At 40.7% G+C, this 268,736-nt stretch overlaps 5 long non-coding RNA genes across 6 annotated transcripts; all 5 read left to right on the top strand.

The window, feature by feature from the left end:
• Positions 1 to 26,736: 26,736 nt before the first annotated feature.
• Positions 26,737 to 33,266, top strand: LOC135298181 (uncharacterized). 2 transcript variants are annotated; one of them, XR_010360178.1, is made up of 3 exons: positions 26,737 to 26,913; positions 27,235 to 27,270; positions 33,213 to 33,266. It is a non-coding gene; the product is annotated as an uncharacterized LOC135298181 (long non-coding RNA). The 2 variants fall into 2 exon arrangements; XR_010360177.1 differs by lacking the exon at positions 33,213 to 33,266 and adding an exon at positions 27,734 to 28,038.
• An 8,099-nt stretch (positions 33,267 to 41,365) lies between these two features.
• On the top strand, positions 41,366 to 92,166 carry LOC135298182 (uncharacterized). Its single transcript, XR_010360179.1, has 5 exons — positions 41,366 to 41,597; positions 77,536 to 77,672; positions 79,205 to 79,287; positions 85,551 to 85,645; positions 91,934 to 92,166. It is a non-coding gene; the product is annotated as an uncharacterized LOC135298182 (long non-coding RNA).
• A 14,832-nt stretch (positions 92,167 to 106,998) lies between these two features.
• On the top strand, positions 106,999 to 112,312 carry LOC135298183 (uncharacterized). Its single transcript, XR_010360180.1, has 3 exons — positions 106,999 to 107,121; positions 108,640 to 108,730; positions 112,116 to 112,312. It is a non-coding gene; the product is annotated as an uncharacterized LOC135298183 (long non-coding RNA).
• Positions 112,313 to 114,877: 2,565 nt separating this feature from the next.
• Positions 114,878 to 181,756, top strand: LOC135298180 (uncharacterized). Its single transcript, XR_010360176.1, has 3 exons — positions 114,878 to 114,941; positions 171,335 to 171,375; positions 177,341 to 181,756. It is a non-coding gene; the product is annotated as an uncharacterized LOC135298180 (long non-coding RNA).
• A 72,410-nt stretch (positions 181,757 to 254,166) lies between these two features.
• LOC135298179 (uncharacterized) lies at positions 254,167 to 258,486 on the top strand. Its single transcript, XR_010360175.1, has 3 exons — positions 254,167 to 254,237; positions 254,752 to 254,825; positions 258,380 to 258,486. It is a non-coding gene; the product is annotated as an uncharacterized LOC135298179 (long non-coding RNA).
• The last annotated feature ends 10,250 nt before the right edge of the window (positions 258,487 to 268,736 follow it).

Below are 268,736 nucleotides of genomic sequence, written 5' to 3'. Positions count from 1 at the left end.
TTATAGATCAATGACAAAAACCTTTAAGTCTTTATGTCTGAGTAGTTTTTTCTGCAGCTACATGTTAATTACGTGTTTATATTCTTATAAATGTGGATTTACATTTACCTGTGTTTCAAGATGATTAGTGGGTACCAAGCAACTGATTACACTTGCAGCCAATCCTGTGCCATTAACAGTGAAAAATGGCAGGCACTGTTGTTTCAAATCTCATTTGGTTTGGCAAGGGTATGATGGTAAAAAATAACAGCTAAATCAATTGCTTGAATATACAGGGTTTTTCACCTTCAGGCATCTTTATCAGCACAGCTTTGATTAATATCTGTACACTGACTGGCATTTTCCTATTGCCATTAGAAAAAATTTAATAGGTTGTTCACTATTTTTCTCCAAGAAGTGGATTTTGGAAATTAAAAAAAAAAATCCTTATATTTGACCCAGAATCTGAAGAATTATTTGAAAATATCTGTGAGCTATTTAGTTTTCTAAATTACAATACTATGTTTATTTTATTTAACAAACAAAAATTCCAGCAAAGCATTGTTTGCCCTATTACAAACAGGTCAGAGCTCACAATAAGCACACATGTAATGAAGTTAAACTAATATTAGCCAGTAGAGGAGAGGGTCAAATGTTTAATCTGAAACTGATTTCTTCGTTAAAACATGCAGTTTTCTGTCAAACAAAGAGAGTAATAAATTTTTGCTGTTTGTAAGGAGTTGTTTCAATTTGGGGAAAAAAGTAAAAAAAATGGCCAAAAACCTGTTTCATTTCAGCATCTCTAAACATTCCAATATGTTCTACAATGAAATACTTTGATTTTACAACTACAAATGTTATTTAATTTTCAAAATTACTTCCAGTTTATTTTAAAAAGTAAAATGAAAGATATTAAATATAAATGAAACTTTTTTGAGTGAACAAAATTTTTTGCTGGAATGGTATAATCTGCTTTTTTTTTTTTTTTTTTTTTTGCTAATGCTTTTTTTTAAACAAAGGAAAACTGGAAACTTATTTTGGGTCAAAGCAACTAATGATAACATATTATCTTTTGATTTGGCTTTGATTAAATTTGACTCCTTATAGCCCCTTGAACAAAGCTTGAAGGAAGAAATGTCAATTTCAAGTTTCTCACTTCCCAGAAACAGATAAAATATTCCAACTGTTGGAACCAGTTAGGAGAGTCAGTGGAATGGTGGGGACTTCAGTTTCTCTGGGCTCAGGAGCTTTGGAGTTTGAGCTGGCTACCATGAAAGTCAGTGGAAAAACGTGTGCAGGATTTGTCCTGTTGTAGCTAATCCTGGCAATCAAAAAGTCTACAGACTGAGGTACTTCCTTGGGCTTGTTGCTGATGAATCTGTGGTATAAGAAAATTACCTTGACCCTGTAGTGCGTGCACTCCTTTCCTATTGTCAACGCTTTTAAGGTCCTTGCAATCCTGCTCAGTGCTGTAGATATCACACTTCACTACCTAAGGAGTTTTTTTGGTAATCTTTGCTATAACAAGGAAGCAGAGGTTGTTGTGAGTGAAGACAAGGGTGGAGGGGCGGGAGGTTTTCAGTCAGCAAGTGATCTGAGAATAAAGAAAGGTTACCTGTTTGTTTGTCAACAGGATGAAGTAAATAAGAGTTAAAAAAATCAGAGACACCAGTCAAAGGCAATCAAATATGTATTTAATTAAAGCAAACATAAAAATTAAAGTTACATGTTGAATCAATAAACAGCACTTTTTTCTACATGCATTTTGAACAAGACAGATCAGAATCTTGCATGATGAAGACATAATGTGTCATAATAATTAGGAACACAGACAAAAGAACAGCTAATCAACATGCAAATTTATGCAGTTCTGGCGATTCAGATGAGGCAGATTTCTACCTCTTTTTTTGCTTGATTCATCTTCATTGCTAATCATCTGAAGGCTGCCAAATGTTCACTGACACTAATGTATTATAGGTCAAGAGAGGCAGGTCTTCACCTATTACCCCCACAAACAATATGCTTTCCTTCCCTGTTTCCTCTTCAGGATTTTCAGCAATTACTGCCAGATGCAATCAGACTCCTTGAATAGGAGCAACTGGGGCTTGTTTGTGGCTTGGATTCATTAGAATCAGGAGGATGAAGAAAGGAATAAATTACTTAATTGCACAAAAAAGTTGCAGCCAAAGTGATGGTGAGAGAAGCTGATTGTGTAGTTGCGTATTAGGCCACTCTTGGAATGGAGGATCTTAGAATAGCTGGTAGTTTGGCCTTCCTGATTCAGACAGATTTGGGTGTCCTCCAAAACAGATGGCTCCACACACCATCTATTCTTCTCTTTGTCAGGTTTTACCATTTATTTGATCTTGTTCATCTATGATGCTAGTTGTATTAGATGTAACACAAATATGCATTCAGATCATATCCATTTAGTCCTGCATCCCAACTTTTATTCTTTTAGCCTTGTTTGATGAGATGATCAAGTTGAACAAAGCCCTTGTTGTCCTGTTCCCGCACAACATCCATACATAAACCACCAGAACCTATGACTAAAGCCTTGCACAGACAAATAATCCTCCTGTGTCACAGGTTTTAAAGGTTTATTTCTCCCCATTTTACTAAGCAGCTCCCACCTCTGACAAATAACCAGACACAACAAATAGTTAATTTTTATTTGATCCCATAGAAACAAACATTTGCATATGCGCAAGCAAAACTGCCCCCCCTCCCATCCTTATGCTGAGACCCCTGTTCAGATATTCTCTTCAGGTTCCAGGCCATGTGTTATGCTTGTGGGTGGTCTTAAGATCTTAAAGAAAAGCTTTGCTCTGTGAAGTCATGCAGCACTGTATGTAATTAAGAGGCTTTTTTTCCCTTTTTTTTTCCCCTAACCCCCTGAATGTTTCCTGATTTCATTGTTGTTGCGATTGATTAACACTTTGTGGAAGAGTTGCCTTTCAGGTAATGGTTGACATTAACTTTGTAAAAATGAGATGTGTGGTAGGGACTCACTTCCCAGTGTCCTGCTGAGCACGGTGCTGCTCCGCAGTACTGCTCACTCGCAGGGGCTGGAGTGGGGTCACACGTCCTCCTGGTGCCGGGGTCTGAAGTGTGTGCTGCTCTCTGTGCGTTTATAGGGCAGCCTTGGCAGCTGCTATTGGTCTTTCATCTGGGGCAGTTGGGGTATTCCTTGTTTGCCTGATGGCTGTGGGGATCTGTGGTCAGAGAGGGGCAGGTCTTTATGTAATACGACATGGTCCTGGATTACAATGAACTTTCAGGGTCTGTAGTCATTTATCTTTTGGCCCAACATCTGCTGCAACCTGACAGATGCCCAGAAACAATACTTTACTCTGCAATCATGTTTGTGTCTTGAGTGCACAGCACAGGATTTTTGGGTACCTTTGAAGCCAAAATTGGAGATTGTGAAACTCTAACATTTCTTGAAGTAAATTGAAGCACCCATGGCAATGGCAGTGTATTTGCAATGCTGGAGGGAGAGCTCAAGCTCACAAAATCCAAGGAGATAAACTGAAGACACACCTCTTGTGAAGGCTGTTATCCAACAACTGTTTGCACCGCCCCAGTGGGGGCAGCTATTCCAAAGAACCTATCTATCTCCTGTAGTCTTTTTAGAGGCCATGTGTTGATACAGGTGTGCCCTTCAGATGGCAACTTTTGGGACTGAGGCTGATGGAATTTTTAGGCCAGAACCCCAGTTGCACAGCTGCCAGTGTCCATCTTGTTCTCCTTGTCCTCCCCTCAGCCCTTCCACAGTACCCATGGTCCACAGTTTCTTTGGTCTCAAGGTTTCCCCACTCCTCCTCCTGCACCAGAGGGGAAGGAGAATCATGCCCCAAGGAGAACTGGGGCCCAACTGATGGCTCCCCTTGCCCTGGGCAGGGCAAATCATGTACCAGGATCATTTCCCCTTCCTGTCAGTGAAGACAGAGGGCTAGTTATGCTAGAAAAGCAAAAGTAATGCTCTGTTCCATGCACTGCTTTCACTCCCATGAGCAAATGTGATTTTTATTTGGGTGTTTCATAGGGCACTGGTGAACAGATTTTATTGCAAGTCTTGGAGGCTTAATTTTACTGCTGTGTCACTAGGGGGAGATTTTTGAAGGCACAAATGCATTTAAGTGCTTACTTTCTTTTGAAAGTCAACAGGAGTTACACATCTAAATGGCCTTTGTGTGTGAGGGAAATACTGTGAAATGGGTAGAGCCCACATATCTGTTGCAGGTGATAAAGAAAGCCAATGGGTGAGGCTACACTGAACTGGTTTTTTGTGGGTTTTTTGTCTTTTTTTTTTTTTTTTTACTGCCTTCACATCCTTCATTTCTCAGAGGCTGGGAATTGGTTTGTTACAAAGCATTGAGATACCTCATCTCCTTAGTCGAAATCCTCCTAGATAGTTTTGTGATAAGAAGACTGAGCAAATCCACACAAGGAACTTGTCTTTGTACAGATGATACCTGGCTCCTTTTCTGTCTAAAGTTATAGAGATTCAAGAGCTGATGATGTCTTACAAAGGCTCCCTCTATCCGAGGGTCCCCTCAGAAAGGCGGGGGGAGATTTGCTTTGACAGGCTTTAAAGTCTGTGTAATCTCTTGCAGAATGGCCTCTGCTTTCACAGCTCCTCATGTTGCACCATGTCCTGATTTCTACACTTCTATTTGTCAATGAAACATTGCCTGAGCTTGGGTGAACAGTTCTCAGTCTGAGTGAGGTCTGCTCACTTTGGGATTTACCACTTTTTCTTCTGTTTTGAAACTATCCCAATGCACAGAATTTTATCAATAACATCTGAATGAGTGACTAAACTGTTCTGAATGGAAACACGAGGGAGGATGAAGGATGTAAGTGAATACTCTTGTGTGCCTGGAAGGCAAGAAGCACTGGCAAAACTTTGGGCAAATAAAAGGCTATTTGTGCCAACACTGGTGAAAAGGGTATGGACACAGTCAGAAGCAAAAGGCCTCTGCAATGTGCATGTTGTAAATGGTGCTTTAACTAGGTCTAAACACCTCTGCTGGGTACCTGTGGCCATCTGCATTTGCTGTTAGCAGTGCTCTTTAAATGCTATTTTTTCCTATCAGAGGCACAGGCTTAGAAAATGGACCTTTCTGTGTGGAATGAGCATGTCTATGGGCAGACCACCATCCTTCGTATGTGTTCAAAATGGAGGTTAAAAAGGTTGCTGTCCTGTTGTGTCAGGAGTGGCAGACGTCACCTGGCTGGTCTCTGAAGGCTCTTGAGGAACTTCTGCCGATTGGTGAACTCATTCGTTCTGACACTATTACCTCCTTTGTTTTGACATATTTTCACTCTCCTCTTAATGTTTCCTGTTTTCATGAATCTTGCCCTTCTGCTGCATTTTCCTGTGTGTGTGTGTGGTTTTTTTTCTCCCAGATGTTGTATGGCTGGCTATTTCAGTAACTCTTTGCGTACTACAGAACTGAAAAAAAAAAGGCAAGTGGAAAAACCCCACTTTGGCATGATAGTGTATTTTCCATGCGCGTGTCACATGCTGGCTGAAACATGTTCAACTGATACGTTAAACATCTATCTAAAATACTGCTATACAAAGGGCTTAATTATTGTATCCATTCAGGGTAGGAGTTGGCATCTGCTATTTCGTAAAGCAAGAGGCTCTTTTAAAATAGCAATGATTTGCTGGCAATGATGGATTTAATATTTGTTCAGTGCTTGAACCTGTTTAGGCACAGGTTTGTCTGATGTAGGTAGTTTAGGACTTATTAAATGGCCAAAGTACATAGATGTAGGGCAGGATATTTGAAGATGCACACAGCAATTCTTATTTTGATTTCTGAAAGTCAGGTTATCCATTAAGATGACTAACTATGTATTTCTTCACTTGAAAATATCAGCCTGCCTCGTAAAGCTCAGCCATGCCAATTCTTTGCTTACCAAAGTAATTATATCTGTATCTAAGCAGACTTATCAGTGCAGGTTTTCTTCCTGTATGATGTAGTTTATATATGGTATAACCTAGTGCTAGTATGTAGTGACTGCACCTGGAGCTGAAATGGGATGAGGTGCTTAGTTTTACATACCTGTAATGCTTGTATTTGACAGCTCATTGCTGAAAACTTTGCAAAGGTAAGTACATATAAGCCTGGGTCCTAAGCTCCAGAGGTTTTGCCAATTTACCTCTGAGATTCAGTTGCCATGAATATGTGTCAAGTCAAATTTTACATTGGGAAGGTATAACTAATGTAAAAACCAGGTTCTTTGGAACTGACAGCAACTATCTTTGTCATAGTTCTGTCAGTCTTCCCCTCAGTTCTGCAGGTGAACATCTAAGTAAATGTCCTTGAAGCATGTTTCTTCCCCCATTTTACACACTTGATGGGGGGATGTCACTTGCTGAAGCATTTGTAGTGTCTACAAGTACACTTGGGAAGATCTTCTCCAAATCCCAACTGTTGGAGTAACACTTTAACCAGTACACATATGCTTGGAAAATGTCTGTGGTGAATATCCTATTGTTCTTCAAAAGACCCAGGGTGTGAAAAACGTGCTGCCTTTGAACAAGCTGAACATGGTTGAGTCCATTGCTACTGGAGGACATTGTAAGGCTTGTCATGTTCTTGTTGCCAACTAGATTCTCTGCATGCAATGTATCCAAAGTTTGACCCATGGCTCTGCTACTTCGCTGTGCATCTACTCCCTCTTAGATAAACTGTGTCTGGCCTAACCTGTCCGCCACTTCATATAGCTTGGTAATGTCCTCAACTCAATATGGGCATAAATGACCCCTGAGAAAAACCTTGTCATAGGACAAGGTCCCAGAATTTCTTCTTAATCTTCTCCTCTGGCCACTACTTGGGCTGCCCAGGATGCTGAGGGTCAGAGGAATTCAATCTATAAATGTAATTAAATTCTTCACAGCAGAAGCTTTCCCTTCACATGCATTGTTGGTTGATGGTGGCATTCGGTCCTTTGCCCATGGATCTGGGAGCTGAATTCAAGAGAACAGCCCCTAAACTGCGAGACACTGGTAACTTGTGACATATAAGACACTTCAGAGTGGCTTGCAGTGTGCCAAGCAGAGAGGTGGAATACTTGGGAAAAAGGATTTCAAAGTTCTTGATTTAAACCATGTCACACATGATTTTGGAGGATAATGACAGTCTCCCAAAATCTCTTGTTACTTTTTTGTATTTTGAAAATGCTACCTGACACTGTCAAGTGATAGGGGTACTATCAAGCAGTCACCTGATCCCGGTGCTAGATGGGCTTGTTGGATGAGTTAGGAAGTCCAGGAGTTTGGACCCTTGATGGCAGCAAAGTCTTCTTCTCTTTAAATGTATGTATAACATGTTTTCTATGCCCTCTTAAAAGACAATGGTACCTGGGATTTCTTTCAGATCCAGATGGAAAGCTTTTGTTGAAAGGAGTGGTAATGAGGCTTAGTAAGATTTGTTTTTTGTTAAGAAAAGATCATCTGGCGCTTGCTTTTGGAGCTGGTTGCTCATGAAGGTTTCTAATTCAGGGTCTTAATTTTTGTAAAGAGTGAATTACAAGAAGTCAGAAGAATGATGCGAAGAGCATTTAATAATGCACATTCACAAAGAAGTGGTGTAACTACATTAATTAGGCAAGTCTTGCGTAAAGATGCAATGTAATTATATATTTGAGACAGTTAATTAGGGAGCTACTTGGAAATTTCAGTGAATATTAAGGTAATTATACATAAATACTATAACCATTAAGACTGCACCCATAATGAAAGCAATAACTAATTACATAAATAACAGCATACTTATGTTTTTACATTACCAATACCTAACAATACTTCCTCTCTTTTCCTGCTCTCTTTGCCATGCAAATGACAAAACTTCATTTTTTGATTCAGATATTCTTGCAAATTGTTGAGGAAACAATGAACTTTCCCCTTGTCCCCTTTCTCTAGAGAAGGCTGGACAACAGGAGTTATGCACACCTAGCAGGAAGACAGTCATGCATACTGCACATGTCTTCAGGTTACATGCTGAATTTTTGGTGACTTCTCTTGGAATTCATACAAGCCCAGGTCTGAGAAGTTTAGTAAAGAAATTGTATAGCTTTAAGGATAATGTTTTAGACTGTTCAAGCAGCTTTGAGTGAATCAGTAGTGAGGGTTAGGTGAATGGCTGTCATAGAAACGGTGCCCTGCATTTTGTAGTGTTGGGCCTGTAGGCAAATGCCAGATCTTTGCTAAAACATTTCCTACCATTTAGTTCTGTCAGAGTTTGAGGTATCTGTCTGCTGTCACCTTCATGTTCACCTAAATCTAGTGGCTTCCAGGGACAAGTGTGTCAACACTTATATGTTGTGCACATTGCTGTTGTTTTTCCAAGCTACTTCAACACGGCTGTAACTCAGGCTCTTTAAACCCTTAAGAACTTCTGTGCTGAGAGCTTTATATGAGGGGCAGCATTATTGACTCAGCTGAAAATCAGAATTGTTGCTTCTTAACATACTTATGGAGTCAATAATACTTTCTAGCAGCTCTCACCTTAGGATCTAAAAGTCTCAGAATGAGTCTGTGATTATGTGTACTATCATGATGGAGACTTTACTTGTGGGGAAATTGAGGCACAAAGAGCTCAAATGACTTACCCAATGTAATGAAGGACATCCAGAGTCCCACTGGAAGTCTCTCTGCTCTGTTTTAGTCAAAGTCATCCTCTCTCCTGGCAAAAGGATGTGGTAGATACATGGTTTGGGGTCTAGTGATGGGAATTTTTCCTTTCTTTGTCAATCTTGTCTGAATAATTAAATTGACCTGGTGAGACAGTGGAGTTCACAAAGGAATGTAATTTTAGCCAGTTGTCCATATTATTATGCTTCCATTAACATCATGAGAAGCAGAATGAAAAGGCCCATAGCAGCATGGGCTCAGCGCATGTTTGTAATTTTGAAGTTACTGTCCTGCAGAACACAAGGTCACAACTAGAGAGGGGCTGGCACCTGGGATTTGCTGAGGCAAAGTTAGAGATTATTTAGGACAACACAGTAAATTTTGCTGAACTTTCATTGCACACTCCAGGATAAGTAGCTGTATGCAGCTAAATGGTGTTTTCTTAGCTTAACAACAGTGACCAATGATACTTTCTGTCATAAACTTCAAAACATATCAAATGCTGGTAGGACATTTCAACTTATTTTGATTCTAAATAAATAGTGTCATAATTTTGAGATGGCAGATCCTTTCAATTTCTATAAATTATTTTATTGTTACGGGTTTACCTAATGGCTCGTGTTCCAAGGCAGGTAAGTTCTTATATATATATTTTTTTTTGCACAGAGTAATGTCACTAAGTTTTTAAACTCTTTGTTTCTAGAAGAGTGAGACTAGGGGCAGCTGACCTTTTTTTGACATTATAGTACATGGACACTGAACTTTGTGTAGATCTGTTGGAAGAAAGATTAATTAAAAAATGTTACAGCAGTAGATACCTACCAAAGATAAATTTTGCTACATTGCTATGACAGATTTCCTTGAGCTTGTGACCAAGAGAAATATAGTAGTTCTAGTTCAACAAGATTTCTACAGAATGTTTAATACAGTGGTATACAAAAGAAAACGATTTGGACTGGAGAAGATATGGCACAATAAATGTAAAGAAATTGCTAAGGAAAGATTGTTGAAAACTGAACTAAAATAACTGCCAAGGGACAAGAACAGTAGCTAGCAAAGTTTATTAATGATCAGTCTTTTGACCTATCTGAACATTTTTATTTGTAGTCACAGCAGAAAATCTGTGCAAATACAAACTCTATAAAGAGACAGCTGAGAGGCCTTGACAGTTCAGAGAAGAACTGACCCTGACAATGGAGAAATGGAAAACGGATAAAATGAAGTACTAATAAACCACAAGGTCATGCAGATGTTTTTTTGCTCTGAGCAGGAGGCTCACCAGCTGGAAGTAAGAGAGAAGTGTTTTGCTGAATATCCCAATGATTGACAAATGCTGGGGCTCTACAACAGCAGGGAAGGGAAGTATTCTCTGAGATGTTCTCCTGGATGTTGCATCAGGGGAAGCATATCCAGGAAACATGTGGGATTCCTGACTACTTTTGTGCAAGGCACTGGGGACATCCAAAAAAAGACAGACTCCAGAAGAAGGGAAATTTAATTGAGATAGGAAATGGGGGATAAAGGACTGGTCTTTAGTTTAGCAAAACTAAAACTGAGTAGAGATATATGTCTCCCTATAAATATATTATGAGAGTAAGTGGTAAGAGAGAACTGGTTAAATTAAAGGGGTATTGAATGCCATAGGAACAATTGATAGGAGCCAACTGAATAAATGTTCTTTGGAAAAGGGATGAAGGTTTTAATAATGTGAAGTTTTGGAGCAGTTTTCCAATAGGAGTCACAGGGGCAAGAAAACTACCTGGTTTCAAGAAAAAACTTGAGGAATTTATCAATGAGATTGTGATGTTGTGATATCAATGAGGTATGATGTGTCAGATGTAGCAGGGGATGACCTGGGAGGACTCTTCCAGTCCTATTTCCTATGTAAAACTATTCAACAGAGTCCCTGGTCTCCAGAGTATTTTTTTTCTGTAAAAAGACTTCAATAGCAAGCTAGGGAAAATGGCCTTTGCTTTGGATTCTTTGTTTGCCCTTATCTATACAGGAGACACAGATCTGATCAAAGTGCCAATGAATCTTGTGGTAGATTGGATGCAGATCTCTATTATCTGTGTGACAATACCTTTTAGGGGTGCTGCTCATTACTGGGGCCCAGCTACTTTCCATGACCTGACATTTATGATCCCAGTTCATCTCTTAGCTAAATTCATCTGAAGCTGTTTCCTTGATAGCCCTTTCAATATTTTACAGGTTTCTTACAGTTCTTGTATTCTTGTAACCTTCTGAGGTCCTTCAAAGCAAGCCAAACAATCTTCTATCTGTCACAGTGCCATCAGCTAGCCAAGCCCATGAGTAGATCCCTAATTCTCTGAGATATGATCAATAGCCCATCATTCCTCTGCTATCCTAAAAAGATCTGGCAACTGAAGTCTAGGTGTAGCAACTGAAAGAACTGTTAATAATGGATGATGACTGACAAAACTCTTAGGTGTGAAAGGAGATTTACCAGGAGCATGGTGTTCATGCATAGTGCTCATTGATTGACAGCCCCCACAGGTTAGAGGTTACCCATGGAATACAGTCTTGATGGCCTAGGATGAAATGTTCCCCCTGACCCTTCTGTAAGCTGGTGATACAAAGCACTGGCTAACATATCATTAACTTGCGACACCATGATGATGGGATTAAGACCCAGAGGGCTTTATCTCTACCTTATTAATGGCAATTAAAAGCTGCGTGACAGTTTTAAAACTTGTTGGTGCAAAGAAAGTTAGTGCCTGTCTTATAGTGGCACAGTAAATAATTGTCTGGTTGCTTGGCTTTTCATAATCTGCTCATGCAGCTGTATATTATCATTATTTTGCTGCAAATACAGCTTTTCGATTTATCAACAAAAGAGCAGGTAAGGCTCTATGTAAATAATGATGAAGGACACTTCCAGGTTGGATTTTTTCCCATTTAGATTGCTGAGCATGAAAGAAGCAGAGGATTTTCAAAACTAATGGCAGTATCTGTTAGACATGTTTTTTGAAGTCTAATTACCCCCAAAAATGTTAACCCTTATTTTAGTTACTGCAAACTTCATCTGATTAATTCAGAGGGCAGGTATTAAAATATCTCTCTGCCCTTCTTTACAAGGAAAGGCATTTTTATTCCTTCTTGGGTGTTTATCATTGTGGGAGCTGTACTGATTTGTGGCAAGAAGCTTCATATCTTTTGGCCTTCTGAATTCAAGGAAATGTGATTACTCCCAGAGCAATATTGTGAGTGCTGTGAACTAGAAATAGCTCTCTTACGTGCTGCTCCTGTTAAAATCTCAATCTAAACTGGAAAGAAAGGATCAGCCCCAAATACGTGCTCTAACTGGAAAGTCATGTTTCCCTCAAATATTTGGTGACTGCTCTTGTGCTCCTACGTATCCTGATTAACTTTTCTGGTTGGGGCATCTCACTTTTCAGACTGTGTTTCTGAACCATCTTCCTCACTGCTATTTTTCTGTGCAGATGTGCATTAGGTGCTTTTTCAGGAGAACTGGGTGTTGGGGTTTTAAGGGGATCTTATATGCTGTGAATCTTTTTGATCTTTTAGGAAACACGGTTAGGTTTTGGCTTCCAAGAGTTAATCTCAACTCTGGAGTGATAGAGTGGCAAAAAAGTCATCAGTGCAGCTCCCAAAGATACTTCTCCCCACTTGCTCCCCAGCAAGCAAGAGGCAAAGACACCAGGTCTGTCTTTGTCTGTATTTTATTGATTTTTTTCCAGGGTTATAAAAGCTGGAGAACTTTTATGCATTTGGTGTTCCTTCCTTTTGGATTAGAGAGAAGGACTCTCAGCTTTTGCCACTGCTGTAATTTCAGAGGTGTTGGTGGCTGTGGCAGCCTGCAGTGGCCAGTGTCTGGCTGAGCCACTCCAGCTGTGCCAAACCAGCTTCAGGACTCCTGCTGGGTCCTGCCTTCTCCCAGCTCTCCAGAAGCTGTGGGACTGGGAGATGCCGCCTGTCATTTTAGCCTCTTGCCACTCCAAGGCAGAGATTGCCTTACGCTTGTAGTTTATACAGCCCCAAGCACAATGTCAGCATTGCACATTAATTAATAATAGTGGCTTATATTGCTAATCACTTAATTATAAATTATGTCTGCTGGTTATGCCTGCCATCACATATTACTTTGTAGTTACATAGATATACACATAGTGTATCTGGGCTTTTGTAAATCAGCTTGTAGTTGTTCAATGATACAAAGGCTATGCCAGCACATAAATCCCATGTAAACTGCTAATCATTTTTAAATGAAGACAAAGCAATCTGAGTTTTAAATCCGTAATGCAACAGAATTACAGTGCATGTGCCTGAAATTTAGGAAGAGAACTTGCTTTGCAGACGTTTCAATTGTAACCAAAATTCTGACGTTATGCGCATTACATGGTATTTTACTGAAATCACACTCAGTGGCAGATTTGCATAAATGAATGTATTGTATTTTTTATAACTGTGAAAGCTTTAATTACCTAAACTCTAATTAGGCTTGCATTTTTTAGAAAACACAAGATATTAGCTTATTTTGTAGTTGGCTCAACTTTAATGTTTTCCTACATTTGTAACTCATACGTAATAAAATTCTATAAAAACACAGGGAAAGCAGAGAGATGAAGGCATCCCTGGAATTTCTGGAGCTGATTGGTTGTTTCTCCTCTTGGTGCATTTAAGCTTCAATGTACTGAAATTTTCTTGAATGCTGCCCTAGGGCCAAAACCACACCTGATATAATTTTGTTGCAGACAGATTTGGTAGTGCGGCATCAAGGATGAATCTAAACAAGTATATTTTGTTAATTTCTAGATATAAAGGTGTTGTGTGAAAGGGACTTATTGATGATATTATTTTATAGTGGAATTTGTTTGGTGTTCTTGGAACTCTTGTGGAGTTCTACAATGTTTTTTTGTAGAGCAAGATGACAATACTGTCTGGGTACTTGGCCTGCTGGGATTGGGATTGCAACAAAGATTTAGGCATACACTACAGATTAGAAAAGGTTTATCCCAATAGGACTTTCACATGGCACCCATGGCACTGTGGTGCCTTTGATAAAGTGGGAAAAATTAACCAGATAAATACCTTTATTTATTGCCTCTTTTGCCTAACTTGTGAAAGAAGTGCCAATTTATCTTGTGTTAATTCTTCTGAATTTTCTCCTTTGCTTCCATATTGAATCTTGTCTCTCTGTTGGGATGTCCAGATTTTGCCCTTTCCTGTGTCATAAAGTTGTGGCAGTCTCTTGTGTGTTTGTCACTGTGTAGGTAGGCTGCTGTAGCGTGCTCAAACAAAGCTACTTGCAGGCAATTGAGAGGCGTGTGCTGGATCAGAGCATCCAGCCCAGCATTCACTGAGGACATGCTGCTGGGAGCGTGCAGCATCTCTGTTCTCTCCTGCAGCTAAGGCAGGTCTACATGCTGTTGACATGCTCGTTGTGGTGTGTAGCCTTCCAGATGCTCAGGAGTGCTGCTTTTCTAAGTCAGAGAGAGGTGAAGATATCTCACCTCTTGAAGGACTGTGTTGAGAAAAATTGTACAAGTCCTCCAGTTTTATTCTAGGTGCTGCTTGTAGCACCTGTCAGGTAGAACCAAACAGCAATACAGTCCTAGCATTGCCAGAACAGAAAAAAAAAAATACTTTTAATATCTCACCCATTATTACTATTGAGGGTTTCAGCTCTATTCTGTCAGAAGGAATGAAAAAGAGGAAAGGAGCATAATATTTATTTCTGTAATTTCTTTTCCCTTACTCTTTTTAATCCATTAACTTCTTGCAACAGAAACATCTGAGGAGATGTTGAACTAAACAAATGAATCGTTTAGATGAAAAGTAAGAGATGTAAACATTTAGCATGTACAGGTTACATTTCTTGTTCTCTTCTCAAACCTCAAGGCTCCCTTTTTAGAATGCTGACTGTGCCTTTCATTTCAGTTATTACAGTGCTCTGGGACACATTCTTCTCTGCAGCACTGGTGGGGATATATCACAGTTTGTGGAATGTTACTGCATTAGTTCTAACTAACATCAACTGGAGTGATGTAGGACACATTATTAAAAGTGCCTTTCTTCTTTCCTTACACATCATAACATTGCCCTAAACATTTTATTTTGAAGGCGTGCAGATACCTGCGATTGCAAGGTATCACTTAAGTTTCTATGCCAGGGCAGACCTGAGAGTGGATTCAGTGATGTCAGCCCTGCTTAGATCAAACAGTCTTCAGAAGCACTCTAAATCCAGAAACCTCTGTGTCTCATTCCCAGCCACCTGCATCATTTCTCTGGATATTCTGCAGGCTGTGTGTGGGTTTGTGTGTGCAGCTACCAGCTGGCTGAAGCTTCTGACATGCTCCCGTGTAGAACCACATGTGTCCCTGCTTGCTTGGTGGCCTTCAGGTGGTGCAGATAAAGCTGTTGGGAAAGATGATCTTGGGGAGCATGTAGTGCACAAGTATATCCATGTCCTGTAATTTCATGTGGGCTGTGGTCTTCTAGACTTGTCCTAAGGGTAAAGCCTACTGTGAATGGAGTCTCAGACCACAAGAGGAGTTGTACCTGATTATTATGAACCTGGACAGAATTAGTTCGTCTCTTCTACAAGAGGCAATGCATCAGCAAAATCAAATAAAGGGTGGTATGTACCTGTCTACCTTTTAGGTTCTTAGTCCTTCTCAGCAAATGAGTCTTCCTGTGTTATATCCTCCTGGATTAAGGTACTAAACAACGTGGCTAAAGGTGGAGAAAGAAAATCGGGTCTTATAGTATGTTATTTGACATTGATGCTGTGTTTGGTACTGTTTCCACACATTTTCAGACAGACAGATGAAAGGGGTAGACCTTTTACTTCAGAATACATGAAACATGTATGTATTGAAGAAGTAACATTGACATTTTGTGTTTAATTGGAATATTTTTCTTAAAGCCAGAAATGAACGTCAAATGGCACAGGCAGCTTGAAATCTGTATGAACAGGTTAATTACAACAAGTTCATTTCCTAGCCCTGCTTTTTAGGCCTCCCAGTAACTTTTGGATATTATGGTTTCCAAGTCTTCTTATCCTTAAATAGTTTGATTTTCTTTGTTGTGTGAAAAGCAACAAGGAAAACTTTGTTATATAATGAGAAAGCACTGAGTGGACCAGGAACTAGTCCATCAAAAAGCTGACATGTTAAAGAAGATTGTATTAGAGAAGATTGTCCCACCCTTATTAGCAGAATTTTGTTTGCAACTATGTGTACAAGAAAAATGAATGAGTTCCAAGAAGAAAAGCTTGATCCAGTATTTACATCTCAGCTATGGCACTGGGACATTTGGGTTGATATATTTTATCCCTCCAGAATGTTTTCATTTTCTGTACTAGTTCTGGCAAGTCTTTTGGCCCCACTGCACAGATGCAGCACTGAGTGTCACGACACCTTTCTTCGGTGGCACAGTGCCCACAGAGGGATTGGCAGCCTGAAGGTAGGTGTGCAGGTTTGTTATAAGATCTAGATGGAGTTTGGGAGCTGGCCAGAGAGAGACCATTGCAAGGTGCTGCCCTCCAGGCACAGACTCTTTACCTGGCACTGTCACCCTGTACCTGGGCTTAGCTCAGTGTCTGACCTTTCTCCCAAGAACCAACAAGGTGACAGCAGTAATTTGTCTGATACTTTACTGGTTTGTAAATTCATTCAAAACATTGGAGTTCACTTTCCTTTTCTCCTGCCTTAATTCCTTAATCTCTTTTCTGGTATGGTTAGATCCTACATCAAGCTAGTTGTAGGCAGGATGAGAGGAGAGGACACTCTTCATGCCTCTTCTTAAAACAATCCTGTTGTAAAATTCAGGATTAATGTGGATAGAAAAAGGATGTGAGGATAGCCTAACTCTGTAGGACATCAGTTAGCACACCTACTTAAGAAAGGAAGGTTGTGTATCAAAGACTGTGAAACAGGTAACAGAAATCCAATGCTGCCATTACTGCTAGGTGTGCATTCCTCCTGTGTGCCTGCTCTATAGGAAATGGAGAGTTCTATGGAGATGGTTTTGTATGGAAGGCCCTTCCAGCAGATGTTCCAAAGGTACCTATAAGACCAGGCTGACCTTCTGACATAGATGGAGGTGTGTGGATCCTGCTGGGGCAAAAATACTTGATTCCCATTGAGTGACTGAGTCTTTTCAAGACAGCATTTTCTCACCATGCATAGAAACAAAATTGTGGAAACTGGGCAAAATGTAATGCAATTGATTGATGTGCCAAAAGACTTCTGGGTGTTGTGAGGCTTATATCTTTGCCATGCAGGTGGGTTATATCTTTCCAAGCACTGTTGTGAGTCTGGTCGAGAAGCATTGAGTTTTCTACCAGTAAACTGCAGAAAGTGTCCTTATCTCCCCAAGGAGCTCAGTTTGCTGTGCCCCATTATCAGATAAATAGTTAACATATAAAGGACAAAGAAACGTTTAACAGTAGCCCTTTCAGACTTCAAGCTGCTAGAAAAATATAATTCCAGCTTGGTGCGGGATGTTTTGACAGGCAAAGGGGAAAAAGGCAACATTTCAAAATTGTAGGTAATTTGTGCTGAGATGAATTTGTGATTTTTCCAAACTTGGTTCTGAAGGGCCTTGAGAAGCCAATAGGAACCACTGGTTCCCAGGCTTTCTGAGACCAGACCCTAGGATCTGCACCTGAGTCTCCTAAAAATTGAAGATTCTGAGATCAGTGTGAGAAAAAAAATTTGGCGGAGTACCCTATGTCACACAGTGGGCTTGTGTGGAAGCCAGGGCCCAGCATCCTTTCTCCAAGTTCTCGCAACAATAAGAACAACCTCCTCAGCAATTGCCTTACAAAAGGTTTGAACATCAGGTTACCCAGAGACATGAGCAGATAGTAGAGCAGTGATGTACAAATGAAAGTCCTACACTTTGACCTCCAACCACATGAAGCCCCATTACAATAAATATCCAACAACACATTCCTTTCCACACCACATGGATGCTGCCTTAGGTACAAAGGTACTAAAATGACTGTTCCATGTAATAAAACATGGTGGGAGAAATTATGAAGTATAAAGTGAGGTTATTGCCTTCACTGCTAATTAAAGTTTACTGTATCTTCTTGCAGCTTTGTTTAATGGGCTCCTACATATCATGGGGTGTTTCTTTAAAGAAATAAAAGAAAGCTCTTTTTAAGGTCACTCACTTGACCTCAATTCATTGTGTTGTGAATGCGGTATTGTAGTAGCACATATTGTGTGGGGTACAACACCATGTGCTGCTCCAAGACTCCTGTGGTAGCTAAGCACAAAGGGCTGTGTTAACGATGATGTGTCAGCCTTAGCTTTGAATTTCCTTGCTTGAGTGCTAGTTTTCATTACTGACACATAATACATGGTGTTAACCATTTCAGCACTGAACTGTGCCCAGGGACACACCACCGTTTGTGCTTGGAAATGGCCATTTCTGAAGTGCCAATGATCTGAGGTGCAATTATTATTTTATTACTTAATGGCACCAATTAGGGCAAGCATTGTCAACTAGCACACAATGATCTCAGCACCACAGTGTGATATAACTATTACAATGAGTATCATGGCCTGATACTTATGTCATATAGGGAATAAAAAGGTTCAGCCTTTTTTTTCTCTGATTTGGCAAAAAAATCTATATTCTGAGGTTTTCACTTTGTTTCTTTGTGCCTTTATTTCCTTGTCAGATAAATTTTGTAAAGCTCTTTAAATATTGCTCATGTAAAAAACTTTATGTAACATTTCCTACCATGAAAAAATTCTTAGTAGTAACTCATACAGCTCTGTTCTTTGATGGCTAAATCCTTGCTTATTTTCTCTTCAGTCTTTTTCCCAGTCTGCTAGCTGAGTCTAGATCCGTGTTTACATCATGCATCTCAAGCTGCAGCTGCTGTGGACTCTCTTGTTTGGTGGAACTCTGTTACTTTGGTATCTTGGCTCTTTATCTGGCTCGGGTTGCTTCCTCCTCAATACATGTTCCACTCATGAGGCGGGTGATCCAAAGCCCATTGAAGTAAATGGAAAAATTGCTGTTGATTAAATTATTTCACATCTGCACTCCCTGGCTCTACCAGCTTCTTCTATTGTCCACACATCCTGATTCACAAATGTTTTAAATGACAGCTTTAGGAACATGAAAGCCTTTGGGGCAATGGCCTAAAGAGACAGCAGAGGGTAAAATTTGTGAGCATTATAATGCTAGAGCTGTAGTGCTTCCATTAGTCAGTGCTGAGCACCAACTGAAAAGCCTGCTTCAGTCAGGCAAGGAAGGCTTGCATTTCACACACACAGGCACACAGTCAGCCCTTATCTCAGAGTGTAGTTCATCAGGAGGATTATTTCTTTCCAAGTGCAAACTGAGCAGCAGCTATGCTTGTCCTCCAACTCTGGAAATCACTAGGAAAAGCTGGGAAAATGTGGAGGGAGGAAGCCAGTTCCTGTATACTTGACCTGCTGTCAATATCACAGATTCATAACAACAGGGTGCCTACACCCTTCATTTAGGTGCTGCCCCCAGTTACTTCTTTAAAGTGACTTCTTGTGGGGACCCTTTATAGACTGGTGTAATTTATACTGGAATTTAAATGGACTTCTCAAAATGGTTAAAATGGTAGTGAGAGGTATCAGTAGACCTTATTTTCAGATGACAGTAGTGAAAATTCAAGTACATTTTCAAAATGAAGGGGCTGTTTACCAACATAATATTTGGAAGCAGATATGAATGCCATGTACAGCTATGGTAACATTTGGTAAAGGTCACATGCACTTAATTGCTCAACAACTCAAATATAATTCCCAAGGTTTTCTCATTTTATTTTTTCCCCCTCTTTCTCTCCTGTGCCCCTGTGCCTGCTTTCTCTCGAACTGGAGTGTTATTTCAGCACAAAGATCGTGAGGTAATTACATAGAGCCAGGCCCAGATGTGGGGATAGAAATTCAGCACTTTGAGCTCACCTGTCCTGAGGAGAAAGTTTATAAACATTTGGGAGCTGTTTAAAAGCATTTAGAAATCTTTTGATGTGCATTGTCTTGTGTTAAGGCATGGATTCAGCTTTACCAATGAACAGATGCTGGTTTGCATGCCTGAATTATATAACTTTGTACCAAACCTTTCTGTTCAGTACTAAAAGAATAACAACATCATTAGAGTTATAAATATAGTTACCAAGGAAACCAGTCCATCATAATTGGTTATCCTTCATTCTTTATCCCAGTCTCTTTCTGTTCTCTGTCCCATGAACCTGACTGTGTTTTCCCCTTAGTTAAAAGATATGATAACCTGCTATTGGACTGGCTAACTTCTTGATCTGCATCTTAATAGAGATAAATATACCTTGCCTGCAAAATTTAAATCAGGTTTTCTTTCTTCTTCCACTTTAGTTTTTGGTGTTCTCAAGGGAATCTGTCAGTTTATTGTGCCCAAGCTATTGAGAAGTGACTTGGATTTCTAGTATTTCCAAATTCATGTGCTGCCACTAAAAACACAATCAAGGAAAAGAGGAAGCAATTCATGGCTAACAGTTGGAATTATCTCCCCTGAAATGTTTAAAATAATCAAGAAAAAGAAGATGCAATATCCTGCGGTAGAGGAAGGAAAGGACTTGGTTTTCTTTGCCAGGACCTTGAGGCATTTCTTTTCTACAGCAATTGTTTGGGGTGATTTTGTTGTGTGTCTTTCGTCCTGATTTCCTACCTGTGTAGCAGGTGTAAGCCATGCCATTGATGAGATCAATGACATTATTTGCACAAACGGAGTGAAACACTTTGTTCTGTGAGGGCTGATGGGATGGCTCCCTTTCCTTGAATTCCCCTGCATTGTCATTCTATTAAGATAGGTGAAAGCTTAAGCTTTAACTGAATGTCACATCAATTTTATTATGTCTGTAGGCGTCTTTGTTTTTAAAATTCATGACAAGTTCCTTGCAATACATTTTTACTACATTACAGCCACCTGTTCTACCTTGGTGGGTGGCTGTAAATCTGGGACTGTCCTTTTGTATGTGTGCACATGAATGATTGTTTCTTTATGCAGCATATTAGGAGCTTCCAAAATATATTCATAGCCTGGACCATTCTAGGGGGGCATGTGCATGCTTTATGGATTGGCTTTCCTGTTCTGCTACCTCAAAAGAATCACCTGGGGTCCCAAAGAAAAGCTTCTTGTCCTTCCCATGGGCCACCACATGTATTTTATCCATTCCTAGCCACAGTCAGTTCACTTGTTCTGTATGTTGCCATTAAAACAAAATTGTTTCTAGATCAGCTTCAAATAAATAATTTAGATTGGTGTGATTCTTGACATGCCTTTACATTTTATTGTCAATATCTGGCTTACCCAAAGATTGTCCACTATAGATACTATGTGTTAGGAAAACATGCAAACACTTCCTTAATGTCCCTTTGGTGTTTCTGGGGTTGGATTTAGCAAAAGCTCTCAGCTTCCATGGAGCTGCAGACAGACTTGGGTGGGACTCCACCTCTTCCTGAAGGGAAACCCACTTCACTCTGTTGTTCAGGGGGGCAATTGGCTTGCGAGGGTGAGGTGCTGAATGTGAACTCAGGATGACCAATCTTCTGCCCCTCTTGTCTGGGTCAGGCTTGGACAATCATCTCACATCCATGTGCCATAGTTTCCTAATTTTCAAATGGAGATTTTGATATTTGCTCTCTGCATTTTTTCCTCCTGTCAGCTTAATTGCTACTCTTCGTTGGTGTGTTACACCTGAAAATTATTGTAAAGTTGTTTGTTTCAATACCATAGCTTTTTGACGCTGTTCAAGTGCCAGTGGCCTAAAAGATAAGTGCATTTATTTGATAGGATGAATTGCAAATAAACTAACTTAATACATTATTAGAACCCTGGGCTGATTTCAGGTAGAGGCTTATGGGCTTGTTTTGTTCATGGCCAATGGAAGCTCCTGGGGGCAGAATCTTCTCCCTCTGTATATTATTTTTTAAGAACTGCAAAATAATATCATTATGCAGAGGCTGTCCAGCCCCTTGTACAGTATTGTAACCCAAATTTGTGGGCCACAGAGAAGGCTCGTGATGATAGAAAGCAGTCTCAAGAGTCAATGCTGCAGGCTAGTCTTTTATTAATCTCCTGCAAAATGAGGTCCCACAGCAGCAAATCAGCCAGTGCTGACACATTTAGTGCTTGTCTTCCCTAGTTCACATAAGGGGAAGAGCTCTGCATCCCCATTTCTGAGAGAACGAGGTGCAGCATGCGCTGTGTCTAAGGAAGAGGTTGGGTTTGCCAAGAGCACCAGATGAGACATTGATGAAATCCTGGGAGCGCCTGTGTACTTCTGGTGGTGTGGATTGTAAATCACAGTAAGGGATGTCGATGCTTTAATTATGTGTATGTGATGGTCTATGTGTTTGTGCTTGTGGGTTTTTTATAAGTATGGTAAATGGAGAAGAGAATCTGGCCTGGCTCTGAGGCTGCTGCTGCTACTGGCGAGGCAGGAGAGCATTTTGGCAAAGCAGTATATTTATTTTTTTTTAACCTCCCTCCACAGCCCCTCCTGCTGTACTATATTTTTCTTTTTTTTTCAGGGTTTTTTGTGTTCCTTATCTGAGGTGCTGCTGGGACTGGCCGTGTGCTGCAGCTTAGTGAGCTCTTTCCCATTTATCTGGTGTGGTTCCCAACCTATGATTTAACCGTGGTGTGTGCAACAGAAAGAGAAAAACAATGTTTGATCTGCTAAAACGTACCTTAAGAGCAAACACACACACATAGATGAAGGTATCAGCTGGGTTCTGCCCACAGTTATGTCAAACAAAGTATGCTAGGAAGTGCCAACTTTCCTTTTGTGCTGTGACACCAAGCGCTGCCAAAAGATATTAAAAAGCTTGCGTGAACTAGGTGATGGCAGCTGTAACTATCTAAGTTATTGCCTGGCAGCTGTAATGCTTCTTCAGTGCTGCTGGCTGCTTTTTATATTTGGTTCCCCATTTGTTTGCCCTTATTCTAGCAACCGATACCACCAAAGCAGGCAATCAGTGTGTTACAGCACATGGCCACTTGCTACTGCAAAATAGGCAGCTTAGTAGTGGCAATTGAGAGACTCTCATGCAGCAGCTGATATAAGTCATATTTCTTTTGGAAGAGAACCAACCTAGCTTTTTTTTTTTTTTTTTTTTTTTGTTATGTGTCAGTGTGAATCCAAGAAACCTTAGATGAGCTGATGGCAAAAGGCAAACACACACACATGCACGTACACACAGACATTCACATGCATACACACAAAAAAATGCAGCTTTCCGTGTTCTTTCCGTGTTGGCTCTAAATGTGCTAGAACAATATAGCCAGCTCCCAGCCCCTGCCAATCCTACATCTGCTCTCTAAAACCTCCAGCAAATAAGAATTACTGTGGGGTTGTTTAACCAACGCTTACAATATACACACTTTTCATTTTTCCGTCACTTCTATCTGTACACTGGTGGCAAAGGTTTGAGAGATAATGAAGAATGATACCCACTGGGCACTTGCTTTTTCAGTGTTGTGAGGTGGGCAGTAGCCACCTAGATCTCCCTGCTGGCATGATTTGGGGCAATATAAAATGTTTTTCATTGCTGTGAGCTTTTGGGAAATTGTCTGTACAGTAGGGAGTGGGTTTCTGCTGCTTTTAGGTTTTTTTTTTTTGTTTTGTTGGTTTTTTTTTTTTTTTTGTTTTGTTTTGTTTTTGTTTTTTCCTGAGGGGAGGGCTTTATATCTTTATATTGTGCTCTTCTTTTGAGTTTCCTCTTTTCAGTCATCTCTTAAATAATTTCTACCATCCATGGATGCAATATTTCTGGGAGACATGTTATTTCTTTTATCTTCTTAAACTAGTTTTGAAAGTCCTGCAACATGATAATATTTTCACAACATGATCAACCTCAGAGCAATTTCTTCAGCATGGAAAATGGACTGAAGTAGTAGTTGCATCTCGCAGAGGATAGGGCAGAAGATCTCAGTGGAGCTTTTAGATTTTTCTTCCTTTTCTGTTTAGGCTCAGCTGTTACAGAGACCTGAGACAATTGCATGTTGTCTCACAGTAATAAGACACCATAATAATTCTTTCCACCAAAGAGTCCCAAAGCATTCATGAGTGTTTAATTACCTATTCCATTTCACAGATGAGGATGCTGAAATGCAGAGCAGTTAAGTGATGTGACAAAAGACACCTAGGTATTTGATAATGTAACTTGAAAAAGAAACATCATGTTATTAATCCATTTTGAATCACAGAGACTGGACTGTGCTTACCATGATGGTGACTAAAGAAATCTGCATTGCTTCAGAGCCTTGCCTCCAAATTAATTGCTTAACTCTTGTTTTTTTACCCTCCTAGTATGCTGTGAGTTTAAAAATCCCCAGTTAAAAATCTCTTTTGTCTCTGTATTTTGCAAGGCAAATCATCACTATTACTTCAAAATGCTGGAGACATTTTCAGAAAGTGCTGTAAATGGTAGGGTGTTGGTATGACTAGGGGGAGACTCACATCTGGCATTACGGATTATACCAATCCTATAGTGAGTACTTTGGTGCTAGGAAAAACCTGTGTTGACCCTCTAAATTTTCTGTTAATTTCTCTCTGTAAGGAGAGATCTCTGGAAAAACATAATTCCTACCTTCTGTTGCAGAAGTCATACCTGCCTGCAGTCGTGAAGTGTGCCAAAGAAGAGGACATTTATTTTGAGAACTCAGATGAGTTCTTCTAATTCAAGGTTCTCTTGGACTGGATGGAAACCGGTGCATGCACAATAATCTCATGTGGAAAGTCTGGCATGGCTTGAAGAGAGAAATCACCTGTGGGGTCTGTGAAGCAGCCCTAAGTGGCTTAACCTCACACCTATCATCTTCCAGAGGGTTTTCTTTGCTGAAATAAGCCAACCTGTTCTCTAGTTGCCCCAGCACTTGCTTTTTTCCTGTTCCTTTTGTGGATAGAAAGCAATGCTCATGAGTCAGATGTGTGTGGGAAACAGCTCCTACAAAGCACCAGTGGGATGATCCAGTGTTTTGCAGACTGCAGAAAGTGTTACCCTTTATATCCCACACATATCAAAGAGGATGGGAACACCCACCTATAGGTTCTCAAACCACTCCTGGCAGCAGGAGATATTCCTTACCTCTTGGTGTTCTTGACTGCCTGCAGAAAATATGTCCTTGTTCTGTCCCTTTATTCCACTCTGGTGAGACCCCACCTGGAGTACTGAGTACAGCCCTGGGGTTCTCAGCACAAGAAGGACATGGATCTGTTGGAGCAAGTCCACAGGAGGCCACCAAGCTGATTAGGAGCAATGGAGCACCTTGCCTATGAGTAAAAGCTGAGAGAATTTGGTTTGTTCAGCCTGGAGAAGAGAAGGCTTTGGGATGACCTAACTGTGGCCTTCCAGTACCTGGACAGAGCCTACATGAAAGATGGAGAAAGACTTTTTACAAGAGCCTGTAGTGACAGGATAAGGGGAAATGGATTCAAACTGAAAGGCAGTAGGTTTAAATCAGATAGTAGAGGAAGTTTTTTGCTGTGAGAGTGGTGAGGCAGTGGAACCCCAGAGCAGTAGTGGATGTCCCAATCCCTGTAAGTGTTGATGGCCAGGCTGGATGGAGCACTTGAGCAATTGGTCTAGTGGAAGGTGTCCCAGCCCATGGCAGGAGGGCTGGAATGAGATGGTCTTTCAGGTCGCTTCCAATCCAAACCATTCTATGACTCTGTGATTACTACTGTCAACTTAGAGATCTGATGCTCCTGATATGTATTTAGAGGTGGTCACCCACAATTGCTGATCTGTTAATCAAATCTTGTCTGAGATGCTTCAAAAGTAGTATCCTGTCATCTAAATTAATTACCTAAAAGAAGGTGCTTGGTAGGGAGCAATTACCTTGTTTAGATTTTGTTCCTTTGTCTTTTTTTTTTGGCATTGTTGCTTTGTCTGTGTTTATAGAACAATCCAAATCAACTTTCACCATTATTTGCCATTGCTAATGCAAAATAGGTTACTTGGAACCTGTTGTATCTCCATTTCTTTTTCTCAAGTAATACCACAAAATCAAACATAAAAATGCTTTTTTTCTGACACACTCATACCATTGTCAACCCCAACGCATTCAGTATTTTTTTTTCCTGGGGGCTGATTTGAGCCATTCCTTTCCTCAAGAAATGCATGCATGTGTTTGTGTGTATGTGTGTAATGGAAATGCTGACAGACCCTTAACTATAACAGCACGAAAGGCGCCACTAAAATAACAGTGGAACAGATGCTGTCACCACTGCCCCTGGTGGGGAAAGAAGATGAAACAGAAGGGCATTAGAGTTGGTGGATGGCAAATTAATCCTATTGTACTAGCAGCTGCAACCACCAAGATGCTCGCATTCATGCTTAGACACTTCCAGTACACCAAGCTTCTAGTAGGGGTGGTTGGAAAGGATGAGGCAATGAAAGGTCACTGGAACTGTTTATATCTGAACAAGAACAAAAATAACAATCATAAAAAATGTTGGTGTATGTTCTCTACTGTGACTAGGCTCTTTTTACTGTGGCAACCCAATCTATCAATCTGGTATTTTGAGACTCTCAGTATTTCTCGAATGCTGAAGTATAATGCCAGTAATTTTTATTTTCTTTTTTCCCCTGCACCCAAGCTTCCATATGCTCAAACTCTGATTTTAGTTCTTTTTTTTTTTAATGCTTATATTAGCAGGAAAAAAAAAAATCACTGTTATTTTTAAACAGTGAGTAAGAAAGTTATAATTTTCATTCCTAAGACAATCTGGTTGATTTTGTGGGGGTGTTGTGGAAATTGAAACTCTGAAAGACCTGTGACCTTAAATCGTTGGATTAAAAAAAGGAATCTTTTTTCCAATGAAGTGGATAATGTAAATCAGAATTTTAGGGGCTCAATTTATCCTTACAGGATTTTTTTTGGGTGAAAACTTGTTGAAGGGAGCTGTGCAAACAATAGCTTGTGTAAGCCAAAGCTGGCATCTAGCAATTCTTAATGTCTGAATGAAAGTGCTTTTTTTCCCCCCCCCTTCACAGTATGTGTTGCCAAGAAAACAAGGAGTAGTTGCTTTAAGCATTTACAAATGGTAATGCACCAACAGCTGGTCTCAATCCAACTGAGCTATTGTAGGGGTATTAAAAAGACAGGCCAGAGTTTGAGATCTACTGCCAACCTCCCTTGCGGAGTTAGGGAACATTTTACTTGGAAAAAAAGGTCTTCTCTTCCTGCAGAGATCCACGGCTGTATTCTCCTGCAGAGCCTGAGCCCTGCCTGGCAGAGTAGGCAAAAATTCATCGGTAGGCCAAATGCTTCATTGACATGAAAGTGTAGAATCTAATAGGTCTCCAGCTAGATTATTTATCTCAGTCTAATAGTATAGTCTTCATCTGTGTTTTACACATTTTTTTTGTTAGATGAATAATTATTTTATGTGGCTATATTTTTATAAGTTTTCTCGCTGTCCTAGAAAAATCTTTCAACTTAATGACTATAATACCAGTATTAAGGAAATAAAGTTAATTCTTCTGAACTGAAGAATTGTTCTAAAGGGGGTTTAATCTGAAAGACTTTTCTGCTTTCTGCAAAAAACAACTTACAATCTTTTCTCACTCCCACAGGAATTGTAAAATATTATGTGACTTCTAAGTTTGTAGGTAACTATAATACTTTTTTTTTGGAACATAATTACAGATTAAATATGTTTACAACAAATATCCAAGAGAGAGCAATAAAAATCATTATTTTGCATGCTAAAGGCCTCTGCTATTAGCAGTACATTTTATATAGGCTACCTTTTCTGAACAGAAATGCAATGTTTGGCTTTTCCCTGAAAGATAAATGAACCCATTTGTTGATGTGGCACATTTGAGCTGGACATTTATGTGAAACAAAAGGGGCCAAATTAATTGTAAAACAAAACACTCCCCCCCAACGAAAACAGGCAAATAAACCATCACATGAGCAAATGTGAAAATATACCTTTTTCTTTCTTTCTAGAGATATTTGCATTTCAAGGGTGTTCACAGAGAGTGGCACAATGCCGACATGTTTAGGTTTGTGTGTATGTGTGTATTTATTTATTTTTTTACAATCATATGGCTTGGTTCTGTTTTCCAGATCTTGTCCGAGAGCTGCTATTTGAAATAAAAATGTTTGTATCCATTTCCTCATTAATCATTGTAATACAACCTGCTGCAGCTAAATGACAAAACAGATGCAACAATGAAAATTAAAAGTGATGGATACTTATCTTTGGCTGTAAAAGCTGCTAACAATTTAGAGAACTAGAGTGCCTTTTGGAGCTAGAATGTGGCAAATGAGAGAACAATAATAGGGCTAAAGAGTTTACTGTTTGCAAACCAGATAACTGTGGGGAGGCTGCCTTGCTCTCTCACACCTGTTTTATATGGTTTGTCTTTTTTACTGAGTAAGATCAAGCGAGGTATTATTTTAAAGTCTGATATGTATAGCATTGTTGGAACTGGATGTAATCTAACCCCAGCAAAACTGCTGGAAAAAGGACCTTGCTTTTGTATGGTGTTTTGAACTTGAAAATAGGCCTCTTTCTTTTTCTCATGGCTTGGCTTGTGAGCTTTTCCCTGAAAAATGGGGTCCTTTTCCCTAATGAGAGCAGGCCTATCGTGATATGAAATATGCTTTTGAAATGTCACACTCTAAATCTGAATTCTTTATGGTTTATTTGTAGAAATGCTATTTTTTCAGTGCACTTTGTGGGGATACTCATCCTGAAGGGTGTAAAAATACAAGGGTCAGAGTCTTACAATGAAAATATTTATGGCAGCTCCCTTGGGAACTCCACTCTTCTATGCAGTAAGAAGTATTCTCTCATCCATCCCTATCTGCTCTCCTGCTGCAGCTAGGACTCTCAGAGGTTGCTCTCTGCTGTGCTGTGCCTGTGATTTGGTTGTATGCTTCTTGTGGCACTCAAAACTGCACACAGGACTCGGGGTGAGGCTGCACTTTTTTTCTTATAAGACACTCTGTGATGACAGGGGGTGAAAAGCAGAATAACAATACAAGTTCTGTTCATTGCTCATGGTCTGATTCAGATGCAATAAAATATTACTTTTATCCATGTGATCTCAAGTTTATCTTGAAAATGTAAATGCAACAAAGATTACAATTTCTCAGTTTTCTGCTATCATGATTTATTTGTTTACTTCCTTTAATTATTTCCTTCTTTGGAAAGAGAAGTGTTGCCTTGCAATGTGGAGAAACTAAAGTGAGGAAGGGCAAAGCTGCTTAGGGCATTTTTAACAGGCCTGGAAACCATTTTCTCCAGACAGTTTGTTGGAATCCACCCTGGGGGACCTAAGGTGGTGAGTATCTACTTGTCAGTAAGGAAGAAGTGATATCAGCTACTGAGCAGGAAAGAAGAGAATGATGTGCAAGGGAAATTATTAATAGTAAGTGGTAAAAGATAACAGAAGCAGAAAGCTTCTTCTTTTACTTCCTCATCTGTCACTAGGCATCTTACACTGTTATGATTCCTTTCAGATCAGTTTTGAAGTTGTTTATTTCTCCATGCATCACTTGTGGTCTGTTTGAAACATGCTGATGGTCTTATTCCTGGCTGCAAAACTAGAAAATCCTTCCTGGAAGCAGGAAAGAGAGCATCCCTCTGGATGTGCAGCAGCTGTGCCTGTGAATGGTGAAACAGGCCCTTATGTTTGACTTTAACTTCTGTGGATATCCTACCTGCCATGGCAAGCTGCAGTAAGAGAGGTCACAATTCCAGACTTCTTGCCATTCCCATTGTGTCAAATCATGCCTGCAGCCCTGTGTCAGCAAGCACCTGTGGTGCTATAGCCTGGGGTACACTTGGCTCCAATATCTTTCTGGGAAAAGAGTGCCTGCTCTTATCCTTAGCAGCACAGCCTTCACTTGGGTGTAGTCAGAGAGCAAATCCTGATGCTCAGTGAAGCCTGTCCCGTGTTAGCTGATGGTGGGTAGAAGTGTCCTTGCTGGAAGCTGCTGCACTCAGATCCTGCTCCACGAACTGAGAGCTAATGGCTTTGCATGGTTTTCCCCTGCGTAACTGAAGGAGCATCTAAGTCACACCATGGTGCCCTTAAATCTTGGTGTATTTATCACAGTTGAGTGCACTTTGTGTGCTACACTAAACCATGGCTCACTTGCCATCAACCAGTCCTGATCTAAGCTGGTTTCTTCATTCTACTGTTGAACTACAAATCTGCTAATTCAGGTGTTATGGTGTGAAGTATTTATATGGGTTGATTATTTATTATTATTGATTATTATTATTTGATATTGATTCTTACTTTATTTCTTAAAATAAGTCCAAACTAAATGCATCTTATGGGCACTCTCAGGAGCCATCCCATTTACAACATCTTGCTATTCTTTATCTCATCCCATTACTTCTGATTACCTAGTACAAGCAATGACACTTGCTTGAAAAAAACCCCATAGTTTCTCAGATTCAGCAGCAAATAGAAGCTAAATGTCATGACTTTTAGAGCTTTTCTCCCCACACAGGATATATTTTTGAGGACAGAGAACATCTCTGTTACGTGAGGACATGCTTTGCATAAGAGACACCCTAGATTTATTGGTAAGCTTTAAGGAGAGCCATAACATAAAGTAATAACAGCATCACCTTCTGAAAATTTAGAGGCAACCCAAAGATTTACCCTCCAAGATATCGGCAATCAGGACTTTAGAAACTTTCTAAACTTCTGTCTGCATTGTATTTAATAGTCCCTCATAGATTTATTTCTCCATTAATTTTTCTAGAACCCATTTATACTTCTGGTTTTCACAACACCCTGTGATAGCAAATAGCAGAATTTGTGTTGCATTAAGAATAATTTTTTAAAAAAAGCTTTTCTATCTGATAAATTCATTGAGTGCCCCAACTCTTTGTATTAACATAATCATTCCCTGTTCACCTTCTTACTACCATTCATGTTTTTCTAAACTTTATCACATCCCTCTTTTGCTGTATTTTTTCCCTGCCTGATGAGCTACAGTCTCATTTCTCACTTAAAAAAAGCTCTCCTGTGCCTATGGTCAGCTATTCCACTCCTCTTCATAACATTCCAATGCATTCTGTGCTCTCAGAGACTAGAAGTATTCAAGATGCAGGTGCACTGTGGATTTATGCAGCAAGATGGATTTTTTTTTTTCATTCTGTTTTTCTCTAATTTTCTTTCCTGGCAATTCCTAAAAGCCCCTCTGGGCATTTCTGACAGCACTTGGCACTGAGGTGACCTTTTATAATTATTCAAAGTGACTCCAAGATCTCTCTCCTGGGCAGTGCTGATTGCTGTGTACCTATAACTAGTGTTATATTTCCCCATGTGTTAGTTGCCATTTCCCACCACTGAGTTTCATCTCAGTTCATGACATCCTTCAGCAGCTCTTCACAATTAGTTTCAGCTCTGGCTCTTCTGAGCAATGCTGTATTGTCAGCAAACTTTGTCACCTCACTTGTACTGCTTCCCCAGGTTGTTTATGAGTATAGTGAAGAACGTACTTGAAATCATTGGGAAAACTAATTGTGCAGTTCAATTTCTGCTATTAATTTCTTCTTGTGGGAATGCTTGGCTTCACTGCAAGTGGAGATGTTCACACTGTTTTGACCTGGTACTGTCTTAGTCCATATACTCATGAATACTTCAAAAAAATTTGTGAGGCATGACTCCTTTTTGTAAAAACTGTTGGATCTTTCCCCAGAACATAATGTGTATATGTGTTTACTAATTTTATTTATTATATTTGTTCTAGCAATTTATCTACTGCAGAGGTCAGGTTTCCTGATTTCTCATTCTCTCAGTCTTCTATGGAGTCCTTAGGAAACACCAATATTTTCACATTTTTTGCCTATTCTTTCTTCAGATACTGAGGCAGAATTGAGGTCTTGGTTACAGGCCTCCATCAGTAACTTAGTAACATCTTTGTTTTGGAGCTCTTGAATATGTATTTTCTAATCCAAGTGACTGTTTAATATTAATTTATTGATTTATTCTAAGGACTCTTCAACTCACCTTTTATTTCCTGTTTAATCTTTTTTTCACTTTCTTAAATAATTTTACATGAGTTTACCTGAGGTAGCAGCTACTGGGGGCCCTCTGAAAGCCTGGAAAACAGGAGGTGTTGTCCCCAATAAATTGGGAATGTTCTGGACTTTTTTTGGGCATCTGTGATTTTAAGGGTAGTGATTAATGCAAATACTTCATTACTCTCAGCAAGATCTCCCATCAGCCTTTCTGTATTTCTAGGCAGATTTTGTAACCTCACGTTCTGCTTGTGCTTTTCAGGAGAAATTATGTGTATCACTAAGTTCTGTTTTGTCTGTTTTCTATGCACTTCTGTTGGAGCTAGAACATCATCTCTTACTTTTTACTTTTTTTTTTCATCATGGATATTGCTTTTAATTTGAATGCCTGTGTCTTTTTCCAACACTGCTGAAGAAACCAGTATATTTTTTCATCAAACACTTCTCCAATAAGTGATGAGTATATCCTGTTTTGGGGTTTAATTATGTTCCTTCTCTAGGCTGACTTTACAGAATTATTATCTGTGTGGTTTGGAATAGAGCTCATTTAAATAAACAAGAGAGCTGCACTGTTAAGTGTTTTATATTTGTTTACATTGCAATGGTGTGAGCTGGATCCCTCTCCAAATGTGCAAGGGGATTTTTACACCCCACTGGTATTCCACTCTTGGACTGCATCTTTGCAATTGTAACATTACATGATGAAAAGTAAATTTTTGAAACAAACTCCCCATTAGTTTTAACTTGGTTTATACAGTTATTTTCACTCCTAAGCAAATGCTACTAGGATTTAAATCAGCTGTACACAATTTCCAGCATCATCATCCTGATCTTCCCGCTTCATTTAGGAACCTTAATGAAAATGCAGTTGGCTGCTCCTCGTTCATATAGACAGGACCTAATCATCCTGAAGACACATCTTTTGGCAGAGCAACTGATCTAAGTAAATCAGGATGTCTCTGATGTTGGTGGACTGGTCCATGTTTTTAAACTGAACAAATATCTGCTTATAGCTGTACTTTACATCAAGCAAAGTCACTTTGTAACGTATCCTTAAAAAGTGATGAATCTTTCAAATAACTATGTTATTAAGAATTTCTAAAAATTCCCCCTGCATTTGACTTATTTTGATTAACAGTTCAGACATTCTGTACCAAGTACATCAGGTACATTATCACATTTCTTGGGTCAGTCTCTCACTAGATAAAAATGGATGGTGAAAATCTTGCATATTTTTTAAAATTAGTATTATTATGATTTTAATTCTGCAAGTATTTGATCCTAAATTAAGCTTGCACAGCTTGCAATATCATAGCCCATGCACTGACTCCTTGTAATACCCTATGGGAGTTAAAGACTAAGAGAACATTGCCTGATATCGATCCCCATTTAGTTTCTCTGTTCTGCATTAATGCCTATGTAAATAAGTGAAACATTTCTGTATCTTAGGATGTCATTACTAAATGTTTCTTATGTTTCTCAATGCTGAAAGGAATGTTTTGACTGTCAAATGAGCAATTTTTCATGCAACATTTTTGCGCTCCCAAATGACAGAAAGAAAATGCCTCCAACTGTGGTCCAGTGCTATATAAAGAGCACAAATCTCAGGTCAGTAAGAAAAGAACTTCTCTGCCTACAAGATCAACTTGAATATATTTGGGCTTCACCAAAGCTTCTTCAGAGCCTGTAAAGAGGTCCTCTTTTGCCTTCAAATTGCTCTTTCTAATCTTGGTAATTTACACATTCAACTCCTGACAACTGCTCAAGAATCAAATCTGACTTTGGCCTGAGGGATTCTCTGCCGGTAACTTTGAGACTTATTTAAAAGTAGGCAAGTCTGTCTGTCTTCAGAAAGACATAGGAATGAGGAGGCATTGAAGTTAAGTGATTTACAAGGGAAAATTCTGGTGATAATATTGATATTCACAGTTTCCTGGCTTTCAGTCCTGTAACTGGATCCATAAGCAATTCTTCCTCTATCCTGTAGTTTTGCTTTCCTGGCTAAAAAAGAGGCCAAACCATGAGCCTGAAGCTCAACATCCCCAGAAGTCAGGAAGTAGCCTGTAGATTCTCTCTTAAATTCCTTCAATGTGAAGTAAAATATGTACAGATCTCTGAAGGGTAGTTTGAGTTTTTATTGTCACTACTAGTTTTTATTTATACTATTTTTTCTGATCTACATCTGAACAGTTTGATGTTTGTGAGTCTGGAGAGGGGCTGGAAGAAGTGAATAGTAGGTTGGTCACCAACAAATGACTGACAGTTGTGATGAGCAAAACGCTGATGATAACTCTTCAGCTGGGCAGCCTTGGAGGAAAAACAGATGAAATCACTTTGGCTAAAATAGATGTCTGTAGCTTCATTAAATCTCTCACAAAGAAACAAATCCTTGCCTGATAGTTTTTACAAAGGCAGGAACAGCCAGAATGCCAAGAGAAAGCCCAGTCCAGACCAACACTTCAATAACATTTCAGTGCAAAATTGCTGATTTCCTCCTTGTGCTGCAAGAATCAAGAGCAATACAAAGTTTCAGGCTTAGAATATTTTAAAAAATATATTTTCCCCCTATAACAGTCAGCTTAAACTCAAACATGAGGCGAATGGTGGATTTGAAAGTGCAGCTTTCAGAGAGCAGTGAATCTGGCATGCACACAGTGCATTGTGCTGCCAGTCCTTTTTGATGTAGCAACTCCTGTGCTTCCTCCTGCCTTTGGAGCTGGGGCTCTCTGTGCCATGATGTCGCTGTTGTGACAATGATATCTCCAGTTGCCTGCACCATCACATCCTTTTTGATTTGGATTTACAAGAAACAGCAGATTGGAAAAAATAAATAAATGTCAACTGTCTGGACTTAAAACTAATCCTTTCTCCTGAGGATCTCATTGCACTTTTTATACCTAGGCCAATATTCCTGAGAATGATAGAATTAGATGTTCTCATCTCACAGGTATAGGGAACCACAAGTTGAGCAGCTTGCCTGGGAGAATACCTAAAAAGTTTTGACTCCAAAAACAGATTCACCCATACTGTGTGCTAGCCAAATAGCTGTTCTTGTCCAGAAGTCCTCTGAGCTGGGGCTTGATGAGTCCAAATTATGACTCTAGTAAAATAACTTTTACTGTTGCAGGACGGCTTTTTAGGACCTTTGAAAATCAGGACATCTGCTAGTATATAACATCCTATGCTCAAATACAGATTACAGTGGCTTGGGATCTCCAGCTCAGCTGTGGAATGATTCTCGTGTATTCTAACAGTGACAAATGCTCTAACAAGAAAATAGAAAAATACATCTACATATCCTTTGCTGTTGTCTTTCTGAACCTGGACAGCTCATTTTTCTCTCTGATTCCTCTGGTTCCTCATGGATTCAATCATTCCATCATGCTATTTCTTTCTTCTGTTATTTGCAGACTTTATTCTTCCCTAGGCTGCTGGTTCCCCACTGTTACATATGATCTACCTGTTCAGCTTTGGATTTCTGTTTTCCTTCTTCTCTGATACTTCTCTCCCTCCCTCTTTCTCCCTGTGCAGTTTCCTTGTCTGGTCCTTCCTTTGCTTTCGTATCTTTCCACCTCTTTTCTTTTTGTGCTGTGCACCTCTTCAGTCCTTCCTGCCTTCATCTTGGATATATCCTGTGCCTTTAGCCTTTCTCCTGAGGAGGGTTGAGCCATGGTGATGGCACATTCCTTACAGAACCTCACAGTTACCCAGATGTCTGTCAAAGTCTCCTCAAGTGAGCTGGAAAAGCTGAGGAAGTTACTGGAGCAGGAGGAGATATCTTTGAGCAGAAAGTTGGAGGTAAACTAATGTCTGTAGTGTGGTAACAGAGATCTGCAAGCTCTGTGTCTTGTGAGAGCACCCACTGAACCCAAGCTAAACCGTCCAGAAACTGGGTTAGGCAGAGTATTTTGCACAATGGTTTGAATAAATGAACTTGTATAATTAGCAAATAAACTTTTCCACCAACTTGCCAATAACCCACTTCATTTCCCTGTAGTGGTTTCCGAGGTCAGCTGCAAAAGTCATTTCACTTGAACCTGCTTCTGATAAGCTTTTTCCTCTGATTAATATTATGGTCTTTTCTCTGGTCCCTGGTCACTGCCCTTTCTCAGTACAGCCTCTTGGCTTGGATGGTATTTGCAGGGCAGCATGAAAACACCTGAGCTAACCTATTAGCTTAGGTAGTGAAAGCAGTTTTTACAGTTCACCATGTTACCTTTCCAGGGCTAATGAATGCTCTCTCTCTCTCTTTTTTGTTCTTTTACAGGGGTGTTATCCTGGGAAACTGTTTCTTGTACCTGTGCATGATCACTGAGAGTTATCTTGCGTATTTATCCTTATGGAACTACTGTGCCCCATCCTTGTCTCCATACCCATTCCTGAGGATTCTTTCAGGCTATTCTAATGGCTGGCTTCATATTTCCCTTCCTTCAAAACTCTTCTGAGAATTCACTTCAAAGACTCTTATAAATGACAGCTTCAATGACAGCTATAGTAATTAACCTACTAATAAAAGTAATTAATAAAAAAACCTAAACCATGTTTTATATTCTGAAAACTGGCCATAATCAGACTAACCATTTGCTGATTCTTCCTGTAATTCTATGTTGTCCCTTCTTGTCTCATCTAATCTACATCATGGCTGAATCCATGCTTACTTCTGTGTATTTTGTGTATTATTAATGCACATGGGACTCCTGATAATACAGCATGTACATGTGATTTGGAAAATATATGCATGTGAATATTGCCTTCCAACTGAACTAGATCCAGAGAGAGAGACATGGGAGGCAGATCTTCTGCTCCTGCAGCTAGTGTGTATATGCAAAGCACCAGACTGAAGGAGCATCTATATTGCTGCTTGCTCAAAGCAGCAGAGACTCTGTCATACATAATACAGAGACATCATTACTAATATAAAACACTGCTGGGGAGAAGGGACACATGGGCGGGCCAAGATGGCAGATGGCTTTTAGTGGCATGCTGCTTTCAGTTCTTCTACCTTTGTAATTTGTGCAATTTAAAGCTTTTGGTTACTGTTTTTAGTCTGCTGTCCATTGGCCCTTCTGGGAGTTTTTGTTGTTGTGTGAGAATGCAGTGTATTTTTAGTGAGGGATACAGCCAATCCTAAGTGCTGTGTTCTCCTGGTGACTGGTGTTACAAAGGCAGCTTAGTCAAGAATAGCTTTTATGATCAGCTGGTTTGCTGAAGAATTGATGAAAAGAGCAGTTGTCCCAGCCATAGAAGCTCTGCTCTGTTGTATGGCAGGGTTTTGTGGCTGCTCTGTAAGGCACTAGTGCTGAGGTGGAAAGTTCTCTGGCAGCTAAAGAGGGATGGTGGACATAAAATATACCTCTAATAGAGGCAGTTTGTAACTGGGGAGAGGGATGTATGGAAGCATCTTCCCTCATTTGCATAGTAATGGAAAAATTCTTTGAGGGGGCAGGAACATGAAGGAGCCAAGGGACCCTTCCTGTGCTTTAGGAAGGTGTCTAGGAAATTTGGGGTTCCTTCTTATCCTGTTGTGTGACTTGACTCAATAGCGGAAGCACAGAAGTGCTTTTAAGGAACTCATTGCAGAAAGGAGAAGCAGGAAATGGTGGAAATTTTGTGAGACACCCTCTCTTCTGCTCTAATTTCTAGACTGAAGAAATGAAAAAAAGCTTGGGGAAGGTTTCATGGATGCTTCTGAACTAGAAAGAAGCCTAAGATGCAAAGCCTGCTATTTGGATCTCTGTTGCTTTTTTCTTCTCCTTCTCCTTTTTTTTTTTTTTTTTGCAACCTTTCTGAATTTTCTGATGCTTTGCTTCCACCCCTGATTTTTATCTTTTATTTATGTGAGGCCCTCTCTAATTACAGCAGGTAAAATCAGTTCAGCTAAGCATAAGTTTTATTGTACAGCAATGTGGTTTTAACCTTTACACAGTGTACATTTTCAAGGCAGTTTTAATACCAAGCTGTATTTGCACAGGTAAAAATTCTTATGCATGTTAGCAAGTGTAGGACTTCTTATACTGAAAAGCCAATGCTCAAGCAAGCAGTCTTACCAAGGACCTTGGCTGCATTTCTGTTGCTGAGTGGGGTCAAACCATGAGAAATAACAAGAACTTTTGTTCAGATTCACAGCTCAGAGGAATTGAAATATCCTTTCATATGTATGTTAGTTCTTTTGAGCTCAGATGGTTTTTCCACCTGGAGCTTAGGTACCAGATGAATTCCCCAAATTAGTTTAGGAATTTTTTAGGCATGCTGTAGGGATTAATTTTTAGATTCAACTTATTATATTTTTATCAATTTCTTATGCTCTCAACGTACACTATAAGTGGATTTTTTTTTCAATCAAAATTTGAGTGAACACGAAGCAGGAATGTAACAACCTATTTGCAACTCTATTTTCAGGAGTTGTTATAATTCACAATGCATACAGTAGCTATAAAAAGACACATTATATTTTCAAGGTCTGTCACATTATTTACAATGTGAGAACATAAAAACTCCCTGATGTTTCCTGGTAAACAGTCAGAGCCAGTAGCACTGCTGAACAACGGGTTAGGTACCTCAGGTGCACAACCAGCTTCAGGTGGAGTAAGAAGCCAAGGGTATAGAAACATACTCTTTTTAGAGGACAAGAGGGTACTTCAATATCTGCAGTTTCAAATGCTGGAGTATATGGGTTAACAGAAACATTTCTGGTATTATGTGGTCTACCACTGCTACCTTCCAGGCAGTCAGTCATCTAAGCAAAATTTCCACATGAGTGGCTGCTGAAAAACACAATGCCCCTTACCCTAGGGTGAATCCTAGTTTTGTTAAAGTCAATGACAAAACTGCCTTTGACTTCAATGGGGTCAGAACTGGTGATGTCTGATTTCCACTTGAGTTTAGGATTGGAAGTATCTTGCAGGAAAACAACTCGGTCTTCCACGTAACGATTTGCAGGTTTTTCACCTTCATGGCCAAAGAGAGTTTTTCCTTCTCTGAATCTAGATGCACCCATAGAAGATATTATTGCCCTCCTTTTCAGAGGTCACTATTTCCTCACTCTTTAAATTGTTTTAGGGTTAGTTACACCACTGGAAATTGTGGTTTCAGCTGGGGTATTTGACCTGGAGTGAACTAGGGAATGCTCACATATACTGCATAGACCATAGATAAAGCAAAACCCAGGAGGTGCAGATTTGGCTGCGAGTGTTAAATTCTGTGTCAGGAGAAGGACATGTGCCCGTAGTTTAGGTCCTTGGAAGAGTGCCACCAGCTTGTGGCTCCTTCGTGTGCTGAGGGCCACCACTTAGCAGAGCTGTGTGCACAGCTAATTCCTGTCAGGAAGAACCTTATATGGATAGAAGGCTGTGTGGGGTTTGACAGCTTGCCTGAACCAAATCTTCTTAAGGCTAAATGAGAACTTTGCCCTCAGGGTTTTACATACATGTTGGAAAAGCTTTTCTTGTGCTCCTTCTCTGCTTGTCCTGATATTCCCACAGGCTGGGGCTACTGGTGGGATGAGTTGTCAGTAATGTGTTCTTGTGCTGCGTGCTTTGTGCACCTTCAGAGGGTGGGAGGTATCTCACAACAGCTGGGTTGCAGCAGCCACATCTGGCTTTTTTTACCTTAATGCAGTTTTTCTTGTCTGCTTGGTTTTGTTAGTACTCCAAAATGACGTTTCAAGCAGCGAACTTCCCAACTTTTGATACAGCCTTTCTGTATTTCTGTACTTACTCAGGCCTACTAGGTGCTCATGGACATGTGTGGTTACACACACAAAATAGAAATGGAATCAGCACTTACAATGAGGTGTTTTCCACGGGTAAGTGCAAGACCCTGCTGGGCACAGTTGTGCTCAGGTGCTGGTGAATGCTGTGGTGTATGGAACTGGATTGATGTCTGGTATCTGCCATTTTAATGCCTCTGCAGTGTTTTGTTTATCTCTAAAATGGAAGCTGTTGGGCTCAAACACTGGAGAATTGTATAAATCAGACTAAACCAGGACAAATGGAAAACATAACAAAATTGCTAGAAAAATACAAAAGGACTCCTTCAGCAGGGCTCAGAGCATTAATTTATTTCAAGAAAAATGACTGATTCATTTGAGCAATAGCCGCTCTGATCCCTCACATATGCAAATGGCTGACAAAGGCAGGCTTCTAGATTTGCAAGTGACAGAAATAGTTCTTTTTTTCAGTATGTGTTGCAGGACTTCAGGCTCAGATGTGTTTTGTAAAAAGAGAAGGATTCTCCTCATTTTTATTGTGTAGTTCTTCCGCACTAGAATGTCCTCTTTTTGTTATCTGCTGTGTACTTGTGTACCAAGCAAACAGTTCCGATGGCTGACCATAAACAGTTTTGGTATCTCTGATCTGTATCTCCCCCTCTGTGGAAGAAATCTATTCTTATTTACATGAACATTTATGTAGCATACAATTTACTTTCAAAATGATTCCATAACTCCATAATTCACAAGACTGCACTACTTTGGTGCCAGCATTTCTTTTGCATCTTGTTTGTCTGAAAGAAGATTCTTCTGGCATTTTTTGAATTATAAGTTGGCAAACAAGAATTTTTTTCCTCTTGACTTCAAAGCAAACACAACAATAAAGACTTTACAGGTAGATCCTTGTGGGAAGCCTGCTGACACCTTATTTAGTGTCTGATTTTAAATTATGAGAAGAGTGAACTTGTTTCAATGTACTTTGTGCCATTCAAATTCTGACTGCGAGGTGCCGTATCCTATTAGAGCAATGAAACTGTGGCCCTTGTGCAATGCAAGGCAGCTGGGATCTTGAGTCTGGGCTTGTTGTAAGTGTGCCACAGCTGCACTGTGTGAAACTGCTGACCCCTGCTCACCCAGGAAGGTCCTAGGGCTTAGATGGAGCAGTGTGCTCAGACCAGAAGCTGGCAGGGAGCACAGAAGCAATGCTTCATTTTGTGGTAGCTTTTGTGCTCAGTGGGTAGATATGCACACTTACTTCCAGCAATTGAAACAGCAAACAGAAAAAAAAAAAAAGAAAAAAAAAAAAAAAGGAGTCCTCACAAGGGACTCTTCTGTCAAGGTTTTTAAGTCCAAATTCAGCAGCTATCCATCAGACAAAGTGAAGGTGGTTGATCTTGCCTTGCTGCAGGGAGCTGGACCACCTCCCCTGAGGTTCCTTTTGGCTGTAAACTTACCTAATTTTATTGTTATAATGATTAAATTTGGTGTGAGAACATCTGAAAGGGAGACAAGAAATTTTACTAGGTGAGCAATAACAGAAAATGGAAATGCTTCTCATTTTTCCTTTCTCTGTCAGGTGATTGCTTTTAAAATGAGCAATTATTGTAATACTGTAATCCTTTCCATTTTAATTTCCTTTGTGATTTATTTGTGTTTGGTCAAAAGGTGACCCAAAAGATTGGTGAAAATCGGCAATTTACAGCTGACTGCACCAGGGACTCAACTTCTCAACCTCAGAAAATTCAAGAGTGTTTTGTATGATTGGTTATATTTGCAGCTGCGGTCGAAGTGCATCAGAGGGCTTGGCAGCAGATCCTTGAAGTGATCAGATTGTGGGCTGTTCTGTGCTATTGTACTAGGTTGTTGCACATTTTTGGTACAGAAAGTTTTTTTTCCTAATTCTGGGTAATTTTGATTATCAGGTGCAGGTGAAGGCAGTTGAATTGTGTTAAAGGTTGTGGCTGGAGATGCCACAGCTGAAGTGTCAGGATTCTGTGAGTTTGTTGGTGTAGAGGAGCAGAACATGATTTGAAGGTTGCTGATATGGTGGGCTGGACTTTGCTTGGGGAGTGCCCTGAAACTCTCAAGGTGCAGCAGGCACAAGGCACACCAGCATCCAACCTGTCTGGCATGGCTGCTTCACATGGAAGGGGAAGAGCAGCTACTAGAAGGTGTTTCCACCCTCATATAGACACAAGGTCAGCCTGACCTATTATCTATTTCTGTCTGAGGTAAACAAAACCACTTATTACCAAATGGCAGCATCCACACAGGTGATCAGTATGGGGATGTCTGCAGTTTGTTCCTTTTGTGAATGTAATAGTCTCCTCTGTTTTCTTTCCTTTGATATTTTCATCCGAATAATGCAGTCTGACAATGTTTCTAAGTTACTGAGAACAACCAAGGGATAAACAGTTCAGTCACCTTGGCCTCTTTCTTCTCCTAGTATTAAAAGAGAGGCTAGCAGTTACTATGATATAGTATTTTACTCATTGACTTTCTTTTGAAGGTTCATAATGTGGAAGCTGTTTAAAAAATCAATTTGCATAAATGCTTTTTAACAACAAAAAAAAGTTTACTCTTCCTTGACTTATTAATATTTTTTTTTACATAGCAATTAGATACAAAATCTTGTGTGCTTGTTCAGATATATGCATATATATTCACACACACATGCACGTATGTATGCACAAAACTTGTCTCCTGTAGCTGGAAACAGTTCAACTGAGAAAAATTATGTGCACACCAAAACAATTGTGATTTTTCAACAAGATCCCAGTGTTTTCTTTGTAAAAAACTAGGATTGGAAAAACATGAGGTTTTCCTGCCAGATTCCATTCATTTTCAGCAGGAACAATCTGCTCCTCTCAGCTGAACGTTTTACAGCAAGAATGGCTGGAACTGAGGAACCAGCTCCTGTTTGGAAATAGTAATTGTTTTTAATGAAAATGCCTGCCTACCATTTGGAGCTAATACCAGAACCATGATTCCACTAGGACAAAGCATCAGCTGGACAGAAATATACAGTGCAAGAGGGCAAGATGTCACATTACCAGGAAAGCAAAGGAGAAGGTCTTTCTTTTTTCCCTGCTTTTTCTTTTTCTCTCCTTTTCTATTGGTTTCATCTGCAGTTCCCTAAGAGATACCAGATAATAAAAAGGGCAAGGGCCAAAAATCACCTGGTGGTGACTGGAGTCATGCCAAACCATTGTATGTTTGAAAACAAAACTGATGGTAAAGGAGCAGTGTGTTAGACCTCCCTGATGGTTAGGGTTTGCTTGGAAAAAAATATAGCCAGCTTGGCAGAAATAATCTGATGTACAAGAAGATGGATGTGATTGAAAAACCCTGGGAGTTCAGCTTTGTACAATCCTGTCCACTCATTGAAGAAGCCAACATCTTAAGATACAGTAAAGTGCTTCAAGCAGAGATTCAGTGATTTTTTCGCTATCTCTATTTAGAGCCAGGTTTTGCTGCAGTTCTTACGACTGGATACAGATTGGGAAATCACAGAAGCAGAATATGTTTGGCTACACTTAAATCCAGATGAATATTTACAAGAACAGTGACTCCCCAAATCAAAAATCTATGGTTGGACAAGCCCATTAATGGAAATAATGGCTTTTACATAACATGCTTTCCTTGTCCATCTCAGCTTTCTACCCTCTCGAGTGATGGGCTCTGACAAGGTTTCTAATGCACTGCATCTCTTCCCGTGTTTTCAGCGGTGTGAGTCACCAGCACTACTATTAAAGACATCTCCCAATTAACAACAGAAAGTTAAAGCTTTCACCCACCCTTGCTGTTTACAAGGTTTTCAGCATTTACTGGTTTTCCTGGCTCAAGCTTGGTTGTGAAGATCAGGTTTCTCTTTTCTACTCTGACATAACTTTTCTGCAATTCAGTTTATACCAAATAGTTAACAAGCTCAGAATATAGTCTATTAGCACATGAGCAGCTTACTTTCTATTACTTATTTGGGTTTTCTTTTAAATGGAAGGAGTACATTATTTAAAAAGACATGAAGTATAGAATTATATCCATGATAGTCTGAGAATGTTAGAGAGGACTGAAATATCTGACAGGACAGGTCTTACCTTTTCAGGTGAGCTGATAAAAAACAAAATTGGTTATAATAGAAATTGCAATAAATAATATTATATATAAAAATAATGTATTCGTTATATAAATAATTATATTAAAATAATGGTATAACAGGTAATAACAGAAATATGATATAATAAAAAAAATATATTTTCAGACAGATAGAACTTGCTGTTTTACCAAATCGGTAAAATGGACAATCTAGAACTGAGGCTATGAGTCCATCTATTAGGGAAAAATATCTATTTGGATACATCTCAATGGTGCCTAACACAATGATGACACTATCTATTTTCACAGCACATGCAGGATGGCTTTTGATATCAATGACCATAGGGAACAAAGGCAAACAGAAGTGTGAACTCACTCTCACCCCAATAATTCCACTGTGATAACACAGGTTAATGCTGAAAATAATTCAGGTCACTGTGTGAATCTACTAGACCACAGCAGGTTCTTTACAGGCATTTCAGTTTATCCTGCTGTATTTTAAGAAGTCAAAAAATGCCCCTTAATTTGTGGCTGTCACAAAAAGCTGTCCCGTGAGAAACTGGACTTTCACCTAGAAACCTTTGATTTGTCTTCCTATATGTTCAGTGTGTCTTGGAATAGAAAAGAAGGTAATAAGGGTTGTAGCCAGCTTTGAAAATGCCCAAATTTGGTAGCACAAAGTGTCAGTCTGGTCTTGTGGTGGAACTGTGAGTACTCTTGTGATGTTCCAGAGTAGCCAGCTTGGATGACTCTAACGCAGGCTTCAGCCTCCTTCCTGGAGGTCTGAATGGCTGCATGTACTGGAGTATTAGAAATACATTCTAAATGGTTACATGTACTGGAGTATTAGAAGTGCATTCTAAATTGCCTAATTTGCTTAGCGCTTGGCTGTCTTTTAGTCATTGCAATGAAAAGCTCTTGGCAAAGTAACTATTAATACCTATTTTTTAAGTTTGCCGCTGGGTAATAAAGCATTAGCAGTACTCAGATAAAAATTCTGAAATTAGGAAGACAAACTAACGCCCTGTTAGTGTAGAAATAAGACAGAAATCCTTTCAAGAGTAATCTCCTCTATTTCTGAGTTTACTGGCAACACAGAAAAGAATTGTGGGGGTGAGTAGATACCCTTAATTTGTGACTGCTTTTTGAGAGGGACTTACAAAGTAAACTGCATTAAAATGTGGTGCTTATATTTGCTTACAAATCTGATCTGTTGATTTAGGATCCAGATTTTGCAATTTAACCCCAAAGCCACAGAAAGCTGCTACCAGAAACCTCTAGTTGAACATACTGATGGGCCAGATGCAGTGACTTGGCAGGAAGGGCTCAGATGAACAGAACAGTGTCTTGGATTGAACTGCTGTCTTGGATTCAGCAGGAAGACTTTTCAGCCTGGATTGCATCTGCAGCCCTGCACATTTGGCAGCTGATGAATTTTTGCTGTAAACCCTAGGTCCTGTGTTCAGATAGGATGTGGCATTATGGAAGATACATTTTGGTTCAGATGCTTGAGGTAGATACCTCAGTTTGAGTATCTGGATACATAAGACTGAAATCTTGCAGCTTTTCTTGTGGGCAAGCAGTGGATAATAATTTTATTTTTGTTTTGGTGAATGCTGTTCATCTGAAAAGAAGTTGTTTTGCTGCTCATACCTGAGTCAGCCATCCAAGAAGGATGACTAAATAAGGGTTTTCAAACATGATCCTGCATGTTTTGCTAATAAATCTCAGTTTATTAGTTATTTCCTGTTTTGCCCTAGAAAAAGCCAAGAGTTATTAAGAGCCTATCCATTGATTTTTAAGTGGGAATTAGAAAAGATGATAAACTGTGCAACTGCTTCTGTGAATAGAAGGAATTAGATCTGATGCCATTTTCTTGTTTGTTGGGCTTGCTGTAAATGGTTATTTCTGTACTGAGTACTTAGAGAGCTGACATTACTGAGCATGTCCAGATCCATTAATAATAATAACTTTGTGTATGGAACAGGCTTATTATGTAAGATGCAGTAAACTTATGCTTTGAAAGCTTGTAGTAGATTTTGAGGAAAACAGTGCAAAATTGGATGCTTTTATGCATAATTTCCATGGGTGTTCTTTGAGTTTTAGCTTCTGACACTTTCACACCAATTTTCACCAACATTTATCATAAGAAAATACCTTTAGTTAATTAGTAGTCAGTATTAATAGTTGTTTTCCTATGACTTTATTGGAATTGAAATTTTAATTTCAATTTAAATGGTACATTTTTCATACTTTTCAATTTTCTTTATTTCTTTTTACTTCTTTTTGATATTTTTTAAAATTTTAAAATGGAAAAGACAAAATAGAATCAAAACTTTGAAAAAAATTAGAGGTAATTGTGGAACACTGGATTTCACTCCTTTGGATGGCCTTCAGGAAGAGCCTGTCACCTATCTCTATTGATTATATAGGGTCTTAGTGTGGGTTCCTGAAGTTAGACTTTTAAGTTAGACAGTGTAAATTCCTCACATACTCTTTCACATTTATGCTGAATTCATTTGTGGATCAAAGCATATGGCCATGGCCCTTAGTTAGACAACTTTTAAAAAGTTTCTGTAGAATAGCAGGCAAAAGAGAGGATATTGTACTTTTAGAAATATGGTTGTGAAGTTTCAGACATCATGGGAAGGCTAAAATAGAAAATCCTGGACACAGTCTATTATGCTGCCATTAAATTATGAGAACATTTTCTCAGGTTGGAGTTCATATGGATAGTTCTACCTTTTTACATTAGGTATTATGAGCCCCAATGCCCTTCTCTAGGCTGCTTTCAGTACTGATTTTGCTGTCTGTAGAGTAAATCTGGGTTCATGCTGAGGGTTAGGATGATGAAGTCCTTTGTTTTCCAAATGGCTCATTGTGGACACTACAGCTGTTTTGTAGTTTTTCCCTTTGCATTGTAATTGAGTCTTCTCCCTGGCACTGTCTCTATACTTAGCCCCTATGGATCAAGATATTCTTCTGAAGTTTGCTTAATAAAAAATTTACACAGTCAAGAAACGATGAAGTCAACGTAGACAATAATTCCCATACCTTTAGTACTATGATAAAGCAATATGCTTGAACATAACTGTAAAATATTTGGGAAAACATGGAATATAGCTTGTTATCCTGCTGTTTGGCTGAATGGGAGTATTAACCTTCAAATCAGCTGAAAGTCCTGAAATGCTCAGTGCAATGAAAGGGCACAGGTACATGGGTGCTCTTTTCTAGGCATTGCAAGTCCTGCAGCTTTCTTACCCCCAGTAAGAAAATCAGTCAACCCTCCTTTAATGTCTTTGGTCCTGGGCAAGTGCAAAGTTGCATGGTAGGTGAGGGGTTAATGACATGCATACAGCTGCTGATACTTAACTTCTGAGGCAATATGGTCTTCAGGGGTGATTTCCAGGCTGGCTCTAACATGTCACATTTACCGTCAAACACAGCTAGGGCCATTGCACATTTCCTTAGGGCTGTTGGGAGCTCCTGCTGGCCTTCTTCCTTTTTGCCTGCTGTACAGATTTTCATTAACCAGCTGGACTCTCTCTATTCCTGCACCTACTTCTGCTGAGTGTCTGTGTACACATGGCAACTCCCAGTTTCCCTGACTGACCATACATGGTTTTTGTTACTTGATGACTTATCAAAGATTATTGAGTCTTATTTCTCGAAGATGAAATGGGTCAGGTGAAGTAATTGTGAGAGAAGGTGTCAGCGACAAAATACGGAAGGCTAGATAGCACTAACTGTAAGGGGAGCTCAGGAGATATTTGAAAGTTTAAACATAGGCCTGAAAAAAAAATTAGAAAGTTTTTGAAGTTAATTGGGAGGTATAAAGAGATATTAACTGAAGTGGCTCTGTGGAGCAGTGAAAGACAGCCCCAAACACATCCCAGGGCCGTGCCTCTGCTGTGGATTGAGGTGGGCAGATGCAATTGCTTTGCTACTCTAGCCTGGGTGTAGCTGGTTTGGATGAAATTCCCAGAAAGGCAGAGGCCTTATTTGCAGGTGCCAGAACTCTGGCATTCTTATTTGGCCTGTGTTGACACCTGGACAGTACATACAACTGCAGGCCTTTCATGGAGAGGAAGGCAGGAAGGTCCTGCAGTCACACCCCTGACCGCAATGCAGATATATCTTCCCTTGTGCCACTATCTGCTCTATCAGCTCTGCTCTCAGTAACTGTGAGGATAAATCCACAAGGACTCTGACATTCAGTTTGTCACACAGACCAATAATTAAAAAAATAAAATGAATTAGAATAAAGGGAAGCAAGGTAATTACACTCATCTTCACAATATTCAATTCAGCTCCATCTATATCTCTAATTTAAGGTCAGCCCAATAATTCAGTTGAACAAAATAGAAGTGGATGCCATTAAAAACTGAATATTTACCAGGCTTCAGTGCTCACTGAACATAGCTGTTCTTTACCTTGGTAATTTACTTTCTTATTTGCCACGTTAAAAACTGAAAAATTCTCCAAATACTACACAAAATATAACTACAATATGGATTTGAATGGCACCAGTGCTAGTTTTTATTGATTTTCACACACAAACCAATAATTTCTGCTTAATTCTAAAGGAGAATATTTACACCTATGCAAAGAATTTGGATAGTCACAGGTGGATTATGGAACCATACTTTATTGTGAGCCTGAAATTTCACTGTATGAAGGTTAGTCATTGAGGCAGGTGACTGAATGGGTGGTCTCTGTTTGATTTTTAATCTGCGTATTACATTAGCTGCTTTGATGATATTCTCACCAGGGAGGCAAGGGCTGAGCAGAATTTTTCTACATTAAAATTTCCGACTGTTACCAAATAGGTCCAAGCGCAGCTTCCAGAAGTAAAAGTGATGAATAAGCAAAGCAATGTCATCCAACCTGGAAAACAGAAAGACTAAAAGACATAACCATAAAAACGTTGGAAGTGGTGAGTGTCTTGTCTACACTAGAGTTCCCATCAGCAGTAACAGCAATAGGAAATTTTGAGGAAAATCTCAGTGATATGGAGCCATTAAAGTTGGTTCCTGTAGCTCAGGATGAAGGAATGTTTCTGCAGGGCAGTTTCAGACAGGACTGCTTTGTTTCTGGATTATCTACCCTCTGGATAAATCAGATTTACTTTAGTTTGAGTCCATTTAAGCATTCATCTACATGAATCCATCTAGAAATTCATCACAGCATTAATCTATAAAGAGTTTAAAGCTGTTTATTAACTGAGGCACACCCTCTCTACCTACAGGTGTGTCTATGAACTTCCAGTGCTACCTGCCTGTGACGTTTAAGGTGGCTCTTTGCCAACACGTAGTTCTGTGGCACAGGCAGAACTCTGGCTCTCACTGAAAGACCTATATGAGGGAAGGGGAGGCTGAAGGGAAGCAAGAATGTACTCAGGTATTTAGCAGCAGTAATTAGCAAACAGTAAAAAGAAAGCAATATAGAACAATAGCTCATATCTGTGGCCTTTAATTTCAGAACTCTCTCTGTTTCAGGACTCTGAAAGAAGAGACTTTGAAAGCCCTGCCCAAGGAGTCTTCCTGATGAGAGATCATGTGTCAGATAAACAGAACATAGGAGGCTAGCTGTAGTCTGAGGTGCTGCTGAGCAGATAATGCCAGCACATTTGGGCACTTTGTCTGTAGCAAGGATGCTCCTTGCCCCTGCAACTGCAAGTGCTGATCAGAGGTTCCCTGTGCTCAGAGCTGGTGTCCAAGTGCTGTGCCACTACGTTCTGTGAGGAAAAGTGTGAGGCAGCCCATTTAAATGGAATCACCTGTTGCAAATACAGACATTTGGATTTTAGAGCGGTGCAGGAACCTGTTTTCTGGCTGAGCTGACAGTAAACAATCCCCTGAAACCCTGGGAAAAAAAAAGGAAGGCAAAAGTTTTTTTTTTCCACAGTGGTAAATTCATGGCATTCTGAATCTGAGTGCATGGTGCCTACATATTTCCTCTGAAAACCAAAACCACCATCCTGTTCTCTTGAATATCAGGGCCTAACACAGGTGAGGAATTGGTTTTGTTGGATAGGAGGCTGGGGTGAATTCTCTTCCCTATGGAGTGTGCCTGTGTATGCATCTAACAGAGACAGGGCTAATATTTCTCTTAGCTCCTGAATGTTATGAGTCTGTAGAAAGACCTTAGGACACCTCCTAACAGTCCCTAGATCTGCAACAGTAGGTACTGGAATTGTTTAAAAATTGTTTGAAATTATAATTTTGGCTACAAAACCACTGAAGTATGTAAATTATTCCAAACTTTCTGGGATTGGTACTTCTTTGCTGTTGTTGCTGTTGTTGTTGTTATTAGCATCAGACAAAGATAAAGCAACGGTGTAAATAGACAACTGAGTGTTCCTTGGGCCATGCTTGCTGATGAGACACTTGCATTTGTCTCTGTATCTCTCTTCAAGATGCTGAGGCTTTACTCAGTAGTTGCTCTCAATGTGGGTGAAGTTGGCCATATGGCAAGCTGGAACAGTGCTGGAAGAACTTTCACACATACCTATTGCAGTGCTTTCCTTGCTAAATGAGGATTTTCTTCCTTAAGTACAAATTTCACACTCAGATCTCTGGGGCGATGCATTAAACCACAAACAAGGCTGAAGTGTTTGCATCAGCCTGTTGTAATGCCTAGGAGAAATCCACCTTCTCCTTCTTTTTTTGTGCTGTGGGGTTGTTTTGTTGAAACCTCTCTGGTCTAATTGGTATGGAAGCTGGGGGAAGGAAGAACTCCATTAGATTTGCTGTTAAAACTACACCAGGTTCATCAACAACTTTGTTGCCAGTATGTTCTCTTAGCATTGTCCCTGAGGGGTTCCTCTGAATCCCCCCTCAGCTTTGCTTGCAAAAGTTCATTATGCTACTGTAAGTTTTAATTTCTCCATTTCTCAGATCTAAAGTTTTTTTTCCATTTCTCAGATCTAAATTTTTCCATTTCACAGATCTATGTGTTCCTCTAAAGCACCTGTTTCAGCCAAAGCATCTGTTCGAGTGTGATTGTGTGTCCACGTTTGTCTTTGTATGACTTAGCTTGTCATATTTCTTTCAATCTCTCTGTGGTATCTACCCATCCACGCGTCAAGCTGCGAACCAATATTGATTTCAGAGACCATATGTTATCCTGATGTCTACAAGCATTTCTCCTGGTAGTATCAATGGGAGTTCTTCCAGTGGAGTCAGGGTTTTCCAAGCTTGGATGCTACTCTTGATACTTGAGTTGGCTTATGAACTTTTCTTCGCAACAGAAATTTAGGTGCAACTCAATGTAAAACGTGCTTAGTCAAATAGAGACTATTTTGTTGTGAATCACAGTTCAGCTTTTAGCAACATTTAACTGCAAACTTTATGAACAATATGTTGTACTATGAATATGCCATAGCAGTTAATGTAAGAAACATCAGTATACATATTTTGGCCTGTCCATGTATGGTGCCTGATTTAAACCTGCTGAAGTCAACAGAAAGATGAATGTGGTTTTCGAGAAGTCAGGTTTATAATTACCTAATCCCTCTAGTTAGAGGAGCAGGGTATTTGGAAGCAGTGCTTTTTTCCCACAGCCTGGCACAATTTAGGAAGTCTGGGCTACCTTAATCTGAGTCTGGCTCTCCCTCCATGGCCCCACTAGATAGTGGTCGGTCTCAGGCTTTTGGGCTTTGGGGCTCCTCTGCCCCTGCTAGGAGTGATGGAGCATGTGAGATGGTATATGGACAGCACATTCTCCTCTATGGAGTTCAGGGACCATTCAGTGTGACTGACTCTCCACCAGTTTTTGGGTTGTTTTTCTAAGAGGCTCAGCCATGTGGGCTTCCTTCATTATTCAGCCATGAATATGTATTGAAGGTCACAAATTAATTAGACTCTCTTATGTAGCACCCTCCTCAATTAAAGAGTATATTAGAGTGCCATCTTCCACTGTGAGTGCCTTTGTGCTAAAAGATGAGTGGGACCCTTCCAGTTCTGTCAAAAAGGTCCTCCAGCTACCCTGTATTTCCTGGGGTGTTTTTTGTTTTGTTTTGCTTTGTTTGTTTGTTTTGGTTTGGTTTTGGTTTTTAAAATAAATTTTTTTAATTTTTTCACATGAAATGCCATGGTCTTCAGTGCTGCATTTCTGTAGCACTTGCCTAATTTTAATGTGTTTTTATCCAATAAATGTCAAGAAATTAAAAAAAAATAGGTATTTATCCTGACACAGACCTTTAATTCACTGTCTTTTAGAGACAGTTCTTTCTCAAAAGAGATTCTAGAATGCAGGCAAAAATCTACCACCTGCAAGTGCTGGCTGGAGGATGGCAGACCATATCACAGAACCATGGAATATCTCAAATTGGAAGGCACTGATAAGAATCCTATATTTAGTAACCATATACATGTCCAAGCATAGACACAAGACCCCAGTGTAAAACTTTCAAAGAATTTTGCTTCCCTTAGCCCAGAAGAGGAAAATGTTGGGGGAAATATATTGGTTCTAGCCTATGTTTTCAAGAGGGTATAAAATCTTGTGCTGTATGGTTGTACCTACCCAGCTCATGGTCATACCTAGGCATTGGTCATAGCTACTATTGCAGCAGTAAAAAAAAAACACAGGGACTGGAAACACTGGGATGAATACATCTTTAGTCATGAAAGTCTGTTCAGCCTCCATTTGTTGGGCTATTGGGAAAAATTCTTCCCAGACTCTTGCAGAGAATTAAACTGATACTTCCTCTTAGCACACAAAATGAGCATCTAAAGGTGTTAGTCATTAACTTCAGGTGTGTACAGGCCTGTATGCAAAAGACTGTAAAATAAATCTTCAAAAGAGAAAAAAAATCCTAAAGTGTTTCTTTCTGGGTTTCATCACCTGGTCAGTATTAAGCTGTTGACTTGTAGTCTTTTGTTTATTGCATTTATATTGTGGTGGGCAAGTACTCCATACAATAATATAAGAATGTGATATAAGACCTATGAGAAACACATGCAGACTGCTTAGTTTATTTTAAAACATCTCTCAGGTTTACCCACTGCATCTGGGATGATGAAATGCAGCTCAGATGAAGCAAAATCTGTGTAAAAGGTAACACAAGTCCTGGGTACCTCTGAGTGAAACATGATGAAAATACTGTCCTGCTTTTGCTTATCTTTGCTACTATTTTAATTTCTTTATCTAGTTAAAGGAAGAGAGAGCTGGTGTTGGAGGAGGAGGAGGATGGGGTGGGTTTGGGAGATGGGGGGCAGGGAGCAGACCTACTGAATAACATGCTCAAGAGCTCTCCTGCACAATGAGATTAGCACGATGGGATCATTTTGGTGCCAAGGTGCTAACACAATAATACAAGCGAGTTTGCCAACTTTTCAAATTGAATGTATTTGATTATTTGCTTTTAATTAGTGTGAGTTTTGGAGTATGTACAGGATTGTTAGAGATACATGAAAAGCCTCCTATGGCAGGAGAGTGTATTCTCAGTAAAGACGGTACAGCATTGTTCTTTTTTAGCTGTGGAGAATGAGATTTAACAGCTATGTTAAATGTTTTAGCCTGTTTCTATTGTGCCTCCATTTCAACCTATTGGCAAGCCCAAGTGATGCGAGGAAATAAACCTCTCATTTGATCTGAATGTTGAGCACTTTGCTATAAGAAGAATTTCTAGCCTAACTTCAGGATACAGAAAATATCGCCATTTTATTTACAGGAGTCTCCTACATTTTTCTCCCGTAACAAGATCTTTAGTAAATTCATGCTGTCATTTTTTTCCCATGCAGTGCTCTCCGTTATGTTTATTTTTCTTGAATGTTGTTGTCAAGATTGTAGGTATTTAAAAATCCTTTTAAATGGCAGAAAGAGATTGCAGCTCTGTAGGAAATATAACAGGACAAAATATTTATTTTGACCTCTTTCTCTTTTGAAGGAGGAAGGCAGAGCAAAGGTGTCTCAGGGATTGTTTGGCTGATTTAGCACTGGCTCACTTCATGACTTGCCAGTCACTGGGAATAACTCACCTCCCTGGATCAGGAGATGTGTCAGCAAAAGGCAAAGTAACTCCTTGTTCAGCACAGATTGTAAGTCAATGTCCATTTCTCAGTTTTCAGCATTACCTGCCTTAACCGAATTCAGAGTCTTCCAACATCCAAAGAACAGGAATAAGAAAGACTCAACACATTCTGTGTGTAGTAGCAGAACCTTCTACCTATACTGTTCTTCAGACAATTATACACAGTTATATGTGCACACACATATATATATTTTAAATACTCTCCCCTTAAACAATAGAGAAAAACAAATGGTTGACAATAACAATGGCAGCAGCTCTTCAACAAAAGCATGCAATTATTACAATTACACTATCCTTGATTAGGCTCCCATGCATTGCATTTCAATGTAATTGATGTTGTAGGTTGACACATTGGACACCAAATATTCTCGCCTGGCCCTTCACTCTTTTGTTTCAGAGCCTGATTTGCATTTTCTATGCTTTTAGTAATGAAGACTTAGCACTTTTCCTCCATTAGAAAAAAAAAGAGAGACACAATAATCTGCAACTCGGCACTTGTTTAAGGATTCTGACCCTCAAAAATACCACTTTGCTTCACACATTAGCTGCTTACAAAGAAGGAAGCTAATGTATCATCTAATTGGGCAAACCACTGCATCTGATTTCTCTCAATCAGACTATTAGCTTCGTAATTACCCATCTGCCTCATGTGGAAAAACGGCAAGGCGAACACCCAGCTAATAACATTCTCAAGAGCTCTCTACCACAATGAGATGAGCATGATGTTGTGGGATATAGTCCCTAACCATTTAAATGCCAAGGTGGTCTCACAATACAGAGGGAGTCTGCCAACCTTCACAGTCTGAATGTGCTTAATTATTTGTCTTTAATTAGTCTGAGTTTTGGGGTCTGTTCAGGATTGGTGATGAAAAATGAACGTCAGGAAATAAAGCCTCTTGAGCTCCCTGGCAGTCTGTTTTGCATCCTCCTGTCTGCTAAAATAGTAGTATGGATAGTAGGATTTATCTCCTGATCAAGTCAAGTTTCCTCTCACTTAACTTTTTATGGATTAGAAAAAAGTTTTCTGTGTACCTAAGCTAGTTAACTTTTTTCAGAATTCAGATGGAGGATGCTCAAACAAATTCAGCCTTGAATATCTTATTTCCTTTATGGAGTTATGGACCTTTATGGAGTTATTGTCAAATGACACTAATTTAAGTGAGGAGATGCTCAGATCTCTCTTCAGCAGAAAGAGGTGCCATTTTCTGCTTCCAGTCCTGGTTCTGCCCCTCTTGGATCTGAGCATGTCTCCCTCTCGGTCAGCTCACAGATTGCAAAAGGCTGGAATGCCCTTGCTACCCGACTCCAAGGTTGAAACCATATGGTCAAGTCACAGGTGATTCTCTGAGAAGGGCCCTTGGCTCTGTTTTCACTCCCACATGTGGTTTAGTAAAGCCCACATCTGGTTGCAGGTAGAGTGCAGAGCAAGATACATCTGCCTAATCTGTGTTCTTTTCATTGATTTGGAAGCTTAGTGGAGATTTGTTAAGGAAAAATCAACTATTGATCCATATAGACTAATTACAAATAATTGAGTTTCATTCATGTGTCCTACCAAAAAGCATACAGCATCCCTCATTTTATTGTAATTGATTCTTTTGTCCTTGTACCTAGAAGACTGGTTATGGGCTTGATCATAAAGTACTGATGATCCCAGCAAGGGAATTAAGAACTCCTACAGACAATCTTACAGAAAAGGGATAAAACCTCACCCATTAAATAATGCTTAAAATTTCTTATAAGAAAACTGTCACATGTACCAAATTGTTTTGGATATTGATATATTTCCATTCAAAAACATTCATGCTTTGGCCTTTCCAGAAACCAGTATTTAAAATGCAGCCACAACTAGTGATATAGTAATATATAATGGTATATGAAGTATAAATGCAACTATTCATTAGTAACTCAATAGTCCAACAACCCTCTCTGCCTTTCTAGCGGCAGGACTAGCAAGATGTGTACACAGCAAATGGAAACAACCAGATGGTCTTGCAGTTATGACCCTCACTCTCTTCTCTCCCATTGTTTACTGTTATCATTCATTGTACTACGTCCAAACTCCTTTACAGGTCTGCCAGCATGGATTGCTGGATGGAGGCCCTAAACTGCAAACTCTTCACATGCCTGTTTCTGATACTGCATAAACACAGCTTGGGCCATCACAGATGATCTGGAAACTTGATCCTATGTTGCTTAGTCCAAGCAGTAGTTTTTTGTCAAGTGAATCCAAGTATTTACTGCAACGGTTGGGTCATGCGAATAACTTTGTTGACATAGGAAATTATTACATGCAATTTTGATTCAAGACTTCTCGGTAATGTAGGAACCACTGAATATGAATACCCATAATGTGACAGCCAGGAGAGGCCACTTCTGCCTACAGAGGGAATAACGCATGAGAAATGGCTGTGCAGGGTTGATTCCAGTGATTCACAATGGGTTTGGGAGAAGTGGTGACTGTTCCTGAGGGGAGAACCTGCTTCCTCTCCTCAGCAGTGGAAAATGCCCTGAGCACTGAGATACTTGGAGACAGAAAAAGCTGGTCTGGATTTCTGGACAATTTTTGTAGTGAAGTCCTTGTTTGCCTGTTTTGCTGACCCTGGCAGTTTGTTGCCACAGACAATTGCTTGCATTGCCTCTACACAGAAACAGCTCTGGTAATTTCATGAGGTCCTCTGTTTTTTTGCTGCTTGGTAATTGTGTCATATTAAATAACACTTTTCAGTTGAAAGGCACATAGAATTTTAGCCTCCCAAAACCTTCACCAGATATCATTAAGGGACTCCCAGCTGCATCTCTGTAAAATAATGTCCCTGTTTAATTGACTGCAAAACTGACACAAGGCCTTGGGCAATGCTGTGTAGTCATGTGAACATGCTGTGAACAGCCTGAGTGTTTACCTGTTTATCAGAGTGAGTACAGGGCATTAGATAACTTCAGCTCTCTTACTTATGCATGCTGTCCTCACCCAGGTGGCATTTTGATCTTCGGGATATGGCTTGCCTGAGTAAGGTTTAAGAGCCTGTTACTTCAAAGGCCTGTGTTCTCTGTGTTTTACCTTCACCTTCTCCCTGGTGACCTCTTTGGGGGAAAGATGTGCAATCTTTGGTGAGACATGTCACTCCAGTTGAGGTGCCCACTCACTTATGGCGTCAGATTAAACTGGTATGCCTGAAGTGTGGGTGCTCACCAGTTGCCCTCCCCTGTGCTTCCTTCTCCTACAGCTGGTGGCTCCAGAGGGGATGTCCCAGTGGCTCTTGAATTTTGCCATCCAGAATGCTACAGCAAATTCACATTGGCTCCACTTTCCTTTCATATATAGGCCTATAAAATGTGGCAGTTCAAGAGCTGGCTCTTTTCTGCTCTGAGGTTATTATTGTCAGCCACAGACTGGGTAATCCCAGGATAAAGGTGCCAGGTGTCCTAGGGCAGGATCCACTACACTGTCCCTGCTGAAGCTGTCAGCAAGTGCAGTTCTTGCTGACTTGCTCTGTTTGTTGTGGTATGGATGTGTTAAGTGGTTATTTATGCACGGAACTGTTGCACAGAACTGAAAGATTCAAGACTGAGTTAAGAATGACATTAAAGATTCTTTATCTTGTTGGACCATCAAAAAATCATCTTGTTGGACCAACAAAAAGTTTCTCCTGAGTCACTCTCTGGAGGCTGCTGCTGAATATGACTCCAGTTTTCAAACATGCATGTATTAACTGGCACTAATTCAGAGGGAAAGCTGATGATGGGAGCTGTCATGAGTGTCTTGAACTGCACGAATGGCCTGTGTTGTGGCTGTTGTGATGGGAGAATCATTGGTGAGGTAGAAAAGAAAATATCCTAGAGACTTAAAGGATGACTGAGAGACCCTAGGAATATATCTTAAGCACAAAGATGCTTAGGTTTTTCAGAAAAATTATCTAAGATTTCAATTTAAATATTTTTCTTGGACATATGCTTGCTCTAAGGAGGACTTTCTTGCTAGAGTAGGATTGATTCCTGCCAATCTAGATATTCATTGCACTCATAAACAATGGGTTTACCTTTCACTAAAAAATAAGTGACTTTTTTCTCCTGCTTTCTTGTCTCCAGGAAATGAATTTTTCTCTCCTTTTAATGAATGAATGAGGGATGGGCTGGCATTTATAATTGTTTCTTAGCAAGGCAAGGCAGTAGTTAATCTTCTCTTCTGGCTCTGAACTGCCCTATTAGTTTTGCTCTCCACTGGCCGTCACTGTTTCAGCTCTGTATGACCTATTCCCTAAATCTCTGCAAAGTTACCCCACTGGTAATTTTCTTCAGTTCTCTGAACATGGTGTTTCAGGGTTGTCTTGAGGTCCCCACTGAACTCTCGGTGCATAATAGTGCTTGTACTTTCTTGGGCTATTACACTTTTCATATAGTTGTGAGATTTTCAGATGCTGAGGGAAAAAGGACTTCTTTATATGCCTGGGACAGGTGAAAATGAGCTCACTTCAGAGGTAATAAATATACAGGTCAAATTCTGAAGTGAATTCTATTCTGGTGCGTGTGTTCCTGGAATCCCTTGTCTCTGCTGCTTTCTGTGAGTTTCTGCAGGATTTGAGCACACTTTGTAACTCTGGACCATTGCCCTAGCACACCCTAGAAGATCAAACACTCTTATTGGCCCCAAATTTTCAGGGAACAACACATTAGCAGATCCAGTAATGTTCTTGATAAATTTAACTCCCACAGCACACAAGTGCCGTAAGGAATTCCTCAAATGAAAGTCTTTTTCACAGTTCCTTTTTCCTCTTACAACAAAGCTTCCAGGGCAGCTGCCCTGCACATATGAATCAATGTATTCATACTTCTGGGAAGTAATGTCTTCCTTTTATTATTTTAGTCATTAGAAGCTGTTGGTTAACTAGGCTGAAGTACAGAGTAGACAAAGGAACCGGAAGGGTGTGTTTTGACTTTAGGCAGAGCAATCCAGGTGCTCTTCCCAGGAAGAGATTAGTAGCTCTCTTGCTGAGAGATTCTGGTGCATAGCCAGCTCTGAACAACCAGTACTGTATGCAGCCACCTCTGGAGTAGAGAGAAACGGAATTTAGGAGAGGAGGCCAGGACAAGTCTCTGTTCTATTGACTTGGGCTGTAATGCCAGACACTCTTTCTCTGTGGTGCCTTGTCTAATTAAAGAAACTATGTAAAAAGAAGTTCCCAAACCTTTGCTAAGATTTGCACCTTAATAAGGGTATTAGAAATATCAGACTAAAACAACAGAAGAAGCCTTCTATGCATAATTTGAAAGAACTTCTTTCTTCCATGATTTAGTTTTTCTAAAAACTGCTAACACCCAACCAGTTTTGTCTGAATACGCTGGATCCAGTTTATTCCACTGAGTTTGTGTTTGATGCCAAGCTAAAAGGTCACTTCACAAAAAGAGGGCACAGTCTCTATCATAACCTAGACCTATTTGCAATTTACCCCTTTCACCTTGGCAGCAAATCTGTTTGTTCTTGTCAGGACATAAGCTGAATATTTATAATAATAAGTCTTTATTGAATGATGGTGTCCAAAGTCATGGTATTACTTGCAGCAACACTTGGGGTAACAAAGAGTTCAGTATTATCAGTCACAGTCTTGGTTTTGATAGCAGTGTACTGACTTCTGCTATGTGGAGAGACTAATGTAGCTGGACTGAAAAGGACTTTATAAACAACAGTTTTGCTTAGGGCATCAGCTGTCAATCATTTTCTGTGAGAGCTTCCAAATGAGGTTAGTGTGCTGGATAGGCATGTTGTCTGTTGTTTAATCAAGTCCTTGATGCAATCTTCATGGTCCTTCTAGATTCCTGGAGGAGACTCTGGACAGAGATCTAAAAAAATTGTCAAGAAGTACACCTGGAATGACAAATAATGATAAACTCCAGTCAGATGACATCCTCAGAGAGGTTAGCAAGCTTGACTTGGTGACAGATGAACTGGAGGGTGATGTCTGATTTCAAAGAGAAAGGCTTTTATATTTTTTTGTGTGACAAAGTGAAGCTGAATGGACTGGAATTTATGAAAGATAATGTTGATAAAGTTATTTTAATCTGTAATGAAGTTTCCCATTCCATTAAGTAATAATTTAAAGTTTACACTGCAAATAGGCTGCTATTCAAGCTGCATTGCTGTGTCATTAATTGAAGTGTGAATGACTTTTATGGTAGCTAAACTAGAGAGACTTCTGTCTGCCATATTACTGCCATATTACAGTGGCAGCTACTCCCTTCTTGGCCATGAAGATCAGTTGATAGTTTTATGATGCAATCCCATGTTTTGTACCAGCTTGCACAAGCTGGTCCATCTCCTGGTGAGGAGAGAGCCTTCCTGTGACCCTTGCTCTTTTACCAGCAGATCAGGTAGCTGCTGTTGTGCTGAAGACCAAGGAAGCACAAAAGAAATTTGCCAATTAGGTCTTGTGAGGAGATAGAGCCCAGCAGGAAAATTGCATTTTCCCTCTGCTTAATAAAACAGGCTGAAGCCATATTTCTTAATCTCTTTCTGCCCTGGTGCAAGTTCTTGATAGGATTTTATTTGGTTGCACAGCAGAAGTGGCCTTTTGATCTTCACAAAGGCTCCAGGATCTTGAATAATAAGAATCAGTTTTTAAAATTAAATCTTTAACAAGAGGCTACTACTTTAAATCAGAAAAGACTACTTATTGGGAAAGGAAAATGCATTTGGTCCCACTTGGCCAACAACATGGAGCTGCTGCATGCCTGGTGCAAGGGGAGTAGCCAGGAGCAGTAACCCTTGCAGTGGCTGCACAGTGGCTGGCTCCTGGGAATTGGAGGGTCTCTGCCCAGTTTCAGTGGACAGGTGTCATTTCCACACAGTCAAAAAAACCATCCTCTGAAGCAGGCACTAATTGGCCCCCTTGTTGGCAATCTCAGCAGAGATGCCAGAGAGAATGGGCATGAAATCCCACTCAAACCCTTCGTGGTTTTCTCCTCAGGTCAAGGTTGAGGTGCTTTGGCAGACAAGTGTGAGGAAAGCTGACACTGCTGCTGTCAGTCTCCAGGTCTGTCAAGCTGCCACCTTTTCTAAGCACTGGAACACAGAGGTTGGGCTTTTAAGATGGGTTTTTATTACTGTGTTAAACTTTGTGCTTTTGGAAGTGGTGTCCTTTGGGGGAGTTGTCAATGCCAATGAACAAGGGAAATTTCTAACCTGCTCCTAAGGCAATATATATAGCAATTTGTTGCTTACCTAGAGCCTGCCTTCCCTAAAAATTCAAACACACTCCCTCACAGCCTGCCACCATCTTTTATGCAGAGTAAAAGGGAGACCCCACTCCTTTATAAGCAGCCTGTGTGACCCAAAATATTTCAGGCCAATAAGTTACACTTGTTCAATAGACGCTTCATAATGCCTGAGAATTTATCTTCTAAATAGTACTTTCATCAAATACATTACTTTAGCATCAAATATGTTGAGTGTAGAAGCTTTTTAAGGCAGTATAATGATTTTAGGGAATGTAATTCAAGATACTTGGTCATATACAGCATACAAGGACCCATGTAAAAAAACCTCACTGATTCTTTAATACACACAAATGGTTTGTAAGGCATGTAGACATTTAAAGCTCCTCCAAAAGATTGTGTTGCACTGCACAAAGGCTTTGGTTTGGTTCTGCATTTACACACAAGCTAGCCAGGGAGTCTGTGGGGACAACACGCAGAGCGGTCAGTCAGCAAGACCTCTGACACCAGCTTGTGCAGGGCTTGGATTCATCCCTGCAAGTTATTTCTTAGAAAAGACAAACAATCCATTAAAATTAAAAGCATCTTGACTGCTTTTCTGTTTTCTGAAACCTTCTTAGAGAGGCTTACAGTCACTACTAATGCTGTTTTAGTATAAATTTCTGGCCCAGACCCTGAAGGCTCTTTACTTGCTGTTGGATTTTTTTTAAAAATTACTATTTCTTTTTCACTAATGCCTTGCAAAACCACAGAGGGTATTAGCCCATCTGAGTGCAGGTAATGTTGCAGAGGGAACCATTTTTTGTGTCATTTTCCTCCTTAATGTTCTTTAAAGCTTTTGTGCTGCAACTAGCTGAAATAAGCCCTCTGCTCTAGAATTTGTGCCAGATAACAGGTTTCCCCAAACTTAGTGCTCCCGTTACAAGAGCTGTACATTATCTGTATCAAATGTTTCCCTGCAGATTTTGATCATGTATTTTTTATGCTTCTAATCCAAGGGAGCAAGTGAGATGGAAGGCCTGCCTAAGGAGATGCTGCATGTGCTCAGATTTGGGTGCTTACAGGTCTGCTCTGGCTTCTCCCACTGCAGCATTAGCAATACAAATGAAATAAGCCTCAAAGCTGCAGAAAGCTGCTTATGAGCTGCACCTGTGCAGGGCTGAATTCAGGGCAGCAGTGGAAACAAACCAAGTGCACAGACTTGCCTTTCTTAAGAACTTTCTGTTTCCTTTCACTTGGCTCTTCTAGCAGCCAAATCAATTTTGTGTGATACTGGGAATCTGCTGAGGCTCCAGCAGAAAAATTCTGGATTACAGCTAAATGTGGCCAGAAGGACAAATCCCTTGACTTGGAGAGAGGAAAAAAACTTTAAGGAGAAGGAGCTGCTATTGTGTCTGCTCCAAGGAAGTTAAAAAACTTAGAGTTCAGGGCAGAAGAGTGGCAGAAAGAATTACCTGGAAGGAAACCTGTTTTGGAATGAGGGAGCAAAGGAATTGAATTAATTTTATTCATCAAAGAGAAGGGTATACAGAGATTAATATATCTACAGAGGAAAAAAAAAATACAAGTACTGATGGGAGCAAGAAATTGTAAAAGAGTCCAGGTTTGGAAGGTGAGGCTTAACTTATTCAGACTAGATATAAGGCACATTTCTATCATGAGGGTCATTAACTGTTGGAATAACTTAAGGGCTGAAGTGGTGTCTCTGTTGCTGGAAAATATTGCTGTGTTGTGCTGTAAGATGTGCTGCAGTTTAATCATGGCTTTTGGATTCAAAATGGGAGATAATAGAGACTCAGTCAGAATGGAAGTGGTGAAAATAATAACATTGATGCTTGTCTAGTGTTTATGCAGTTTATCATTTGCAGAGTATGTATTTTTTCTTTCAAAATTATTGGCAGAAAAAAAACATTTCCTTTGGTCATATCTTTATATTTTAAAATTTTGTTCTGTGACATACACAGCACTTATACTAATCTGGATAAACAACTTTTTGAAAAAGAATTACCAAAGAGCTTATCTGTTTTAGTATCAAACAGTTTTAAGGCACCCAAACTGGAGAGAAGATTCTATTCCAGGAGCAACTGGCTCAATCTTTTTACAGTGAAGTGCAAAACCCATCAAGTATAATTCTGTACTTGTATGTATATGCACTGTAAATATTGACGTTAGAGAAAATAGCAATATAATTCTGAAATTAGGCTCTTCCTAATTTTATTAAAAAATAAATAGTGGATTTTTTTGGCAATATGAGACTTTTACCAACATCCATTTATTTTTTTTCTGTTTGCATCAGGATGGGTATGGTTTTTGGAATACCTATGTAACAGTATAATTTGGAACAATTGTAAGTGGGACTCTTTTCTTGCATTTGGAAGAATGTGATCTACATTCTTGCTTAGGCTTATCAGTTTTAAAAGCAAATTAACATAAATTTTGAAAAAGAGAAAAAAATGTGAAAAGATTAAATGCTAGAGGATACAAGAGAGAGGCTGGAAACTATGATTGTAAGGCTATAGCGTGGTGAATTTAAATAAAGGCCACTTAGGCAGCCTCAGGGGAAGGGTTTGGGGGAATTGTTATGATCCTTGTTGGTCAGAAGATAAGCAGTGATGGTTCATGTGCTCCAGGGTGTGATCCATTAAATGAATGCTCTTGTAGTGGTATAAGTACCAAAACACATCCTCAAGGTAGTATTTCCTCTGAAATGTATCTTTTAAACATTTATATAATTTGCAGAGGGGTTCATACTATTTTCATGCAAGTCTTCCTCTGTTCTTTTCCTTGGCCTTAGATGTATGGTCAATTTGCCATATATTAGATGGGCTGCAGTCATCACCTTCCCTTTGGTTTTAGTTGATGTGTTTTTACCTTATTTCCCATGGCAGAGGTACCTATCTGGTCAGGTACCATGGAGTGGCAATACTGAGGATCATTTACTCCTGTTCTAAGTTATGCAGCAGAACGGTACACTGCAAAACTTCCATAATCTGTATTTTGGTCAGAAACATCCAAGAATGTTGTCTCAAAGGTCAGTGAAAGGGATTTAAAAGTAGGTCTGACTAACAGTTACTTGAACCATGAAAATGTGTGAGTTCAGCTCTGTATTAGCTCTATAAAACAAACAATTCAGGTTAAAAGAGAAAAAAAAAAGAAAGCAAAGGTTTTACTGGTGATCAGTAAGCATTTAAATAAAATTAAATTTCTATTGATTTAAACAGATTTAAACATAGAAATGATATGAATTATATAAGGAAGTATAATAGGAATTACACAGCTGCATTAATTTTATGTACTGGTAAATGTACGGAATATAATTTTATTTTACAGTACTGCTGGGTATAGCACCATCAGCAAACTCTCTTCTGCTGCCGTGCTTAAAAGACTGTGGCAGTCTATCTATATTTTGAGTTTGTTTGTTTGCCTTTAATTGTTACCTCATTCTGTCTTGTCTTTCATCTTTTCTCATGTGCATTTTGCCCCTACTTTTGGATCTGGTTTGAACCTGGATTGTAAATTATCTGATGTATGAGGCCTCCCACTTAGGAATTGTGTGTGCTCAGACAGTGGAGTACCACAGCAATAACGCTTCACCAGGAGGGCAGGGAAGTGCTGCAACAGCTTGTCCAGAGATGTTGGGGCTGCCCCATCCCTGGGACATATTCAAGGCCAGGCTGGGCAGGGCTGGGAATAGCCTGGTCTAGTGGGAGGTGTCCCTGCTTATGGCAGGGGAATTGGAACCAGATGGTCCTAAGATCTCTTCTAACTCAAACCATTCTATGGTTTTATGAATGAGTATATAGGTTTGTTGGAGTCCAAGGAGTTGCTAAGGGAGCTCTGCCCAAGGACAAAAGTTTGTAGGATTGAGTTGCTAATTTCCAACAGAATCCACAGGATTTGGGAAGGAGAAGCAGATCTATGGCAAGCATTGCCTAGAGCATACAGTATTGGCTGGAAAGGTCAAGGTGGGGAAAGGTAAGTGAGCAGGGTGTCTTGTTTATCTCATGACTTTAGCCATCCCTTTTGGGGAAGGAAATGGTTTTCCTTGAGGTAGAGGATGGATTTGAAAAGAGCTGTAGCAGAGAATAAGATGAGAATAAGATAATATCTAATTCTCTGTGCTTCTAATCCTATACAACTGGAATCAGTGCTCTAGTGTCCACAGCACTTCATGGATCTGGTCCCAGGGAAGGAGTGCTGCTCATCACTCCTCCCTCTATGGCTCCTGACAGACAGTCTGAGCTCCTGCACACTGAGATCAAATGGCTTAATTCCTTTAGACAGAAAAAGGGCCACAGAGGTAGCCTTCAATGGGAAAATATAACTGCTGCAAAACTGTGAATTAAGTTGGGAACTTGGAACATTTTTCCTCATTTAAGGAACCATGAGAAAGAACAGGGCAGGGAATGAGCAAAGTCACTGGCCTAAATATTGAGAGAGAGAACTTCTGAAGCAGAGGAAAATCACAAGATAAAAATATCCTTGCATTTACAGCACAGGGTGGGGCAAGAAAATAAAGGTGGAGGAAGTTTCTAGATAAAGCATCCTTTAAAAGTACTCCAATTTTTGATGTGATAAACATCATTCAAAGCAAACAGAACAGCTGCAAAATATGATAAAAATCACTTGAAAGTTCATTGATTTTGCAGCAAAACTGTAAGTACTTCACTTTATAATAATTGTTCCTCTCATGCTTTCAAATCTTGTACTTGAGCTACAAGAGTATTCAGGTCAGGGCTGCATTCAGAAAATAGGCACAAAAAGACAATGAAGCTCAACTAGAGAGATACTTTAATCATGAGCTAATTTACAAACCAAAGCAAAACAAAATCATTTTTGTCTAAGATTATTAGAAGATGCTAATTTGCTGCCTAAATTTATCTTTTTCTGTAACCTAAAAAAAAAAAATTAAAACCCAACTCTTATCTTCCTAATTAAATTTCGTGACTTGGCTTACATGGTTGGTTAGATTTTTTTTTCTTGTCTAAGGACAATATGCATGTGTTATTCAAATATGAGCTCCTCTGTAGTATAAACTCACATAAACACTGTCCTGATGGTGCTAAACTAATGATACTGCTGTTTCTAATAATTTTCTCTTGGCTTGTAGCTATATTTAAAATAAGTGAGCCACTTTTGTGGAAGTGAGACACGTGTGAAAATGGAGCTCTGCTAAGTGTATGTAGCCTTGTAAAATTTGTAAGAGACTTTTAAACACCCAACACAAAAGCAACAAGCACCCACTACACCCAGCTGCCCTCCTCCCCCAAACCCAGCAATTTAAAGCAATGTTGGGTAGCAGGAACTTTTCTGTGATCATATGATAAGGATGCTCAGCATCAGAGCTAGGCGAGGTAAGAATAGAGAGTATTCACTTTAATTAAAAAAGTGAATACACGCTTTGTTATATGTAATATTTTTTATTTTCTGAAAACATTTATAACAGCATTTTTTTCCTTTTAAAATTTTTTAAAAAATATTATGGCAATTATCTGTGTGTGCACAAAAAATGTACACACTGTTGCTTGCAAATTTTTGTGTGATTAAATGTAAGTATTTTTATGCACATTTGTAATGTAAACTATTTATGTTTTCTTCAGATATGATTACATAGCCATCTTAAAGCCTCTCCAGGGCCTTTAGGCACATCTTGTAGCTCATTAGTAATCTGTCTAATAAAGAAGTGCATGGTTCAAGAGCCTAATCCTTTACCTAGGTTAGACACAGGCTTAATAACTTGACTGAATTTGGTCTTGTAGGGTTGGATATCATCCAGCCAGGGACAGTAATGACATGATCCACTCTAGGAGACCCTTATGCACTGTGAGCAATGGGGTATGGGGAGTTAGTAGGCTACCTGAATGCACTGTATCTAGAAAGAAATATTTTGCATGAACTATCAGCCAAATCTGTGCCACTTCACCCTTCCCAGTTCATGAGCACCTGAGTGTGCTGGCAGGCAGAGGAGAGGATGGGTGAAATGACTGCCAGAAGTGATTTGGTTTCTGAGTGCTTTCAAGTTTTTTAAATCTCAAAGCCTAAGAGCCACGTGGGGTTTTTTATGATTTAAATGCTTGATGATGTTCAGTTCTGTCCCAAGTATGTAGCTATACAAAGCAATAATAATACACTTCAAGCCTTTCATATTAGTAAAGTTCAAACATTCATAATACAGCCCTTCATTTCAAAAGACTGTGCTTACACAAAGGCAAATGTCAGCAAAGGTACAAGCCCATTATTTTTTTTTTTTTTTAATTTTTTGGATACCTCATGGCATCTTCTGGGAAGCAGCAACTCATCTTGCTTTGTCCTCTTTGTTTATGCACTATGCAGGCAGTGCCTGCTGCAGCACTGTTGCTCTCAGTGTGGTATCACCACCTTCCCACCACACAGGACAGAAATGGACCTAGACCTTGTACCAGCTGCCTGAGCTGTAGGTCCTGGGGACTCCTCCAGCTTTGTCTTGTCTGATTTGTTGTGACTGCTGTGCTGCCAGCCAGGCCTCTGAACCGATGCCCCCCTTGATGACTTGCCCATTCTCCTTTAGTTTGTTTGTTAATTAGTGCTCTCTGGATGTTCTTGTTTAAGCAACTGCTCCCTAAGTTGTTGCTTGCTTCCTCTTTCCACATTTCTGGTCTTTTAACTGTATAGATCTGATCACCCTGGTGTAAAATACATCTATACACCCTCTGTAAAATACATCTCCCATTGCTGCTGTCAGCAATCTGCAATCCTATCAGTGCTAATTTGTCAGGTTTCTCAAGGGACCATTATTTTTTAAATTTTGTTATGTGCACACCAGACAAAACAACAATGCAAGTGAAAGTACCAGGTGTTGGAGCATTACTGTTGGACTGTTGGTTGTGCTCCTTGTCAATCTGACCTGGTGATGCCTTGTGCACCAACTTTCTCAAGTGAGAGGTTGTGATAAACTGAAAAGAACCTTTGAAAAATGTGTTTAATACAGTACTGTTAAATCTGGATGAGACTGTTTTTATGCAGAGAAGGGAGAGGAATGGGACTATTACGCAAGGTCATGTGTTTATTTGTCCTTTTTCTCAAGGTCTATCTGCAAATATTTGAGGGCAAGTTTAAATTATGCTGCTGAACCAATCTTTGCATCTCTTCTACAATGCCAGGGGTTTCACTGCTCTCAACTAGCATAAAATGATTCTAAAATTGGGAACAGCCTGGTCTGCATTGAAATCAGAGCAGCAGATTTTTGAGCAGAAGTGTGCTATCACTTCTGACTTGGCAGTGTTCTAATTTCTCCTCCCTTTTACCTATGTATTTGAGTTCTTCTCAACATAAACATTTGTACTCTAAGGGTTTTTATTCCTTTTAATTTGATCTTAGCATGTGTAATACTGTGTAATACCAGTGGAAGAACATTTTTCAATGTACTCCTCTTTCTGCTGACAGCCAGTGCACCACACAGATGACATAGCTAACTACATCACACTGAAGTTCTTCCACTAGACATGGCCTATATCTATTATGTGCCTGAGCTTTGTCCTGTCACTAAAAAAAATGAGTTGTACCGAGCCCTGGTATTGTGCTCATATCACCCTTGTAGGCTTCCTGCTGCAAATGCAAATGGAAAATGGGATTTGAAGGCAAGGCTGATTATGTAAAAATGGCCCTCAAAATGCAAATGAAACACAAAGGAGTTTTTGGAAGCTTCAATTCACAGGGATGGTGTTCTTGGTTGTCTATAAGATCTCAGGACAAGCCCAGAACTTTCTTTAGCTGTTGCAGTGCAGCTGTGAAAGAACGAGTTCCAGATTAACAGTCTGGGCAGTGAGTAAATTTGTCCTCAAAGCCATTGATGAATGCAAGTGGCCACTAAGTCCTCACACTGACATAGCAGGACACCAAGCTGATTGATGAACATCTGTAACGTGTGTCATTTCAATGTTAATCTCACACCATAGTTGTAATAGGAGTTCAGCTGCTGTTTCCTCAAGTGCATGTTTGAGTCATTGCAGATCAGCCTGATCTATAGAGAGCTCTATAGTTGCCTCTCACTTCAGGGCTAGGTGTGATCACAGCTGGCTCAGCATCTGTGTCAATGTGTGAGACTGTCCCTGGAATTATTTGTCTTCAATTTCAGCAAATGTTGACTCTCCTCCTTCTGAATATCTTCTGGAACACCCAGTCTTCCAGGGTATTCAGAAACTTCGTGAAGTTAACATATGAAATCAAAAGCTATGCATTGTAGTACTCTGATGAGAAATTATTAAGATTCAATGATTAATATTTTTGCAACTTTTTGACTTAACTGTCACTGGACTGTTTTCTGCTGGATTTATTTTTGGGTCTCCTGTAATTCACAACTGGGTAGGGTTTGGTTCATTAAATTGCAAAGTTTTCAAGCCAATGCTTACATTGTCCATCAATATCTTGGCAGAATTATCCATGATTCTTCTTAATTGAGGGAAGCGGTGAGAATGGGCATCCAATTAGGGCATTCATTGTCTCAAACATCCATTCCTGTTTACGCTTCTTGGAAGCTTTCTCAATGTGCTGTGTTGTACTGGCCTGAGAATCACACTGGTCCTGACCTACTTGGCCTGTTAATCTCACTCATCCTCTGTCTGTCCCTTTGTCCAACTTTTGTACTCCGGGATTCTGGGACAAAATATGTAGATGTCTTTGTCCTTTGGATATTCCTTGAAATGCCAAGTTTCTAGGCACTCTAACACTGGGGAGTTTAAAATGCTAGTGAAAAGCTGAACTTCTTAACCATTACTTCCCATGAGGGCAAATTCTGCTTTATGAGGTATTTCAGGAGCACCCTGAGGCCATGCTCCAGAGCACTGCAAAGACCACCACATTGCTTGTTGTGTGGGGGCAAATTTGCTTTTTTTCCCCCCTAAATGTCGAATATCATCTCAGGTCGGATGGCTGTGCACTGAGCTGCACATGGCAGTGCTGCTGTGCACTGCAGGGACCCCCAGGGACCTTTGCGGGTAGATAATTGTTGATCACCTACAGCAGTCAAACAGCAGTGGCCAGAACAGCATTTCTCACCACAAGTTCACCAGTATACAGGGAAGGATGTAAGCCTTCCTGCCACATGGCAGTCCAACCCAAGGCTGTGGGAATGTGGATGGCTGTGCCCATCCATTCCTCAGGGGTGATGTTTTCTGTACTAAAATTAACATTCTGGGAAGGGCTGGGAAGCTCCTTCTCCCTTGGTCACATTTGACATCACTACAATCAGCATTATGTCCTTTACCACACGTCTGGTCTGCTTATTTATGGAGATTCACAGGTTAACAAGATTTAAGACCATTTATTCCTTTAATAATAATGACTCCCCAGTGCTAATCTTTGGCCATGTAATGAAATCACAGTGACATGGTGTTGCAGGGATGAGGAATGCTCTTAAATTGTATCAGCTCAAGGCCCCTTACTGGACACAGCCTGAATGACTGTGGCAGAGCCCCAGGGTAGATCAACAATTGAGAAAACAGGTTTGACACCACCCTTTGCTCTTCATCCTATTATTTTAGGGTATTTTGCTGGTAAGAAACAACCAGCATACACTCAGACATACCCTAGGTCTGTACAAGTGAGGCCAGATTTGGCCTAACAATGACAACCAAACCACCTTGTGCTCGAAAATGTGACTGCAGCACTGCTGTGTGTAGCTATGTAAGTGTATTTCAAAAATACATCCATTTGAAATGTCCTTCTTAAGTACAGCGAGAGTGCTATAGTTAAGGGATCTTGGTTTAGAGGAGGAGGATTGATTAGAAATAATAATAAATTCTGTAGAATATGTGGCCATGCCACATTCAATCTGGTAAACCTCTTATGTCTCACAACCCGATCACGAATTTTCTGTGTCACTGGGTGTGTAATCACTCTTAATACAATGATTTACAGTTTGTGTGCAGACAGCAGATACACACACTCAAATTAGGAAAGAATATCTAAAACCATATTATATTTGTAATTAAACAACATTCCAACATTGTGCGTGCAGTGAGACTAAAATCTGTTAGAAGACAGGAAAATATAGCAGTAATTTTCATCTGAAAATCTGTATCATTAAGGAATTGTCCAAGATTAGACCCCTACAAGCATTAGCTTGTGAACACTGGGGAAAAAAAAAGAGCAACAGCTTTAAGCATTAATGTGGTTAATCCCACAGCGTAGCACTTGGTTAGAGTCAGGATTTGGAATTATAGCTCAAATGGTGATATTTCAAGGGGAAGGTCAGTTTGAATCAGTGATAATACTTTGCGTTTTTGCTGTGCCTTCTGAATAAGAACCTCAGAGGGGTTTATAGACATTAGTGAATTAAGGTTCTCAGACCTCTGCCAAGACTGCAGTTTTATCCCTGTTCTACAGAGGGGAAAACCGAGTCATGAAGAATTTAAGTGGCCCTGCTGTAACAGCAAAGGGTGCTGCTGTGTGGGGTGCTCCTGGATCCCTACAGCTCTGTAGGGAAGCATGGACACAACTGTGGGGAGCAGAATGTGCCACTAGCTGCAGCAGGGATGTGGTGAAGGGGAGCCTCAGGAGATTGAGTTTGGCACTGGTATTTTATGGATAAGAGTTAACATTTTCCTTCCTCTTATTTTCTTGTGCCGTGTTTTACTGCAGCTCCTCAACATCAACTTCTTATGCTTTTTCCATCCATGGTGGCTGAGTTGTTCCATCCTGTTCTTTGTCCTGGAAAAACCCACTTAACTTTTCAGCAATTCTTTCTCAAAGAGATCCTTAACTACTAGAATTTGGTGGGAGACAGGTTCATGCCCCCGCCCCTCCTTTTTTTTTTTTTTTTTTTAAATGGGATTCTGTGCTGGACAGGTGTGCTGTTCTTACACAGCAAGAGACAGTGATAGGAACTGAGAACACAAACAAGCATCATGCCTCAGTGTTCCATATTTCATTTTAGATAGTGCTTTCAGTATGTAGCTTACAACACAACTTATTGTTCAGATTGAGACTCAGTTGAAATCAGTTGCTAATTAAATTTATGTCTAAATTAATTAAAGTCACAACTATTCAGGTCATGTTGATATAAATAATTTCTATTAAGAGAAACATAATTTTTAAACCCTGTATTTCATGAACCAGTAGGAGCAGAGCAGTGATCAATCCTTTGTACTCTGTACACTGGTGAGGTCACACCTTGAGCACTGTGCTCAGTTCTGGGCCCCTTGTTACAAGTGACACTGAGGTGCTGGAGTGTGTCCAGAGAAAGGCCATAAAGCTGAAAAAGATTCTGGACCACAGGTTTTAGGAGGAGTGGCTGAGCAACTTGCAGCCTGGAGAAAAGAAAGCTTGGTGGGCGTCCTTGTCACTCTCTACAGCTGCCTGAAATGAGAGTGTAGCCAGGTGGGGGTCAGCATCTTCTCCAGGTAACAAGAGACAAGAAAAGAGCAAATGCCCTTAAGTTGCACCAGGGGAGTTTTAGACTGATATTAGGGGAAAATTCTTCATGGGAAGGGTGGTCAGGCATTGGAGCAGGCTGCTCAAGTAAGTGGTGGAGTCACCATCCCCAGAAGTGTTTAAAAGATGTGTAGATGTGGCACTGAGGGACATGGCATAGTGGTGGACTCAGCAGTGTTAGGATAATGGTTGGACTTCATGATCTTACAGGTTTTTTCCAATCTAAACAGATCTATGAAATTCTTGTGACAATTGGGACTAATAGAATATGTTAACCTTTATTCGCCTCATCTTGACACCACATTAGACCATGAATTAATTTATAAGTGCTTAGAAGAGTTTCATAATTAAATAGCCATTGTGACTCCTTTAGCCTGTCCTTTCTTTGGGAAGCAGCATTCAAAGCAAACCAACAAAGGTCTGTGAAATGCAAGCAGGGTGCTCTGTTCTTTGCTCTGCCTCTGCCTGTGCAAGCAGTGTCCCAGGTAGTTGGTGAGATACAATTACATGTGTTGCCTCCCACAAACACTTCAGCCTGGCCTCCTTCCTCCCCTCCCCCTGCCACAACCTTGAAATTAAGAACTGGGAGCTTCCAGTCTCAGTTGTTCTTAAATATGTGTTAGTCCTAAAAATTTCTGAACGCTAAAAATGTGAAGGATGTGCTGTCCCAAGAGAATTCCTATGTTAACTACTTTTGCCTGTTTTGCTACTTACATTGCTGAGAAGAAAGCCTGGGAACAGTTTCTCTTTGCCAGGCTAAAAGGCAAACCCAAGAAATAGATAAGAGGGAATCTGGAGGATTCAAGTCCTCTGAATGCTTTGCAAATAGGTTTACAGGGAAGGGGAAGGCCGGGACACTGGAAGTCAGGTCCCTGTGATACTCAGTTCTGTGGTATTCCTTGGACCTAATGACTGGAGTCTAAGTCCATGCAACCCCATGGAAAGATTTTAAACCCCAATGCCATGTACTAAGGGACTTTGATTAAGGACTTTAATGTGGCTACTTTCACTCTGAGGAATATAACCCCTGGCACTGAACAACTAAAAGACATTTAGTAACTGTGAAGGTATTTCCAAAGAAAAACCTTTATGTTCTGGAAAAAAAAAACGTAACAGCAACAACAACGACAAAAAAAAAAAAAAAAAAAGAAGGGAAAAAATAAAAGTGTTGAGCTTTGCACCTTATAAAATGAAAGCTATGAGTTCATTTAACTTGATCTATTTGGTCATCTTAAATTATGCCTCAGTGTTATGTCCTGGTTTTTATCTGGCATATGGGATTCTCATGTGGGAGTCTATCTGCTGGGACCTGCCTTTCTCAAAATTTAAAGAGGTTTCCATATGACCTTCCATCAAATGCTATTCCTCCTCTTATTTTAAATAACAACAAGGTATGACAGGATTATCATCGCAGGCCAAATTTTACAGCTGGAGAAGCAAAATATTAAGGGATTTCTCAAGTGTGACAGAAGTTAAGTGGAGGAGTAAACAACTCAGAGTCTAGGGAGATGTTCTCCGGTGGTATCCTTTGCAGAAGGATAAAAAACATGTCAAAACATGTCAGCATGTCAAAAAATTAGGAAGAAAACAAGATATATGCTTATTTATTTCCAGATTATTTTTACTAGCCCAGATGTATGTGAGCAACAATGTTTTGTAGCTGTTGCTTATATTCTATAACAGCAAGTAGTAAGGCCACAAGAAAATGATTTGCTGAGTAGGAGGAAGAAAGGCCAAACTTGTTAAGGAAATAATGTTACTTCCAAGATTCTCAGGGGATATTAGAAACAATGGAGAGTAAAACAAATACTAGAATTGCATATAAAAGGTACTTGACATAAAAATGTCAAATGGCCCAAACCACATTTCTGCAAAATGCTACTCTATTGGCAAGGATACAAAAGGGAGCACAACTAGAAGATGCCAGCTATTCATTTTATTAAGAAGTCAGAAAACAGAAAAATGAATGGGTAAATTAAATTGTAATAAGAAGTGAAGAAATGGCAATGCATTTAGTTAGTAAAGCTCATTTAATAGCAGAGTTTTTATAATTAAAGTGGCTTACCCTGCAGCTAACAAGAATGTGAATGCAGTGCCACTGCATGTAGTTTGTGACAAAGTGTTCATGGACTTGCCATGCTCTTTACTCAGACTTGTCCACATAGAACGAGAAAGCTTTCTACTTGTACCTGTTAACACAGTTTCTATTTCTGTTTCTGCAGGTTCTCTGCTTTTGTGCCACAGCTTCTGATTCAGCTCCAGCCATGACCTCTACAAGGTCTGCTCTGTGTGAGCAAATAATGATTTAAAATCAGTTCTGGTGCTGGGTGGGAACAGAAAGCAGTATGGTAGTGTCCTTTCTTCAGTGATTTTTAAACAGGGAATGGGAAAATAAAAGTTCAGATATGTGTACTAATGGAAACAACTGTGCTTCTTTAAGGAATATTGTCCCACTCCCTGACAAAACAGAGTTTTTGAAGAGGAAGCTGACTACCCCATCCTGTTCTGTTCACAAATTGACACTGATGTCTTAATAGCAAGTTTGTCTTTGCATATAATTTCAGGACCTGGAGTAAGATGCTCAAGCAATAGTGATGAGACTGTGCAGTGTAGGGTTGGATGATTTTTCTGGATGTTTTTCTTTTGTTGTTTGTTTTGTTTTATGGGGTTGTTTGGGTTTTCTGGTCTATTTTAACTTTCAGTTATCAGTACCTTTCCTTTGGAGTCCAGGGTTGGTAAGTGAAGTAAGACAGGAGTCAGTTAATTCCTTTGGTCAGACTCAGGTTGATGCAGATGCCAGGTTTTTGGTGTGGAGAGCAAGGGTTTACCCCAGAGCTATCAAGGTATGAGCATGGCAGAAGTGGGTAGGACACAGAAAGAAAGCTGCCCTCATCCCCATACACCTGCCACTGGCCAGAGGTGTCAGGCTGTGTGTGTGGCAGGGGTGACTGCACGCCGTGAGACATCTTCCCAAAGTCAGGGAGAGCAGGGCAGAAAACTGACTTGCTGAGTTGCAATCTGCTTTTGGCAGAAAAAAGATACACAGCAGCCCTTGCTCAGAGCAGATTGTACAGTTACCTTTTAGCCCTTTGCTAGTTGACAGAGTTTGTTCTGTTCCTGCTCCATTAAAGGGACATTAGTTCACAATTTCCTTTAATGTTAAATCCAGAAGTTTAAAAGTAGAAGGCAGATGTGAAGATTCCATAAATACACTACACTTAATTATATCAAATATATGTCTATTATATTGTCACATTGTTAAAGGATTATCAGAATGCAGATGTCTTTCTACACAGTTTTGGAGACTTGCATTTCAATCTTTTTTACTGAAGGTGGACTGACTTTCAGGACAAGTATTCATCAGTAATGCCGAGTTTCCATAGTAATTTTAGCATGGATGTGGTGGAATCACAGAATCATAGAATGCCCTGGGTTGGAGGAGACTTTAAATATGCTCTAGTTCCACCCCTCCTGCCGCAGGCAGGAACACACTCCACTAGACCAGGTTGCTCAAGTTTTTATCCAACCTGGCCTTGGATGCTTTCAGGGATGGGACATCCACAGCTTCTCTGGGCTACCTGTGCCAGTGCCTTAGCACCCTCACAGTCAAGATTTTTTTTCCTAATATCTAACCTAAACCTACTCTTTTTCAGTCTGAAACTATTCCCCCTTGTCCCGTCGCTACAAGCTCTTGTAATGGAGCACTAATACATATTTGAACCTACACCAAAACTTAACTTAACATAGAGGATCCCACTGTTTCTTTCTTTGATTGGATTCTGCATTTACTCAGCCTTTGTTGTTGTTAATTGATGGCCTCTATTTATTCATATATAAGTTGTTCTGTTGATTTACCTGCAAAGTGCTTGATAATTTATTTTTGATACAACATTATTTCTTGCATTACATTTTGGGCCAAATATTGCTTGATGAAGAACTGCTTACACTGGTTGAATGAAGCTGACTGCCCCAGCAGGAGGGTTGCTTGGAGTTATTTCTGTTTTTCTTACCCGTGCACATCAAGGAGAAGCAAAGGAAATGGGTCACTTTGTCAGTTTTTGGCCCATGGTCCTTTCCAGACTGTGACAGAGGGACAGTTATATAGGAAATAACAGTGTAAACCCAGTTCTATTTTTCATTTTACTGAATGGTCTTCTTATTTTTCTCACATATTTTTGTATCAGCTGAAAGGAGAGATTGATTGTTATTTGCTGTGCTTTAAATCAACATCTTGTATTAAAGAGCTATAGTATTGCTTCCAAATAGAAGAAAACAGATACCATTTTTAAACTGAGATGTTACATTCTGAAGAAAAAAGGGATCATTTTATGAAACTTTCCATTTGCTTTCTCCTTGGGCTTTAATTTATGTTCAACATGTGTTCACTGCGGCTGTGAGATGGAAGAGGAAGGGATGGCCATGAATGCTTTTGGTAGCTGGGACAAGGGGCTGCAGGGGTGCAAGGGGGGAAGACCTTCCTGGAACAAAGACAATTTATGCAAACCTAGTGCCTGCAGTGTCACCCAGAGCCGATGTGATTGTTGTAGGTCTGATTTTGTTGTGGGGATTGACTAACCTTTGGGATTATCTACACTTCTGTATGGAAAAGGAAGAAAAAAATGCAAGCTAATAGAGCTGATGGTGTTGCTTTGTATGGATTTGAGGCTGGACCTTAGAAAGGCTCAAATTTTGTTGCAATTAGGTCTGTACATTATTCTGTGGTCTTGAATCAGGGCTTATGCACTGCACATCAGCCTCTCACCAGCAGACCTGATGTTAATGTATCAGCAAATATTTCAAAAATATTTGAAAAAAAATCCAACTCTGCTTTGGCAATAGTTACTAATCTTATACTGACTCCCTCTGCCCTTAGTTTGGGAAATACTGGGAGCTGGGGTAGAAGATAAGTATTTGTTTCACCCTGAAGGTCTGCATCGTACTTGGAGGGCTGTAGACACCTGTGCTGGGGCAGCTTCCTCCTGTGCTCTCAGGAAGGAACTGCAGCACAGTGTTACCAAATCAAGGGCATGCTGTACTTGAACTGTGGTAGATCTCCCCACATGCTGTGGATCTATAGCCTGTGGCTTAGCCCAGATCCTATCTGCCAGCCAGGTTCCTGCTGTTCTGGGCCAAGATTGAAAAAAGAATTCTTTGGCTTCTGTGTTGGCAAACAGGTGCTGATGGTCTGTACCCCAAATCTGAACACCCCTGAAGCTCCCATGTGTGTGGAGCTGCCCCTAAGCCTGGCCATGAGCTAAGCTATACACCCAGCTGCTTCCTCTAGCTTGTGATAATGAATTTTCAGCACAGTGGAATTTAAAAAGGAATTGCTCTGATTCTAAAGCTCATTGGTTGCTAACAATAATAACAATAAAACAGGGCATTTCTTAAGGACTGAAAACTAATCAGTGAATGTGTAGTTTCTGTGTCTCCTGCAGGTTCTTGTCTTGTGGGGCTGCCAGACCGCCCGAGTCATGTGACTGGCTGTCTGATTTCCGACTCAAGCTTTTCATTTCCTAAATGATAACGGATAAAAGATAAAATCTGGCACACACAGGTAATCTTTGCCATCTTAATATTTGTTAAGCTTTTTGATTTACTGAGAAGTTAAAGTCACTGCAGGTCACAAAACCTGCACATTAGATCTGCTTCATAAAACACTGTGAGTGAATGCTTTAGTCATTCATTTCACCATCTTTAAACCAATGTAGCTGAAGAATTGCACCTCCAATTTATAAATCTTTTAATTTATTTCTGATTCTGGTTTATAGGATGGGACTATATCCAGCTTTCCCCAGCCATTTGTGCATAGCTAGAGAAGAAACCTAGCATATTTCTTGCATAATGGAGACTTGATCCAGCTTACATTTGTTAAATCATCCAAAAGGAAATATTCTCACTAGGAAACCTTCACACAGGGTTCACGTATCCAATCTGATACCTGTGTTTTAAGTTTCATCTGTTCTGTTGCACATATACTTCTCTCTCCCTTCCCAGGCCAATACACACAGTCATTCCTCCCTTCTGTAAAAGAGAAATATGATTATCACAGTGTCTCTGTCTCTGTATTGCACATCTGCTCCCCACCTTTTTTCTGAAGGAGACATATGATCCACAAAGAAATTAGAGATGAACTGAACCATTTTGGATACCTACTGCTATGGGTTCCATGGAGGCCCATGGGTAGCTCAGGTTTCACATCTGCCAGCTTTCCAGAGGATGTGATCAAGGGCAGAAATAAGCAGATGATGATGATGATGATGATGATGTTGATGAAGATGCTATGGAAACTGGTGTGAAGGAAATGGGATCTCTTCTCCAGCAAATATGTGTGCCCAAGTCAAGATAATTTGGATGTAGCAGGAAGGCTAACACAAAGGAAAGTGTTATTTTAAATAATGCATTATTTAAAAAAGGGAGGCTATATCTTTAAAATACAGCATCAGAGTTAGAATCTGCTTTAGATTTGGACATGGCCTTTGACCTTGGAATGCTGACAATGTAAAAAAGAGTGAAATGGGTCAAAGAGTCTGTCAAACAAGGTGAGAGATACTAAGCTTGCCTCTGATCTCACACCAACATGCAGTGGTGTAACTCCATTGCCCTCTGTAGATTTATGCAAACATATGGAGAGAAAAACCTGCCCCAGAATGATTCCGTACCAAAATAGACTCTTTTTTTTCTATGGCAATATAAAAGCCTTACAGGAGGAACACATAAGATTCCAAAGGGCAAAATTTTGGCTTGGATTAATACTGCTTCCAGCCACCCCAATGCAGAAATTTCTCTCCAATTAACTGACCTTGATGGATAAATTCCTCCTTTTTATCTTCCTCCAACCTTTCCCATATTCCATCTCTTCTTCTCCTTGATCCTCCTGATAAAGTCAGGCTGTCCTTCCAACTGTGATCAGCAGAGCCTTTAGCCAGTGCACAGCTCGCTCTCCAAGGACTCCTGATGCCAGGGGCTCCTTTCATTTTCTCTGCAAATACTTTTTAACAAATTCAAAAGGCCTTATTGGGAAAGGAACAAAATACATTTGTGTGTAGTGATGTATCTGCTAAACGGTGTGTGCTTTTCCCCATGCAGCTCTCAAGGGACCTTCAGGCACGTTCTGTGGGCAGAGCACATGGAATTGCTCAGATGTATTGTTTGCACAGTGCAGTGTTTCTGTGAGTATCAGATCCTGGGAGAGAATTGGGAACACACACAGTTTTTAGAGACTTCCTGAGCTGAGTGGGCTAGATTCACACCACCCTGTTCAGAGGCTGGCTTTGCCTTTGCAGTACAAGGCAGGTGAGTGTCTGGCCCTCACAACGAGCTTCCGAGCATTTCAGCCAAGTGTCCAGGCTCCCTCCATCATCAGTGCAGCCAGGAGACAGCAATTCATCATGTGGCATCAGTCAGACACTTTGGGTAATTGGTTCGGGGGTGGGCATTCAGCCCAAAGTTCCAACTCTCCTTTGGACACTTTGCAAGGAGCAGAAAGTAGTGGGCTTCAAGCCCAAACTAGGAAAATGTTGCTTGAACTGAGAAAGTTTCAGCAGCTCACAAATCAGTCTTTCAGTTGTGGGAAGGAGGATATTAATGGAAAAACAGATAGCCAGTGGTAGAGATATGAACAGACATTGGAGGGTCTCTGCCTTTCAGATTGGGACTTGGGAGTCAAAAAAGGGATTTCATCTCTTTGGATAGGAAGAAAGGGGGAGACAGAAACTTCAGAAATCTCTTGATGGCATAAAGAAGTATGAGTATGTTTGTACTAGGACACATGTAAGCTATTAGGCATGTCAATACCAGGTGCTTTACCCTGCTGAATTGTCTGTTTGTGCTATAAAGCCACTTGCTGTTTTCATTTGTCCCTTCAAGATACAGCTAAGAGACATTTGTTTGAACCTCCAAATTTACCTCTGAGCAGTTTAGGTAGGGAAAAAACCCCTGAGAGTTGTAGTTATACATGTATGCAAGGGCAAGAAAGCAGGAAATGTACCAGCTGCTGGAGGAAAAAGAGGACAGTGCTTGCAGTCCTGGAAGGGCTCTCTTTGTTTTCCATGTATTTATTAGTTCACTGCTCTTTGATTCTTCCCCCAGCCACTGCTTCCACTAGATTTTCTACCATTTTACCAGCAAACAATTACTCTTCCCACAGCTTGAAGTCATTGTTCCTCATACACTCCTGTTTTGGGTTCACAAAAACATTTACTGTACTTTTTATTAGTCTTAGAGTCCTGAGCTCTCCTGTAAGTTTTTATAATCTTCATATTCTGATAACGCAGGCCAAATTTGTTTGACCCTGCCCTCAGTTTCTAATAAAATATCTTTTTTTTCCCCAAGGTGCTGGGATGAGAGTAGTATCTGGGGTGGAAAAATGTGAAATTAATTCTTTTTCTGCATGTCCTCAGCCTTAGATCAGGCAGTGTTGTTTCTTGATGTGTTTTGTTCTGCTTCTTGCACAAGCCACAAGCTGCCTGCTACCCCATCTGGAGAAAGTAAAATTCAGCCTTGACATTGGATTGCTGAAATTTGGCCCCTCTTTCACTGAAAAGTTTGTCAATACCACCCAACTTTTAACACACCTCAGCTCAGAACCCATTTTAGATTTGTTGCACACCCTCCTCATGGGTTTAAGTAGTGCAGGACATGGCTGTTCATCCTCCTGCTTCCTTCTCCAGGTCTCTGCCTGGCAGTGGGTAGGTGGTTCTGTGATGGGCTGCTGGGGATGGGTACCAAGGGTGTTGTTGCTACCTCTGTGCCCAGACTCCCTCCCACTGTGGGGTCAGGGAGGGCTGGTGTATTCCCTGAAGAAAAAATGCCCACCCAGATTAGAGAGGGGAATTGTCACTGGTCCCGTCAGGCTGGATCATATTTTGGGGCTGAAGGTTTGACATATCTGTCCCTCCTCTTGCCTTGGCTTTGTCAGTGACGTGGTGGGGGCTGATGTGGGAGCTCATAGACTCCTTCCTTGAAACAGGTGTGGCACCCCTGAGGTGAGACTGTTGCTGAGTTAAACCTCAGGTATCAGTAAAATACTCTGTCTTGATATATATGACTTTTTGCTAGCATTTCTCAGCTTACTGAAAATAATTCTTGGCCTTCATAAACCAAGATTGATGCTGGTTTTATTTATTTTTTTTTTCCTGCAGCTAAATGGTTGTTTTACAGAATACAAGCACATGAGCCAAAGGAGAATTAAGCAATAGAAACAGTGTTACTCTGGCTCTCAGAGGATTTAGGAGAGAGCACTAGAGGAAGATAGGAAGATTTACCTTAGATTTTTCACATCATTAGGAATATATTTCAAGATGGAAAATATCTTGGAAAGTCCTGTGACCATGTTTCAGGAAAGTGAATTCATCCATTCTATTTCACACAGTACAACCTTTTATGTTAAACCAGTTTTTCTGAGCTTCTGGTGACTTTCACTGTTAAATGATTTCTGTACCATCTCAAGGTTTTCTTTCTACTAGAGTATTTTCAGGGACTCCAGGGATCAGCAAAATCACCCATTTAACTTCTTCACATAAATGAATATGTTTCTGGCCCACAAAATAAAAAAGAGGAAAAAAAAAAAGTGTGTTCATGCAAGACCTTTCCAGGTAGCTTTCAAGTCCTTTGTTTTCTGCTTGGTCTTGAGTTGTCAATGTTACTGTTCATTTGCATTTCACATCTCTGAGTAAGACAATGTCCTCAGGGTTCTGACTCGTTATTGGATGCCAGAGCTAAAAACTGAGCCATACCTTCATGTTCTATTGTATTTGATGGGGGATTCTCAGCAGCACTGTGTCTCTTCCTGTTTGGAGGATATCTCCTTTCCTGACAAAGTTTGATACCTGCTGGTGATCAAGGTGTATCACAGAGTTAACCCTGTTCCTGCCAAGCAGAATGCTGTTCTATTCCACCAACGTGTTTAATAGAAAGTGAGGGGGAAGGATGCCACTCCTGCAGAGAGTACTAGCTGGTGGATTCTAGCAGTCTGTTCAGAAGTTCCTCTCCAGATTGCCAGATTTACTCAGGAAAGATTTTATTAGGCACTGATCTACAGCAGTTTGGAGAGGAAACTTTGCTGTGTTGATGTAAAGACTCTCCCTGCCATTGTTTAGATGAGCAGTTTTGTTAAAATACAGTTTGTGCCAATTCATACCTGAAGGTGGACAAGAGCTATTGCACGGTGGGATATAATAACAGAATACACTCTAAAAGTTTGCTGAGGGATTTTTAAAATCAATATAATTTTTGTTGCAGGATTATGTGCCTGAAACAGCTCTGTTAGAATTCCAGTTTACTGAGCCTAGGGAAGCATGTGAAGAACCGGGGAAATCGCTGGTGGAGGAAGACAGTGGAAGATTTTTACAAACTTTGTTGTCTCTGTCTGCTTTGAGAGATTATGATTGATGGGCTTTTGACTCTCAGGCAATAAATGACTCATTTGCAAAAATTTCAAGTTAGTAATAGATGTCCTCTTCATTCCTCTAATAGACATTTCTCCATGTACTTTGCTGTATATTTCTAAGAATAATTATTATTTGATAAACCAATATTCCTAATTAATTGTTTCAGGTGTTTAGTTCTGCCATATGTTACTGTTGAGCAAGAAATGACACAAATTCACCAGAAGGCTGGTGGGCACAACAGCAGCCTTAATACTAAAATTCTTCTTTTATAGATAGGTTTGACACATTCTACTTGATTGGGTAATTAACAAAAACATCTTTCTCACAAACAGTCTTTGAGAAGAACAGAAAAACAGAGTAGGAAAACACCACCTGCAGGTTGTTTATACTGACAAGTTAGCATCGTTTCTCTACAACTCCCTGAAAGGTCTCACAAGTCCACAGTGAGAAAACAAATCCTGTTTTCTCGCCCTCTGACCAGGCTGTCACATCCACAGCCATAAAAAAGAAGACTGTTACCCAATGGAAAATTAGAAAGGCAGAAACAATATCGCTCCATCTTTCTGAGTAATTAAGGTGAATATTTAGTTCCACCCAACTTTCATATGCATGACGTAATTTGTTTTGTTACCAGAAAAGACCAGAGAAGAATGTATCCTGTCTTCTGCATACAGAATCCCTGTGATTCCCTCCATTTGTTTTCTTTAATTATTAAATGATAGACAGTTAATTCTCAGTTCCAATGACCTGCAAGCTCAGTTTACCTCTAGGAAGGCTTCCACTGTGGAAAGCATCTGAAACAGTGACTGAGTCTGCTCATCCCTTCCTGAATATCTTAAAGAATATCAAGTCACTGCTTAAAGGATAAGACATTTCTTCTCACAGTGTTTTAGAATATGATGTTTTTAAAGAAAAATATGTTGGTTTCCAAACACAGAGAAATTTTCTTTGGAAGTACAAAATAGAAATCAAATTGCAAGACTAGCATGGACGTCGCCCTGCAGCTGTCCTGGCCTGACATTGTTTCTGTGCTCAGTGCAGTAGGCATGTGTCTCATTACAGTGGGGACAGTATTTCATATGCTGTAGTAAATACATTATTTAGGAAAAAAAGGGGTAGAAAAGACTCCTTTTAAGGTGTCTGTATGATATTTTCTGTGTCCAGTTTGGTGTTATATCTTGTCTTTCTAAACTGGCAGGTATTCCTCAAGACACTGCTGTCTCTACCAGATATTATAACATCACAATCCTTAGGATATATTTTGCTGTTTTATAGATTAGCTATTTTTTCTGTATCCTCTCTGGATCCTTACCTTATATTTTACTTCTGTTTTCAGTTATCGTCTTATATCTATTACCTGAAGCATTCTTTTGTATTTCACCCAGATACTCCCTTGTTTTCATTCCTTAAGGACCTCCAGAAGTACAGGCCATAACCAAGAGACTGAGACATTTTTTAAACATCTTGTGATTGAAAAAAAAAGGAAAAAACAGGCAACAAAATTATAAAATAACTAAATTGAAGAACTTTTGCATTGAGGCGAACCCAACTAAAAAAATTCCATATGCAAAAGACCCAATATCACCACTATATCATGTTTCATTTGGTTAATTTTTAACATGAAAGGTGCTGTGGCATTTTTGGGTCTCTTATATCACCTAATTGTTCCACTGGTGGTATGGAAAATAGAAATGAAAGTTTTGTTGTAAATGCTACGTTTCTGTGAGAAATGTAGCAGTTTGATTTTTCCAGCAGCAGCAGTTCCTCATTTGTTTGGAGAACTCAGGTACCCCAGGGTGAATGTTATGGAGAAGCTTGGGAAGGCCCTGCACAAGGTTATGCACGTGCTGTGCTTCACCATAAATTAGTAATGTCAGGTATATTGCCCTTGAGGAGTGGCTACGCATGTAAAGAGAGGTAGATTTAAGAACATGGTTCTATTTGCACTTTTCTCTATTAATTTATAAAGTCACAGATTCTATTTTTGTTTGTTTGTTTGTTTTTGTTTTGTTTGGTCCCCTGGATTGTCCTATTGTTACCCAAATTATGATAATGTTGATTTTAGGTACTTGTAATACAGCTTCAATTCTAACAAGATTTTGTTTCTGTAAGGGCAACAAAACCATGTGGACTGTTTTTGTACACTGGTAGAAGTACAAAATTGTACTACAGTTTTTGTAGACTGTTAGAAGTAGTCATGTTGGTAGCAGTGTGGGTTGTGTGCATATTTTCCAGGGTAACAAAGTTTTTAAAACAGTAACATGATTTGCAGGTATTTTCCTGATCTTTGAAAAACAATTAAAATTTTAAAAGTACTGTATATACAGTCCACATTAAACATTTTCATTATTAATTTATTGTTTGTAGTCAGTTTAACCCTAATCCAGTGTTTATTAAAACTGGACAGGATTTATTAAATTGGTTCAAGATTATCAAATATGTGCAGATCTTTACATATATTACATTAATTCTCTTTCTAAATATTTGCAAAATTTATTAAGTCTTTGTAAGTCTTCTAAAAATGTTATATGACGCTCAGATTGACCATATTCATAACTCTGTCAGAATTCACTGATTAAAAGGATATCTGAAAGCAGCATCTGAAAAATGAAACAATACAGTGTGGCGATTCCAAAATCATTTTGAGATGTTAAATTTAAAAAAAAAAAATTTTTTTCAAGGGGAAACTCCTTTGAACATTTCACTGTGTTCTGCAAGAAAGTGCAACATCTTCACAGATGGGATGAAGGTGCAGCTTCATTTTGTGTCCTCCTGGTATAACTGGGAACTTTGCCAACTCCAGGGTGCAATTTAGTTAGTCCTGCAGCCCCCGTGAGCCTTTCTGGGCAGTGTCCGTTCCAAAGTGTAGTGAGGGCACTGGAATCAGACTCAGGGGATCTGGATTCAGAAGGCTGATGAAAATTCAGAAGGCTGATGAAAATTCGGTGTCTTGCACTGTGTTCAACTCCAAGATAGTACCAGATCACCAGGAATTAAAAAAAATCTTAACATTACTCTTTCTGTGTCTGTTTCCTCTCCACAAGGAAGAGGACACAATTCTGCAAGTCAGGGCAGGTGGCATGGAGATGAGCAGATCATTGCTTATAACATTTTTGGAGAGTGTGTTGATCACAATCATGTAAGTACCTCTTAGATAAAACAGATTTTTTTGCCACTAGCAAATTATTGTCAATGTAGGAAATATTTTATTTCAAACTTGAAAGTTTCATTTTATAGAAAAGTTCTTGGTGTTTATCAAAGTGTGAATATTCAGTTTGGGGTTTTATATTTTGCACTTTGATGACACAAAGCCATGGTCTAGAACTGATGGTGGCTGTGACTTGTGCTCAAGGTCTAGCCCAGGCTGGCCTCATACAGCTGCTGCAGTTGTCACTCAGTCCTTCACAGCCTTTGGTGGGCACAGCTGAATGTGCTGCTTGGGATGCTTGTGAAAACACCAGAGGTGATGTTAGTTTTCCAGTGGAATTTTGCCACGTGAATTTCCCCTGGTGGTATAAACAAGAGGGAAGCACGTTAAGAATCCTGAGAACCAGCTCCTAGAAAGAAAGTTCTGGCTCAATAGATACATAGTTGTTGGGAATATTAACATTCCACTTTTATTTTCTCAACAGAACACCAGAAATATTATCCAAGAGACTGCCAGAATTCAAAGATAATTTTTATTTTTGTAATATTCCTTTTAGACATCTCCATTTAAATACACAATGCATTTGTCTCAAGTACACAGGGAATGTGTTATGAACAAGATGCAAACCAAAACAGGACTATGGAATTTCATTGAAATCATGGAAATTAACACGCAGTATGGTCTCAGTGTTAATGCTGAATTTCAAGTCTGTTTTCTGTTGTATTTAACCTTTGGGTAGGCTCATTACAGTAGGCATTGTATACATCTTTTTCTGAGCTATTCATTTAAACAGCTTTCCATGGAGTATGTGAACATTTTGCTTTGGGCAAAGAAAACACACACTTAACATTTCTGTTCTGAACTGTATTTTAAATGAACCCTTTTGTAGTTATGAAATATGTAATTAAAGCTGTAATCCAATGGAGCACTGAAATGTATGCTTAAGAACCTGTACAGTCATATGGACTTTCTGAGTCTATTTGCTAGGATTATTGCACTCCTGACTTAGCCTACATTTTGTTTCCAGGTAGCTGGTACCATGGCATGAAGGTTTTGTTGCAAGGGAATATTTTATCCAGCTGTGGGAAATTCTCATGTTTAACTTGAAGCTGAGGAGAATTCCTATCAGCCAAACAGATGATGAAGAGGCCAAACTGGGTAACAGGATGCTCCTGAGGTTTTCTGCATTGGAAATTTGGAATACATTTTTACCTATAAAGCAACTGACTGAAATTTCCATTAAAGATCTACAACTCTATTTCAAGAAAGTTGTGGTGTTCCTCAGACATCTATGGACAGACTGAAAGAGTGAAGTTGTCTGTCCCAGGAGTGATGGCAGAGCTGAGATCTGTACATAGGGTCCAAAAGCAGTATAGGGGAGTGTAGCTTCTAGGCAGGGAACCACTTGCAACCTAACTCCTGAGACATTTTTACCAGCTGATAGGAATTGCAGGCAACGTGACTTGTCTGGAGCTATGAGTATGGTAACAAATTCAGCACCACAGGCCGTTACCTCTGTAAATGAGGAATTCAGAGTATTTTTACAGATAGAGAAATTTGTTTTCTTAGAGAGGTGGAGAGGAAGAATCTCTGACAAAATGACAAAAATCCAATGACTGCTCTTGTACATGAAAAGGAAGGGTGAGTTCTAGTATGCTCATACAGGTGGCATTAGGTGTCACATTTTTTTACAGCCCAGGAATATGTACAAAACAGCAAGTTATGAGATTTTCAGAGGACAAAACCCCAACATTTTTCACCTCACTTGCTGGACCGAAGCCGTTGTTAGTTGAGAACTGAAGATACACAGAGTCAGATATTGTGGTGCAGAAGGTCACTCCTGTGGGAGTGAGAAAAATCAATGAGACTGATTTATAGTAGCTAATTATTGACTTGTATCCAGAAACTCTTCAGAAGGAAAGGATGAGAACCCTAAGCCCTTTCCTCTCCTAGCTGAGGAGCATAACTACAAGATGAGGATCAGATATTTCTGCAGCCATGATTCTTCCATTCCTGACTGCACAGCAGTTTGAAAGCCTTCTGTATCTTCATGGTTTGTGAACTCTCATGGGATTTGAGTTCCAAAGCGTCGGGCAGAAGTGAGGCTCCATATTTTCACTTCACAATTAGATAAGTGCTGTAAGTGCCAGACTATTTGTCGAGAAGTAAGCACCATTGCTAGTGTGAGTGAGTAGTGAGTGTTTGGAATATACCTAGCTTCTCCAGGGACTTACATGCTGGGTTTTGTCTTTCCTAAATCCCAAACAGCTTTAAGCAGAGATGCCCAGGTGGCCAGCTCAAGAAAAGATAGATATCCTTTGGGACATCCTCTGTCGTACAAATATAGCCATAGTTCTGTGCGTAAATTCCTGAACACTTTGTTGAATGCTGACCTAAAATAGTTCATTGTAACATCAGAGGAAGCCACTTAATTTCATCCAGTCACTTCTTCATGGAGCTATACAAATTGTTATTTGCTTAGGACATATCAGCCAGAAAGACATCTTGTTTTCATTTGAAGGATCTAAAAGATGAACCCACCATTTCATCCCTTTATTGACGCTCGTGTTAAATTATGCACCCGATTCCTCAGCTGGATTTGCCTGGCTTTCATTTGCAGATGTCAGGAGCACGGTCTCACGGAGTAGCTGCAGTGGCTTTGTATCAGTTGTGTGGGAATGGTTTTTCAACCCAAGCATTTCTTAAAAACTGCAAATCTCTTTTCTTTGGCTCCTCTGGCAGTCTGTAGCTTTACACATGCAACTTGTTTACTAGAGTATTCGTTTGAGCTGAATATCACATCAACAGTACGTGTGAGTTAAACAGCTACTGGTGGAGTGGGAAGTTATTGTTTATTAATTGTTCTTCTGTGTTTGTTAACATTTGATCTCCTTTAACACCTTATAGAGATACATTTTTGGTGGCACAGCTTGCCCCAGTTTGGATAGATCAATCTGGTACATGTGAAAGACAACTTCATTTACTGTCCTTGACATAACTAACCTTACATTAACAGGAACACTTCTTCCTAGCTAGACTTACTATTTATTCAGAATCTTAATAGATGGGCTTTATGCTTAGAAATTTTTAATGCTGCTTATCCTATATTTTAAGTCAAAGTGTTTATTTCTGTAGAGAATTCTCCATCTTCTTTTTTTAAATGTTTTTTTTTACAAAAGAGGTAAGTGTTTTCATTCACCTTTTGTGACTTACAAGCTATTGAGTGGCACTTGTTATATTTGAATGTCACATTATATGTATTATAGCTGATAAAGAAATGTAATTTTCCTTGTATTGCTAATACCCTTTAAGACACTTAACAAGATGTTTTGACTGAAACTGTTTGTCTAGCAAAATATATTTGAAATACCATCATGAATTTGTTGGAGAAGATAAATCATAGTGAGGTTCTTCTTTTCCATACATTCAATGTGATTCCCCCGAAGTAAGTAAATATCTGAGAACTGAGCTGTGCAAGGCCTGTAGGTTGGGAAGGTGTTTGCCTTGCCAGATTTTCTGTAGACATATGCATGTGTCTGTAGAATTACACATGTTACACACAGTAACCATTCCCTGTTACTGAGCTTCTGGCAAGCCATTCCAGAGTGGGAGAAAGCCTCCAAGCTGTGTAGTTTAGCTCAGTGGTTTAGAGCATGATGATTAATGCAGTGATTGCACAGTCAGAGTGGCCAAACAAGCAAACAGGGCACCTTTGAATCCTTTGTGTCATTTGCAGATAGGATGGGTCCATGGCCCAAAGTCAGAGTATGTTTTCTAGGGTTAGACTTTTCACTACTGCAGATTTTCTCTCAACTTCTGCTATTCATCACATGAAGGTGAATTTTAATATCCTGTTTCTTTAGTGCTTCAGAAAACTACTGAAACAGGCCTCTTTCTCTGTGCATATTAGAATTAATAGTACAACTTCCTCCATGGCCCTGGGCCTTATTTTCCCCTGTGCCCATTGCCCTAGGAATATACAGAAGCTGTGATTGTGAGAGGCATGTCTGGGACTGGCCTGCTTCTCCATGACATTCAATGAGCAAAATCACAAATAGGGCAAGCAAGAGAAGAGCTGTTCTCTGGGGTCCAGGACAACTGGGTTTATGTGCACTCCTGTCTCATCCTTTCCTATTCAGGAACTTGTGTCTTCCTGTAAGGAATGAGTAGTGCAGAGTGAGTCATCCTGGCACTCGGCCACCTGGCATTTCTCCTTTTTTTTTGAGGAAAATCCCCTGGCTTTTGTATGGCACTCCTGAGACCTAGCACAAAGGGGCCAGAATCTGGCCCAGGAGCCATAACACATGCAGCTCACTGAAACTGCTTAACTCTGTCCCACAGCTACAACACACCATTGTCTCCCCATCATATCTTGTGGAAGCTCATGGTGATTTTTTCCATGCATCTTATCCAACTGCATGTTGTTATCAAGTGCAGCTTCTGTGTGTTAGTTCCTTAGATAAAGGACTCCCTAAGTCTGATCCACGCTCTGTTATTGTGCCTCTTCCTATATCACTGTATGTAGTGCATTTCTTCTTTTATGTCTCTTCCAAAAGTATCTCAGAGCATCCATCCGTCATCTGGTGATAGGACTTTGCTCATTGTGATTATTCTCTTTTCCAGAAATAAAAATGTATGGCATACATAGTATTTAGCAACATTGTACAGAGCTCTGCTCCGTATCAAAAAGAGATTAGGGCCTCTTAATGTAATACAGTTTCCAGTTGCAGCCATAGACTGTACTTTTATTAACTGAAAGGTATGTATAGATGTGTCCTGTGTTTTAGATGTTTTCCTGTGTTTTATTTCTGGATTCTACTTTTTTTCAAACTTATCCATGCCGGGTTTGCTGGGGCATACGTGTGTGTTTGTGGATACCTTGCAATAGCTAACAGACTCTTTCAGGGAAGGTCTGATCACATCCTCAGACATAACACAAGAGATGCCAAAGTGAACAAGTGAGTAAGTTTCCATACATAGGGCAGATTGATTCTTTAATTTTTTGTTGGTTTTAACAGTATTTGTGGTGTATTCATCAGCTATAGACATAGCAATATCAGTAAAGACTTTCTATTACTTTAAGTTTCAGGATTTATAATGAAATAACTTTCATGCTTTGTTTCCCATCTTTTCAAAATTCTAATACTGTGAAACTGATGTACATAGGGTTATGGTCTTATTGGGTTTGTGCTGGAAGAGTATAGTTCTTTGAGCTTTTTGTGAGTTCATAAGAGGTACAAGTTGGATTATCTAGGAATGATGTCACATGCCCTGAACAAGCTCCATATGGAGTGAAAGGGAGGAGCATTCCTTCAGCAACATGTGTCAACATGAACACACAAGCCTGGTGTGAGTTCCCTGCCCTGGTTTTTCAATCAATAACCAGGTAAAAATCAATGAAGCACTGACAGGGAAAATAACAGGCCATTTTTAGAAATATTGGCTCTGAAAAAACACTGTCTTAAGAACACTGGAAAAAAATACCAAGGCAAAAATAATAATTTAAAAAGTAATTTTAGACATGGAAAATTTCATGCCAATTTTTAAAATTTTGGTACTGCTCTTATAAATACAAAGCAAAAAAATTTTCAGTGGGAGTGGCAGACATTTTCCCTAAAAGTTGACACAAGTTGTCCTGTCTACCATATGTATATATCCAAAACATAAGTCCTGGAGACAGTGACTTGGATCTCGCCATATTCCTTACTGTACCTGATACCTGGAAAGAATGAAGAATCTGAAAATGGGGGCTACTGCAAGTTATTTATTTTGAAACGTTTCTTGGTTAGGGTCTGAGCTGATATGATTCTTGAAAGCCTTTAACTTAGGGGTCATTCAGCAGCAACTGCCAGGGCTTGGTACATAAAAGAATCTGGTCCTTGTGTCTGTAATCTTCTTGTGTAAACTGGAGGTTCTGTACAGACTGAGATCAAGCAGGGCCCACAGCATCTGAATAAAATCTGAGACTGAGTCAGAGAGCTGAACCTAAATGCATGTATGGAAACTGTCCACAACTCAGTACTGGTCAGTGAGTTAATTGTATTTCAAAACTGGGATAAGAGATCAGAAACAGCATGAAAAGCAAAAGCTAGACTGCCTTGGGTTATCTGATGCTTGGGAATTAAAAAAGTCTGATGGAAATCTACAGCCACATCTTTAGGCTTCTCAGCTGGTAGATTTTGCATTAAGAAAGTACTTGCAGAGATATTTTAAGAAAACCAATAGAGAGGTATACTTTTAGTGGGATTGCCTCAGCTTCCCTTTGAATTTTCTTTTTAGGAAACAGGCCCAAATGGTAATTTCTGAGCAGTTCAAACTCAGGAGCAGAGCAGAAGCAAGGAGTAGTGGGTGACGCCTCAAATCTCACGCCGTTTTTGTGGTTCCTTTGTGGCCCATGGTCTGCCAGGTGACTGAAGGAAGACCTGCTCTCTCTCCACTTGCTTTGCCTTCTGGGTTCCTGTGGTCCATGGGTTTTATGAACTCGTAAGCACTGAAGTTCATACTTGGGAAGTAGCAGCACAAGGTAAGGGCCCAGCAAATGTATAATTATACTAAGCACAAGTAGCATGAGGTCACCAGCATAAAAGCTTTTGGAAGTTTTGATGGTGTGTTCTTTGTTCTGTCTGTCTGTCTGTGTGTGTAGGCACACAAACACATGATAGATTAATTGAGTTAAATACATCCCGAAGTTGTTTGAAACAATGCCTATTTAATTTTTTTCAAGAGGCTGCACAGAAGTATAGCATTGTACCACAAATAAAAGTGTTGCCACAATGCCTGTAAATCAGAGCTTTAAACTATGTTTCAATTATCCTTCTATTATCCAGCTGGTGTTTAAACATGTTTATTATTCAAATCAGTAGAGAATGTGCTGCTGTTGTGTAAACAACTGTCAAATGCTGAAACAATGATTACAAGGCACCATCTCTTTCAGGTGTACTTAGAGGTACTTATACCTCAACCACTTGTATTTAAATAACATGCAAACACAATGCTTGAGTGACTACTTTCACTCCTGTTTCCAATACCTCGTGCCAATTCTATTACATTAAGAGGGAAATCTATTACATTTTTCATTTATACACATCTGTACGCTGTTTTTAACCATTGTATCATTAAGGCTTCAGTTAATATAATAGATATGCCAAGAGATGCAGTACATATTGAGAAATCCTGTTCAAAATAAAAGCCAATTTCTCTGTATTATTTTAGGGCATTTGAAAGCTTTTATGAAAACAATGCTAAGAAAATTATTTTCTGAAGAGGAAGCCTGAGAAATAAAAGATTTAGTCATGGAACTCTCCTATCCTCCAACCTCTATTTGTTTTGATGTGAACCGAGTACGTTACAAGTTGGTTGGTTTTGGGTTTTTTTCAGGTAGGCATTAACAAAATATAATATTGATGGCACTGAACTGTCTTTTCTTGCATGTGACAGTATTCAGTATCTTTACACACACTTAGTGCAGGGCAAAGGTAGTTTAACAAGCACTGTTTGCCAAGTGAGGTTTTGATGCAACTCTCTACTGATTTGTCACAAACCGGAAGGGGGAATGTTTTAAAAAACTGCATTTGGGAAAATGCTGACAGGATCCTCAAAAACAGTAACTGAAGGAAAAAATTTATGCTAATCTCAGTGAAGCAAAGAGAGTCTTTGTCTTCTATCTTCTAAGAGGATGAAACCTGGAAAACAAAAGCAGATACTAAAAATGTAAAAGAAGTGAACATTTTGGGTAGTGACATAGCCATTGCTTCATGCACCCCTCCCCCCTTTTCCTGTCTTTTAAGTTAGATGCTTAAATACAAAGCTAATGGAAGAAACAAACAGTACAGCACTACCACAAGGATAAGCTGTTGTAGTGTGCTGATAAATATGACATTCTTTTTCAGAACTTAATAGAGATGCTTTGACTGTTGTTCTGCAGTCAACAAGGCTGGTCTAATTGGTGGCCATGGCAACAAAATCAGGTCATACAGAGGTTCATACCGAGATCAAGCATATGTAGATCTTCTTGTTCAAATATACATAAAGATAAGAACCTTTAGTGAGAGTCCACAGTGAAAGGCTGAAGATGGATGCTCCCACGCACATCTAATATTACTTAGAAATATTTACCTGTTTGTAACATAATGATGTTTTGCAGAACCAAAATAGAAAAATCCTTCATAACCATTGGAAAACAATAATTTTTTAAAGTCAAAGTAGAGTGTATGCATGCACATTGCTTCATAGCTTCTTGTAATTTACTCCCTGGAGTTTTTAGTGATCTGACTTATATTTTAGATGTAATTAAGTAATCAGTGGTGTACACTGCAAAATGAATGTTTAGGCTGCTTAAGGTTGAATTTTCACAGCCTTAGCAGCTGTGCAGTTATGGTTCCTGCCCCCACCTCCCTTAGTACAGCCATCCATTTACAATTATTACTTGAGTTATTTACATAGTTATGATATGTCACAGAAATGAGATAGCAGCTACCTGGTAACAGCAGGCAGCAAAGGTACAGTAACTCTCGTGATTGCATCTCTCTTCTTTCCCACTAAGGGCACCAAGGTGTGCAAGACTTGGGTGGCTGGTCCCCAGGCAGGCTAAGTCCTGCTCAGGGCAGCCAGCAGCTACTGTATTCCTGCAGAGCAGAGTCTGATGTCTTTAACAGATCTCCTCCCTCTCACCAGGTGCACGTATCAGGTCCTCCACAGCCTTTCAGCCTCTCCATCTGTATTTATAAGCCAGGGTTGTAATGATTAAAAGTTATAATCTTATGATACTCAGCAGTCTAACAAAAATATATAGATAGTCTTGGGCAGGTACATCTGGGACAAAATCCACACCCACACCCAAATCAATATCTAAAAAGACCCTGCTGAAATGCTCCAGGTCTGGGTTCTGAATCCAGTTGATACCCAAATGTGGCAACACATGTTTGGAAAGCTCTCGCCGTACTCTCCGCTGTCTCCGAGGGGATGCACAACCAGCACCTACACTCTCAGCTGCTTTCATTTTCTCATAAGCAGAAATTTGCACTTTGAGTGCCTTTTGCAATAAGATTTTGAATAAGCTGAAGTAGGCATACCAGGGTAGAAAGAGAGGAAAGCATTTTGAGAAAATATCCATCTCTTCTGGACAGTTCCCCAGAGGTTTTGCATCAGGGAAATATTTTACTGATTTCCTGCTTCCTTCTGGTCTTTGCTAAAGATACATGTAACCCACAGATGGTGGGTCTGTGTGGTACTGGTGAAGCCTCTCGCTCTTTTCTCAGCTTCTTTTGCCTGATATTATCAACAAAACCCTACCACCAGCCCCTATCCCCTCCTTCTCAACAAAGCTGTTTTCTTAGCTACAAGGATATGCAAAAAAAAATCTGATTTTAGCTATCTGTTCTGCTAAAGGCAAGGATTAAGATTAAGGTTTAAATTTGTTGCTTTTTTTTTCCCCCTGGAGCAGAATGCTTTGGTCCAGTCCCTGTGCATTCCCAAGTATTTCAACAGTTCCTTACAAAATCACATATTTTAGCTCTAACTAGTGTGTGTAAGTCCTTTTCCTTTCTAAATCACTGAATTTCTGTATGTACCTGATGCAGGGATTGGAAACTCTCCCTTCCCCAAACATACCGTTTTGAAAACGCATTAAACTTATCTGTGGTGTTCCACATTACCTTCATTTCTTGATAGTCTTTTCCATCAGTATAAATTGTTGCTACTTTAGAAGCTACAAATACTAGCTTTACGCATGAAGCTGAATGATAGGTGCATGTGGTTAAAGCCGATCCATGAAGAGGGGTTATCTAAACTCTGAAAAAATAAAGTCTGTAGGTGAGGTTTGGAGTGGTGATCCATGTGGATATGGAAATGTGGAAAGGAGAAGAGATGCAGGCATGGATCTGCAGCACGCTGGGTGTGTTTGTGAAATGAATGTTAAATTTACAAAATTTACATGAGCAAAATACAAGATTTGCATAGACTTGCGCTTGAATATCTGTATAGGACTGTGGAAGAGAAGCATCTTGCCTGGTCAGTCAGTTTTCATCTCAGTGGACATATAGCTCCTTCTCCCTTCAGACATACAGATCTAGAAAAATACTGAGGTGAAAACCCACAGAAATATTCCAGGCTTCACCCGGTGCCTGCTTAAGGTACAGGATGATATACTGGGCCAGGGGCTGGATATACTTTCAGGTACTGCTAATCCCTCATGGGGAGTTAAACAACTCCCTTGTTCAAGCAGTCCTTTTCTGGCACGTAAGTGTCAACAGGTGTGAACAAGAGCATGGAGGTGCAAAGTGCCAATGCCTCGCTGCTGGCACTGAGCGTGGCCTTCATGCACAAGAGATGACAATTGCAGTGTTGTGCAGTCTGCCCATCAGAAAGCATTGTTGCCTGGCACCTATATATCATTCAACTTGTGAGCAGGCACCGTGCCATCGGAACAGATGGTAGGGAGAGAAAGCAGCCAAACTACCACGTACAGGAGATGCATTAAAGTATAGGTGTGGAGAGTGATTTCCAGCCAAGAACGTCAAAACAGCTCTCTTCGTCTTGAATTTACATGCCCAGAGTTAAGGGGATGGGCAAGCATTTAACTGCTCTCCCAGCTGGATACGGTTCCATACACACACAAAAAGCTTCTACTTCAGCTCACTTCAAGTGACATTTTGGCCCAGCTGAATTAGGCGGGGTATTGGAAATGACAGAGAGAAGCATTTTAAAGTGATCTCCACCTTTTCTGGCTCTTCCCTGGATGTCCCCCTCTGTGGAATAGGTGAAAAGAACCTCTCATGGCCAATTGTTATTATGGAAATTTGCAGGGTGCTGTAAAGTACTCTTCGCTTTCTAGTGTAAATGTCTTTACAAAGAAGACCATAACACTTGGAAGTAATGGCATACTTAAAAGAAAAAGAAAAAAAAAAGAAAAAGAAGAAGAGCACTGCATTGTTGCTAGGCCCTCTCCTATGGATAGGATGCACATTCAGCAAAAAAAAAAAACCCAAAACATTTTCAGATAAAGACTATGGAAGTGTATGGTATCCTTGTCTGGCATACATATTGGGAATGTCCTTTCATGCTTCTAAAACAAAAAGCATTAATGATATCCTAACATGGCGGGGGGAAAGTTGTTTAATATACTCCTTCATGAACCACTCTACTGAACCATTCTACTGACTCTTAAAATGGCACACTGCAGCCCTCTATGTTTGCATCTTTGTGCTGTCCAGGGCAAATTTACTTAGTTTATGAATAAAAAGACATTGGGTTTGTTTTTTTTTTTTTTTTCAAACCTCAGTTTTTCAAAATTCTACCTAGGAATTTAAAGCCAGCCCTCATCTGCCATCACCATAAAGAGCTCAGGCTGAGTTCTGTCCCCATTTTCACTTGTGAACTGTACTGTCTTTGGATTATGACCTTCCTCACACCTGAAGCCTCATTGTTTTCAAGATGAAATTTTACTTCTTTTTTGTTGTTGGCCTGGTTTCCACAGCAGTATGAAGAAGGGTGTGTTTCTCTGAAAAGCTGCAGGTGCAGTAATACTTTCATTTGAGTCTCTAGAGCTCTAATAAGCACAGATGAAGGGAAAGGGGATTTTTTTTTTTCAAAAGGACCTTGTATTCTGTGGCTGCTGTAAGACTGCTTAATGTCTTTCAGAAGCAGCCTTTAAAGCTGACACTAACTGGAATTTCCTTAGTTGCCAAATGTGTTTGGAACCGGGGTTTGGATTCAGCACTCTCTGTTGAACCAATAAAGTGAATCTTGGTCTAAATAGGAAGAGCAGGAGAGGGGAATAAATAGGCCTAAAAAAGAGCAAGACATTACTGAAGATGAATTCCCACATTTTAACTAATTACAGGAAAGTTAAAAGCTTGACAGCAAATATTTTTCTTTTGATAAGATGGAAGTGAAGAGTCCTTATCAAAGAGCCATGGGCATAACCATTGGACTCTCTTATAGGAAGTTTCTTTTTGCATGGGATTATTAAGGGAGAGAATAGTTTCCATTGCTATAGAAAACCTTCCTTAAAGAACACAAGGAACTCTTCATTTTAAAATTCTGATATCATGATAGGTGTTTCTATACTTCACTGATTCCCTCAATGTTTGATTTCCTGCTTTTCCCTCTCAACTCTTCTTCCCATAATATCATTTCAGAAAGCAAAGGCGTGTGCTAGGTCTTTCTCTTAACTTATGGGATCTTGATAATTCTATGCTTTGGTGGAGAAACAATTTTAAGTCTCAGTAATGAGTGTGAACAGTACGATAAAGACTTCCTGGGCCTCAGGTTCCCTTCTGCAGAACACAAGCAAGGATTATCTTTTCTTGCCTAGAGAGACTGTAAATTTTTTGGGACAAAAGAAATCTCACAAAATCCTACAAAAATGGGATTTAAATGGGAGTTAGCAGGAGTATGAACCTTCAATGCAAACTGAAGCTAAGATGCTAAGGGAAATGATGAGTGAAGGGGTTTCACATTTGTGTGCATAGTGAGAAGTTGCTTAGAAGTGCACTAAGTGGGACAAAGTGATTCCTAGATGATGTATTTTTGTTAGATAGAGAAGGCTTGTGGTTCTGTGAAGTGCTTCAGGATTGCTGGAAGGAGGCTGCAAAAGAGATGCAGAGAATTGGTACTATCAGTGTTACAATGCACTTATGGCTTTTTCTCCTAGCCTACCCTATGGTGTCACAAGCAGAATACCTTAATCCAGTTTGAGCATTTCTACTCAAACATCGTAAAATCACAGAATGGCTTGGGTTGGAAAGAGTCTTAAAGACCATCAAGTTCCAACCCTTCCACTAGGCCAGATTGCTCAAGGCCCCATCCAACCTGGCCTTGAACACTTCCAGGGAAGTGCAATTCTCAAGTAGGTCCAGGTGCATCTTATCTAAGAGAAAGTAATTGACTATATCCATTTAGGGGACAGATACCCAGTTTTTCTCCTTAGTCAGTGAAGGACAACAGTCACCTTAGGGAGCAATTCAGATTTTATTTAGCTTAAACTGCTCCTTAGAGGTTCCTGTCTCTGCCCTGTGGAGACATTGTCAGGAGGAAGCCCAGGGTGATTGCAGCCCTCAGCAAGGGCCTCAGGTACACATGGTTCTAACCTGCCATGAAGTGTAGGCATTGTTGGTTTAACCAGCCAGCACCTAAGTTCCATACAGCCACTCCACAATGGGGAGAGAATCAGAAGAATAAAAGTGAGAAAACTTGTGGGTTGAGATAGAAACAGTTTACAGGTAAAGCAAGAACTGCATGCACAAGCAAAGCAAAGAAATTAATTCACCACTTCCCATGGGCAGGCAGGTGTTCAGACATCTCCAGGACAGCAGGGCTCCAAATGCTTCCCTGCTGCCCTCTTTCTTCCCCAGCTTTATATGCTAAACATGACACCATATGGTCTGGGTTATCCTTTGGGTCAGTTGGGGTCAGCTGTCCTGGTCCTGTCCCTTCCCAACTCCTTGTGCACCCCCTGCCCACGGCTGGTGGGGTGGGATGAGAGGCAGGAAAGTCCTTGGCTCCGTGCAAGTGCTGCGCAGCCATAACAAAAACATCCCTGTGTTACCAACACTGTTTTCAGCACAGATACAAAACACAGCTCAATATTAGCTACTATTAAGAAAATTGATGCCATCTCACTCCAAACCAGCACAGTGATCTATCCAGCAGATTTCATACCAAAACCAGATGGGAGGCAGTTGTGTTCTCCTTAGGTAAATACTGATGTTACTGTGTTGACTGAAATGGGGCTGTAGGGTTTGTTTCCTGTGTGGTGTGAAATGGAAAAGGTCTTGTTGTAGCTGTGATGAGGGTTGCTGTGCCTTGGTGCCGAGTTTGGGTGGGCATGGGTGTGTCACTTTCCCTTCTGTACTCCTCCTTCATCCACCCATGTGCATCAGGTGCATGTAGGAGACTGTGTCTGTCCAGTAAGGATTATTTTGGTTGGGACTAGTGATGTAAAGGCAGAAAGCTCAATTAAGAAAAGACCTTATTTTCTTTTTAAACACAAAACCGCACAACCAAAGTTGCTGACTTTCTTTACCTTTCCAGTGTTTTTGACAAATAGGATTGAAAGTGGTGTAATTCAGCACCATTATAGTGTTAGTGTACCTGCCAAACTCACTGGAGTCTTTTCTCTGGTTTGTGTTCTGCCATTCCTGGAGGATGGAGGAAACATTAGGCACATGTGAGAATTGTGATGATCCAGTTTCTTGGGCTGGGATGGATTTCAGCTTGTGTCTCAGTTCAACCCCTTTTCCAAATCACTGTGACTCCATTTTGAGATGTTAGGAACATCCCAGTTCAGATGCAGCTGGGCTGAAGGTGGCTTAAGCGTCTGACGGAGGTCATGGTTTGCCAGCTGAGTTTCACTGGTTTGACAGTGGTTGGTTGAGTAGGATTCTGGCAAGCATTCCCCTTCAGAGGCAAACATGGAGACACTCATGGCCCTCTCTTGTGCAGAGATTTCAAACACAGATTTACGTAGATAGACAAGATAAGAAAAGAAACATCTTGAAACAGTATCTGAGCACATGTTTTGGTGTGTGTGTATGCATTACATGTGACAACAGAGCAGAGCTGGGACAGTGACAGCTGAAAAAGACCTGCACACTAAATAGCTTTTGTTGAGATTTTAGCCTTCAAATGCAAATAGGAGGGAGGTATAGTGGGAAGGGAAAAAGATGTGATTGAGCAGTAAACATGAGTGATGGTTGCAGGATAAATAATATTATTAACTTACATTTTATTACTGTGGCTGCTGTGATAGCAGAGGGCACTTTTTACAGACACACAAGTAATAATAGCCCAGAGAAAAGCACATGGTCCATCAAACCCTTCCCTCTGGCAGCAGAAAATACAAATCACCAGGTATGGTAGCTGACCATCTTATGCACAATTATCTCTCTTATGACTGCATGGCTACATTCGCTCCCTGCTCCAAACGTATTCAGCTCCCTCTTGAACCGATGTTCCCCATTTACATCTATTACTGACTTCAACAAAGACCATTTTATTCTGTGCAATGACAGTCCTTTGCAGAAGGATATTCTGCCTGAATTTCTCATAGTGCTGTTTGAAGTCTTTCCCTTGTCAGTGTCAGTCTTTGTGACCTCTTGTTTTGAATGAGAAATTTTCAGAAATCTTATTTGGCAGTAATCAATTCTTCTCCTTACAGGATCCCCTACATTTGAAAGAGCTTCTCTCTTCTCCTTTCAAAGCCAGTGTACATTGACAGTCTTCATGCACAGTTTGTCTACAAAACCACAAATTAGAAAAAGCTTTAAAAATGAGGGATAAAATAAATCATTGCTGACTGGTTGAATGACATTATTCTCATTTAACATGGATATTATTGAAAGGAAAATGTGCATTTAATATAAAAAGGTGTTCTAATCACTCTGTCCAATTACAGCAAAGCATGAAGGATGGTAATGTTTTCAAGCTCCCAAATAAACCGAGAAACATTAACCTAAATGGGATGTTGGTATTCTACTGCAAATGCCTTAGAGTTTCTTTCTTCCGTAGCCCTTCTTTCTGTTCTTATTTCCCGAGGGGAATGTTACACCTCCTGTAACACAGGTGCTAAATTGATGTTCTGCCTCAGCTGGTGGAAGTTTTTTGCTAGCCTAATACCTGTAATGGAAGGCTGGCTGTCTGAGAATAAATAATTCTAAAGAGCACATGGAACTGTGTATGCACCCCCCTCAAACTGACTGATGCTGGTGCGTCTATTTTTGTTTCAGTGGTAGGATGGTGATGACAAATGCTTTGTAGGCTACTCTTGATTGTCTTCTGATGTGTTCAGCCCCAAATTCACTGACACTGTTGTCTCTATTTCTGGTTCACAGCAGTGTTCTGATGACAAATGCTTTGCAGGCTACTCTGACTGTCTTCTGGTGTTTGCACCAGATAAATATTACCACTAGTAGTACAAATATTTAGTACCATCAATACCTGGTACTAGTAGTAGGCACCAGTAGTACTAAATTCTAGATACTACTGCTACCCTTTAATACTAGTCAATAAGGTTGCTAAAAATACCATAGAGTATACAGTATATTTGTGCTTAAAGTTAAAATAAATTTTTTAGATAAAGATACTTCAGACTGTATATTGTTCAATGTAGATCATACTTACTCTTTTCTATGGGTAAATCTAGGCTGACCCCATAAATCCACACAGGTGGTTCAAGAGAGATATTACAGTAACTTTCATTATTTTTAGTTTGATTCTGCTATGTTGTAGTCTTTGATTTTCTGTTGGACTCCATGACTTCAAATTTCATAGTGAGAACACTGCCTGAACACTGTAGTGCTACATCCACAGTATAGGCAGAACCTAAGACTTCGTGTTTATTTTAAAATTCTTACCAAACCATCTCTCCCCTAACTTAATTAAAACCAAACACTTGCCTGAAATTTCTTGAAAAAATAAATTATTTATTTTAATAGCTTTGTTTTCTTGTTTAGTCCCTTGGCAAGACAGATAAGAAATTATGTCAGATAATGAAAATTGCAAGTTTTAAGTTCAAGGCTAGCTAGTTCAAATTATTTGGTTTTGCTGAAGAGCAAGAGTGCATACACAAGGGAGTAAGCTGTTGTAAATCAGTGGCTAGGCTGTCTATTCTCTTACCCTGTCATAAATGCAAGGTGGTTTACTCTGAAGTGAAAGATGAGGAAGTGCCCTCACCGTTACCGTGAGAATATACACCGGTGATTACCCCAGAGCAGCAGATATGTGGCAGCTGCTTCCCTGTGTACACGGCATCTTGTGATATATGTGAGGTAATTTGAGGGAGTTTATCCCTAATAGGTGATTCCAAGATTGTCACTCCTTACAGCATGAGAAAATGTAGTATTAGATTTGAGGAAATAGGGCCTCTTCTTTGGCAATTTTTTTATTTACAAGTGTTGGTAGGTCACTCAAATCACAGTACTGTATCATTCCTTCCCTCTTGCTGCGTGTCTGAATTGCAGGTGGCACTAGTTCCCATGAGAAATTCCAGATGAAAAATCTTTGTGCTGAAACCTTTCTGTCTTTGGAACTTTAAGATTATTTTATGAAGGCACAATTCTTGTCCAGGACCTCACTAATAATGACTCATTTGGCTTTAGAAAACAGTAAAGAATCAAATACTAAGAAAATATTTGCAGGTTTTCAATGACAGATCCCAGCTACAGGACAAAAAATAATCTATTATTGGAACCCAGTTTTCCAATGGTTTGTATGTGTTAACTTTCACTCTAATATGTTAAGTGAAATGCTGTGTCTTCCAGCTACTGTGTTTATTTTAAACAAACAGGTCTTTAAAAATATTGTGAAAATAACTGAAATCCCTTGAAAAGACTATCAGAATTCTCCCTTTTCAAGCTGCATATAGCCTTTTCAAACATAAGATTTAAAATTTGCATGTGGCTGGAGACTTTTTCAATGAATGGAAATCGATCAAGAAATTGGTGAATTATCTTTTTCTGTTTTGTTTAACATTTTACCCTCTTTATGTCATTTAGTTTATTGCTTCTTGCAAAGACTCTTCACTTGCATTCTGCCTCTCAATGCCATAAAAAGTTTTTGTGTGCCTACTCAAGTGGATTGTCTTCCAGTAGTGGTGAAGAGAACCCTCTAAGTCTCTTATCTCTTTTAGGCATTGTAAATCTTTGTAATGTACTTAGATTCTCGGAATGAGAAAAAATATTGAAGGCCAAGGCATAATTTAGTTCAAGTTCTGTTGACTATTTTATGTTTTTGTCCTTCAAAGAAGTTCAGAGCTCAGTAAGTACATTACAAAGAAAGATAAAAGAATTTTGTTATACGGAGTCTAAGGAAAGAAGTGTGTATTTTGTTACTTATGAAATTACACTAAAATTATTGTCTCTAGAAATGCAGATAAACACATTAAATCCCTAATAGGCTGTGTTTCATGGAAAAATATATTGCAGTTTGAGAGGTTCTCTCTTTGAAGTCATCTGATAAAGGATTTTAATTGAGATCATTTGAATATGCAAATATGGTCTGGCCATTACACATCATTAATGCTGAGGCTTAGTGTAAATATTCCAGTCTAAAGGCTGGCTTTCTGCATGCTTCCCACCTACACAGAGAGAGCTTATCATACGCAATTATCTTACCCAAATAAAAAATGAAAATGGGAAAGTTAAATAAATAAAAGAACATTCTGATGGAATCACAGTAATGTGTTTCTTGGTTAACATTAGCCCTGGCTTTCGGACAGCTGGATTGGTTAATGCTTGTCCTTTGCTTTTGCATCAATCTCATTGAATCTTCATGTATTCCACAGTGACATATGCCTAGTCATATCTTTCCTGCCTAACAAATAAGCCATTGAGATAACAAAGGCAGGAGCAATATGCAAAACTATAGTCCTACGAGAATGTAATCTTGATACTTGGTCTTGATCCGAAGTAAAATCACAGCATAAAAGTAATAAGTAAAGTAAAGTAAAAAGTAAAAAGTAATAAACTAAGCTCCCTCTGGAATAATAGCCTTTAAATTTTCAATAGTGTATGAGTTAGAAGGTATTTAGAAATCAAGCTCTGTCCTTTCCAAAAAAATACATAATTGCATGTAGGCTCTTTTTGGATGCACAAAGAACAACAGCAAGAAAGGCATCCAACTCTCAGCGACAGTTGAAGGGCATGAGGTGCCAAATTTTCAGTTGTACAACTGAAATTCTCCCCTATCGTGGCAGAGTTCACATATGCAGTATTGGGAATGTAACTTTCGTTCTGTCTCTCAGCATGCACTTAAACTGGCTGCAATGAGAAAATCCAATTCTCAGAAATTAAAGCTGTTCTGAGCAGCTGATCCAAGTTGTGGATCTCATTCTGCATTAGAAATGCACAACTTCTCAAGGTCTTCTAGAGCAAGAAATTCATTCTGTTTGGAAGTTTAATATAGCAGTTGTAACATTCATAACGAAATCCAACCTGTGACTTATAGGTTATGGTTACTAATTTTAATGTGGATACACTTATTCAAAGCACAGTCTAAATAAAGGTTTAGTGTCAATCACATTTACAAACATTACTGTTTGAAATAATTAAAACAAACAGAAGGAAAAAATACCTGCTAGTTAATTCTACATATACATGTATTTATTATTATGCAAATTAGGGAAAAACCTTTCCAAATGGTGTCATCTCATCCCTTAGCAGTATTTCCAATATCTGTATTCAAGCTGGTTCTCTCTGCTGCCTAGGTAGTAGGCTGGAAATATGGAAGGCCACTTTACTCTCCATTTTTGCTCACTCATCTTTAGTAAGAATGCTTGGTCCTTTGGCATGTCTGTTTCATGAATAAATAAAATAAGAAATACTCTCCTCTGTAAGACACAGTGAGGATGATGTATCTAAATCGATCACCAAGCTTTTTGTGTTTGTGGTGCTTTCTGAGCTGTTTGTTTTTTCTGCCAGTGATGTACAAGAGGGTCCAGTTAGTAAGGACCAAATTCCACAGCTTCTGTAAACCAGATCGTTTTGTACTGCTTCTCCATCTACTCTCCTGTTTATCTCTGTCATGCCAGCTTCCATCTTTGTTCCACTTTTATCTGTATTTTCTTTCCTGCCTGTCTTCAGTGGATTCTATGAGAATTGTCTGTTGAACTATCTGTACTGCTTCTCTTTCCTGATCTATAAAAATTTAATCTAAAGGACCATCCTAGTACATTTCAAAATTCAAGAAATTACCAGAGCCACTTACAGATGAGCTGTGGGAGAAGGAAGAAAGAATCCTGTAACAGAGAGGGGTCACTGGGTTGTAGAGTCTTAGAGGCCCTGCTTACTTTGGGTGGATATAATGATCCTGCTGGACACATACAGATATTTTGCTGTCCACTATTCACTTTAGCCTCCCCCTGGCTCTCTGTCTACATGTCCTAGAGACGGGGGGTGACGACAGACTGTTGCAGAACTCTGAGCCTCAGAAGTGTGTGTAGATGTCTCAGCCCTTCTGTGCACTGTGGGCAGGCATTGGGCTGTAAATGGAAATGGCCATTTGCTGCTCAGACAAGGCTGTGTGGGAACACGTGTCCCTGGCTGTGGAAGAGGACGTGCCATAGCTGTGCTTGTTGGATGGGCCTCCTATATTTAAATGGGCTGAAAGCAAATGTTTACCTCAGAGGTCCATGTGGCAGCTTGGTCCTTTCAGCTGTCCATTAACAAGAAGCAGTGCTGAGTGTAACACTGAGTGTAACACATTGTCTGAGTGTGTCTCACGCTTCACACAGGTCACTTCCTGCTACTGGCACCACCCTTCATGTCCCAGGGCTCCTGTCGTGTAAGACAATGGTTGTGCAGGGGTGTTTGCTCAGAAGCAGATGAAATGTGTGAATGAGCAGCTTAACTTGCTTCTGCACAGATCCTGCTGACTGCAAATCTAGCTGAAATCTGGTCTATGGTGTTCAGGCTGGCCAGGAACAGTGAGGGCACAGGACACAACTATTCCTCCCCAGCATCTCATACCCTGTAGAAATCAACCCAATGACTCCAGCTGTTGCAGCCAAACCTGTGTTACCTTTAAACTGTGAAGACAAGACACAAGAGGCCTTGTTTTGTGCAGACTATCTCCCTGTTTCCTTCGTTCATGGGAATCATAATTTTACCATAACTGTGGTACTAGTAGAGGTCACATTAGTTAATTTAAAGCTAGCTCAGTTATGACCATAGAATGCCAAGACCAAGGTGACATTTGATCCTGTTTGTCACAAAGTACTGCAGAACACCAGTGTGTGCCCAGGGACCATACAAGCTCAAGGCATTTAAAATCACAGCACCGTTTCTCAAAGACCTTCAAACTGTCATGGTTTCTTCCTGCCATGTCTGAGCAGTTTGAAAAATCCTCTGGAATTAATGAAAATTTTGTGTAGATGAAAGTCTAGGGAGGACATCCCATCTCAGTATTTAGAAGAATGTATTTCGAGTTCTACTTTAAATTTTTTTTTTTTTTGATCTTATATACTCTGAATGTCACAAGTCAAAGTATTTTTTTTAGCATTTCAAATTTTGGATATTTTGTTTTGATTCAGAACAAAGCCAGTGAATAAAATCCAGAACCAGAATTCTGCCATTCATGAGGCTTTGCCAGCTGCCAACCTTTGCCAAAATCTGGGAAAATTAATCTGACTCTCACAACTGGACACAGTGTTCACAGGGCATGGGACCAAAACTCTAGGTCCAAGTGCTGAATCTGTGAGAATATTTATTCAGGAGAACTTTTTGTCTTGTCTTTTTCCTTGAAACTTTGAATTATAAATGTCAAAAGAATTCTGTAATAGGAAAGAGGTTTGTGTACTGGAATGAAGCTAGAAATTAGGGCTTCTTGACTTGGCACAGACAACTGCAACAATCTAATTCAGGTCAAAGAGGACAAGAGAGAGAAAGAAGAATAGGGAAGAGGCAAGAAAGAAAAAAGAAGAATCAAATAACTGGGACTGAGGAAGGACCGAGATATGGAGGGAACGTATGCTGGTGAGGAGCAGAGAAAGAAAGGGGAAAAAATAAGGGGAGAGGAGGGACAAGACAAAGAAATGGGGGAAAAATAGAAAAAGTACAGAGGACAGAGAACAAAAAAAGAGAAGAACTTAGAGACAGAAGGAAAAGCTGCAGGGAAGAGGGTTTATTAGAGAAAAAAAATCGCAGCTTGCTGAAATAGGGTTGGCGTAGAAGATTTTTATTTCATATCCTGCTGCCTAGGCTCTGATGATTCCTAGGCTGAAGGTATATGACACTGGTAGATAACATACAGGCAGCTTCTGTGCTCTTCTGAAAAGCTTTTTGTGTCCCTGACAACTTGTTCTAATTGCACAAGTTCAAACACTTTAGATGTTCTGTGTGGCTACAAGCACTTTAGAAAAGGTTGATGTAGAAAAACCATCTCTCTGTAGTATCCGTGGACTGACTTTTCTTCACAAGTGCTTATGTTGATAGTTAATCCAAGCTCAGAGAAGATACTGCTAATATCTTGAATTTAACAAAAAATAAAATTAGACTGTAGGAAATTTGTGGGGAAAATGAAATTTGCTTCTGTATTTTTGGTGGGACGTTCTCTATCCTTTCCTGAACTATGAATGCTTGTTCAAGCCCTTCCTTCGGTCTGCCTCCAGCACACCTAGGTTCTTTTTCCAAGCCTAGCTCAGCCGCATCAGCCGCTGACTTCACTTTTAATGAGTAATAGAAAATGCTTTCAACCTTCAAAGCCCCGAGAAGTACATGAAACTTATTATGATGTGACCAGGGAAAGAATAGTCTATGTCTCACCTGGGACCTCATTTGAGGTCCTCTTGGGAACTGATCATGGAAATGGCAGAACTGACTGGAGCTGAAAGAGCAGAATAATGGGGAGAAAAAAGGGGGTTAGCAAGCAGAGATGGGCTTCTAAGTTTCAAGGCTCCTTTCATTGCTGAGGGGAAGAATCGGTTGCATAAGGGGATTTTGGAGGTAGGAATCATTCAGAACCAGAAAGCAAAGGTTGCAGATTAAGTTGAAATAATGTTCCAAGAGAAAGGAGATGTATTTAAAGGGGAAAGATTATGTAGGAAAAGAAGCAGGGGACTAGGACTTTGAGTCACTGGGACGCTTCAAACTGTGTATATTTTACTCTTATTTCTTGTTGCTGACTTGCATCACCTGAAGTGAAATCCTGGAACTACAAGCTCTGCTTATTTTCTACAGTAGTGTGAGAGAAGACAACTGTAGAAGATCTCTTACACAAAATAGCTTCTTTATGTCTTTGTATTTAGTTATTTGGGCAATCTTAAAATTAAGACAAATCAAATAGATTAAAATGCAAGAGAAGTACAGACAGTCAGGGAATGCGTGGTGTTTCTTTCCAGTTTTTTCTGCCACACCTAATTTTCAGGCTGAGTGGAAACAAAAGCATCTTAGTCAGTTGAGGTGGGACAGTGATGTATCTTCATAAAACATTCTGTGTGAGGCTGTAGAAGGTACCCAGACTGTACCTAACCTGTGATGTGCTTGGCTATGCAGGTGTCCACCTTGCAGACCTGTATGTGTAGTGTTCCCACAACACCACTCAGATGGAAGAATTGCTGTTGCAGACACTCTTCACCGTTCCCAGGTAACTCACCATTGGGAGGACATGTAATTCACATTTGGGCTGGACAATATATTCACAGTCTGGTCTGCACTTTGTCAGAGATCTGGAGTTGTGTGCCATGAGAAGTGTAGCTTCGTAAGAAACACTGACATGGAAAAAGCAGGAAAATACTAATTTTTTTAAATTTCCTTGGGGATCATTGCAGTCATGGTAGCACACAGAAGACCCACCACATGGCTGGGATGTTGGCCCAAAGAATGTAGACTCATTTGAGGCTGTGAAGATGAGAGGTGACAAAGCACATACCTAGAGATGAAATGCTATGATTTTAGTTTTTATGAAACAAGGCTCCCTCCCTTTCAAACATCTACTAAAATGATCTTTACCTGACACACCCACACAGGAAAATTGGCTATTCACACATGGTGGGGGGAGCTGAGGGAGAGAGATGGGCCTGTAAAAGTTAATCTATAGTTTAAACAGTCCCAGCTACTCATAAAATCAAAATATGATAACAGCACGATTTTTCTTCCGCCTGTTTACATTTGTTATGAAAGGCACTACAAAGGGAACAACAGTGGTATATTCTGACAGAGTGCAGAAGCTGGCAGATGTTTCCTAATTAAAAGAATTCAGGTAATGAAACAGTACTGAGAGTTCAGAAGAGGCCACATTTGCACATGCCAGTGCCTGTGTGCATCGTCTCTCACATACCCTTGTTCACCAAGCAGCACCTGATCACTCAGTTGTTTGTAGGCCATAGTCAGCATAGAGAGAAAAACATGTAAAAACCAGCTTTGAGACAAGTGCCTTGTGCTTGCAAAGGTGCTGCAAATGTTAGTTGGGTTAGAACTCATGCAAAAATGGCTCTGCTTGTCTAAGGAGTCTGGGACACCTAGGTGCCTGTGCTTCTCAAAACAGGGAACCTCACCTGGCTGGAGGGGTACTGGCAAGACTAAGACCATGCCTCACAGGATTGTCAGACCTACAAATGAGAGAACAGCATGTGATGGCTTGGGTCAAAGCTGGCTTAGGTCATAGTTCTTTCCCAAAGTCCTTACAGAAGATGGTAATCATATACACCATGTCAACAATGGTGTCAAAACTGATATCCATGCATACTCCTTCCTACAGGCTGCTTTTTAAACAAACCAAACAAAACAAAAAGAAAGAAAATAGAAAAAAGGGTAGCATTCTACCAAGGAAAACTGTCATTATATATAAAAAACCAAACAAAAAAGTTCATATTCAAGCTCAAGGTGGGGCAATGCCTGACCTAAGCAGCAGAGCCTTCTGGTGCCTGAAAAGGTGCCACTGGCTTTTGGGATCCAGGATTACAAAAATGGGGTTTGTCAGTCAGCCAACTTACAAGAACTTTGGTATAGGCAGGTGCCTATCCCAGTTAAGAAATAAGAGTTATCTTATTCCTGGTTGCTTGTTATTTTATTTTGTTCCAAACTGAGATATACAGTGAAAAGAATCAGAAAAAAAACCACTGATTCAGTTGAGATAAACTTCGAAGCTGGGTTTCAGTGGCAGGCTGGTGATTAAGGAGCTTGGGTTAAATCATACCTCTGCCATAAATTTTTTTGCAGTGTTGCTTGGTGTGGCTGCTCTTGGATGTTCTTATTCCTCACTTGCCACATGGGGCTCATGGCTGTTTCACAGCAAGCCTCATAGCAAACTGAGATTAGATTTATCCCATAAATTAAGGTTCTTGGAGAACTTTGCTTAGTATCCGCTAAAAAACCCAAATTTATATTGTGTTCTGTTCAATAAAACTGATATGCAACAAGTGATTCATAGCATGCCTTAATGACACAGTAGTTAATCTAAGCATAGTTTGAAACCAATTCTCTTTGTGGTTTCTTGCCACTTCTGCTTAGAATTCCAGCAAAAATCCAGAACTGCAGAGTCGTGTTAATACAGTCTCCCATTGCAGCCCAAGTTAAATATTTATTCTCTCTTGATGATTTTTACCTTACTAAGAGCTCCACAAAGCAGATACCTGTGCAAACTCTGCAGGAAAAATGATTGTTTGTTCATTTCAGGTCATTTTGGGTGTTTGAAAATTCATCATTCAACCAGATATGAATTATGTTTGCCACAAGAGCAGTGAAGACTCAAAATGTGTTCAAATTTACTAGTTATAGGTAAATGTGGAATAAAATTAAAGATGTGGTTAATACTTGTTATCTTACAGCCCCCCAAATTTTCCCTTAAAGCAAGTATTTCTCACACTCCTACAGCATTTCTGTAGGGGTCCTGTATTTTATCTTGAAATAGCCTAAATGTGATACCACAAAAAATCTAATTTGGGTGAGTGAAACAAACTCAGGTCTTCCCAAATACTTGAGTTGCACTAAAGGCAAATGAAGCCCTCTGTGGAACAAGCTAGTAAGTCTTGAAAACAGTTTTGTAATAATTTCGGGAGTAGCTTTTGAAAGTCCACATGAAACCATAGCCTAGTTGTTTAAGAGCCTAATGGTGGGCCTGTTCACGCTTGTCATTAAACTTCCAGTCTGACACTGGGGTGTAGAATTATACTAAAGCTGAATGAAATCTAAATTTCTTCAGATTGTTTCATTAAATTAATTTAATCATCTCAAGTGTGCCTGTTTCAGAACATAAAGCAAAAGACAGGAGTACATTGGGAGTGAATTTGCAGCAAGCTGAGATGTATGGTGACATATCTCCTCATGTCAAACCCTGATTATAGATAAGCCATTTGTTCTTATGTCTTTCCTCAAAGCCATATGCACTTTCAAAAACCAGGTTTTAAAATATTTCTATTGAATAAGCCTTACAACTTTGCAGACAAGACCATTCGAAGGGTTGCTGTTCATACTGGTATGCAGAGAGGATTTCTTCTCCGTTGATGAGTGAGAAGGCCAAGATTTGGCCCTTCTGTCTTAGTACAGCACTTGTGTCAGTAAAAAGTGACTTTGTTGACTTTGGTGAAGCAACATTCTCATTTGTACCCCTTCTGTGCAGTGCTGCCTCAGCTATGAGTGCTAGTGGAATACTCATGGTAAGTTCTGGAAGATGTCTTGGAAGGGGTCTGACTCTGCATGCTGCAGTGGCTGCCTTGAAAAACCTGTGGTCTTGAGTTATACATTGTTGGGATTCATTAATGGTACCTTTTCCCCCTTAAGGGCCACTTTCCACATTCACACAGCTCATTCTAACGAGTGCAGAAGAAATACATTCAAATGGATATATGTTCATACATGCTTAGATTTCTGTGTTGACTTGGAACTTGTCCTTGGAACATTTATTTCTTAGTCTGATTCAAAGGTTCAGTGTGGTAGATTGTAGTGTCTCAAAAAGATCTGTGAACTGCGGATCAGAAAATGACATTTTTTAAAATAAGAGAAGCTTCCATTTTCTCTTCTATCTGTGATAGGTTACCTTTCAGTTGTAATGGAAGGACTGTGTGTGCTACAACTGATGTGGAATATTTGTGGAAACAAAGTGCTCTGTGGCAAGCAGGAATGATACCCTTCTGTAATCTGTTTATTCACAACTGTGTTTTAAAGCTTCCCATCAAAATGCTGAAAGGATGCATGATTTGACTACCCACTTCTAAGGTGACTTCTACCTTCTAAGGTAAGCAGTCAGACCTTCTAGTCTCATTAGCTTGATTCTTGAGTAAAACTTTACAAAATGTGAGGGTCTGCCACTTGATTCCAAGGCAGCTGCTGCAATTACATTTCCCAAGAGCTATTACACTTCCTTGTCAACTTACTGTAATTTCAATCCTTCACCAGCACGGTACATCATCAATGTAATCAGGGCTTTGTCATGAGTAGGAGGAACCATGTGGCAAATGCATTGTGGCTGAATAATGAAGAAGGTGGAGTGAAACACACTCCTTTCCTGTGTCCCACACTGCCCTAGAGTGCTATGAACAAGCAGGCTGAGGTTTTAAAAAGTTCTTATGGAATTTTTGCAATTAATAGTCATGGGATAGTATTTCCAGTTTTCTAAAATAGCTTCTACAATCTCAACAACAGGATTCATTTTGTTGGATAAAAAATTTTAAACCTTCTTTTCTTTTCTTTTCTTTTCTTTTCTTTTCTTTTCTTTTCTTTTCTTTTCTTTTCTTTTCTTTTCTTTTCTTTTCTTTTCTTTTCTTTTCTTTTCTTTTCTTTTCTTTTCTTTTCTTTTCTTTTCTTTTCTTTTCTTTTCTTTTTTCTTTTCTTTTCTTTTCTTTTCTTCTTTTCTTTCTTCTCTTCTCTTCTCTTCTCTTCTCTTCTCTTCTCTTCTCTTCTCTTCTCTTCTCTTCTCTTCTCTTCTCTTCTCTTCTCTTCTCTTCTCTTCTCTTCTCTTCTCTTCTCTTCTCTTCTCTTCTCTTCTCTTCTCTTCTCCTCTTCTTTCCCCTTTTCCCCTCCCTCTACCTCCTCTTTCTCTCTCTCCCTCTCTCTCATACTCTGTTGTTTTGTTGTTTTTTGTTTTTTTTTTTTTTTACAGTAACTAGCAAAATAAATGTTAAAATAGAAATGGGAATTAACAAATGGAAAAAACTGCTGACAAAACATACATAACAGTTGTCGTGTAAACACCCTGCTCAAAAGAACAGATTTTCCATAATATCTGTCAGTTTGCAAGAAGGAAAAAAATAATGCTTCACAGAGCAGTATAAATAAATAACAGTGTGATGTGTAACTAATATTTTCTAATTTTCATAGGAGCCACCATCTTGGCAATATTGTGTTGCCTAGGAACTAACAAAAACATGTCTTTTTTTGTTTTGTTTTTAATGGTTCCTTTGTGCCCTGATATTTTTCCAAGTTGGCAGCTGCAAGGAAAAACAATGTGATTTGGTTAGATTCAGCCCCTCTCTCTCTCAAGTCTGGAACAGAACAGATAAGAACTTGTGTGTCAGAATACAAAGTTTACTCAGCACGAGTCAAAAGCTTTTGATGTTTGCTATCCAATCTGCCCCGGCATCTTTGAAGTTCACTTACTCATACTACAGCCCCATCCGTAAGAAATAGCCATTTTCCCTGTGTTAAAACACTTGATGAATAGGAACAGACACAGCAAGAACAGCAGGATATTTTTTTCACAGCTGATCTGGCTATTCTTATTTCTGTTGATCCAAAGGAGTGAAAATATTCAACAAAATATAAGGAAGAAAATTAAAAGAAAATTCTACATATAATTTTGTACTCTGTCCTGGGAATGTTCTTCTGTATGTTGTTCATCAATTAAATGTAGTACACAATTCAGTCATTCTAAAAGCCCTAAAATGCTCATCTGAATCCTCTTTGCATTACTGGCTTTGAAGTTAGATATTTGTCTCGTTTGTTAAAAAGAATGAAACTTCTTAAATGCCTTAACCAACATCAACAAGCAACTCTTCAGACACAGAAAATGCGTTTCCATTTCCATTTTTTCTCTTGGTCAAGAGGTCAAGTTAACAGCTGGTGTAAATCAGCAGAGTGCCTTTCCAGTTGGGGGACCTCTACTGATTTACACCAGCAAGGATGTGGCTCAGGAAGGCTGAGATGAAGGAAGCTGCCCCCAGTAACCCATCACAGAGCGGGAAGTGGAGCCCAGCCCTGAAACCCTATTATGTGTTTCAACTACAAATTCATAATTAAAGCAGGAAAAGCAGTATGGTTTGTGGTGTACCTCTTATCAGGGTCTTTTGAACTATGCAGTGAATTATTTAATTGGCATGGATAAATTCTTTTCACTTGAACAAAATCCAGTCACACCGTTAAATATTACGGATGTCAAATATTAAAATGATTTTCCTGTGCTACTGGTAGTGTTCTTTGAAGGAACACCGTCTTTGTTCTAGGAAATAAAGCCATACAATCAGTATACAACTAGTGAAGTCTCACATTCTCCACCTTTTACTGAGTAAACCTTAGACAACAAAGCAGGAATTCTCCTCTTTCATCCTTCATGGGTTCTCAAGGAGACCAGTGTTTGTGATTTTTTTCAGGCTATTCTAAAGGGTCAGTTAGTTTACATTCAGTAGCCAAGTAAAAACTTGTACAGACAGAAGGAATATCACCAACTTTAATTGGAAATCTGCAGTCTCAACAAATTGTAACAAATCCAACTTCTGTTTTTATTGTAAATATGCCCTGAGTTAGCTTTGGGAAGATGAAAGTCTGATACAAAGGATACAATTGAGTTAGAAAGAAAAATGCTGCACAATGGATAGATATTGTGGGTTTTTTCCCCAAGCCTTCCTTCAGTGAAACCCTGTCAGGTAACCATTGAGGATTTTTTTTATTAACATCTAGGTATTTAGTGTATTATATTGAAATTCTTTCTTTTCTTTCCTCCCTCTTTTGTTCCCTTCTATTTCAAGCTTTGCCTCTTACCACCAATCTGTTGACCCTTACTTTTTGAAGGATATGAAATCTGGTTACCAGTTCTTGCCATGATAGAAGAAGTTACAGACAGACTGACACATGCTCACTCCAGTAAACGAAGGACTGAATAACATTGTGCACTGCCCCAGAGATAGATATATTTTGGCTTACTGAAATATGTAGAAGCTGTTCATGGTGTGACTCAGAGTGTTTGAAACGACTTGTCTAGTACTGAGTTGCTCTGTCTGGCCTGGAATGTACTTGAACTTTACCCTTTTTTGACCTTGTACTTAGAAAAAAAATTAACGTAAAGGAAAGTTTCTACTAAAACAGTCATTGTGATTGTTGCTATTTCCACAGTTAAAAAGAGAGACATTAATATGTGTCCTCAATGAACTACTAGGTTATTGTCCAGGATTCTTTTCCTCTAAGAAGGAAGGAAATAGAGAAAAGAGGGTTAGCGGAGATGCAATGGACAATGCTACTGATTTTAAGACCTCAAATCTTTCTATAGGAGGGGACATCTCCTGCCAGAGACAGCATTTGCTCTACGTAACAAAAAATGCAGATATTACTTGATTCCCAACAGGCAGAAGTGAGAAAAAGTTAGAACAGAAAGGAGGGATGAAAAAGTGGTTGTCCTTGACCTGTTGCCCAAGTCTGTTGTCCCCGGGCAAGCCCATGGGAAGAGGTGAGGAAATGGCTGTCTGTGCAGATACACCTTCAGGTTTACAGGTTGCAGCTGTGGGCTTCTGAGTCCCACTGAACTCCCTGTTCTGCAGAGAATTGATGCAGGTGGGTTTAGCACTCAGGGAGAGTGAGGGTTTCCTTGTGAGAGATCCTGTACAAAGGGACAAATATACACATAGATACACAAATACTTCTTTAGAAATGTGTTAATTAATGCAATGTCTTTAAATGCAGCAGGGTCGTCTTGCTGACAATTGATTTGTCTGTGCACATACATGTCCTGTGCCCTCATCAGAGTGAGAAGAGGTGGGTCATGGGATGCTGGGCTTTTTTTTTTTTTTTTACTCCCTGGGGAATAATACCCATCTCCCAGGGTAATATTAATAACACACTTTTCCTCCTATACAAATGCCTGAAAGGTGGTTCTTGAGATACAGTCCAGCAAGGGAAAATCAGCACAGCTCCACAAAGCTGATTTACTGCAGTCTTTGTTTTGATCCAATAGACCTGATCTGCAAAATGAACCTTTGCCCAACAGAGGATGTGATTTTTACATTGAAAACACCATGTAATCCTAGAAAGATAAACTGCTGGGAGTTTTTATTTCATGTGCAATGTGGCTCTTAAATGTTGTTTGAAGAGTCGAAAGAAATTCTTAGGATTTACTCGGTGTAATTGTGAACGAGATCTGTGGACTTTAATTCCCATACATGTGCAAACTCTGAATTAGGCATGAAGTCTCTTAATAATCCACTTCACTGCAATATAGTTGCAGGCAGTGTACAGCACTGTTTTTCCACATCCATCTGCAGTGAAAGTATCTGTGTTTGGACTGTGGAATAGGAAGCTCTGTGATGGATCTGCATTTGTCTCTATATTCTGAGCTGTACAGCAATTGCTGCTGGTGGGTTGTAGCAATGAGGCTCCCAAGCAGTTTTTTTTTGTTACAGGACAGGCAGAGCTCACTGAGCTCTCATTTCTGGTGCAGGCTTACCCATGGCATTTGTGATTTGAAGGTAATACTCTGTTATAGCGGTCTTTTATTTCCCACATTCTCCTTCCAAAGAGAGGAAACTCGTAGGCTGATGTTTTGACAGTAAAGCAAATGTCGATTGCTCTTTTATAAATTCTGACAAGCTACTGTATGTAACGTTTATTTAGTGCTCTGTGTGTGTTGTCAGCAACACTAGCTAAATTTCTTCAGCAAAAATAAAAGGGTTCAATCAATCATATGATCTGGGCAACCTGTATTTATATCTCCAGTGTGTCATAACCTAGTGTTGCTTGTCATTTCTTAACTGATCTACAAATATTACAAAAGCAATTTTCCGTCAGACTAAGGCTTGATCATGGTTGACCTCAAATGTCTAAGCATACCCACTGGAGAACCTCCAAAGCCCCATGGATATTTATGGATCTTGTTCTGTCTCTACTATTGCCATTGGTATCAAAGAAAACCTACTTAATCTTTTCCATTCAGGTTCCTTCTGCCTTCATACACCTTCCTATCACTTACCTTTTGCCATTTTCTAAATGTTCTAGAGACAAAAATAATTATATCTTTCTGTCTTCAGCTGGGTGGTGTGTGAGCTTGGAGAGACACCCACTTTTCTTATGGTGCTCTCACTCTCGTTCCCTCTTCTCTCTCTTACTAGTTAGGTCTTTGTTATTACAAAATCTATCTTTTTTTTTGTTGTTTGGAAAGTGTACAATGAAAACAGAATGCCAGCTGCATCTTTGCTGAAAGAGCAGCCTTAGTTAGCACAGTAGCTTCAGAGCACACTGGGAAACTGTTGATGCTGCAACCTCTATGACTGTGAGAATATTGCTCTGTGAGTTGTTTTTTATCAGGAACTCATAGCTGTTGGCTGAGTGTCTGTGGATTTTTCTGGATTCAAATTTATCCTCCCCCTGCTTTTTTCCCCAATACCAGATTTATCTTGGAAATGTACTCACAGATGGTATAAATAATTTCTAAATGTCCCCAGTACAATGCAGTTTCTTAGGAATTCCTCTTCTCTTGTTTTGCAAATGTTTTTTTTCTTTGGCATATTGAAGTGACCTTGGTGTGTCTTACAACACTCAATATCGGGAGGCTTTATAAAACTCATATCTCAGAAGTGTCTGACATTACATTACAAGAGGATCTGTAAACCTCCGTGAGATGACGAATGTCTTTTTTAAACAACAGACCAAGACTTCATTTAAATTAGTAACATGGAGATTAGAGGAGCTCTTGCAGGCTGTGCTGCAGCCATGCCAGGACTCTAGGAATATCAGTCACATGAAAGCTGTTAAGTTTGAGATGGAAATAAATCAAGGAGCCTGTAAAAACTGTCAGCAGGTCGGGGAAGTTTATGAACTCTTGCTGTATCTAATCATAAATCATAAGAATAAGCTAAAACTGAGAAGAAAAATGTCCTCTTTTGTAATCTAATGCTGTCTGTTAAGGCAATAAAACTCAAATGAAATGCATGCATTGCAATTTTCAGTTGATACTTTACATTATTACCAAAGTGAAGGAAGAGTTTCAAAGTTATAAAAGTGAGACAAATGAGAGGTGGACTTGTACTAGTTGGTGCTTCCAGGCCTGCATCTTCTCTGCCTCCAGAAGCAAAGAGCACTCATCCAGCAAAACTCTTAAGTGTGCATAACTGCAGCCACTCAGGCAGACTTAGTAAGGACAATGGCACAGATTCACATGCTCAAAGTAACATGGAAACAAGCTCTCCATTAGACTGCAGCTTAAAGGATGGGTGCCGTTTTCTGCATCCCACTACTGTGAGGCAGGTAAAGGGTCAGATCTGGGGTGTATGTGGAGCTTCAGTCTTAGGAATGGAGTAAAAAACAGATTTGTGGGTGTTTGACCATTCTGGGAAAGAATGCAAATAATCAGTGGAGACCAACCATTTAACCTTCCAATTTCTCTCTGTTATCACATTCAAACCCCTTATGACCAGATCACTTGTTTTAAAAGTTCTCTGGCTCAAAAATAAAGGTACTTTCAAAGGGCTTTGTCAAGTCTTAGCCCCTTTGTGCCTTAACCTCACGGTCTTTCTGTTTGTGTCACTCAGGAACAAGTCTGTATCTGTTTAGAGCCCCATTAACTTCAATAATACTTTGTACAGGGGTGAGGGTTTATTTGTGGGGCTTGGATTGCAGGGTGAGGACCAGAGATTGGAAACCTTTCTTGCCTGGCATACTGTTGAAAAGCACTATGAAATGTTTCTGACACCGATATCGTTGCGTTGGCTGTCCATCTCAGAGCAGGGTAAGTGCTCACAGTACTTTACACTGGAATGCCAGATGAAGAAGATTTTACAATCCTAGGCCCGACTTTGCAATCTGATCCTCACTGACAAATCCCTTACCCTGTCTGCAGTACCACCTAAGTCAATAGGACTAGCTCTGAAGTGAAAAGCTTTTCAGGATGAAAAAAGGAATTAGTAGGAAAAGACTGATACTACGTGAGCAATGCCTAAAAGAGGGAGAGGAAACACCTCATCTTATATTTACCAGAACACAGAAGATTTTGAGATTATTTTTTTTTCCTCTGCTTCTCAACAAGATTGTGTGTACCAGCCTTGGAATCATCTGGACTGCTAAGCAATTTGAAAAGTTATGTGTATGCAATTATAGCATATGTACATGGATTTTACCTGTAAAAACTGAGGGCAACAGAAGCCAGTGTGAAAACATGCAGCTGAGAGAAATACATCAGTGATAAGGAAATCTTGATGAGGTTGTAAAATAAATACAGAATGAACACCATACTACTGCAAAAATATGTTTGTTAAGGCCTGATACAAAGTGGAGTCACACTTGTTTAAAGAAAACATTGTGAATGTCCTGTAGAAACAAAGCAAAAATCTTTTACTTGCACCAAAGATACTGTATGGGGTTCTTCTTCAGATTGCAAACTCTCTCTTGTTGCAGATTTTATGAGACAGGCAGTGAACCTTGTGCTCATAAAGCCAGGAAGCTGCTCCGTCTGAGCAAACCCATGAACAGTAACTGAACTCTCTGTATTTTAAGAGTCTGGTGTTTTCAAAGCAAAGCTTTTCATGGATTTTGAAGGTAAGAATGGAGTGAATTCTCCTAACCTCAGATAGTATAGCCAGATCTTTATGAAATGGGTAGTATACTCATTTAATAAAGAAAGCTAATGATGGTTGTGGAGGGGAAATGCTCTGCAATGAGGAAAACCTGAAAAGAGAGGCTAGAGTTTAAAGCCTGTAATAGGTATTGTAGGTGTTTCTAAACAGGAGTATGTTTCTGTTAGTCCAAATGCCTAATTTCAGAGGATGGTGTGTTCTGCAGACCAAAGAAATTTTGTTTTTTTTTTACGGTAGTTGCTGATGTTTCATGAGCCCAGTGGATTCCTGGTCCAGATTTTTTAACAGTGGACAAACTCAGCAATGAACTTGAAGGTGGACATGCCACATCTTGCAGCCAAGTGTGTTGTGTCATATGCAAAGTCCTGGAGCAAAGGTTCCCATCGTGAGACCTCTGGCACTCACTAGGAAATCCTTGATTTACGTAAAGTATTACAGAACTAGCTTGGTGTTTTATGTGCAAGTTGAAGGAATAAAAGCAATGTTTTAGAACGAAAACTGTAGTCATCCTTCATGAGGTATTAAGGTGAGGAAAGTCTTCTCTCTTGAGATGGAATTGCAGCTATTTCAAGTAAACCACCTGTACTTTTGATATTTCTAAACACAGAAAAAACTGCCCCCTCTGTCCCTGATGTGTTACCTAGCATGTTCTGAGCCAAGAAATCTGACCTCAGGAGAGGATGAAGTGCTGCCTTTCACCATGGGTGAGAGAAGGGCAGCAGGCTAGAGGATCTGAAGATGGGGAAAATTTTGTGTGGTGCCTTTTCTGGGTCTGTAAGAGAGCGCAGCTCTGTGGAGCAACAAACCCTTTTGCACAACTGTGAGACTGGCAGGTTAAAAGGGCTCCTCTGACAATCTTTCACAGATCACAGAGCTGATAAAGGCAGGATAATGGGAAGAAGAAAGGGCCAGGCTAGGCTCCCTAAAAACATTTACTCAGATCCTTCTTTTGCTGATGCACATACGCTTCCATTTGCCTCCCCCAAGGCTTGTGCTGACCTCCTCCTCTGGCTAAGCGCTCAGCCTCCTGTTTGTCCCCTCTGCTTTAAAACCAGTGAGGGGCCTGATTAACCTCGTGTGTGAATTGTGTGGTGAGGACTAATTACTTGTACTTCCTTCTGTAGCACTGAAAAACATGTTTTATATTTGCCCTCCAGACACAGACAGGACATCAGGATTGGGAAAAGGCTATAAACCAGCTCTTCATTAGTTTCTCTTAATTGTTACTGGGACAGGACCTTATGACTTCACTTCCTCTGAGAGGGGGTTACTGAGACAGAATAAAATGCAGGTGCCCAGGTGCCCATGACATAGTTTTCCCCTGCAACCAACCTGAATAGCTTTCAAAAGGAGAGATCAGAGACTCCAGCTTTTGTAATGTCAGCATCTTTGTTAAACATTTAGCAATCTGAATTCAGCTGCAGTAATGCCTCCAGCTTTTTTTGTTCAATGGACACAAATCCTCTAACAGACTTGTAATGATATTAAAGACGAATGAAGAACGTACAATATTTAATTCCTTGTCTGTGATCTGTAGTGCAGAGCAGTTTGATGGGAGTGTTTGCTTACTATACTGAAAGTGAAGGTTTAGTAAATAAGCAGGAAAATCCAATGAGTGGCATGGCAGGGAGAGCAGGGATGAGTAGTTTGTGGCAACTGGTGAAAGATGGTCTGGAAGACTGTGGTTGAAGTATAACTCTTATGTGTTAGAACCAGAGGCAATGAGACAGTAAACTGGCAATGAGATTTCCTAACATTTTCCATGATTAGAAGGATAAAGGAAATAATGTTGTTACATAAATCAAAAGCTTTGCTAAAAGAACAGTCAAATGCAGGCTCAAGAGACTGGCCTTGGTAGCAAACATCTTTACATTGCTAGGTCACCCCACTGAACGGGGTCAGAAGAAAGAATTTTATTAACTGAAGGCTGTTGAGAAGCAGGTGTGGAACATATTAATATTTTGCCAGTCCTGCTGGCTGAGAATGGTCAGACACAGAAACAAAAATTAACCCCAGTCTATTGACCAGGGGTGATGTCAGTACAGTGTGGCTGGGAGAGCCATCAGGCAAGCCAGGGAATGAGTGGATAGGGAAGTGCAAGCAGCCAACCTCAGTGGTGAGAACTAACCACAGTCTATCCTGACACACTTAATCATACTGACACTGTGCTGGGTAAGTAAAAGGGAATAGGGAGCTTATTCTCAGTGAGAAAAGTGGGTGCCTATTGCATATCCCCAGGAAATAGGGCCACAAATCAACTGTTTCTTACTGTCAAGAGTTTAAGGGAAAGGACAGAATTGTGTTGGTACAGTCTGCTGATTATACAAACCTGCATGTGGTGGGATGTTTTGGGTTAGGTGAGGCTGAACAGTGTGGTGGCAGTGAAGGATGCTGCAAATAAAGGCAAAGAAATGTATATGGAGAGACCTGCCTCATGATTAACTGGCCTGGTGTCACTTCCCTTGCCTGTGTGTGTTCCTGTGCTCACCTGCACCCAGGGCTACCTCTGGGTTGGGGCAGACCCCTTCTCACCAGTCAGTAACTGTCCTTTGGTCACCTGAGATTTTTGAGGTCACAACCATGAGAAAAGCTAAAGATACTATTTCTTAAGCCACACACTCTCGTCTGTTCCTAAATATCTTTTTCTTGTCAAGTAAATGCACCTGCATGTATATTTTTTGAGCCAGGAAAGGAAAACAGTTTTGACCTACATAAAGTCAAAAGGAACTGCTCCTCAGTGGTGTTTACTCTTCAGGTAAGGCAATGGAGATGATATGAAAGAATGAAAAGAACTGGTTAATGAGAGCAAACTAAAGGATTTGACTTGTCTTCCTTAGGAAGGAAACAAATAACAGGAAAATGTAGAAAAAAGCATATAAATTGTAGTGGTCATTGCAGCAGGATGTTGTTGAGAGAATTAATTCAGTGAGATTAAAGATTAGAATAGGTTCTTATTTGGCTAATGAATTTCCTAAAAATTATATAATAGCTAAAGGCAAAGATTTAAGATGAAATATGCTGCGTCTGACCTGAGATCTGCTGAACACTGATCCGCTATTAGAGATTCATTGGTTCAAGCTACTGGAAACAGATGAGCTGACAGTCTAATCCGGTGTGGGAGACAGGGTACTTCTCTACCTCCTGTATTCTGCTTTGAAACACTGTCATCCTCTTTCTTTGAAATGCTTTCACTCCTCAACAATATTACTCATTGCTGATTGTTCCTTCTTTCTTTCTCTCCAGTTTAAAAATGAAAGTGCTTTGCATTTTCCCCAAAAATATTTTAGGTATTTTCCCCACACTTTTCTCCCCTGATTCTTAAAGAGCAAATTAGTTTAATATTAAGTTTTTTCAACAATGCAAACAAGTTTGCATTTCAGTGTTCAAAGATGTTTTCTGTTAATATTGATGACGTTTCAAGTATATTAAAACTTCAGTACTTTACACTTTAAAAAGGTACATTTTGTTTATTGAGGAATGTAGTCTTTGCAGTTTTGGGAAAACTGATTTTTGGCTGAGCAGTTCTGCTGAAAAAATGTCTCATCTTTACAATACATAATTTATTTTCCAGTAATTATCAATATAAAAATATATTCAGATTAGCTATTAGACTACAGTTGAATTTTATCCTTTTTTTTTCCTGTTGCAGTAGCTTCTCAGAAGAATGGGGTAGGTGCGTGGCAGCAAGGCCAGTAATTGGGATGAAAGGGAGAAGTGTTAGCAGTCATTATGCTTCAGGGCATAATCTGATCACCAGCTGTAGTCAGAAGAGATCACTGTCTCTAGCATTTAACAGGACTAAATTTGCCATATTTTGATGAGGAGGTGAAGAGGAAGTATCTGTCTGTGACTGATCAAGTATTGAAAACAACATCACTAGCAAAATAGTTTTTTGATCTGAACTAAATGTGCATACGTTACATGTTAGCTACCTGCCAGCTAACCAACTCCACAACTTTGTTCAAATCCACATTTCTGAGAGTGACTGTAAAAAGACAATGTTTAAAGTGAGCTCAGGCAATGAAGCAGCCTGAGCATGATAAGAGATCAAGCAGCTTCTCGCTGTTGGTGAAACCAGTGGAAGGTCACTTCTTTTTGTAAGGTTTTGGAAATGTGAGCAATACAGTATTTCTGCTTCATGGTATTTACTGAAAGGATGTTGGTTCAGACAGAAGCTAACTTTCTCCAGGGCAAACCGCAGGCTGCTTCCCTCCTCAGATGGTAGAAGAGATTTTTCTTCTGCAAAACATCTCCAGGGAAATATAAGTGGAAAATGGGAAGTTCATTATTTAATTGTATGTATGAATTGGATTTGTTTTCCTTACAATCAATAGGAACAGTGTTATCCCAATAATTTAAAAGGGTACCATAGGAAAACTTTAACATTATTGAGATTGCAATTCTTTGTCCTATTTTTACTCTAAATCAGTATTTTTCTTTAGTCCACTTCTCCTTGGGAAGGGTGAAAATGAGAACCTATTGGAGGCTTTTTAAATTTCTTGAAAATTCCCAGTTTCAAAGGACTGTGAATTATCCTTTATGTAACTCACCTCTATGGCAGCAATACAATTCATAGAGGCAAGTGAGGAATACCAGGTGGAAAAGGCCAGAAATGGAAAACGTTTTGCTCCCAGTGCTGGAGTGATGGGGGTGGGTTTGAAGGCTGTGGTGACTGAGTGAATGACCAGTGTGGCTTTGCACTGACTCAAGTGCACTCCAAGGTTTCCACCTGGGTTTGTCACACTGCACAGTGGCTTCACATTGCTCCACGCTGGCTTCAGGGCCCAAGCAAGGGAGGCTAATCAGGTGGGGGGTGCAACAGTTTTGAGGAATAGGCAGCTACTGAAGATGGTACTTAAATGTCAGCCCTGAAGCCTGAAACGAAGGGGAAGGACGTGAGCAAAGTGGGTGAGATGTGGAAACTTAACTGGGCTGCCACAGGGAGCAGAAGCCTGTGTGCAGCTCAAATGATTGTTACAGCTGGATGTGTGAGGAGTAACCAATCCTAAGGTGTAAAACACCAGGGAAAGAAGAAGACTTGAACAGATCACAGAATGAAATTAAGAGTGCAAAAAGAGATAAGAAAAGCAAATGCTGAGAATGAAAGGAAGCTTGTACAGGAGGTTAAGAGAGATAATGAAAAATGCTTCCAGAGTGGCAGGGCCATGAGGTCAGTGAAGGAGAGCAGAAGGCTTCTAAGATGCTGCGACGGTAATTTATGGTCAGAAAACATTTCTAAATGTAACGTATGCTGTGGCTTGATACTCACAAAAGGAGGACACAGGACAGATGCCACAGGCGGACATAAATTTCCCCAGAGAGGAAGAAGAAATATGGGGAAGGGGGAAGGTGTCAGGCTGACACAGGACTGCTTTGTGACCTTCGAAGACTGGCAAACAGTGTCAGGATAGGATATTAATTGAGAAAAAAATCTTTTATCATTGTGCCAGCTGAACTGAAGAGAGCTGAAAGCAAAACCAGTCTGTCATTTTGGGCCACTACTAATGCATTTGAGTGGCTTCTGTGCAGCATCCTGTGGCCTCACAAGGAACCAATTTGTCTGGAAAGTGAACTTTATTTTTGCCCACTGTGGGTGAAAAGACTGTAAAATGCTTCTGAAGTCACGGCCAGCTTTAAGTTCCTCAGTTTATATATGTCTTGTTTTCCTGCAGTCCTGAAATAAGGGAAATACTTAACTATCGTGGGGAATATGTTTAAGGCAGTGATGACTTCCCATGGTACTAATAACCAGTGGCTTCAAGCCAAGATGTTTGTACTCATTGAGAAATAATTGTGACTATGTGAATGTGTATAGGGAACTTTCTCGTGATAGGGCAGTGAGAAATATACCTCCAAACTGTAGTCAAATTACCTTTAAAATACTGTGTTGTGCTATTTGCCTTCTAAGGATGCTCCTGGGTACTCATAGAACAGACCTGTTCTTGAAAAAGCCTGGGGCTTGACTCTTAGCTGGTGCAAGTCAGAATTGCTATAAACAATGGAAAATGGAGTTTGATGCAATACTCCAAGTATGTTTATATGTAATCTTGCTGTTCCTAAGGCCCTTATAAAATCTCCGTATGGTTTACAGAGATGTTTTTTCAGTCTAGACTTATGAGGCCAAATTATTTTTTATTCTCCCATGTCCTTTCTCAACTATTGTCTGACAATGTTTAGTGAAGAATTGATCTGAAAATTAAGAATCTCTAAGGATGAGAGTTACTGGATTTGTCTCCTGCACCAGGTGTTCTCTCCATTCCTTGCATAAGGCACAAGACAGAGAGTGTCCTGGGAATGGGATACAGCTGTGCTTTGTTCTGCTCAGTTGTCAGCTGGTATGAAGGTACTCGCTCCAACAGCACACACAAAAAGCAAGGGAGTTGAGAGAGCCACAGATGGCTTTTCCTTTTACCTGGGGCAGTTCAGATGGAGGAAAAAATCCAGTCTAAAGTTGACAAGGCAACAGGAAATTTTTCGTGTTCTTCACTGCGGGTAGGTTGAGTCGATACCACCAGATCACACAGCCCTTACTTTGGTGAGTGTCTCTTTCCATCATTATTGCTGTTTGCTCTTCTGGGGGTAACATGTGTGAGCTGGTGCGTGCTCACTCATGTGAACGAGGGGGATGTGCTCTATCCAATAAATACTTTTGTGATTAGTCATTCCTGTAATGAGGGAACATCTAAGTCAATTGCCTCAGTTGAACGTAGCTCACAATCCATTCTCAAATTCAGTAACCACTTTTTTGACACAACATTTCAATTAGAATCACATTTTCTTGGAGACGTCTATGGGCATAACCATTCCCAGAGTGCTGAGAACACTGACAATTTCCTTTTAAAGCCCTGCTCACTGGTGATGTGGGCATAAAGAACAACTGTTAGCTTTGTAATGCTTAATACTGACATGTGTGAAGCCTGGGTAGATTACAGATTGGCCAGCCTATCCCAATATATCAGATGGTGCCAGTCTGTGGGACCAAGCCCTGGAACCTGCTTGTTTATATGGTTAAATTATTGGTAAAACTTTTTCTTTTGTCACCTACCAGTGTTTAAACAATTGTCTGGCATGACTTGGGCTTAGTACAGCCCAGAAGCTCTTCACAGTGAGTGTTTTGGATGTGGCCGCCTTGTTTTGGAGACAAGGAGAGTTAAATGGTACAGATATTGTCTCTTTCATGCCAGTTGTCCTCTGTGCCCAAGAATGATCCAAGGGAGTTTTTATTACCAGTGGAGACAAGCTTTATCTGTCAGTAGATGCTGTCAGAGGATGGTATGGAGGACCTGGCTTTTATTTCATTCCAGACTTGTAGTAGTGTCACCATCCCAAAATTATTTCCTGGTTTGTTCTGCTACAAAAGAAAGAGAACACAACCGTGAAAGTTGGTTTTCACAGAAAATTTCCTGCAATGTAATGGTCAAAACATGAACATCCCCTTGGATGGACCTCCACAGGGAGGGAAAGCTCTGTATGAAGGCCTGAGGTGTCTGACTGTTTGCTGTGACAAGTGATGCATCTGGAGATGTCTCATGGCAAACAGAAGGTTTTATAGTCTGTGTTACTTATGCAAACATCAACTCAAGGTGCTGTTCAATCTTGCAGTCATTGGAAAGTCTGGAGCCTACTTTATGGCTACCTACTGCTCCAAAGTTTGGTGATCCCTGATTTGAGCCAAGGCTTATCTCTTTGATACTGTGACAGGAGCCTTAGAAGCCTGAAAAATCCCAATTGATTCTCAGGGATGTGAGAATGCTCACTCTGCAAGGGCTGGCAGAGAATTGGGAGCACACCACTCTGGAACTGATGATTGAGTTGAGCTACACGACTTGAGCTTACAGGAATCAATCAGGTTTTAAGTGTTTAAATAATTCTTATATAATCTTAGTTTTACAGAAATTAGGTGTTTCCTGTGGAGTGGAATTCCAATTTTACTGCTGAGGGGTTTCTAACTGAAAGTTGAGCAGAAAACAAAACGATAACAACCAAATTATGGCTGCTCCTAGTCAACATACTAAGCAAGTCACTCAGCAGAGGACACCAAAGAAGGAGCTAGTGAACACTAGACAGTGCTCGATTAAAAAAACCTGGCTTAGAACAGTTATGGGTGGGCGGGGATGTCTGTTAATGCAACAGAGGAAGCAGACCTAGATGGGCTTCCTGACCCTTGTCTGTCTTAAAATTTCCTATGTAATCTCCACAGACATCTCCTTCAGTGCAAATATACTTTGGCCAGTAGCCTTGAGGTTTATTAACACCATGGAAAGTAATTATTGCCTTGTCCACACTCCCCATGGCGGTTATTGTTTAAGTATTTCCCTTATCCTGGATTGCAGGAAAACAATCCACTACATAAATCTACTGACAAACAGTTATGCTGCGGCAGCTCGGGAAGCGCAATATTCTCTCTGCGCTAATTTCAGTAAAACAGCACGTTTTTGTAAATGAGCTAATCCAAAGAAAGTGACAGAATGTTACATTGCAGAGGCCTGGCTGAGCTAATGGTACAAAATGAAAGAATGTTTTCACTGCCTGTCCTCTGAGTTCAGTTGGCACAATTAAATGCTGTTTTTCCCAGTAGAATATATGTCCTTCTACTTTGCTTCTCTGTCATAATAAATGACTGGCCTGGAATTAAATGGGTTGTTCCTGGACAAGGGATGTTAGTGATGGAAAAGACCTGTTAGATCACCCAGGCCATCTCTTTGCCAGTACAATGCTACTTACCTTGCATTTCATAATGCTCTTTCTAATTTAGTTTTAAAAGTCTCCTGAAGCCAGCCTTTCAGTGCTCTCCTTACAGGTCTTTTGCTCAGCTTCAGAGTGTGAACTTGTAAGCAAAGACAAATGGGTTACAGAGGCTTAATGAAGTAGCCCACTGTAATTATGAGGAAAAACACATTAACCTGCCCCAGTAGCAAAATACAGCATGTAAGCTTAAATTACAGCAGCTGTAATTAAGAAGAAACCTCAATACCACATGTTGACGTGGTTTATTCCACAACTGGGTTGGAATAAAATTTTTAGGTAATCTGCTATGCTGATAATTGAGAACCGGGGTAACTTGGTCAGTTCTGCTCGCAGTAGTTGCAAAGTTTCCTCTCAGTGCTGGTTTTCCTCTTTTCATCTTAGAACTCTCACCTATATCTCTGTGCAGCACAGGTAATAATTTCCATTCCTGTGGGGTTAATATGTCTGAAAACTGCAAAAATATTTGAGGCATTGCTTCCCCTCGTAGAAGATACAAGTTCTGTGCTTTATTGAGTTGTGACAGCCCCGAAGTTGCTTTTATATGTCCTCACTGGTGGTTTATGCCTGGCCATAGAGCCTCAATTCAGGTCTGAGAAAGGATGACAAATATCACTGCTGGCTTGGCCATGGCTTACAGCTCCTTAAATCAGTGTTTAAAATGGGTCTCAGCTACATAATGAATAATAAAGGCAGAAATTGACTTTCATCTGGGTCTGTATAAGTCTTTCCATTGAACACTTAGTTTGGTGTCATGAAATCTGCACTCATGTGCCACTGGTAGTCTTTTAGGTCTTGGGGAGCCCATTGTGTCCGGTTAGGATGAAAATTCAGAGGAATTTAGTACAGAAACCAAATAGGGTTTAAGTCTGCCTGAAGTAGGTGTGATTAAGCATATGTCTGGATTAACTAAGCCTGAAGCAGAAATGGAAATGGCTCAAACACAACCCAAATAAGATGGAAATCTCTGTCTGACTCTCCAAATGGCCCAGTTCGTGGAAAGACACTATTAGGTAGAGCTGGCAAAGAGCACACCAGTCAATATTCCTTACTTTCCAGCAGCTCTGTGTCTCTGCAGCTCAATCACTGAGACATTGCAGCTCTTCCAGAGAGCAGCAAACAGCCTTGCCAGTCTGGGCTGCAGGGATCCTGAAACAGAACCTTGTCATTACAATTTGTATAGAAGTTTCTACACTTCAGTGTTCCTTTACTTTCCCCCCCCCACCGCCTTAACTTCCCCTAAACTCATGTAACTTTGGTGTGACTCCAGAGAACAAGATGAAAAGGTCTCTAGATAAAACTTCTGTAAATGAGAATGAAACCTAGTCCATACATGATTCTAGAATGTTATTTTCTGACATAACTTCAATTGTAAAGCAGCACATTCTGTCCAGGCTTAATGGAACCTGGTTCTTGTTTTTAAAGGGTTAGTTATCACAATGTGCATCACAAAGTAGCTGTCTCCAGAAGAGTGGCTTTGAGAAAGATGACATGTTTAAATGTCTTTTCAATTAGGCAGCTGAGGAATTCATTGGTTATTGTTCAGTACTGGAGTTGCCACTAATATATCTTGGACTTCATGTTTTTGTATGTTAGACCCTTAAAAAACTCTTTTGTATCTTCCTTCATCTTGGCCTGATATGCCAAGTATTTTAACCACAATGAAATTAGTGCCTGCTCCTCTTATCTTCAGGGGACTGCACTGTGGCACCAGCTGGAACTTTAGTTTTATGCAAACATGTCAGATAACATGTGTTGCAAAAGCTTTATTTTCACCACTGAGTCTTGGTTTGTTCATTCAAATTTCCCTAAGCCCAGCATAGGATGTTTAGACATAACTGGCTTGACAAACTCTGATTTTAAAACTACAGCAAGAAAAAACTCCAATACACTATAAATCTTAAAGGGAGATGTCTACTGCAGTAGTTGAAGTGATTCAGTATCCATTGGGGAAGTTTCTCCTTTGACTTAAACTTGTGTAACCTTACTTTTCCTGTATTTAGAAGAGCTCTGTGGCAGAGATTAAGTTTGTGAATCACTTGTGGCAAAGCAGGGATGAGCACATAGGAATGTCACCCTCTGCTGGGATTTGGGATCTGACTTTCTTTCATGAAAACCCTTTGCTGTTTCCTATAGTGAATTTGTTGACACTGAGCATGTTTTATTACCCATGGTACAACAGGGCTCATGCCTGAATGGGCTCCTTTAAAGATCAAAAATTGCAAACCAAGCTTCTTATTCCTACAGGAAAGGGCTTATTTAACATTAGGTTACTAGAAAAGTCAAAAGAATATGCTAAGGTACTGGTGCTGGGTTGTGTACTAGCTTGATTCTAGTCTTACTGGAATCACTGCTTTGTTTGGAACACCACAGTCACAGATCTAGTTGCCGTTTCCCTGATCCATGTATTTTGGCATATATGTGTCAAATTGACACGGTGTGGCCTTGGCCATGGCCTATAACAGGCATGCCTGATATAAAGAGCATTTCTCATATATTGATGTGTTGCTGATTACAAACTATGAATATTCTTGTGCTCACTTGCAGCTTGACTACTAAAAAAATCAGTTGCATCATTTGTTACTGCAGCAAGTTTGTGAATCCACTGATAATTGTGAAAGCAGTTGCCCCAGGCAACTACTAGTGGAGTGACTGACAGCAGTTTGGGGTTTTGGCATTGCGGAGAGCTGTTACTGCAGATTCATTTTACACATACTAAATGTTTGGAGGATAAAGAAGACTCTCCACAATTATTTTCTTAACCTTTTATTTCCTTCAAAAATATGTATGTCATTCTATTCCTTTTTCTGTTGTTTCTGGAGGAAGTGACAGGGACATCTCAAATGTGCTCTTCATTTTGTGTAGTGAGGTTTCTATCTATTTATCTATCCAGTAGCAGCAATGCTGTTGGAACTGGAGTGCTCTAGCATATTCTCTAGTACCCGAAGGACCCTTAACCCAACAACTTGTTCACTTTTGTCAGTTGTATCAGCTGGTTTCATAAAAGGTATTAGCTCTTCCTACAAACTCTCATTCATCTAGATATTATCAGTAACAGGAATATTGTGGCAGCTGTTAAGGCAGAAACAGGTAAGAGCAATAGGGTATTTCTGTCCCAAATATGATGGTGGAAGAGGAAAGAGAGGCATCACAGGTGAAGTGCATTCTGTAAGGACACCAACAGAGCTGAAAGCTAAACTTATGTCAGCTGAGTTTTCATCCACGGCCAAGCCATAGATACATTCATGCTGCTTTCCAGGAACACGTACAGATTGTCAAGCTCTGTTATTGAGTAAGTAGGAGATCCAGTCTGAAATGAAGAATGTGTAAGGGATCAAAATATCTACAGATTAGTTCCCTCCTCACAGTTTTCTGTTTGTTTTGCTGTAAAGTTGAAGTGTTTTTCTTGTATGCATTTCAGCCAGTACAAAGCAAGCATAGAGTTCAAAGAGACATTTTCATTTTGAAATGGTGTCTTCCAAAGGATTAAAAAGCTCAAAGCATTAAACAAATTCTTATTTCAGATTGAGATTAATGAAATAATTCAATAGTCAGCCAAATACATGTTGTGTTCTAGCAATGGAGATGGCCTCACAATGCATTGCTCCTGTGGTTTTTCCAACTCCCTGCTGCTGTGTCATTCTGACCCATACACATCACTTATATCATTACCTTACAATGTTCTAGCAGATCCTTGTGGCAGGAATTGGTAGTGAGATGGAAGTTTGAGGGTGTCATCAGCCTGGATTGAAATGGCTCTCCTCTAATGGCCTGTGTAAAATAGGTGGGTGGGCTCAGTTCAGTCACTGAACGTGCCCACCTATAAACTGGTTGGGTTTGTGTTTCCCATCCTGTGCAGGCCAGCAGCAGTAGTGCTGCTCATCCCCACAGCTGGGGAGGGGCATGAGGCTTCTCTGTGTCTTCTTCACACCAGGCTTTCAGATATGCATGGTCATAAAGCTGGTGGTTTGGGAAGTGTTGAACATTGTTGCACTAGCAGGGAGAAATGTTTCACACATTTTCTTCCCTTATTGAGCCACTCACAGGAGCCAGTAAAACTGGGCTCCAATCCTGGACTCCAGGCTGGGCGAAAAACAAAGACACTGTGTGGAAGGCAACGACCTTCTTGAGTCTGATATCTTGTTCACAGCTATTCCTTGTTTTTTCCTCCTGCAGAGATAGATACTCTTCCACTGCAAGGTGCAGCTTAGTATTTTTCCATTCATTCCTGCAAAGAGGTGACAGCAGCAAGCTCTTAAATACTGAGGTGCTCTTTGTATGGATGTCCACCTTGAAAGGAATTATGAGTTGTTTGAAATCTACTAGGTGTTTATTTTGATGGATATGAGCACCTGCCAGGGAGGATTCCGTGTAGTATTAAGTCTCTGAAACATTTGTAGCAGGAATGAACATGTTTTTGACACCATAAATTACATCTGCAACTTCGCTGAATAGCAAGGGAAATCAACCTTTCAAGTGATGCCTGGGCATTTTGCGAGTCCAGTCTGGTTCACATATGTGAATTCAGACCCCCTCTGCTGCCATGTCATGTGTGAATTCCATGGCAGACACTTATATCTTGCCAGCTTAGCACCTTTAATTTTGTGGCAGTACTTTGCATAAGCCTTTAGAGTTTCATATCTTCATACTGTACACTTAGTAAGCCCTAATATTTGTAAGGAGGATGTGAAAGACAAATCAAATGAATTTGAAGCCACAAGAAGTCAAAAGCATGTCTTCCCTTATTTTCTTTCCTGTTTGCCTAAGGATTATTTATTATGTTTGCCTTGATTCCAGCCACTTAATTTTTCCAAACAGATGCAGCTGATTGATTAATGGCATTTCATGTTTAAAGTCAAAAGTGTCAGCAAGACTCTTGCACGCCTGTGTCATTCTCTCCTAGAACAATAGCTTCGGCTGAGAAGTAGGGACTTGTGCCAAGTATTCTTGAGGATAGGAGGTCATGTGCCACTTTTCTGCTAGGAGACAGATATATATATAAGGACAAGGGGAGGCAGGAGTTTGGGGGCTTGGAGGGCTAACTCTGTTCTAATAATAGGTGGATCACATGGTTGCTAAGTCACCTACAACAAGGCTTAGTTTGTGGAGGTGAATCAAAGTGCCGGGAATTAAGGACATTTCTTCGACTATCCTATGACATATAAAAATAGGCCCAGGGAAATACATATGTGATGAAGAAAGCATTGACTGCCTAGGCCAAAACTTGCCAGAGGAGCAGCGGGACTTCATTTCTCTCACCTTCTTTTGTGATTACTCTTCTCTTCCTTTTTAATAACCCTGCATGTAAATATAGCCTACAGGTGATCCAGGTTCTCACCCAATATGTAATATTAACTATTTGTGTATAGTAGGGTACAGGGCAGAGCCTCAGCTGTTGGAAACAACAATAGCTTGCCTGATGCCAATTCCCCAGTCAGGATTGGCCATATCTGCTTCTCCTGGTGTGGGAATGGGGTGAAGAGTTGCAAATGGAGGATTACGCACTCGTGCACCACATTGGAAACTTATTGCGTAGTCTAGTGTCAGTAAATAGAAAGCATCTATATTTGTGGATCAAAATGAAACTGGCATAGGCTCCCCTTTGACAGCTGTTTCAAATATAGGGCTCATCACGTTGTAATTCTTTCCCAGTATATGCTTAGAAACATGCAAAACACCAAGAAGCCTGAGACCCTATTGTTCTCTTCTGCACGTTCTGAGTGTTTTGTGTAAATGTATCTCGGGCCTTGAGGGCCAGATTCCTAGATACTGAAGTCAGAGACAAGCTTTGCTGTTTATTGTCAATGGCATTAACCAACAAGTGGAGAGTCCTTTTTTCTCCCTGACCTTCTGTATATTTTCTGAACCTCACAGGCTAGGCTTCAGAGGAAACTTCCTCTGAAACTATAAGCCACTAGAGGCCTCCTGAATACTTGAATTGATTTTGCTTCCAGGAAGACAGAGTCTCCTAAAAAGTACATCAGGCTTGTAGAAGAAAATTATTCCCCTTTTGCCAAGGCGGGCTGACACACAGTGTGGCAAGGGTGAGCGAAAGATAGCACAGCTGAAATGAAGAACAGAAATGCACTTGAAATTCAGCTCTTAAAATACAGCCCATGTAATATTGAGTCACGGTGAATTACTCATTTCTATTTAGCCTTTATCTGTTGCAACCTGATTAGAGAGAGAAACTACATTCCTTTATTCAGGCATGAGGCCAATATTCATATTAGTCATTTTTGGCCAAAATAAATTCTACAAACTTTGGTCAAAATGCTTAATCCAATAATGCAAATATAGGGACTCTTTAAATAAACCGCCCCACAGCAATCTCTCTGTTTATTTTTTTGTTTACATCCTCACACCTTCTCTCTCTCTTCCTGTAGCTCTTTTTTCTGTTGCACTAGCCTCATTGGTGTTTACCTCTTTTGCATAAGCATCCATTGCAAAACCTCTATGGATATCAGAGATACTTCGATGACACAGTTGATGCTTCCTCTCTGAGCTATGCCAGGTTTGCCCATTGATCCAGGAGCATGTTACTGCTCATTAATGCAAGGTCACCCCTAATTCCCTCCTTCTCCTCTTTACCTCCCAGCCCTCAGGGGGGCAAATACTTGGAGGAGAAACCCATTTGCTTTCTGTGTCAAGAAGCTGGTTGGTAGCTTGCTGCTAATTACTTTGGCTACAATAATTCTTAACCCGATTACAGTGATACAAATTAAAGCACTCTTGGCGAAGGGCAGATAAATCCACATGTCAGACACCAGAGCCTCGGTTTATTTAGGGACATCTCATTTCTTCTGATCTTGTTACCCAGTTTTCCATCTTCTTTGGGTAATCCTGAGTAAATCTTTCTGCAGTGGAAATCAGCACCATACACATAGGCCCAGATTATTAGAGAAGCCTTTGAAATTGTCTCATGAGGTTCATCCTGCAGCCCTTCGGGAAGGTCAGGTTCTGCTGCCCCAAAGGATGAAGAACAACGGGTGATTTTGAGAGCTCCCTGTGGCGCATCTTTGACAGGGACTAATTTTCAGAGACATGGCCTGCACCCCATCCTTAAAATCAACCTCTGCAATGTGTTTCAGTGTCGATCCACCAAAGGAACTTGCTCTCGCTAAAAATAGTGGTCTATGTAGTTGTGCAGCCTTTGGCCTTTGCTTATGCAAATGGGACAGTTGTCAGATAACCTTGTCTCTAGTACCTTGTGTACAAAAAATTGTTTTGCTTTCTGCATTCCTTGAAAAATGTTATCTTTTTTAAAGTCATGTGGGTTGGGAGGCAGAAAGAGGAATTATTTCCTGGATAAATTGGTGTCACCGTCTATAGATAAGCAGCATCTTTCTGCATCTGTTTTCTTTGCTGTGGTGAAGACCCTTTTTATTCAGTTGGTTAATGAGACCGTGTTGGCAGGTAGGAAGTTGGACTCCTCTCTCTCATGTGTCAAGCTGGGTCAGTGAAGCTGAATTTCTCAAATGCTGTAGTCATGTGCTATAAACTATGAAGTACTTCTGCTAAAATAATGTTTCCAGTATCCTGTGAATAACACACTGATCACTGAATTAGTTCCTCAGTGGGAAGGAAAGTAACAAGATTAAAGAGAAACCTGGGAATGGATTTAGTTCTCTTTTACTTTTTTTACTCTGACATTTATCAAGCTGAACTCCCCACAAGCCAGAACTATATAAATATTGAGTAAAGGCTGCAGGATTTAACAGTCAGTTCATGTCACATAATTATTATCCTCTGGCACCGTCTTATTCATTTGTAAAGTCACTAACATGAATGTATTGTACCAGATAACAATATTGCCAAGTATTTTATTTAGCAGATCTATTCTGTCGCAGCTTCCTTTCAGAACACCTCAGCTGTACAATATGCAAAAACCAGAAAGTACATTTTCTTTACAGTAAGGTACTGCTACACTACATTACAGCTGATCTCAGTTTTCTTAGCTATGATATAACCTTCCCTTGCAGTTTCACATCTCTTCTGTGAAATTGCACACCGTTGTTCACACTGAATTACATAAATATGTAAATATTCAAAGGGGATTTGAAAGGGTTGTAGTGAAATTTAACCTTCTATTTAGGATTTTCCAATGAGTTTTATACAGTTCTGGACATATTTCATTGATTCATCTGCATTTTTAGGTAGAATGCACTATATAGATGTAAGGGTATTATATGAATTTTGTGGACTGGGACTTTCAGGTAATATAAAACTCCCCACAGACAAGGCTGAACTTGGCATGATAGGAAGTCATCTACTGCTTTGGTGAGAGCCTGTGCTTACATGTCACATGTGTCTGGATTAGCCCTTTAAAATTCCTGACTAATTTTCAACAGATTTCTTGTTTCAGGTGTTAGGAGTAGAGCTGAAAGTTTGAGGCAAAAATCTGTAAAATTTATTCAGAGAATTAGTTGTATGAGCCCACACCTAGTCATGTTAAAGGAAAAAGCCCTACTAACTCCTGTTTTTTGGTGCTGTTGCAGGGCTCCCTGAAAAAGAGCTCGAGGCACCTCTGGGAACAGGTGACTGCTACTTGTATATAGCTTTAAGATGTGAGTGTTAAGTTTCGAATTTTAGTTTGAGATATTTGAGTCAGCACCCCATTTGCTCTGCAGCAGATCTCCCAGGAGATATTCCTGTGGCCATTTGCACCCTGCCTTGGTGTGGTCGCGTCCACCTCTTCCCTCTGTGGATTCTGACTAACTCTCAGCTCTCATCTCTCCAGCAGTTTCCGAGTGCTGGTTCTGATGATGTCAGTGATTTCTTGTGACCTTGCAAAAGCCAGCAGGCTCCCGGGCAGATCAGGACCCATCTCCCAAAGGAAAGTTTCAGGAGGTCAGATATTCCACTCCCATCTCACTGAGCTCATCCAACTTCTTTCCTTTTTATCCCCCCGCTCCTGTCCCTTTTTGTTTGGTTTGACCTTGGTCACTGATGACAAGGCTGCTTTTCCTGCCAAACCAATCAATAAGCTAAACAGAGAGAAGATGAGTATTTAGAATATGGGAAGCCAAACTCAAACACAGATAGGTTATCAGCCTAGCCCAGAGCAGACTTCTAAGCAAATATTTCATTAACAAATTTTTCATGGCAACTTGCATGTTAAAAGAAAAAAAAAAAAAAAGCAACAACAGGAGAGGGAACAGTAAAGGGGATAAAGTGAAAAAACTGGGCTGGAGCCATCGGGCTTAGGCTGTTGCATTGCTGTCTTTGGTTACCAGCACTTTCCACAACACACTGCTGCTCCCTAGGGAGATGGTAAGCAGGAAGGGTGAAGACCTTGCACAAATGGAGCTTTGAGATCCCACTCTGAGCTGCTGCACCTCGTGTTTTCCTCTCAGACAGGGAAGGGCTCAGCGTGGCTCTGTGACCATACTGTGTGTTTATGGTGGAGCAACATTCTGGGCACAGGTTGAAGTTTGTAACTGCAGAGTCTTTGCACCTCTGGCAAGACCTGTATACATTTTCTGTTAACAAACAGGAGCCTCAGCCAGTTATATCATTAAGTTCCTGGTTAGCTTAGTGACCTGTAGAAAATGTATTTGAAATATTGCAAAACCTTGTGAAAACATCTCCAAAGATCTCACTTTGGTGTGTCTCTCACCCCTCCTGTGTGAGGCACAGCTTTTTCTTGGATATATTATTGCCCTTCATTTAAAACAATAAACACAAATTAATGCATTTTTGAAGGCCAGAATATTTTACAGCATTCTTAGCATAGATTAACAAACTCTCACTTTCATGCGTCATGGGAATGAGGAATAGAGTCTTAACCATATTTTTTTTCTTGACAGCTACTTTAAAAGGTTGACTGAAGAGCAGGGAAGTTGCTAAATAACTTTTCAAATAATGTAGAGGAGAAAAATGTAGGTCACTAAGCAATAAACTCCCTACATCCTTCTGGCTAAGGAAGAGACTCTGAATCTCCATCCACCTTTTACTAAAATGAGACCAAAATTCAAATCCAACATAAAGCATTACAGCTTTAAGTACTGAAAATATTTATTATTTTTATACCAGTAATCCAATAGCATAATCTCAAGAACATCAGTGCTCCAGGAATGTCTAGGAACACAATGGATTTGCCTTTATTCCTTTATCCAGATGTTTCTATAAAATACTCTGGATACTAGGAATCTGTAGGGGAATTAAAGATTTATTTTTAATACTTGAAAAACTTGAATTTCTAATAACTATGATCCTTTAAAATGTTTTAACTGTGGATGCAACATGCTTTGACTCTTTGATGAGCTTTCCCTGTATCTTTTATCTTGCTTTCCAAATAGTGGGCAACTCTTTTACACAGGCAGCTGCAAGCCAGTCACAGGACACAGACGCGTTAGTTCTAGCTGTGAGTGTGAGAATTAAACTATGTGTTGGCTTTTGCTCAACATTTTATCCTTATTCAGCAAAACTGATTAGATTTTGTCTGTACAGCTCTTTGTAGATATACCTGATCTAGGGAAGGAATCACAAGAATATTAAATTAATCTATGTGGGGCAATAGCCACCCCTGCTTATGGAGGACTAACTTTCATTTAGCTATTGCAGGGTGGAAAGCCTTCCATTGTTATGTTACAGCCTGTAATGCTGTAATTTTGCCTCATTTCTGAAATAAGATTATACCTTTTTTCTTGTTTTTCATTACAGATATAGTGCTATGCAAATAATTTCTGAGCCTTGACTGCTTATGCACACACTTTATGTTCACCTCCTGAAATAGTCATGTAGCTCCCAGAGAGGCAGTGAACACCAGGACCCTTTTCAGCATCCATGTAGGAGATATTGAAACAACATAATTTCTGTTGTTTATAAAACATGATGAATTTAATGACCTGTTTAATAACATGACAGCCCAATAATCATGCAGGATTTTAGAGGCAGACATCTCTGAAGAAAGGTACTGTGTTCCAAATGGCAGGTCAGAAACTGATCCTCTGAGGAAATTCAATGTGGAAATTTCACTGTGTGTCAATACCCAGTTTCATTTTGGAGTTGTCTATCATTTGTCTACACCCAACAATCTTTAACAAAAGTGCAGCAGTAGCTAGTATTTTAGGTAGCTGTTCTAAAATATTTCTGGATTTATCTGAGGATAAAGAGATGCTTTTAATGTAAACAGAGTGAGGTCAGAAATCAAATATTCATCACAATTTCTTCAGCTTATTTAGTTTACAAATTTAACATGAGTTTGGGTCAATCAGGTTCACTGTTTCTCTTTAATGGCTATTTAGAAATTTAATAGATCTAGAAATGGGATAAAAATTTTAATCAAAAGAGATTAGCAGAACCCACACAAAGAAATGCTGGTTCTTGTTTTAAAAAGTAGTGTCCTGGCTCCAGCCGTGGACTTGCTTGCAGGAACTGAAGCTCTGAATCAGCCTGAAGCACCGATTTCCTAAAACATAGATTGGTGTCTCGCAGTAGTTTCTCAGCCTTAAAATCTGACAATAGATCAATTAGCCAGGTCTTTTGCAAAAGGAAAACAATTTGGTAAGAAGTGGCAGGGGAGAGGTGGGAGAAGCAAAGAAGAGAGAAAACTGGTTGCAAAACCACAGATACTGACAAGAGGACATGGAGTACTTGGTACTGTTTTCGTGATCCAGTTCCTGCCGCGGTTTTCCTTGATGACTTTGGAAACTTTTGTGGGTCAGTTCCTCTCTTCTGAAAACAGTGGTAAAAGGCCTACCTTAGAGGAGTGGCATATGGATGAACCAGATCAGAGCAGGACAGGAATTCTCTTTGCTTGCAGATCCTCTTGAGCAGTACTGGTGACTAAACTGTGTTTGTGGCTTTCTCATCGGAGGGGATTGTGGCTAAGAGACAGAGGCTAATTGTGTTTGTTGCATTAAGCACTGTCTCACTATGACAGGGAGATGCCTTACCTGCATCTGCAACTGCAAATAGGAGCCCTGTCTCACAGATTTAAGGTTTGACACTGTAAGCTGCTGAGCACAATCCAGCAATTGCTCCTTGCTTCAGCACATGGCGATGCTGGTTATGTTGGCCTTTGAAAGGCGGCCTCCTGCCACCATGCAGCCCCAAGAAGCGTCTGTAAGGACCAGAGGCAGCGACATCCATAGGGGTGTGCCTGCACCACTGCATTGCCACCTCCCCTATTCCTGGGGAAGATCAGAAAGAGGAGGGCAGCCAGCTGTAGCAAAAGCTGCTCTCTCCCTGCAGCAGGACACCAGGCTTCTCCCAGTTTCCAGGGTGGAGGCAGCCAAAGGCAGACAACTAAATCTTCCTTCTTTTATCCCAGCCTACCAGAAGACTATATGGTAAATGCCCAGCTGATGTGTTAGAGTGCCTCCTGAATTCACTTCAGAGAGCTTCTGTTCAAAATGCAGTAAATCATCAAATCCCAGTCTGCCTGCAGACCACACAGTGAATTAAGAATGCTCCTCATGTAATACTGACTTGATCTCATCTTACACATACCCCAAAGCAATAGCAAGGGGAAAATGCTGTGAAGCATTTTTTCCTTTGTTAGTGCCCTCAGGGCTCAATCTGAACTTTGTAAGAGACAAAAAAGAATGGCTGGGAAAAATGGTGAATTTCTGCACGCCATAAGGACTGGAGGAGCTTATGCTGTCATCTGCTCCTGTTGGGAGGGGGTGTGCAGATGTGACAGTGAGCAGGGCTTTTTTAGCCATGCTCAAGTCAAACGTGACCCATATTGCAGCTCTTTAAACAGCCACCTTCCACTTTTCTCTTACCTTGTTCCAGGAGGCAGGAAGATACTATCTCTGTTGAAGATTTTTTTTTTAAATGTACTTCTTAAGCTGCTAATAAATTGTGGGGGTTGTTGTTTGTTTGTTTGTTGTTTTCCTTCCCAGATTCATTTATTTTATATCTATTTAATTACTTGAATCTATTCCTTGCAGAATTGTCTCTCCCCAACCCAGGTGAATGGAGAGTGAAGCTTTTGAAGTAGGGATTATATTCCTTCTTGCATTTAGGAACAAGTGGCTGGAGTTCCCAGAAAAGGGCTACCATAAACTACATCAATAAAAATTATTATTGTGAATAGCTGCAGCATGATATCTCACATGGAAGCTCAAGGAAAGAAAGGGTAGGCTGCTTTCAGGAAATTATTCCTTCTGAAAAATCTGTGTTATTTGGTAGTAGAGAACACTACAAACATGAATGAAAGTTTGTGCAAATTGTCATCTGTCTGTATGAGACTGTTTCAAGACTTAAACCACAAGGGACAGGATTAAGTTTCTGAATTCAATGTATCAGTATTTATTTGAAGCCTGAAAATTTGGTTTCTAATTTTTTTTTCTATTTTACATAGAATTTTCTGTGTCACAGAAAAAAAAAAAAAGGCTAGGAAGAAGGAAGGAGATTAAAGCTGAAAATTTAGTTGACACTGTGCTGTCTACTATAAGAAATAGCATAACAATATTTATGTATGGTAAAAAACTTTACTACTCTTGCAAAGATTTGCTTAGGTGATGAACTTCTTGTGTTCTGAGCCATTTCACTGAACTCACAATATATCAAAAGGTCTGTGTTATCTCCATAGGAGGAGGGCCTTAATTGCAACATACATTTACAAGAGTTGGGATATTTTTACTGCTTGTACTCTATGTGCCCATCTATAAAACATGTAATAATCTTATAATAAGTTTTGTGGTTTAACTCCAGCTGACAACTAACTACCACTCAGCTGCTCACTTCTCCCCACCGGCACAGGGAGAGGAATCAGAGAAAAAAAAGTAAAATACATCTGTTGAGATAAGAACAGTTTATTGGTTTCAACAAAGTAAAATATAATAATACTACTAATAATATTGATAATAACAGTAACAATAATAATAGTAATGAGAAGAAGAGTGAGACATAAAACTCCAGAGAAACAAGAGATCTATGACACAACTTCTCACCTCCGACTGGCTGATGCCCAGCCTGTCCCAGAGCAGTGACCAGCAGCTCCTGACCAGCTCCCGCCAGTTATAGCCAGGGCTGTGGTTTGTATGTGTGAGCAGTATTTATTGAAGAAAATTGTATCTGAAAACAAAAACAGTCTCTATTACATCAGAAAATACTTTGTAAATATCAAATCACTTTCATGACAGGTAGTCCTTCTATCAGACCTGGAAGAGCTGCAGGCAGTGGTTGCTGCTTGTTCCTTACAGGCCCTTATGGGGGGCTCCCAATCTTCACAGCAGCTCTGGTTGCTGTATCTTGTATATGGAGCTGGAGGAGATGAGAGGAGCATCACCTCCAGGGATAGCAGGGTGAACTGCCCTGTGTGCAAGTCCATGCCTGTTGCCTTGTTCAGCAGTTCCCAGATCACATAATTGACACAGCTGCTTTCAGTGAGAGTGAGTGGAGATAAAAATCTAGATTTATAGTATTTTATTTTATTTTATTTTCATTTTATGCTCTAGATGTCTGGACATCACTGTTGAAAATGATGCAGACTCAAAGACATGTTAAAATTTCATTTCAATGACTTCTCATTTCAGCAGAGACAACGTGATCTGAAGCACTTCAGGACAGCTCACAGGACACAACCTTGGCCCAGCAAACTTGTTTTCCTCCACTTTGGAAATGCAAACAAGGCACTGGGTGTGCATCTCCTTGATAGACTGATGGGGTTAGCTGATATGTTGTCCACTTTCCCATATCCTCACACGTGGAGAGAGTACAGCAGCCCCAGAAAGGGCAGTGCAGTGATCTGTTCCATTCTGGTGATCCTCCTCTGGCTGAAGACACCCTCAGCCCACAAGGGGCTTCCACTTCCAGTCTGATCTCTGTTGATCCTAGGCTTGAGAAAGGCATGAAATTGGCTGAGAGCTTGGTATACCCAGAGTAACATGGTCACAATGATGTTGCATGTCCTAAGGTTTTCTTTTGGGATTGAAGGTGATTTTCCAAAATTTCAGTGTGAGTTTTAGAAGTCTGTGGGAGGAGCTGAATGAAAAGTAATAGAGAGGACAAGAACATTGATGAGAAACTGAAAATGTGCAGAACTGAAATTAATATATACCCAAGGGCCATCTGATATGCAGGCTTGAAAGAAATACATTCACACTATGATGAACAAGCCCACCCTCAATTAATCAAGTGTAAGAAAGAGGCATACGTGAGGTACTAAACATCAAGTACAGGGGCAGACCAGAAAGATTACAATGCCAAGTTCAGAAAGTAATAAAAATTCTAAGAAAAGGTAGAGAATGAAAAGAAAAAAAAGATTGCACAGAAGGTTGTGAAAAATTATGACTTTTTTCAAGTACACAAGAAAAAAGAGGCCTGTGAAAGAGACAGAAGGGCCTTTAAGACATGGCTGAGAAAAATTATTGAAAGGAAATTCAGGTATTGCTTAAAATATTCAATGCACTTCTTGCACTTGTGCTCTGAAAAGAAGGTAATGGTGGCAGACACAGGTGTCAGAAACAAGCATAAATTTCCCTAGGGAGGAGAAAGAAACACTAAAGGAAAGCAGAATCATGCCAGAACAGGTTATTAAGAAATTAGAATATCTGAAGATTTGAAAAATAACTTTTTCAGATGGGAAGCAGTCTGTTTTCAGAAGAAAACATCAAGAAAGGTAGGATAACCCCAGGCAGGCACATTTACAACCCTGTTTGTAGGAAAATACATGGCTAAGGAGAGAGCTGAGAGGCTACAGATTTCAGGCTCCCATGGATCCCAAGGGCTCTATGGACTTTATGGGAAGGGTCTGGTGGTATAATGCTTGTCACCTTGCTGTGGATTGTATAAAAAATGCTCACATAAAACAAAGTAAAACAAAACAAAAAACCAAAGCAAAAAAAGTGACATTTAATGTTGGAGTCAGCTTCTTAAAGCAGTATTTCTGTTCTGGGGATTATGGACTCTGTAACAAACTGGACTTCAATTACTTGGCAACATCCTTAGTCCTGCAGCCTTCTGGTGAAGCAGCCTGCAGTTCAATAGCAGATTTGTTTAAATTAAATTTATATAAAAGTTTACTCAACTAAGTACCTAAATGAATAAAACAATTAGTATTATTTATTTTGATACTGAAGTCAATTTAATTGATGCTATTTTCCTGACGTTCACTCCCTGCTTGGTTCAGCGCTGTAACAACAATGCAGAACTGCATTGTAGGAGTTGCCATGGGGAAGCTGAAGTCCTTGGCAGTTGGGTAGGGGACAGTTGGAGCTTTTGGCACCTGGGAAGGCATGGGAGGCAGCTTGGGATTGTGGAGTAAATGCATTGGCTGTATGCTTCTGCTAAAATGATCATCAGTGGAATCATTAATAATGTTGGGATTTAAATTGTCAATTTTTCTTTCAGCATTAACACACCAGTGAGGTGAATGGGGCTGTCCACACCTCTCAAAGATACAGTTTCCAGCTCTCTGCCATGTCAGATAACTATTGGTTTATGGTCCATTAACGTGTTCAAGGTTATCTGCACGAGCATGGTGCTCAGCGAGATAACATGGAAGTTTTACTTCAGAAACACAGTTGTGCAGCTAGGGAAAGATGCTGTGGCATTTTCTACATTACCAATACCACAGGCTAGGGGAAATTCAGCTGGTACTTCACAAATATGTCTAGGGAAGATCTGGAAAATTGTGTGTCTATGGGTTTGATTGATTGTAGCAGCTGGAAGAGAAAAGGATCATAAATCAGTGTCTAAAGGAAGGAAAAAGACTAAGGGAGTCCTGATTTTGCAGCAGATACTGTCTTGTAGGTTCATAGAAGAGATCACCTACTGGAATTTTTAAGGGGAGGAATGAAAGACTGGCACAGGAAAGGCCTGGATACAAGTCATGTGATCCTCAAGAAAGCTTTTTGATCTGGTATCACACAAAAGATGGCTTCTTAGGCTGGTAGGCAGGTTTGGATGTGAGGTACATCAGTGGATAAAGAACTAGTGTGGATATCAAAGAAAGCATTTGCAAATGGATGGAATCTAGGTCAAAGGGGAGATTGGACAGAGTGAAATGAAACCAGAATAGGTGGATTAGGTATCATAAGAGGGATGGGGGAAGGCAGAGGAAATGACCAGCACTGATGTACTAATCAGTAAGGAAAAAAGAGTCAGGATGTTACAGGGATTGTTCACAAGCCTTTAGAAATGTTGCATGAAGAAATTTCTTGGGAAATTCAAATGCCATGATAGCCTCTTCTTCCTCCAGACCATTTCCCCTCCCTGGTGTTATCAAGAATGGGCCGAGAAACACTGCTGCTGGAAGGAGCAAAGTTGGAGAGGGCTCAAAACAGGCAGGAAGTGATAAGACATAGTTCTCCACACTGGAGAAAACCAGAGCATCAGCTGGACAGCTGGTAATTGCAAGACAGTGGTTTGAATGTGATATTTATTGTGATAAAAATATAACCTCGAATATATATAAAAGTTCATCCATGTTTGTGTGTCTAACTAAAACCTTCCTTTAAAAATTTCATATTTTTTTTCCTTTGGCTTTCCTCTCTGTTTTAATTGGTTTAATATGTGTTTCAGATCAGCCTTTAAAGAACACAGTGGTAATTCTATGACAGAAAACATTCAGAATTTTAATACTTATCCTTTTTATTGCAGTAATGTTACAGAGGGAGAACTCATTTTTTGCATGATTACCATCCAGAATTAAAAATCAGGTTATTTGAAGTAATATGAAGAGAAATAAACTGAAGTGTCTGGTTTTGCTGGCAATTGCAAGCAACATGTATCTAGGTTGTCTACATCTTTGGGCCCCAGGAATTCTTTCTCAGGGAGTCCCATCCCCTTAGCAGAGCATCACCCATCACCTCTGCAAGCTGACAGCCCTGGCTATCTTCTTCAAGACGGGCACGTAAGAATGCTAAGATAAGGTCCCCATGTTTTCAGAAGTAGGACAGTGAAGTAATCTGATCTGTGACAGATTCAGTGTCAAAAGTTCTGAGCCTGGACAAGTTCATTATGTGGCTTGGAGCATGTTGGAGCTCTGTGAGTGTTGGAAGAAAGATTCACTTCAATTAAGATTTCACACACAGCTTTAGGAAGTTTGATCCTGAAAAAGGTCTCATATGTTGCTTCATGGTGATTGTTCCCTTGGGTTTGTGAGATGATTTCTCAGCTTGTGCAAGCTCGTGGAATGTTGTTGAGTTTAGTAAAACTTTATAGCAACCAAAGACCTGGTGTATGTTCTTCCTGTTTCCTGTAAAAAGATGGTTTTGGTTTAAAATGTAACAAAGCAGCCATGTGAAAATAGTGGCCTTGTACTCATCGTAGTGAAAACAGGAGGACTCCAAATTGCAGGAGGACTACTTAGGTTTTGTGTGGCTGAATCTGTTGGTGTGTCAACATCCAAAGCACCTGTGGAAGAGTGAGCAAGTCTGTCTTGGGTCTCCAAGTCAGTGCAGATCCCAGGAAAGGTCTGAGCAGTGGAAATCACATCACTGCTGAGGTTCTTATTAGCAGAGAGGTGGCAGATAGATTTTCAAGTCTCAGGATGATATGGCAGAGTTGGCAATTGGGAAAATCATCATTGGATCTGTAAACAGAACAGAAGCTTATAAGGAAGGTGCACAAAGAGAAAAGATTTTACAGAATGCCTCATTATTTACATTACAGTTTTTCAGAAGGCTAGATGCACTGCATTAAGCAAAAGTGAATAAATCTATTTTAGCATCCTAATATTGTTCAGATACCAGTAACTATTCCTAACATTGCTGAGTAATATTTTGACTTCACTCCAGGGCTAACAAATAGTTGCATTACAATTCTGATATGCCGTATCTTGAAATCTGTTATGACTGTTGCTGCTGGCTGGGTTGGGAGGAAAGGTGATGTATGTTCATTAACTTGTGTGCTAACGGTTGTTACATCTCACACACCTCAGAGGCTGCTGCGAGCAGGTGAAGAAGGCTTGAAAGGTGGGGGAAGGGACCAAGCACACAGGTCTGTCCCATTCCTGCTGCAGTGGAGCACTCCAAGCTCACCATAAGGAAGTTACGGTTGTGCCCCAAGACAGCTCAAAGGTTCTATTAGCTCAGAGCTGCAGGAGTACTTAGGATTTTCAGTTCTTAGTTCAAGCACCCTCAAAAGATAGGAAGTATTATTTTAGGTCAGATGATATAAGAGATAATTTCAAAATAAGACATTAACAAGGAACCCCTCCCCCATTTGAGACTTTTTGTATTAATGAATACTTTTGATTGACTCAAAACTGCATTTCTCAGTGAACAAATTATAAATTGAAAAATTCTGTCCTTTCCAAAATGTCCTGAATCTGATGTAAAAAATTATTAGTAGAATAAATAATTTCATGCTTCTTGACCTGTAAAGCCATTCAGGAGACTATCAGTAAGGTCTTAAGTACTCCCATGTCATTATAAAGGCTAAAGAAATATATTTTGGTACTGGGGATAAGTATTAGAGGGATACTGGGAAGCTGCTAGTCTGTTTAACATCTGTCTTACAAATAAGCTTCATATGCTCTCTTTCTAAATTCTTCTCATTTAATTTGCAAAAATAATCAAGAAGGAACATTTGCTGTCTTTGGACCAAATCTTGAGACCTTATTCAGGCAAATGCTGACTGAATAATTAGTGATCTTTCCAGCAGAAGGAATATCCAACTGACTGCAGAGTATACAGAACAGCTTGACATGGTTTAGGCTATAGCATCATCACCCATTGCTCTGAACACAAGGGGATCTGCCTGGGTAAAAACCCACTCAAAATTAACTTACAGTTTGGCTTATTGCCCTTTAATAGGATCCTTGCAAAGTAGTAATTGAAGAAGTGGTATCTTCCAGGGATGATTGTGCAATGCCATAATATAATGAGCTTTTTTCATTAAAGAAGATATTAAATGTGAACACGGCCACTGCATGTTCCCCACAATATTTTTTAGCTCCCAAACACCCTTTACTGGTGTGGCAGAGGCTTGTGCCCTGTTCCCTGTTAGATGAGGAGAAATGCCAAACAGTGAACCTTCCCTCGGGCTCTCCTCGGCCCTGCACCTTTGGAGCTGCCAGATGGTGAGTTCAGAGGGAGCAGGACCCCTGTTAATGCAGCTGCCCCATACCTTTCTTCAGCCCTGTATCACCTCCCTCATTCCCAGTTCCCCTCTGAGTTTTTGCTTTTCTACTTGTTCTGGTTGCTTGTGCCCTGGACAGCCCCAGGCTGCAGTGAGCAGTCCTCTAGGAAATTAACAGGATGAAATCCCTCTTACCTCTGAGGTACCCATGAGTCTGTGCCTTTCTTGTCCCTTGTGTTTTCTTTGCTGTATACTCTGGACTGTGTTTGGAGGATGTGCTTGTTCCAGGCTGTAACAGACAGGCTGATTCATGAAACTTCAACACAAAAGAATCCCAATGCTCTAAATCCATTAGATGAATAAGACAAAAGACTAAGCAAAGAAAATACATTAGGAAATAGAAAAGAATGGACACTGCTTGCATATTTTGCCTGCTAACTTGAAAAAACATGAAGAAAGAAACTGTGAAAAGAAATTCAACTCTTTTTCTTACTTGTACTCTTTTAATTATGCTGTCTCTTGTGTAGCTATTGTCCTTACAAATGCTTTTACTGATGTTCAAGAAATGTCCCTGAGTTTCCCCTAGCTTTTGTAATTTCATCTTGGCTCCTTTTTGTGTCTTTGCACTCCTTCCCTTTGTTTTTTCTCTCCACCTACCTTTTATTTTTCTCCTTTTCACTCTTCTACTATGCTTCAACCAATACCAGGAAACAAAACTTTTTTTCTAAGAATCAGAGCACACTCTGATCACTGCCACATATGGATATCTTCCTTTCAGGAGGTTTGCTTGGCCAGGTGAACATCTGTTCCTTAGTATTCTTATGAATAAACAGCAATAATTCTGACAGAGTGAGCTTAAGATGACAGCTTAACTACTTTCACGCAAGAACTTAATCGTTCTTTCTTATCTGACTCCCCCTCTCCCCCTCCTGGATTTGCACACACACACACACACACACACACACACACACACACACACACACACACACACTTTCTTATCTTAGCTATTAGACCAAATTTCACTCTGGAAAATGAATCTGCCTCTCTCTGTTCTGATTCAAATGAAATCTTTGCTGATTTGTGTCCAGTTGTACAGGGGGTTTTTTTGTTTATTTGTTTGTTCGTTGGGTTTTTGGTTGGTTGGTTGGTTTTTATTTCTGTTTTTGTTATTTTTTATTGCTGCTTGTTTATTTATTAGGTAAAGAGGTTTGATGTGAAAGAGATTTGGAGTGACCCCTGTGTCCTCTCTCAGGTGAACTCTGTGTTTCCTGGCTGCACAATCCCTCTCCAGCCCTCCCAACATGCTCTCCATACTGAGACAGCTCCTCGGCAGCGTTGGAGGGACCCCCCTCCCCGTGCCCCTCTGCTTGCTGCCTGCAGGTTTCCTACAGCAGTCCCTGCTGGTTTGACTCTATTGCCTTTGCTTGGCAAAGTCATTCGGGCAGTGATTCTGAACAGGTCATGGAGGGAGCTGACAAAGGATATTAAAGAGGATGTACCTGGGTTTTTATCTGTGTGCTTCCTTAGAGGCAGAGCGGAGCCTCACCTCCCTCACTAAAATCTGGGAAGCCCATCCACAGATTGTACTGGATTTGCACTTTGTTGCACTCAGAGGGAGTGGAAAAGGGTATGTAATGAAGAATAAGAGGTGGGCATGTGAAGAATATAGTACACTTCTGATATTATGGCTGCTGCTGCCCAGTGGCCCTCAGGTAGCGTCAACCTGAGTAAGCAGCACATCCCTGGCCCTTTAGCAAGACCAGGATTAGTCCAGACCAGGCCTGGGCCATCATTTTGCAGGGGCTTTGCAATAACAACTGCAAATGGCACAGATTCATCCTGCTGCTGGAAAAGAGGACATGGCATGGGAATCTCCTGCCTCGTGGTAGGTCTGCTGCTTGTTTCTGACTTGGCCTGTGTGTGAGGCATGAAGCACTAGTGCCTGCCACTCTGCCTTTCCCTACCTGGAAAAATGGCTCTCATCCCTCAGTAAGCCTAAGTTGTGCCTGTGCCTTGCTTCTCTTCAGGTACAAGTCCTGTGAACATGTGAAAACTAGTCAGGGAAAGGAGTTATTTTTAATGCAGGAAAAGGGTGTGCACAAATAAAACACAGTTAAAAGCTGCCGACACGGGAGTGCCCTTTTCCTTTGAAGACCAGGACTGGTAATGGGAAGAGCAGACAAGGAAAAGCAAGAGAGCACAAGAAACGGAGCAGGATGCAAAGTGAACAGGACGAGAGAGTTGACAAGTTGTCACTTTCGTTTGCGTCGGCCAAGGAGGAAACGCGCAGCCACCCCCTCCCTGCACAGCACACTTGATGTATCTCAAGGCATGACAATATGGTTCTGTTTGTTCTGCTCTGGGGGAGGGGGACAGTTTATTTTCTTAAGACTGTTAAGTCCTTCTAAGTACCACTATCGGCATTCTATGATTGAAAGTGACAAACAGAAGCAACCCTATTTAAAAACTGCCACTTCGAATTAGTGGAAGTATCAGCTTAAGTTTTACAATATTTTACTGCTCCATTTTTGCACTCTTTTACATAAGGACGGCCAAATAAATATCCCAATGACTTGTCTTTGCTAGAATTCCTCCCCATGCTCCCGCCTCATTAGCTGCTACCTTATGAACGCTGCGCTAAACAGAAAGTGACAGCAGCTGACAACGCAGCCAGGGCCAAATTATCAAACGTCTGAAGTTGCGCCCGTGTGGCCATGCATGGGCTCAGGCTTCCACATGCAAAGCAGATAACTGTGTACAAACGGTGCTCACACGTGCGAAGATGTTCTGGACAGACTCTGCTTCTCAAGCCAGGCGCTGTGGAAGGCTGCATCTCAGAGAGTTTGGTACCTGCGGGTCCCTGGGGTTAGATGAACAGGGTTTTGACATGGTGAGAGGTATTGCCCATTAAGAAGGAAATGGTTTTACACAGTTTAGCTTTAAACTGTGAATGTAGTGCTTAAACTCTGAATGTAGACTGCCCAAAGAGTCAACATGGATAAAAAGAGGCTTCAAGCAGTGCTGTAAGCATGTGCTAGTTCAACTGAGGCATTCTGAGTTGCTCCTGGGTGTGCATGGTCTCTAGGTGCCCAATCTAGCTGCTTAATTTTTTAGCTCCAAAAGCTTCTTCCCCACCCCAGTCCCACCACTGACATAGCTGCAAGTCCAGCTCACCTAAGTCCTGGTGGCTGCAAGACATCAGCCTCCAGCATATGAGATGTGAGCTTCATTGTACTGTGCAAATGCAGTGTGATAAAAAGCTTGAGTTTCCACCTCAGATCTCCCCTTGTCTTCAGTGATGTCTGGGAATCATATTACAAACTTCTGCCTTATCCTGTTTAACAGGAAATATCCATTTCTCATAATTTGTGTGTTCCACTTCCCTCGGGAACTGCTGCTATTTCCACTGTGCAGAAGGCTTTCCAGGCAGGCTGGCAGGAGGAGTGAACCTCAGGCTTTGTTGGGCTCCGCGTCTGTGGGGAAGGAGAGGATGTGGGGAGGCACGGGGAGTTGAAATGCTTCTTGTGGAGCCATCATCTACTGCAGTGGGCCAAGGTGCAGTGCGAGTCTGAAGCCTGTGCATAGAAGCCTTCCCAATTGTTTGAAGGGAGTAAGGCATTTTGGCTTTCCAAACAAAGCTGCTTTTGAAATCTTTGATCTTTCTTTTCTATTCTTTGTTTTTCATAAGGAAGGACATAGACAAAATAATGCAGACAAAGCAGGTTATTTGTAAGCCAGCTTGAGTACCCATTAAATCTTAAAGGCTGTATTATTCTGACTTTCAATACCAATGCACAAATAGCTATTCTTTTTTTCCCATGGATCTTCCATATGGCCAGATGAACAGGCTGACTGCATGGTGAGCAGCAAAAAGAACAGCTGACATATAGTTTGCAACCACGCTGCAACATCTGGGCAGAATTTGGTCAACTGCATGCCTGATAATAGTTTTTACATTCAGTCAGAGAGATTCCTTTTTCTGGGATCGTGTAAAGAAGCAGAGAAAATATTAATATCAACTTTGAAGTGTACAATGAGTGGTGTGTTATAGCAGCAAAACACCCCAGCCTGTGTGCTACAATACATAGAACATTGAATTGGGAGGTACAAAATGAATCTTCTCTGCCTCTTTTAGTACCTTCCTCTGGGATCTTAAATAAATAATTTACTCCTGCTTTTTAGCCTCTCTTTCCCCTCCTCCCCTGCTCCTGTTTATTTTGTTTGCCTTGCTGGTTAGTCTGTGTACTCCTCCGTGAGCAGTTGATTGTCATCATTCACAGTTATGACCCGCACTCACAATTATGGCCTAAAAAGGCATTTATGTCTCACTGGTCAAAGCCTATAGTTTTCTCTTTGCTATTCACCCCTGCAGATGGCATAAAAAGGGTACCTTAGTCTGTTACTTGTGGAGATCAAGCAAAGCAATTGTTAAAGGTCACTACCTAGCACTTCTGGTGGGTCTGCTGCAGGAATGGGGGACCACAGAGAGAGGAAAAGAAATACATGGATGAGGCATACCTGGGGTTGTACATGTGTGCTAATACAGACAAAAGACAGTCCACTGAGCAACCTCTCTCCTTCCATCCAGATGAAGAAAAAACACTGAGGCAAATGTCACAGTGAGCACTCATTTCTGTCCAAATGCTGCCGCTGCAGCAGCATTTCAGCAGGAGCAATTACACCTTGCAGTGTGTCCCATGTGTAACCTGGGAAGATGAATTTGCTGTTTCCCCTCTCTTTTATTAAATATGAGGAGGGCAACTGGTGCATGGAGCTGTTTCTGGGAGTCTCTTCCTGGGTTGGCTGTCCCCTGGATAGATGAAGGAATGTCCCAAAGCGCTGCAGATGCCTTGTGAGGTGTGGTTTCACAGCCCCAGCTGAATCGGCGTTCAGCTCTGCGGGTTTGCACATGGAGGAAGGCTCCATATGGTGTGTGAATGGCATCCCAGCACAGCCCCTCCCACCCAGGTGCAGAGCCCAAAGCAGGGAGGTGGTGGTGGGGAGGGGGTGGTCTGCAGGAGAGGGGAGCATGCCAGGGAGACAGCACTACCCCGTCTGTGCTCCCTGGGCCAGGATCCACAGATCCTGGCTCCCCTCTGCCTCTTATAGCTCTTGGCCCAATGTTTTGTCCTCATTTTGCTTGTTCTGTAGCAACAGTTTCTTAGCAAACACCATTCTCAGAGTGGTGCTGATATTAATTGATGAGGCTGGTGCTCAGAGTTGTCTTGGCATGGTAAAGCACTATCTAAGTAGAAAAATAAACAGCCATGTTCACTCCAGTTCCTTTCAGAAAATGGAAAAATAAATCATTGCCTTCCAGATGGAAATGCACAAAATCATCAGTAGAAAAATATCTTAATGCTCCTAAGAAAGCTCTGAGAAGGGAGGACGAACAGCCCTAGTTTTCTGGGGATTTTGTTTCCATTAAACAAAGAACTACTGCTTCTCTGATGTTGTGCTTTGAACAGAGGAGTTCAGGGCTTCAGATAGGGCATAACATTTTAGGAGTTTAATATCCTTTCAGAAAGAAAATCCCTTTCTGCTGAGGAAAAATGATGATTTGTCTTGCAAATGATTGGTTTTTTTTCTTTGAAAATGAAGCATTGGGAGATTTTGTCTCATATTTAAATGTTTCCTTCATTCATTTTTACTGACCTGACATAAAATATTTTGCTTTTAACAAGACTGTTGCCACTGGATCAGGCTGTGTGAGGGACACTGTTCTTTACTGTAATGGAGGGGGCAATTATATAGGGTTCAGTTTTAAAAACAATGAAAGTAACATTTGAGATCAAAAGTTTCTTAAGGAGACATCTACTGGACAGCATTGTTGCCAATATTGAGCAATGTGGTTTGGATGCTTTTTCTTTAAGTGTAGGAACTCCTTCAAATTAATTTTATGAGTTTAAAAAATATATGTTATTTCCTTAAATGTTGCCTAGATGAACTATTTTTCTAGTATATGACATTAAATATGAGCAATACATTTTAGAATTAGTACGTAAATGATCAATAAAAAAGAGCAAACCAAAACCATAACCTGAAATGCAAAGATTTAAGCTTTCTTTGAGACTTGTTACATTCATTTTTCTCTTTCATGTCTGAAGTGAAAATGAATTGTTTTAAAAGACCTTGAGGACCTGATACAGTAAGCTTTGAAATCATGGACTGCATATTCATTTTAAAGAAACTCAGTTTTATAGGGGTCTTCAAAGCAGAGTTTATAAATATTTCATGCTTTGGTTTTCTATGACATTTCTCTAAATAATAATGTAGAAGACCCTTCACTCTTCCTTTTTATTTCAAGGATATAATTTCTTTAGTTTCAAATGTTCTCCCCTAAAAAAGATGCCATTAATATTTTCACTTAGCATTTCCCTGTTAATTTAAAGTTTTCTGACAACTGAAATATGGCTGCATGTGTGAAATGTAAGTCATTATTTGTTCAGACTCAGAGGAAGCTCCTGATTGAAATTTTGGGTGAAAACAGGAGACAACTCAAAGCTAGCACAAGTGGCTGGTCTTCATTGTTTTGCAGAATAGTCTTCCAGTGAGGAAGACTGGTGTGATTCTCAGGATCAGCTGTTTATCACTATGGGTAATCCAGTGTGTGTACAGGTGAAGTAGTGCCAGGCTAAGTAGAAACTGAGACAATAGAGTCTACACATTGTCAGAAACCAAGTGATTTCAGATTGTGAGATGGCTTATCAGCAAAGACCTGTGCAGTTGTATTTAAGAGTACAAGGTGTGCAGAACTTAGAGTTTTTCAGAACAGGTCTCTGAAGGCAAGGTGAGAGGCAATTAACAGGTATCTCCCTTTTGCTGCTCTTTCAGAGGCATCAGCATCAAGGTAAAGTACAAAGTAGTAGGTGTTGTACATGTTCTGATAAAAGTTCAGAATAATTTTGTGATGTGAAAAGAAAGAAATTGTTAGAATAAATGTTATGGAAATTGCCCTTTGTTACATTATTTGACTATAATTAAAAGAGAAGCCAAGTGCTGATAGCTTAACAGAGAAAATATTTTCATACTTATCTAATCTGTGGTTTTAAGTAGGGACAGACAAACTCATTTTGCCTAGTTTCAAACCCACTTGAACACTATTCAGCAAAGCACTTATGGTCATATTTTCAAAGCTTGAGATCTTTTCTTTCCCCCACAATGGTATCACTGCTGATATTCAGTGAGAAAGTTCACATGATTTTATAAATGAATTTTGGGAGCATCTGAGTCTAAAAGCTCTATGAAAGTCTGAATTATAACTGTCTGGCTGTCTCCTTTCATCCTTCAGCCTGTGCTTTCCTCTCCTTAAAGCAACTGGCATACAGGTTGTTAGCAAGTTGTCTATCCAGCACAAAAATTGCATGGAGTGAACAGAATATAAAGTGCTCCTGAATTTCCCATTGGGTCCCTGTCTAGCCAATTTTATCAGGCAAATCTATGTGCTCAGCTTAGGTTTCTTGGTACCTTTTTTTGTTTCAAGATGAAGCTAAGATTGGTTGGATGTCTGAGAATCTGCAGGGTTTTGATCCAGAGTAGACAAGACAAAACACCCTCAAAGACTTTCCCTGTTGGGCTGAAAAGGAACTTCAGCATGCAAACCTGCTTTTTTTTAACTGACTTTATTTGACCAAGTGCAGTGGCCAGCAAAAAAAAGCCCAAAAGCTGTGAAAGCACTGATCAGGTCTAACATGTGGTAAGAATGACCTCAAATGTACAAAGGTACTATTTGCACCAGCATTTCTGTATGCATGAACTGGGGACCAGAGTGGGTTTTGGCTGCAAAACAGAGGAAAGAGGTGTGATAAGAGACAGTATCTACTTATTATTATGAGGTGAAAGACAGGATTAATAGAGTCAAAATACATGTTGTTCCATATCAGTTGTCGGCTTTGAAGAATTAGTATATACCCTGTTTTTATTTGTGACTCCTCTTTAAGCATATATGTCAACACAGAGTGCAGGTGGAAAGGGAAAAAAAAAGCAAAAATAACTCTTCAGCACTTTGAGGGATGCTCTAAGGCTGTTCTGTTCTGTTGCAAATTGCTGTAGAGCTGCTACTGGTATAAATACACTACTGTGATACCGTGAGCTGACAGACAAAAGCAAGCACTGCTTTCTAGTCATTTGTCCTTCTTAGCTCAAACAAGACAGAAAATTAGAGTGAAAGAAGGCCAATCAGAAGACAAAGATGTGAAAAACTGTTGCATGACTGCACAGTGAGAGCAGATGGCTGCATGAACTGTCTCTCCATACACATGAGCACATGGATAATGAAATAAGATCCACACTCATCATCTCTCTGCAATGTCCACTGTGTCACACCGAGCCTGTGACCAAGTATTAAAGATCAAATAGACGCCTTTTGTCAGAATGATGATTAACACACAGGCTTTGCTCAGTCCTCTTCCTCCTACACATAGCTTTGGAAATCTATCATGATTTGTCCAAAAATGAATTGTCTGTTGATGACCCATGTTAGCTGTAAGTCAGGAGTGCTAAAGAGGTTGGCACATACAGTTTTCTGTGGGAAGAGTTCTGTGCAATCTCTGTCATCCAAACCAACACTGTAGACTTTTTGGCTGTTCTCTCATACCTTCTGTTATGACTTTATGTCTGTTCCTACTGCACTGTTTTCCCTGGAGTCTAAGGCAGCTGTAGCTACTTCTACCACACTTTGATTTCATCCTCCATTCACATTCTTTCACTCACATAAAAACAACCACTTCATATCTAATCCAAAGTAAAATAGAAATGAAGTACTAGAACTGAGAAGTATTTTGGCATTCTTGGTTCTGGGAAATTGCTTTACAGCCACTTGTTCTTGGCTGAGACAGAACTAAGACAAGAAATGGGAAACAATGATGGGACTATGAAGGATTTAATGAACTGTTTAGCCAATACCCAATTCTCACAAACATTTCCTCATCTGACAGTATTTTTCTGCCCTATTACTTGAGTTTGTACTGCTACCGTGTATAATTCCCTGGAGCACTGTGGTGCTTCCAGGCCAGGTTTCACGCTATTAACCATTAAGTCTTTCCATCCCTGTCCCTTTAAAATACAACCAGCAGTGCTGGCCATCTCCAAGATCAGATGGCCAGTGTCTGAAGTTGCAAGGTGTTTTCTTCATCCAGGAACTTCAGACTGCCACCTTTAGATGTTTTCATGTCAGAAGTCTTTTAAGCAACGTATTGGGCTGTAAGAGTGAGGTCCAAGTTACTGACTTTGCTGTATGTGAACAGTCTTACAATTCTGAGTGGACACCTCAGCTCTTAACAGTATATGTTGTGTTGAAATTAAATATGAGAAGATATTCCCTAAATCTCATGTCTGCTTTATCTAAACCAAGTCCCTGTCTAGGACTCTGATATGACCGGGGAATTTTAAAACAATGTTCCTTTATTCCTCCAGCCAAGTGAATATCAGTGTCTTCCATGTGCAGTAAAACAGCTTTAACAAAGTATCCCTAGCATCCCAGCTTGCTTTATGGACCACTGGTCAGCAGAAAGCTGTGGAAATGAAAATGTATAGGTTCAAGTCACTGCAAGCAGATGGAAGATATGAGGTCCCATCTTTCATACACCAAATTGACTTCTCTACTTAGGTGTTTATCTCCCCTCATGACTCTAGATACTGGAGTGCAACAAATCCTTAAGCCCCTACAATCTTCAGAACTGAAGTGGATTTTTCCCTTTTTATAAATATCATTATGAAATCTGTGTCCTCCCACACTTTCTTTCTGGGTAGCTTTTAAAACCAGAACAGGAATCACATCACATACTTTCTCCTTCCTGAGAGGGTATTGCCTGGAGCAAACCCAAAATCCTCTGACTGAGGGAAAAACAGGTTAACAATAAAAGTGGGTGCATAATGCTGGAATGAAAGTTTTCAGCTTGATTTAGCATTCCCTCCAGGGTTTATAGAGACTAGTTGTTTGAGATCTCTGGCACCCATGTGAGTTACAGGGTTTATTCTTTATAGGTGGAAATGAAGTATAACTCTATAATATACTCTACAATGGAGTATTTAAATAATGCAGAGCTAAGTGTGCAAATACTTATATTTAATTATATATGTTATTGCACACACACACACACACAAAAACTCACTAGCTGAGCTTAGGTTGCTAAACTGCATATTCCTCTACAGCAAAACCAAAAAAGCAATTAAATTGTTTAGCAGTCTATTCCACCCATCAGCTCTTCCCTTCTACCACCCACAGCCCACATATTTCTCTCTTTTCCCTGAGCCATCCTAGCAGTGTTTATCAGTTATAGGTGTGCTTCTGGGTGAATGTTGCTGCAGGGAGGTTTTTTCCTTGAATTACAAGGAGCTTGGCTGTGTGTCCAAGAGAAAGTGAGGTAGAGGAACAACTGGGAATGATCAAAGGTAAGCTTTTCTGTAATGTGCAGGGAAACATAAGTGTGTGGGAAGATAGAGGAAGATAGAGGAAGAATTGAGGAGCTGTAATGCTGCTCTTGATCCTTAGTAGAGAGCACTCCACTTAAGCCTGTGTCCATGCATGAGGTGATGAACCAGACTTGCGGGAGCTGTAGGGCTGCACCTTGCTGCTCAAGGGTGAAAGCAGTAGATGGGGGATACCCTGTGTCCTTAAGATGCCAGTGCCATGCTTGAAGACATTGAGCTCATCCCTGCTGAAATGTGACAGAAAGTGAGGACAATCCCTGGAGAGAGTCCCTGAGAAGCGAAGGCAGTGCAGGGATAGTCTTGACCCCACTCAGCAGAAGGCCCTCTTTCACTCTGTGATGGCTGGACCTGAGCCAGGGTAGTGTTCAGGGCATGGGAGCTCACTCAACTCCTGGCACAGTCAGCCTTTGAGGAAGGAAGTGAATTGCAACTACAGAAAACCTCTTGTCATTAATTTTTACTTGGCTGGGGAGTTGTGAAAGAGCTCTTGGTGCAACTTGTTAGAGCACATCTCCCTGTGGTTTTCCATGTGCGCCCATTGCCACAGCACATGTCTGAGCCTGGAGACAAAGGTGACAGGGTTCTCTTCCCCACAGCTACTTTGTAGCTTCAACAGCCATTTAAGCATAGGGTTGAAATTCAGTAGCTTAAACTGAGTCTTGTTCTGCTGTTTGGGACACCCATGTTTATTCAAGATATTTCCTTGAAGCCAGCTGGTGTGATAAGGAGGGACCAAACCCTTGTGGCGCAGCAGTGGCCACCAGGTGGAACACCTTACAACATCTCCAGTGGCATGTGCTGCCTACATTACACAAATTAATAGAGCACCTGCAGATCATCCCAGCAGAAAATCCAATATAGGCCTAAGAAGATTTGTGGAAAGTTTTCTCTAACAGGTCAGAACAGTTTTAGGACTCTTGTTTGTTTTGACTGAGGCAGTTCAGCACATCCAAGCTCGAAAGATTAGGTGTGGATATGGGTGATGTTCCTGTGAGTGCTATACATCATGACTTTGTGTAGAGTCCTTGCTTAAAACTTCTCTAATAATCTTGGCCATGACTGATTTTTTTTTTTTTTTTTTTTTTTTTTTTTTTTTTTGCTTGTCGCATTTGTATTTCGTTGCAAGAGTTCCCTTACTGCTTGAGTACACCATCTGCAAGCATGGACAACCTTTGTCAGTCAAGTTATATGAGTGGATTCCTTAGACTTACTGAAGGAGCTAAAATTAAACCAGATTTTTTCAGGTAGAAACTGTGTAGAAAGAGTTTTCAATATGAGAACAATAACTTGGAAACAAGTTTTATTGAAAGAAACTGGATGGGGAGGAAAAAAATTTAATTTCTTTAAATTTAGTCTTAAATAAAACCAGCACTAAGAAGTAAATGGGAAATCTCAGCTTCTTATTGGATGTGTGACACTGTCTTCAGTGGCACCCACAACGTGGGAAGAAGGGACAGCTGTAGTGCAATATGGCAGAATTTGTCCTAGACTAGTTAAAACTTCCACAGGGCCTCATCTAAGTCTTATGGAAGCATGAAGCCCCCATCCATTTCCCATTATTCTCTGGTGAATAATCTTAGAAAAACAATTTTCTTGAAAACTATATTTGATTTTTCCTGTTACTTTTCAGGCAGATCAGTCCCCTGACCCAGCTCATGATGCAGCCTGTGCCTGCCAGCAGAGGCAGTTGTAGAAGCACAAGACAAGCAGCTGAAGTCAGGCTGCCTGAAATTGGCCACCAGCACTGCCAAATGCATGAGTAGGTGACAAGGGGAAGCGGGAAAAATGTGTGTGTGAGAGTGGCCTTGTAGGTCAAGAGAGAACCTCGCTTTACAGAAATGTTAGTCCAGCACCTTTTGCTAAAATATTCACTAAAAATATGTGTTTGTCATGTTGGAATGTGCTAATGGCTGCAATCAAGTTGTCTGTCATCTGTAGGCAGTTGCTGACCTCATTAAGGCAAATGGGTTTGCAGCCACATATCACTGGTGTTACATGTAGAAAGTTTTCCTTATGAAGAAAGATAAAGACAGTGAAAGGCTTCACCTAAGGAATTAGGCTTCAGGGGAAGCCAATCAACTTGAATTCGTGCAGGCCAAAGCATTTTTCTATTGCAAACATGGGGATCTGGGTGCTGAGCAGATGGTGGGAGGTAAGAGAAGCAGGGTGAGGAGGTCCTGGAAGAAATCCAAGAGAGGATTTACCAAAGCCTGACAGACAGGCTTAAATTCTTAAATGGGAAAGTTCCTTCTCTTCACAATTTTTCAGAGAAACAAGAATTTCTGGGTATAATTGGTAAACAAATTGCATTATATAAAAAGCAACCTCTTCCTCACAGGCCAAGTTTTTCTCCTAATTTCTGTAGGTGAATTAGCAAGATCATAGCTACCAGTTAAGGCCAACATTCAAGAAAAAGGTAGGGTATAGATGTGCAAAACAAGGGCTTTGAGTATTACAAGATGCCTTTTCTTTCCATTGTACAACAGCAGAAGTGTCTTACCATAATGATGGAACTTGACAAAGATAAACTGATCATATGTTTTAATCAGTTTTGGAATTTTGAGGAAAAAAATCTCAGACAAGATACCCAAGGTTTGAAAAACAACCAGCCCCTGATCATGTGCAATTAACAACTTCTACCAAAAATGTCACAGTGATTTTTTTTGCAGAGGGATACAATGTTCATATGCAGCAGGCAGGCTGACACAGGACTTTGCAACAATTGCAAACAGGCCTATGATATTTGATGTGAGATGTATTGCCTCTGTAGGTTTTAATTTGATGTCATCAACTGTAGAGAAATCACAAGACTCCAGTGTGATTTAGTGGAAGTGAAAGAAGTTCAATCACATTTTCATATTTTTTTTTTGTTTGGAAATATAAACATCTTTGTGCCATGCAAGAACAGAAGTCACTCTCATCCTAGGATCTGATTGATTTCAGCAGGACTATGCACATAAAACAGAGGACTTCATTGCACCTTTTAAGAGAAATACATCCAAGAAACCAGAAAGCCTGGGTGCTACTTTCAGCCAGCCTGATTTCTCTGTTGAACAGTCTGGGGTTGAGTTAGTGGCACAAGTATGGTTTGGACCTAAGCTTTGCTATTAGAAGAGGTCCACAAAACCCTCAACACTGTAAACCATGTAAAAATAGTAGCTCCTTCTGGCTTTACTTATATTGTGGAAGGACTGACCTCACAGTGACTTGATATTTGTGTTATTACTGTTGTTTTTGTTGTTTCTCACTCCATTGTGGCTACCAGCACTCGCCATGAGGCAGGACCACTGAACTGACTCTGTACAAACACAGCACAAGAGTCTACAGTCAAAGGGTGCGAGAATGGACCATAGGTGGAGTGAGAAGAAGATTTGGGGATGGTGTCAAAAGAGAATGGATCTGTATTGGTCAGAGAGAGAAAGGAGAGTGCACAGCTGTGTTTCTGTACCCCACCATGTGCCACACTGCATACTAGAAGGGAAAAGCAGCTCTGTAAGTCATCACAGCACCTACTCCAAAAGCTGTAGTGCTTGGGTGAGCACCACTTCTCATAAATGCAGGTCCTCAAGAATCAGGGATTCTCCATGTTATTTTTGAGTTCTTTCTTCCTTGTTTCATGAAATAATTTGTCTGTTACTGTCTGTGACTTAATTGCAGTCCTCTCCTTGCCCTAGTTTTAGAAACAAAAACTATAAAGACTCTTTTTTTCAGCTGCTGTGTGTTTTGAACATGGGGACAGGCAAGACAGAACAATACTCTGTGTGTGCACACACGTACATGTGTACACACACAGCCAGTTGCTGTGGCACTAAGAAACTGGAGAGTGGAATTAGAAAGACAGGTTGATGTACTGGGGAAGATCAATGAATATGAGAGGTTCACTGATGACAGATGGCTGGTTTCATACTCTGAAGGAGTGACAGAGGAGGAGGAGAACCAGCTGTGAGTAAGTTGCAGGATGAGTGCATTGGAAACACAGCTTTGTGCTGGAGAAGCAGCCCTGTTCCAGCAGAAGCAGGAGGATATAAAGGACAGTGTCTGGGTAACTGGAAAGTCGTAATAAAGGAGGGAATAAGTGTAATAAAGAGAGGGGGGCTTGTGCCAGTGCCTAGAACATTTCCCAGAGTTTTAATGATTCAGAAGACACAGTCTCACAAAATGATGAAACGGGCATGGGGAAATCTGCAGCACAATCAGATTAGAGAAGAGTTGATGGCAGAGTTGATATTGCAGACAGTTGTTTAAAACCCAAAATCCTCACACAAATACGTGCAACTTAAATGCTTCTAGGAGAAGGGATAGGGAATTTTTAGTGAATAGGTTATGGCAGATAAAAAAGCTTTAAAACAAGTCTAGTATAATGGATTGTGATTTCTATAAATTATGTAGAGAGAAGACATACAGGTATTTATAAAAAGAAAACCTTACACACCCTGGCTAGTCCATGGAAGAATAAAGCAGCATAAAGCTATTTTCCAGTATGCACGTGGCTCATTTTAGCACAGTAAAATTAAGAGATTAGATTGATGGTGGGGGGGAGTGGGGGGGGGATCAGAAGAAGGAGGAATGTGAGACTTTGGGATGTTGTAAATAGCAAAACAGAGAAAGCAAATGGCAAAGGAGAGATGGCCTGCATTATTCTACGCCCTATGGGAGCAAACAGATTGTCCACTAATAAGGAAATGATCTAGCCATTTTTTTAGATTAGTGGTGTGGGAGGAGAAGAATTTAAAGGAGGGAATGCATGGATCTCTCAGTAATGTATCCACTGGTTGTCGTTGTAGGAGATAATGAGAATGTAAAGCAAAGGTGGGAGGAGAAAATAGCTTCTATACAAATGCTGTGAGCATATTAATAAGGTCAGCAATTGAAAACATGCCTTTCCAAGGCTAAGTGTGATATTCCTGGAATGTGTGAGCTAGAATGGACTGAAAACAGAGTAGGGAGATGCAAACTTTACTAAGGGGTCAGGCTGTGTTCTTCAATCACAGCAGAGACAGCAGTGTATACCACGTCCAGAGCAGGAAACACTATAAATGTTTTGTCTGTCAGAGCAGAGACTGTTTGGGCAGAAGCTGAGGAAGGACAATGAATGCAGTCATGCTATTCCTGGATGTTGCTACAGACCCCCAGGGCAACCAAAGAAAGTAGGTTGGGAAATGTTTTTACAGATAAGAGAAGTCTGTAAAACAGCAAGAACATTGATCATGAGGGATTTTAATTACTCAGCTATTGATTGGGACAGCCACGATGCAGAAATGAAGTGGGGGAATGGGTTTCCAGAAGTAATGCAAGATTGCCATGTCACATGGCCAGCTGAACAGCCAAGCTTGTGTAGTCTGAGCCTACACAGTCCTAATTCTAGGAAACGTGCCAAGTTCAATCAATTAAGTTGAAGTTGGGGAGTAGTTAAGATCCAGTGACACAGTCTATCACCAGGAAAAAAAATGTGCAAGAAGAGGCAACATGAGCACGTAAGACACGGGAAGAAATTCAAGCAAATGAAAGTTGTGCTAATAAAAAATGACTGGAATATTGTAAGGTGTTGGAAATGTGATAGGGGATATTTCTTGAAAGAAACTATAAAGCTGGAAGGGAAGGGAATGGAGCAGTAATTGAAATTCATCCTAGTTCAGCCTAGTGAGGGAATACGGCAGCAGAGGCTAATAGTTGCAATGATCCTTAGCTAATGAAGAGTTCAGTGGGGGTCAGGAACACCTGCATATTTTAGAACAGCCCTGACACTGCTCGAAATTATGAGGCTTGTCTGGCTGTCCCTGGCAGCTATATTAATACCTTCACACCTTGGTCCTCTCAGGTATAGCAGTGTATCAGTTGGTGCTCCTTTTCTAAAACTTAGCCTTGTGTTTCCTATGGCATGAGCACTCTGAAGAAATACATGTCACTGTGGCAAACACTAAAAAAACCAAATTCTTATCCCAAAAGGCAAGAATAAAGAAGGATTTAATCAGGCTAGGAAACAATGGCATTAAGAATGTGATGAGCTGTTTCTTCTCTTTTAGCAGCAGTAGATGAGGGAAAAATAACTTACTTGAAAAGTACTAAACTCCACTAAATATCACAGGTGATATGACAAGCCCTTAGTATGGAAAAATGTAAACTTTTTGTCAGTTAGAGGAAGTTATTTGGCAGTATCTGATTGCCACGAAGCCTTCTAGGGGACGGTGGAAATTAGTGTATATATAACCACAGCATGGAAAATGGTGTGGTGACTAAAATATGAGCACAAGACCTGGTGTGGACTTTCTAGAGGATGAACTGTCAGGTGTGAAGTGCATCACTCACCTCAGATTAAAGCAAGACAAGCAAGCAGAAGAGCAGACCAGGACATGGCACTGCCTGTAAAACTCACAATGTGTTGAGCAAGTGATCTGCAGGCAGCAGAGAAGGGCAGATGATGCTGGATATGGCAGCAGGAAGCACCTGGAAAAGGCAGCCACTGACCCAGGTAGGTGACCACACATGTAGGAAGCGCGATGAGCCCATCTACCATTCCTGCTCAAATGGTTTCATCCTGTGGAGTTGACTGAGTGTCCAGGAGGGATCTTTCTCAGCTGCAGGGTGTGCAGGGTCGAGCTCTCCCTCTGATTCACTCCCTCTGGCTCCACTTAGAGCCGATGGAGAGCAGCAGTCATACTCAGGGCTTGAGTAACATGTACTAAAAATTCCTGCATCTCTCCAGCAGCCATAAGGCAGCATGGATGAGGAGCTCAGATGTAGAAGCCTCTATTAAAGGCATCTATAGGGGGCCAGATGAAGCTTACACTCAGCCTGCAATGTCAGAGCAGCAAGTCCCTGATTACATTAGGCAAAGCAGGGACTCAGACTGTCTCCTACCTCCTTCATTACTGCCATATTCACTGGGCTTCTGGCTGTCTGGGCTCTTCCTTTGAAATCTGTTTCAGTACCTATCAATAAAGAGTGCCAGTGTTGATGAAAGGCATTGCTTCAACTAGACCATTCAATTGAATGTTTTCTAGTGAATTCTGGTAAGAATGTTTGAGATTTTGTTTCCTTTGACCACTCACTGATCAATATTAAGAAACATCTAGCAAATGAGAGAATATACTAAGATATACATATATATGAACAAAAATTATGACATTTTCCATTGCTTTCTGAGCAAGTATTGTGCCCCATAATTTTTGAAAATGCACAAGTGGCTGATGGTGTATCTTGGTCTACACAGATAAACCCTCCTCACCTCAGTGATTCTTAATCTAGCAATCAAGTCAAAGGCTATTTCCCAAATTCACAAGAAGTAACAGAGTAAGAGAATCCACAAATACAGGATGGAAATTGTCTTGAGCAGCTGCCCTTTTCTATGAGTACTGAAAGATACATCAGCATATAATGTTGTCAGAGGAGTTATATTTAGGGTGCTCCCTCATGCTTTGGAATACATGTTTAGATCTCATCAGCCTTCAGCAGCATGTGTGGTTACAAAGATTAGCATCTACAACTTTGGTGTGAATATTTTGTAAATAGCCTTTGTTCTGATGTATTTGGCACTCTAGTCCTAGCACACCAACAGAATCTGATGGCTGAATATCAGAGTACAGCTCAGCCTGTGTCTTTCCATGTGTCCCTGTCTCTACTTGTGTGCTGAGTTTTACCCCCTCTTTCCATTTATATGAAGAGATGGGGAGGTAGGAAAAGACCAGAAATTAGGAGATACAAGGCAGAGACCAGAACCCAAAGTAAAAAAAGACTGTAAAGCCTAGAAATGGAGCTTATTGTAAGAGACCAAGAATATTGTCCTGAGGCAATACCCACAGACTACAGGAGCCTGGCAGAGAGTTTTCATCATGGATGCCCATATTTGTATATCTTCATCATTTATTTTCATTTATTTTGTTCCTGGCAAGCTGTTTTCTGTTGAGGAGTGTAAGCCCATGGTCAGCTTGAGATAAGATTAAAATTTTGATATTAACACTGATAGATTTTTTTAGAAGGAAGGAAAGACAGAGAGATCTGTGATGTAGCTCCAAAAGGGAAGCAAGCAAAGAAAATAATTTTTCCTCCATGACCAATGATTAATGAACAAATATGTAACAAATATGTGAGAAGTGCTGCACATGAGATATTATAAAGAGGTTCTGAGCATGACTGCAAAATGAGACAATAAACAGTGATAAGGCAAGAACAGGTAAAAAAGTGCTGTAAGATTGCAGAGGAGATTAACATAAATAATAAGAAAGTGTTCAAGTATGTAAGGAACAGAAGACCAGTAAAGGATATGGGGAACATGATTTGTTGACAGCATAGGTAGGCATAGCCAGAAACATTAACAAATTCTCTGCTTCAGTGTGCTCACATAAGAGGATGGTTACAGAAAATAACTTCCTGGGGTTGTGATGCTGGGGGTTGAGGAGGAAGAAAAACAAATAGGAAATAAAATGGGAAAGCTCCTATGAGCTTGTCCCATATGAAAACATTATTTCCAAAGAGTACCTTCCCTATAAATAAGGCTGAAGCAAGACATGCCTTTCCTATTAAGATAAGCAATGCAGATTTGGCAATGTACTATTCCACCAAAATATTTTGGTGAAAGCAAGAAATGGAAAATGAGGGATAAAGTGGTGATAAAGAGGAGAGACGCGTTTGTAGGCTAAACTAGATGAGCATGATGCCTATGAATACTCAAGCCCAATATCAAACTTCCCAGAAGTGAAACCAAGAAAGAAGAAATCTTATGTGGGCTACAGAATAAGGCAAGAAAGAAAGGTTTCTGGTAGAGTATGATGTACAGAGGGACCAGAGTGGCTGCATCAGCTGCAGAAACTCAGGTTTGGGTTGGTTGGGGTTTTTTTGGGGGGTTTTTTGTTTGTTTGTTCGGGGGTTTTTTGTTTGTTTGTTTTTTGTTTGTTGTCATTGTAGTTTTGTTTGTTTGTTTGTTTGGTTGTTGTTTTGGTTTTTTTTGTCTTTTTTTTTTTTTTTTTTTTTTTTTTTTTTTTTTTTTTTTTTTTTTGGAACCTTCTAGTGCTCTCCAACAGTCCTATGACCCTGGACGGATTTTCCCAGCAAGAGTTGGCCAACAGGATCAGGAGATGACCTCCTAGTCAACTCCATCCTACTTCCTGTGGTCTTCATTTTGGTTCTTTCTACTCCACATTGTGGAAATGCTGCAGCAAAATACTGGGGAGAGGTTTGCATGTAGACACAGGAGCAGGACATGCTGCCATCCTCCCACCTGCCTGAGGACATGTTCCACTTGGGTGTGAAGAGATGAGGCAGCAGGCTTCAAACATGATAGTGATCTCAGGGACAACAAGTATTGTATACTAAAGCACAGGAATTACTCAGAGCAGTGAAAGCCAGTGCCAGGTCTCCTCAGGCATATGTTCCCCTGAGGAGGACAAAGGAAGGCTTGAGGAAACAGGTTCAGGCCAGAACAAATGAGAGGCAAGACAAAATGCTCGAGAACATCAGAAGCATAATGATCATGGCAATGATGATAATGATCAGAAGCTTTCACCTTCTGATTCAGGAGCAGGGGTCACATCAAAATTGCAATTTTATTTATGAGGCTGAAGCTTTAACTTATTGCTAAAGCTGTTCTTTTCATTATTGGCTTGGGGCACCAGTTTCCCTTTCTCCCACACAGGTCATTTCCTGACTGACTTGTTGACAGTCTGTTTTCTGGGGGCAAAGGCTGTCTCCTTTGTCACTCAGCCCTTTGGGGTCACATGGACCCTGATCCATAACTGAAGTTTTTAGGTGCCACCATCATCTAAGTATTGATCACAAAAAAAACCATTTAAACCTGAGCATCTGCCCTGCATCTGCAGCATAGTCAGAAGGCTTCTAAAATGCAGTCCCTACCAGACAGCAGGTGTGTCATGTGGTTGTGGGGTGAGGGATGGGAATGTGTGGGGGCAATGATGGCTAGAAAGGTGGCAGGGCACACCAGGAAACAAGACTCAACTGGCCTCACTGGCACCAGTCCAGCATTTGTTTGCTGAAAGATTTGGGGCGAGAGGTGTTTTAAGAAATAATCTGAAGTCCAAGGGTTCTTCTTATGCAAACCTTCAGCAGCTGGCAGCACGGAGGAAATGACTAACGTTGTGTTTGTTGTTTCCCATGCGGCACTTGTGTGTGCAGAACCTGTGGGAGGGGGAAAGGGGGATTTTCTCAAACCCTGTCTGCAAACAGACCCTGCTGATTGCTTTGCTTTCACTGCAAAGCAGCAAGAGGGGAAAAAAGGGCTTGTCCTGGTCAGCTTCACTTCACGTGGGGAGAGAGATGCATTTCCCCAGGCAAATGGCCAAGGCAGTAACTGGAGGGAGGAATCCAAGATGTGTGATGACTAATGCTCCAGGTGCTCACCTTCCTTGCAGAGTTAATAAAGGGTTACAAGATCTTTTGGGTTCACAACCATGCCTCACCTGCTGTAGTCACCACCAGTCACAGACAAAGCTGAAATTATGCCAAGTTAAAACTTTCCCTCACTTCTTAGGGAAGTTCCCCTGTAGAGTTGGAGTAGTCAATACTGATGTTGATATTTTACCTCCAGATTGTTTCTGTAAGAGATTACCACCTCTAATAGTGCAGGGAGAGGAGACAAAGAAGTGAGGGAGATTCCTCTCTTGCTTCCTGGGCAGCAGTGTTGTCCTTAACAGAGGCGCACAGACACTGCATTGACTTCCAAGGGCCTGCAAAATGGCTCAGTAGACAACCTGTAGTTACACATTTCTAAGGTGAGCAGAGAGGGGTACTTCTGGGCAGCCTGGGAACTGTACCAAATGCAATGATGAGAAATGAGCACTAGAGGATATTTCTGTGGGGTTTTTGGCTGTTTTTTTTGTTTGATTTGGTTTGTTTGTTTGGTTTAGATTTTGTCTTTCTTGTGGTTTTTTGGTTTGTTTTTTTGTTTGTCTTTCTTAATTAAAAGAAAAAAAACTATCCAAAACACTCTTATGCTATTCAAGTCAAAACTGAGCACAAGGGAAGGGGAAATTCTGATAAATACATCAGAGTCCCTATGGCAACATATTGGTTTTACTAAGTCAGTCCTTGCTGTGAGCTGATGTCCACTCAAGCAGAGTCCTTATGAACAAACACAGAGAAGCTGGAATGCACTCAGACAAGCAGCGGTCAAATGTTTCTGTTGATGGGGATATTTTCCCCTCAATGCTTGGGGCATTTGGGGCAGTTTTTTGCTGTTGTTGCTGCAAACCTGACAAAAGTTCAAAAAACTGAAGGCTGACAGTTTCTATCACAGAAACCACCTGGTCTTGAATGAGGCACCAAAGCAAATCAAACTTTTGGTTTCTTTATGCCATTGTTGTCCCCTTTTCTATTCTTACTATATAGTTATTTTCAAATAAATGCCTAAGGATTTTTTTGTTCTTAGCTCTAAGTGCTTAGAGGATTTAGTCAGAGAAGTCATAAGCCCCATTTGTTTAACTGTTCTGCAAAACCTTTAGTTCAAGTACTTTAAGAATATGCCAAAGAATGGTGCTATCCTACCTGCTTTCAGAGAGGGCATGGAAGGAAAATGTATTTAGCAAGAACTGGTGGATCATTAAGTGGCTTTATCTCCCCTTGACATCTCTCTGTAAATAAGTCAAGGTTTGTTGCAATCTTGTGCAAGTGCTGGCAAAATTTAAAGCCTTAAACAGTGAACTGCTTTGAAGAAAGCTTATCTTCCTAATGGAAACAAATTGTGCCTGTTATTTATATATGTGGTAAAGCTTTATTAAAACATTGGGGGGGGGCTTACTTTCCCTCCTTAAACAGGTCTGTTATTTAACATCAAATTTAAACCTTGGATTATATTGATAGAATGTGAAACATACACCATAATAAAAGCAAATAAACTCATTCTTTATGTACCACCAGCAACGTTTTAGAACACAGATGTAAGCTCAGAATGATCCATTAAGGGAAGTAACACAGCACCAAGAGGGTACTAGCTTGGAGGAATGCCTACAGAAGTCAATGGGATAATCTTAGTTGTGCTCCTTGGGTGTTGGGTCGTACCCTTGTTGAGCCAGATGTGTCTGACACATGTACCACTGTTCTGGAATAAAGTCTACTGTCATCATGGAGAAATAAATACAGCATAGGCTTCTAGCTACCCTCATACGGTTTCACAGGTTTTTTGACATGCAGGATAGCAACTGGGAAAAAAAAAAATCCAAATAATTTTGCTTGCTTTCAATTATTTAAGCTTTTGAACATCTTTTCTTAACTTGTTTTTTATATTTTTTCTTTCTGCGTTTCTCAGCCAGGAAAGGTTAGCCTTGATAATTACAGCTTTCAGTTACAGATCTGGTTTCTCTTTTTGACTCTTACAGAAATGTGCAGATTTGTGGTATTAGGATTGCCACTTCTTCAAGTGAGTAGAATTTTTTTTTCTCCTTAGAAACATAGAAACAACACAATTGGATTATGTTTATAATTAGGTCGGATAAGTGGAACATTTTTTTATCTCTAGATATATATTTAGTCACATATCTTCTTTTAGGCTTGAGCTGTTCAGAGGTGACATCAATGCTTCAGTTTAAGATCTGCCTCTGCAGTTTTAGGCAGGCTATTGTGGTAGAAAGGACATGACCAAAAGTCAGTTTATCTGAGTTCACTCTGAGTAATACTTGAGCATTAAACTAGTTTTCTGTTGAGACTTGAAACTGGGAAAAATTTTCTAAGCCCTTAGTGGTGGAAGGAGGCCCAGTGGATTATCAGGTGGGATTGCTAGTGCATCCCCAAGTTACATCCTAAGCTTTTGAGTTGGATAAGGACTAATGAAGCTGAAATACTGCCTTGAAAAGTCTCTCTTTCCAAAACAAGGGTGTTGCTCTCTTATGACAATCTCATAGCAATAATTTTAGCATACACATCTTGCCTAAGTCATACCAGGCTCGGCACAAGACCCAGGGTATCCTCTGCAGGGAAGTTGAGGAGCCAGTAGATTCAGAGCTGTGGAGCCACTGGCATTGAGAGCCCCAGCACAGCTGAAAGGGATGGGCAGTCATTCCAATTTTGCCTGCAGCTGCAAGCATCTCAGGGAGCCTATTGAATTTGGAAACATAAGATGTCAGGCATCAAGAACTACATTTGGTGTTTGGTTTGCCCCAGATTTGGAGAAAAAAAAAAAAGTTTCAAAATTTAGACAAGAAAAGGTGTTGGTACAGAAAAAAAAAAGAAAAAAGTATCGCTTCGTCCCTGTAAACCAACAGCTTTAAAATGTCACATTCCCTGGATAGGGCAACTTCATCTCCTGTCTGCCATTCAGGGATGGTACCTTAGCCTTTGGCCTGTTGTCCATCTCTGGTAAAGATGGTTGAAGCTGAGGTGTGTTTTGTGCTGACCAGTGACCACTTTGCTGTGTAGGGACCCATACATCCAAAAATAAGTGTTTTGGTGCTTATTCTATTCATGGGCTGGAGCATCTGAGGACCTTACAGCCTTGTTATATGTATTTCCTTGACAAACACCAACACACCTGGAAAACAAGAAAGTCCTGATTTTATCCTCTCACTGGGTGGAGTGCAGGCAGGGAGAGAGGGACACAAGGGACACACACTTTGACTGTGTAGCTCAAAACCTTCTCTGGGCACCAGCAGCTGGGCCCCCAGTCATGAGGGAAAGTAGAGCAGGGAGCTGGAACCCATCTCTGAAATTGCATGACCCCAGGCATGGGAATGTTTGCCTTCCTTTTAACTTTGCTTCCAGACTGATACAGGGGAACAGAGAGAGCATTGTTATTAGAGGCAACATGAAGTAACAAACAAAAGCGTATCTCTCAAAATGTTGAAAAATAAGTTTGGCCAGAAGTACTTTGTTGACCTTACTGAAATAACTCCTTCTCTGACCCAGATACAGCATGTGTAATCCACTTTGTAATGTCACTACAATGCTCATCAAGATTTCTACCTTGATATGACATCTGTAGATCAGGCATTCATTGTTCTGATCAGCAGCGTTCTCGTGGTTGTGTTGCTACCTGGGAAGCTGCTGACACCAAAGAGGCTTTGGCTGTATAAGATCATTTGAAATTTGCAGAGCATTTAGGATTTGCAGACAAAACCATTAAAGTATGGGCAGGATAGTTTTCTTTCCCTCTAAATATGAAGGAAGAGGACACAGGGATGACACTTTATTTAATTTGGATTAAAAGAATGCTGTGAGGTTTCATTTTTTTGGAAAGGTGAGTTTTGATGTTACCTTAAACTGGTAAAAAAAATATATGAAAGTTCTGGCTGAAACTGTTTCCTCTGGAGTTTATTTCTAAAATCAAAACGCCTCTCTGATTTGAAGTTCTGAAACCCACTGCTGTGAATAAAAATGTGCAGCCATTTCATTTATTCATTTTGGAAGAATGAAAGAGGCTATGAGTAAAACTGCAGTGGGGTGAGGAAAACCTGCTGATCAGAATGAAGGTTACTTATATTACAATAAACATGTGTTGGTCTTGGCTAATATTGGTTTAAGTCACAGTCTCATTTGAACTCAAAGTGCCTTTTGCTTTGGCTGCTCAAAGGACACAATTGTCATCAAGGAAGTAAAATCTCTTCTGTTCCCCCAGCTGGAAGAAAAGAGATTGGAGGTGGCAGTGGAAGGGACAGGGCACAAGAAAGAAAAGGAAAGGAAGGCAGACGCGCACATAACTTCTTACAATGGCTCCAGCATGCCCTTCCATTGGCAGGAATCCTTTTGATCAAATCCTTGCCCTGGGCTGAAAGCGTTTTAATGAGCATACAGACACTGTCTTTTTTTTCTGGGTCTATTTTGTGTTCTTAAGGATAGCTAAGTAAAGCCTGCACTTAAATGATCATGTCTGTGCTCCTTAAATGTGCTCGAGAGGAAACCCACGCTGCCTGACAGTGGAGGCTGAGCAGTGCCAGCCTGAAGGACAGAGGGAAAACAGCACGGAAGGAAAATAGTTTTCTTCAGCGTTTTGTTTGCTTGGGGAGGAGGAGTATACAACCTCCAGAGAGGTGAGAATTTTGGGGTCAGGAGGTGTTTTGTGGAGACCCCCCCATGTCTTATTAAGTCTCCACAGCACTGGTTTCTTTGAGATTCCCATCAAAGCTACTGTGCTTTACCCAGCTCCCTCTAGGTGCACCCGGGAAAACTTAGTGTGGTGCCCTGCTGGGTGAACTCATCCAGCTGCTCTGGGACAATGTCCTCCACAGCTCCCTGTGGGAGTTTGCTTCTCAAACTCCGACCTAGACCTCTGCTGTTAATTCTCCTGCTTGGGAGGACGTGCTTGGTTGGGTCTGCAGTGGTGATCTGTGGGTTCCTCTCTCCCCACTGCACTGGGGGTAGGTATGGGGGCTGTATGGATGAGCTCCTTTTGGCAGCAGTTCCTGAATAGTGAGTTTGTGGAGCTGAAGAAAACTTTACTCACCCGGGCTGTCAACATGGATCTTCTAATGAGCTGTAAATACATTAAACATAGAATAAAAAAATAATTTAAAACAGGATTATGCTAGACAAAAGGCAAATGCAGTTTAATTTGTCACATCTCATTATTCTGAGGCATTTGTGGGAGAAGGCAACCTTTGTCAATGTGTCATAGGGTACTAGCAGTTACTGCAAAGCAATAAAGGGATGTGTTGGGTTTGGGGAAAAAAACCCCAAAATGTCACTAACTTCCAATTTTCCTGTTAGACTTCAAAGATGCAGGTGCAAGAGGTGGGGGTCAAGAACTCTGTGCAGAAGAAGCAGGGCCTCCCCTAAAAAGACATGGAGAGGGTTGAAAGAATGTTTTACCTTGGTAGTAGCTGCCAAAATGAAAACCTTTTAAAAGTTTTTTTGATGTGCATCAAAAAGGAGGTGCAGCCACTCGGATTTGCATCCAAACAAGAACCCCACAGGTTTTTTGAAATCCTGGTGACAAAGGTATGAAATTTATGATTTGTGACTGTTGCTCCCCAGCTGTGAATTGCCAAAACCAAGCCTCCAAAAAGGTAACTTTTATTTGTGACTGATTCATTTGTAAACAGGACTGTGCTAACACTGAAGCCCTGTCTGGTTTAGCTCAGGGTCCCAAATGCTGGTCAGGTAGAGCTGTTGCCTGGAGCTGGTTGCCCCAGCTGTGTCAGCAATGCTCTTTCAGTAAGGGGAGTGTTATCCCTGCATGGCTTTGGTGTGGCTACGGGTGTATCTGAAGTGACTGTACACTTTTAGCAGTGTGGTGCTGCATAAAGAGTGGAAACTTATGTCATGAGCCCACAGTTTATCTGATTAGATCTTTTGCCTCCAATGATAGCACAAATAGCCCTGGATTAAAGGTAAGACACCAAATATGGATATCAAGTTAAAAATCCCTGATTTATAATATTTAGGTATTTTTATACGTTTTTGTAACCTAGTGGTAATTCAGCTCATATCATCATTATTCATATTGCTGTCTTTTTAACCACCTCCTTGGTTATTTTTCTCATTAAAATCCCCCAATAGAGTCTGTTCTACAAGTTAAATATATGGAATGTAAAATATTTGTTCTTCCAGTTTTAATTTTACTGCATGAGTTTGTTTAGGAGTCTCAGATTTATCCCATGTAGAATATGCATTAAGTCACTCACTTCTGCTTATTTTCATGTGAACTAACATGCAGTACTGAAGGAAGAAGGCCTGTGTATCAAATCACTTTGGTTTCTATTCTTGGTAATGATTCTTTCTGCTGCACCTATTTCAGTGAGGTAACCAGACCTGTGACATCAGCTAAGAAATATATATTTTTTTTGGTTGGTTGGTTTATCTTTAATAATACAATATTTTTAGAGTTATTCTTTCACTTAGCATACCTTTACAATTCAAAATATAATCCACCCAGTAAGACTTAATTTTAAATATTTCATTTGTTTATAGGTTTGTTAATTTTTTTTCTGTTAGTTTTACCTTTATAAATTTGGGGTGATTTTCTTTATCCAAAAATATTACTAAAAACTGACATTCTACACATGCACATGCATACAAACATATATATTTATATTTATATTTAGATCTACCTACATATAGGTTTGTGTATGTATATGTTTGTATAGATACACTCACATCTGAACTTACTCTGCTTATTTCACTCAGCTTTTCAAAAAACCCTCCCTTCATGCTTCCTGCCTACAAGCTGTACTGGCACAGGGCAATTTAGAAAATAATTAATTCATTAACTAATCTCAAGGATACCTGAACAAAATACCAAAACCAACAAAAACTTCGGGGGCTTCATCTGTGAGAATGAACATGTAGAGAATTCAGAGAGCATGCAAGCACCTCAGAAAATGTTTATGTGGAAAATTGTCCATGCATTTTATTACTTGTTCACAAAAAATCTCATTGCACAACTTAGCTAAATTACCGGCAAAGTTAAATTGGGCATGCACACTTAGAATTGAAAACACCCCTTCTGCCTGCCACACAGAGGCCATGAGTTCATAGAGAATGGGAACACAGAAATACCTGATCTCCAGTCTGTAAGAAGATGGGCTGTCTGGATATCCACAAAACAAATTCTTAGCAGAAAAAACGGACTTTAACAAGGATGCTAAAAAATTACAACAGGATATATTTTCACTATGGCATTTTTATATTAATCACACCACCAAAGTATAAATTTTCTTACCAGAAAAATGAAATATTCACTAGTGACAATGTTTCAGTGCCCCATCTGTACATATCAGTATTTTGGAAACATCCTACAACTCAGTATTAGAAATATTTCATTTTTAAAAGTGGTGCACTACATAATTTTTTTATTTCCTGGTAGTTGCTTTTCTTTCTGGCAGGACTTTATACACACACACCCCCCCACACTCCCACGCATATCTATATCTATCTATATCTATATCTATATCTATATCTATATCTATATCTATATCTATATCTATATCTATCTATACCTCAATCTCTTTCATATAGAATTTATCAGTATTGTGTGTTTACAAACTAATTGAACTAGTCAGATTGCTGGGGTACATCCCTAGCCTGATTACACCTCAGCTGTGCCATGATGCAGATAGAGGGAAAACTGCACCTTCAGAAAGCAAAAGATCCAGCACATCAGGGGTTTGCATACTGCAGAGACAGAGGGACCAGGCTTGTGCTGCAGCACTAGGCATGCTTCTCAGGAGAAATCTGGGACATTCCTTGGAATGATGGCCACTTTTTCCTAGTTTGAGGTGGGATCATAAGATGTTTTATTCCAGGCAGAGCTATGTGACAAACATTCTTATGAATTTATATGTTCCCATGTGAAGAAATTATATTTAAAGTGCCCAGGGGCAGAGAGTGGGGGGGAAATGTGTTTTGGTTTTTTTTTTTTTTATTTATTTCACTGTTTTCATTTCTTTAAGCAGCTTGCTGGCAGCCAGGCTTGCATAGGTATTTGGGAACTGGAAGATGCAAGAAATGTCTCATGGATCTCCCAGACCTTTTTGCAACAAGAAGGCTGTATGGTCACAGCAGAGGCTGCAGACACTAATGGAAGATTTTGAAGGATCTAGCAAAGGAGCTCTGTGAACCATTAATGATGATTTTCAACAAATCTTGGTGCCCTGGGGAGGTTCCAGAAGGCTGGAAGAAAGCTTATATAGAGCCAACATTTTTAAAGGTTAAACGGGATGACTTGAGTAATTATAGGCCTGTCAACCTGACATCGATCCCAGGCAAAATACTGGAACAGCTGATATGAGACTTGATTAATAAGGAATTAAAGGAAGGTAATATAATTAATGCCTTTCAACATGGGTTTATGGAAAATAGATCTTGTCAAACTGGCTTGATATCATTTTTATGAGATTACAAGCTTGGTTGAGAAAGGTAATGGCACTGATGTAATGTACTTAGATATCTGTAAGGCATTTGACTTGGTACCACCTGACATTTTGGTTAATAAAGGAGAATGCTACAAAATCATTGCAGCAAACATCAAATGCATTTAAAAAAAGCTAATTGGTACATCTCAGTATGTAATTGTAAATGGGGAATATTCACTGAGCAGGTATGTCACAACTGGAATCCTGCAGAGAATGGTTCTGGGTCCAAAGCTATTTAAAATTTCTAAATATGTCCTAAAAAAAAAAAAAAAAACCCGAAAAAGAAAAAAGCAGTCCCTATAGATTATATTGTTTATATAGACTACACTTACAGACCACACAAACACTAGGAAAGTAGACATTATTAAAATGTGTTGTTGATAAGCTAGATGTTTTGGCCAAAATCAAATGGTTTTTGTCTAGAAATAACAAAAGTTGGCCTTACAGACTTTACTGTAATAGGTAACTTATTTAGAACTCATTACAAGTGGATAATCAGGAAAACAAAACTTCCAGTGCAGTATGGTACTTAAAAGGGTTATAATTGCATGTTCAGAAGGGAATGTCAGGTCTGAGGAGGGTGGATTTATATTATTACTAATATTGGCATTCCCATGGTGAATCCATCTCAAGAGGGATGTTAATAAGCTGAGTAGCTGGGAGAACGCCCCAAAGTGCATGTAAGGAACTGCAAGAGGTGATTTATCATACAGAGCTCAAAAAAATATTTTCCTCCAGAAAACAGAAGACTAATAAAGTGAACTGATCCCAGTCCAGAATGATGGAATTTGTTTTGTCCAATTTTGTCCATGCGAATGACAAGCATAGGGTTTAAACTCACTGCTTCGTCCCCTTATTCACTCAGTGCAGAATTTATATATCTCCAGTGAGCAACTAATCCTGTACTGGGATAGCTGCAATGGATTGCCCTCAGGTAGCACCTGTTTCTCTCAATTGGTTACAGAAGGATCCCCAAACACAAGATGCTTCATTTCTGCGTGGTTAACGTTGAGTGAGATAATCCCACACTAATTGCCTCCATGGGGAATGCAATTTTTAAAATGAAACCTCTTCAGTGTGTTAAATAGCAGGCACTGAAGGCTCAAAGTTTTATAGGGACAAATTCAGATTAAAAATCAGGTGCACATTTTTCTGTGGGAATGTAATTAACCTTTGGAACAAACTGCCAAGGGTTGTGGCACTTTCTACACCAATGGAAATTTTAAAATTAAGATGGAAATTTTTTTGTAAGATTTGCTCTACTTAAAATACTTGGATTTGGGGAAGTTAAGTGGCCTGCATGGTACAAGAGGTCAGATAAGATCATTGCTCTTGTCCTTTCTGGACATATGATATGTGCCGCTCTGTCTTGTGGTGCCAGTACACCTTTAAAAAATCTTTCCTTAAGTCTTTCTCCATTCTTAAATTTCCTTCCTGTTAACAGTAATTAGAATTCCTTAACTAGGAAAACAAAGTCATTAAGGACTTTGGGGTGTGTAAATATCCTGGAAATGAAGGATGACTAAAAATTTAGGTTACGCTGAAGAAACATAGATTATTAGAAAGAGCTTGAGTAACATGCACTGCACAAGTGCTAATTGTGTGTCAGTCTTGTTGGAGGTGGGTGCTGACTGGTTACCAAATCTACTGCCAGCTTCCATGTAATTAGGGCACAAGTGTCTTGAAAAAGACACACAATGTTTTCAAAAATATCCCACAAAATGCCCCACAGTTTCCTATCTGCAATAGACACTGGAGCAAGGCCAGATCCACCCTGCTCTTGGCCTCCACACCCTGATGGTTCATGGTTCAGACTAGCAAGGTCACACTGTTGATGTGGGGTTAAGTGAACAGGAAAGCCATTAATATTTATGTGATTTTGGCAATGTGCTGTATTTTCCCTGTCTCAATTCTATGATTGTCAGTATAAAAAAAATAAATTAAAAACCACTAAATAGAAAGGAAAGAAAAAAAAAAAAAACAAGGAGAGAAAGAAGGAAGAATTAGAGCCATTCAGAGAAAATTATTTTCAATTTAACATTTGCTTTACCATTTAAGTTAAAGTTGAAATCCCTATCACCAAAAGATGATGTGCTGGTGGAGATAGTACACCTCAGAAGCATTCAAAGAATGCAAAGAATTGATTGATGTCTAGAGATGGTCACAAAATTTCCATGTATATTTATTTGGGTGACCAATTGGTTTTTATGCCTCATGAAAATTATCTGCTCTGGAATTTTCCATATTTTGTCTTTACATATGTACAAACACACAAGAGAAAGTTTTTAATTTTAACCTGATAGTTACCAGGAGCCTCTGTTTTAAAAGCCACCATATTGGCTGTTAGAGATTGGATTTCAGATACCTTAATTTCTTCTTCTTTTATGTGGGCCAGATTTTTACCTACCTTTCCCAAAATGCACTGAGGTGTGCTGAGATCAGAACATCCATTCTCTATCATATAGAAATAACATATTCTGATAAATAAAAGGTGTTCTGCAGTTTCTCAGTGGGACTAGTGAATCATGGAGCCAAAGGGTGACCAGACTGTCAGAGTGACTAGGAAACACATGAGTTACAAGCCCATGAAGTACCAGGATATTTTAAAATCAAAACTTATAGCCTTTGGATGAATATTTGGGGGAAAAAAAATTAAAGATGAATACTGAGGAAAAATTAGAATCTTTGGAAACTTCAGGGATATTCAGGTGCATAAGTAAGAAGAAGCACATGAAAAATATGTAGACAAGACAAACTGAAAGCAGACTGAGCAAATGATATAACGTTGGGTGATTCTTAAAGAAAAACATTTGAGACTGATCCCATTCAAGGTAGTGTGTGCCTTAAATCCATGGATCCTTGGGTCCTCAGGACTATGCCTTGATGTGAGGAAAGGATTTTGTTCTCTCCCTTTTCTACATGCTTTGGCAATGCTTTTAAGAAATTCTAAATGTGTTGGAAAGTGAAAGCTCTTGAGCTATATGGTCAAATCTCCTCCAGGCACCTTTGGAATTATGTGTTTAGTGTAGGTTCTGGGCTCTTCTTTCCTTTTATATTAGAGCTGGGGACACTTTGACCCTGGGCTGGAAATGCTGAATACTTAGGGGGTAAGGAATTTACAAGTGAGCCCTGTTGGATGTATCATTGTGGCTGAGCATCTTCTAAAAGGGAGATCAGCCATACTTCACCAGGGGGTTTCCCCACCTGAAATGCAAGGAAATTGTGCCTTGGTGGGTATGACTTCTCCTGCCCCTGTCACTCAGCAAACAGTTGGTCAAGTGCTACCTGGAAAATTCAAAACAAGCCCAACCCAAAAGTCACAGCCAGGCCTTGCTTCCCAACTTTCACTTTCCATGATGATTTTCTGCCTGAATACATATAAAAGGAAATAAATGGGAATTCAAATTCTGTGACAACTCATTATAGTTTTTTTCTGCTTCAGTAACCTTATTGATTACAGAAAAGACTGATTGAATGTATGCTTCATATTTTTCCCCCAACACTTTCAATAAATCCCCTTTATGCGCCACAAAAAAATAAATAAATAAGTAAAGTGTGTCTTCCTGACAGCTGGCTGTAGAGTAAACTTAGAGCACCTGCTTTCTTCTCTTTTGTTCATTTTTTACTGCTAAATGAATAACACTTAACACTAAATAAAGAAGGAGGGTGACCATGACTACTGAAAAAATTTCAAAGGCAGCCTGTGCGTTGCTTGTAAAGAACTGATTGCAAACATAGAGTGTAGGGCAGATAACAATATTCTTGCACCATAATCTAGCAGTAATTCACACTGTGGTTTAAGTGCCATATCCTCGTGAAAGACACTGAATAATCTAAGGCAACTCTACTTTGTCAGGTGCCACGCATTTCTCTGGCAAATTTAACCGATAACGCATTTAAAGGTGCTGGTAGGACAAGCAGTGTCCTTGAAAGCTGGCAGGAGGGGACACAAGCAACTCTGCCGTATTTTGGCCTCATCTGTAGGAGGGTTTGGGGAAAAAAACCCCAACCTTCTTGAGGTCTTGATTATTTTGTTTGTAAATAACCATCTGCTTCTTTCTGATCAAGAGCCAGCATAGTAAGGTATGACCCCAGGGAAAGCTGTGATTGATACTCCGCCACCTCTGTTAGCAGGGGTGCCACACAAAAGATAGCGCTAGGCCCACCAGTGGCCCATGATGAAAAAGAATACACTTTCTTTAAAAATGTAAATGATCCGATATTATAAAGGGATGCAGGTGGCATAGGGGAAAAGCCCAGCCATCAAACACCTCATTTCTGTCATACCTACCTACCCTCCCCTCTCCCACTCGTTTGTCAGTCCAGCTGCTGATCTTCACTCCGGAGAGAGAGGCTTCACCAGCTCGGTATCACCCCCGGGTTGTGCCATCTGCCCCGAGTCACGTCTTTGTCACCGGCTCACCACTGACTCAGAGTGTGACCTTGGGCAAGTCCCCTAAGCTCTTTGTGCGTCAGTTTATCTACTGGTGAACTAGATATAATACTTTTACTGGGGATTATGGCAATTAAATGCTGTTTGTAAAGCACGCCGAGATCCTCCATGCTCCAGAAATGAATATTCTGGCTATGTGGCTGCTGTGCAGATCTATCACAGCCTACCAGTGAGAGTTGCTGCTAAGTTCCTGTGCTGTCTTCCTTGCTTCCAAGGACTTTGAGGACCTGCCCTGGGAAGTGGGAGTGCTAAAGAGATCAAGAGTTTTTTGCTGAGCAAAATGGTTAGGTACGCTGTTGTACTGTCACTTGTGGCAGTCCTTCTGTATTCTGTGATAAAAAAAAATAAATCAGCTGGTTATAAGTGTTTCTGTCTATTCAACATTTGAAAAATCAGCCGCTAAGAATTGTTTTTGGCTATTCAGTGTTCACATCCTTCCCTGCAACCCAGTATTAACACTGGTAAAGAGTGAATTTTACTGGGCAGAAACTGGTGGGGAAACTGTTCAATGAATTTAAGAAAAAAAAAGGAGTGGGGGGAAATAGGTTATAGAACCCTCTGGTGTCTGGTGGATTTTTTTCACTTAGGTATTTCAGCCTAATATGCTTTTAGTGGAAAGATTCCAAAATGTACAACCAGGAGAAAAAGAAAAGGGGGGGGGGATTTCCCAGGCAAAATAACTAGAGGTAAATTCAGTGTTTTTCCACTCCAGTGAACACAACCTTTGCTTTTATTCTGGTGCAAACAGCTGCAGGTGCCTCAAGTCAGCCAGTTCTATCTATCTGCAATGTCATCCATGTTTACTTGCAGCACTGGACTTTCGATTCTGTCAGGGTGCCAATCCAACGGGCCGCCAGGCACTGCAGCTGACAGTCAAATCTGTAATGCTGAATCCTTCTTCTGGAAAAAAGGGCTAAAGAGGTTAATACACTCAAGTAAGGATAAACACACCAGCTGTTATAGTTTCTAATATTTAATGTCATTATCAAATAAAATAACTCCTAAGAAATAAAAAAATATGCAGCCTCCAAATCACTCATTTTTGTTAGGATTAATAAATTATCCAAAAACCTACACTATAAAATAATAATAGAGAGACTACAATTAAATTCATATTTGCTCTTCTGCTCTGGTGATGTTGCTCTGCGCTGAAACAATTACCTTTTGGTGTTTCATCAATAGTGATGTCATGGACCACACAATATCTATAGAATGGATCACTGGAATTTAGAAATCAGGGATGGATTATTGGGATATAGAAAAATATTATATAACTTTTTAAAATTATTATTTTAAGGTGCTTGTAGAAATATTTTGTCTGATTTACTGAATGTTATAATTCAAAGATTTCATTACTCTTGGTCTTTCTCTTTTACAAAAATCTGCTTAAGACCATAAGAATAATGAGTCTTGCAAGAGCGAGAGTGCTTTTGTGTATGAAATCTCAAAGGGTGGCCCCCAACACATTACTGGGGCTAAATATTTTTTGAGTCAGGAAGTGAATCTGTGTTTTCTTTCTGTCATTATAGTTTCAGCTTCTAGTGCTTTTTGTCCGTGTGGAATAAAAAGGAGCTAACTTGAACGCGTTCAGAAAGGTTGAGAAATACATACAAACACACAATGGAAGAGGCTTCACAGCCTGTAAAACAGCCTGCAGTGGGCTCAGCTTCTAGTTTATGGTGTATGTTATAGCAAGACACACTCACTGCCTTGTACTCAGTCTATGTAATTGCAATTGGTCTGTGACCAATTCCATAAATACCCTTGAATTTTAGGGTTTATTAGCCAGCCCTTTCAGATTGCATCAGACTGAACTTGCCAATGTATTTCCTCTTTCTTTTTGTTTTTAAAAGATTTCTCTGGTTGTTGCTTAACTGTGGGCAGAGACACAGGGTTGGTGGGGATTTTGGGGTCTGGCTTTGCTGGTAAAGGCAGTGCTGCTGCTTGACCTGGGATCACTGCTCCCACCAGACACTTTGAGGCACAGAAGGAGACATTTACTCTTTTTCTGTGACTTATCCAAATCAATCTTATGTGTGACTAGTGGTGTTCTTTTGCTAGCCACGCAGGTGTGTTTATTTCTTGCATTGTACTTGTTACCAAAACAGAGAACAGAAGGTTTTTTTCCCACCAGTATAGTACCAGGTGTAAGGTAGAGCTGCATAAATCATAGAAATACCTTCTCATGAGAAAAGAGTAATTTTGAAATCATCCCTCTCCCTTCACCACCCCCCCTTAAACTGTGAGATTAAAAATTTTGGTTTTAGGCTTGTTTTTTCCCTAGTAAATGCTCTCCAGGAAAAAAAAAAAAAATAAAAAGAAAAAAAAGAAAAAAATCTCTTATGGGGAAGCAAACTGGAATTTCTTGGGGCGTGCCAGCTGCCTGGCAAAAAGGGAGAGCGGCGGGAGCCTCATCGGCAGGCTGCTGCAGGCTGGCCACCCCATGCCTGCCTCTCCTCCTCCTCCTCCTTCTCCTCGCCTTCCCCCTAGCCTGGCTGCTGGGGAGGCAGCTGGGCTGCAGGGCCGGCAGAGCGCCAGGGCACTCAACCTCCCCTCCTCCCTCTTCCAGACCTGCTGCATCTCCCCAGCTGCCTGCCTGGAAGACTATTGTCAATTTTGTTCTCTCCCTGCAGACGACAACAAAATCGACAGGAGCCTTCCAGCCAAGCAGCCATGGAGCCATCAGTTTGATTTTTCCTAATAGCAAATCAGAAATTTCTGGCAAAATTGAAATTTTCCCATAAAAGAAATCACAATTTTATAAAAGGCATATTTTTCCCCCAGAAAGTCATTCCAACAGAGCATCCCCAGCTGCCATAGTTTGAGAGACCTTTGAATTAAAGTCTATAGAAAAAAGCTTGCCGTGTGCTTGGCTGTGAAATAAGGGTGGGTGAGCAGTCAAATACAAATAGAAACTGTCTGGAAGCAATGTGCAGGGTCCCATCATCAGGGATCAGGCCCGGGGTATTTACCTGACATTAAAGGAGCTATGAGGGGTGGTATCTTTCATATAAAGTACTAGAGATGATAATTAAGACTTACATAGCAAGGTTATGTCTCCTCTGAATAATTTACACAGGCCTGAACTGTTGTGAGAATAATTCCCAGCTCACAATTACGACCAAACTGGTTCAAAAAAGTATTCCAGCTTTTGTGGCCTCATTGGAACAGAAACCTTTTCAGCAATGGCATATCAGACACTGTAAGAGAGAAGGGAAAAAAAATAATTTTTCACTCAGAGTTGTGCTACAATATCACCTTTGTTTTATCTGCCTGCTGTTGGGGGCAATTCTCTCCGTGGTGAACAGGCCAGTGGTCCTGCCTGGGGCATCCATATCTGTGGATTTTGGGCAGAGCTGCCCCGATGCCTGTGATGTTGGGGAGTCTCAGTGCATGAGCCCAGCATGACCGAGATGAGAAGCTGCAGACAGGCAGGACCCATTGTCCTGACTAGGTTTCTCTCTGTGACGTCTTCAACTCTGTGCCGAAGATATTGCCCTTCTTTCCAGCTGCAGGACTGTGGATTGGACTAGAAAATGCCTCCACTTTTGTGGTTTTCCCCTAACAGGGGTGCCAAATGCCAGCTCCAGGTTTCCAGAGGAGTGGGGACAATCCCTGTTGTTAGCACCTGAGTGGGGCGGTAGAAGCAGTTTTGAAAACCTTTCCTCATGGTGTGACACTCCCTTTTCCCCAGTGCCCTCGCAGCAGCAGTGAGGAGCAGACAGCACAGTCTGCACCCGGGCAAGTCTCCCACTGAAGGCACCTGGAGCTTCAGCTGAACGAGAGCTGCAAGGGGGGCAGGTGTAGCTGCCTTTGTGCCCCTGAGCTGTGCCAGGCTTTGTGCAGGCTCTCTGCCACAGGTGACTTTCTGCCCGATGGGAGCAGCTTTTCACAGAACAGCACAGGAACCTTTTACATGCTCTGGAAATATTCTGCAAGTAAAACACCGTTAAGTAATCAAAACACAGTACAAAAGAACTTCTGTCAGATGTTTGGCTATAAATAAAAATGGTCAAATGCTGAGCAAATCCATGGAGATGTGGTTCCTGGTGGGCAGAGTGCCTTGCCATGGGATTGTAGGATCCACACCCTGTAGGGGCTGCACATTGCCCCTCCTGTGGTATCGATTATACTCCACCAGAGATGCCTGCAACACAGAGGCACAGTGGGGTGAGTTAAAGGATGGAGTGGCAGCTTTCTTTCTGAATGCGCCAGCCTTCACAGATATAAACCAACACCTTTATTTGCATGTAAATATTTGCAATTAATTCTTGATAGTTTTGTTTTCGAGTGTTCATTAAAACTTCTCTCCCCTATATTTTATTCATATAGATCAGTCTTTGGCCAACATCTTTCATAAAGTGCTGAAATTTGCCCTTGAGGCATCAGATGGAGTAGTCAGATTGTCAAATAAGTCTCCTAATTGAAGTTAACACTGGCACAATATTTGTCTTTTGAAAATAAACATTGCCAGCAAAGTTGCAGGTCCACCACTCCGTGTGTGTTGTGGCAGTGTGGGAGAGCCATGGAGTATAGAGCAGAAAAGGGGGAATTTGAGATGACAAATAGCTCAGAAATAGGTATGTTAGCATATTGTTTCAGTGAAATACCAAGCATGCTGCATTTATTAAAACAAATCCAGCAAAAGATGCTTTTTGTGTTGTAGCTCCTTTTGTGTATCAGGTATAAGGAATAAATAAATATTCTCTTTAAGTAATGCAATTACAATTTTATATCTTAAAGGGTCAGAAGCAGACATGAGAAATCAATAGTTCTCCTTGTGCCATGAGAAATTAATCAGTAACTTTGGAGACACTCTGTGTTTAAGAAAACAAACTGAAAGAACATCACATGGCTTTTAAAGACGTCCTCATGTGACATTCCCAGTGGGTTTGAGGCACTAAAGGACTGAGTATTTTCCAGTGCAATGCATACAAGAAAACTTGAACCAGAACATGAGACAGGGCATCATTTGATGATGCCCACTTTGAGATGAATTGGGAAGTGAGTGTTACTGCCTTTGTAAAAAGCCTGATAATGTTATTGTGCTGGTTAACTCTCTCTGAGGGAAAAGTCACAGACCTGGGTTCTGCCTCTCACCTTGAGTGCTGATTTACCTCTCCACTGCAAATCTGGCATCTGGCTTTAGCACAGTGCTCAAAATGACTGTTGTACCAGAGCACATATTTGGTTTGAGTGGAAGTGGGGTGCATGCTTCACAGTGTGCTGGGACTTCTGTGGGCAGTTCCAGTGACCAGATAGGACCACTTCAGGTACCAGGTGATATGCCAAAATAAGAGAATATGGGTCCTAATGAAGCCTCTAAAGCCTGGGTTTCTCTTTTTCCTATTCACACATTGTACAATAAAGAATGCTGGTTTGTATTTGCTGTTTGCCATAATTTTGAATAAGAATCTTCTGTGAATGGTTCTTCATAAACACAGAACCCGTGCTCAATAATATTAATGTACATCACCTGATCCTGTCTCTGCTCCCTAGTTATTTGTTTGTATGTAGCAAATCCAGAAGTGATAGAGGGGTGTGTAGCATTTACTATTCAGGTTCATATCACTGGCAGGTTTTGGAATTCATGGTCAGTGATAATTCAAATACCCGGACTGAAAATTCAACTTCATCAACAATAAGAGGACTTTTAGATAAACTGAGCCATTAGCAGTCAATGATCACACAGCTGACTCCTGCCATAAGTGTCTGTCCCGTCTGGGAAGCTCCTTGGGTACTCTGTCTGCATCTCACTGCTAGGTAATCCCATTCCTAACCTAAGCAAATCCTAAGAGTGAAGTGAAACAACTGCATCTAAAATGACTGTGTACAAAGGCTGTAACCACTGGTTGTGGTGGGGTGTCCTTGATGCCCCTCCTGCTGCCTAGTGAGTGCAGCTGCTCCATACTGCATGCCCTGCTGCTTTCAACCCAGCCCAGTGCAGGGCTGCCCCAAAGATACTGATAACCCTTGATCAAGCAGGGCCTGAAAAGGCTCCAGAGTGGAACTGCTGCAAGGGGAGCAGAAAGATGATGCAAAATTGTGTGTGTCCCTTGGTCTCCCCAGGCAAAAAGCTCTCGAGAGCTGAGTGCTCTTACACACACTGCAGTAAGGACAGAGCGCTTGCAATGAGGTTGAGTGGCTCTAAGCCCTGGGAATCCAGTATGGGAGCTTCAGTTTAAAGCACTAATACCCTAATGGGGCTCCCACTGATCAAACAAAGCCTGCTGACTTTGAGACGAGCAGAATGAGGCTTTTGTATCAATGTAATGCAACACAGGAATTGCTTGATGGGAAGTTAAGACTCACTGATAGGATGGGAGCAATTGCTGATCCTACTTCCATTAACTTTATTGGGAGCAGCCCCGAAATATTTAAGTGGAGATTGGCATATCACATATATATAATGTAAAGTATCTCAGGATTTATGTTGTGGTACCAGCCTGGAGATGGACAAATGAAATATTACTGCTACTGCATTTAATTTATAATCGTCATCTGACTAGACCTGTACCTACCTACTTATATGGACGCCATTACCAAAGTAGCTGAGCAGCTGCCAATTATTTAGAAATATAAATAAAATAGCAGAGACTATTTTGTTCTCTTCCTCCCTACTTCTCATGCAAGATTTCCTGTAAAGTTTGCCCTTGGTTTGTTTAAGGTCTTGTGCATAAGTGAATGGCACTGGGAACCTCCATGTTTTGAGGAGATCAAGTCTGCCAAATCAGATCACTTTTGAGGAGAACAAGTCTGCCAAAAAGAAATGAGCATTTATTTCTGAATATATTGAGAACAATGACTATCAGAAAGCATAAAAGCAAATAATGAAGTCTAGCTCCAGGAGCTGTGAGAATTTCATTGCACAAGCTCACAAACTTTCCCTGTTGGTTCACAGTCCAGATTGTTCTTGTCAAATGTCATGGGAGGTCATGTTGGTGGAAGGAGATGTGATATCTCCGGAAGCAAAGTCCAGTACCCTGAATGGCTTTGACTATCAAGACAGAAGCACTGGACAAACCAAAGGAATTTGTACCTCTGAGCAATTGGATTGATATGTTTAGAAGTTTCCAGAGCTCATGACTTCATTCCTAGATGTGATAAACAGCCATGGCAAGACTTAAAAGTCAAACAGTGCGCTGATGTCCAACCTGTGTCTCGTGGGGGTGGCTGCATGCTTTTGGCTGGTCAGTCAGAGTCAGAAAATTGATTGCCAAGGACTGAGTAAAGATGTGCACTTGCCCTCTTTGTATCAACAACTCTCCAGCCTGCAGCAGGAAGCTCTGCAGCTCCCAATGCTTCAGAGAGCTGCTCTCAGAGAATGTGCTGGTGGTTGGGGTTGGGTTGAGACACACAGGACCAAAGCTGGCACCTCTTTGGGCTATATACTCAGCCTAGTTCTCACCATGTCCTATTCTCATCATATGGCAATCAGAGGCTGCATCTTGTGAGGGTTCAATATGGAGCAACAGTTGCTCTCAGAGTGGTCCAAAAGGAGGAATACGAGATATTTCAAGATGTTTCCTCCACACCAGGACAGGACTATATTTTCTTACTCCTATTTCTGGCTGCTGGTTGAGGTCGTGAATCTCCACCAATTGATAAAAAGATAGTCCTGGACACTTTTCATAATTGTTTCTGGATATATCCTTCCTCAATCTTACTCTGCACAAAACTTCTTGAATAGCTCATTTAAGGAGAAAACACTTGAAAAGTATATTAGCAAACTCTTTCAGTGCAGCAAAACCATCCACATGGAAAATTCAAGTTTTCAAGAGAGCCATTAAGTGTGATTAAACCTTTAAAAAGGGAGAACAATGAATGCAGCCTTGTATTTAGCAATTTCATATCTTTAATTGTACAAAGATTTTCTTTAAAAGCACAAGGCTGAAAGGAAGCTGAATGTTACAGTATTTACTGAAGGAAAGCAATGAGAGAAGGCCTGCTCAGTAGCTAATGGAGTGAAGCCCAGAAATAATGACAAAAAAGCGGTAACGACCGCTCTCCAACACAACATATATAAAAGAGGAAGCCATAAAAAGGCAACAATTCTTGACTTAGCTTTGAGTTTCACAATGACAGTGATTACAGATAGCAAGTGGAAGAGCTTATAAGCCATGATGAAATCTGGTTGGCTGTGCAATTGAGATTCAAGTGAAAGAAAGCAACAGGGACATTGAATTTCTGCAGCACAAATTTTGGACGGGGTATGAGAAATTGAAAGAAAGGAAGAAAGAGCAAGGCCATCAAAAAGTTCAGCAGAAAATGAATATATTCTCGTCCATTCCATCTAATAATAAACACAGTAGGGGCCAGATCCTCAGCTGGTGATGTCAGTGTTTGAGCTAGTTTGCTGTTTTGCAGATGTGGCTGTCACACTGTACACATATCCCAGCACATTGTAGCCTGTGCCACCTTGCAGAAGCTTCATAAGCAAAAAAAAAAAAAATTTACTATCACAAAGTTGAATAAAAATAAAAAGGGGGGAAGGGCTAAAATCAAGCTGATCAAAGTATGCAATAGTTATATTTATGGTACATTTAATGCTTAGTGTTACGTCAAATAGAAAGTATTTTGATACATTAATGACACATGCTAATTACCAACTTTATTTTTCCCCATCAATATTTTTAAAAAGCAGTGTTAACATCTGATCTGCAAGCACATGTGTGCATGGCTTTCTTCATGTATGTAATATTAAGATTATATATGCATGAACTTTTCTGTGACAGACTTATGTTATCTCAGTTACAGCCTTAATTGTACTTCAAACGCTAGTGAGCATCCAGAGCTTTTCCTAAAGCTTTCCTTCTGCCTATCTGTGAACAGCCTGAAAGTGCAGCTTTTATTCACTAGTATATTCAGAAGTTTTTTATACTTGTGATTCTAGAGAAATTAAAAAATATAACAAAACTTAACCAGCCCTGCACCTTAAATATACAGAGTCCAGAAGACAGATGAATCTCAAAAATACTGAAATTGCAAGCAGATGACTAGCAGCAGGAAAGCCCCAGTTGGTTGTCCCAGGCACGGGGAGTATAATAGAGCACAACACAAACCCAGCAAATTCTCAGGGAAAAGCCTGACTGAGGTCTGGTGCTGTCACACAGAAATATTGAGCAGAACCATATCAGCTCTCTGAGGAGTTTGCCTTCACAAGTTTCTTGCACTTACACCGACTAACATGAGCTGTAATCTTGTTGTCTAAAGTCGTGGCTACTTGCATGAGCAGTGACATAAGGAGTCAGGGAGGAAAGGAGGGTTGATGTGCAGGTGGCAGCACATTGCAAGGAGAAGGATGATGAAAAAAGATATGATTTCAAAGCCTGTAAAAGCTAGCAAGAGTGTGAGACAAACATGTGAGAAGCTGAAAAGTCTAATGCCTACTATGGAAGCAGTGGCTTGCTGATGGTGGCCATAAGGGGATACATCTGATAGGGGTGATCAAAATAAAGAATCAGATGAAAATGCTGTTCCAGAGCAGCCAAAACTGTCTGCAATTGCATTCTCATTCGCAGAATAGTTTCAGCTGGAAAAAGAGAACACACTGACACTGAATCTGAGCAGTGGTTTGTGAGGCTGATAACTTGTGAGTAGATCCCTGCAAAAGATACCCCATACTTGCCATGGGAGCATCAGGACTGTAGCAATAGTGCTAATCCTCTTCGCACTAGTGAAGCTATGGAACACATGTACCCCACAGACCAGCCTGGGTTATCCTAGTGAACATACACTTCTTCTTTGGTGTTTCCTTTGCTTTTATGTTACAACAGATAAACAGACATGGTCCTGGAAAAAATGTCTGTTTTCTTTAACTTTTGCTCCTGGTATTGAATTAGAGCAGGTGCCTGAAGCTGGAGGCTCCTTGCTTTTAGAAACAGTTCTGCCACTGAGACATATTTAGTAAGTGATTTTAACAATCAGAAGAGTCCATCATGGCATAGACCCTCCAGGTCTGGCTAATAATTTTGGAACACTTAATGTTTTTAATTACGAAGATGGTTCAGTCTGGGATTGAGGACTCCTGGTAGCCCTGAAACCAACATTCAAATTTGAGACATAATTGTTGTTAGAGGCACTGATATTTCCTGCAGTCCCACCACCTCTGGAAAATTTTGGCTAGACACATCATCACAAACCTGCTGCATGACAAATGAAGAAGAGGGCAATGCTTGTAATTTGGATTTTTCAGTCTGCCATCAGTGAAGATATATGAAAATAGAAAAGGGGTTTTGAGTGGGAAAGATGAATGAAAGTGCTCCCTACAGACAATATACACTAAAGTTTTTTTTTCATAAAGAAACAGTGCAAATAAGGAGTTCCACTTTCTAAAATAAAAGCAAACTAATTTTCTTTGTGCCATAGACCTTAAGACCTTAGCCTGTAATAATAGGCTCTTAAGCAAGATTATATTGTGTGATTATAACAAAAAAATACATCCTTATATAAACAAAATTACTAATTGATTTGTATAGGCTACATCCCTGGCACTCCCAGGACTGTGGCATTTTTTCCAATGAAACCCTTAGGCAGCTACTCTTTATGGATAAGGCAGGAGCATCTGGATGCACAATAGTTCCTGCATTAGCAAAGTTGCTGGGAATATAGTCTGATTGCATCGACTAACTGGTGGTGACCAGAAGCCATTATTTCCAAGGGATACAATGGCCACTAGGAACATTACACTCACAATAATGAAGAATGCAAATGCATTAGCTCATGACCTCCCAGGAAATGGTATGTGGCACTGCTGTTCCAAAAGTTTTGAAACTGGTTTGCAAGGTACTTATGTCTACTTTCTCATAGAAAATTACTCCCTTCACTTGTTTTGTTTTGACCTCTGAGGAGAATGAATGGACTCACATACATGATCTTTAAAAACATGTCCACATCAAGAGCAGGAGGGCTCAGAATGAACAGGTTGAGGAGGCCCAACAGAAATGAGCTATTGTGAGTGAGGAATGAAATAAAAGCTTGGTCACATGGGGGAATAGCAAATAAGCCAGCAAAGCTGTTGGAGAGATTTTTTGGTTCCCAGAGGGTTAAGAATGGTTAAACAAAGGTGGTTTTGAAACTGCATCGCTAGCCACTCACCCTCTGGGATCCATCAGATCTTGTCTTTGTGCAGGCCAGGGATATTTGGCACCTTCAGGGAAGGTGCATTTGCTTAAACTAAGCCTGAATTTGGCCTGGTGCTACAAGAGAGATGTGTTACTGAAAAAGTATAATGAGAAGTATACACTGGGAACCAGGGACAGCAAGGATAAAAAATCCTGGATGGATGAGCCCACCAAGATCACAAATGATAACTGTGCCCTGTTTCCCTTGCTGCACTACCCCACAGTGTGAGTGATACATTTTGGTGATCATGACCAAAACTTTGATCAAGCTGACATTGCTTCATTTTTTAACAGTTGTTTTTCTCCTCATTATCTTACTGTGATGAAAGAGTAAAATTGTCTCTATACCGTAACTGTGCACTTCTTATATTCACAAGCTGGTAAACAAATTTGACCTTTAGTGGGTTTTATTAGGGTGACTGAAGCCCTCAGTTTCCTAGCTTTGTTTTGTAATGCTTGTTTTTGCCTTTCTTTTGCTCTCCCTCTCACATGCACAAACATACACACATGTCCATGTGCACCTGCTTCCATATTTGCTTTCATGTGGTTCCTTTTTCCTGGAACCTTTTTCCAAACAAGTTCTAAAGGCCCCAGCAAAATGCTGTTTCAAAATTATTGCTGTTGTTATGTCCCTGTTAGCTAGAAGGTCAAAAATATTCAACAAGTTGTTGCTGTTTAGAAAAATGCAAGCAAAATTTGAGTTTTCTTTTTAATTGGTGACTTGTAGTCTTTGATTTCTCACTGACCCCTAGTTCAAAGTGTGTGTTGGGCTGCCTGTTGAATATTCTGGGATGACCAACATGGCAATGTAGGAAGTCACTATCTGTGTCTTGCTTTTCTTTATGTTTGGAAGAAGGACAAATTGTGACAGGTGGACACCTGGTATAGCTCATGCTGCTGGGCAGACTCAGAGGGCTAGGAAGAAATTCCACCAGCACATTTTCTGTTAGCAAATGACAGAAAGTGAGTGCAAAAGAAAAGGAGGTGAGCTAGGTCATAGTGAAGGTGTTTAAAAATCCCAGTTAAAGTTTAGAGAAGTACAAGTGTCCCTGAACTAAGTGAGTCACGCTTTCTTAAACTGCCTGCTGGAGCGGCAGCTATGGGGACTGCTGGAAATGCCTTTAGAGGAATGCAGAAATGAGCATGTCCACAATGATACAGGGATTTAAAAATACACCCAATCCTATGAGATCCTCTGTTAGAGTATTTCTAAACTGTGGATAACACAAGCTGCATGAGCAATCTGCAGGAATGAGGCTCCTTCATCAGGAGTAACCCAGTCCCACATTCAGGAACACCAGCACCATGCATGGCTGGTTTCAGGGTTATACTGTTTCCCCGAAGCTAGAAGCACGACTGGTCTGTGTGGTTTTGACTTGGGAAGGTACTACCAAAATGCTATCTTTAAGAAGGGAAACAAGCTTCTGAAAGACTATTGCCATCATGTTAGTGAAATGTTCTAATTCTAATGAGAATTTTAAGCATTTCTTTTAATCTGTATTTCTGCACAGGAAAGGGTGAGAATATTGGGGGAAAAGAATAATAGTGCAAATCAGAAATTAGTGGCAATACTGACTTTGCAAAAGGCAAATATTTTCCCTATGTTTAAACTTCTTTCCTGACCTTATTGAAGCTAGATGCATGCAAAAGAATTTTGTTGGAACCAGACTCTTGACTGTGATATCAGGTCAGCCTGTTGCTCAGCCTGGTGCACCAAACTTAAATGGAAAGATGCTAGAAACCCCATAAAAAAGAGCCACACTTGAAAGCACAGTGATAGTAATGTTTTTTCTCACATGTTTAATGTCACATCCACGTACAAAGGGTATCTGTGTTCACTTTGCTTAAAACAACAGGAATACTTTATTTGTGTTTCACCCAGTTTTACTTTGTTTTTTAAGGACAAAGACTGGGTTTCTACACATTTGTGAGAACTTTATTCCCACCAGAGTTCTGCCAAAATGGTCCAAGTGTGCCCACCAACTGACCTGTCATTTCCATGACTGTGCTGTGTGAGCAGTGGGGCTCATCAGTGGTGCCTCTGAGAGCTGGTGGGGAGAACAATGCCCACGAAAGAAATAATTGCCGAGGTGTTTTCAAGAGAAATATGAGGGGCAGGCAGGACTTGGCATGAGAAAGGATGGGAAGCTCAGAGTGGGGGGCATCTGTGGCATTCAGGCAGGGCCTTTTTGTCATCATTGGGTTTGGGGGCATTTTTTACCCCTTCATGGAAGCATAATGCAATGTGTGGATGGATGGTAGTGAATGTACGTGCCTTGAAAACAAAATCAGCAAGTACTTGGCCAAGACACCATGGGTACAATTGCTTATCCAATCCAATGGAGATGGGTTTCACAAGGGCCTCTTATTGTCCTAAAACATGTTATTCTCCTTGTTAAAAGGCATTTAAAAGCACAGGATGCTTTTATTAAAAATGTTTTTCAGGGCTATATGATGCTAAAAGCACTTTCTATAGCCTTACATTGCTGTTTAGGAGAACATGTTATTTCTTTTTAATTTGCTCACTCATTCCTGAATAACTTTTCATAGGACTCCAGACACTGCAGTGTGACAGCTAAACCAAGGAGCATCGGATGCGATGGAATTGCTCTACAAGCAACCTTGCCAAAGGCCCTTTTGCTGCACAAAGCTGGCTCTATCTTTGTATATTGAGGGAGCTAAATCAATGTTAAATGCTTGGCTCTTTTCACAGGACAATGACCAGGACCTAAGCTGCGTCCTTCCTTTTTGATTGACACTTGAAACGTTGAGTTGGAATCAGCCAGAGGCACTGCTACAAGCTTGAAGCCTCTGCTGGGGATAACAACTGGTGACATCTGCAGAAAGGCCGACAAAAGGCAGTTGAAAGCCGTGTTTGTTGCTTTCCCCTCTCAGATCTCCTCTCTTTCATGGAGCTCCTTACTTGCTTTAATATTATGATTCAGCACCTGGCTCTTTTGAACCTTGCTTTAAACTTCAAAAGGCGAGGTGGTATTAACAAACATGAAACGAAAAAGTGGCAGTAGTTTGATTTACTGTTGTCGTCTTATCAAGGGGGTTTTTTGTCACCAGCTGCCACTTTCTGTCATCTTTGGAACCATTATCATTTCTCTAAAATCTAAAAGACTCCACTTAATAACAGCTTTGAATACAGGCAGGATCAGTAACCTATACAGTTCTGGGATGACAGAACCGTCAAATGAAAAGAAAGATGTTGCCAAAAAAAAAAAAAATCCCTAAGAAAAAACCCCAATAAAACAAATAAAAGCTGTAGTACTTCTAAGTGACCTTGATTTCAGAATTAAACAAATCAAGCGCAATTGCATTGTTCTTTTTGGATTCATTCTGCACTTTCCTTGCAACATTTCTTTTTTGTTCTCAGGACTAAGCGAAAACAAAGCCAAGGCTTCCAGAACAACTGCTCAGTGCACAACGAGCACTTGGTATCACATGAGCCCCATAAGCTCCTCACTTGTAAAAGTGCCAGTGATAATTGCCAGTCTCCTTCCACTGCCGTCCTGGTGCAGCAGCTCTCATCCAGCCTGGGATGAAGCCTCTAAGGCTCCTTCGCTAGGGCAGGCTCCCTGGTCAAAAATCTATTTAACTCTCACTTTTGCAGCACATTTCCATGTTTCCCTGCCATCTTTCCCAACAGTGCTGTGCTGTCCTTTTGTTGCCAGTGCAGAACCTGAAATGCTTCTGTGCCTTGTCAGGCCAGTTTGTCTATCAAAACTATCCAGGTTCAGTAAAGGCAATCAATTAAAAGCAAACAAGTTTCTGATCACCAGCCTGCTGCACTTTCTTACTTGTCACACTACTGTCCTCTGCAGAAAACATCCCTATCCCTTTTGTTTGTTGTTGTATAATGCTATCCAAAATAAACTTACTTGGAAAAAGAAATCTCTCTTGGTGTCTTCTATACTCCTGAATTATTTGATGAGCATGCCTCAGACCAGTGCTATGTGGCTTTTATCTCATAGATCTGAACCTCCACTTCTGCTCCTGTGCATTTTGGTAATTATTACCACCTATACAAAAAGAGTAAATCACCAAAGGATCCTCTCTCCAGTCCCCAGTGAAGTGCTCTCCCTCCCACAAACACAAACAACACAAGGCAACAGGGAAATAGCTGCTCCAAAACATCTTCCCCCAGTATCTCAGCAGCTGGTCTCCCTCTGCTGCCCATCGACCCCTTTCCAGATCCTTTTCATCACAGGGATCTGGAATGGTTTAATTCCAGCATCTCTTGGTAAAATGGAGATGAAAACAACAAAGTGAATATCCTCCGGAATGTGAAAATGCTGATGTTCTGACTGATTGAAAACCAGGATTGCCAGAATCCAAAGTTGATTATGGGGTTTTTTTTGGATTGGGATATAACAAAACTCATACAAAAGTGAGATGGGGGTTGCTAAAAATACCTATTATCTTCTGACAGAAGGCTCACTGTGTAATCACACTGAGGTTTTCTCACGGAGCATGTCCACATTTGAAATTTTAGTCATTTTAACAACTGTTAATTACCACATGCTAACTAGCAGAAGTGTGTGGGGGGGAGATGTTGTATATTTATTTGTTCCAGACTTGGAACATATTAGAATGTAGGCTTTATTCCAGTTTAATGTCCTATGAATGAATGTGTTACCCAATTACAAATGAAAGATATTACAAGAACAAATAAGTAAGGATCTTTTCCCAGGATGCTTTTTGATGAGGAAACCCAGAATTGTTTACCACATTGGGTCCAGTGGAAATCTGTTCTTCAGCCTTTTAAAAGTGCCTGTGACACACGGGAACAGAAGAAAAGTGCCTGTGCAGGGAGGAAGAATAATGGAGAGGTGGCTTTTTATTTTACTTTTTTATTTTATTTTTCTTTTTGGTAAAGAAAATCTGAGATAAAAAAATAGGAAATGTGTGGGAAAGTATTGGTGTAATTGAATGGATGCCTCTGAAAGAATTAGGATGAATGCAGGAGAAGAGCTGAGGACTATATTATACATGGACATACATATATGAATATATTTATATAATTTTTTGTGTAATTCAGCCACTATATCGTCAGTATATTTAACAATACCTATGTTCAATATATTTGTAATTATAGCAACATATATGTATTTTGAACATACTGAATTTTGGCTTTATAGTTTCTTTGACAGGTTTTGGAAATGAGAAAACTGAGATCAGACTTAAAGTCACAGACAGCATAATCCAAGATAAATATCTGACAGGTTAAGGAAACTCACAGCATCTGAAAAAGTTGGAGATGCAATCCCCACATCTACTGCATACCTTTTCAATCTCTACAAACTGCCTGCACAAATTCCCAGAAAGAGAAAGATGTACAACATCAAAATAGTTTCACAATCTCTGTCAGAGAGGTCTCCAGTACTGGCAGAACAAGCCAAAAAGGGGAACTGGAGAATTACGTGATGTCTGTGATTCAAAGTAAAAGCTACTGGTGTTGGAAGGATACCTCCAGAGAGAGCATCTCTCTGTGTGGAAAGAAATGCCAAGGGGAAAGGGAATGGAAATGTTCCTGTAGCCTATATTTACTTCTACATTAAAAACAACCCCCAAAAAACAACAAACAGGAGCACTACAAGGATTTACTCAGATCTAGCAACTCTGATGCAATTTTGCAAGTAGTTTAATCAACACGCAGCCACTCCCAGGCAAATGGAATGAGAAAAAAGTAATAAAAAAGGTAATGTCTATATGAATCAGCTTTCTACATAGTCTGATCCATACTTGTTTTCAGGAAAAACTGTGAATGGAGATTGTTTCTTTGGAAAGAATGAGGCTGTAATCTGTTTCAAGGAGGTGGCATGATATAAGGTATTTTAAAAACAAATAACTAGAATGAGTGTCCAATAATACTGATAGAATTTGTAGTAAATTTAATAAGGATTGAGATAAATAACTGACTTTAAATACATATCTGGGTTTATGAATTCTTTAGAGGGAAGTGATGGACACAAACCTGTCACAGCATCTTTGAAAAACCTCAGTGACAGACAGAAAATATGAATGTAAAAAATCATTGAAAAATAGAAATTAGATGAATATCAGCAACATCCTGTGCTGAGAGCAGCTTTTCTCACTCCTCCTCCTCCTCCAAAATATAAAAATAAAAAATATTCAATTGCGCAAGTGTAGGAACAGATAAGCATGAGAAAATACAATCAGAAAAGAGAGAAAATAACACAGACTGTATGTCTTGAAAAATAAGTAGGTTTAGAAAATCCTAAAAAATGCAGAGAAGGTGTCTAGAGGATAATTGTGATTATTTGTTATTTCCTAGAACACAAGAACTAAGACAACCTGATGAAATGAGGAGTCAGCAGAATCAAAAGAAATTACTTTTACATGTGCTGCTCTATTAAATTTTACAACTTATTCCCAAGTGATGTTGTAGAAGCCCACGGTACAAATGGCTTCAAAAAGCAACAACACAGGAAGATCCCTAAAGTGAAGATTTATTTTTTTTTCCTAAACAGTTATCTTTGGACAGTTAATTTTCTTAATATAAATATACCTTTAAAATTTATGAGTGTTAATATGCTAAACTGCATTACTTTTATCAGCTGTGATCTCTCCTGTGTCTATATTTCATGCAGCAACTGCCCTTCCCCTTTGTCAACGTTTTTTTATAAAAGTTTATCTTTCATCTGCATGTATGAGGATCAACTTAAGCCATCCTTTGAAAAATGAACTTGTATCTAGCTTTAATTGGGTAGCATGGGTGAATTCAGAGGTTTCAGTAGATGCAGGACAGAAGTAGCACATTTTAAAATTCTTCTGACACCAGTTAAGTGTTTGCAGGGTTAAGTTAGAAGAATCCATGTAGAATAACAGCAATAAAAATGCTGATGTGTTTATTTTTTCAACGGCTCATGGACAGTTATGTGGTGGACACTTTTCCACCGCATAACCTGCCTACATTAACACCTTAATGAAGCCCTGACAAACATTGCTCCTTCACTAAGTCTCCAGGCTGCTGCAGACATGGTCAGGCCAGATCAAATGAAGGGTTTAGACACCAGCAAGGCAGGAGTTTTAAAAGCAGCTCATGGCAGTGCACTGAGAGCTCAATGCTCCAGGAAAATGCTCTGAAACTCCTGCTCATTGTTAATAAAAGTATGAAGCTGATGTTTGTCTGAAATCTAGTGCTACCTCTGCAGGTTAATATCTGTCGTTACTTCAAGACTAAGCCCCTCATTCCCTTTCTAGAAATAGGCACCTTCACAGTTTCATTACAAACATCAAGAATTGTAAGATTTCTGTTCAGTCCTTTTCCAACTTTGCCAAAGTCAGCTCTCCTCTTTATTCTGGGAAGTGGCATGGGCACCACTTTATAAGCTAATGTCAACTCACCAGCATCCCTGCTGTGGAAAATGTGTCACTGTGAAGAGGTGAAAGCAAGATTTGCACATTAAAGGACAGAGTCAACTAGCACCATCAAAACCAGACATCACTTTCCCATGTCTGGGCACTGCACATGAGTAGTGACATTGGAGACTGATGGGTGGGTGCTTTGCTAGCAGGAACTGCTCCGCACTCCTGGTCAGCATTAGTACCAGCCACATTAAGTTATTTTTGTTTCTATTCGTATCTGCTATGAGCAGACAATCTCACATCAAGGTGAACTCCATAGTGTGCTGGAATCATGTGTTTCATCTGGAAAACTCTCTCATGCACGTGCTTATTCCTCCAGCTATAAATATCCCAAAGCAAAACCTCCGAAATGGCACCCTCCTCTGGCTCAGCCGCACCCACAGCCAAACACACTTATCTGACAATCACAGCAGCTCCAACACAGCTGAAAACTGCAGGAAACTTCATAGCAAAACAAATTGGACTGTGACAAATGCCTGCAAAGCTCCGGAGATCCCAATTCCTGTCACTCGACCGCAGTATATCAAATGTCAAGGACCAGCAGCTACACGGTGGAGCCCAGCCTGCATGCCTTCCCTCAGCCAGGTGGGAGCCATGCATGTTGCCCTGATCTTGCCTCCATCACAGCAATGAAAGCTTCCCCCAGACAGGGCTGAAAATTTCATTTACATCATGTATATTCTGTGGGGGTAATCCTCTGCACATGGATGCTTCCAGTAGACACGTGATTTCCACAGAGAGTGCCGTGAAACAGAATGCATGCAGAATTTGTCTTTGTCTGCTGTAAAAAAGGTGAAGCACATTGCAATTCAGAAATTTGTACATATATACATCAAGGTTTCCCAGTTCTGAGTTCACTTCTCATGTTGCCCTCTGAAGAGATGGTAGGTTCAAAGTCACCTTGAAATTTCTTTTGTGCAATGATTGAGGGCCAAAAGAAGCAAGCACACACTACAAGGTATGTGAAGTGAGACTATGCCAAACTTCATGACACACCTTTTGTTCTTGTCCATATAAATACTTTTATGCATCTAGACAAACCTCCATCCAAAGGAAATTCCCAGAAACCTCAAGTTTTGCTTCCCATTGCAGCCTTGACAAGATGGTATGTCACCAGGAAATTGAGCTTCTCCAGGAGATACTGAGACCTTTTTACAAGTAGGCACAGCTTGTTAAGCATATTGTGATTTGACTTCAAGATAGATCACTTTTCACAGAATACACTTTTTTCCTCACATTTCCATGGGATTGCAACCACACGTTAGCACCAGTCCACCTGCAGCACTGAGAAGCACTGGCAGATGGTGATGGCTTATAGTCCTACTCACCTGCCCCCAGTTCCAAAAGCTGCAAAAGGAAGCCCCAGGTCTGGCCCAGCAAACCGGAGGTACCCTGATGGAGCCATTCCTGATGTACCCATGTGCTTTTTGAGGCACCTGAAAGCAGAAGCAGGAGAAGGCGTGCAGGAAAGTGGCCAAGGCAGAACTTGTTTTTCCTCCTGCAGCTCCCACTCCAGTTCCTGTGCCTGGCAGAAGGTGTAATGCATGCTCTGTACTTCTTTGTGAGGTGGTGTGTCCACAGAGCTGCCTGGATTTGGCTCCACTGAAGTTTTCTTTTTAGCAATGCCCCAAACATATTGAGTTCACTGTCAAGCTAAGGAGTGAGTAATTTGTCTATGTAAACTGTTTTTATTTTGAACTTTTCCTTTCAGAAATTTCAAGGAAAATTAACACCAAGTGGGAGCCTACCTTGGCTACTGATAGTAGTGTTTTCTGGAAATCTGGAAACTCTACCCAGCCTAAGCTGACCACCCACTAGGTCAGGGTTGAGGCAGAGAGGCTTTACATTGTGGGAAAGCTGAATGAAGCTGCTTTTTCTTGTGGCTTCATTCTGCAGCTGGGAAGGAGGCTTCTGGTCTTCAAGAGTTGTCAGCTGAGAATTATTCACTTACAGTAGAAATTCCTCCAAAGGAAAATAAACAGAAGACAATTCAAGTGGTTTCAGCAATGCAAGACATAAAAAAGTGAGAAAAATCTACAGGCATTTCTCACCACCATTGTGCTTAAAACATTCCAATTCCTTCTTAACTTTTTATTTGTTGAAAGAAAAACATTGTTTCAAGATAAAGAAATTTATGGTCCAGCGAAGAAAAGGAGCCAGCCATGTGACCTTCTGACATTTCCTAACCAAAATCCTTGCAAGTTATATGGGGACATATGCTTCTTTCCTTTTCTTAACTCATTCAATTTTTTTTATATACTTGCCATATTCTAATTCCAAACATTTCACCATATCACAAGCCCCAGGCTTTTTCTGGGAACACTGTCTGGCTGGAGTCAACTTTGACACTACCAGAAAAAATAATGCTCATTTCAGAACCCTTTTTGCCTAGAGCTTTTCAAACTTGAAGAATTTGCTGAGCCCAGACAAAGGTTTTCAAACTGAAAGACACTAATTTTAGGCACAACTTCATGGTCATGGATGACCTGCAGAGCTGAAGAGTCACTTTCTGCATTTACTCCTGTGAACAGCAACTGAGTAGCATGAAGCCACAGAGCAGTGAGGAGCACCTCTCCCTCTCTCTCTCTGGTGAAATATCTCAGATAAGTGGAAGAGGTCAATTTAATAACCTAGATTGCCCTCAACTATTAAGTCAGATTAAAATGCCAAGCCCCTCCAATGCTAGAATTTAGGGCACTTGGTATTCCTCGCCTGGCCTTTTTCAAAGACGAGGGCCATCTGCACATCCTGGGCCCCATCCAGGTTCGCACTCCCAGCGCCTCGGTGTGGAGATGTTCGGTTTTTGTGGTTTGTCCCCCCATTTAATTTCAAAAGAAGTAAAATGAAATGATCTTTTTTTTCTTTCCATTTGGACTAATAAGATCTCAGTATTTTTAAATTACCATCTCTTTGCATGTGTTCTCTGTAGAGCTGCCAGTCAACGTCAAACGAGGTGTATAAATCAAAACTCTGGTTATGTTCTGATAGCATTATATAGACTGGCAGAAAAACACAGGTGAACGAGTGTCACATCTACATGAGATTTTTTTCTCCCTTTTTAAATTGAGACATCTGTCTAATCTCAGTACTTCCCGGTAAATGAATATAGGCACCTCAGAAGCTTATCTAAGCTTGATGTTAAAGAAAAACATTTCTATGGGCACATTTGTACCTGTCAGCACTTACTGTAGAGATCTCTCTCTCCAGTAACGTGAGTGACATCAGAATAATTAAAATTATTGTTAATGTTAACACTGCTTTAGCACCCATTTTACCCTATTTTGAAAGGGAGACTTTCCATGAACCCAAATGTAAGTGGGTATTGGATCATTTTTCAAAAACTTTATGGAAACCAGGGAAGGACAAAGTCAAAGAGAAGGAAAGTCAGCAATGCACGTTGCAGGGGATTATGGATGTGTACATCTATCTATATGCTGGACTGATAAGCCTTCTCTGAGCTGTTTTTGCAAGGCAGTCATTTAATGCTGAACAAAAGTACAGCTGAGACTTTCTTTTCCCCACATCTAGCCACATCTGCACTTGAGTGAAATGCCTTACGTGTAAACCAAGCCCACTCAAAGACACCTCAACCTTGACTTTCTGTTTTCTTTTGCAAAACTCTGTTTCTTTACAGCACCACTTGCCTGACATGCTCCCATGTGAAGCAGAGTTATCAGAATAATAATTAACAGGCTCTCATTAATTTAGGATCAAACAATACCCCCTAATGAAGCAGGGACCGACCAATGTGATCCCTTAAAGTGAGGCGTATGCTTTTCTTACACCTCGTGGCATCTAATCTGCCGTAACCATTAGGCACCGAGCTGACCGTAAAGGCCCGTGTAACATTGAGTCAAGGACAGTTAATGGATGCCGGAGCACAAACAAGAGTGCTCCAAGCATGTCAGTCAAGACTAACCTGAGGCAAAAACATCAAAATGCAGGTTGGAGTTTTGACATTCCTGCAGGCTCTGTACGCCTCGCCAGTGAATTTTTAAAGTCAATATCCCCCTCCTGCTCGCAAACACTTTCTATCTGATGAGTAGCAGTAATGTGGATCTGATTGAACTTTGACTAAAGTATTACTTAAAAGGCAGCTTTGAATGTGTATGCGTGTGTATCTGTTGTTTTTTTTTTTTTTTAATAAATGTCTGTGATAACAATAAAGACAGTTTACACAGATTATCACAGGCTGTGTCTTTAGACTTCAAGGTTATATGATTAGGAAATTAGAAAAGAGATGAGATTAGAAAAACCACAGAACATTTTGAAAAAGAAAGCTTTTTACAAATTATCTGTGTACTGAATTTGCACAGAATCTGATAGATAAATCTTCTCATATTTGGAAATGGATAAATGCTAGAATGTAAATAGAAGGAACCGGCTTGGGAGCACACATCTGGCAAAAGTTCAAAAAGCATATTAAGTATTCTAATTTGTTTAAAGCTTACTTATAAAAAAATGCATATTGTGATATAAAATGTAATGATTTCTGCATGGAAATGTAATGAGCAATAATAATTGCTCTGGATGAGCATACCACACAGTGTTAGAAAGTGCAGTTCCTTTGCTTTCAGATTTCACATTAAACCTTTATTTTCTCTTTCCCCTTTGCACAGTGGAGTGAAATCATTAAGGTAAATGGACACAGAATTTAAGCCAAGATCATTCCTAGTATTGGGCACTACCAGGAGCACATAGGGTGTCATAAAATAGGGGTGGTAGCAGCAATAAGCACACTTCCTATTACTGGAAAAGAAGGTGTGCTTTCAGGGGGAAATTGTATTAGGTGAGGTGGTACATTATTATTTAGAAGTCCTGACCAAAATTTCCAAGCAAGCCATAAAACTTGATTAATTTAGGAAGCCAACATTTTCATGCATTCTTTGAAGAATTTCTGATACTGCACTTATGGTGAACATTTTGATGGGGGTCACTCTGCTATTAGAGCACATCAGTGGGTGAGCCATTTGATGTGTTTTTCATTTGTCTTGTGACCTTTCACTTGGCACTGTCCTGTTGTTCCTTTGGTTGTAACTTTTTTAACCTTTTAATTTTTTCCTGAACTTGAGATCATGTGTATTCCAGGGACACAGCAGTACAAATATTTTGCATTAACTGTGCACAACTTGGGCATATTTTTTTCTTTGGCTCTCATCTTCATGTAGCATTGCTATGTCCTCTTAAACTGTTGTATTCCAGCCCAGAGATGGCTGCATTCATCAGTGGAGAAACTCTTACCTCAAAAGCACAGGGCTTGTTAAGAGCTCAGATTTCTTTGGGTCTTTTGGGGATGCATTGTGCTATACAAATAAATAGGTAATAAATCTCCAAATAGTTTCTTTTACTTAAAAAAAAAAAGAAAGATGTAAAGTCTTCAGCTAAACCCTTATGTACTGTGATTTCTTCTCTGTGAAGAGCATTTATTTGATGCTGATTCTTTTTTTTTTGTTTTAATATTTTATTTCAGCATGTTTACACCCAGCTTTAATCAGATCCCCATCCCAGAGCAAAGTGCACATTTTTCACTTTCTTTTTTTTAAAAAAAAGGACAGTCTGATAACAATAAAGACATTTTTGTTCTAAAAAAAATTGTTTTAACATTTTGCGATAACAATAAAGAGCATTTTCACAGATTATCACAGCCCATTAGGTTTCCAGTGAAGTCTTTTTCCTGACCAAAGACCTGTAGTGCAATGAAGAAATAGAAATCAAATTTTCAAATCCCAACAGCAGTTTTCTATAACATCATGTTTTTCTCACTTGCATGTGACTTAGCATAGTCTAATGATCTCATGATAATGTCACGGCAACTCTGTGGAGCAGAGACCATATTAAGATGTCATTCTGATGGCAAAATGATGGCAATTCAAGCCTGCAGAGACTTTCCGGCAAGCAATGGCAAAACAAACTCAATGCAAGTCTATACAGAGCACATTATCGTGTCAAGAGAACAGTATAATCTAATAGATCTTTTCTACCTCTAACTTTTGTGAAAGCAGTGTTGATACCTGCCTAAGAGAAGTGCAGAATTGAGCCAGCAGCAAAATGAAATCAGTATCTGCTCTTGTCTCCTCTCCCAAGTATTGTTTATGAGCTGCAACACTGCCTGAGCATATTAAACTGCACTAAACCTTTTTATCTAAGATTGGTTCACAATGAATATCTTTGTCTTTCATCACCTAATTAAAAGAGAAAAGAAAGCACCAGAAAACTGCAATGACTGCAAAGTGTGCAGTAGGGAAATACAGTCCTAGCCTTGAGCTCTGGGGTAATGCCAGTCTCCAGAATGCCAGCTGGTCCAGCAAGGAGCCTCTGAGCCCCAGGAGTGGGAAGGAGGTCAGGGCATCCCTCTTGGCTCCATTCATGATGCCAGGGAAGAGCAGCATCCTCCCGTGCTCCTGCTTCACAGGCACCCAGATGATGCAAGGGGACTGGGATGGCAGCAGATCCAGCATAAGCAGGTCCCCAGACTGTGCCTGTGTCTGTGGCAAGGGGACAGTGGCACCTTGGAGCATTGGTGACCTGACTACACAGCTCTGCTATGGCCAGAGGAAAGGCCAGCTTGAATCCCTGCCGTATGATCCAGTTCAGCACAAGACTCAGCCATATGGGTCACTATGATCTGATTAAATTAAGGATGCTAGAGAAGCCTTAAACCTGAATTTCCTATTTTAATTTGAATGTTACTTTTTTATGCTTAGTTAATAGTCATAATCATGTAGAGTGTGCTAGTCCATTACCACTATGTTAATGGCCAGCTAATACTCAGAAGCCCTTGGCATTGCCTTGGGGCTTGAATTCCCAGATGGTCATTAACTACCTAATAAAAGACCACCACATCATCCATAATTACTTAACATCTTGTACTTGAAAACATATTAAACAAAGTGAGCTTTTAAATATTTAGAACTAAATTACATTAAATAAATGTTATACTTGGTAAATAAATTCAGAGGTGGGGATGTACTATATGGAATTAAAATCTTGCTGCTGCTTACTTCTGACTCAATTGGTTCAGCATGCAAAATGAAAACATTCAGCCCATTTGCAGAGGGTCACTGTGATTCATTTCTAGCTAATGCTGCTCTTTGATACTGAGGTATGTGTGACAGCAAGATGTTGCCTTTGTTTTTCATATTGGGTACCTTAATTAAAGTTATAAGGAAAATCTAATTGCATGTGCTAGTATCTGTTGAGATTGAGCATTAAAATGGTGAAGTTTGTGCTGAGTTTCTAAGGATGTTTCCTGTTTTATGGGACAACAGTGGGCTGTTGATACCACCCTTTACACTTTTTTTGCCTACAGTCAGCAGTCGTAATTACTGCTTTTGTTTATGTTAATTCCTACTTCTTGTTTCAATAGTTAAATGATAATTATTTTTTTGATCAGACAAGAGCTGTATATACTAAAGAGCCAGACCTACAGACAGGTAACAAGTGAGAGTCTTCAATCAGTGAAACCAATAGGATCAGACATATGCCTCAACACTGCTCATTTTCCCAGGTATTAGCAAGAAGCAGATCTGTACACCTGAAGCTGGGCTGAGGTGAAGGACTCATTTGGTGTTGTCCTGGAGACAGACTGGGAGCTCAACGGGATTTGGATCCAGGACCCTGAGGTGAAAGGGTCTGTGTTGCCCCACCTCTCCCTGAGCAGTGGGGCTCCCCTCTGAGCACGCTTGTTTGGTAATTTTCTTTTGAAGTTAATGGCAGGATGTGCCTCCCTGTCTGTATTTTTATTGGCTTCATAATCGCTCATTGAATATTTTGAAGCCTCTGAGAGAGAAGCAGAGCTAGATTTGCTATTGCAGAAGTTTCTTTTCCAGCAGGTGTTTGACATTTTACACAGATCCTAGGCCTTGGTTCCATTATGGGGGAAAAAATTCAGAGTTTGGGGAAAATCAGGCTTCTGCATGCATGTTATGGATATAGCTCTCCCAGAAGTGTAATTAGTTATCCCATGTTTTCTGACACAATCTGAGTTCAGCAGCACAAAAAGTGAGACTTTTACAGTTCCTGAAGGAGATGGGCACTCTGTGGCTCTTTGCCGCGGCAGTGCAGGGTAGAGCTTTCCCCTTTGCTGTGCCAGTCCCTTACAGAATGCCAGGGAGCTTACCAGAGAGAGCACATCAGGGATGAATGTCCTGGAGCCATGTACTCTACTGCAGGATCCAGACCTCAGAGAGCTCTTTCTTTCTGCTTAAATGTGCTCAAACAGAGTGGTTAATCCACAAAAGCATGCTCTGATTTCCAGTGTAACTCACTCAGCCAGTCCCAGTAGGGTCTGGGAAAACTGCTGGACTCCTGGCACCTCCCAGACCATGTTTCTTCCTCCAGGTGTCCAGATCAGCATTTCTATTCCAACTTCAGCCACCAGCTGACAGATTTCTGGAAACACTGAGATCTCAAAGAGAGTTAAGTGTTGAACCTGCTGGGGAGTGTTTTCAGAAACACATTCACTTCTCCCCTGTAGCAACAGTGTTGAAATAACTCTGTAAAATTCATTTTAAAGCTGCAGGCCTGTGCTTTTCCATAGGGAGGAGAATAACAATCACAACACGTGACTCCAAGAAAAATATAAATCTTTATAGTAGCTATATCCATATGATTTACCACTGAAGGGAAGCATGCTTTTGTCATCCAGAAGGATACCTCCAACCAAGAGTATTCTTCTGTCAATCTGCTATCCAATATGCCTATTGAAATACTTCTAACAGAAATCAAAGAGAAAAACCTTTTACCATCTATTTCCATAAGCATACTTTTTCATGCACTCCAAGAATCACATTGGACTGAAATATGCTGTTCATTTCCTGATGTAAAGAAAATACTCAGGAGAGAGGACACAAAGCCTCTTATTTACACTAATTGTCTTTGCTTTGCTCTATTTTTTCAATGAGTCTTTCTCATGTGAACGTATAACCAAAAATTCTTCTAGCAAGAAAGGGGGGAAGGCAGAGGGCATTCAAGCACAAAGGGCACACTACAAGCAATTCCAAAGTAATTTTCAATCTATGGCAAGAACCTGCAGAGGTGTTATCAAAATCAAGGACATTTCTGTGTAAAATTTGATACAATAGCATTCTGTTTACTGATGGTATATACTTCACATGTGGATTCATCAGCAAGAGGCAAAAGAGTGCTACAGAACACAGAAAGCCAAATTCCCCTACAGAAAAGGGGGGTTGTTAATATTTTATAAAAGGTGTTGATGCTGACTCAGATTTGCTGTTCAGGAAACTGAGGCAGAGACCAGGTGTCTTGTCACAGGCAATCTCTGCAGCCTGGGATAACTTTGCTGTCCTTTCTCTGGCCTGAGAACACAGCACCAACTTATCCTCGAGGATCCTGACTGCATTTTGTGTTTCAGGATGTGTTATCTCCAGGCCACTGGTATTTGCTTGTTAAGCAATGGATGTTCTTCTGACTGTTCGTCTGCATTGATGAAATACCACCAGAAGAGTGGTATATGGGACAGGAGAGGGTGTGAAATGGGAATTTGTTCCTTTTCCAGTATCAGGATGCTGAACAGAAGAGCTGTTTCTACACTGGGGTGATTATGAAACCATGTGCTAATCCATGCCAGTGGAGGGCACAACCCACACTGCTGGTGGGTGGTCTGGTGACTACATGGTCTTTTAGACAATGACACCAGAGTCACCCAAAACTTCGGGGTGCACAGAACAAGCCATGCATCTGCACAGCCCTGACATCAGGGTTGTTTATGCTGATGCTTCCAATGGGATTGCCCCACCAAGAAACTTCTCCTTTTCCCAGTAGGCCTCAGGGTATGTGTTCAGGATTCCCCAGGCTTGTCCTTGTTTCTGCCCAGGTGTACACTGTATTTTGCCACTTATTTTCATTGCCTTGGAGCATGTCTGTGATGCTGCTAATCTACTGTTTAGAAAGGATGGATCCTGTTACTTAGAGGATACAGACTGTGGATTGGACTGTATGGATTAGTGCCAAAGCAGAGATTATTTTATTTATTTAGGTAGGTAAAATTTAATTTTTTTTGGATGTGGAGAGCTGATATCCAATTTCTGAAGGCTCCTTCTATTTGCAATCATTCCTCAAACCATTGCTGCAGACTTTGCAGCCTGGTTCTTAGCTGTGGAGATCCCTGAACAAGTTAATTGCCCACCATCAGCATTCATCTTCTTTAGCAGACTGTAAGTATCAGAAAATCTCACTTATTGTGCTAGACTTTAACTTCACAAATTGAGATGACTTGTCACTTGATTCCCCAAATGACACTTCTGGGTATGAATAGTACTATGCTGTATTTATTACAGCTATTCTAAAAGGACTTTTCATTGCCCCCAGTGAAGTGCCAGCAGCAGAAAACATCCATGGCATTTTTTCTTTTCTCAAAAAAGCCTTGGCTATTTCCAGATTTTGATCACTATCATTTTAACTTTGGACTTTTATTAAAAGTGTTTTTAGTTTGACATAATTTTAGTGGCAGATAGAGTGGGTAGATAAATGGACCTTCTGAATAGGCTTAATACCAAAAGTGGCTAAAAGGAATGGCGAGGTATTTCACCTATGAAAATTTCCCATCCAGAAGATTTGCCACTTACTGCTGATAATCCTTTTAGCTTCAAAGGGTCAAAAGGTGAAAATGATTGAGGTACCTTTTGCTATGAATATTTCACGAGCTGCATATCCCTTTTTCACTGAGATCTATGTGCTGACTGAGGGCTTCTTCAGGATGAGTCCTTAGTTGACTGATGAATACAAAACACCTCTTGAACAAAAGGCATTCAAGATTAGCGGAAGACAAGACAGCCTACTTTGGTTTCTGTGAGCAGTACCTGGAGTATCAATGGAGATAAAACACTGAGTGACAGGTAGCTGAAACACAGAATAACACCATATATTGTTCTCCTATTGATTGGGGAAATAATGAGAAAGTTAGCAAGTCACAGTAATGTCACAGACAGTGATGAACTTTGGAGAACTCAAGGACCAAAAAGTAACATGAAACAAGGAGCAAAATGAAGATAATATTTGGTTACAGTACAGTTCTCAAATTGTAGTGAAACACATCCCTTTGCTTTTGAGTATGCTCGGTTTTTAAAGCGAAGACAATGGGAAGAAATTGCTGGCTGAAACAATATAGCTATTTTATTTTACTCCAGCCAGTAATGTGAACTTCTTGGAAGACATCTTCTTTCACCACACTATTGCGTGGTGAAAGAACACTGGGAACATTTAGAGGCTATGAACCAAAATTATCCTCTCTATGCATAACCTTTCTAGTGTCATATCCTGCAAGGTATTGTGGTAATTGAAGACATTCAGTACCAAGAATTGAGTATTGTTTCACCACGGCATCGAGATGAGCCTTTGAAGAGGCTTCTCATTCAAAAGAGAAGCGGCACCTTAGGAAAATATATCAGGAGAAAGTTATTCTTTCTTTCTATGTGTCATAGACAACATTTGGAAAGCTTTTAGCTCATTTTAGCAGAGAAGACTCTGCCCCTGCCAGGGGGTCGTCAGCTCAGCTCCAGACGTGGGAGCTCCCAGTTTCTCCTACGGCACAGGGCAAGGATCCTGTGTGCCAGCACCAATTGATTTTCCCATATGCTGGGTCAAAGCTAGGCCAATGAAAATAACCACAATGGCAACGAAAAAACTTCTGCACCACCTGGGACATCTTCACTTAGATAATATTGTGAGTATATAAATAAGGCTGTCTTTTCATCACTTGAACAGAACAGACCCTATGTCAGTCACAAATCCTTTTCCATTTAAAACAAGGAAATAATGCACATGAATGAAATTCCTTTACACAAAACAAGGCATCCTAATTTTAAATTAAGATAAAATTGAAATGTGCTTCTCATCTACTTTTCAAATGGTTCTTTCTTATTGTTCTAAGGAGCTTGTCTTTTTCCTAGCTGAGAATTCCTCTAAAAATATCCCTAAGGGTTATATTTTTAGGTGTGATCTTTAAGAGTCAGGAAGAACCATGTCACCCTAATGCAGGACACATTTCAACAGCTTCATCATCACAACCACAAATATTTTAGATGGATTTAGGAGCTACAGGGATGTAGCATCTACTTTCAATGGGATTTCAGCACTTTTTCAGTCTTCCACAAATGCTGTAGCTATAAAGCATTTTGAGCCAGAGCTTAGGTAAGGTCAGGGGAAGGTGCAGTCTGCATTTGCCCAGGTCCTTTCCAGCTGTCCCAATGTCCCCAGTGAGAGTCTGCCTGATCCCTGCAGCTTGCAAGTGCTTTCAGGTTCCTTAGTTTAGAGAAAACCTCATATTTGTTTGAAGAGGTTCAGGTCAAGACTTTGACATCCATTTCTTGGTTTGCTTTTCTGGTACAAAGAAATCAAATTAATTGTTATGTTTGCATTATGCTGGAACATAGAAATGTCATGGTAGCTGGCCTGGTAACGCAGGATTAATTTAGACATTCAGACTGCAGTGCTCTTCACTCTGAAAATGTAATAAACGTGGCAATTAAGTTTCATTAGGTCTACTCAGCTATCGGGTTGCATTTGTGAAGTTATTTCCACAAATTCCAGATGAAGCATGGGGTGGATAGGGCAGCAGAGGGTGTGAATTGGGGCATTTGTTCCTTTTCCAGGATCAGGATGCTTTTGTTATTCCAAGCAAAGAGCTGGAAGAGAAGCCCCCAGACCTTTTCTGCAGCTGGGCACTGGAGGTGTATGAGCCATATAATAAAGGTAATAAATGCATGTTGCCAAGATTGCCCTGCACATGCAGTTTTAGGCAGCTCATGCCCTAGTGATTGCCCCCAGACTGCTGTGCACCCTCATATTCCACAAAAGCTGGAATTTCTCTCCTAAACCTGTGAAGAAATACCTACTCATGCCTTATCTTCAGCATGCTTCACCTTCCATGCTATGACCAGCGATGCTATTAAAGCATAATTCCTTGAGTAAAACCCAGCCAGAGTCTGCAGTTGTAGCAGAGAAGAAAAACCTGAGGGTGGCCACAAGACACAGACCTTTGCCACTTAGGAGGAGCACAGAGCACAAAGAAACAAAGGTCATTTTGCTTGGGTCTTACCACTGTAAACTGCCTTTTAAAAGGAAGAATTGTCTTGCCTTTCATGGGAAGTCTATTCAGCCATCAATTTGTTAATAAAAAGGTGAAATTAATGACAAATAATCCCCCATAAAATAATGTCCTTGTGTTCAGGTTCAGGTTTTCTGGCTGCAAAACATTTGCTGCTCATTTTTTGCCCCACTATTAATGGATAAGAGAAAAGAAGGGGAATTTGTTACTTAATGTAGGGTATGCATCTCATGCCATCAAATTACATCAGGTTCATCAAGTCATGCTTATATAACTTGATTTTAATTTATGGGTTTTATTGTTGGCAGGTTTCTGAGATTATGATTTGATTGAACGTCTGTTGAATGTCTGTAAAATATCTGTTAGTTTGTAAATGGACTCTAATGGATTATGCTGCTTGAATCTTTTCTTACGGAGCTGTTCACCTTTGCATGGGGTATAGTAGACAAGTCACATCTTGCTCTGACTGCATGCAGCATCAACTGTAATAACTATATGTCAGAGGCTGTAGCATTGAAAATACAATCTGCTTAAAATCACTGTACATATCCAAGGAGAAATGTTTAGTGTCCAGGAGAGCTCCAGCAGAACGACTCACTCCCGTCTGCAGTTTTATAAATGCCTCCATTTTTCTACTTTATGATTTATGCTATTTGTCACAGGAGGTTTCTTTGACACCAAAACTTTTAAAAGATCTTTTAAGATTATGGGGCCCTATATCTGTTGCTTTTATCAAGCTGTACAGCCTAGAAAAAAGGTGGCACTAGAAAACCACTTAAAGCACTTTGGCTTCCCCTTACCTGGGGTGGATACTGGAAGCTGGACCCTGTTGTTACCAGAGAGAAGATCCGGAAGCTGGAGGTGCCCTGCTTGCTCTGGTATAACCCTGGAAGAGCTGCTCCAAGGAAACCCAAGTTTCATCCTGGTGAAGCTTTGTGCTGTCTGGTTCTGCTGCTGCCAGTCCTTCAGGTTGTTCACTTAATTGCTCTGAACCTTTTTTTTTTTTTTTTTTTTTTTTTTCAGAAATAGAGAGATGAGTGTGATAAAACAGCAGCAGAGAGCTCTTCAGCCACCACAAAAAAAAAAATCACTGGGCAAGCACTGAGAGAGGTTATTTAACCAAGGAAACAGTCACACAAATAAGGAAATTTAAATTATGCAGCATCATAGTTATTAAGGTAGACACTTTTTAAAGGTTTGACAAAAAGGAAAACACAGTACGAGGTCAAACACTCAAATTCTTTTTAATCTGTTGGGCTTTTTCTGATACACACAGAATCACTACAAAATGGCAATGGTCTGAAATTCCTGAAACACAACTACAATATTTCTTAAGCCAAACTACATAGGTTGTGATCACCGGTTCAACAGAAACATTGCACAGCTTGTGTTTACAGCCTGGAGATTGTTCTTGAGTCCTACTGGACACTGATGAGTCTGTGAATCCTGAGCTGTGGTCCTGAGGCTTGGGATGCCACTGGGACCATCACCTTCTTGCTGGACCACCAGAGACTCTGACCCTGCAGAAAAATATTTCTAATGACATCAGTTCCCCCAGCTCTCCTTGCTGTAGAAAGTTAGTAGAAGGCTATAGAAAAAGGCTCTGCTTGGCCTTGAGGTGGAAAAGTTATCCCTCCTGGACAAAAGTACGGGATGTCAGGGAGATTCAGTAGAGAGGCAGTTACTCAGAAAGCAACCCAAGATGGTTCATGGTTATGCTCCTAGCTTGTTCCATGTAAATTCCTATTGAAAAAGAGCTTAGTTCCTGCCCTCCATTTAGTGGCACTTTCAAGCCCATGTGATCTGGGTGTGTTTCACATTGTATCTTGCAGCAGACACTGCACACAAGCACAGTGATCAATCCACCCTTGTCTCATTCCCAGTGTGACATCATTCAGCATTGCCTGGTCCAACAGACTAATTTTTCCTGGGTCTGTGATATGGAGACCCAGCAATATGGACTGAATTGGCATGACAAGTTCCAAATTCCGGCTACAGGCAAGATGCGGTGCAGAACAAGTAGTTGTCAAGGAATTGACAATTTGCATGGAAGGCAGTTTGTTGAACAAGAAGATGAGCCGGACACTGCAGTGTCACTGGCTGAGCTGGAGGAAGACCCCTCAGTTCAAATGTGGGCTTTGGGGGAAGCCAGTATCCCTCTCCAGCTGCAGAGACCTTTTCCCATTGTGTCTTGAGCACTGGCTGCTCCTCAATGAGCAGTGGACCCTCCCAGGACGATATGCCATGACTCAGGGCAGAGCAGTGACACCATTGAGCTACACAATGGCTCCCCATATGTTTTTGTGCTTGCCCTGACTTCTCGATGCCACACCAGATGCCAGTGGGCCAGAGATGGCACCTGGGGCTCAGCGCAGCGAGGGGTCATCATCTGCATGGCCCCTTTCCTTCTGTCGCCCCTCCACACTAGCATCAGGAAGCTGGAAAGCAGCAGAGAAATCCCTGTGCTGGCTGGCAGGAGGTGGCTATTGTGTGACTCTGGGCAGGCGGTGAGAAGAGGGCATCACCTTGGACTGCCTAGAGGAGAAGGTAAAGGGAAGAGTGACGAATTGCAGAATTTAAGCAAAACTGAGATCCACACACTAAGCTTTCCCTATCCCCAGAGCCTCCTCAGCACACAACAGCCAGCAAAGGCCACAGCAACCTCCGGTAATTTTCACATGGGCTGAACTGTCTCTTAGCAAAGCATCAGTCTGTGTCCAGTCCCTCAAGTTTTATGCATTATAAGTGGTACAAACTAAGCAACTGTGTCACTTACAATTTTACAAGTAATTTGCCTCCATTATTTTTGACCAAGAATTTCTATTGCTGTTTGTAACATTTTCCTCTTATGTAAGGATAAAGACAAAAAATTTAGAAAAATAGCTGGCACTTCTTTTTGCTGTCTATGACTGGCCTGTAGCAGGGACCTCCTATCTTTCTCCAGGAGAAGATGTGCTGGGTTGGAGGGGGGTGGGTTCTGAAAGGAAGCACCAGAGCCCCAGAGCCCCAGGCAAACACTGAAACCCCTGTCCAAGAGGAATTATTATTTCTACTGCTGGACATTTTTCTTCTGTGAAACAACTGGAAATTATTTACCCCACAAATGTCTGGCTGTTGGCTGGGTAAGTAGCCAGCAAACACAAGAGGAATCAGACCATGCCAGACTCAGCTAACTGTACACGATCCGTCGCTGATCCATCTGCAGCATATGATATTCACTGGTTTCTGTGCTCCAGACCGGTTGGGAGAGAGGTACTTCAAGAAACGGGAAGCTGTGTCTCCACAGCTGAGCAGTTTCCTAGCTTTGTGTCAACATGGTGTGCCTTCTGGCTGCTCAAATGCTCCTAAACCAGAGCCCCACCACATTTATACCATTGTAATTTAATACACTTATGTATTGGGTTAGAAGCTTTGTAGAAAATTCAGCTTTTGCCCACTGCTATATACAATAATCTAAAATTACATGCCTTGGACATCCTACTGAGCAGTGCCTTGGTGTAAGTAAAGAACCTCCAGAGACTTGTCTGGCTTCTTGACCACCCTCCCTCCCTCATGGGGGTTTGTGGGTAAACACATCAAACTGTGGATGCAGAGGGGTGTCCTGAGAGCTTGTTATGCCTTCATGTATATTTTATTTTGAAGAAAATAAATGTCTGTCTCTGCCCAGTGGCCTGGATAGGGTACATTTTGTGACCTGAAACTCAGCCTAGGAGGTACCACACCACTTAGTGATGCTCTAGGAGCAAAGTAGATCATTCAGATAAGACAGATCTCAGTGGAAATGAGAAACTGTCCTGGCATAAAGCTACCTTAACTCAGGGGGCTATCTATAGTTTAGGCTTAAGCATACTCCATGCTGGTTATGTGCTGCTCAAACTTGAAAGGTGTTGGGATTAGAGCTCTGCTGTAGATCCACATCAGAAGGTGAGGATCATTAGAGTAATGCTCTCCTATACAACAGTGATGCAGGTCAAGTTGATCAAGGCTTTTACCCATTCTCTGAAAACCATATAGGTCAAAGTTGTTCTATAAAATTTATCAGCTTTGATTCCCTTCCCTTCTTATATGTTCTATAGGTGGGGGTTTCAAGGTTTTCCAGTTTTTAAATTTTTTTTTTCCTCTACGCATACAAGTCCTTTTTCATTCTGTTCCTGACCTTCCCTTGATGTAAAATGAGATTAATGATCCTTATTTGCTTGGAGACCTACTAAAGAAAGTACTTTTGCAGAGTGAGGGAGTATAGCAGGGCCATTTAACACCAGGTTCCAGCAGGGAACCATCTTGGCAGCATTTTCTGCTGCCACTATCTGTAGCCATGGAGGTCCTGTTGTCTATCACAGGGTCTGGCCACACAGCTCCCACTCAGGAAAACTCTCCTTGGACTTCATCAGGACTGCTGGCGTGTCAAGAAAACACAAGTTTGGAGTTTCTGTCTAGAAGGTGCGCCCTGGGCCTTATCTCTGATGTTCTTCTCTCAGGTGTTGTGGTCTGAAATGCAACCTGGAGAAATCAGAGCAGCAGAAAGTTGATCTGCCTCATGCTGACATTGTACCATTTTGAAATCTTTGAAGTTCTTGGACTCAGTCATGACTCAGACTGGTGAATGTAGAGCCAGGCCCACAGTTCAGTCACACCACCTTCCCTCTCCTTATTTGTGCTGTGCTCATTACGTAGAGTGAAATCAATTAATTCTGACAGAAGAGTAGGTTTCTGGCCTGTCTATAAGTCACTGGGTACACAATTGTTCTGTTGGTTGCATTAACATCTTAGCACATGACTACCACTCTTTGCGATTCCTGAGCTCCGGTGGCTGCTCCGGGAGGCTCTGCAGTGGGCTCTCCCCTGCAACCCGCCATGGCACCAGTGCTACATGCAATTAAAGGCCTCCCATGGCTGAAGCCTTCACATGGACTGAGAGACCTAAAAACATGCCTTTCCCTTGATTAGGCAGCTTTAAACCAAATAGGATTAAGGAGAGAGAGATACCACCACAGAGGGGAATATAATATGGGTACCTCACTGAAGTAGTGGGGAAAGAGCGGAGGACAGCAACAGCAACTGGCTGAGAAATTCACCCACTATCTTTTAAAAGGGCTTAGAAAATGTAGAAAAAATTTCCTTCTAAAATTATATTTGAACTATTGAAAACACACATCTTTAAATTTAAAGTTTGAAAAACCTATAATCCCCAAAACCGAAATCTTTGAGGCACTGGAAATCAAAGAAAAGTTAGTTATGGCTTGTGAGCTTTTTGTCTGCAGAAACAAAGAATTCATGGTCAACAAACAAGCAGCTCAGAATCTCCCCCTTTTTAACAAAGAAAAGTCTTTTCTTATGACTATCCTTGCTGGATTAGGAAACTGAAAAAAAAAATCAAACAGGCAACAAATAATTTTACCATTACCAGGTAATATGTGTTAATTGCTCAGTTTATATACTCTGAATGACATACCATTAGAGACTGTGTATGCATTGTAACTAGAGCATTAATAAATTTAAAATGTGCCTATTAGGATGACAGCTTTGGAGGTGCAAAGGAATAACAGTTATCACTTGGCAGAAGCAGATCTCACCCCATCTGCCGAGACTTTGCATACATTTTCAGCTTCCTGAGCAATGATTAGGGCTGTCAGAACCTCTTTAACCTTCTAACTGCTGGTCCCAACTGGCCTTAATTAGAGACTAATGAATTCAGAAGATGCAGGCCGTGAGGAAAACTGCCTTGACAGTTTGTGTACAAATTAAGCACCAATTACTTCATGCATCTTTTGCATTGCTGATACAAGTCTCTGTTATTATTTTTGAATATGGTCATTTTAGCATAAACCGAGAACTTTGCTAATGTATTTTGTCATTTTTATGGCTCATCATAAAAAAAAAAAAATACCAGGAGGGTCATGAATATGTGAAATAAACTACTGTAGATGATAAAAAGAAATTCACTTTCCTCTAGGGAATATCTTCCAACATTTTTCTTCCTAATATAATATTATTATTATGATTAGTCACATAATGATCGCAATTTAAGAAACAGGCGTGACATGGTCCTTTGAATATTTTTATTAGGAATATAGCTACTGTTATTAGCAGAAGAACAAAAACAAAGATACAGGTAAGAGTCTTTCAGTTCTGGGATCTCTGAAAAACTTCTTCATCCACACATGTTAGCAGTAGCTTGCTGACACTGTTATGATAAGAACAGGAACACAGTAAGCCATAGCTGTATAGTGAAGTAGTTCTGGGAGTTTAAATCACCACAGCTTCTTCCTCTTATCCATATCTAGAAGATGTGAGAGGTTTAACACACTATCTTTTTGAAAATGACCCCTAAACTCAGTGAAGTTGCACACCTACCATTATGACCTGACAAGGCAGGGGAATGTTTGCCGCATTGTCCCATAAACGTTGCTTAGAAAAAGTCTGAAAAACTCCCAATCCTGCTGCTCCTGAATAAGTGTGAGTTTACTGAAAAGACTACAGAGCAGCAAAGAATGTGTGTGAGATAGGCAACCCTCCAAGCAGACACACAGCCATTCCTTCACTGGCCAGTTACCTCTTTCAATTTGGACTGCTACATCTTTTAATTTTTCCTAATTACCATCATGTTCCCCACTGCATTTAGCAAAATTCATCACCGCTGTGCAAACCAAGGGTACTTCTAACCCCTCCACAAACTCTCTTGGCTGTGCTGCTGCAGAAATTGAGGTCAGATCAGCCTCCTCCCTGAGCATCTCCTGTCCCTGCTTTCCCTGTCGCTGGAAGGAGGGAGCCTTCCCCAGAGGCTCTGTGGGAGGAAAGCCAAAGAGAAACAGAGGGATGGAAGAATTAAAAGCACATAGTGAAATTTCACCACTCACATACCAGGTTAGACTGTGGGATGTTTGCTTTGTAATCTGTGCCTGTACAGAACTGCAGAGCACCAGCATGACAAACTTCTTCAAACGCAGAAATGCTCTATGAGAAGGAAAGAGGGACAGTTCTACCCCCTTGATAAAACCTCTCCCCAGAGGAGATGGAGACCATTAAAGCACACTTGAAAACACAAGGCCATACTCTCAGTAGCAAGCCACAGAGCCAGTACCTGTGGGTCTTGACCTTCAGTTAAATAAAGCCCCAATTAATATTGCTCATGAAGTTTTGCCTTTATCCACACAAACCCATGGAGATCACCTCCTTCCAATCTCTGTACCGTGTAAGAGCTTCCTCCACACAACTTTCTCTTACATTTCATCAACAATAATTTTAAATTTCTCTAATGAAAATGATCTAATGATCTCACATGACCTTTCCCCCACTGTCCCCATCATTAAGGGTTATTTTCTGTTGATAATCCAGTGATTTCCTGATTGCATTTATACCAGTACATGATTACAACATGTAAACCCAACATGCTTTTACATGTATGACAGTCTTTTATTTTCCTTTTAAAATGTATCCTTTTATGAGCTACCATTGAACTCAAAGCCCTCAGTAAATTTGTTTTTATTTGTTTTCATCAATCCATCTTCAATCTGGCTTCTGCCCTAGAGAACCAGGTCTATGCTCCTGCTTTGGATCTTGCAAGATTGCGATTCCCTGCACCAAGACACACTGTGACAGTGATGTTTTTCATTGGAAACCATGTTCAGAGATGATGAGCTGACTCTACAACTTTTCTGAGATATGTCTAAGGTTTTGGGTTGGATTTGTCCCTAACCTGATACAGATTTTTCATAAACTGGTTTTGTTACGTTAATGGTCTTTCTGTTTCCATTGTGTTTTCCCTTGTTTTTTTTGCCAGTTCTGGTCAGCCTTTCCCAGTGTTTAATAACACCTTCTCCTTCAGTAACACTTACACATGGAATGAATGCAGATCTGACAGTGTCCTCTGGATTACCATTACGCTTGTTATGGCTCCCTTCTGTTTATTGCAGCTCCTAAACCTCGGGATAGAGAGGGGGCTCGGTAGAAAAAAGAGGAAAGGGGACACGGCCCTTTTGTCTGACCCAGAGCCCTGTCAGGTGATGAAGATGGGCGGCTTTGACATAAATCCTGCAGAGGGGAGTTTCACTTTGGTGCAGAAGGTTGAAGTGTGCCTAGTAAAAAGGTGAAGACCACACATGCGTGCGCACTGGTGTGTGCGTACACCCGTCTGTTGTGTCTGTGCCTGCGTGTGTTTGTGCAGGCATCCCCCTCCAGCAGCTGGTCCATAATGACACCACAGCACTTTGCCACCGTCTGGGCCAGAGCTGCTTGCAGCAGGGCTCTTCAGCCAGCCTGTATTTGGAAAGCATAAAACCACTGAGGCAGATTCCCCTCTTTCCAAGGAGGTGTAGGATTTCTGTGGAGCAGTAATTAAAGCTGTGGAGTCTGGTGCATGGCCTTGTCACACTGTGATTTTTTTGGTCATCTGTAACTTCTTATTCTCCCTTTGGAAATTGTTTTGTGACCACATCACTCCCCACCTGAGGTTCTCCACCCTCAGGTCTTCTCCTCCTCCCTGTCCCCACTCTGCTGTACGTCTCTGTGGCAATGGCACTAAGCACACACTGGCCTCTGAGGCACCCAGATGAAACAGAACACCTTTCCCTGGAATTTAGGATAGGTGTCCAAAGTCCCAATTTTTAATTTCTTTTTACTGAATAAAGCTGTTGTTTTTTTCAGGTGAATATATGGGTTTTAGTTCTGCTTCAAGTTTTTTTTCTTTCACCTGGGTAGTTGATTCAGTTAATCTACCCCACCAGAGAAGCTGGAAAGAAAAAAAGAGTGGGTGGGGGGTGAGGGGAGGCAGGGAGGGAAAAAGAATTAAATTAACAGCAAATTCAAAATCATGGAATAGTTAGCAGTCGCCTCATAGAAGACATTTATATTTAACTACTGTACATGGAACCAAAGCATCCCCTGCAAAAACAAGCACTCTACGTATAAAAATTTAAAACCACATTGATAACCCATCTGGCATCCTCCTAATTATGAATCTCTTAGTGGAGTAATATTCCCTTTAGAAGCAAAACAGTAAATACAACAAGGGAAACATGATTATGAATTTCTTTTTGCTCTGTCTTTCAAGACAAGCGTTCATTCACATGCACACCCAAAATCTTTCTCAACTGGAATTTATTGAAGTAAAGACATAACACAATGCCTGCTAATTAAACATTTAAGAAGAAAAAAATACCCTGTTCTCCATCAGGAGACGATATTAATAGGTGCTTCATAATACGGAGTGCGTTTGAACCCCAGCTGTTTTGCCCAATAAATACAGAAGAATAGAAAGGCTCAGCTTCTCCCTTCCTCTTTATGTGCCAGTCTAACCAGTCCAGCTTCATAAAATCCAGTCATCTTGTGGAAACTAAGCAAAAGGCTTGCTTGTCTGGGGACAATTTTTTTGCCTTTTGTGGGAGTGCTGTCTCTGAGGAGGTGCTACCCATACATGACTTCTATCAACACACACTAGCTCCCTTCCCTGTCTAAAAAGGCATTGGGAAAGGCAGGCAGTGACTTTTGAGGGGAGTGCTGTCCCAGGCCATCTGGCTGAGGGCAGACTTGTTTTTATCATGTGCTATGGACAACAATGGCTTGAATAGTTGCTTCCTGTAAAGTCATCATGTCTTTACAAAGAGTCAGACCATTTTATTTGTTTTTAAACTGATTCACTCCAACAGGAGCTCTGGAAAGAATGGGGACATCTCCTTGAGGAAGTCCTTCAGGTTTGGCATTGCTGTTGAAACACAAGTTTCCCAGAAAACTCTTAAGTAATGGAATATCATAGATGCTGAAAAGGGAAACCCTATGGAAACTTTCAGTGTCAGGTAGAGATTCAGTTGTTGAGCCTGTGGCAGCAGAGAGAAGGGATGAAATGCAGCACCCTTGGAATGTCTGATCTGTAGCAAAACTTCAAGGCCTCAGATTAGTGATACTCAGGCTCCTTACTCATCATCCCTTTGATTCTGGTTCTTCCTCCACAACAATCAGACTCTTCCCATGGCTTTTGTAGAGCCACATGCCAGCTGAAGTCACTGCCTGCAGCATGTACCAGTAACCTACAGCACTGTGCCAGGCTGCATCTTAGCAGCAGCACAGCATCTCCCCATTTCACAAAAACAGAGCTTCCCCTGATCCTGCACGCAGGGAGATCTCCAAACCTGATAGCTCAACAGACTGAGCTGCTCAGTATCGATTACCAGCTTTAAGAAATCTTTTCAGTTCAGTCATAGGCTTATCTGCTTTGGTTGTCACATGGTCGGGGATGATGCCATCAATACAGATTACGAATCTGTCTCAGCACCCTATAAATCAGCAAGTTTTCCAGTTTCAGCTGTCCTAAAGCATATCAGGGGGTCCTGCCAGGCAGAGAGAGAGGCTGTGTGTGCTCCATGTTGAGCTGTGTTGGCTTTACAAAAGGTGGGAAATGAAAAATCCAAGAGAGGTTTAACAATGCTCTTACTCCGACATCTGCTCCCAGCAAGGGCATCTAGGGACCTGCTGCACAGGTTTTTTTTTCCTTAAAGATGATCACCGTGAATGTTGCAACAAATTATAATGTAAAACATTTTGACAGCCAAGTAAGCCATGAAACATTAAATCTCCAAGGCCCATATGCTCCCCTCTGCTAACGCAAGCGGAGAGGAGCAAAAACCCTGTGGAAGCTGCCAGGGAGAAGCAGTTGAGCCACTTCACAAGTGTCCCACTCCCCTCCATACTATCTGCAATCTTCCTGGCCCAGGAATGGGGACAGGGAGGAATGGAAGGGGCAGAGGAGTGCCTTGCTGCTCTTTCAGCACTGTCATCCTTGGAGCTTGCAGCTTTGATATCCACCAGTCCTGCTGTAGCTGTTGGGAGCTCAGGGAAGCCTGACTGCAGGAAGCATGGCATGGCCGGGATGAAGTGAGTGCAAATCTGGTACTGCAAGGTACAAGATTTTTATGAGTACTCTGAGGCCTGTGATACTCTCTTGCTGCTCTTATGGCCCTAGCTGGCTTTATTGTGGAAATTTTGCCACAAAAAATTATAACTTCAGAGACATTCCACACAGTTTTTGGCTCTTCTTAAGAGTTCCCAATCTTTTCCCATCCCCAAAAATCCCACTAGGTCGTAGAACCTTTTCTTCATTGACAAGAGTAACCCTAGACCCTAATAAAAGGGATCAGTTTGGGAATGACTTATGTTCCAATTGATTCTCTAAGGTCCCACCCTTGGCCTGCTCAAATGGGAGGCAATCAAACAGAGAGACAAGGCTTACCAGAACCTACATGGTGCGCTCAGAGCAATGCATTTATTGTCACACCCTAGCTCAAAAGCCCTCATACCTGTTTGCAACTACTCACAAGGGTGAACAAGTTTTTGCAGCCTCAACAAAGATCCTCAGCCCTTCAACTGCCCAAAGACACGACCGGGAAAGCCACTAGGTTTGTCCCTTCGCATAAGAAGTGTCTCTCTGTCACAGCAGTTTCTAAACCTATATCCAAGTGAATAGCATGGCACAGGTATTAACGGGGCTCCTGCACAGACAGTGTTTCAGAACAGGATATTTGTGATTCACAGGGCAATATAATACTGAAGTCCTGGTAAGGTGGCAGTTTGTAAGGTGGCAAGTTTGTAAGGCTGTTTGGCAGTGCCCTTGGGGGTGCCCTTTGGATTTGGATAGCTCTTCTAAGGAGAGAAGCAGCAATGGCTGTCATGACACAGAAAGCTTTTCTGGGGCTTCCAAAGGGGAGGGAGAGGCACCTGGGGCTTCACGTGCCTGATATTTGGCAATAGGTGAACATGCTCTCACATCAGATGCTAAATATTCGGTGCCTCTCAGATTTAATGAATCATTATGACTGAAGAAATCGAAGGTCCCATGGGGAAGAGATGCACTGGAACATCAGACAAGGAAAACTTGGCATGCTTTTTTTTTTCTTTTTTAAGATAAAATGAATAGAATTATCTTCATTAATTCAATAACCACAGAAATATTTACAGTGTAATTACATCCATTCTTTTTCTGTTCAAATATTATTTTAAGGGCTTCTTGGCATCGAAGAGCCTCTTCCTTTGAAAATCCTGACCCAGTGTCAGGACAAGAACAGACCTAAGTCTCTTAATCTAATGGCTGTTAGCGGGGGTGACTACTTTAGCAATGCTCTGCTGAAAAATGAACTTTGCAATAAATGACCTTCAGAGAAGAAGACTATTCATGTTAATTAGTAGCTCTTTTCAAACAGGACTTATATATGCATTAGGCTATGTCATTTCAAACAATGCCATCATTGTAGTAAACATCAAGACAAGGCTCAAGTACAGTTATGAAAATTTTAGAAAACTCTAGTTAGTTTTTTTTCTCCAAAGATTATGAGTTACGATTACTGATGTGTTGCACAATAGGATCTCTCCTAATGGCTTTTAGCTTTTGCCACTGCCAACTTTTAGATTTAAAATCCATACAATTATGGACAATTTATAGGCATTATGAGGCTCTCTCACCCCATTTTTTGCACTGATTCTTACTGTTTCAAAGCGACTTTGAACCTGGCAAATCAAATGCATTTTGCTTAAAACATAACATTCATTCTTACAGAGCCCACTTTATTCTTATTAGTACTTATTACTCATTATGCATATTTAATTTAAGAATGCATGTTCTCCATTAAAAAATCAGAATATTTTAAAGTACCGGGAAGTGATTATTTTGGTTAGTTCCCCTTGATTAACCACTCAAATGTGGATGCATTCTTTCTAAAGCACATACATAACAAGAACAGAAAAATGGCATAAGGAGGCTACCAAAAGGAAAAGCATGAACAGAATAAATGGATGCACAAAATAAGAGGCATGATTTTTACACAGCTAATGTCAAAATGCATCTTAAAAGATAGTTACAGCATATAAAAAAATCTGCTCTTTGAGGAGAAGATAAACTTAGTACAACAAATCTGATTCAGAAATGTTATTTGGAGTTACAATAGGTAGAAGGAAATGTGCAAGTAAATTGCATAATTCTGACTCTACATCAATTTTGGGCTACATTTATTAATTAATATTTTTTCAAGTGCATTTTAAGACTTTCTTCCTCACTGCTGATCATTCAAACCCAAACACAAATTTAATTTTAAAAGCTAACCTGTCAGGCACTGTGCACAGTGGCTTCACAATCCACAAAACATACATTCCTAAGTAATTAGGGAATTTAAAATAAATGTATTGTAGAGTAACATTTTAGCAAGATGTTTAATAAATAAAGTAATCTGTGTTGCAAAACAATTAGCTAACAATGGGGAAATTAATAAATATTTATAAGACCAATGGATATGGTTTGTTTAGAGCCTTGCAAGATTCAGAAAAGGAAAACAATTAGTTGAGCAAACTGCAAGATTGGGTTCATTCTAAATATCTGGCAGATGGGAGAGTTCAGTATTCACAGCTTGGAGGGGTTGCCATACAACATATCTGCTCTCTGGCATGAGCTGGGCGTGTGAGCAGCTCTCAGAGGTGGGATGATGGACACATCTCTTGCCCCTGGTTTGGACAAGCAGGTCCCTGCTCAGCACTCTGGTTTTTGGGAGTCATCTTCACCAGGGACCAAACTTCCTTCACACGTTGTGTAGGGAGCCCAGCTGCTTACCTTCATTTCATGAATTCCATGAGCTAAATAGCTTCCTGAGCTCTCCTCCCTCTGAGGACAGCCCTTTCTGGCCACTGCACCCTTCTTTTTCCCTCTCAGATCCTGATTTTGTAACATTGAGCACAGGGAGTACCATGGTTTAGATGTAGTTGCTTTGTTTAAACAAGGGGAGCATACTGACTTTTTTTTTTGATATTTTGCCATTTCAAAAAGAGACAAAAAGTAAAACCTGAGGCACCCTTGACTTGATCTTCCCTGCTTGGTTTCTGTGTGTACTTAGGGAGCTATTGTATTTGTTCTTTAAAGAAATGAAAAAGAAGAATGGACCAGACATGGGATTCATTTTATTCATATTCAATTTGTCCAGAATTCGAAGAAATGGTCCCTTTATTTGCCACTTCTGAGAAAACATCTTGAGTTCATTTGTTCTTGTTCTGCTCACAGACTTGTAGAAATAGGTCTGGAAAGGTACTTCAGGAGCTCATCTTGTCCATCTCCCTGCCTCAAGGCTGACTCATGCCCAGTGCTCTCCAGCAGCATGATAAATTCAAGTATAACAACAACCATTATTTTTTCCCAAAATGCTTTTTTTTTTCTCCCCCCCAAAATTACTGTCATAGAAAGTAAAAGGTTAAGAAATGAGACAGCATCATCATGATTCTACCATAGCATTTAACACTGCTGTTGTTTGGGCATCCATGTAGCTGCTCCTGTGTCCTGAGCACATGCAGGTGCAAGTTGTGGGGATACCTACCCTGAATCCTGGAGATTTAATTGCCTTCAAATAGGGCAGCTCAGGTACCACAACAACACCACTGCATCTGCTGACTGGCTGCTCTAAGGGGACTCGGGCCTCCTCCACAACCTGCCCCACTACAGTGGCACTGAGGTGTGATGGTATCATGAGCTCCTGATGACACATGTTGAGAGTTGTCCAGCACAAGCCATTTTCAAAGGGCTGTCCTCCAGAGCAGAAATTCAGGCTTACATAAGCACTTCCAAACTGTGTTCCAGAAAAAAAAATACAAATCATTGATGGCCATCTGACTCCACAGGTGTAGGGTGCACTGAAGCATGACATAACATTTTACAAGGTGCACCAGAGAAAAAGTTGCTTCTGGTTCCAAATAAAATGAGTGTATTAGAGGAGGACACCTGGGATGCTGCAGGTTTTGTACCTGGTCATGGATCCCTACTTTACACCTATATATCAGTATTATTTGTCAGCTCAGAGAACACATGGGGAATTAACTCTTAACTTTGGTTCAACGTCTCAACCAAACTTATCTTTTCCTACCATATTGGAGATGTAATTTTCAATCCTGCCTCTTCCATCCCATCTCCTCTCCCTCCTCCTGCCCTTTCTTCTGCATGCCCTCACCTTTCAAACCTGTCCCCACAAACACCCTGCCTGACCTACTGTTTCGTCTCCACGCAGTGGGCATTCAGAGCTGGTTTTCACGGGACTGGGAAGCATGAGGTGAGAAGAGACACCTGAACCATAACCTAGATGCTCAAGCAATGTCTCCCAGTCCCAACCCACCAAGATCCACAGGACAGTCCTGCAGTCCTGCTGCAGTTTTGCTGCTCCTCACCTTGGCTCAGTGGGAAGTGTGGGGATCCACATGTTGGGAGCAGAGGCACTCTGCTGACTTGGAAAAGAGCAGCCTGTGACCAGGAGTACTGGGAGCAAAATGCACAGACAGCTTAATCCTTCTCACATCCCTGCTCTTCTGGCCCCCATCTCATGGACTTGCAGCATTGCTGTTTACAGGACAAGGGGCTCCCATCCCCACCTCCCCTTCCCCCATTCAGCTCTTTTTGTACTGGTCACTTACAAACCTCACCCTACTCCTCAGCGACATTTATACTATGTCAGTGTCCCAAATAAAACCGCACTTCATTTCAGGCTCAGGCTGGCAAGAAATCCTGGGCAGCATTTGGCTGTCAGTGCTTTGCCTGGCATGGCAGTGCTCCAGGCCAGCTAGCGTAACTCCCAAAATAACCTGCTAGGCAGCAGCCAGGCAAGGAATGAGGAAGAAATGCTGACTCTCTAGTAAAGAATGTGGTACTTGTATTCAGCCTAATCCAGCACTGGCACCGCCACACACAGCCCAGAGCAAGGCAGCATGGAAAGGGCAATGGAAGCAGGGAGAAGGAGCAGTGTGAGGAGTACCTAGAGACCCAGGGAGCAAGGGCATAGGGCTGGAGCCATGGTGGGAGTGATAATAGCCTTGACTACATGAAGGATGTTGGTTCCTCACTGCAATTAGGAGCCTAGGAAGAGAGAACAAGAAAAGCGTAGAAGATAGCAAAAGGAAGATCGTGGTCCAACAGCACAGAATAACAGGACCCAGGCTCCCTGTGGTGATGCATCAGACCTACTCACTCACTTAACTGTGGCTTTGTTCTTCTGCACTAAGGGTTAGATGAGTTTAGAGAATGCAATCATTTCTACAATGAACCCCCACGCTGGGTGACTGCTATTTTGGCCTCTTCACGCTTCGAAGTCTCAGGCTAAGCTGTAATAGTTGCTCACCATCATTTTGGATGTTTCCCCTCTCCTCCCTGTATGAGGCAGTTGGCAAGAGACCCAAAAGCTGTCCCTGGCTCTGCTGGCCTGGCCAGGGAGTGGCGGTGTCTCACGGATAGGACATGCTGCTAGCTCACTTTCAGGCACTGCTTAGGCAGAGAGCAGCAAAAGAGCTTCACTCCAGGCATTGTGCAACAGCAGGTCAAGACAACCACCCTGTGTGAAAAAAATTTAATCATGTACACAAGTCATGTTACTTCACCTCAGTGTGAGAGGAGGGGCCCCTGTCTGGATTATTTCCAAATTAGAGACAATAATTTTTGCTGGCTTTGGAGCTATAGTTTTGGACATGAACACTGCAGATTGACTTTCCAAGGGACTTCTTTATCCCTCTTCTGAAAGCACCAAAGACAGACAGAAATGAGGTTTTTGGGGATGGTGAGGATAGAGGAAGCTACAGATGACAGCCAATGTCTGATATTTATCCAATAAGTAAAGGTCTCTTGTACATTTTTGGATTAGAATCTAAATGCCTGCCTAAGCTAATGTACTAGCTCAGTTGGAAATCTGGATTGTGTATTTTGTCATAGACTTCTTATGGCCAGGCTTTAACTCATAGGGAAATGCTTCACTCTGTGAGCACTAGTGTTGGAGACAACCTCAGAAGCCAGAAAAAGACAGGTGGAGCTTGACAGGGTATTAAGATTGTACCAAAGCAGCTCCTGCCTGTCGTTCTCACAAAGTCCCAAAGAATGGGGACTTGCTCCCATTATCTCAACCCAAGTGACTGCATCCTTGTGTACCACTGGGGCAGGCTTAGGTCTGGGAACTCAGGCAGGGGACATCCTAAATGGGAGTCTTCCTCCTCTTACTCCAAACTAGTGCACATCTGTGCAAATCACTTCACTTCTCATGTGAACTATCCACTGGAGGCAAAGATGACATAATTTTTATAATTCATTTTTATTTGTAGTATTTCAACGTCTCATCATCCTGCCCAGTGCCTAAGAGACTAGAATTTCTGATGCTTCATTTGATACAATGCATTTTGTAGTTACCATTTTTGAACAAAACCTATTTACCTTCTATTTTTAGAAGGTAGCAAGATAATAAAAATATCCCTCAAGAATCTCTGACTTCTTTTAGAAAACTGATTATGTTTGTGATGAACTGAAGCATCACATTAGGTATGAAACAAAGTAAAATCAGATGGTCCATACTCAGAGTGTAAACTGTTGTCTTTCATAATGTGAGTAAGAACAGAAGAATTTCTCAACTGCATTTCTCTGCTTCATAGAAGATCTGAATGAGGTATTTGCTATTAAAATGCCTCTTCAGAAAAAAAAAAAAATTTTTTCTAGTATTTATAAAATAAATTTAGCTTCTGCAGTTGACATGAAACAAAACTATCTTACCAACTGTTGGCTGTTTAGCATGTAAATTAGCTGGTTTACTAGAATTGAATTTATATGGGAAACTTTATACAAAAATCCTCTTGTTTCTCTAACCCACTAATAAGATCAGGAGAACAACACAAAACATAGATTAAGTCTGTCTTTCAGATATAGACTCGATCTTGTTGGCATAGGGTACAACAATATTCCATATTACAGAGTCAGAAGTCATGCAAAAAACAGAGAGCACTTTTTATGGAGTGCCAGGGCTCTTCACGACTTCTCAGGGTACAATTTACCTTCAGACTTTTAAATAATTCTGTGTAAATCTGTGTTTTTATTGCGTCAATAATTTACATGAAAAGGTGAGCCCTTGCCTAACATAAATTCCTGTGGAAGCTATATATAATTTCTATTACAAGCATGCTTGTGCACTGTACTTTGCTCGTACTTAGCGATAGAGGTATTTGTGAATCAAGGATTTCTTTAATGTTTTTATATTCAGTAAAAGAATGCACAGGGGTCAAAGCAGGATTGATTTGAAGGAGTTAGATTTTAAAATCCCTTTAAAAATCAGGACAAAGGATACCACACTATTAAAATAAAATGCTTAAAAATGAAAAGTATTATGCATGCTACACAGTAGAAGATCAGATTTTTATTAATGCAAGTTTTAAATGCTGATTAATCCTCTTGAGAATCAGTTTCCCAAAGCTTTGGCCTGCATTCAAGTCTTTTTCAAAGGGGCACATCACTTCCATTATTCTGAATATTAATTGAACAACATTATAACTAAGGATACAAAGCAAGATTTAAAACATGATTACAGCTGTCATTGCTTACATCTAAATAAGTCGTTGGAAATTGAAGCTCAGGGAGAAAAAAATAGTAATAAATTAAAAAAAAAAAAAAAAAGGCGCCCCAGCTATAAAGCTCTCTCTTGGTGAGGCTGGTGAAGCTGCAGCCTCCCAGGGCCCCCCCGAGCCCAGGCAGGATGGATGTTCCGCAAGCCGCGCGGTGACGGGCTCGGCTGGCCGCTCACACTTAATGTGCTCCCGCTGCCTTCCCCCCACCTTGCAAACCCTGGGTGTGTGTTTTGTCCTGCAAAATAACAAACGTCCCAGAAAAACACCGTCATTTTCAGGTGCTGACGGGAAGAGGGATGATGATTGTTTAAAAGACTGAGCTGCCCGTATCCTTTATAACTTCCAGAAAGGGTTTGTTTTATTTGTTCTGCATAAAGCATTTTGTGATCCAGCTTCAGCACATGCCTCTACACAAGCATTCATGTGCTTAATGCTAAGCACGTGCTTAAGTGCATTCCTGAACTGGGCCAAAAGGTACCTCCTTTGACATTTTTGTCCATAGCTGCTGTTCTTGGAAAGGTGCCTTTTTGGTGAAAACTAACGTGGGGTTACAGTAACCATCTAATTCTGATTACACAAATGGCATTATGGAAGAAGTATTAAAAATTTATAGTCCTATTTACTAAGTTTATTTGTTGGCCATAAAAAGCTGAATCTTACATAACATAAAAAGCATCCAGTCCTAATGATGAAAAAGATATAAAAAGATAATGGTGCAATCATAACATGTCTCTGAGAGTTTGTACATCTCAGTTGCAGTTTGGCACATCGCGTAATTGTGTTGTGCCAAACTGGCACCAAACCACAATATGTTAGTGAAAAGGGCCCGCAGTTTAAGAGGAAAATCTAGAAGTGTTAACTATACACTGTCTAATTATACAACCTTACTGTCCCAGAATGTGATTTCTGAAACCATTTCTGACATATGGGAAGAGGGTAGAACAGCTGGTCATTAAGGTTTTCTCAAGACTATTTAGTAACACACTTGAATGTAATTAAAGTGCTACATTAAATACTGCACTTGTGTACAATGTATTTTTAATCTTTATGGCATGCTGTAAAAGTAAATAAATGCAAAGTGTTAACGTTTCTCCCCCTCATCTCCTAAATTGTTAAGATACAATGGCAGTCCCAATCCATGCTGTGCGCAGTACCTGAAGAATACTCTGGTGCTCTGTGAGCATCCTGTGCTGCAGGTAGGAAGCAAAACCAAGCTGAATTGTGCAAGATGGATATCAGTTTATTTGGTTTCATTTGCCTAAGCTGAGCCATGCTGACTTACCTGGGTGTATTTCAACAGGCAATGTTGCAATGATCCTTTTATTGGAAGTTTTCCTTTGGAACCAGCCAAGGTGATGTAAAGCAACTTTTACCCATGCTGGATCTAACGCAAGAAGCAAAAGTCTGGATACAAAATGTGCAAACATCTTTGCAGCAAACTTTACTCCCGGGTGCCTCAGTGGGGCTTGTGCCCTGAAATAGTCAGAACTGAGCTCCATACAGATGCAGATTACAGATAGGTTAAATTGCAAAACTGTGTTTATACTCTGTAATCCTTATTGTGATAGAAGCATCTAGAAAATCAGGACAGTTAAACACCATGTGGGATCAGGGCCCTTCCTTTATTGTCTGTGGCTGCATATGACCTGTATTTCCATTTCTACAGACAACAGCCAGGGGTTTATAGAAACCTTAGGCTGCCAAAAAAGAATTTAGTGAGTCAGTCAAAACCTGTGGAACAATTAATATTCTGAAAAATTGCCTTGAGATTGGTGCCAGTACTCCACTAATGATAACCTGGGGATTCTGTGGTCCTAAAACCACAGGGGTGTTGTAGCATTGTGAATATGGCATATTTTTGATGCACTTTTTTGTTTGGATGCACAAATGGGTAAGAAAAAATGAAGTGTTAACATACTTGGTTTAGTGCATAGTGTTTCTCTGCATTAGACTTGTGCTTTCTGATATTGGTGTTTTTTTACATTCTCTAATAACTCTTTTGCTTTGAAAAGAGAAGCAAAGAGAGAAGGAGAGAGAATTTCTCTTCAAATTTTTGAAGAGAAATTTATTGAGAAGTTGAAATTTTTCTTGACTTTTCATAAATTCCAGTAAATACGTGTTTTAATTGACTGTTTACTAAATATGATTAGAGCTGTTGCGAGTTTCTTCAGTTCCTTGGAAGAATTTTTCCCTGTGAATTCAGCACTTTTTAAAAAATACTTTCTTCTGCACTATGGTGTTTTCCTTTGAGCATGAAGGATAGCTTTACACAGCATTTTCTAACACCAAATCCCAAAGGAAAGACAGAGAAGAAGCTTGCAAGAAGACAGGTTTAACAAAGCACTCAGGCTGCAGCTTCCAAGGCAGTCTTCAGGAAATGAAAACCATGGAGCTGGAAACAAGTGTGTACTACGCTCACATGAGCTATCTGGTGACAATGATGAGCTCTGCCTGTGTATGCACATGTGGTGAACTCAAGCTTTATGTCACTTCTCAGAGGTAGGCAAAAGTTTTTATTTTCTCTGAAATGTAATATTGGGGTTTGATTTGCAAATGATTTCTCTTTGCAAATGAGCAAAGGACAATGATATGCTGGGTTATATGTTTTGCTGGGCATTTTCTAAATCAACCAGAATCCTTCCCTTCAAATAAATGACACTTTTTCTCTCTGTTAATGGGGCATCTGCAGCATTTTTTTCTGAAAAGGAGCAGTGGTACAAGCAGCTGATCATCCAGCCTTCCTGACACTCTGTTCATGGATGGGTTTTGCATCACATTACACCCTGCAGCTGGTATGTGCTATCAAAACCAAAAAAGGCCAACCAGTATAGAGAAACCCATGAAGGCAGGAGACACAATTTTCCTATGGCAAGTTAATTCATTTTCACAAGAGATGACAATAACTATAGATCTCACCACATTCAGTGCTAATTGCAAAACTCATCTCTCTGACTTAACTTTGCCTCATTAATTTCTTCACACACAGTTGCCAGGTACGACCACATCTAAGCTCAAACACAAGCACAAAAAACATGTAATCCAGCTACTTTTCTTACAGGTTAAAAAAAAATTAAAGAAAAATTAAAGACACTGGCTTATTTTGGAAGTGACATTGTGCTGGTAAAGGTTAAGTAAATGCTGCAGGAAGTAAATATAAGTTCTTAAAAAAAAAACCAAAAAAACATCTGCCAGACATACTCTCGCAACACTTCTTCAGAAGAGTGAATTCCATCAGTATTAACCCCAAACCAGTCACTTTTTTTTTTTCTGTACTGTAGAGGCCAATATTAAGAAATAAGGTAGACATCACCTCTTTCAAACTATACCAGACAGCCTTAAATCCTTTCCTAAAGCACTCAAAGACACATAGCTACCATTGATCTGGAAAGGGCATGGACATTGCCAGAAAGAGTTCATTTCCCTTCAACTCAAATAATTTTTGTCCCAAAGAGTGTGGCAGGTCACGAACTGGTTATGCAAAGAAACTGTGGGGAGAAATTTTGTTCCTGATACTTGTGAGTTGTTGAGTGTAAAGGGAAATAAAAGTCTCTGCAAGAGGAGAACATTTCCTGGTGATTCACTTGAGTCAGTCCCCCTCTGAACCACAGGAAAGATTGTATGGAACCACATGAGAAGATGCAAATTGGTGGTGACCAGAGTCCATGCACACAACCTGCTCATTTAAGGAAATGACACTGTTCTTTTTGTTGATTTAACCCTGTATAGTCATATCATGAGCACTGAAATGTCCAAATGTTATCAATATATCGTTACAGAGCAGTTTGTGTGCATAACTTAGTGAAGACTAATTTGCCTGAAAAATGTCTTCATCTGCTGTGTGCAGACTTGAGCACTCAACAGTCTGGCTTGATTCCACTCAGCTGAACTCAAAATCAGTCTGAGGGACAATTAATGCCTCAATCCAGGCATTTCTGGTGAATGGGCATTAATTGTCCTTTCACAGGATGCAAGGAACCCACCAGTGCCGTGTTTTGTTGTCTGGGTCTGACCAAGAGAACTGTGTGGAAAGCAAAGACCAGGTACCAGCACACAGCTGCCTCTCACTGCCTGGTTGGCCCAGCCCACCCTTCCCCTCATGCCCCAGGCTGGCAGTGATGTCAGCCACTTTGTAAAGGGCTTATTTTGTGGGTTTTTAGCCCTAAAATTAGGCATTGCAGTGATTAGTATTAGATTCTTGGTCTAGGTTTAATGCTTCTTATCTTGACCTGAACCACTTGTTGAATGACAAGCACCAACTTGAAAAACCCTTCAACCACCTGAATTTTTGTCTTAGACAAACCACTCCATATCAAAGAATTTCTCTTCTACTGCCACCAAAGAAATAACAGGTTTTGTTTCTTTGATTTAATTTATCACACTCCATTTCCCTTTCTAGTCATAATTTCTAATTATTTCAGCCTACTGACTCAGATACTAAATTGAGTCAAGACAAATACACATAATCTATTGATTTAAATAATATCCACTCATCAACTCTGCAGTTTCCACGTGAGAAGTTCTTCCCTTAGAAAAAAAAATGCAGCACTTCTACAACTGTGAGTGGAAAACAGATATATGCAGCTCAGTCTATGAATCTTCTTACAAGTATTTATTTCCTTGGGCAGCAGTTTGTCACAGCCTGGCTTTTTGTATCCACCATGATGTAGTAATTCTGGTTAAATAAAATGAATATCCAGAATTTACCTATATCTTCTGCATTTATTGCCCAGAACTAGAAAGGAATACCTTTCTATACACCTTTCTATACCTTTCCATACCTCAGGTATACCTTAGAGTATACCTTAGACTGAAAATTAAATCACAAGGATGAATTTTACACATATGAAAAATGTTTTTTTCACCAATGGATGCATATGAAAGTACTCACTTAGGTGGGAGAGGATTTTTGTGTTTCAGTGGGAAGGCTCCTTTTTAATTAATTTTTCTAAATTTATTTCTGCATTTATGCAACACTGAAGGGAGAGCTGTCAGAATGTGGTAAAGCGGGTGAAGTAAATTTCATGGGGATTAAGAAGAAAGAAAGCCTTTAGCAATTTTCATGTCTAATGATGAGACCACTACAGCACACCACAACTCAGGAGTGAGACACCAACATCTCCAAACCCTGCTCTGCTAGTGTTGCTTGACACCTGGTGTTTGCCAAAGGGCCGGGACAGCTGCTTGAACTCAAAAATGCTTAATGAGAATTTTAAAAAATTCAAAATTAAAAGAAGCTGATTGTGATACACAAATTCTGAGAATCAACAGCCCTAATAATTCTGCCCTCAGGAGCCTAAAAGTTTTAAAAACTAAAATCTTTTTTAACTTTGATTATCAGCCAAGCAATTTTTGAGGAAAGTGCTTTTTTTTTAACTAAAAAGAGAGCTTTTGTGGGAAATGTGGACTTTTAAACAAGGATTTCCTGAATTATTTTAAAAACCCCAAACCTAAGCTTCTGAGAAATTAAAGAAATTTTTTTTCCCTCTTCAAATAAAAATAATTTCCTGACCATTCCTAACCACTGCTGTAGGAAAATAATGCAAAACTGGGAGCAGTGTGCCGGTGACAGTTCAGAGCCAGCAGCTGTGTCTCCAGAAGAACATCCATGGCCCCTTGGGTGAAGTGCTGCCCGGGACTATTTACACCTGATCAGTCACCAGATAAGATAACACAGCCTGTGCTGGACAAAGTCTTGAGGTTATGTGTTCCTGCCGTGCTTTCCACAGTTTGTCATTAACCAGCTATTGCAAGATGTTTGTTAAGTACCTTCATCCTGTCTCCAGCTCAGCGCTGTCTCTCTCCCTTAATAACCAGGCTAAATCAGCAGGAATAATTAGGGAATCAGACACTACTTAGTGTCAGTACAGGCAGCCAAATAACTTCTCTATCTCTTCCTATTCCATGAGGTCACCCCCCTTCTTGTGAAGCTCAGACTTTTCCTTAGAGGAAGGCACAATATGATAACCCATAGTGATAATATTTTTAGATCGGGTGATTCTTGTATTTTGCAATTGGTTTCAGGCAGCGCAACAAGCAAAATGTATTTTCTTCCTCCTCTTTCTAGCAAATTGTCACTCCCCCAGCACATACTGGCTCATTTTTCCTGAAAACCCAAGGGAATGAACACCCATGCCAATTCTACATGATGTAAGTAGCTAACCCCCTAAGGATCTCTTGAAAAGACAAGCACTAGGATTGTTTTCTGAATACTTCCTTAGCTAAATTTACCACAATTCATGCTTGGGAATTCTCTAGAGACAGATGTACTGTCATGTTTGGATAGCAAAATAGAGATATCTCACTTCACAGGAAATTAAAAAAGGAGTATTCAAAGTTTATCCCTGCCAAATAATTTTAAAAGCTGATTTTTTGCATCAAAGTGCTTCCTAGAAAGATGCAATAATATGGCAAGAAGAACCCTGTGATGTGTGTGTACCCACAGAATGAGATTCTCACTCAAAGTCTTAGGTTCTCATAACAACACACACACTAGACCTGAAGTACACGTCTCTTAATATACTCTATTACCTCATTGTCATTTACTTGTTGGTAATGAATGCGTGTGTTAACAGAACAGCATGCTGATGCATTTTTTCTGCCATTGTATGTAACATATTTTCTAATTCTTCTGCTCTATTCAGCATTTGACCCTAACGATAGGGGATTATGGTATTAACTCTCTACACAGCACACATTCTTTACAGACTTTCACTAAATACTGTAAGCCTGCTGCAGAGCGGAATAAAAGTGAAAGCATACCGTCTGGTCTTAAGCTGTGCACACAGAGGGTCGTGATCCAATTGGAAGGGAAGCAGAATTTTAAAAAGAAAGAGGTTTGACAAAATTTTAATCCTTGTCATTTTCATTTCTCTTACCCTGTGGATTTGGGTGATTTTATTTACACTGTCAGCTTGAGCCTAGGGATTGAAAATCAGGCTTTTATGGAGATTATTAAAAGTACATACAGTACACTAAAGGCTGGACCACTGCTATATGCTACTAAAAATATGAATGTGGATGCTCTATATCATACATTTAAGGAAATAAGTGCCATCCTCCCTGCAAGGCTGGACTTAGCAGTTAGGCTCATTGTCATTATGCCGAAATGCATGTTTTAACAAGGGTATTTATGGGTAGTTTCAGAGTGCTGAAGATCCACAAGAATTGTGAGGTCCCTTCAGGTGCCTTTTAAAGGAACGAGGCAGCAGCATTTTAGGAGCAGCTGTGGAAGGTGTCCCTGTTGAAGCTGTACCTGGACACTGAAGAGCTGCTGCTCTCCCCACTGCAGCCAGGGAAGGGCAGCCTGACATCTAGCTCAGCCTAAGAGAAACAAATGTCTCACCACAGCTGACTTTCTCCTGAAAGTCTTCTGCTGAGGCTGGGCTCAGTCCCACCTTGCTGGGGAGCTCCTAAGCCAATATCCAGGCAGGTAGGAAATGGTCTGGGTCAGAGATGCAGCATGGATGTACAAGGCTGTGCTTCAGGGCCAGCTGAAGCCACATGACTGCCTACTGTGAAGATGCTTCATCTTCCAGATTTCCCAAGGAGCAGCCATGGTTAGACCTCTGTGCACAGCTGCCCACACTGGGCAGCATGAAGACATGAGCCATGACACCTTCCCAACAGGCCAGACTATCTTCTCATGCAGTGTAGGCACAGATAACGTCTTGTAGGAGCTGCTTCCATGCCCTTGGAGATTTTTGGCGCCTTGAACAGGATGCATCTTACTCCCCTCATTCCAAATGCATGATTTTGATGTAAGAGCTAATACAGAGCTCCAAACAGGCATGGAAATGCAAGTAAGTACAATGAGGTTTTGGGGCCAGGCTACAGTAATCCACAAACCCCCAGAGTGGCTAAATTTCTCAGTTTCCACCTGCCCTGTGGAAGTGCACACTGGGTCTGTGACTGGGGAAATGCAACAACACTTGGAGTTGTTGCAACAACATGTGAGGAACTCACTGGGACAGGGACACAGCCCCAAGTTCTGCAACTATTTCACACACACCCCCCTTCACTCCTCAGTTGTGGATAGTCCTGTTAAAATTGCAGGATCAAAGCCATAGTCACTCATACAGAACTTGATAATAAGGTTAAAACATTCCTGCTTGGAATCTGGGAAATGGGAAGCTAGCTTTTCCAGGATTTTTCTGCTCAGGGAATCAAATGTGGTTTTTTTCCATCTAAGGAAACTGTTTGCTTGAAATCAAGATATGTGACTCTCCTTGTCCTTTCAGCTCTGTAACCTTGTCTATCTGAGGCATGTAAAATGGGGGTTTATTGTGCTAAGGAATTAAATGGACAAATGCATAACTTGGCCATCTCACAATTGAAAATAGAGTTAAGCTGGCTCCACCTAACCAGAGTGCCAGCAGCACGGCATTTGTGACATGTGCTGCTTCCATGCCTCCCTCAGCCAATTTTCAACACTCTTAGGGTGCCTCCTGATAACAGGGCCAGAAACAAAGCCCACAGAGGACAATAGGGATCTGTCCTTCAATGTAAGTGGCAGGTGGATCAGGCCCGTGTGGAAAATTTTGGCTGCTGCTCTGAGTGGTTCTCAGTGCGCCAGGGTCCCACTAAGACATCCAAATTGGCATCTCATAAAAATCAAATTGGCATCTCATAAAAATCCAGGCTCAAAATGACAGCCTTAGTTTGGAAGTCGGACTGGGGCCTCATCCTGCAGAGGTGTTCAATGCCCTCAGCTCCCACTGAATTCATCGTGAGCTGAGCAGGCTCAGCACTTCGCAGGATTGCTTGTGCTCTGCAGGATTGGACTTATTGTCCTTAATACTATCTCATTCTGGTTATTCCCTATTGCCCAAGGATAATCCCAGGGCATTATTCCCATTATGCCACTTGCCATTCCCATTATAGTCTTTAACAATGTTTTAAACCTATCTTTCATTTTTAATTTCCTTAGCAAAATATCTGTATTTTAGTAGTATGCATTTATGTGGTCTTCGAAAAAATGTGATTTTATTATACATGTGGCATTATCATGTAGCTGCACTATTTCATGAGTCTGGTGGATGAAAACAGCTCTGAATGCAAGGGAAATCCATATGTCTAAATATTTTTAGCATCAACAATGTTACCTGTTGCTGGCCATAACAGTATAATTAAACAGTACATATTAAAACAGTGCACCACAGGAATTCTTGCTGCTTACCTGTCTGTTTCATGCAAGGGTGGAATTTTTTACTGTCTTTAGTCTGGAAAGGAAGGAAGAAGGCATCACAACCATTTTATGTCTTTAGCATATGCAAGTTAGAAAGCAGAGCAATGGGATCTTGCAGGTCACTGTAGTTTCGATTCATCTTTCTCCTTGATTAATTGCTAAGCTGCTGCCCAATGGTGGCTTCAAAATAATTCATCAGCAAGACATCTCCAGCAGCTCTGTGGTGCTTTCTTGTGTCAGAGACACCTGGTGCAGCACGTGGCTCTGCACGTGAGAGTTGTGTCAGAAAAAGAAGAGCTGTCCCCACTCCTGCCTGCCTATTTCCTAAATCCCCATTTTATCCCCCTTTAAAGCTCTGTCTCCTTATGTGGTCAAGAGCTGTGAGTCCTCCACCAAGCATAGCTTTAGGGCCAAAGGTGATTTACACCTGAACCCTAAGCCAGCAGCAGTGCCTGACCTACATATACCTCAGAAATGTTCCCCTGAAATACCACTGCTTCCCTTCCTCCCCGGTCCAGTTTAGGTCAGTACATTTCCAATGTATAGCAGCCAAATTTTGAAAAGCCCAGATACCTAGCCCAGTGGAGGGCCAAGCCCAATATCAGGCAATGTAGAGGCAGTGCTCTAGTCTGTTTTCCAGCCTGTTTTCTGACTTCTGGCTCCAGAGGGATTGACTTATGCCTGCTGCCCACCGGCCCTTACATCCAGCTTGAGGTCATGGAGGAACCCAGTGCATGAGGAGCTCCTGTATGACCAGGCTGCTTTTTTTGATTGATGTTTTAGTCATTGTCCAGTTTGACACATCATGCAAGACAAAACATTTCAGATTGAATTAAAATTGACATTTGGAAGCTCTTAAAAAAATGAAAAGAAAGAAAAAATTTTAAAAAGAGTAAGGAATGTAGGAAATAAGGACGGAAGGGGTCAGTTGGGCCAGCAAGTGCAGACTTTCACAGATGATTAGCCTGGAGAGTCCACAGGCATCCTGCCCAAAGTGTCCCCGCACACATTGGCCCTAGGAGTCTGTAACAAACTTTACACTTCATCATAAGGCAGCTGCAAATTTAATGAGCCCCAGGAAGCCAAAAGGCAAGATGCAGTGCATTGTCAACAGCCCAAGTCCTTCTAATAGAAAGGAAATATTAGGTGAAATCTGCAAATCCTAAGAAATTAAGACACGCAAAGACAATCCCCTCTTCCACAGCAGTTCCTGACAATCTGATCAACAGGAAAATTCCTTCCTTACCTCAAATCTGCTGATCATTTTAAACTTGAGCTTATGAGTGAGATACATGCAGAGATTAGGGGCTCTAGCCTATCTCCTGTTCTTTCATGGTGCAGAGGTGAAAAAGAGACCAGCCTAGAAGTCTAGCAATGCACAAACGAAAAGTAAAACTGACCCTTCCTGACCTCCGCAGGCTGCAAACAAAAGTCCTGAAGCATGTGATTAATAGAATAAAGCAGTGGTGCAAATAAACAACCAAGTCTCTTTTCAAACTCAGCTGCTGACACCTAAACATCAGACACCAACTGATCCACATCACAAGCCTCGCTTTCTGTCCCTAAGAATTCTGATACAATCATTTTCATTAAAGTACCCAACTGCAGCCTAAAACAATGAATTTCTCTGTTCCCAGTACCAGAATATCACTTCTTTGATGGATAGATGGAAACGTGTCTCTAAAATTCCAGTCTGAACATACTAACAATCATCTTGCATCCACTCAATCCTATGCCAGAATTATTCTTTTTGTCTCTGAAGTTTACCTCCCAAATTTCTTTGTGAAAAATCCTTTCCATCTTAGTTTTGCTACATTAAGCAATTCAATGTCAGCATTACCTAATAAAATAAAGCAAAGGTTTAGTACAAATGACTTCAAAAAGTTTCAACAATTTAACATTGTCTCATAATTATTTTTTTGTCCATTATGAAATAAACATATTAGTTTGAAGCATATACTGCTTTCTAATGGTTTTAAAATATATTTTTCTCTCATAGCCACAAAGAAGACAGACTGGAATCTTAATAATTGATATTACTTTGCTCAGTTCCAAACAGAACCCACATCTTACTGAACAGGAATGGAATTAAAGAGAAAAAGAAAACAAAACCTTGACAAATAAGTAAAAAAAATTGAACCTGGATGCACTGGTAATTTTGAGTTTCAGAGTTTTGAATGAAGTATGTAGAAGATTATAGAAAAATTGATGGAGGAATTTTTTAAACAATTTGAAATATTTCTAAACTTCACATAAATGTCATCCATTTCAGTCTTTTTAGCCCTATTTTTTAAGTTCATGTTCTTTGAGTGTTTTCCCATTTTCATTTCAGAATTCAGTGGCCCCAGCTGCTGTCAACAAATGGAGTTGATTCAGATTTTAAGGGATGCGACTGCTCATATTTTCTTGGATTTTAAGCCCATATTCTCTGACCTTTCCCTTCTCTTTCTATCTCTGCTCAGTTTAGGGCCTACATTCTCATAACCTACACTTCTTTCTGCAGTAATTTCTATGGATAAAATCACTTACAGAGTTTCCTGGTGTTTTTGCTTTTATTCAGGATAATCTTACTAGTAACAGGGAGGCTGTCCTACTGCTCTTCCCTGTTCCCTGCTCCTTCCATCTGGTCACCACACAGCTCTTATATCTCCAAGTACAGCAACTTGAAGAATGGACTAAAACAAAATAATGACTCCATTACATTACATATCTCCTGCTCGTAAATTTTAAAGCCAGATGAGACCATTATCACCTGCTCTGATCTCCAGCACAACACAGGACTTCCTGAGAGAGATTCCTCACTTTAGGATAGGAAACAGCAGCCCTGACTCATAGCTCTGGCCCAATGTAATGATGGCTGTCTCCCAAGAAATAAAAAGAGCAATCCTGTTTCATGTACTGTTGCATGAGACTTTTGATTGCTTGCTGCAGAAAACAAATGGACATAAATTTTAGGATAAGAAAATTCCAGACATATTCTCATTATTCTCAGTGCTCTTAAAAGTTTGTTCTATACCAAGATTATAAAAAAAAAAAAGCATTATGGAGAAAATTATTGTTGTTATTATTACTGCCAAAATCGCATACTTAAAATAGCACAATTTGTCTTTAACTCTCAGATTTGGTTACAAGAACACATATATTTTATCCCAAGCTCATAAAATCATAGCCACTGATATTTGCCCTCTCACAACAGTACAGTGCCAGATGTTTCCTTGGAGGGGGAAGTGACTGGCCTGTTGTTGAAAATGTCACATTCAGGGTGCAATACAGCATTCAGCTGAAGGTTAAACCTAACCCCTACTTCATTGCTTCTCCCAGCAACTGCCTTTGGGAATTCTTCCACCAGCCTCAAATGGACAATATCAGAGGCAGTAATTACCATCTACTGTACATAGAAAACTACACCCTGGTGTAAGCTGCTTCTCAGAAACTTCTCATTCAAGTACCAGCCTGCCATGCCTCAGCTTTACCTACAGTGCCTTTTTACCACTGTGGGGGCAGAGAACATGCTTTTCCCAGAGCAGGTTCTCTTCTCTTGCCTGTCCCCTGGTTCCCGAGGAGCTGCTCTGCTCCTGTGTGCCTGGGCACGAGCATCTCTCTCTGTGTGTGCGTGTAGTGCAGCCGGGGGAAGGAGCAGCTGGATCCACCAGCAGCCGTGCAGGCGCGCAAATCGAGCGAGTGTTTGGTCCGGAGGCCATTCCCAGCCTGTCCTCCCAGCAGCAGTTGGCTTGCTCCTGGTGGAGAGAGAGCATATGCTTTGCTCCACACACCCTGTCCTGTGATTTCACTGCCCCAATTCACTCTGCCTACTGTGGTGAGGGCAGGTCCTCAAACCTCTGTTTTGTTGTATAAGGTCCACAAAAATATTCAGAAAAAGTGAGTATCCGTATTGCTTTAAATCTCTACCAAAGAGCATATAACATTTTAGCCAGAAGAGCGAAGTGGTCTGAGCTAGTCAATGGATAAAATAGTGCAGGGATCATCCTAGAGAAATATAAAGCACTCTCCAGGTGTTCATGGAGAAATAGGGTATTCAAAATAGGAGAGAGCCGTATACCAAGGGGCCAGGGAACACGTGAATGACAGCCCTGTAAGGTTTCAGATAATATCCACAAGTCCATCCACTTCTTGCACACACTGAGATTATTAATCTTGCCACAATACAATGTACAATACTGCTGAAAATAAATTTGCACTGATGGAACTAACTTTTGCCTTGCTTTGCCAGCCAGAAGATTATTGACCAAAGACCTGTCTTTCACTGCTTCAGACAGACTGACGGTCCTGTGAGGTACAGGTGAAGAGCACCTGTCTATCCCTGGCAGCACTGCTATTATTCAGGAATCTGGTTTCAGCATTAGTTAAGAATATCTGACACCGGGGCATGCAGGGTAGTTCCCATCCAACCACACCAGAGCCCCTGCAGCCACCCTGTCATGCTGAAGAGCTGTGCTCCTCCCAGTGCATGGACTGGATGAGGCTGGGATTTCGAGTCCATATTCCTATTTCCTTTCCCAGCAAGCCCAGCAGAAATAACCCCAGTAGACTTTGGTGACTTCCCTCTCTGGAGAGGGGGCATTCTGACCTGGAAACATGTGCTCACCATCAGTGGCAATTTATCTGCCTTTCTACCTAAGCTGAGTTTTCAGGATAAGTGTCCTGACTCCAGCCCCAGTCAGCCACACCTTGTATTTCCCTTCCATGTGTGGATGTGCATAACCTGGGATTCTTTTGCAGATCTCCTTGTTCAGGCCCAATCTCTCCTCTGCAAGTTGGCATGACGGCAGAATACCAAGTAGGAGGTTTTGGCTTGTGTGTAGAATTTGGAGAGCGGTTTTGTAGTAAGTTGCTATACTTTTTGGCTTGCAAGCCCTGGGAGCATATGGCCCATTGCTTGCAAAATGCTGATATTTTAAAATTGGGGGAGGAATAGAGCATGGCACATTTATTTTACTTCTTCAGTGCCACTATTTTTGCCAAAACATTCCCTGCCACACCATCCTGGATCACGCTGTTCTATCCATCTTTAAAGCGAAACCTCCACTAACTAAAAAGTGGATGCTATAAGACAGACCCTAATAGGTCTGAGAAAACCAGTCTTCCTTTAGCCAATGTCCAGTATGAAATGCTGCCCACTCATTGCTAGATGAGTGAGCAGACAATGCAGCCCTACTTCCATTCATGCTTGAGTTCTTTGCAGCTGGCCTTGCTCATACTTTCAGCCAACATCTTTTCCAAGCAATCAAAACTTTATGGACTGTTATTTCCTTCCTCTTGACTTCCCAAGAGCTAACACCAGCACACTCGAGATGCTGCAGCTTATCTTTTCCACCTTGAACTAGTGGTTGACCTGAAGAGAGGGATGCCAGAAAATAAATAGAGTTCCTAAGTACAGACAGAAGAACAGCACCAATCCAAGAAGGGCTCAGCTAAACCACTGCAGTAGCTGTCAAAATACATCTGAATATTTTTTTGTATGTCTTCCCCAAGCCAATCAATAATTTGGAAAAAGTTTTGGAAAAAGTTAGTAGACCATTAGATAAAGATACTCTGCAAAATATTAATTTACTTCAAATTTTAAAATGTTTTTGGTAAGGTCCCTCATAAAATACTCTAAAGGGAAGTACATAAACACAGGGCTATGGATGAAGTCTTTGTTAAGGGTCATAATAAAGAGCTCCCTCTGAGAACAGAAAGAGGTTAATTGTAGGGTACCATTACTGTCTCTCTTGGGTCCAATTTTATTGACTATCCATCTGAATGACTCAAAGAAGATAATGTAGAGAGCTTGGGGATACTTGGGTGATGCCACCATAATTTTCTGGACCTGACTCTGCAATCTGGCTGTGTGTAAAAGTTACTTGCATAACCCTGTCAGTTCTTGCAGGAATTGACTTTGATAAATAATAATTATGAGAGGCTGTGAAGAACTCCAGGTATATTTCCCGTAAATTGGGAAATATGATGGCAAGTTAGCTGAGTTGAGAATTACTTGAACAGTGCCTGCTATCAAAACTCTCTAAATCTTTTCACAAACACACACAGTCTCTCACCTGTGGGATCCTTTAGGAAGAGAAAATGAGGATTCACAGAAGGTAAATTGTGATGGGCCCAGTTCCACCTACCTTAATTACTTCAAACAATTGTGTAACATGCAAAGATCTGTTTGTTTCAGTGGGTTATGTGCAAGAATGAGAGCGTCATCGCAGAAATTAAAAGCCAAGAAATAGGGTTAGTATACTGAGAAATCCAAAGCGGAAAACCAGAGCATGCTGTAATAACATTGTATATGTATTTTAAAATATTGTATATGTATTTTAAAATATTCCTTCCTCTATTTTTCTCTTTATTTTCATTCCCTGAAATACTGTTAAGATACATTTTATGTTGGAAATGCCAAATGGCTTGATGATCAGAGATAATAATGGCATATGATCTAACATCTTTGTGGAATAATCTGCCTGTCATAGTGGCAGCAGACTTATCCTTAGAGAAGAGCTAGCAAGAACTTGACTGAGGAATTCAACATGATGGACAGGGAAAACCATTCAATGAACAGTTACCATATGCTATATCCTGCAGGAATGCAGCCCTTCTAATATCTGATGGCTCTTGCTGATGCAGAAATCAAAGATGTCTTGGGCTATCAGCAGAAATAAAAGAGAAAGATGTCATTAAGAAAATGAGGATGGGTGTATTTCCATAACCTGATTTGTAGGTGATCTACACCTAAGACATTCAGGGATGAGCTCAGGGTGTCAGAACAGCTGGGTCTTCCTGCCCATGCCACGAGCTCCTGGGGTGGCCCTCCATGGGTCACTGCAGCACTCCCCAGTCTCCATGTCCTCCGAACACACTCACCAAGCTGTTATGACACCTAATTAATTATTTTATAGCAGACCTGGGGATTCCTGATTGAAAAGTTCCAGGAAAGTTCAAACTATTGTTTTCAAGTGTAAAATCCTAATGACTTCAGCAGCTTTTCACTGCTCACTGGGCAGCCAGTGAGTGGCTGGAATTGACAGTTCTGGCTGCCTTACACCACTCATGTATCCATGGAAATGAACGACAGATCTGCAGAAACAAAAGAAAGTTTTTAAAATACGACTTTTCTCCATGGCAGAGAAAAATAATCACACTGGAAGATGTAAATTTCAACGGAGGAATTCAAAGCGCTTTCCCCAGTTTGCTTCTTTTCCATGTAACTCCTGTGAGCAAAGCAACGAGCTGGGAGGGGATGTCGCAGCCCCACTGTGACACGCAGCCAGGCCTGGGCCAGAGGAAATCAGCAGCTGCTCGGTAGCACGGTGCTGCCCTAGGAGACAGGAAGTGCAGATAACGATGCCAAATTGAAACCAGCACCTCAATGGAATTATCTGGTGTGGAACTTGGCCCGGGCAGTGCACTTCGCACCCCTGCTCTTTGCAAAATCCTTGCTGCTGAGGTTTTTGCCTATCCATTCTCTAATGTCAGGAAAGAAAAGAGACTTTTAAAGCAGCAGAAGCTGCAGAGGCACCACTGAGTAGCTCTGGCCACACAGTCAAGTGCTGACTTTCAAACTCCAGGGCTGAAAGTCAGGGCTTAATTTATTTTTGTCTACATAGACATAGTGTTTGTGAAGCATATGAGAATGAGGAACCTTCAAAACACAAAGCATTCAAATTATCCCTGGCATTAGGTTATACAAACTCTTCAGTCACCACCCCTTTACATACGACAAGGCACCAACTGTGGAAATGAGAGAATAATTGAGTTTCCGTGCTCTCCACCCCCTTCCCCAGTGCCATACTTCCTATAAGCCCCTCACAGTGCAAGAGTGTACAAAAGATACCATCTTGTGTGCATCTTGTAGCATAATTGAATCAAGGTTGTTTAGCACTAATAAGGTCTCTCTGGAGCCCAGATGTTTGATTTATGCAGTGATATACAGGAGAAGGGCAGCCCAGCAGCAGACACTCTCAGCCACTGCCTTGGCCAGCACACAGGGAGCCCAGGGGTGATGCAGGTGCAGCTGCTACTGACCCAGGAGCTACAAGTGATCAAACAGCTTCCCCTCATTATTTTATCTCATCCACCAACACCCTTCCCTCAGCCCTGTCTCTCTGTATTCACCACCAGACTCTTTCATGACTTCCTTTGTAGTTTTCCTTTACTAGTGCTGCCTCATGTTCAGTTTCTATCACCCTCCTGGTATTCTTCTCCTGTCTGAAAAATGCTAACCCTTCATTTTCATTAATTTACTTCTCTGTGTGATCACAGGCAATGAAGATGAGACCCCAAAGGTCATTCTACATTCAATCTAATCAATAAATTTAACCCTCTGTAGGAGAATTAAATTAATTTTTCCCTGCACATGCACTACTCTCCACTTTTTTACTCATGCAATGCAAACTAGACACTTCATTCATAGGGGAGATGGTAAGGCTGCATCTAAGATGCAGGATGCAGAATATTCCTTCAGGTCTTGGTACAATCCCAGGCTGCAGCCAGGTCTCTACAGAAAAGAAGAAATCTGAATGCTCTGTTGGACTGGATTCCTTGTTCCAGGGAGGGAGTGTGACCCAGCTTGCTGCCATGGTCTGGACCTATGAGCTTAGACACAACACTCCCTGAGCAGAAGAACAGGGATATAAAAGGAGGCTCTAAGAATGTATTGCAGTAACAATAAAAGGTGGTAGGCACCTGATTTCGATAAGCAAATCCTCTGGAGTTCCAAACTTCCCCTCTTTCTAGTCTTTGATCCTGTTCCTGTGATTCTGGTGGATCACATTGATACCTCAGTGGGGCTACTCTCATGGAGAAAAATGTGTCTCAGACTGTGTTTGCCAAATCAGAGCCCACTTAGTAAAAAATTGTGAGTACTTGTGTTGAAAAGCTGTCACACTTTATGTAAGCAGGAGTGAGAAGTTCTCAGTGGTCACCTTCAGCTTCTTAATAGAACAGTTCAGTTGCAACAGTGCTTGGCCCTTCTTCACATTTATCTTTGGATCTCAGAGATGATTGTCATAATACATTTTGCCTGCTAGACAACAATTGTAATGAAAGAAAAAACAAAACCAGTTTGCTACATCAGTTCTAACTAGCACTACACATTTGACTGATCACTACTGGAAAATCTGAAACTCAGATAAAAATCACTAGAGTTTTTTTAATGCCTGAAATGAGCCATGTTATAAAGGAAACCTGCAATAATGAGATAATACGAATTAAAAATAAATAGTTCACATGTTTTCAAGCAAGCAAACAGCATGAAAGCACTGCTGAAACAGGTATTTAAGTCCTTTTTATTTGAAGGTTTGTATTTTCTTGTGCCTAACCTGTGGATTATTTGGAGGAACATGAGATTTTTTTTTATTAAATGTTGATATACTATATTTAGGTCTAGAATGCTTGAATATTATAAAATTACAGGATATCAATTTTTACATAAAATATAATTCACTGTTGATAGCTATTTCCCAAAACATTTACTGAGCAGCCATAAAAATAAGCACATCAGTTTCTACTGAATATCAAGAGAAACAAGGCTCAAGCTTAAAGAAGGAATGTTTAAATGCTGATGTCCAATATTATTTAATAATATCAAGAATAAGGGCATCAGAGAGATAACTGTTTCTAAGGTTGAAAATCATCCTAGATATACCAGACAATGAGAGGAAAAGTGACTTACTAACATTTGTGCTTGATGGTCTTCCTTTTCCTCCTCCAGCTGAAGCTTGGGACAGCTGTTTGTCTTCAAATGCTAGAGTACAAGGACACAAAAAAGGTCACAGGAAAATATCTCCTGTGCAAACTAGAAATAGGACTGTCCTTTTCCAGTTAAAAAATGTTTATATGAATGTCAGTCATATGAAGGAGACAGGGCTAACTGAAGTGGAAACAGGAGTCTTCTCCTCAGGCATAGATTAGGTGGTAGCTTCTTGCCAAGGTGACACTGGTGCTGCCTGGAATGAAGCATCCACCTATTCTGTGCCAGTGCCCTTGCTCATTCAACCTCTTCCCTCTCCTCTCCCACATCCTACGGAGATGTCCCCTTTGGTAACGATTTCCCATCAGCTGCCGCTTGCCTGACCTGCTTGTTCCTATACGGCACATTCAGAGAATTGTTGGGGCTGGAAAGGGCCTCTTGAGATGACCTGGACACATCTCTTGCTCCAAGCATGCTCAGCTGGAGCAGATTGCCACGGAATGTGTCCAGTTGGGTTTTAAATAAGTCCACAGCCAGACACTCCAAAACTTTGTTGGGCAATCTGTGCTGGCGTTTTAAAACCCTCACAATAAACAAGAGGGAGTTTTTTTATGTTGGAATGATATTTCCTACATGTCAGTGTGCCTGTTGCTTTTTCTTCTGTCACTGGACAACACTGAGAAGTGTCTGTCTGCACTTCTCTATTCCTCACCATCAGGGATTTATGCACATTGATATGACCACCCCAAACTTCCCCAGGCTGAACAGTTGCAGCTCTCTCAGCCTCTCCTCTATATGGGAGATACTTCAGTTCTTTAATTATCTTCTTGTTCATTAGACTTGTTCCAGTATATTTATTTCTGCCTTTTACTGGAGACCCTAGAACTGGAGCCTTTCATTTTACTTTTCACCTCTCTCACTAAATGCCAAAGCTCTGGCTTTGTCTTTCCTAAACCCAACTCCATCCTTGGACAGTGCGTCTCTATTCATCACAGGTCACCTCTCCCTGCTTCCACATCTTTAATTCTTCTTTTCTATGTTTGAGTTTTACCAGGAGTTCATACTTACAGACCTTGTACCACTTTTGTTTGATTTCCTGCATGTCAGGATAGATAATTTTTTAAAACAGATGACCTTTAAATCGGCTGTTCTAGACCCTTTTTTTCTCCAGAGCTGTAGCCCACAGGATTTTTTGAAGCAAGTCTCTGAACAGGCCAAATTGTGCTTTCTTGAAGCCCACGGTTTTAATCCTGCTTTTTGCTGTTGTTCTTTTCTCTCTGGATCCTGAACTCTACCATCTTACTATCACTGCAGACAAGAATGCTCGAGCTGTCACATCCCTGACATGTTCTTCCTTGGTTTTAGGTCTGTGGTCCAGCAGAGTGCCTCCCTCATCAGCTCCTTCACTACAAGTGTCAGGAAGTTGCCACCAGTACTTCAGGAACCCCCTGAATTGGTTGTACCCAGCTGTGCTGCCCCTCCAGCAGACACCAGGGTGGTCAAGTCTCCCATGTGAACTAGAGCCTGCAATCCTCAAGTTTCTAAGTTTCTTACAGTTTTCTGAAGAAGGCTTCACCTAATTCTTGATCATGCAGTTTGTAGCATCACAATGTTGCCCACATTGGTTTGCCTGCTAATCCTGTCACATAAAGCTGTCCCTTTAGCCCTGTGTCACTGAATGCGTGGTCCATTCTGTTGGTGCCATGCCCTTACTTGTGCCTGTGCTTCCCTTCCCACTGCTGCTGGTAACACATCTTTGCTGTTTTTATGACTTCAATTTTCCCCAGAAAGAGATGGAAGGAGCTTTGGACCAAAAGCATTGTTTCCCCATCACTGACCATGCCACTCTTTTCTTGTGTTCCATCATCACTTCCCCTCATGTTATACATTAGGATTAACCTACGGGTGCTTATGTTTACAGCTCTCCTTTGCTTGTGTCTCCAACCATCTCTTTGTAGTATTCCTCCTTTCTGTCTTGGCCACGGTGATTTGTTGCCCAATTCCTGCCTTTACGTCCACAAGCATCTGTTTCTGGTTTCTTTCCCAGTGCTCTTTAGACTCCAGCACAACCTTCCAAGTTGGCCGTTCACTGCAGATTCAAAAGGCTCCTTAAAACACCACTGAAATTCTTGTCTGAAATGAGCCTTCCTCTCATCCTAACACTAACCTGCTGCCATGAGTCCTTACATCCTTATCACAGACCAATTCCAGTAAACACCACTTTCTGAGATATTAAAGATATGCCATTTCCTTAGCAGGTAATACAGACTTCATGTAAAGCTCTCCTTCGCCTCTGACCTCATTCACATTTGTTTTATAACAGCCTATACCCCTTTAACAACAGTCAAGTTATTTCTGGTTTGCACATTGTGACTTGTGATCAAAACCAGGCCTATTGCCTATCTCTAGATACAAAAAGAAATGGCCCACTGAAACATTGCACAGTACCTTATTCTTAAACGTCTACCTTCAAAGCATGCAATTCACTTACAAATTATTAAAACCAGGCAATGGCAGCATCCTAAAGGACCAAGAAGGACAATTAGGTTGGTCCTTATAACTCCAAGAGTGATTAGCAACAGCCATCAGCACACTGTAACTGCTTATTGAGCTAGTGAGTCAGACAGCAATAAGGACTTACAAGCAGCCAGCAAAAGCACTCAGATTCTTCTACAGGAGAAGTTTATTACAGAGCTCAGCATCTGTGTCTTGCAGCTGCCAAGTGTCCTCCATGTGTTGTTACAGCTGCTGATTCTGCTGTTAAGGAAGGGGGAGCAGAAGGATGAAAAGAGGCAGCGTCAGGAATGTTCAGTTGCTGTAAAGCACTGCCAAGCAGATATTCATGTTATCTGTATGCAGAAACTAAGCCATCCAAACATGTGAGCTCACGGCTCTCTGCCGGCTGGTCTCACACTATGGAGAAATCATGTGACAGAACCACTAGACACTTTTCAAACTACTCCAAATACAGGATCTGCTGAAACCCTGAAGTAGCATGCCCAGCTATATCAGTTTTGTGACGTGACATGCTGTGACTTGTGAGGACAGACAAGAAAAGAAGCAAGAGGCTTTGGGGAGAATCAGAACAAGGGGAAGCAAACTCCCTGCTTTACCAGCAAGACAGTGCTCCTCCTTTACCAGCAGTGTCAGTCCATTGCCATATTTTTAGTTTCTATCACAGTACAATTCCACATAATTTTACACAACTAATTTTGAAGTATACTATGATACAGGAGCTCAGCCTCTTACTGGTGCACTAAGCACATGGCTGAATTCCTTGAGGCCAAAACTAGGTTCTTTATGAACTTTATGTACTTGTGCTGTGGGCACAAGTTCCACCCAGGGAAACCACAATGTCCTCCAGCAGTGAATGGTCAACTAATCACTGGTAATCTTGGAAGGCAAAAGACCACCAGCATGGCCTTGGAGCAGGATATTGTGCTAGCCACAGAGCAGACACACTTTCACTGCCAGGCACGTCCTAAAGACTTTGGACAGATTTTTCAGTCTGTGCCAAACTTGTATTGATCCATGACACCATCTTCCATAGGCAGGACCACAGGATGATTCAAGTTGCAGAGGACATCAGGAGGACATATACTCCAAACCTCTTGTTCACACTTAGCTGTTCTCAAATGAACTATTTTCTGTCTTCCCAGGTATAGGTAAATGGCATTGAATTCCCCCGGCCCACAGCAAGCAACCCACCAGGCATTTCTCGCCCCACTGGGAGGTAAGATAATTTATTTATGTGTGGGCCAGGTGTTCTTGCTGGGACTAGAAGACACTGAGCACAGTTTTGTTAGAGAGCACTAAGAAGACACTGAGAAATGGGTCTTCTGAGAGAAACTGAGATGTGTTTGCAGCCCTGGTGTGCCCTGGGTATCCTGTGGAGCCTGAGTGCTCCCAGGTTCTCTCCTTGCACTCCTGTCTGTGGGCACCTGGCGAGTGCTGCCAGGGCCAGACAGGGGGATCACATCTCTGTGAGAACTGTGGCACTAGCATGACCAGGCAGTATGGACAAGAGCCTGGGGGACTCTTCATATACCATGGGTGAGGACAGCCCAAAGGAAGTAGCATTAGGCATCCACCAACTCCACCTTAAAGCAGCACATCTGGGAGGAAGACAAATAATTTTTAATAGGAGATACGAAACTGAGATCAATATTAAGTCCATGACACTTTTCATAGGAGAAAAAAAATGATGTATTTGAGTAACTAGATGTTTGTCCATGGGTTATTTAAAATAAAGGAGGAAGCATAAAAGTATTTTAATGGCTGTGGGTAAACCTGAGCTATGTGGTTGTACATGTGTGCACAGCCTCAAGAAAAGGTGAAGGACACTGTGACAATACTTTTTTTTTTCAAGCATTTATGCAAGAAGAAGCTTCCAATTTGTGTCTATAGCTGGTCTCTGAAGCAAAGGAATTTGTATATTGCATCAGTCAGTATTGTATTAGGAAATGTTTTTAACAGTGTTTAGTGATTGAAAGTAAGACACAATAGCTTTATGACAAAGAAGCTTATGATGAAGGTCCTTTGTAATAGCTTTTATATTACTGTAAATCATGATGCTTATGGTTTACTTTTTATTAATTCAAATGAAGTGCAAATCAAATGACAGCTGACAGCCTATCAACAGGTTAGTTCGAACAGCTGAATATTATTTTACTTCATATATATTTCAGCTTTTAACAGGGTTTTTAATTTTAAATACTTTTGAGGTTTTTATCCATGTAATGTGGCTGGAAGGCTGCAAGATGAGAGCAATATTTAATTCACGCTTGTAAGATATGGGTATTTGGAACCCATTAGAAATTGACTTTTTGTTCTCCCTTTTAATTTTGATTCTTTCATCAGAGATGCCAAGACTAATGCTGTCATGACAGATGGAGAGAGCTCATAGAGACATTGTACAAAAATTACTGGAGCAATGTGTCATTACCATGTAGTACCTTCAAAATGTCACAACGAAAGTAAAATTCATTGTAGAAAAGGGCTCTTCCTTCAGGAACAAGGCTTCCTTTAGGGATAATTCCATTCCTAGGTGCTGGACAGAATCATACCAGTCTTATTTGCACCATAGGAAATAGCAATATACATATGCTATATGCTTGTTCAAAATCACACAGTCACACACTGAGAGAGAAGCTGCTCCCACTTGTCACCTATGTAATTCTGGTTGTCAGTGACCCACTTCAATTATTCTGGAGTGTTACAACTCTTTTGGATTTAGTTTAGTAATACAGTTAGTCAAGTAATGCGACTTATGTCAGTCTCATATCAGTTATTTACTATAAATACTTAGTTATTATCTATTTACTTCAAAAGCAGCGTGACCAACAGGTTGAGGAAGGTGATTCTCCTCTGCTCTGTTCTCATATCACCTCACCTGGAGTGCTGCTCCAGCTCTGGGGTCTCCAGCATGGGAAGGACATGGACCTGCTGGAGTGAGTCCACAGGAGGCCACAGGAATGCTCAGAGGGCTGGAGCACCACTGCTGTGCAGACAGGCTGACAGAGACAGGGCTGTTCAGCCTGGAGGAGGGAAGGCTCTGGGGAGACCTTACCACACCTTCCAGTACCTAAAGGGTACAAGAGATGTGGAGAGGGACTTTTCATGTGTTGTGATAGGACAAGGGGGAATGGCCTTAAGGTGAAGGCGGGTAGGTTGGGATTAGGTATTAGGAAGAAATTCCTTACTATGAGGGTGGTGAGGCACTGTAACAGATTGCCCAGAGAAGCTGTGGAATCCCCATCCCTGGAAGTGTTCAAAACCAGGCTGGATGGAGCTCTGAGCAACCTGGTCTAGTGAAAGATGTCCCTGCCCATGGCAGGAGAGTTGGAACTAATTGACCTTTAAAATCCCTTCAAACCCAAACCATGCCATGATTCTACATTAACTTGTACACTGTCAGTGGTAGTGACCTATGATAATTTCTGCAAAAAACATAGAGATGTAGCAAAACCTTTCAGTGTGCAGGAAAGCTCCTGATTAATCTGAGTAGAAGAAATGAACTACTCTTTAAAAAGTGTGTAGGTCAACAATTTTGGCTAGAGCAGTTGGCCATCACAGCAGAGTCCTGCAATGGCTCAGCATAAACGCACAAGGAAAAATTATGCAAACTGTGTTAAAACACTGCCTTCAGTTTCAAAGTAAAGCATCAGAAGTGACACTATTTAAAAGACTATATAGTTCCACTCACAAGTCAAAAGGTTACATTTCTTACTCTACCTTCATGGTTTTTTGTCCATGGAATTCTGTAATAGTTTTGCTGTCAGTGGGATTAAAAGATGTCTCTATGAGGAGAACTGTTTTGTTATGTGTGGCTGTCCAGCTATACAGAACTTTGTTATCTGTGAGTAATCCACTAGAAAATGAATTTCCAGTAGCTATTGACATGTTTAAAAATGAGCTCCAGAGCCAGATTCAAAACCACTGAGGTTCTTATTCCGAATACGGATAGAAGCAGTGCAATGTTTTGTAGCACACATTGTCCCTGACCCTAGAGGTTTCTCCCTGGCTCTTGGGAAGGTCAAGCTCCTTGTCTACTTAGGCTTGATACAGAGCCACTGAAACTGATGGCAGAACTCTCACTAACTCCAAAAGCTGGGTCAGAAAACAGACCATCTGCCTTTTTGTTGAAATTGTGTGAGAGAATGCAAACAGTGATACTGTATGCAGCAGCAGTGGTGCTTTCCACAAGAAACTGGATGGAAACCACAAGCTTATTTCACACTGCCCAGCCTTAAGATGCAAGTAGGTATCTGCTGCTATCACTGCTAATTTAGAGAACTTTGGATTCCATTGCAAATCAAGTGCCTTCCACCTCTCTCTCCTGTGGTGAATAACAGAATACTTGATTCCTTTAAAAAGATTGAGGTATTCATGAAAATCAGCCATTTCTGAAGTTTCAAAGCCTCCACATCCAAACATCAATACACCACTGTTAGGTGATGTGCAAATGTGCAACATGTAAAATCCTTATCTGTCAAAAATGACATGTGGAAGAAGGGAAAGCAAAACCAGGCAAAAAAGTTGATCACCATGAGAGACATAAGTCCAAAGATCTATTTTCCATATTTGCAGCTACTGAAAAAAAATAGAATTAAAAAAAAGTGAGATAATTACAACTTTGCCATAAAAATTGCAGAAGTAAATTAAAAGTAGAGTCATCAGGTCCTTCAAAAACAAACTATCCATTTGGAAGTACCAGAGGCTTTTTTTCATGTGTTCTGGAATCAAAATTTGTACCAGAAATTTACTGTCCCTTTCTTCCCCCCACAGACTTTCATAAAGGCAGTGACAAGTCCAGAGGAACAATAGTGCATCAGAATGTTTCAATGGCTGTGGAATAAATTTAGAGTGACGTAATCAGCGGAAGACTGTGAGGAGACACTACAAAGATTACACTGTTAAACTTAAAGGCTCAATCTTTCATGGTGCTGAGCATTTTCTGCGAGCTGCAGCGTTCTGGTTCCTATTGAAAACACACAGCCTAATGAGAATGAGGCCATAAGTTGTCCTGGTGTGGTTGGTCACTCAAGGTGAAACAGAAAACACATCTGCTCCCTGATTGTTCAGAAATTCTTCTTTCTTTACTTCAGACACCAGAGAAGCTGTTCAGAGATAAGTAAGCTCTCGTACTCTGCCTGCTGTTGAAAGGCACACACATAACCTTGCATGTCTCTATCATGTTACTTGGGCATGGGAGAAAATGGCCCCTCTTTGGAAATCTATTCAGCTGTCAGATCAACCCCTTTATCTGGTTTCATACCGTTAGCTGAGAAGACAAGGATCCCCCAATCAACCCAATTTGGTGTTAACTGATTCAGCTTTCATCAGATTTTTTTTTTCTGAACTCAGAAGAAATCCAAAAGCCAGATCTTTGGGAGCTTTCCAAATGAGGTCCAAAAAATCTCACTTGGCAAAACACTTTGTGTAGGGATGTATTCAAATGTGCAGAAATGTCCCCATAAGTGAAATGATACCATGAAGTGAAATGGTGGGTGCAAAATGAGTGGCCTGGGCTGTGCACATAAGGCAGCACAATTACAACTCTCTGTTCTGGATTTAAAAATCTGCCTTTCCAACCCTAACAGGATTCTTTGGTGACGACAATAAAAAGAGCTATAAGTGTATTCATTTGTATTTTTCTAAGCCCTCAGAGAACTAATAGCCAGAGGAAGAGCTAGTTAAGTAAACAGCATAATTTTCTTTTGCTGAATTTCGTTCATAAATTAACTAGTGTTGCCTTGAACACAGCCAAGGAATAGTTGCAGCTTTGATACCTAGATTCCAGTTGCAGGTTTAAAGATATTCTTCTCCAGGGGCCCTGGAGATTTGTGCAGTAACACATTACTAGCCATGAGTAAGGATGCAAGGATCTGGACTTAAGCTAACAGAGGTGATGATGTGTGAAAGGCTTCTGCTTCATTTTGACATGGTGATACAAGGGATAGGCAGATTTTGGGACAGACCATCTTTATCTGTCTGGCAGTCTAGGGATTTAGGATGTGTCTATCACTCTGGCATTTCTGTGTGCTCAGACAGCATCTGCAGGAAACATTCCCAATTATTCTCTAAGTATAGTGGTCAGGGATGGTTAACCCAAGAGGCACCCCCAGAAGAGCTTCATTTAATTTACAGAGGAGGTACTTGTGGGGAAGCAGAGAAAAAAGTGTCAGGGAAAAGTGCAATCTTGGTGTAGAAGTTAGTTCAGACACTCCACTTGGAGAGCCTTAAAAGGAATTGCACTCATTAAACCCTGGAGCCTCAAATGGAGCCTGAGCAGCTAAAAATGGTGCCCTACAAAGAATCCCATTTAAAGAGATTTCCCTGGATGCATAGCTCCACCTTACACCACCTCATGCAAGCAAAGAAGGTCTGTACCCCTCTCTGCCCAAGACACACTCTGTCTCACAGGCTGCCCCATGTACTTGGAGCCAGGGAGACTCACAGAACAAACGTGTCCCAGGCACGCTGGAGTCACCTGGTCAGGCAGCACTCACTTCAACCAGAAGTCTTGATTTCTCACCAGAAGAAAGAAACTTTATGGTGCAATTTTTTACATCAGGTTAAGGTTTGAACCTCCCCACCTTGACAGAATCTCTGTAACATCCAATTTTTATGGGTACCTGAAGAGTACCTCTGACATACTAATGTTCTCTGGTTCTTTAAGTGTATATTGCATCACAAATATATTTTTACTGGTATTTGATATCTGCTTCATTTGCCAAGTAGTCATATCAAATTTACCGAAGGTTATTTCTGAGTGATATAGATGTGGGAAATCCCTTTTGTTGAGACATGGCATTAATCATGTTAGTGCCTAGATCTCCGTGCCCTTAGACCAACAAGATATACTGATTCAGTGTCTACAGCCAGCTCCTAAAAATACACCACCTTCTGGCTGATTTTATGCTTTAGAACAGGTGGAATAACCTGGTTCTTTAATGATGCACTGTCACTTCGGCATTCTCTCTTCCTTTCATCCCCATAGGTGTCTATACCTTTGCATGTTTAAGATAATGTGTAGAAAGAGTGATGTGGGAACTGCCTCATCCTGAGTGTCACTACAACTCACAGCAGTGGCAGCAGGGATGCCAGGACAGGTCAGGATCAAATGAAGGCATTGCTTAGCATTTATGTAGGTGTATTCCCAGATTAGGAGCAACCAGCACTCTCAGTCATCTCCATTAGAGACAGCCAGGTCTGTCTCCTGCTATCCACAATCATACACCACAAAAAGGGTGGCACACAGCCTTCACATGAACATCCTGCTTCTTTATGTTGTCATGATCTGGATTCCATGGAAAAAAGGGGCTTAGTCCACCCACATCAGTCATGCATTCTCCTACCTTACAGGGTGGTATTTAATCAGCAGGGAGGAGGATACAGGTACACCACCAGAGTATCAGTGCTGGATTTTAGCCTTTCCTTATGGCAAAGACTGTTCCAACAAGCCCCATGTCTTGGAGGTGCACCCAACATCTGCTGCAAAGGTGGCACATCATATCAATCATATCATATTGTATCATATCATATCACATCATATCATATCATATCATATCATATCATATCATATCATATCATATCATATCATATATCATATCAAATCATATCAATCATATATCATATAATATCATCATATATCATATTGTATCATATTTTATAGGACTGAATCATATAATCTCTCAAGAGTTTTTTCACATTGTCTTATATTTTCATGCTGATTAGCAACCCATTTTGCTTTTCCCATGTATATTAATCTGCATGGACACTCAGTGCTTGAGAACCTAGAGGTTTTATTATTGAGTCTCTGACTCTTTTCTTTACCTATGTCTATGAGAGTAGGTCTACTGGGATCCAACTGAACCTCCCTCAATCTGTCTCTGGTCTCTCTCACTTATCCTCCCTTTATCTCTCTTCTTCTGCTACAGATCTAGAGGCACAAAATCGTCTATGAAACTTCTGGTGGAGGTCATGTTAGTCAGAGCAAGTGACAAAAGGAGGTGCTACTAAATTACCCAGAAATCTGTCCCCACTCTGCTGCACCTAGAATTGTTAATGAGTATTTCCCAAAGATTGTTCCATAAAGTCTTCACTGACTTGAATCTGGTGCTCAGGAAAAATCTGTCTGGATAAGGCCTGCCAACATGATGACTACGAAGTGACAGGGCTGCCACATCCTGCATCTGAACTATACAATGCAGTTGACCTGCACATCTACAGCAAGTCTGACACATTCCAGAGCCTGGACTCTTGGAACAAGTCATCTCTGTACCACTTCTGCAAAGATTTTGATGTCTACAAAAGTGCACTTTCCTGTGGGATTTCCAGGTTTATCACACAAAACTGCTAGGCAATACATTACACTTCCAAGCAGTGCTCTGTCACTAAACTTTTTAGGCCAGGAAGGCCACATCTGATCATCTTTCCAAGGAAAATTCTCTATTTAACTCCTCCACTGGTGAAAAACATCAGAAATGGACATGCATGTGTCAGTAAATCTCTTCTGTTTCACACTGTGGTGTACCTGGCCCCCTGCAGCACAGTGGGAACTGGACTGGTTTCTGCAAGAGGTCTGACCACTGAACACAGAGGTCTGGAGAGCATTGGTCCTAGCACTGAGACAGTAGCTCCCTTCAGACCAGTCCAACGTTAATCCCACCAGTAAGTAGGCCAATTTGTGCCAAATATGTTTTTTCCTCTCCTGTGTCAAGACCACCCACCAGCACAGGTCATTGAATAGCAGCTATGACAGGAAGATTTTAACCTCAGCTAATGGCAACCAGAAGGTGACAGACTCATTTTCTTACTACCAGTCTTCTTAGGACTGAACAGGCAATTATTTTCTTGAGACTGCTTCTGTGTACTAAATTACATGGACTATCTCCAAAGAGCAGTGACAACTGAGTAAGCTGGGTGTAAGCTGGGTTACCTCTCTCGCCAACCCACAAACTGCTCTCAGTAACCCCGCAGTGGTGTTGACAGACTCCAGAAATAGCCATGAACAGTGTTTTCCTACTAGAAGTCAGGTCTGGGTTGTGTCAGTGGGGGAGGTGAATTAAAAATGACAGGGAGAGCCTTCCGAGGGGGTCTCATCCCTCTCTACACACAGTCCCCAAAGGTGGTACTGAACCATTCCCCGCATGCAGACTCTTGTAAACATGAGGGATCCCTTTTGAAGCTGGAACTGGGGGTGACTGGCACCTTTTGTGCTTCCTGCTTCTCTAATATTTCTCCTCACATTCCTTCACTGTTAAATGAATGGCACGACTTTCTCAATGTTTTCTTTTTCCTAACACTTTCTTACAGTTTTCATTTCATTTTAATGCAAGGGCACCAATCCTAGTTTATGTCATAATAGACGGACAACAATAGTGCAGTTTAACTAAAATAACATGCTAAACAGTGCTACATGTTGACGGAGTTATGATGGATAAAATGTGCAGTGTTTTGGTGGTTTATATCTTCAAAGAAGAGCTGGCAAGTGTACAACGTGACAAATGTATTTAAGAATCTATGCCATTCAAATGATACTACCACATGTCTGTTTGGGATTTTTCCCGTCTAAATGTGGGAATATGGGCACAGATTCACTTGCATACTGTGTTCTTCTAACATAAAGTGTCGGCATCTCCGAGGGTGTGTCGGTGGCACCCGATGTCACCAGACACACGCTGCAAAGGAGACAGCCGAAATAAGTGTACGTTATGTGTGCCAGGCAGTCTTCATTTGTTTATTTCATGCAAAAAGGAGGGGATGGTGCTCAAAATACTCTCATTGGAAATTTGTATCAGCATGAGAAAGAGAAAAAAAGTATCATTTGCATTTCAAGGCATTGCAAGTCCCTATCCTAGCTGAAATCATCGGCATTTATGGTACAAAGAGACCAGCTCCTGATGTGAGTGACAACGATGTAAAAAACCCCACTAATTCACGTCATCTTGACTGAATTATTCTGCATTTACACCAGTTCCACTAAGATGGAAGCTGGCTCACGGTCTTTACACATATACATTTTGTGTCTTTTTCTCCTATTGTTTGTCACTATAAGCCACCTCCTTTGTTTATTATTTTTTATTTGTGCAATGTATTCATATTCTCAGAGTCCATCTGCTAAAAGTATCCTATTTAAAAGAAGATGGCATCATTAGCTACCCTCTCTCGCCATAAAGAAAGGAGCAGTTCCCATATTTTTACCCAGTTCAGTGGCTCAGTGGATGCACTAATCTTGCTGAACACTTCAGTTTAGATGGTATATCAATGAGGCATTCAAACAGAGCAGTTTATACACAAAAATTCTGTCTGCTTTGTAAAAGATTATCCTTTTATAAACACTCTGCAGAAAACATAAAAGCAAATAGGGGACAGCACATAGGACAGGAAAGATGTTAGAAGGGAGATTAATACTGAATGGGTCGAAATGAATGGTGCTTACCAAAACGAGGTCCAGATACTTTGGCTGCAGTGAAACATAAATAATGGGAATGACACATCGTTTATTCGGGATAATGAGTTGATCCGAAGTAGGGGCCTAGAACAAGAGATTAAAGATTAAATATCCATCTCCTGATGAATATCAGTAGCAAACTTTAACCTTTTCCTTCCAAAAGCACAATTTCTTTGAACAATCATGTCAGCACAACACAGTGAAGAAATGGGATAAAGCAAACTTAAATCACATTCTTATCCTTATCCTGAAAGAAAACACTGCTTCATATTTTAAGACACAGTAGTGCATTTTTATTTCCAGGCTTGTAACTCTTTCAGAATAATTATATGAGAACACAAAGATTTTGCTTGATGTTTTGTATTAGAAAAATCTGGCTTTAGCATTTATTGCTTACATTTTAGTTGTCTGCAATAATTGAAGAAAGAACATGCCCATCCTAAACATTCACTTGGGTGGAGAGATAATGACAAAAAGCAGCCTGCTGGAAAAGCACAGCATACCACATGCCGAATTAGAGTCTTGAATGCAAGGAGGACTTGGAAGATATCACAAGCTTTGGATCAGGAAGGGCTGGAAGTGTAGTGAAGGGGGAAAAGGCACAGACAACTGGGGACAGCAGGCTGACTGTACTGCAGTGCTGGCAACCTGTCCAAGCTGGTCAATTAGTGGTACTTCTAGCTCAAGATGCTGTACTGCAACTGAGGCAGAAGACATAGGACAAGCGGGAATCTGGATAGCTGTGGCTTGCCCAGAACTTGGAACAGAGCAGCTGCTGGATGCATGCAGCCAGCCAAGCCCTGCATTGTGGTTTTGTTGCTGATGGCTGCCTCCTGCAAGAGGGATAAAACTGGGGACAGAGGGAGGAGGGAGGAGGGGGCGAGACTTTCAAATGACATTTAGAAAACAGCCAAGCTAGAATGCAGGAGCGAGTTCAGCATGCTCTCACCTGCTTCATGGAAAGAGGTTTACTCCACAAGCAAAAGGAGTTTGTGGTTTCATTCCACTCTCTAGAGAATGTGCTGTCCCAGTGCCAAACCAGCACGCATGTACAGCTGGCAGTTTCTCTGTAGAAGAAGCCTCATACTGGAAGCTGTGGAAAAGTATCCATTTTTTCTTGGTAAATATTTGCATGCAAAACCAGATATTCCCATAGGTTTTTGCGAGGCTCTGCAAACTAGTTAGAGGGAAGGATTTTTGGATTTGTGCTGGGGAGTGTGCATGCACAGACACACAGTTCCAATGAGGACATGGTCCTGGAGGGTGAGCTCATTGAAATGGTGTCTTGAAGGACACTGAAGACAGCAAGACTCATGTTTTGCAAAATTCACATTTTGGCAACAGAACAAAAATACTGCCATTTTACATTGTCCCTTTACACCATGAATTCAGGATTTGATGTGTTTCCCTCTCCTCTTGGGTAAGAGATGCGAGTCTTGTCAGGCACCTTTCCTCATAGGCTGTCCTGTAACAGCATCATTCCACTGCCTTCATCCTAAAACATCCTGAAGACCTTGTGAAAACCTGAAACCTCCTGCTGCTGCATCACAGTTAATACATCAAGAACAGGACCACAAGGTCAAACAAATGCAAGTGAAGGAGGAGCACTTAGGGTGCTGGGCTGGTGGAGGGGGCAGAGCTGACAAATCAATGGTAAGGGTGTGAACAGAAGACATATGGCTGGTTATCATCATGGCCAGCCGGGACCAGGCTCTGCAGGGCTTGGCTTGCCTAGGCAGTCCATGCTGGAGAGTGGGTTGGGCTTTCCACTGCTGCTTGCCATGGCAAAAGGAAGGGGAGGTCCGTCTCAGTGCCAAAGAAGCAGCCTCTCCTCTGGGGAACCAAAGCACTGCTCTCCAGGGACAGGGACCACTGTGCTTGGCTCAGCTGCTCTGCCTGTTCTCAGCACCCTGCACTGATTTCCAGCCAGACAGGCTTTTAGCCTTGAGATACGAGCAGCGACTTTCCTTTTATTCAGAAAGAAGCATCCATTTTCAAGCATTATCACAGCACAGATAATAAATATTACAAACAGCAGAGCTGTGAGGGGATGCCAGAGCCCTGCTGCTGACTGATGCCTGACCTCTGCAAAGCCCACATCACCATGTCACATCACAGTGCTTGGCTGTGCAAAGGGGACCATGCTGCCCAGTGGCACAGTGCTGCAGGAGGGGCAGGACCCTTGCAGCCACATGTGCTCCTCCTCTCAGGGTGCCAAGGGGCTCCTCACATGGCAAAAGACACTCCCTGTAGGGTCTGAAGGGCATATTTGAAGGATCCTGCAATGAAAGTTGTTGTAGACACACACACAACAATCCATGTATGTTGTAGGGGAGAGAGTATGGTCCCAAAGGTCCTCAGTGTGGCACAAAGCAATGCTTCTGAGGCTCCTGGTGGTCCCAAGACTCCTGACAGCTTGCATTGACCTTTCTAGGAAGGGAACTGATGGTGCTGGGCCTCCCTGCTTCACTTCACCCTACATCACCTCACTACTAAGGAAGAGGAGAAGCAGCTCCCAGATGATTCCAGCACACAGCAATAGTCTCTTGTACATAGGAAGTATATGTAACTTGATTTAAAATCAGCCTTAGTAATTTAAAGATTGTAATGAGAGTGGCATGAGACAGAGAACAGACTATTTCAAGAATACTTGTCCAAATTCAGTGGATAGACAAGAGTTTTCCAGGGATGCTTTTGGTATGTTACTGGAAGCTCAGCTTGTGAGCTGAAATCCCAAGAGTTTTTATTAATGGAGAGCTCTCTCCCTGGACATCTGATTTGCAGAGGAGTGAGGCTTTTCGGTTGTAAAATTAGATGGAAAATGTCCACTCTGGAAGAGAAGCACAAGTTTCTTGTGAAACTGCTCTGGGAAGAACCAAAACTCAGGTGTTCACAGCTTGATTTTCACAAGGGAACTATATTTTAAAGCATCTGTGAATAAATCTGTGCAAACAAATGTGAGTTTTCCTAGCAAACTGCCCCAGCACCCATATCCACTGTGCCGTTTGTAGGCTGGGAGTGTGACAGGTCATGGTGCCACCCAAGTGCTCCCCTTCAGACACCCCTATAGCATACCCCAAGTACAGCACCCCTCATCCTGGGTTTGCTGCACAATCCATGGAAAGAAAACAACTCATACTAACAGCTGAGGTGAATCTCAACAAAAACCACTCAGCTCTCTTCTTTGGTTACTTGAATCTGCCCTGTACAATATTTTATTAGGAGCATGTCATTAATTGTGCAGGTATTGATACAGAACCTGTTTTTTCACAGGTGTGAATGGTTTGCCAGGTCCTCATGTATTCTAATTGAAATCATCATGTAATTTTTGACAGTGCAAGCCTTTAAGGAAACAAAAGAGTTTTTACAGTGCCAGTGTGAGTTTACTAGCACTGTGTTACCCATTTAGCATCCAGAGGGCTTGAATTTGGCATAACTACCAGAAATTTAATTTGGGAAACTTAGAGTCTGTCAGACACCTTTGGACACTGAACCTGTTTCCAAATGTCACCCCAAGCAGTCATAGAATACAGGGACATTTCAACTTGTATCTGCTTACAGATCTGAAATCTGGATTTAGATCCAGTAACTAGCAGTAGACAGAAATGAACCAACAAACCTTACCCACACCGCTCTAAGATGGAAATGGTCTGTCTGTACCTGATCCAGTTCAGGGAGAAGGAATGGAGAGCACCTTGTGAAGCCTGATCGAGGGCAGCTAGCAGGGTCCTGAGGGATGCTGGAGGGTTTGGCAGCCAGTAGCACCACACGAGGAGCTGTACAGACAGGCTGTCCTCCTTCTGCCCCTCAGGGGTCAAGCAACACTCTGCCTGGCAGTTCCCTTCACATCAAAGGAGCCTCCAGAGGCCCTGCTGATGGTCATGAGGGGCTTCAATACCAGCATAAAGCTGATTGAGCTGGGTTAGCAGTGTGTTCACATATGGTCTTGGATTGTACCTTTCCACAAACCAGCTGTACCTCTCAAATAAATACATACTGGGCAAAGCTCAAAAATACATCTTTCTAGAGATTATTTCCATCTGCGCATCACAAAGGATATATTGATTTAGCTACACTCCTGAGATCAGAGTGGAAACACTGTATAGTCGGGAAGCAGACACATATGCTGCTTATCAAAGCTATACATACGGTACAAAAAGATACCAGTGTGGAGAGCAACCAGCTATATTTGCACCAGCACACAACCTGTCCTGTAATTCACTAAAACAAAGGAAAAGGAAGGGCTGAATGCTACTGCCCCTGAGCCACACAAATGGCATGTGAGGAGCCCACCAATCCCAGCTGAACTCATGGACATGAGGGATCTAAGGAGTTGACAATTGCTGTAGCTGTCAAGGATTGTTCCCAAAGCCTATGTATTTCTTTATTTATTTATGTGTATTTCTTGGAGCTGCAGAGAAATGTGGTAATTGACACAATGGCAAAGAATATCCCAGATGAGCTCCAAGTGGAAGCCGTCACCAGAGCAAGGCTGTATTCTCTCTGCAAAGCCCTTTCACCCATCCACAAGGAGGACAAGTTACATATTCTTCAAAATTCACGGCATCTGTGTCTATAGATGGTGATATAAGTCCAAAAATTACAGAACAAGAAAGTGAGTTACCTAGATCACTCAGGACCACTGTGTGCTGGCAATGTACATACCTCAAACTGGTGCAGGAAAGG

This window comes from Passer domesticus, chromosome 3, assembly GCF_036417665.1.
Source record: "Passer domesticus isolate bPasDom1 chromosome 3, bPasDom1.hap1, whole genome shotgun sequence".
Taxonomy (NCBI): domain Eukaryota; kingdom Metazoa; phylum Chordata; class Aves; order Passeriformes; family Passeridae; genus Passer; species Passer domesticus.
This window is presented reverse-complemented; position numbering and strand designations above follow the sequence as displayed.